We start from the raw sequence: 288,358 nt of genomic DNA, 5'->3' as shown, positions 1-288,358 counted from the left end.
CTACACGTTTTGGCATTCATCCTTAGTTATGGCATAACTATGCTTGCTAAACCTACGCGTTTCGGTGTATAGCCTGAGTCATGGTATAACTATGCTAAACCTACGCGTTTCAGTGTATAGTCTGCCCTGAGTCATTGTATAACTATGCTAAACCTATTGCGTTCATCGTTCATCCTTAGTCATGGTATAACCATGCAAAACCTACACGTTTTGGCATTCACCCTTAGTTATGGCATAACTATGCTTGCTAAACCTACGCGTTTCGGTGTATAGCCTGAGTCATGGTATAACTATGCTAAACCTATGCGTTTCGGTGTGTAGCCTGAGTCATGGTATAACTATGCTAAACCTACGCGTTCGGCGATCATCCTTAATCATGGTATAACCATGCTAAATCTACACGTTTCACAATTCATCCTTATTTATGATATAACTATGCTAAACCCACGCATTTCTGCATTTAGCCTTAGTCATCGTGTAACAATGATAAATCTACACGTTTCAGTGTATAGCCATGGTATAACCATGACTAAAGTTATGCGCCAAAATGTGTAGGGTTATCAAATTCTATGTAGTTTTTCCTTTACTACTACCTAGCATTTTAATTAGTGATGAGCGAGCATGTTTTGTTAACCCTTTCGCTGAGTATACTCGGGCGAGCACCGAGTAGTTACAGCTGCTCGATATGTTTTGAATCGCTCCCGTGTGCATGATTTGCGACGATTTGACAGCTTTAATAAATGTGAGGAATGTGTATGAAGCAAACATTCCTGACATGTATCAAAGCTGTCAAAAAGTCGCAAATCATGCACACGGGAGCGATTCAAACATATCACCGAGCAGCTATAAATACTCGGTGCTCGCCCAAGTATACTCAGCGAAAGGGTTAACAAAACATGCTCGCTCATCACTAGTTACAGCTGCTCGGTGATATGTTTGAATCACTCCCGTGTGCATGATTTGCGACTTTTTGACAGCTTTGATACATGTCAGGAATGTCTGCTTCATACACATTCCTCACATTTATTAAAGCTGTCAAACAGTCGCAAATCATGCACACGGGAGTGATTCAAACATATCACCGAGCAGCTGTAACTACTCGGTGCTCGGCCGAACATAAATCGGCGAAATGGTTAACAAAATATACTCGCTCATCACTTTAATAAATGTAAAGTTTTATATTCACCATCTCATCTCAGAAGGATTCCTTTTCCAGAAAGAGAACAATGTCTTTAATAAATCAGTCTAAAAGTTGCTGAGCCCTCTACCAGTACATCACACTTACTGTCAATTTTCTTGGCAAGCGCTGTAAATACACGGAAAATTTTGCCCCAGGTTTTGAGCAAATTCTGATCTTTTAGGGTTCATATACACTTAGAACTGGCATAAACTGATTAATAAATGCAAACCACTGTGTGTGTAACTGTAACACAGGTACTTTAGATGCAGTTACACAGAAGCACAGAGCAGCCAACACAGGGTTAATAAACAGGGAAAGTTTATGATAACAATATGAATCTCCACGCAGGGAGTAACAGGGGAAAATATGGGGAAATAGCAGGTATTAGTCTGTAACTGACAGTTTACAGTTTAACTAGATGTAGCAGAGTCAAGCTGGTAACAAACGACAGTTTTTTTCCTTAGCTGACTTGTATCCTCTACAAGGCAGTTGCCAGCTGGTGCTGGTGACGCTGTCTTCAGGCTTCCCCGCCCAAACAATGCTCCGTCTTCTGGCGGCAGCGGGCGGTCTCCGGTTTTACCCGCTGAGCCCCTAGTCCATAACACGGCACCTCACGTGCTCAGCTCCACGGACCCTGCGTCTCTTCTCCCTACAGTCAGCTTGACTCCTCCAGTCCACTGCACTCGGATCCCTTGCTCCAAGTCCTGTAGCCAGGAGCCTGGACCCTCTCACACAGCTCTGCTCCGCAGGACCCAGCTGCGCTTTCCCGCGCAAACGTACTCGTCTCTCCCTCTCTCTCGTCACACCAGGAGTCATTCTGTCACCTGACCTCCCAGCTCTCTCTCTCGACACACCCCCTGCTTCCCTGTCACATGACTCCTCTGCTTGCAGTCAGTCTTCCCCCTGCAACAAGAGGTACGGCCCCGGCAGTTCCGGATCCCTTGCTCTGAAAGTACATACACCCCGGTCTTCCCCCTTACACTCCCGCTCTCCTTTAACTCGCCATTCCACGGTCGAGAGTTCCTTCATCAAACGTTCACATTCTTGGACTTCCTGGATGATACGGTACCATGTGAATTGATCTTGTTCGTAACGTTGAGGAGGCACTTCTGCTGTTGTCCGTTCTGACCGGCATAACTCAGTTTGACCGATGGGGGGTGCAGGGTCTCTCGGATTTCCAATCTCCGCCTGCCCTGTGGCTTCAACCGATGTTGTTCCCTCACCGTCTGCACTGGGGACTGCAGGTAATCGAGTGCTGGGGCTCGGAGGTAGAATCAACAACTCTTCTTCGTCCACATCGTGGCTTGGGGCAACTGTGACAGGTCCCTCTCTAGAAGCAGGTGATTCTTCTCCATCCTCGTCATCTTTAGACAGACAGGGTCGCAGCATACTACGATGAACCACTCTGGTAGGGGCTCCTTCAGCCCCCTCGGGTTGAACTTCATACACAGGTCCTTCAGCGCCAATCCTGAACTTCACTCGGTGCGGGGTCCGTTCCCACCACCTACTCAATTTGCCCCGGGGCCGCCTGTCCCGAACTAACACCCGCTCCCCGGTCCTCAGAGCTGTCCCTCGAAGAGGCAATGTCTCATGATGTTTGAGCTCCTGAAACTTTTGTTGAACCAACCGTCGGAGGGTCTGCAGTCAATGCCGATGTTTTCAGACCCAGGAAGACACCCCCGTCCGTGGGTAGTCCTCCTCGGGGTCCAGCTCTAACTCTGTGATCTCTCGCCCCTTTCGTCCGAACAGCAAGGTATAAGGAGTGAACCCCGTCGTACTATTCACTCGGTTGTTGTAGACCCACACCACCTCGGCCACAAACTCAGGCCATCGTACCATCCGATCTTCCTCCAACGTGCGGAGCATTTGAATCAGTGTCCGATTAAAGTGTTCACTGGCCCCATTTCCTTGAGGGTGGTAAGGAGTAGTCCGTGACTTCTCAATCTTGTACAACCGGTGCAGCTCTTCCATCACCCGGCCTTGGAAGCAGGCACCTTGATCGGAATGAACCCTCTTTGGGCAGCCGTACACCCGAATGAAGTCTCAGCAGATGGCCTGCGCAGCTGACTCGGTGGTCTGGTCTCTGGTCGGGGTCACCACCGCAAACTTGGTGAAGTGGTCTGTCATTACCAGGCAATGTTCATACCCGAGATGCGCTGGTCCAACAGTCAAATAGTCGATCATCAGCACCTCCAAGGGGGCAGAAGTCACAATAGTTTTTATGGGGACCCGCTGCTCCGGGGGCTTTACCAGCTCACAGCTCCGACATCTTTGACAAGTGTCTTCTATTGTTGCTCGCAGTCGGGGATGATACACCAGTCTCTGCAACCACTGAAACGTCTTCTCTGGTCCGAAGTGAGCCCCTCGTTCATGAGCCTCCTTAGCCACTACTCCGACCAACTTCTCTGGGATCACCACTTGCCAGGTGTCCCCGAATTCTCGCAGTAGCTGTACCCGTCGGTACAGCAGCCCGTCTCGCAAACACAGTCTCTCCCATTGTCCCAGAATTTTCAGTGCTCCCGAGGACAGGGTACTCCTCTCTTCTCGACTGGGGACTTGCCGCAAAGACACCCATTGACGTAATTGAGCAACTTTTCTGTCAGTCTGTTGAAGTCGGATCCAGTCATCTCTTGGCCGTCCTAGCACTTGTTCGTCTGACGTCTCTCCAATCTGTCCCTGCGCCGCAGCCAGTGGTCCCACAAAACTTCGGAAGCTAAGGGTCTCAACCGCCTCCAAATCTTCATCGCGGTCATGATCAGGCTGTTCATATGTCACTCTGGAGAGGGCGTCGGCGTGAGTATTCTCTGCCTTAGGCCGGTAGGCGATCTTATACCGGTATCTGGCCATGGGGGCCACCCACTGCTGCTCCAGGGCCCCCAATTTCGCATTCTCCAGGTGGGCCAGCGGGTTGTTATCTGTTCTCACCAGTACTTCGGACCCGGACAAATACTCCGCAAACTTCTCGGTCATTGCCCAAACCAGAGCCAGCAACTCTAATTTGAAAGAGCTGTAATTATCTGGATTCCTCTCGGAGTCGTGAAGGGAGCGGCTTGCGTACGCAATCACACGCTCTCTCCCCTCCTGTACTTGGGATAACACGGCTCCCAGACCATGTAGGCTCCCATCAGTGTGGAGTATGAAGGGTTGGGAGAAATCCGCATAGGCAAGTATTGGGGCCTCGGTCAGGGCCATTTTTAGGGCACGGAAGGCCTCTTCCTGGCTGCTTCCCTACTGAATCGCCTGATTCTTGGAGCCCGCCGGCACTCCCTTAAGTAGCTCCAGCAATGGGTTGGCTATGCGGTTGAAGTTCTTCACGAATCTTCGATAGTCCCAGGAAGGCCCGAACGTCCTTCACTGTCTTCGGGGTAGGCCACTCCTGTACGGCAGCCACCTTTTCCTGGGTGGGCCTGACTCCTTCACCGGACACAGTATGACCGAGATATTCGATCTGTTTGCGGAACAGGTGGCACTTTGGGGCTTCACCTTTAGGCCATGACTCTGTAGGAGACTCAGTATTTGCTCCAGTCGCTGGAGGTGCTCCTCGAAGGTGGCGGCATAGACAATTATGTCGTCAAGGTAAATCAGTGAAGTTCAAATCACCCAGGCACCTCTCCATCAGATGCTGGGACGTCCCGGGGGCGTTAGTCAGGCCCAAGGGCATCCGATTGAACTCGAACAGTCCCATGGGTAATATGAACGCCGTCTTCGCACGGTCATGTTCGGCCACGGGCACCTGCCAGTACCCACTGGCCAGATCCAAGGAGGAGAAGTATCTTGCCTTCCCTAAGGCCGACAGGGACTCTTCAATTTGGGGTAGTGGGTAAGAGTCCCGTACTGTACAGGCATTCAGTCGTCTATAGTCCACACAGAACCGCAGGGTCCCATCTTTCTTCTGGACCAGGACAATCGGGGCTGCCCACGGACTCTGACTCTCCCGTATCACACCATTCTGTAACATATGGGCTAGCATCTCCTTAACCTCTTTATACATCTAGGGAGGTATCTGCCGGTATCTCTCCCGCACTGGGGCAGCGCTCCCAGTAGGAATCTCGTGGGTAATGGCTTTGGTGCAACCAAAATCATCCTCATGGCAAGCAAAGACTTCCTGGTACTGCTCCAGCACATCCTCAACCTGCTGCACCTGTCGAGGTGTAAGTCTCGTTAATTCTGCCCGCATTTGTTCTAAGATTCTTCCTCCCCCTTCGCACTAGCCCGGTGGGGTTCCGGCGGCACGGTGACCGCCAGAGTCCAGGGGTCTCCTCGTACAGCGGATAGCTGTACCACATCAGGTCGCACCAACTTCTCTGGTATTCCCAGAATCTGGGCTATTTCCGCCCTGGGAGGGAGTGTAAGATCATCTTCACCCAGATTAACACACCGCACTATAACATTGCCACCCTGGACGGTGGTCAGTGTCCGAGCCACCAAGAGTCCGGGGGGTACTTTGTCCATCGAAGTTGATTCTATCTGAACTTCGACCCCCTCAAGAGGTGTGCAGGCCCATGTGGGTAATGTGAGTACAGTTTGTCCGGGTGGTAAGGTGAGCGAAGTAGCTGCTGGCACTAGTATTTTCCCCAGGATCTTCCCTTCTCTCGACATCTCTTGAGCCTGGGCAGCTCGGATTAGTTGTTGAAAGACCCTCCTTTGGGGGGTTCGCGGGTCCCACTGGTTTAGAGGAATCTCCTTCGGCTCACTAATCAGGATTTGCCCGATCTCTTTCAGCACATTCATTCCGAGGGTCACCTGGGGTCCACTTCCGGTTCCCCCTGCGACCAGGACGACTCCTTTTTTTCCCACATCTTTTCCACACACTCGTATCTTCATCCCCACCACCCCTGCGACCGGGATGGGTAATTGATTAGCTGCCATGCCGTGAGTCTAATTACTGGTCCCCATTCAAGCCGTGCTATCTCTGGAAATCGCTGTTGAAAGTAGGCTTCTGTCATCGTACTCACCTGGGATCCCATGTCAACCAGGCAGTGAACAACCCGACCGCTTATTTCGGCCCAGACAGTTGGGCTGGTGGAAACCAGGTCATTGGGACTTCCTCTTTTTCTTTCCCCTTCCTCAGGCTCCGTGCTGTGTCCCCCGAACACGGAGCCCGCTAGTTTAACGGCTGTCGCGACAGGGGCCTCCCTCGGCAAGCACAGCCCCTGGCGTAATGTCCTGCGCCTCCACACTTCCAGCAGGTCGTGTCTCTCTCTGTGTAGGGCTGCCTCCCTCCTCTATGGAACTCTCCTGCAGGGGGATCCTGAATTCAATTCTTTCCATAACTGGGGTAATCGATCTGGGTATCTCTGGTGTCGGGGCAGGGGTCTTCTTGAGACTGGACCATTCATCCCGCATCTCCTGTATCTCCTTCCGCATCTCTCAAGCCCATTTCGGTTCAGCTGCAGGCGGGGTGGGTACCTCATTACTCTGGACCATCCCTGCCAGGGCCGTCACCCCCATCTCCTGCTCTCTCACACGTGCCTCCGCCCCCACTTCTAGAAAAGTCATACGTGGCTTGGCGCGCAGGTGCTCCCGCAAGGCCTGCTTCAGCTGCACATCCCTGAGGCCTGCCACAAACTGGTCCCTTAAGAGCACGTCTGGGGGGCCCATTCCCAAATTCCCCATGTCGTCTTTTCTAGTGATATAGGCATGCACCCTCTGTAAGGCATTAACATACTGCGCCACAGTCTCCCACTCCTGCTGCACTTGGTAAAACAGTCGTATCCTCAGCTATCCTACATTGGTGAGATCCCCGTGCATTTCCTCCAGTATCCGCACCACTTTTTCTGCAGTGTCCCGTTCATGGGGAGGACGGTACATCACGGACTGTCGGGCCTTGCCGTCCAGGGCCAGTAAGGCTATTTCGGCTTGCATAGCTGGGGTCATCGGGCGCATACGTAACATACTCCTAACTTTCTCAACCCAGTCCCACAGCATCATATTGTCCCCGGTGAACTTTGGGAGATTGCTGAGCATGGCCCCCAGTGGCAAGCTAGATCTAGGGGCTCCCAGGATGGACTGATCTGCAGTGCTTGTGTCTAACGACTGCATCCTGCCGACTACGCCAAATGAAACACAGGTACTTTAGATGCAGTGACACAGAAGCAAAGAGCAGCCAATACAGGGTTGATAAACAGGGAAAGTTTATGATAACAAGATGAATCTCAAGGCAGAGAGTAACAGGGGAAAATATGGGGAAATAGCAGGTATTAGTCTGTAACTGATAGTTTACAGTTTAACTAGATGTAGCAGAGTCAAACCGGTAACAAACGACAGTTTTTTTCACTTAGCTGACTTGTATCCTCTATAAGGCAGTTGCCAGCTGGTGCTGGTGACGCTGTCTTCAGGCTTCCCCACCCAAACAATGCTCCGTCTTCTGGCGGCAGCGGGCGGTCTCCTGTTTTACCCGCTGAGCCCCTAGTCCATAACACTGCACCTCACGTGCTCAGCTCCACGGACCCTGCGTCTCTTCTCCCTACAGTCAGCTTGACTCCTTCGGTCCACTGCACTCGGATCCCTTGCTCCAAGTCCTGTAGCCAGGAGCCTGGACCCTCTCACACGGCTCTGCTCCGCAGGACTCAGCTGCGCTTTCCCGCGCAAGCGTCCTCGTCTCTCCCTCTCTCTCGTCACACCAGGAGTCCCTCTGTCACCTGACCTCCCAGCTCTCTCTCTCGACACACCCCCTGCTTCCCTGTCACATGACTCCTCTGCTTGCAGTCTGTCTTTCCCCTGCAACAAGAGGTACGGCCCGGCAGTTCCAGATCCCTTGCTTTGAAAGTACTTTCACCCCGGTCTTCCCCCTTACATAACAAAAGAGGAAAACTTACATAATAAAAAAACAACTTTTACGCGCTCTGCTTTGCAGTTACACCAAAGTTTCTACATTGTAGCAATAAGTGGCTGTTATCACTACGACTTTATCCTCATATTGCACTTTTCTTACTTAGAAAGAACAACGAGGTTCCTCCAGGTGATGCCGTTTCTCAATCTTTAATTCATCGCTTCATTGAGGGAATGGAGTCAAAGAGAAGAAGCAAGAGGAGGACCAGGTAAGACCTCCAGTGCCAGGACGTGTGAAGGGTGAGGGGAACATAAAATATTTTCATTTTTAACCCCTCATTATTTGGGGGCTGGAGGGACCTCGGGGCTTAATAAACAACTTTTATCAGCAATTCGAGTCATGAAGAAAGAATTTTACACAAATCGAATTTCCCGGCAAAATTTTAGCGATGACCCAACCCTAACTGATGATAGATTGAGATTGATTCAGATCTGTAGATACCATGTAGCACAGCGCGTTTCTTCCTCAGGTGGTTCATCTGTTGCAGAGAGAACTCGTCGTCTCCATCGCTCTCAGATGATTTGTCACAAGATTACTGTTTATAACATCCGCAGGAAAGTAAATTTGTCATAAAATGTAATATTTTACAAATCCTTATGTCTGGCTATAAAACGTGAAATGTTTCTAGGTTGGCGGTTGTATCTTCTCTCCATTTGGATGTAAATTCAACTAATAAAAAAAAGAAAAATTTTCAAAGTCTCCGAATAAATGGAAACGTTGTGGAAATCTGTAGCTCGAAGCATCAGGTGATGGTGACTCGACCTAGCTGGACCCTCGATGATATATTAGGGTGGTCATCCACCACAGAGGACATCTGGGATGACACGAGCTCGCTGCACAGGACTACATGACTCTTCTCCATGATGGCAGACATGTTACTAAAGGAAATGTTAGGAATGAAGACAGTTTCCATCCTTTCTACAAAATGACCATAAGGAGGGGACCATTGTAGAATAAAGGATGATGTGTTACTTCGGCCACTCTGGCTGGTGTCGTCAAGAACCAGAATTAACCCCTTTGCCGCTGCAGTCATTTTTGCCTTTATAGTGGGTCTCTTTTTTTTATTTTTTGAGTCCATAACATTTTTATTTTTCCATAGATATAGCCTTATGAGTACTAGAGTGGGGGAAGGGCAACAGGGGCAGTCGCCTTGGGCTTCAAATTCTATGAGGGCACAAAATGTTCCCTCCAGCCCCCATTACTCTATTTTCATAGAGAGGCACAAAAGCACAGCGAGTGTTCAGCCGGTGACCCTGAGGAGTAAAGCAGAGCTCAGCAGTTTACCTTCAGCTGCTGAGCTCTGCATAGGCAGCAAGTGAGGGTACAAAGGCTGTACCGTGCTCTCCCACAGCTCCCCGCATCTCCTCTGACTTGTGATATTGTGGGATAAGAGATAATTACCTGTTGGGAGAGCTGTCCCACATGCAAAATAAAATGACCCCTGTTTAAAAAAAAATACCAGTGTTATAAAAAACTTTAAGCTATTATATACTTTTTCTAATCCTATTTGGATTTGAACTTGGGTTAGTGTTAGGACTAGGGTCAGAGTGCGGAATAGGGTTAGGACTAAGGTTTGGGACCGTGCTAGGGTTAGGTTTATGGCTTGGAAAATAAAATCCAAGAAAAAATAGAAAAATGTTAGAAAAAATATGTAGCAACATGTAACTTGGCTTGTTTTTTTTCCAACACAAGTTGCAATTTTTACAAGCATGATTTTTTATTTTTTTCATTTAGTGGGATAAGAATAAAACTGCGGAGTTGGGTTTTATATTTCCCTACATTTATTATGCTATAGAATTTTTTTTATCTTTTCTTCCTTTACACTAAAATAGCTACAAAAAATTTAAAAAAATGATTGATGTATAAGTCCAAAACTTTTATTTTTTGTTTTCCCACAGCAGTGTGAGTGCACGATTTGACATTTTCGTTGGTACCATTTGGGGTACATAAAGTCATTTTAAAAACTTTTTATTCTTTTTTTTTTTCTTTTTTGCAAGGTGGGATGAACAAAAAACTGCAGTCTTTTTATTTTGCAGTACTTACAATGTGGGTTAAATGATATGTTCACTGTATATTTTTGGTTGTTACCAATGTGGTGATACAATTTGTGTATACCATTCAATTATTTTTAATATTTTACATACATTTTACCCAAGAAGGCTAGAGATTACGTTTTAGAGACCTTCGTTAGTTTTTTTTTTTTTTTAGAATTTTTACATTTTTTTTCCTACCTTTCTTGTCCCACTAGAGGACTTGACCATGCTATCCGCTGATCACTCATACAATACACCGCAATACTTCTGTATTGTAGCAGGTTATGATTGTTAAGCTGGTTGGTCGTACCTATGGCAGTCAGGTCGTACCTGTGACAGGTTCTAATAGGTTTACTGGGAGGGCAGTCATGGGGGCCATTGTTAGGCTTTCTTTTTTCTTTACACCCTATTTTTATTATTAATAGAGTCTAGAGCAGGGGTCTCAAACACGCGGGCCGCAGGCTGCATGCGGACCCTCCGGCTGCTTCTTGAGGCCCGCAGACACCATAGACCCCGATCGCGGCCCGGTCCAGGAGCCGCCGACATCAGCGCTGTAGTCCAGTGTATTGCCGCGCAGAGACCGGCTCTCTGCACAGCAATAGCAGTGCCAGCCGTCGGCCTATCAGAGGCCAGCAGCTGACGTCTGCGTCCCAGCGCAGCGGTGTATGACGTCACTGCCATGCGCAGATGTCAGCTGCTGGCCTCTGATAGGCCGACGGCTGGCACTGGTATTGCTGTGCAGAGAACCGGTCTCTGCGCGGCAATACACTGGACTACAGCGCTGATGTCAGCGGCTCCAGGACCGGGCCACAATTGTCAAGGAGTCTATGTACCTGCGGGCCGCATGTGCAGGAGAACGTCGCGGGAACGGAGGACAGGTGAGAAGAATCTTTTTTATTCTCTGCTATGTGCACTATGGGCACCTGGATGGGGACGTATGGGCACCTGGGTGAGCACGTATGGCCACCTGGATGGGGATGTATGGGTACCTGGATGGGGACTTATGGGTACCTGGATGGGGACTTATGGGTACCTGGATGGGGACGTATGGGTACCTGGATAGGGACGTATGGCCACCTGGATGAGGACATATGGGCTCCTGGATGGGGACGTAAGGCACATGGATGGGGACGTATGGCCACCTGGATGGGGACGTATGGCCTCCTGGATGGGAACAAATGGCCACCTGGATGGGGACGTATGGCCACCTAAATAGGGACGTGTGGGTACCTGGATGGGGACGTATTGCCACCTGGATGGGGACGTATGGGTACCTGGATGGGGACATATGGGCACCTGGATGGGGACGTATGGGTACCTGGATGGGGACGTAAGGCCACCTGGATGGGGACGTACGGGTACCTGGATGGGGACATATGGCCACCTGGATGGGGACGTATAGGCACCTGGATGGGGACGTAAGGCCACCTGGATCGGAACGTATGGCCACCTGGATGGGGACGTATGAGTACCTGGATGGGGACATATGGGCACCTGGATGGGGACATATGGGCACCTGGATGGGGACGTATGGGCACCTGGATGAGGACATATGGGCTCCTGGATGGGGACATTCCTACAATATGGGGACCTGGATGGGGACATTCCTACATTATGGGGAACTGGATGGGGGACGTTGCGACAAGATGAGGACCAGGATCTGGCATTACTCAAGATGAGGACCAGGAAGGGGCATTACTACAAGATGAGGATCAGGATGGGGCATTACTACAAGAAGAGGACCTGGATGGGGACATTCCTACAATATGGGGACCTGGATGGGGGACATTGCGACAAGATGAGGACCAGGATGGGGCATTACTACAAGATGAGGATCAGGATGGGGCATTACTACAAGATGAGGACCAGGATGGGGCATTACTACAAGAAGAGGACCTGGATGGGGACATTCCTACAATATGGGGACCGGGATGGGGGACATTGCGACAAGATGAGGACCAGGATGGGGCATTACTACAAGATGAGGATCAGGATGGGGCATTACTACAAGATGAGGACCAGGATGGGGCATTACTACAGGATGAGGACCAGGATGGGGCATTACTACAGGATGAGGATCAGGATGGGGCATTACTACAAGATGAGGACCAGGATGGGGCATTACTACAGGATGAGGATCAGGATGGGGCATTACTACAAGAAGAGGACCTGGATGGGGACATTCCTAAAATATGGGGACCTGGATGGGGACGTATGGGTACCTGGATGGGGACATATGGGCACCTGGATGGGGACATATGGGTACCTGGATGGGGACGTATGGGCACCTGGATGAGGACATATGGGCTCCTGGATGGGGACATTCCAACAATATGGGGATCTGGATGGGGACATTCCTACAATATGGGGACCTGGATGGGGGACGTTACGACAAGATGAGGACCAGGATGGGGCATTACTCAAGATGAGAACCAGGATGTGGCATTACTACAAGATGAGGATCAGGATGGGGCATTACTACAAGATGAGGACCAGAATTGGGCATTACTACAAGATGAGGACCAGGATGGGGCATTACTACAAGAAGAGGACCTGGATGGGGACATTCCTACAATATGGGGACCTGGATGGGGGACGTTACGACAAGATGAGGACCAGGATGGGGCATTACTCAAGATGAGGACCAGGATGGGCACATTACTACAAGATGAGGACCAGGATGGGGCATTACTACAAGATGAGGACCAGGATGGGGCATTACTACAAGAAGGGGACATTACTACAAGATGAGGACCAGGATGGGGCATTACTACAAGATGAGGACCAGGGTGGGGCATTACTACAAGATGAGGACCAGGATGGGGCATTACTACAAGATGAGGACCAGGATGGGGCATTACTACAAGATGAGGATCAGGATGGGGCATTACTACAAGATGAGGACCAGTTCAAAAGGTGTATAGAAAAAAAATGGTATCACTAAAAATGTCACGTTACGACAAGATGAGGACCAGGATGGGGCATTACTACAAGATGAGGACCAGGATGGGGACATTCCTACAATATGGGGACCTGGATGGGGACGTATGGGCACCTGGATAAGGACATATAGGCTCCTAGATGGGGACATTCCTACAATATGGGGAGTTGGATTGGGACATTCCTACAATATGGGGACCTGGATGGGGGACATTACTACAAGATGATGACCAGGATGGGGCATTACTACAAGATGAGGATCAGGATGGGGCATTACTACAAGATGAGGATCAGGATGGAGACATTCCTACAATATGGGGACCTGGATGGGGAAGTACGGGTACCTGGATGGGGACATATGGACACCTGGATGGGGACGTATGGGTACCTGGATGGGGACATATGGGCACCTGGATGGGGACGTATGGGTACCTGGATGGGGACGTAAGGCCACCTGGATGGGGACGTACGGGTACCTGGATGGGGACATATAGGCACCTGGATGGGGACGTAAGGTCACCTGGATGGGAACGTATGGCCACCTGGATGGGGACGTATGGGTACCTAGATGGGGACATATGGGCACCTGGATGGGGACATATGGGTACCTGGATGGGGACGTATGGGCACCTGGATGAGGACATATGGGCTCCTGGATGGGGACATTCCTACAATATGGGGACCTGGATGGGGACATTCCTACATTATGGGGGCCTGGATGGGGGACGTTGCGACAAGATGAGGACCAGGATCTGGCATTACTCAAGATGAGGACCAGGGTGGGGCATTACTACAAGATGAGGATCAGGATGGGGCATTACTACAAGAAGAGGACCTGGATGGGGACATTCCTAAAATATGGGGACCTGGATGGGGGACATTGCGACAAGATGAGGACCAGGATGGGGCATTACTACAAGATGAGGATCAGGATGGGGCATTACTACAAGATGAGGACCTGGATGGGGCATTACTACACGAAGAGGACCTGGATGGGGACATTCCTGCAATATGGGGACCTGGATGGGTGACATTGCGACAAGATGAGGACCAGGATGGGGCATTACTACAAGATGAGGATCAGGATGGGGCATTACTACAAGATGAGGACCAGGATGGGGCATTACTACAAGATGAGGACCAGGATGGGGAATTACTACAAGAAGAGGACCTGGATGGGGACATTCCTACAATATGGGGACCTGGATGGGGACGTATGGGTACCTGGATGGGGACATATGGGCACCTGGATGGGGACATATGGGTACCTGGATGGGGACGTATGGGCACCTGGATGAGGACATATGGGCTCCTGGATGGGGACATTCCTACAATATGGGGACCTGGATGGGGACATTCCTACAATATGGGGACCTGGATGGGGGACGTTACGACAAGATGAGGACCAGGATGGGGCATTACTCAAGATGAGAACCAGGATGTGGCATTACTACAAGATGAGGATCAGGATGGGGCATTACTACAAGATGAGGACCAGAATGGGGCATTACTACAAGATGAGGACCAGGATGGGGCATTACTACAAGAAGAGGACCTGGATGGGGACATTCCTACAATATGGGGACCTGGATGGGGGACGTTACAACAAGATGGGGACCAGGATGGAGCATTACTCAAAATGAGGACCAGGATGGGGCATTACTCAAGATGAGGACCAGGATGGGGCACTACTACAAGATGAGGACCAAGATGAGGCATTACTCAAGATGAGGACCAGGATGGGGCATTACTCAAGACGAGGACCAGGATGGGCACATTACTACAAGATGAGGACCAGGATGGGGCATTACTACAAGATGAGGACCAGGATGGGGCATTACTACAAGAAGGGGACATTACTACAAGATGAGGACCAGGATGGGGCATTACTACAAGATGAGGACCAGGGTGGGGCATTACTACAAGATGAGGACCAGGATGGGGCATTACTACAAGATGAGGACCAGGATGGGGCATTACTACAAGATGAGGATCAGGATGGGGCATTACTACAAGATGAGGACCAGTTCAAAAGGTGTATAGAAAAAAATGGTATCACTAAAAATGTCACGTTACGACAAGATGAGGACCAGGATGGGGCATTACTACAAGATGAGGACCAGGATGGGAACATTCCTACAATATGGGGACCTGGATGGGGACGTATGGGCACCTGGATAAGGACATATGGGCTCCTAGATGGGGACATTCCTACAATATGGGGAGCTGGATTGGGACATTCCTACAATATGGGGACCTGGATGGGGGATGTTACGACAAGATGAGGACCAGGATGGGGCATTACTACAAGATGAGGATCAGGATGGGGCATTACTACAAGATGAGGATCACGATGGGGACATTCCAACAATATGGGGACCTAGATGGGGAAGTATGGGTACCTGGATGGGGACATATGGACACCTGGATGGGGACATATGGGCACCTGGATGGGGACATATGGGCACCTGGATGGGGACATATGGGCTCCTGGATGGGGACATTCCTACAATATGGGGACCTGGATGGGGACATTCCTACAATATGGGGACCTGGATGGGGGACTTTACGACAAGATGAGGACTAGGATGGGGCATTACTGAAGATGAGGACCAGGATGGGGCATTACTACAATATGAGGATCAGGATGGGGCATTACTACAAGATGAGGACCAGGAAGGGGCATTACTACAAGATGAGGACCAGGATGGAGCATTACTACAAGAAGAGGACCTGGATGGGGATATTACTACAATATGGGGACCTGGATGGGGGACGTTATGACAAGATGAGGACCAGGATGGGGCATTACTCAAGATGAGGACCAGGATGGGGCATTACTACAAGATGAGGACCATGATGCTGCATTACTACAAGAAGAGGACCTGGATGGGCACATTCCTACAATATGGGGACCTGGATGGGGGACGTTACAACAAGATGAGGACCAGGATGGGGCATTACTCAAGATGAGGACCAGGATAGGGCACTACTACAAGATGAGGACCAGGATGAGGCATTACTCAAGATGAGGACCAGGATGGGGCATTACTCAAGATGAGAACCAGGATGGGCACATTACTACAAGATGAGGACCAGGATGGGGCATTACTACAAGATGAGGACCAGGATGGAGCATTACTACAAGATGGGGACATTACTACAAGATGAGGACCAGGATGGGGAATTACTACAAGAAGAGGATCTGGATGGGGACATTCCTACAATATGGGGACCTGGATGGGGACGTATGGGTACCTGGATGGGGACATATGGGCACCTGGATGGGGACGTATGGGCACCTGGATGAGGACATATGGGCTCCTGGATGGGGAAATTCCTACAATATGGGGACCTACCTGGATGGGGACATTCCTACAATATGGGGACCTGGATGGGGCATTACTCAAGATGAGGACCAGGATGGGGCATTACTACAAGATGAGGACCAGGATGGGGCATTACTCAAGATGAGGACCAGGATGGGGCATTACTACAAGATGAGGACCAGGGTGGGCACATTACTACAAGATGAGGATCAGGATGGGGCATTACTACAAGATGAGGACCAGGATGGGGCATTACTACAAGATGAGGACCAGGATGGGATATTACTACAAGATGAGGACCAGGATGGGGCATTACTACAAGATGAGGACCAGGATGGCGCATTACTACAAGATGGGGACATTACTACAAGATGAGGATAAGGATGGGGCATTACTACAAGATGAGGACCAGGGTGGGGCATTACTACAAGATGAGGACCAGGATGGGGCATTACTACAAGATGAGGACCAGGATGGGGCATTACTACAAGATGAGGACCAGGGTGGGCACATTACTACAAGATGAGGATCAGGATGGGGCATTACTACAAGATGAGGACCAGGATGGGACATTACTACAAGATGAGGACCAGGATGGGGCATTACTACAAGATGAGGACCTGGATGGGGCATTACTACAACATGGGGACATTACTACAAGATGAGGACCAGGATGGGGCATTACTACAAGATGAGGACCAGGGTGGGGCATTACTACAAGATGAGGACCAGAGTGGGGCATTACTACAAGATGAGGACCAGGATGGGGCATTACTACAAGATGAGGACCAGGATGGGGCATTACTACAAGATGAGGACCAGTTCAAAAGGTGTATAGAAAAAAAATGGTATCACTAAAAATGTCACTTTGTCATGCAAAGAATGCGGCCCCCCCAATTAAATTTCTTTCCATGTGCAACCCATATACCCAGCTGAGTTTGAGACCCCTGGTCTAGAGCATAATAAGGAACATTCAATTTGCAACAAATACGCTTCATGCAAATTTCTCAGCCAAATTTGAGTGATGAATCTCGACAGATTCGCTCCTCTCTGCACCATTCGGTGCCATCTCTTGAATCCAGACAAGTCTTCCCTATAGCAGTTCTGCTACCCGTCCACCTTGGTTCCCATTTCATTGCATTTCCCTCTTCTTCCTTCTCGATAAATACTCTAGTTTTTCTTTGATGTATAAATAAGAAGACTTTGCATATAGTAACTTACATTTTCTTTTCTTTAGATATCTTTCACAGATAGAACTGCAATTATATATTTGACAAAAGAAACATTTTATACTTCTTGTCTCTCAAGGTTGTAACAAACTATAGAAATCCACATTGCAGCGACGTATGCTTTACACACTGCTCTTAGTCTTCAGCTTTATTTTATAGAAATGATTTGTCTTCAGATGTATTATTACCATTGTCTGATCTCAGACGCTGACATTTATAACGAAGAATCCGCGTCCCAGACACCAATCACAATTTCTTACTGGAAATGCCAAAATAATAAAAGTGAACGATGAAACGAAATCATAACAAGGATCGGAGCTTAAATCCAAATGACATTGGAGAAGTAGATTGTAAAAAACATTTACAGCTTCTCCTGGAAGGCTCAGACACCCTGCGGCCGGGCATCTGAGAGCCGGAGATATATATCAGAGGATCCTTACTTTTTTCTTTATGTAAACAAAAGTATAGACTTGTAACAGTTAGGAAAACAACTTTGAAGACCTCAAAGGACACCCACATGATGGGAGCAAGATGGCTGATTTTAAGAGGTTTTCCCAATTTGTGTATCTGATGAAGTTTACTAATCTTCCTTAGTACTGTGAGTCCCATAATAACTTTAGCTCTATAGGGTTTCATGTACGGTCTGACTGCTGATTTGTATAGAGGTAATACTATGCTCTTGTCATGTGCATCTACCTTTCTTTCGATGCATTTCATGATTTCATTTGCTTTAGCGGCTGCTGACTGAGATTGGTTACTAAAGTAAAAGGCTGTGTCTACCTTCACACAATAATGGTCAACGACTTCCTAAAGCTAAAGTTAAGCAACTTTCTAAAATAGTTATTAAAAGTTTTCTACCATTTTGCTGCTGCACAGTGTTTGGAAAATCATTACCCAGCTAAGTGCTAGATCGCTGCAAAAAACGTTGTAAATCCATCAGCGCTCCTGATTCTGACGGCTTTATGCTTTACCCCTTCCTTTTCTCAATATAAGGCCACGGCCCCACTATCAGTATTTGATCAGTATTCGGTCAGCATTTTTTCTCAGGAGTGGGAGACAAAACCAGGTGAGGAACAATCAGAGAAAAGGTCTAATAGAAACAAGTCACCAATTCTGCATTTATCACCCACTCCTGGTTTTGTCTCCCACTCCTGAGAAAAAATACTGACCAAATAGTGGGGCCGTGGCCTTAGAGAAAAGATCTCAACAATGTGAACAGGAGAGAAAGCATGAACAGTCTCAGGGAGAGTATATAAAACATGCTGCAGTTAACGAGGAAAGAACACAATGAAGAATTAAGGACAGGATGGAAACTGTGCTAATATATGAGCTAATGGTAGCTCAGTCATTAGTGAACCTCATCATTAGCACAACACTCTGGATACACATACCTCACATTCAGCCTATATTAATGAGAAAGACACACAGAGTGCACATCCGCCATATATAATTGGGAGACACTAGTCCTCACATCCAGCCTATATTACTGGGAGAGATACACACAGATCTTACATTCACTATATATCATTGGGAGAGACACACACATCTCATATCCAGCCTATATTACTGGGAGAGACACACACATCTTACATCCAGCTTATATTACTGGGAGAGACACATTCATCTTACATCCAGCCTATATTACTAGGGGAGAGACACACACATCTTACATCCAGCCTATATTACTAGGGGAGAGACACACAGCTCACATCCAGCCTATTTTACTGGGAGAGACACACACATCTTACATCCAGCCTATATTACTAGGAGAGACACGCAGAGCTCACATCCAGCCTACATTACTGGGAGAGACACACACATCTCATATCCAGCCTATATTACTAGGAGAGACACACAGATCTCACATCTAGCCTATATTACTGGGAGAGACACACAGACCTCAAATCCAGTCTATATTACTGGGAGAGACACACACATCTTACATCCAGCCTATATTACTAGGGGAGACACACAGAGCTCACATCCAGCTTCTATTACTGTGAGAGACACACATACCTCACATCCAGCTTCTATTACTGGGAGAGACACACAGAGCTCACATCCAGCCTATATTACTGGGAGAGACACACAGAGCTCACATCCAGCCTATATTACTGGGAGAGACGGACATCTCACTTCCAGCATATATTACTGAGAGAGACTCACAGACCTCACATCCAGCCTATATTACTGGAAGAGACACACAGATCTCACATCCAGCCTATATTACTGGGAGAGACACATAGACCTCACATCCAGCTTCTCTTACTGGGAGAGACACACAGAGCTCACATCCAGCCTATATTACTGGGGGAGACACACAGACCTCACATCCAGTCTATATTACTGGGAGAGACACACAGACCTCACATCCAGCCTATATTACTGGGAGAGACACACAGAGCTCACATCCAGCCTATATTACTGGGAGAGAAACACAGAGCTCACATCCAGTCTATATTACTGGGAGAGAAACGCAGACCTCACATCCAGCCTATATTACTGGGAGAAATACACAGACCTCACATCCAGCCTATATTACTGGGGGAGACACACAGACCTCACATCCAGTCTATATTACTGGGAGAGACACACAAACCTCACATCCAGCCTATATTACTGGGAGAGATACACAGAGCTCACAACCAGCCTATATTACTGGGAGAGACACACAGAGCTCACATCCAGCCTATATTACTGGGAGAGACACGCAGGCCTCACATCCAGCCTGTATTACTGGGAGAGACACACAGAGCTCACATTCAGCCTATATTACTGAGAGAGACACACTGAGCTCACATTCTGATAATATTAATGGGGGACACACACAGACCTCACATCCAGCCTATATTACTGGGAGAGACACACAGACCTCACATTCAGCCTATATTACTGGGGGAGACACACAGACCTCACATCCAGTCTATATTACTGGGAGAGACACACAGACCTCACATCCAGCCTATATTACTGGGAGAGACACACAGAGCTCACATCCAGCCTATATTACTGGGAGAGAAACACAGAGCTCACATCCAGCCTATATTATTGGGAGAGACACGCAGACCTAACATCCAGCCTATATTACTGGGAGAGACACACAGAACTCACATCCAGCCTATATTACTGGGAGAGACACACTGACCTCACATCCAGTCTATATTACTGGGAGAGACACACTGACCTCACATACAGACTATACTACTGGGAGAGACACACAGACCTCACATCCAGCCTATATTACTGGGAGAGACACACAGAGCTCACATCCAGCCTATATTACTGGGAGAGATACACAGAGCTCACAACCAGCCTATATTACTGGGAGAGACACACAGAGCTCACATCCAGCCTATATTACTGGGAGAGACACACAGAGCTCACATCCAGCCTATATTACAGGGAGAGACACACAGACCTCACATCCAGCCTATATTACTGGGAAAGACACACAGACCTCACATCCAGCCTATATTACTGGGAGAGACACAAACACCTCACATCCAACCTATATTACTGGGAGAGACACACAGACCTCACATCCAGCCTATATTACTGGGAAAGACACACAGACCTCACATCCAGCCTATATTACTGGGAGAGACACACACACCTCACATCCAGCCTATATTTCTGTGAGAGACACACAGACCTCACACCCAGCCTATATTACTGAGAGAGACACACAGAGCTCACATCCAGCCTATATTACTGGGAGAGACACACAGACCTCACACCCAGCCTATATTACTGAGAGAGACACACAGAGCTCACATCCAGCCTATATTGCTAGGAGAGACACACAGAGCTCACATCCAGCCTATACTACTGGGAGACACACAGAGCTCACATCCAGCATATATTACTGGGAGAGACACACAGACCTCACATCCAGCCTATATTACTGGGAGAGACACACAGACCTCACATCCAGTCTATATTACTGGGAGAGACACACAGACCTCACATTCAGCCTATATTACTGGGAGAGATACACAGAGCTCACAACCAGCCTATATTACTGGGAGAGACACACAGAGCTCACATCCAGCCTATATTACTGGGAGAGACACACAGACCTCACATCCAGCCTATATTACAGGGAGAAACACACAGACCTCACATCCAGCCTATATTACTGGGAAAAACACACAGACCTCACATCCAGCCTATATTACTGGGAGAGACACACACACCTCACATCCAGCCTATATTACAGGGAGAGACACACAGACCTCACATCCAGCCTATATTACTGGGAAAGACACACAGACCTCACACCCAGCCTATATTACTGAGAGAGACACACAGAGCTCACATCCAGCCTATATTACTGGGAGAGACACACAGACCTCACACCCAGCCTATATTACTGAGAGAGACACACAGAGCTCACATCCAGCCTATATTGCTAGGAGAGACACACAGAGCTCACATCCAGCCTATACTACTGTGAGACACACAGAGCTCACATCCAGCATATATTACTGGGAGAGACACACAGACCTCACATCCAGCCTATATTACTGGGAGAGACACACAGACCTCACATCCAGTCTATCTTACTGGGAGAGACACACAGAGCTCACATCCAGCCTATATTACTGGGAGAGACACACAGACCTCACACCCAGCCTATATTACTGAGAGAGACACACAGAGCTCACATCCAGCCTATATTACTGGGAGAGACACACAGACCTCACACCCAGCCTATATTACTTAGGAGAGACACTCCCACAAGAAAAAAATCTGAAACTTGATTAGACTGCAAAATTCAGTCAGTGCAATTTTATCAATTAAATGTAACCACCAACATGTACAAAGTCAGTGTTTCCATGTCAAAGTTGTCCTTTGCCTTTACATTCACAAATTGCTCCAAATCCCTTTCAGTGACAGTTTCAATTGTTTTCAGCCATTCACGGGTGAGTTCCAGTCAGGAGAGACCTTTTTCTTATCATCTAGGGGTCCTTCTGACAAAGAAAAATAGATATTTCTAAGTGGACAACCCGTTTAAGCACTGCTACGATGTTATTACTTAAGTCATCATTTATTTCTCGTTATGATGTATTAAATGTTTTCACAGCCAGTGGTGGACAAGGACTTTGTCAAATAAAACGATTCATTTAAATGGAGACATCGGAGCATTAAAATTTACAAAGTGGCTTCAGGAAATATTAAGAAACAGCGATACAAGTTTCTTCAGAATTAAACCTGCATTAAAGAGGGGATTAGTGATATTTAGGTCGTCCAGGTTTCATTTAAATGACAATGAGCTCATGGAAGGTTGAAAAAAAAAAGAAAAAGTTTTTTTTTGTGACTGCCGGGATTCAGCCGCACAAAGATTTTGCGCAGGCATAAGAGACGTCTTTGGGATATTGGAGAGATTAGAGAGGTTTCAGCTTTTATAATGCACTGGGTAATTAGAGAGAAACATGAAAGTTTCTGTTAAATACTTTATCCTTTTATTGTTGGTGTCTGGCAGTACAAAGTAAGATCTTCCCCTATTATATGTGCACAGGGGTCGATTCCACAACACATAAGGCAACTTTCCAACATGACAATGACCCAAAACATAACTCTGTTGCATTTCTGAAGAACAAGGTAAAAGTGACTCAGTGGCCAAGAGTCTCCTGACAACAGGACACCTGCGGGGAGTTCTGCAGAGACAAGTTGTCATCACTCTCCATCCGGCATCCCGGCTCTAGAAGAACTCGTTCTTTAAGAATGGAAAAAGATAGATGTTGCAATATGTTCCCAACTTGTTCCTTCCCGACCTAGAAGATTTGGTGCTGTTTTCACAAATCATGAAGGTGATACACAATACTAGATGTAGGAGTTTTTGATGTGGGGTGTACTCATTTTTGCATAAACTAATTTGAGTAAAACTGAAGATTTAGTAATGAAAGTTATATTATTAACCTTACTGGTATGTTATGGGTTGAAAAATATTCTATGAAACTCAGAATTTTGGAAATTGTTCAGTGCGATACTGATGAAAATCAAAGGGGTGTACATATTTATGCTGAGGACTGTATCTGCAGTAATGTGCACATGCCTCTTTTCTGTACTCCCTCCTTCACTTGGTTTTGGTCATTAGCATTGAAGCTTTCCAGTTGATAACTACTTACCTACGGGGGAGAATTCCAAATAGCTTTATAGTTACTAATGATTCCACTAGTGTTTTTGCATCCCTCATTGTTGTGGGGCAGGTTAATAAAGTGGACTTGATGTGTGGAGTATTGTACTCTTGATAAAGCTTCAAGCGAAACGCACATTGGAGAGAGCATGCACATTGTGTCAATATGTATATGAAGTATTGGGCCATTACAGTTTATCTGGTACCTAATACTGTGAGGCATTGGGCTTGTGCAATCCACTATATATTTTTAGGAGTCTTTTGACTTCCTTTTTATTTATGTTGGTCCAGTACTTTACCTTATGTAGGTGATGTATTATAATCTACGCTATGCATATGATATATTGCATAATTATTTATATGCTGCTGTTGATTTCACATGCTGCTTGTTTTTCTTTACTGTCTCTGCATTTTAATAGTATTAAAAATCATGTTGAAATAAAGATTATTATTTTGAGTGCATACCTTTTGTGTATAAGTGATTAGCTATATTTCAAAGGTATAATATCATAAAAGACTATCCTTTAGTGTATAGGTACATATTCAGAAGAAGTAACTGGACTTAGAATATGAAAAAGAAGTACTGAGCAGTATAGCTGGGAATCCAGCTCTGAGAGTGAGATAAAACTATGGCTACAAAGTAGCATTAAGCTGATTTAAAATACTTACTAGAAAGCAGCTGCAGAATTACGGACATTGTACAGCAGTATTGAGCAGAGTAGCTGTGAATCCTGCAATAGCTCAGATAAAATCCTTAATGGAAAGCAGATGCAGCAAGGAGGGCATAGTATTAAAAAGTTTTACTGAGCTATATAGATGACAATCTAGCTATGTGGGAGAGATAAAACTATGGCTACAAAGTAGCAGCAGCTTGGAGGGTCTTATACAGCAGTACTGAGCATTGCCGCTGTGACTCCAGCTCTAAGATGAGTTAAAACACTTACTAAAAAGCAGGTGCAGAATGAAGGACATTGTACAGCAGTATTGAGCAGTGTAGCTGTGAACCCAGCATTAAGCCAGGTAAAACACGTACTGGAAAGCAGTTGCTGCAAGGAGGACATTATAGAGAATACTGAGCAGTGTAGCTGTGAACCCAGCTCTGTGATTGAAAAAAATGACAGTGACCATTTACTGACAACAAGCAGAGATCTTGAAGCCTGTAAGGTCGTAGTAATAAAAAAAATTACCCAAGTAGTAACTTTAATTTACCGACACTGGAATATTTCTTTAACTATCTGACAAAAAATGGAATTTTCTCTATTAAAACATAAAGCACAAGAAACACAAGCGAGCGCAGACGTCACCTTGTGAGCCGAGTCGCTAATAGATTAGAGGCAGACGGTGTCTGTGGGAGTCATTCCTGTCTGAATGAAATCGTCAGAAATCCGTCATCATGTCCGCTCGTCTGTGAGCGTCTCTCTGGGTAGGTCTTTTATACGTCGGATATATTTAACACCGCGCTTTTGAATGGTTCCGAGTAAAGTGAAGTGCATTCCTCAGGATCCCGCAGAGTTTGCCGGTGATGTTTCCTCTGTTGCTTCTTTCATTATATCACTTGTGATAACAGTTGGGCCTTTCATGCGATTTGCTCCCTCGGCAGCTTCAGCCGTGAGGAAGTTTTAACAAGATCTCCGTCAAGCTTCAAGATGTTCAGATAATAAAATAGTAGACAAGGGAACACTTTATTAAGAAAAAGCAGCAGAAAAGCTGAAACGAGAGAGAAAAAACGAGGCTGCGAGAAGATGTCATTGTTAAATATTGTAATAGAAAGCGATCATGTTCCATTAATTTGCTGCTCATTGCTCCGGAAATCCTGGTAATCCGGAATGAGAGAAAGATAGATGCCTAAATCTGCCCCATACGTCTTCACTAGATCTGAGCAAATCTCCTGTAATTCGATTTTGGCAGATTTGCTCTCTTCAGGGGGGCAACGGGGTGAATCGATTCTTATCTCCTAGGAAGGATGTAAACAATTCACTAAACGCAGACTATATACTCACCCGTCCCCCTGGCTGCCGCCCGGGTCTTCCATTGCTCCTCTTCAGCTCCTCTTCGGCTCCTCTACGGCTCCTCTTCGGCTCCTCTTCGACTCCTCTTCGACTCCTCTTCCTTCTTTTTCCTGATAGGATCCATTGTTGATTAGGCCACTTGTAGAATGAAGGCGGTTACTGAGGTTGATGACGATTATCACACCCTGATGCATTCGCTTGGGATGCGACACCCATCTATGACGTGCGTTGTGCCCAACATGACCATGTGCGGCCCGGTCAATGGTTACGCATGCCATAAGATACAGAAGAAGGTGGAAGCCAAAGAGCAGAAGAGGCGCAATCTGAGGACAGGTATGGGCGGTGAGGAGAAGGTGACTATAAGGGCTCGCTAACACAACATCGATGAATGCATTCTGATGTTTTATCGGAGAGCACTCGGACCAATGTTATGCTCTAGGCAGTGCAGATCTGCGATGTTTTTTTCATGCCGCTACGGCATGAGGAAAAATTGCTGTATGCAGCTATTTGGTGCAAAAATCGGATGCCACTTACAGATTTAAGTCTATGGGTGCAGGGAAAACATCGGACTGCACTCAGATGACATCCAAGTGCAGTCTGATTCCCGCAGACTCAGAAAATGGAGAAGATGGAGAAACTTTGTTCTCCGTCTTCTCCACACCTTGTGTTGTCATTCTCTCATCTTAGTGAATCAGATCATAGTAAACTGACACTTACATCAAACTCTGATCAGTTAGCTCGGAGTGTCTTTACCATAATTGATCCGATGCTATCGCATGAGAGAATTAATGCTCATGTGACCCTGGCCTAAGAGTTTATTGTTTTTTTATTATCTCTTTCCAGCCCTAAGAATCCAGCAAAATATCTGCAAGTTGAAACCCAAAAATTCAGATTCACAATAAATAATCCAAATTTGGGGGGAATTTCTTAGCAAAATTGATATGTTTAGAGTCGATACATTCCTTAACTGGGGGTCCTGGGCTTTAAACCTATGTAACAAGTTCCTGCAATCTAGGACCATAACAATCTGTATTGATGCAACTTACACAGCGACAAATGGAGTTTCAGCTATTGGACCCGGCAATGACATGAGGACCTCAGGCTCTCAGGTATGATGGCATCACAGGGGATGGTTTCTCCTTTACATCGGGTCTTTATGGACGGCTCAATTACAGTGAGAGGGATATTATGTAATATGTTATATAGGGAGGGCCATGAAGACAGTGTTGTTTGTGTGCGGCTTGTAGTGGATGACGCTTATCAGACCTCATTCATCCGAACTCATCATCACCATTGGTCGTCCCTCCGATGCCAATCTTCATTTGTTGGCACTGGCACATAGCTGGGGCACCAAATGAAGGACACCGATTGCTCATGACTAGTGATGAGCGAGCACTAAAATGCTCGGGTGCTCGTTGCTCGGGTCGAGCACATTGGAATACTCGGGTGCTCAACCCGAGCAACGAGCCCAATGTAAGTCTATGGGAAACGCGAGCATTTTTCAGGCGGCTCCCCCCGGCGGTCTGAAGAAGGCCTAAAAATTGCCCAAATCGATGGGAACAGTGCTCAAATGACATGGGAACAGCATGGGGAAGACCCCTGGAAGCATTTCTGTCTCCCAGGTCACTGCTGTCAGCAACGTGGTCAGAGTATTACGTCACTTTTACCGACTCACAATAAAATATACAAAAACAAAACCAAAATGGATTTTCCTGGGAAATATATTAAGGAGCATCCTTTCCAAGGTAATGACTTGTATATAAGGCAAAATAAATAACCAAAACCAAAAATACTCCTCCACACCTTGGGCTATGTTCACACGTAGCGTTTTTGATGCGTTTTTGCACTTTTGCATTGCTTTCCACAAAGACAAATGCATTCACCGGGAAATGTCATTTTAACATTTTACAACCTTATCTGGCCAAGTGGTGTGTGACACATCATCAGACACATGCATACAGTGCTGAAAAGACATGGGAACAGCATGGGGAAGACCTCTGGAAGCATTTCTGACACCCAGGTCACTGCCTAAAAGTGTGCCAATCATAAGTGATCCTTGGCGCATGAGAAGATGCCTCCGGCCATGCACCTGTCGTTGCAGACTTGCAACAATCACCGTTCACGTCCTTGTCCTACTGCAGCATTCAGTTGTCCATACCCCATTCCTTGGAATGCAAGCGCAAGTATGCAGCCACCCACCCACCCACAGGCTGCAATACTATACTGCCAAATTTTTGACAGCTGCTTGCACTTGAAATGTGGCCTTTTAGGCTCGTGGAGGCGGAAACTTTTCATAACCTCATGCAGGTGGCGGCCGGGTGTCCATACTGTGTCCCCAGCCGCCACTATTTCTCCCGGTATCGTCTCCGCCTTCCACAAGCACGGGTCCCACAACATTACCCGTGCCCTCCTGTCACACTGACTCTGCGTACAGGAGGTCAGGGGCCTAAGCTGACCCTAAGCTGGGGCCCTGACTAATCCCTCTACCTGGAGGTACTGTTAAAGGTACAGAGGTCCAGGCCGCCAGCGTAACCCCTACCTCCTGAGGATCCCTGCACCTCAGTAATCTAGTCCTGAGAAGGAACCCGATCACAACAATAGGGGACAGGAAATAATATGCCAACACTCAGTACTTAGACGAACGAGACAGTACAAGGGTCAAACCAAAAACCACCTTGCATACAAAAACTACACCACAACTACAGAGGGAACACCAACGGGAAAGGAGATAAATGATAAAGCGAGGAAGGGAAAAACCACACCAAATACACTTAGCTCAGAACTCCAAAATACCACGATCCGCTCTGTTTGTCTGTATGAAATGCTTTCACCGACACTTCCCTAACAGACCAGCAGGCATTTGAAGGAGTCCCACTACTGCAGCATTGATTGCAGCTGGGCGAGGCTGGACCTCGTCTAGCACAGAGAGAGAGAGTTAACTCCCTCACTGCCGAAAAACACAAAACGCCAAAAACTCAGCTGCGAGAAGTCAGGCTGTGTAATCGTGACGATCTTCGTGGCGACACACCCGTGACAGTACCCCCCCTTCTACGAGGGGCCTCCGGACCCTCAGGGCCAGGTTTATCCGGGTGAGTCGTGTGGAAGGCCCGAACTAATCGGTCTGCGTTAATATCCGACGCAGGAACCCACATCCTCTCCTCAGGACCATACCCCTTCCAATGAACCAGGTACTGAAGGGACCGGCGATTAAAGCGTGAATCGATGACCTTCGATACCTGGAACTCCAAGTTACCATTGACCACCACTGGAGGGGGAGGTAAAGGTGACGGTATCACCGGTGCCACATACCTCTTAAGCAACGATCTGTGGAACACGTTGTGAATTTTAAACGTAGGGGGGAGGTCAAGACGGAATGCCACCGGATTAATTATAGAACTGATCCTGTACGGCCCGATGAACCTGGGACCCAGTTTCCAGGAGGGAACCTTAAGTTTTATATTCCTGGTAGACAACCATACCCGATAGTTCACACTTAGGTCCAGACCAGACACTCTCCTCCTATCAGCCATACGTTTGTATCGGTTCCCCATAGTATTCAGATTCTTCAGCACCCCTCTCCATACTGAAGCGAGTGATGAGGAAAATCGTTCCTCCTCAGGAACCCCCGAAGAGCCCCCCCTACTGAAAGTACAAAACTGGGGGTGAAAACCATATGCCCCAAAAAATGGGGACTTACCAGTGGACTCGCTCCGCCTATTATTAAGAGCAAACTCTGCCAGAGGTAAGAAAGAAGCCCAGTCCTCCTGGTTCTCTGACACAAAACACCGGAGATATGTCTCCAAGCTCTGGTTCATACGTTCCGTCTGACCATTGGTCTGAGGATGAAAAGCCGATGAGAACGATAAATGCATCCCCCGCCGTGTACAAAATGCCTTCCAGAATTTGGACACAAACTGAGACCCCCGATCTGACACCACATCGGAGGGTACCCCGTGAAGCCTCACAATCTCCCCAATGAACACCTGCGCAAGAGTTTTAGCATTAGGAAGAGCAGGAAGAGCGATAAAATGTGCCATCTTGCTGAACCTGTCCACTACAACGAGTATGACCGTTTTACCCGAAGACGGCGGGAGGTCCGTAATAAAGTCCATAGACAGATGAGTCCAAGGACGCTCCGGGATCTTCAAAGGTAAGAGGGACCCAGACGGACGGGTATGTGAGGTCTTAGAGCGCGCACAAACCCCACAGGACGCGACAAAAGTTACCACCTCCCTATGTAAGTTAGGCCACCAAAACCGACGCGAGAGGAGATCCACCGTTGCTTTACTCCCCGGGAGTTATGGTGTGCCTCGATCACCTTTTGTCGCAACTGATCTGGAACAAACAGTCTCCCTGGAGGTCCAACAGGGGCGTCCCCCTGAGCCTCCAATACCTCCTCCTCAAGCTCAGAGCATACTGCCGAAACCACCACCCCCTCCTGAAGGATAGGAACCGGGTCGTCCGTATTCCCGGCCCCAGGGAAACTACGAGATATGGCATCCGCCTTTAAATTTTTTGACCCAGGACGATATGTAACGACAAAATTAAACCTGGTAAAAAACAATGACCACTTAGCTTGTCTGGGATTCAGACGTTTTGCGGACTCCAGATATAGCAGGTTCTTGTGATCGGTGATGACGGTGACCGGATGGACTGCCCCCTCTAAAAAATGGCGCCACTCCTCAAAAGCTAACTTAATGGCCAAGAGTTCCCTATTGCCGACATCATAATTCCTCTCAGCGGACGACAATTTTTTAGAGAAAAAGGCGCACGGATGCCACTTACCAGGGGACGAACCTTGTGACAATACTGCTCCCACCCCTACCTCGGAAGCATCTACCTCTACAATGAATGGCTGTGACGCATCAGGTTGAATGAGTATGGGTGCCGAGGCAAAACATTTTTTGAAGGAGGAGAAAGCTTGACAAGCCTTGTCAGACCACCTAGAAAAATCCGTCCCCTTTTTTGTCATGTCTGTGAGAGGTTTAACCATGGACGAGAAATTACGAATGAACTTCCGGTAATAATTAGCAAACCCCAGGAAACGTTGTAGTGCCTTAAGATTCTCTGGCAGATCCCACTCCAGAACTGCCCGCACTTTCCCAGGGTCCATACGAAAACCGGACGCTGAAACCAGGAAGCCTAAAAACTGGAGTTCCTGTACGGCGAACACACACTTTTCCCATTTGGCATACAGTTTATTATCCCGCAAGATCTGTAACACCTGCCTAACGTGCTCCTGATGAGACACCAGATCCGGCGAGTAAATTAAGATATCATCCAGATATATGACAACAAACTGTCCCACCAGGCGACGAAAAATGTCATTAACAAAGTGTTGGAACACCGCCGGGGCATTAGTCAGACCGAATGGCATGACAAGGTTCTCATAATGCCCCTCCGGAGTGTTAAACGCCGTCTTCCACTCATCCCCCTCCTTCATCCTAATCAGATTGTACGCCCCCCTGAGATCCAACTTAGAGAACCATTTGGCGCCCACGATCTGATTAAAGAGATCGGGAATAAGTGGGAGCGGATACGGATCTCGGACCGTTATCCGATTAAGTTCACGGAAATCCAGGCAAGGGCGTAGGCCTCCATCTTTCTTCTTCACAAAGAAGAACCCCGCGGCCACAGGTGAAGATGAAGGTCTAATATGCCCCTTAGCCAGACTCAGAAATATAATCCTTCATGGCCTGCCTCTCAGGACCAGAAAGGTTATACAACCTAGCTTTAGGTAACTTGGCCTCAGGGAGCAGTTTTACAGAACAGTCATACTCGCGATGAGGAGGTAGTTCCTGACACCCTTTCTCCGAGAATACATCCTCAAAGTCCGCCAGAAATGGAGGCAAGACCCTAGGAGTAACCGCACCGATGACCGTATTCATGCAGTTTTTACTACAGAATTTACTCCATTGGCTTATCTCTCTAGATTGCCAATCAATAACCGGGTTATGCTTAGTTAGGAAGGCCCAACACTATAGGAGTGGGAAGACCCTCCAACACGTAGCAAGACAACAGTTCTTTATGTATCGCCCCCACTTGAAGTTTTACGTTATGCACAGCTTGCAAAAAACTTCCCTGACCGAGGGGCCTGGCATCGATCGAGAATATGGGGATGGGTTTAGCCAACTCACTCAATCGCATACCTTGAACCCGGGCAAACCGAGCGTCCACCAGATTAGCCCCGGCCCCACTATCCAGAAGAACAGATATCCTCTCAGTTCTCGTACCCACCACCACCTCCGCCGGTACGAGAAACTGAGATGAACCTAGGGACGAAATACCTACTCCCAGATTGCCGTCCACCACACAACCTGGGATCAACAGTTTTCCGACGACTCTTCACTCTGCAAGGGACGGGATGGACAACCCCCAATAAAATGTCCCTTTCTCCCGCAGAAGAAACACCTTCCTGTCTTATGGCGCACCACCGGTCCCCTCCCCCGAAATGATGTCCCTCCTAATTGCATAGGCTCCTCTGGACTCACCAGGGGACCCTCCATATAAGGAACCCTTGTAGAAGGTGGAGTCATCACAGGGGGCGGAGTTGCCCCGCACCTCTCCCGAAGCCGTCTGTCAATGCGAATAGCAAGGGCCATAGCGGCCTCCAGTGACACGGGAGGGTCATACTGAGCCAACACATCCTTTAATTTGTCGGATAAACCTTGACAAAACTGGCTCCTAAGAGCCGGGTCATTCCACTGGGTGTCTGTGGCCCACCTACGGAACTCCGAACAGAATTCCTCCGCCGGACGATCTCCCTGCTGGATCCTACGTAACTTAGATTCAGCAAGGGAGATCCGATCCGGGTCATCATATACGAGACCCAGAGCTGCAAAAAACCTATCCACTGACTGGAGAGCCGGGGAGCCTGGGGGAAGAGAGAACGCCCAAGATTGTGGGTCCCCTTGTAGGAGCGAGATGACAATTCCCACCCTTTGTTCTTCACACCCCGACGACCGAGGCCGCAGCCGAAAGTACAACTTGCATGCCTCCCGGAAAACAAAAAACTTGTCCCGCCCCCCAGTGAACCTGTCAGGGAGAGCTACTTTAGGTTCTGGTCCGGCTTGCTCCTGGGGATACAAAACCTTGGACCTAACGTCCGCCAGCTCCATGGACAAACTCTGCAACTGCCGAGCTAGACTGGCTACTGGATCCATGGTAGCTGGAGAGAATCTTAGTGGGTCGGTGAAAATGTCACACTGACTCTGCGTACAGGAGGTCAGGGGCCTAAGCTGACCCTAAGCTGGGGCCCTGACTAATCCCTCTACCTGGAGGTACTGTTAAAGGTACAGAGGTCCAGGCCGCCAGCGTAACCCCTACCTCCTGAGGATCCCTGCACCTCAGTAATCTAGTCCTGAGAAGGACCCCGATCACAACAATAGGGGACAGGAAATAATATGCCAACACTCAGTACTTAGACGAACGAGACAGTACAAGGGTCAAACCAAAAACCACCTTGCATACAAAAACTACACCACAACTACAGAGGGAACACCAACGGGAAAGGAGATAAATGATAAAGCGAGGAAGGGAAAAACCACACCAAATACACTTAGCTCAGAACTCCAAAATACCACGATTCGCTCTGTTTGTCGGTATGAAATGCTTCCACTGACACTTCCCTAACAGACCAGCAGGCATTTGAAGGAGTCCCACTACTGCAGCATTGATTGCAGCTGGGCAAGGCTGGACCTCGTCTAGCACAGAGAGAGAGAGTTAACTCCCTCACTGCCGAAAAACACAAAACACCAAAAACTCAGCTGCGAGAAGTCAGGCTGTGTAATCGTGACGATCTTCGTGGCGACACACCCGTGACACCTCCCCAGTGCACTTACTGGGAAGGACTGCCTAACCACAAACACGTGGACAGGTGAATGTGGCCAGGGACGGTACGGAGCCAGTCCACAGCTTTTTTTGCTGGAGAGTTGTATTTAGCTCGGTGAAAGGACTGGCATAGAGGGAAACCCTATCTACCCCGGCTGTCATTTCTCCGTCACCAGGTTCCGCCCATTGTCACACACGACCACGCCTGGCTGTATGTTCAGCGGTGAGAGACACAGATCAGGCTTCTGTGTTACAGCTTTCAACAACTCAGCAGCGCTGGGCGGTTTGTCAGTTAAGCATTAAGCATGTTATCTTCAGCACAGCCTGTTGCCGCTTGGCCAAGGCAGTGCTGCAGTGCTGTCAGCTTGTGACTGATGTGGTCATTTCGGAGATGGAGGAGGAGGTGCAGGAGCTGAACAATGTGATTACATTGAGGTTATATTGGTGACGCTGTTTTTTATACTAAAGAAAGATCCTATTGTTTTGTTTTTTTTACGTTATTTTTTAAGACAAATGCATTCACCGGGAAATGTCATTTTAACATTTTACAAACTTATCTGGCAATGTGGTGTGTGACACATCATCAGACACACCCTGTTTTATTTATGATGGAGGGACTCTGAAAGTCATAAAGCCTATTTTTATAAGGACATCAGACAGCCCTTACTATTCTTAAAAGGCCAGCAGTCGGCCATAGCTATTGTTAGAGAGCCATCAGCTGGCTATGCTTTGTTGTTCCCATTATTAACAAGTGGGTATCCTATACTATAATTGTGTAACTGCAAGGGCTGCCAAAAATTTGGACGCAATCCAATACCCCTTTGAAGAGACATAGAGGAGGGTCTCAGTAAAAAAAATGTTCCCATTATAAAGGAGCGGGTCTTCTATAGTGGTAATGCCCATGCTGTGACTGCAAGGGCTGCCAAAATTTGGGAAAAACCCCACTACGAATTTAAAGACACATAGAGCAGGGCCACAGTAACAAGGTACAACATGTTCCCATTAGAAAGGAGAGGGTCTGCAATACAGTTATAGGGTATGCAGTGAGTCCAACGGCTGACCAATTTTAGGAAAAACCCACTAAGAATTTAAAGACATATAGAGCAGGGCCACAGTAGCGACAAATTCCCATTAGAAAGGAGAGAGTCTCCCATAGTGTTGGCCTATGCAGTGAATGAAAGGGCTGCCAAAAAGTTGGAGGCACTTCAATGCTCATTGGAAGAGACGTGGAGGAGGGCCTCATAAAAAAATGTTCCCATTAGAAAGGAGCGGGCCTCCTATACATGTAATGCCCATGCACTAAGTGTATGGGCTGACAAACATTTACACCTGGGGGGTATACATGAACATACTGTATAAAAAAATTGTGGCTGTGGCATCATGGACCACGGTCACCCTGGTGATATGGTGGTGGAGGATGAGGAGAAGGAGGAGGACAAGAGCAAATAGCCAAAATCAGGAAGCGTATACCCATGTGTGCATGTGAAAAGGTGCATGGGAATACACCTCCCAAGAAAAGACACGGGATTTGAGTTTATGTTACGCTGCTATCATTCGGTGGTGTTGAGAAGTCTGGCCCAATCCAGCCCTTGCTCATTTTTATAAGAGTCAGCCTGTCAGCATTTTCAGTTGACAGGCGGATACGCTTATCAGTTATAATTCCACCAGCGGCACTAAAAACCCGCTCTGATAAAACGCTGGCGGCAGGGCAGGCCAGGACCTCCAAGGCTTAGAGAGCCAGTTCATTCCACGTATCCAGCTTGGATACCCAATAATTATAAGGCACAGAGGAATCACGGAGGACGTTGGTACGGTCGGCAAAGTACTCCCTCAGCATCTTCCCAAACTTTGCACTCCTTGTGAGAGTACCCCGTGCCTCAGGGCCTGTGCGATGGGAGGGGCTGAGAAACTCTCCCAGAACTTTGACAGTGTTCCCCTGTGTCTGCTGGATTGATGTTGTGTCTCTCTCACCTGTACTCCTTGGTTGTCCAACGAAGTGTGCCCTCTGCCGCCAGCGTTTTCAGATGGGAATTTTTTTAATAGTTCTGCAACAAGGGCCTTCTGGTACAGCCTCATTTTTGTAGACCTGTCTGCCTCAGGAATAAGAGATATAAAGTTGTCCTTGTAGCGTGGGTCTAGAAGTGTCACCAACCAGTAATGACTGTCACCCAAAATTTTGAGAACGCGAGGGTCATGGGAAAGGCAGCGTAACATAAACTCAGCCATGCTTGCCAGACTACTAACAGGCAAGACTTCCGTGTCCTCACCATGAGGATGACTGACCATGCTCTCCTCCTCCTCCTCCTTCTCCTCCTTCTCCTTGTCCTCCTCCTCCTCTCTGTCCTCTGGCCATCCACGCTGAACAGACCGTATGAGAGCTGTGCAGGTAGTACCGTCTATAGTGCATGAAACTAGCTCCTGTCCTTCCTCCTCCTCCTCTTCCTCATTGTCACCCAATCCACGTTGGGATGAGATGAGGCTTGGCTGTGTGTAATCACCCTGTATGGTTCCTTGCTCCATCTCATCGTGCTCCGTCTGCAATGCATCCTCTTTGATTGTGAGCAGAGAGCGTTTCAGAAGACAGAGAAGCGGGATGGTGACGCTAATTATGGCGTCATTGCCGCTCACCATCTTGGTGGAGTCCTCAAAGTTTTGGAGGATGGTACATAAGTCTGACATCCATGTCCACTCCTGAAGTCTTATGTGTGGAGTCTGAACTGAATACCGACGGCCTTGTTGATGCTGGTACTCAACAACAGCCCTCTTCTGCTCACAAATCCTTCCCAACATCTGCAGTGTAGAGTTCCAATGCGTGGGGACATCACACACCAGTCTGTGAGCCAGAAGCTGCAAACGCTGCAAACGCAGCGGAAGCTGTAGCTGACTTTCTAAAATGGGCACACAGGTGGCGTACTTTAACAAGCAGATCCGGCAGCTCCGGGTAGGATTTGAGAAACCGCTGAACCACGAGGTTAAGCACATGGGCCAGGCATGGTACGTATGTGAGCTCACCTCGCCTCAGAGCCGCCACAAGGTTCCGGCCATTGTCACACACGACCATGCCGGGCTGTAGGTTCAGCGTTGTGAGCAACAGATCTGCCTGCTCTTTCAGAGCTGTCCACAACTCTTCAGCATTGTGCGGTTTGTCACCTAAGCATATTAGCTTCAGCACAGCCTGTTGCCGCTTGGCCGAGGCAGTGCTGCAGTGCTTCCAGCTTGTGACTGATGTGGTCATTTCGGAGATGGAAGCTGAAGAGAAGGAGGAGGCTGAGGAGGATGAGGTGCAGGAGCTGTAGACCGTGGGGGCGAACCTGATTGACCTAGGGCCTGCAATCCTTGGCGTCGGGAGGACGTGTTCCGTCCCAAGGTCCGACTGGGTCCTGGCTTCCACTATGTTAACCCAGTGTGCCGTCAGCGAGATGTACCGTCCCTGCCCACAAGCACTTGTCCACGTGTCCGTGGTTAGGTGGACTTTCCCGGTAACTGCGTTGTTGAGGGCATGGCTAATGTTTTGGGACACGTGCTTGTGTAATGCGGGGACGGCACACCGGGAGAAATAGTGGCGGCTGGGGACCGAGTACCGAGGGACGGCCGCCGCCATCAGGTTGCAGAATGCTTCCATCTCCACGAGCCTAAAAGGCAACATTTTGAGCGCAAGCAGTCGTGAAATGTGAGAATTTAGTAGTGTGGCCTGTGGGGCGTTGGCTGCATATTTGCGCTTGCTTTCCAAAGACTGGGGTATGGACAACTGAACGCTGCGCTGGGACAAGGACATGGACGTGCTTCCTGATGCTGCTACTTGAGAGTGTGCAACGACAGGTGCAGGGCAGGAGGCATCTTCGCATGCACCATGGACAGGGGATTGGCTTGCATGCACAACAGCGGAAGAAGCAGTGGTGCCACCCGCAGACACTGTTCCTGGACCCTGGGGTTCGGCCCACAAAATCGGGTGCTTTGCTGCCATGTGCCTGATCATGCTGGTGGTGGTCAGGCTGGTCGTTTTGCCACCCCTGCTGATGCTTGCCTGGCAGGTGGTGCAAATGGACTTTTTGGGGTTATCGGCAGAGTCTTTAAAAAACAACCAGACTCGGGAAGACCTAACAGTTGTACTGGCAACTTCCTTCGTGTTGGTGTTACGGGGAACGGTTGCCTGCCTTCTGTCTGCGGCCACCACACTGCTTCTTCCTGCCTGTTGGGGTGCTCTGCCTCCCTCCCCCTGTGTGCTGCTGTCCTCACTCTGCATGTGCTCCTGCCAGGTTGGGTCAGTTACTATATCATCCACCACCTCATCTTCCACTTCCGCACCCTGGTCCTCCTCCTGACTTTCTGGCAATTGTGTCTCATCATCGTCCACCTCTTGTGACACTTTCCCACTGTCGCCTTCATGTGACCGTGGCTGCTCAAATATTTGGGCATCGCTACACGCGATCTCCTCTTGCCTCGCTTCAAGTGGACCGGACGAGAGGCCCGAATCTATAAATGGAAAAGTGAACAGCTCTTCGGAGTGTCCAAGTGTGGGATCATTTGTCTCCGGGCACTCGGCATGGTGGGTGGAAGGAGGATCAGGGTGAGGAATATGCCACACTCACGGCTACTGAGACTTGACCGTGTGAAAGACAGGGTGGTGGTGGTGGTGGTGGTGGCTAAGTGACTGGAAGCATTATCCGCTATCCAACCAACAACCTTTTGACACTGCTCCGGGTTCAATAGTGCTGTGCTGCGGTCCCCTAGAAATTGGGACAGGAAGGACAGGCGAGAAGATGTGGGTGTTTGTTGTGGCACAATTTCGGCTTGCCCACGGCCTTGTCTTCGGCCTCTACATGCACCATTACCATCACGTCCAGTTCCCCGTCCCTTGTCACGTGCCTTGCCCATTTTAAATGGAGGACAGTATCTTCCACGCTCGCTACAAATGACTGAGTTTGGAGCGAACTTATATGTGATCCGTGTGACGGAGAAAACAGAGTTTTAAATACCTGGCCTGTAGGTAAGTAGTTTGAACAGCAAACTGGTGTGAATTACTTCACTGACACACTAAAGGAAATATTTAATGGAGGCCAGAAATGGCAGTATTTTCTGACAACGTATATGTGATCCGTTTCACGGAGAAAACACGGTTTTATAAAGCTGGATTTCTAGCGCTGTAATATGGAAAGGACCTGGCTGTATTCTGCAGTGCCAAAAGCAAATGGCGCAGAAAAACTGTGTTCTCTGGATTGATTTTTAAGCAAATAATGAGGATTAAGATCCAAAGAAAAGTATTCCTGGCCCCTGAGACCTGGGCCTTTGTATAGAAATATCTAACAGCAGCAGAAGGCAGAACTGGAATGGAGCCTCTTGTGCTATGTGCACTGCAGTCTGCTATATACCTGCCTGCCTGCCTATATACACTGCCTGCCTGATATCTCTGCAGATGGATTAGTCCTCAGAAGGACTGTTTGTTAAGATGGATATGTGTAGTGTACGGTTTTTCTCTCTACACTACCTAATACACAAGCATTAGTGTATGCAGCAGCTCTCCTTACACCGTCTGATCCGGAGTGACTGTGACGAGCATGGCGGCGCCAGGTCTGATATAGACCTGATGACGCTGTGCGGTCAGCCAATCACTGTAATGCCACAACCAACATTCCTACAGCATTACAGTGAGTGGCAGGCAATCCCTGCATGTTGATTGGCTCTCTAAAGAGCGCCAAACATGCAGGGAGGGGACACAAGCTCCCGCCGAGCAACCCAGAAATACTCGGCAAGCGCCGAGCAGTAGCGAGCATGCTCGCTCATCACTACTCATGACACATATTCAATACAACACGACCTACTAGGAAAGCAGGAAGCAATTCACACAGAGGACACATGCAACATAAACATCTCCCAACAGAGTGTTGTGAAATCATGTTTTCGTTTTAAACCTGGTCATCTCACGGCACTCATCGTCAAGACAAAAAGATAAGAATGGACACATCCACACACGCTTTCTGTCACTTTTTTGTTGTTGTGGATGCTATAGACTGACGATTAGAGATGAGCAAATCTGCTGAGAATCATATTCCGCAGTTCGCTTGAATTTGGCTGAAACATTTTGATTCACATCAAAGTTATTTGAACGTTCCTTAGGGTACGTTCACATGTCACATTTTTCCCGCATGTTTTTGTTGCAAAAAATGCTGCATTTTACTGTCCAAGCAAAGGGAATGAGGTTTCTGAAGTTTTTCTTGACAGATTTGAAGTAGTTTTCAGTCTTCATCATATAAATTTTTTAAGCATTTTGGCAGCATTTTTCACCCATTTTAATAACCAGGAAAAAATGCATAAAAAAGCAGCAAAAACATACAGTGTCACGTTTTTATTTACTGTTATTATGAACATCTCGCCAACCATTAAGCATGGGGGAGGATCAATCATGCTTTGGGGTTGTGTTGCAGCCAATGGCACGGGGAACATTTCACGGGTACAGGGAAGAATGGATTCAATGAAATTTCAACAAATTCTTGATGCAAACATAACACCATCTGTAAAAAAAAGCTGAAGATGAAAAGAGGATGGCATCTACAAATGCATAATGATCAAAAACACACATCAAAATCCACAATAGACGACCTCAAAAGGAGCAAGCTGAAAGTTTTACAATGGCCCTCACAGTCCCCTGATCTGAACATCATTAAAAATCTGTGGCTAGACCTCAAAATAGCAGAGGATGCAAGATGACCAAGGAATCTCACAGAACGGGAAGAATTCTCCAAGGAAGAATGAAGGAAAATCCCGCAAATGAGAATTGAGAAACAATTGTCTTGCTACAAAAAGTGTTTACGAGCTGTGAAACTTTCAAAAGGGGGCGCTATTGAGTACGAACCATGCAGGGGGCACAAACTTTGCATTGGCTCATTTTCCTTTGTGTAATTTTTAAAATGTAAAAGATGAAAATATATTGGTGTTTTTTTGCCTAAAATACAAAGGAAATGTGTCATCTGTAACTTTAGGCCTTTTAGAGATTAATTAATTTTCAACTTGCTTAACTGTTCACAATAACAGTAATTTTGACCAGGAGGGGCACAAACTTCTACATGCCACTGTAAGTAAAAATGAGGGTATAAAAAACACATGTTTTTTAATGCAAAATTTTTCCTGTCAAGAGACACATTTTTGATATAGAAATGTCTGCAGTAAATACGTTACATGTGCACTTATGCTTATTGTGGTCTAGGATCTCTCTACACCCCAGAATCAGTACAAAAATGTTCACAAGACACATGTTATAAATCCAAGTTGGGAACAAAAGATATATAGTCCCCCCTAAACTGATATACAAAGTAAATGGTGGAGTACTCCCATAACATTAATATGCCCAAAATACCAAGCCAAAATGGAGGAAAAACTAAATACCAAATACTAAATACCAAACTAAATAAAATCACCTTTTATTAACTATATATTAAAAAAAATAATTACAATCAAGGATATACAGATAGGTCTAATAAGGAGGAAAGGGTAGGGAAAACATCCAAACAAGACAGGTGATTAGTACCAGCAAGCACCATATATGCAATCCCTATAGAAACCATTTGGGATAGAGAAGATTAAAGTGAAAGTGACCTAAAGTGACATATGCTGATCAGTATATTGTGTAAAGCTTACCCATGATAAGGGAGTATCTGATGAGCCAACCAAGCTGCCCTGACGCGCGTTTCTCGTGATGCTTTCTCAGTGGGTACTAATCACCTGTCTTGCTTTGGATTTTGATGTTTTCCCTACCATTTCCTCCTTATTAGACCTATCTGTATATCCTTGATAGTAATTAATTTTTTAATATATAGTTATTAGTTAATAAAAGGTGATTTTATTTCTTCCCTTGGTTGGTGGTCTTTGTTTACTCCATTTTGAGTTGGTCTTTTGGGTATACTAGACTCCAGAAAGTAGCAATCATGGGGTGAAAATAAATGAATGAATAAATAAATAAATACTTATGTCGCTGGTTATATGTGTAAGGAAGTGAAGTGACTCCTACAACAGGAATGTGCCGGGAAGCGTTTGTGAATGGATGCTGCCATCTTGTGACCAGAGACAATAGAGAACCAAAAAAAGAGCAAAGGAACTGAAAGAAGGAGGAGAGAAAAGGAGAAGACAGATGCATAAATGGACGTGATCTGCGGTGACAAAGCAAGAAAATGCAAAAGAAAAAGGGGCAGGAGCTCAGTCTTCACCCAGACTTGAAACAAGTCACCTGTGAAGCAAGGTCTGTACTGGCCTACAGCCAAACCCTAAGGGTGCATGGTCGGAAAAGCACAGCCATCATCAGTAGTAAATAAGTGGGTTGGTGCAGAGTCTTCCTGGTGAATAAGGAATTCTGATTGCCAAAGTTAAAGGGATGAAAATTCAATAGTGGGAGCGGAAGCCTGGTTAAAGGGAAGGGACTCCGATTGTGTGAGCAGAAGGCCTGGTTAAAGGGACAGGACCGTGATTTGTATGAGGAGAAGACCTGGTTTAAAGGACGGGACTTCGATCATGTGAGTGGAAGGCCTTGATAAAGGGACAGAACCATCAATCATGTGAGTAGAAGGAGTGGTTAAAGGGGCGGGGCTTCGATCAAGTGAGCGGAAAGGGACCTGAGCTGTCTGTGGAATCGAAGATGCTGGTAACAGGTCGGGGACAGGAGGAACTGTGTGTGGCCTATAGTGAAGAACTTGCGGTCTGACACTGGACAGTGTTGGGGGACAGAGGAGGGGGACAGAAGAGAGGAAGTCAGGTGTCTGGGCTCGTGCGAAAGAGACAGTTGGTTGTGGAGAGCAGACCGGCAGTTGGGGAGAAACAGTCTGACCTGCCGACAACGAGAGAGAGACGTGCTGCCCTGTCCTCGGTGAAATAGAGACGTGCTGACCTGTCTGCGGTGATGGACGAACGGGTGACACAGCTTGCCGCAAAACAAGGGGCGTGCAGTCTGTACCGGGCCTACAGAAAGTGATCGTTCAGTTACCTGCATCACCACAGTTTTCCAGACATCTGACGGTGACCTGCGGGTGAGGACGCACCCGGGATTAGTGATCCTAACGCAGTTTGTTGTACGCCGGAGGAGCTTGCTACGGCTCTTAAAGGAGTCGTGACCGCTGTCGTGTGGTCAAAGGACTGGGGGGCCAGTGGGTGAGACCCGAGACCGCCCACTGCCGCCAGAAGATGGACACCCTCCGGAGTGAGTGTGTGAAGACGGACGTAGTTATCGCTAAAGGACAGATAAGTGCAAGCCTCCAGTAATCTACCTTCTCTTATTCAGCCTGAACTTTTGGGACTGCGCCGTATTGTTCATCCTTTCCGTGTTATAGTTAAACCACAATCGTTTATTGTCCGATTTTACTGTTTTATTGTTGTGTTACTTAAATTTACACTCCCTGCGTGGAGAAACCAAATCTTGAATTAAACCTCTGCCATACTCTCTGCGTGCTGTGTGCGGCATCCAAACCTTTTAACACAGTTAATAAATAACAAATAGTTTTACTGCAACCACTGAGTCTGCGTTTTGTGCGGCTGCATTCTTGTACCTGATTACACCTGTCCTGCCCCTGCAGCCCGCTGTCTTTGTGCTCCATAACATCTCTCACATCTTCTTCTGTAATCTTCACTTGGAACCAGACTTCTGGCATCAGGTAGACCTCCGATGTCACGACATCACAATGCACGTCATGTCGCTTGTCACCGAGCAATTGCCAGCACCTCGGCTGTCAAAAAATCAAAGCGTCATGGTGCATGTAGTGAGCCATCACAAGTATTGTCGGAGGAGCTGACTACTTGACTAGGCCTGGGGTGACATGCATAATAAGTGAAGATTGCAAAAGCAGGTATAGCACCAGACAGCAGCGTCTGCAGACGTGGAAAGGTAATTGATGAGATGAGTATTTTTTTTCACTCTTTTGTCACAATTTTTTCTTCACTACTTTTCAAAAAATTAATGGACGTGTGCCCGCCATTTTGCTTAATTTGTGCATTTTGCAAAAAAATTTGAATTATACAGAATTTGAATTTTTGTAAAATTCATGGTAAATTCAATTTCCCTCAAACAGATTTGCTCATCTCTAGTGACTATGTGGGGGGAGGGGTAAGATAACCTCAATGAGATCCATAGAAGCGTCCAGCGTCTGTTATATTCAGAGAAAATAACGATAACTCAAAAAGGCTGATAAAATGTTTACAAAAATATGGTTTTCATTTTCAAAATTATTTTAGGGACCAACGTTGTTTCTTAATCACTTAATATACAGTCATGGCCGATACTGTTGGCACTAGTGATGGGTGAGCACTAAAATGCTCGGGTGCTCGATGCTCGGGTCGAGCACATTGGAATACTCGGGTGCTCGAACCGAGCAACGAGCCCAATGTAAGTCTATGGGAAACTCGAGCATTTTTCAGGCGGCTCCCCCCGGCGGTCTGCAGAGGCCTAAAAATTGCCCAAATCGATCGGAACAGTGCTCAAATGACATGGGAACAGCATGGGGAAGACCCCTGGAAGCATTTCTGACTCCCAGGTCACAGCTGTCAACAATGTTGTCAGAGTATTACGCCACTTTTACGGATTTACAATAAAACATTCAAAAACTAAACCAAAATGGATTTTACTGATGACTTGTATATAAAGCAAAATAAATAACCAAAAACAAAAATACTCCTCCACACCTTGGGCTATGTTCACACGTAGCGTTTTTGATGCGTTTTTTCACTTTTGCATTGCTTTCCACCAAGACAAATGCATTCACCAGGAAATGTCATTTTAACATTTTACAGCCTTATCTGGCCATGTGGTGTGTGACACATCATCAGACATATTGTGTTTCATTTATGAAGGAGGGTCTCTGAAAGTCACAAAGCCTATTTTTATAGGGCCATCAGGCGGCCTTTACTATTCTTAAAGGGCCAGCAGTCGGCCCTCACTATTCTTAGCGAGCCATCAGCCGGCTATGTTTTATTGTTCCCATTACTAAAGAGTGGGTCTCCTATACTATTATTGCATATGCAGTGAGTGGCAGGGCTGCCCAAAATTTGGACGCACCCCAATACCACTTTGAAAATTTGGACGCACCCTAATACCCCTTTGAAGAGACTTAGAGGAGGGCCTCCTGAAAACAATGTTCCCATTATTAGGAAGTAGGTCTCCCATTGTGTTTGCCTATGCAGTGAATGCAAGGGCTGCCAAAAAATTTAAGGCACTCCAATGCCCCTTGGAAGAGACGTGGAGGTCAGAGGGCCTCCTGAAAACAATGTTCCCATTATTAGGAAGTGGATCTTCCATTGTGTTTGCCTATGGAGTGAATGCAAGGGTTGCCAAAAATTGGGAGGCACTCCAATGCTCCTTGGAGGAGACGTAGAGGGCCTCACAAAAAAGTGTTCCCATTAGAAAGGAGCGGCCTCCTATACTTGTAATGCCCATGCGCTAAGTGTATGGTCTGACAAACATTTACCCCTGGAGGGTATACATGAACATACTGTATAAAAACATTTTTTTACGGGCATCATAAACACCCTTTAAAAAAATTATTTGGGTGTTGCATCACGGTCACCCTGGTGATATGGTGGTGGAGGATGAGGAGAAGGAGGAGGACAAGAGCAAATAGCCAAAATCGGGAAGCGTATACCCATGTGTGGGTGTGAAGAGGTGCATGGGAATACACCTCCCAAAAAAAGACACTGGATTGGAGTTTATGTTATGCTGCTATCATTCGGTGGTGTTGAGAAGTCTGGCCCAATCCAGCCCTTGTTCATTATTATAAGAGTCAGCCTGTCAGCATTTTCAGTTGACAGGCGGATGCGCTTATCAGTAATAATTCCATCAGCGGCACTAACAACCCGCTCTGATAAAACGCTGGCGGCAGGGTGGGCCTGGACCTCCAAGGCATAGAGAGCCAGTTCATTCCACGTATCCAGCTTGGATACCCAATAATTATAAGGCACAGCGGAATCACGGAGGACGTTCGTACGGTCGGCAAGGTACTCCCTCAGCATCTTCCCAAACTTTGTACTGCTTGTGAGAGTACTCCGCGCCTCAGGGCCTGTGCGATGGGAGGGGCTGAGAAAATTCTCCCAGAACTTTGACAGTGTTCCCCTGCCTCTGCTGGATTGAAGTTGTGCCTCTCGCCTGAACTCCTTGGTTGTCCAACGAACTGTGACCTCTGCTGTCAGCGTTTTCAGATGGGAATTTTTTTAATACTTCCGCAACAAGGGCCTTCTGGTACTGCCCCATTTTTATAGACCTGTCCGCCTCAGGAATTAGAGATATAAAGTTCTCCTTGTAGCGTGGGTCTAGAAGTGTCACCAACCAGTAATGACTGTCACCCAAAATTTTGAGAATGCGAGGGTCATGGGAAAGGCAGCGTAACATAAACTCAGCCATGCGTGCCCGACTACTAACAGGCAAGACTTCCATGTCCTCACCAAGAGGATGACTGACCATGCTCTCCTCCTCCTCCTCTCTGTCCTCTGGCCATCCACGCTGAACAGACGGTATGACAGTTCTGTAGGTAGTACAGTCTATAGCGCATGAAACTAGCTCCTGTTCTTCCTCCTCCTCCTCTTCCTCATTGTCACCCAATCCACGTTGGGATGAGATGAGGCTGGGATGTGGGTAATCACTCTGTATGGTTCCTTGCTCCAGCTCATCGTGCTCTGCCTGCAATGCATCCTCTTTGATTGTGAGCAGAGAGCGTTTCAGAAGACAGAGAAGTGGGATGGTGACACTAATTATGGCGTCATCGCCGATCACCATCTTGGTGGAGTCCTCAAAGTTTTGGAGGATGGTACATATGTCTGACATCCATGTCCACTCCTGAGGTCTTATGTGTGGAGTCTGAATTGAATACCGACGGCCTTGTTGATGCTGGTACTCAACAACTGCCCTCTTCTGCTCACAAATCCTTCCTAACATCTGCAGTGTAGAGTTCCAACACGTGGGAACATCACATACCAGTTTGTGAGCCGGAAGCTGCAAATGCTGCTGAAACACAGCAAGGGCGGCGGAAGCTGTAGGTGACTTTCTAAAATGGGCACACAGGCAGCGTACTTTAACAAGCAGATCCGGCAGCTCCGGGTAGGATTTGAGAAACCGCTGATCCACGAGGTTAAGCACATGCGCCAGGCATGGTACGTCTGTGAGCTCGACTCGCCTCAGTGCCGCCACCAGGTTCCGGCCATTGTCACACACGACCATGCCCGGCCGTAGGTTCAGCGGTGTGAGCCAGAGATCTGCCAGCTCTTTCAGAGCTGTCCACAACTCTTCAGCATTGTGCGGTTTGTCACCTAAGCATATTAGCTTCAGCACAGCCTGTTGCCGCTTGGCCGAGGCAGTGCTGCAGTGCTTCCAGCTTGTGACTGATGTGGTCATTTCGGAGATGAAGGCTGAAGAGGAGGGGGAGGCTGAGGAGGATGAGGTGCAGGAGCTGTAGACTGTGGGGGCAACCCTGATTGACCTAGGGCCCGCAATCCTTGGCGTCGGGAGGACGTGTTCCGTCCCAAGGTTCGACTGGGTCCCGGCTTCCACTATGTTAACCCAGTGTGCCGTCAGCGAGATGTACTGTCCCTGCCCACAAGCACTTGTCCACGTGTCCGTGGTTAGGTGGGCTTTCCCGGTAACGGCGTTTTTGAGGGCACGGCTAATGTTTTGGGACACGTGCTTGTGTAATGCGGGGACGGCACACCGGGAGAAATAGTGGCGGCTGGGGACCGAGTACCGAGGGACGGCCGCCGCCATCAGATTGCGCAATGCTTGCGTCTCCACAAGCCTAAAAGGCAACATTTCGAGTGCAAGCAGTCGTGAAATGTGGGAATTTAGTACTGTGGCCTGTGGGGCATTGGCTGCGTATTTACGCTTGCGTTCCAAGGACTGGGGTATGGACAACTGAACGCTGCACTGGGACAAGGACATGGACGTGCTTCCTGATGCTGCTACTTGAGAGTGTACAATGACAGGTGCAGGGCAGGAGGCATCTTCGCATGCACCATGGACAGGGGATTGGCTTGCATGCTGTAACAATTATAATGGATAGCTCAGGAGTCCTTTTGCATGGAGACACGACAGAACACAGTTTGTAGGTGGAAAGTCTATATTATTAACACACGGTGAATAAACACTAGTGCAGAGAAAACCTCAAAGTCCATAAACACTTGAAGATGCTTGACACAAGAAAGTCTTTGTTTAATCCAAACACAGTTAAGTGCATATATATTCAAGCAAGTCCATATATATATATATATATATATATATATATATATATATATATATATATATATATATATATATATATATATATTTAATTGTCCAGGGACGCCTGGATAGAAAGTCCAAAACAGACCTGTGCTCTGATTCTATTAATCGTAGGTAGGAACAGAGCAGAAACCAGCTTACGTGCTCAGCAAATGCAGGTGGGGGCAGAGGCACAGAGGAGGCAGCACAAGCAGCAGAGGCAGAAGGAATGCTGGAAACCAGGGTATTCAGCAGGATCTCTTGTGAGCAGGAGACTGGACAATCACACAGGATTGCAGGAGAGTGCAGAAAGCCAGGAAGCCACCAGGAACTGGTCACAGGCAGAATACTCAAGCACTGGCTGGAGGGTGGGGTGGAGTTATAAAGCAGAAGACAAAGGGCACATGAGACCAAGGACGCCATCTTGAAAAAGGGCAGGAATGCCAAAAAGGTAATAGAAAATGCTCAGAGTCCTGACATTACTCCCTCCTTAGAAGTGGCCTCAGCACGATCCTGGACCCGGTTTCTCAGGGAATCTCTGGTGGAAACAAGAAATTTTCTGTTGAGCATTGATGTTTTCCACAGGTTCCCAGGAGTCCTCTTCAGGGGGATACCCCTCCATCTTATCAGATACTAGAGCCGATTCCTGCGAATCCTAGAATCAATAATTTCCTCCACCACAAATTGTTCTTGCCCATCAATAACCACAGGCTGCAGAGGTGGCACAACACGTCCCTGGAAGGTATTAGGAAACACAGACTTCAATAAGGAAACATGGAAAACTGGGTGTACCTTCATAGTCCTAGGCAGCTTCAGACGGCAGGCCACAGAGCTCACAATACCGTTGATCTTGAAAGGGCCGATGAATTTTTGTCCAAGTTTCTGTGAAGGAACGTTTAACTTCAGATTTTTAGTGGATAACCACACGGAATCTCCTACCTTGAACATGGGTGCGGGTTTACGGAATCTATCAGCCGATCTCTTGTAACGTTCTTGAGCTGAGGTCAGAGATTCCTTCAAAACCTCCAGATTTTGCCTCATCGCAGTCAGCCTCTCCTCTACAGCTGGAACCAAAGCATTAATAGGAGACCTAGGTAAGATACTCGGATGGTTACCCAGATTAGCAAAGAAAGGTGTAACCTTATTGGAGGCACTCTGAGAATTGTTGTATGAGAATTCCACTAACAGAAGTAACTCCAACCAATCATCCTGAAGATGGCTGACATAGCATCATAGGTATTGTTCCAAAGTCTGATTGGTACGCTTGGTTTGACCGTTCGTCTGGGGGTGATAGGCTGAGGAAAGACATATATTAATATTGAGTGCAGAGAAAAACCCCTTCCAGAATCTTGAGATGAACTGCACTCCACGGTCAGAGATGATCTCATCAGGGACCCAATGCAGCTGAAAAACATTCTGTACAACCAAGTTCACTGAATCTTTAGCTGAGGGAAGGCCGGTGCAAGGAACAAAATGAGCGGCCTTGGTCAGGCGATCAACTACCACAACTACCACCAGGATCGTATTCTTACCACCCGATGTAGGCAGTTCCACAATGAAGTCCATTGAGATAGACCCCCGTGGGCAGGACGGAACAGGTAATGGTTGAAGAAGAGGACCCATAGGTGACACACGAGGAGTCTTGTAACGAGCACATTCCTCACAGGAGAACACATAGTCCTTAGTATCCTTCAGGCAAGTCAGCCACCAGAAAAATCGGCTTAGGAACTCTTGTGTCTTCTGTACCCCCCTATGACCAGCCAACTTGGAGTCATGGACCAGCTTGAGGGTCTGCAGACGGACGGCCTCAGGAACGTAGATATGTCGATCTCTGAACCACATGCCGCCCCTAAGGACAAGATTGATATCAACAAGTGGACTGGCCAGAAATACATCACCATCATACAGTAGGTCTCCTTGAACTCCTTCCACAAGTCCTGATCGTGAATAACTCAGATGAAGTTGACATCCGATAGAATGGTCTTGGACGGGGCTCCAGGTACAGAATCCGCAGCATGGATTCGGGATAAAGCATCAGCCTTCCCATTACGAGAACCTGGACGGTACGAAATAACAAAGTTAAATTGATTTAAAAATAGATTCCAACGAGCCTGCCGAGGAGAAAGACATCTAGCGGATCTGAGGAACTCTAAATTGCGATGGTCAGTCAGCACTACGATCTGTTGTGCGGCACCTTGCAGATGGTGCCTCCATTCCTTGAAAGCTACAATAATATCCAACAGTTCATTGTCTCCCACATCGTAGTTCTTCTCTGCTGAGGTAAGTGTACGGAAAAAGAAAGCTCAAGGATGTAGTAGACCCTTCTCGCCAGTTCTTTGGGAAAGAATGGCCCCCAAAGCATTATCAGAAGCGTTCACCTCCACAATGAACGGATGTGCTGGGTCTGGGTGGATCAACAGCAGTGCAGAGGTGAAACAGGTCTTAAGCCGATCAAAAGCTTCTTGAGCCAGTGATGACCACTTAAAGGGCCTTTCCTTCTTTGTCAAGGAAGTAATGGGATGGACAATATCAGAAAAATTTCGAATAAAACGTCTATAGAAATTTGCAAAACCGATAAAACATTGGACTTCTTTAACGTTCTTGGGTACTGGCCAGTCAAGGATTGCCTGAATCTTACCAGATTCCATGTTCAGCCCATGAGGAGAGATGACATAACCCAAAAAATGTATCTCAGAACTATGGATCTCACACTTCTCCGGCTTGATATACAGATGGTTCTCTTTCAGACGTTTCAAAACAGATTTGACATGTTCTTCGTGTTCCTGTAGAGAGTCAGAAAAAATTAGAATATCGTCCAAATAGATCACCACGAACTGATACAATAAATCTCTAAAAATGTCATTGGCAAGATGTTGAAATGGCTCAGAGGCATTACAAAGCCCGAAGGGCATCACAAGATATTCAAAGTGTCCATACTGACATCTGAATGCTGTCTTCCATTCATCACCGGGACGAATACGCACCAGATTATAAGCCCCATGAAGATCCAGTTTAGAGAATACCTTGGCATGACGGACTCTTTCCAATAATTCGGGGATCAAAGGCAAAGGATAACGATTCTGTATGGTTACCTTATTGAGTTCCCGATAGTCAATACAGGGTCTTAGGGTCCCATCCTTCTTTTTTACAAAAAATATCGGTGCCCCTGCTGGTGAGGAAGAAGGACGTATGAAGCCTTTGGCCAGATTTTCGTTAATATACTCCTTCAAGGCTTGCATCTCAGGAGCCGCCAAAGGATATACATTGCTAAAGGGTATGGCTGCCCCAGGAAGCAGCTCAATGGAATAGTCATAATGCCTATGTGGAGGAAGCTGTCTGCTTTTTCCTTGTTACAGATGGCCGAGAATTCTTTATACACTGAAGGTAAAGTAAAAACCTGTGTAGGAGATTCCGTATCTGTGGACTCGGGGACAGTTTCAGTTATTGCTGAGTTGCTCCTTGTCGGGAAGGTAGTCTCCTTGGTCTCCCAGTTGATAGTCGGGTTCTGAGAACGCAACCAAGGGATGCCTAAAATCACAGGGAAAGGAGGAGAAGAAATTAGCAAGAAAGAAAGTTGCTCCTGATGATTAGGCTCCAACAAAATCTTAAGAGGTACAGTCTCCTGATCCACAGGCCCGGAGATTAAAGGTGACGCATCCACTGTTTCCATGGTAATCGGAGAGGCTCTTTGCTGTATCTCAATACCATGTTCCTTGGCAAATGTAATGTCCATAAAGTTGCCCCCTGCACCAGAGTCAATCATAGCTGCACTGGAAATCCACTGTCCTGAACACAGGATCTTAATAGGGAGTGAACAGTGAGAGTTCTTTTCCTTCTGCTCACTGGGAGGTGTAGTCATAGAGAGAGAATGGATTACAGCATTTAATGGCAGGCTACATTCAGATATGTCAGACTCATCATCACAGTTATCGTACTCCCCAACCGCTGCTAGCATCTTGTTAGGCCGCTTGGGACAGTTGATTAGAAAGTGGTCAGATTGGCCCCAGTAGGAACATAACCTCTCTCGCAGGCGGTGCTCCCGGCGCTCATTACTCTCATGCCTCTGCACAGAATCAATTTGCATGGGTGCCTCCTCTACCTCCCGAGATGTTTTACCTGCAGGCTCTTTGGGAGGAAGGGAAAAGTTAGACATAAGGTTAAATACAGCCAATTTCTCCTGCCTACGTTCAGTAAGGCGTATGTCTATGCGTACACAATGCTGTATAAACGCTTCTAGCTCTTGTGGAGCGGGACAATTAATCTTTTACAATGCTAGACAGACCTTTCTTAAAAATAGGCAATTGTGCATAACTGTCCCAATTAGTATCTACCACTAATCTCCTAAATTCAGTAGCATATTCAATAACAGAACGTTTACCCTGGCGTACAGATGGTAAAGCAGACTCAGCGGTGGCGAGGCGGTTAGGGTCATCAAACATTAATGCCATAGCAGCCAAAAAATCATCCAAGTTATTTAACCGTGGGTCACGAGACTCGATCATCGAATTCGCCCAGGCGAGAGCTCGTGAGTTCAGCAGCCTAATTACACATAGTACTTTGGATCTATCAGTAAGGAAACGGTCAGCATGCACATCAAAATATAGTATACACTGATTCACAAAGCCACAAAATTTGTCGCGGTCACCATTAAATCTGAATGGTGGCAACTTAGGTGGGCTAGCTGGTGGCGGTTGCCCAGAGGGTAAAGTCACTTGTGCCGCCATTTGCGTACTTAAGTCCTGAAAAGCCCGTCCGTACTGGGACTCCAAGCCAGCAAGTTTGTTTTCCTGGGCCTCTATTCGGGTACTTAGGTCCTTTAAGTTTTGTCCAAACACTTGTTGATTGCGTTCAATGCCTCCAAGTTTCTTTTGCAGACCTTCCACATCCTTCTGCAGAGATCAAATTATGGCATACACCTGCTCTAATTTGCTTTCTGCAGACATTGCTCCAGCGGACTCCTTTTAATGGCTTGAGTATCCTGTAACAATTATAATGGATAGCTCTGGAGTCCTTTTGAGTGGAGACACGACAGAACACAGTTTATAGGTGGAAAGTCTATATTATTAACACACGGTGAATAAACACTAGTGCAGAGAAAACCTCAAAGTCCATAAACACTTGAAGATGCTTGACACAAGAAAGTCTTTGTTTAATCCAAACACAGTTAAGTGCATATATATTCAAGCAAGTCCATGTATATATATATATAAAATTGTCCAGGGAGGCCTGGATAGAAAGTCTCAGAAAGTCCAGAACAGACATGTGCTCTGATTCTATTAATCGTAGGTAGGAACAGAGCAGAAACCAGCTTACGTGCTCAGCAAATGCAGGTGGGGGCAGAGACACAGAGGAAGCAGCACAAGCAGCAGAGGCAGAAGGAATGCTGGAAACCAGGGTATTCAGCAGGATCTCTTGTGAGCAGGAGACTGGAGAATCACACAGGATTGCAGGAGAGTGCAGAAAGCCAGGAAGCCACCAGGAACTGGTCACAGGCAGAATACTCAAGCACTGGCTGGAGGGTGGGGTGGAGTTATAAAGCAGAAGACAAAGGGCACATGAGACCAAGGACGCCATCTTGAAAAAGGGCAGGAATGCCAAATAGGTAATAGAAAATACTCAGAGTCCTGACACATGCACAACAGCGGAAGAAGCAGTGGTGCCACCCGCAGACACTGTTCCAGGACCCTGAGGTTCGGCCCAAAAAATCGTGGGCTTTGCTGCCATGTGCCTGATCATGCTGGTGGTGGTCAGGCTGGTCGTTTTGTCACCCCTGCTGATGCAGGCCTGGCAGGTGGTGTAAATGGCTTTTTTGGGGTTATCGGCAGAGTCTTTAAAAAACAACCAGACTCGGGAAGACCTAACAGTTGTACTGGCAACTTCCGTCATGTTGGCGTTACAGAGAACAGTTGCCTGCCTTCTGTCTGCGGCCACCACACTGCTTCTTCCTGCCTGTTGGGGTGCTCTGCCTTCCTCCCCCTGTGTGCTGCTGTCCTCGCTCTGCATGTTCTCCTGCCAGGTTGGGTCAGTTATTATATCATCCACCACCTCGTCTTCTACTTCCGCACCCTGGTCCTCCTCCTGACTTTCTGGCAATTGTGTCTCATCATCGTCCACCTCTTGTGACACTTTCCCACCGTCGCCTTCGTGTGATCGTGGCTGCTCAAATATTTGGGCAGCACTACATGCGATCTCCTCTTGCCCCGCTTCAAGTGCACCGGGTGAGAGGCCCGAATTTATAAATGGAAAAGTGAACATCTCTTTGGAGTGTCCAATTGTGGGATCAGTTGTCTCCAGGCACTCGGCATGGTGGGAGGAAGGAGGATCAGGGTGAGGAATATGGAGTCCAGACTCACGGCTACTGAGACTTGACCGTGTGGAAGACAGGGTGGTGGTGGTGGCAAAGTGGCTGGAAGCATTATCCGCTATGCAACCAACAACCTTTTGACACTGCTCTGGGTTCAATAGTGGTGTGCTGCGGTCCCCTAGGAATTGGGACAGGAAGGTCAGGCGAGAAGATGTGGTTGTTTGTTGTGGCACAATTTCAGCTTGCCCACGGCTTCGGCCTCGGCCTCTACATGCACCATCACCATCATGTCCAGTTCCCCGTGTCTTGCCACATGCCTTGCCCATTTTAAATGGAGGACAATATCTTCCACGCTTACTACAAATGACTGAGTTTGGAACGAAGTTATATGTAATCCGTGTGACGGAGAAACCACAGTTTTAAATACCTGGCCTGTAGGTAACTATTTTGAACAGCAAACCACAGATTTAAATAGCTGGATTTTTAGCGCTGTAACATGGAAAGGACCTGGCTGTATTCTGCACTGCCAACTAGCAAATGGTGCAGAACAACGGTGTTCTCTGGATTGCTTTTTAAGCAAATAATGAGGATTAAGATGCAAAAAAAAATTATTCCTGGCCCCTGAGACCTGGGCCTATTACTAGAAATATCTAACAGCAGCAGCAGACAGAACTGGAATGGAGCCTCTTATGCTATGTGCACTGCAGTCTGCTATGTACCCTGCCTGCCTGCCTATATACACTGCCTGCCTGATATCTCTGCAGATGGATTAGTCCTCAGAAGGACTGTTAGTTGAGATGGATATGTGTCTCTAATATAGTCTGTACACCTACACTAACTAGAAACAAGCAAATCTCTCCCTAGCTCAGCAGCACCACTCCCTACACTGTCTGATCCGAAGTGACTGTGACGAGCATGGCGGCGCCAGGTCTGATATAGACCTGATGATGCTGTGCGGCCAGCCAATCACTGTAATGCCACAACCAACATGGCTAAGGCATTACAGTGAGTGGCAGGCAATCCCTGCATGTTCATTGTCTCTGTAAAGAGCGCCAAACATGCAGAGAGGAGACCCGAGCTCCCGCCGAGCAACCCCGAAAATACTTGGCAAGCTCCAAGCATCTTGAGCAGTGATGCTTGGGCGAGCATCGAGCAGGAGAGAGCATGCTCACTCATCACTAGTTGGCACCCTTGAAATTGTTCAAGAAAATGAATATTTCTCCCAGAACATTATTACAATTACATGTTTTGTTATACACATGTTTATTTCCTTTGTGTGTATTGGAAGAAAAAAAAAAAAACTGAGAAAAAAAGGCAAATTGGACATAATTTTACACAAAACCCCAAAACTTGGCCGGACAAAATTGTTGGCACCTTTCCAAAATTGTGGGTAAACAACTTTGTTTCAAGCTTGTGATGTTCGTTCACACTCACCTGTGGCAAGTAACAGGTGTGGGCAATATAAAATCACACCTGAATCCAGATAAAAAGGGGAGAAATTGTCTCAATCTTTGCATGTGTGTCTGTGTGTGTCACACTAAGCATGGAGAACAGAAAGAGGAGAAGAGAACTGTCTGAGGACTTGAGAAACAAAATTGTTGACGATGTATACCATGGGCCACACATAGTATATGCGATGGGACACAAAGTATATAACGATGTGAAATGTCAGGAGATTCCCCGTCATTCATGAGTACATTTTGTTTGCCTCCCGCTTGTTCCAGGAAGTGTTAATGGTTCTCTGAGCAACGTTTCCCATCCTGTCATAGACACAACAGTTTCTAAGTAAATCTTTCTCAAGATCTGTAGGACAAAGGAGTGACATCATAAATTCTGCCTCCACCCTGGAAACATAAGATCTCTATTTATAAAAAAAAACAAAACAACAGATTAATATAAAAAAAAGTACAAAAACGTATACAAACTTTACGAATCTAAGTCAAGTTGTAGAAGCCAAACGGGAGCAACTTCTGTACAAGTAATACACGTTATGTATAAGGCTTATCATAAGTGAACTCTTTTCAGAGCTGATGAAAGTGGAGGAAGTAGAATTCCTGAGTAAACTAAGAAAACAGGAAAATCTGCAGAGGAAACCGACTGCGTCACTGGGACGAGAGCTCCAGAGTCACTAGTATCAACTGTCCCAAGGCTGGAGACCTCATCGGCCACCTCAAATGAAACTACTCTATCTCATAGGTAAGAAATTGGGGGCTTGTGACACCTTGTACCTGCTGACTTATATCACTCAGGTCTTTGATGAAGTTCATATTCTGCTTTATGGCTTTTTGCTACTTTTCAACTTTTGAAAAGTTGAAATGTTAATTGCTGCGTACATCGTATAGTGACTATAGGTCCAGGCAACAAAAAAAAAAGCAGAGAATTTTTTTAAAAGATTTTTTTTGAACAACATAACATAATAGGAAACAATACACTGATAATACTTGGACCTGACCTGCACTTTGCCCGTCCTCCTTCTATAGGTGCATATTTTATACTGATAACTATAAAAAGTTTTATTTTACTTCTCTTGTAACCACTGTGCCTCCAGATTCGCCTTTGGATTTCCATAGTTATTTTTATGCTTACACTGTGTACTCTCCTTATCCACATAATATAATATATACACACCCTTCTTTCTTTTTTTCTTGTCTATATTTACATTTTTTTCTATGATTGTGTAAGACAATCAGCTACAACATTTACTTCAATCAGTAAAAATCCTGTAAACACCATATTGGCAACATGGTAGAATATTGGGTGCAACTGTGGATCAGAGTCTGTTCTAATAAGCAAAATATAAACAACTCTCTCTGTGCTTTTACATTATTTGCTGTATTTTGTTTCCTTTTTATTTATGCATTTCATTCATTTTTCTAATATTTTGTAAAAAAAATATATTTACTTTGTAAAATGTTAATGTTTTCATGTTTTAGCAAATGGTATATGCACATTATTGCACACATTTCTCAGACAGATATATAGCAATATATTTAATATATATATTTTATATATATCTATGATATCATTTCTGGATATATTTTTATGTATTTTATGTTCGGTATTATATACAACTATTCAGGTTAAGATAATTTTACCTTATCATTAGAGTTGAGCAAAATGATTCACAGGAATTCCCGCGGTAATGTCAGTAGTTCGTGGTTGCTGGACGGGAGCCCTGTGATCGACCTCCTACTTGCTGCATCTCTGGCTCCTCTTTTGATTAGTTGGCCCGTGTGCTGTCATGTCTGGCTCACACTGACACAATGATAGGTCGAGTAATGATGATGATAAAGGGCCGACTAATCATAAGAAGAGCTGGAAATGCTGGCAGGTACCAGAAGATTCACCGGACCCTGGTCCAGTGGTCAGGGACCATTGACATTGTGGCTAGAAAAGGCGCCTGTGAATCTTTTTTGTTTAACGCTTTATTATTATTATTATTATTTTTATTGTCATTATTAACATTTATCTTATTATTTTCTAACATAAGACTATTTCTGGTGTTATAGACAGTATGTCAAGATTTTAAAGAGGCTGTCCTCTACTTTTACATTGATAACCTATTCCTAGGATAGGTCATCAACGTCTGTTCGGCCGGGGTCCAACACCTGACACCCCTGCCGTACTTACTTGCGGAGCTGGCCGTTTACTTGTAGTGGCTGTCGCAGGGGATGGCACATCTGCCTTCTATTCAAATAAATAGGAGACGGATGTGCAGTAACCTGATGAGGCCACTACAAGTAGATGGCCAGCTCCGCAAGTAAGTACTCTCGCCCTGAGGCTGTGTTGGACCCCAGCTGAACAGACATTGATGATCTATCCTAAGGATAGGTCATCAATATAAAAGTAGTGGACAACCTCTTTAAGTTTGACATTAAAATTTCTTAAATATAGGGTAAGCTTTCTGGTGTAAGCCATGAAATAGACGAGCTGTGGGTTTACGTGCCCCTACGTGCCCACTTTGGCAGAGCTGGGAGAATTTGGCATGAAAATATCAAAAGTCGCAACATTTTTGAGCAACTCCAAGCTAAACAAAAATGTGACTTTTCAAAACAATTTACGCTTATATTCTAGAGAAAATGGTTTTAATGAATCAAGGTCTAGATAATCTATATTTTATAGAAATACTTAAAGTGAACCTGTCAGCACGATTCTGTAATGTAAAGTACAGACATTGCTGTGATGTCATTGTAATACTGATTGTTAGAACCTTGCTCTTAGGTTTTTTCCTTTGCTGGTCACATGACCTTGTTGGCCTATTTAATCCTGCTCCGCCCTTCTGGCTTTGCTGGACTTCATTGTTTAACTACTTTCTAGCTAGCCTGTGCCCTGTATCTAACTCTGTTAGTTTGCTTGGTCTACGGACCTCTATGTTCTATATATTTTGTTTGTTCGTCTGTCTGCTACTATTTCTGTTAGGAGGTGTCCCATTTTCCTCCCAGTCCTTAGTACTTGTAGGGATTCCTTCCCCACATCTATAGGTCTCCGTACAGACTAGCTTAGGACTTTAGCAGGTCTGATCGCAGGATCAGGTCCCCTGTTACATCGTAGGGATTAAGCTGAGTTCTATCGTAGGGACAGATCTCCTCTCTTTCCTTAGCTCTGGTAGCAGAACATAACAGTAAGTCCAGCCCAGCAAATGCTCTAAGGAAAGATTTTTTTTTCTGTTCCATCATGGTGTCGGTTCTGGATTTGGCTAAACACCTGCAGGGACTCTCTTTGGAGGTGACTGAGCTCCGTCAGCACGTGAGTAACTGTCCTGGAGCACATTTCTTGGAGCCTAAGGTACGTTTGCCGGATTTATTTTTTGGTGAACACCGAGAATTTTTTTCATTTAAAAATGCTTGCTTATTGTATTTTCGTTTGAGACCCAAGTCCTCTGGGGATGATTCCCAGCGCATAGGGTTCATAATGTCACTTTTGCGCAAAGAGCCTCAGGAGTGGGCCTTTTCTTTGCAACCTAGTGATACATGCTTCAGATCAGTGGATAGTTTTTTTTCTGCTTTGGGACTATTATATGATGATCCTGACCGTGTCGCATCAGCTGAGACTGAGTTAAGACGTTTGAGACAGGGATCAGGTAATGTGGAAAAATATTGTACTCATTTCCGTCGATGGTCTACTCAAACAGGGTGGAACGATTCTGCTCTGAAAAGTCTATTTCTTGCTGGGCTCAGTGAAAGGGTTAAAGACCTGCTAATTGCTTATCCTACACCTGAAGATTTGCAACAGGCTATGCAATTAGCTATACGGGTGGATAGGAGACTGCGTGCAAGGGTTAATGAGAGCAAATCCTCTGCTATGTCAGTTTCTGGTTATGAGAATGTGTGTACTAACAGTGGTGAATCGATGGAGATTGGAGCGATGGCACCTCGCTCTCAAGAAAAAGATCGCAGATTTTCTGAAGGCTTGTGTTTCTATTGCGGAAAATCTGGTCATTTGATTAAAGACTGTGAGCTTCGTATGAAGAAAGAAAAAAAAATGGTCAGTCATGCCCGTATTGCCTGTTTAAATTCCAAGGGTGTATTTTTAGCTGCTTCCACGATTGCTCAGGAAAAATTAATGGAATTTCGGGTGTTTGTTGATTGTGGGTCTACTCTGAATGTAATTGATGGGGGATTCTTGGAAAGACTCAATTTAAAACCCGAACCTTTATCATCCCCCATTGCTGTGGTCTCTGTGGATGGTTCCCCTTTGAAGAATATTACTCTCAAGGTCTGTGAATTTCCTCTCACTATTAATGGTGTTCACCATGAGAAATTGGATTTGGTAGTGTTGAATAACTTGCCTTCTCCAGTAATATTGGGATTGCCCTGGTTAAAATTTCACAATCCTGTACTGGATTGGTCTACCAGTGAAATTAAATCCTGGAGCCATAAATGTTATGACAAGTGTTGTAACGGGCGTATTGCAGCTTTGGATAGGGGAGAATTGCCTGTTCCTATTCAGGATTTTTGGAGAGTTTTTTCTGAGAAGGAATCGCAGGTTTTGCCTCCCCATAGAGACTATGATTGTTCTATTGAATTTGTCCCTGGAGCGACTCTTCCTAAAAGTCGTTTATTTAACCTTACTATTCCTGAGAGAAAGGCTTTGGAGGAATACATACAGACAAATTTGGCCGCCGGTCACATTAGGCCCTCTAAGTCTCCTGTGGCGGTTGGATCTTTTTTTGTAAAAAAAAAGGACGGCGGTTTACGTTCTTGTCTGGATTTTCGTGAGATTAACAAAATTACTGTACGCAATCCTTACCCACTGCCATTGATTCCTGATCTGTTTAACCAGTTAATGGGGGCCAAGTGGTTCTCTAAAATTGACCTTAAGGGGGCATACAATCTGTTGCGCATGAAGGAGGGTGACGAATGGAAGACTGCTTTTAACACTCCTGTGGGTCATTTTGAGAATCTGGTTATGCCTTTTGGTCTTACTAATGCTCCTGCATTTTTTCAGAATCTTATTAATGACATCCTTAGACCTTTGATCGGCAAAAATGTGGTTGTGTATTTGGATGACATTTTGATTTATTCGCCGGATCTGGAGTCTCATTGGCGGAGCGTACGTGAGGTATTACAGTTGTTAATGGACAATTCGCTTTTTGCTAAGCTGGAGAAATGTGAGTTCGCTGTACAGAGAATTAGTTTTTTGGGCTACATTATCTCCAGCGAAGGTTTTGAGATGGACCCGGTTAAAGTTCAAGCTGTACAGGAATGGCCTAGGCCTATTGGTTTGAAATCGATACAGAGGTTTTTGGGTTTCGCCAATTATTACAGAAAATTCATAAAAATTTTTTCTAGTATTGTCAAACCTCTGACCGATCTCACCAGGAAAGGTGCTGATGCGGTTCAGTGGTCTTCTGAGGCCATTGAAGCTTTTGTGTATCTCAAGGAGAGGTTCACCTCTGCTCCCATCCTTATGCAGCCTGATGTGACTAAGCCGTTTTTGGTTGAGGTTGATGCTTCCTCTGTGGGGGTTGGCGCAGTATTGTCTCAGGATAACGGGGATGGATTACATCCCTGTGCCTTTTTTTCAAAAAAAATTTCGGAGACTGAACTGAATTACGATATTGGTAATCGGGAATTATTGGCTATTAAACTCGCATTTGAACACTGGCGCCACTTCTTGGAAGGTGCGGAATTTCCCGTTCAGGTTCTTACGGATCATAAAAATCTGATATATCTTGATGCTGCCAAGCGCCTGAATGCCCGTCAGGCTAGGTGGGCACTGTTTTTCTCGCGGTTTAATTTCTCCATTACTTACATCCCTGGTACTAAGAATGTTAAGGCGGATGCCTTGTCTCGCAGTTTTTCTCCCATAGTCGGTGCTGAGAAAGAGGAGAACATTTTACAAGAAGGTGTTGTGATAGCTGCTTTGGACTCCGTTTTGGAGGATGAGATTCTTAAAGCACAGGATAATGCCCCATCTAACACTCCTCATGGGAGATTGTTTGTGCCTGGGACCTTTAGGAGAGATTTGTTTGTTGAGTGTCACGAATCTCGGTTGGCAGGTCATCCCGGAATCTCTGAGACCAAGAGACTGGTGGGTCGCAGTTTTTGGTGGCCTGGATGGCAGAAGGAAGTCATTAAGTGGGTGCGCCAATGTACTGTGTGTGCTAGATCTAAGTCCTCACATACTCCTGCTGCGGGGTTGCTTTGTCCTTTGGAGGTTCCCAGTGCTCCTTGGACACATTTGGCTATGGACTTTATAACTGACCTTCCCCCCTCTGAGGGTTTTACTGTCACCTGGGTGGTCGTGGACCGTTTTAGCAAGATGTGTCACTTGGTTCCCTTCGTCAAACTGCCCTGCGCTAAAACTCTCGCTAAGGCCTTTGTCAAGGAAATTGTCAGACTTCATGGCGTTCCTACTGACATTGTTTCTGATAGAGGTCCTCAGTTCGTGGCTCGTTTTTGGCGTGCCTTTTGTGACAGGTTGGGAGTTCATTTGTCGTTCTCGTCCGGATATCATCCTGAATCTAATGGCCAGACAGAAAGGAAAAACCAGGATGTTGAGCAGTTCTTGCGTTGTTTTGTGGCAGACAATCAAGAGGGGTGGTCTGAGTTTCTGCCACTTGCTGAATTTGCTCTGAACAATCATACATCTTCTTCTGCTGGTTGTTCGCCTTTTTTTTGTTGTTCTGGGAGACATCCGTCGTTTGGGTCGTTCTCCAAGTTGGGATCTGCCGTGCCTGAGGAGGAGAATTTTTCCGGTGATTTGGAGAGTTTGGACGGATGTGCGTGGTAATCTTCAGGAGGCCAACAGAAAATCTAAAGACTACTTTGATAGGAAACGACAGGAGGTTTTGTTCGCTGTTGGTGACATGGTTTGGTTGTCCTCTAGGAATCTGCGGTTGAGGATTCCTTCTAAGAAATTGGGTCCCAAGTTTGTAGGGCCCTTTAAGGTGCTTCAGGTTGTCAACCAATCTGCTGTTAGGTTGGAGGTTCCTACCTCCTGGAGAATTAATCCGGTATTTCATGTCTCTCTGTTGAAAAAAGCTGTTGTATCGGATTGTGACGCCTCTGCCTCTGTTCCTCCGGTGGTGGAGGACGGGGAATATGAAATTTCTCGCATCCTTAACTCTAGACAGTATAGAGGTAGTTTGCAGTATCTTGTGGCCTGGAAAGGTTTCGGACCCGAGGATAACTCTTGGGTGAGGTCGGATGATGTTTCCGCGTCCAGACTTATCAGAGCATTTCACAGGAGATTTCCTGATAAGCCTGGTCCTAGGGGATCCGGAGGATCCTCTTAGAAGGGGGGGTACTGTTAGAACCTTGTTCTTAGTTTTTTTCCTTTGCTGGTCACATGACCTTGTTGGCCTATTTAATCCTGCTCCGCCCTTCTGGCTTTGCTGGACTTCATTGTTTAACTACTTTCTAGCTAGCCTGTGCCCTGTATCTAACTCTGTTAGTTTGCTTGGTCTACGGACCTCTATGTTCTATATATTTTGTTTGTTCGTCTGTCTGCTACTATTTCTGTTAGGAGGTGTCCCATTTTCCTCCCAGTCCTTAGTACTTGTAGGGATTCCTTCCCCACATCTATAGGTCTCCGTACAGACTAGCTTAGGACTTTAGCAGGTCTGATCGCAGGATCAGGTCCCCTGTTACATCGTAGGGATTAAGCTGAGTTCTATCGTAGGGACAGATCTCCTCTCTTTCCTTAGCTCTGGTAGCAGAACATAACACTGATTAAATTGATATCTTTGGAGGAAAAATCCGCTTTGTGGTTCTTCTTTAATCAGCATTTGAAGTTTTCTGCTAATTAAATTTCAGTGCACAGGGGCCAAACTGTACACGGGGTCTTCTCCTCCCAGTCTGTGATTCCACTGCCTGCCTCCAGTCTTTGAATGAAATCTTCTCTTCAAACACAGGAGGCAGGTAACTGAAAAGCAGTGACTTGTCATTCAAAGACTGGAGGCAGGAGGAGGGGCCGGACAATCACAGACTGGAGGCAGGAGGAGGGGCCGGACAATCACAGACTGGAGGCAGGAGGAGGGGCCGGACAATCACAGACTGGAGGCAGGAGGAGGGGCTGGACAATCACAGACTGGAGGCAGGAGGAGGGGCCGGACAATCACAGACTGGAGGCAGGAGGAGGGGCCGGACAATCACAGACTGGAGGCAGGAGGAGGGGCCGGACAATCACAGACTGGAGGCAGGAGGAGGGGCCGGACAATCACAGACTGGAGGCAGGAGGAGGGGCCGGACAATCACAGACTGGAGGCAGGAGGAGGGGCTGGACAATCACAGACTGGAGGCAGGAGGAGGGGCCGGACAATCACAGATTGGAGGCAGGAGGAGGGGCCGGACAATCACAGAGTGGAGGCAGGTGGAGGGGCCGGACAATCACAGAGTGGAGGCAGGAGGAGGGGCCGGGAATGACAGAGTGGAGGCAGGAGGAGGGGCCGGGAATCACAGAGTGGAGGCAGGAGGAGGGGCCGGACAATCACAGACTGGAGGCAGGAGGAGGGGCCGGACAATCACAGAGTGGAGGCAGGAGGAGGGGCCGGGAATGACAGAGTGGAGGCAGGAGGAGGGGCCGGGAATCACAGAGTGGAGGCAGGAGGAGGGGCCGGACAATCACAGACGGGAGGCAGGAGGAGGGGCCGGACAATCACAGACTGGAGGCAGGAGGAGGGGCTGGACAATCACAGACTGGAGGCAGGTGGAGGGGCCGGGAATCACAAAGTGGAGGCAGGAGGAGGGGCCGGGAATCACAGACTGGAGGCAGGAGGAGGGGCCGGACAATCACAGACTGGAGGCAGGAGGAGGGGCCGGACAATCACAGACTGGAGGCAGGAGGAGGGGCCGGACAATCACAGACTGGAGGCAGGAGGAGGGGCCGGACAATCACAGATTGGAGGCTGGAGGAGGGGCCGGACAATCACAGAGTGGAGGCAGGTGGAGGGGCTGGGAATCACAGAGTGGAGGCAGGAGGAGGGGCCGGGAATGACAGAGTGGAGGCAGGAGGAGGGGCCGGGAATCACAGAGTGGAGGCAGGAGGAGGGGCCGGACAATCACAGACTGGAGGCAGGAGGAGGGGCCGGACAATCACAGACTGGAGGCAGGAGGAGGGGCTGGACAATCACAGACTGGAGGCAGGTGGAGGGGCCGGGAATCACAGAGTGGAGGCAGGAGGAGGGGCCGGAAATCACAGACTGGAGGCAGGAGGAGGGGCTGGACAATCACAGACTGGAGGCAGGAGGAGGGGCCGGACAATCACAGACTGGAGGCAGGAGGAGGGGCCGGACAATCACAGAGTGGAGGCAGGTGGAGGGGCTGGGAATCACAGAGTGGAGGCAGGAGGAGTGGCAGAGAATCACAGATTGGAGGGGGCGGGGAATCACAGATTGGAGGCAGGAGGAGGGGCCGGACAATCACAGACTGGAGGCAGGAGGAGGGGCCGGGAATCACAGACTGGAGGCAGGAGGAGGGGCCGGGAATCACAGACAGGAGGCAGGAGGAGGGGCCAGACAATCACAGACAGGAGGCAGGTGGAGGGGCCGGGAATCACAGAGTGGAGGCAGGAGGAGGGGCCGGGAATCACAGATTGGAGGCAGGAGGAGGGGCCGGACAATCACAGATTGGAGGCAGGTGGAGGGGCCGGGAATCACAGAGTGGAGGCAGGAGGAGGGGCCGGGAATCACAGACTGGAGGCAGGAGGAGGGGCCGGGAATCACAGACTGGAGGCAGGTGGAGGGGCCGGGAATCACAGACTGGAGGCAGGAGGAGGGGCCGGACAATCACAGATTGGAGGCAGGTGGAGGGGCCGGGACTCACAGAGTGGAGGCAGGAGGAGGGGCCGGGAATCACAGACTGGAGGCAGAAGGAGGGGCCGGGAATCACAGACTGGAGGCAGGAGGAGGGGCCGGACAATCACAGACAGGAGGCAGGAGGAGGGGCCGGGAATCACAGACAGGAGGCAGGAGGAGGGGCCGGACAATCACAGACAGGAGGCAGGAGGAGGGGCCGGACAATCACAGACTGGAGGCAGAAGGAGGGGCCGGACAATCACAGACAGGAGGCAGGAGGAGGGGCCGGACAATCACAGACAGGAGGCAGGAGGAGGGGCCGGACAATCACAGACAGGAGGCAGGAGGAAGGGCCGGACAATCACAGACAGGAGGCAGGAGGAGGGGCCGGACAATCACAGACTGGAGGCAGGAGGAGGGGCCGGACAATCACAGACAGGAGGCAGGAGGAGGGGCCGGGAATCACAGACAGGAGGCAGGAGGAGGGGCCGGACAATCACAGACAGGAGGCAGGAGGAGGGGCCGGACAATCACAGACTGGAGGCAGAAGGAGGGGCCGGACAATCACAGACAGGAGGCAGGAGGAGGGGCCGGACAATCACAGACAGGAGGCAGGAGGAGGGGCCGGACAATCACAGACAGGAGGCAGGAGGAGGGGCCGGACAATCACAGACTGGAGGCAGGAGGAGGGGCCGGACAATCACAGACTGGAGGCAGGAGGAGGAGCCGGACAATCACAGATTGGAGGCAGGAGGAGGGGCCGAACAATCACAGATTGGAGGCAGGTGGAGGGGCCGGGAATCACAGAGTGGAGGCAGGAGGAGGGGCCGGGAATCACAGACAGGAGGCAGGAGGAGGGGCCGGGAATCACAGAGTGGAGGCAGGAGGAGGGGCCAGGAATCACAGATTGGAGGCAGGAGGAGGGGCCGGACAATCACAGATTGGAGGTGTGGAACCCCAGGGGTCTGGTTACCACAGTAATAGCAATATTACGTCTGTGAGCAGGTGGGAGGTCTCCTGGTCAGGAATCCTAAGCATGCCACACCTCCTGCCCAGTCCTGGGAGGGGAAGAACTTCCCCTATATAAACTGGGGCTGAGGTGGGGTTAGTAAGAGAAAAGAACACAGACAGAGACAGAGACACAGTCTGGTCTGGTGTGGATCAGTTACAGGGAAAATAAGATCAGGAGCTCTGTGGGAGCAGTGATAAAAGGAGTCCGGGACTGGAAGCTGTAGAGCTCGTCCGGACTGAAGAGATCTCACCGGACACGGAGTCCGAGGCTGTGGGGACTGTTCCATACCCAGCAGCAGAAACTGACCGGCAGGGGATTTCAGGTCCTCTGGCCAAGAAACCCGAAGGCACGGTCACACGCAAGGGACCAGCACCGCCGTCGTGGAGCGGAGGCTACCAGAAGGCCCCGAGTCACCGGCCATACGGGTGAGCACCACACGGTACACTCAGGGACGTGGGCTACTTTTACCCGCTTCTAGCAAGGTAGCCAAGAAGAGTACAATTAGATGGGGAGGCCTACAACTCCGCCTGACCAGGGGAGATCCTGTCTGCTCACGGACTGACCAGGCCCCGATCGCTAGCCAGTACTCCCGGGAGGGTCTACCTTTGCCACCAGTAAAGACCCTGAACTACACCGCACCGTCTCTGAGTGGTTCCTGGTGCCTGCGTGCAAATCCGCTATCCCCATCATCCACGTCCGCTGCCCTGAGGCCATACCCCTCCCGTTGGGGGTTATACTACCCACGCTGCACAACTGTACCACCGGCCTCAGCGGTCTGCCCTGCAGCGGCGGTTTCGTAACCGCATTCAACGGGTGGCGTAGTCGAACAATATCACATCTGCCACTAAAAACATCGCCACTTAGTTTGACACCCTGGGCACGGACCGTGTCACCGCCACGAGGACTACTATCCCCAGCAGATCCGGCTCGGGTATCCCCCTGCGCAGCAGAAGCAGCACAGGCCCAGGGGGCGCGTCAACTTTTGGCGTAGTCGGCAGGATCTCGTGCCCGCAACCACCGGGTACTGCGTGCCTGAAAAAGACTGTTAAACTTACCTGTGGTGAAGATTCCCGCCATCCGACGCCATCTTTTGCCTTCTTCCCGCCATCCGTGGAGTTTTCCCGCCATCCGACGCCATCTTTTGCCTTCTTCCCGCCATCCGTGGAGTCTTCCCGCCATTGGATGCCATCTTGAGGACGCCGCGCGGGAAGAAGAGGGGCGTGGACTCCGAAAGCGCGCGAGAACTGAAGCCCCGCCTCACGTCCGGACGTTGCGTAAGGTCCTGGAAGGAGCCCAGCAGACGCCGACGTCACAGGAGCGCGACGGAAGGTCCTCAACCCTGACGATCCACTGCGGAGCCGCGGCCTACGGAAGAGGATCATCGCAAGGTAGGCCACGGTCCACTAGGGGGGAGGAGGATGTCGGATACGGAGGAGAGCTTCACTGCCACAGCCACCGCCAGCACCACCGCTGCGGCGGTCATGCCTTTCACCATGCCCTATATCCCGGGGGCAGCCTGGCTACCCCAGTACTCAGGGGAGTCACATACCCTAAATGACTTCAGAGAAAGGCTGGATGGCCTCTTCCAGGTGTACCCCCTCACAGAAGAGCAAAAAGTGAGCATCCTGGTGGCTCAATTAACAGGGGCAGCCCAAAGGGAGGTAAAGTCCTGGCCACTTGGGAGGAGGAGGACTGTCGCAGAGATACTATCCCGGCTAAAGGACGCCTTTGATACCCGTACCTCAGCCGAGATCAAGCTTAGATTCTACGGGTGAAAGCAGCGAGCACATGAGAATATAAGGGACTATGCACTAAACCTACAAGAGGCCCTGAGAGCCATTAAGCAGGCCGACCCTGACGGCGTAGGGAACGAAGACAAGCTGTTGACTGAACAATTTATAGAGGGTCTACATTGCAATGCCCACCGAACCCAGTTGCGGGCAATGGCCTTACAGGACCCTCATCTGGACTTTGCACAGTTCAAGGACAGAGCCATCCGGGTGCTCCGAGAACCGGCACCAGGTGGCGCTGTGACCCACAAACGCCCTGCTACCACTTACCACCAGGAGGCGGCGCCCTTGTCGGCAGGGCCTGTGGGAGCTGATGCGCAGGCTTTAAACAATGACCCGGCTACAGACCTGCACCATCAGGTCCAAGAGCTAACTAAAAGCGTTGCCGCGCTAACCCAAACTGTGCAGTCTTTACAGGTTTCTACTCCAGGGAAGATCCAGCTGGCATCCAGACCGGAGGATATCCCGTGGCGCCGACCAAGGAGGACCCCACCGGCCAGAGGAAGACCCAGCGACCGATACAACGAGGACGGACAACCCATCTGCCGCCGCTGCAATCAACCCGGACATATGGCAAGGTACTGTCCTTTAAAACTGGCACAACCTGGGGTAGAGGGCCAACCCCTAGGAATAAGATCACCAGGCCCATCGAACTGGCGTGACAATTACGTGGGAGGACGTCCAGTCTTGCCTGTAGTACTGGATGGCATTCCTATGAGTGCCCTACTTGACACCGGGTCACAGGTCACCACCATCCCGTACGTGCTCTTCAAGCAGTACTGGAATGACTCGGATATAACCCGCTACCCAGACGACGACTTGAGTATCATCGCCAGCAATGGTCAGCCCGTGCCACAGATCGGATTTAAAGAGGTGACCATTAAAATCGGTAAAGTCGAACTGGCAGCACAGGGACTGATCATTGTGGACATTGAAAAGCGCGAGAGTCACCCAAAGATAACTCTAGGAACTAATGTGATTGAAAATTGTCTTGCAGAGGTGATTCTCATTTTACAGCAGGTTGCCAAGAACGCCAGCTCCGGCCAGCAGCGAGTGCTCCAAAAAGAGATCTGGGCACTGATGCGACGGCAACAGGTGGAACTCTCCGGTGGTGAGATTGCTAGCGTGAGAATGTGTGACCCTTTCCCTATTGCCATGCCCCCGAAAAGTGAAATGATGATTTGGTGCCGGGCAGCTATTGGTCTGAGAGGTAGAGATTACCAGGCAATGGTAGAACCCGTCTACTCAGACAGTAGGCCCACCATTTTGACAGCACGGGGGGTGGTTGATGTACGCCATGGGAGGGTGCCCGTTCGCATAATAAATATCGGGAAGAGGGAAGTGTACCTGCCCCGGTATGCTACGCTAGCCAAATTGTATACCATCAACCAAAATTCTGTACAGTCCGTCGAACCCTTGCCTCCATCTCATCCAGAGGAAGGTAACGGCTCTAAACAACAAATGGAGGACTGGTGTCAGCAACTGCATTTGGGTACTGACTCCACACCCGCTCACCAAAAGCAGGGAGTCTACCGGGTGCTCCAGGAATACGAGAGAGTGTTCAGTAAACACCCGCTAGACTTCGGGCGAGTGAAGGGAGTGGAACATCACATCCCCATGGGAGACCATCCTCCCATAAAGGAGAAGTATCGTCCCGTACCCCCTGCACACTACCAACACGCCAAGGGGATGCTTAGAGACATGAAGGAGGCTGGGGTAATCAGGGATAGCTGTAGCCCCTGGGCAGCTCCACTAGTCTTGGTTAAAAAGAAAGACAACACCATGAGAATGTGTGTAGATTACCGGAAAATCAACCGTATCACACACAAAGATGCGTACCCCTTACCAAGGATAGAGGAGTCTTTGGCTGCTTTAAAATCTGCTAACTTCTTCTCCACTTTGGATCTCACTAGCGGGTACTGGCAGGTTCCTGTAGCAGAGGCGGACCGGGAGAAGACCGCATTCACCACCCCGATGGGACTTAGCGAGTTTACCTGCATGCCGTTCGGACTCTGCAACGCACCAGGAACCTTCCAACGATTGATGGAATGCTGTCTGGGACACCGAAACTTTGAGACGGTCCTGCTGTACCTGGACGATGTTATAGTTTATTCCAAAACCTACGAGGACCACCTGAAACACCTGGCGGAAGTGTTTGAAGCCCTGGCAAACTACGGTCTGAAGGTGAAACCGTCGAAGTGTCACCTGCTAAAACCAAAAGTGCAGTACCTGGGACACGTGGTGAGTGCTGACGGAGTGGCTCCCGACCCTGATAAGATCACCGCGATTAAGGAATGGCCAAGACCCTCCAGCGTAAAGGAAGTGCGGCAGTTCCTCGGGTTGGTAGGCTACTACCGAAGATTCATTCCCGGTTTCACCAAAAAGGCAGCTCCTATGCAGGACCTCCTGATAGGCCAGTCCAGGAAGGCCAAGAACCAGAAGCCGCCCTTCAGATGGGAGAAGCTGGAAGAAGAGTCCTTCCGCCAGCTGAAGATGGCCCTCACGGGGGATGAAATCCTGGCGTACCCGGATTACAGCCAGCCCTTTATCCTCTACACCGACGCAAGTAACATCGGGCTAGGAGCCGTACTGTCCCAGATCCAGCAGGGGAGAGAACGGGTAATTGCTTACGCCAGCCGGAAACTGCGACCCACCGAAAGAAACCCTGAGAATTACAGCTCATTCAAGCTAGAGTTCCTGGCAGTGGTGTGGGCAGTCACCGAACGCTTTAAGCACTACCTCGCCTCTTCCCGGTTCACCGTGTACACGGATAACAACCCGTTGACACACCTGGACACTGCAAGACTCGGTGCCCTGGAGCAGAGATGGATGACCCACCTGTCCAACTATGAGTTCACGATCAAATACCGGGCAGGACGCTCCAATACCAACGCGGATGCCTTGTCCAGAATGCCAAACCTACCGGACGTAGGGGAAGATCCAGAGGAATTGGAAGAAGTTGAACTCCCCGCGTTTCACCGTCATGGGACTACCCAGTATTCCCACCGTGTAAGGGGTAAGCAATCCACTACGTTCAACCCCTTACCTCATTACAACTGGGCGGAAACGCAGGACAGTGACCCCGCCGTCCAACGGGTGAAGGAGATGCTGACTCAGCCAGATGCCCGCCTTGACCCAGACGCTCCGGAGGAGACCAAGCAACTGTGGGCTGAGAAGAGTCGACTGTTCCTTTACAAGGGGAAGTTGTGCCGCAGAATGGTTAACTCCCGGACGCATGAACTGATCTGGCAAGTAGTGGTGCCAAGAAGAGACGCGGCTATGGTACTGGAGGCATACCACGACGGAGCTGGGCACTTCGGATGGAAGAAGCTGGAGTTCCTGCTGCGCGGGCGGTTCCACTGGGTAGGCATGAGAGGAACCATCAAGAGGTGGTGCAGAGACTGTGGCCCATGCAACCTAAGAAGGAAGGACCGTGCCAGCCAGAAGACTCCCCTGCAGTTCCTCGTCACCAGGCAGCCGTTGGAACTGGTAGCCTTGGACCATGTAAAACTGACCCCCAGCAGAAGTGGCTACGTCTATGCGTTGACCATCGTGGATCACTATTCCCGGTTCTTGGTTGTAGTCCCCGTCAAGGACTTAACGGCTCAAACAGCAGCTAGAGCCTTCCAGCAGCACTTCTGTCGTCCACACGGATACCCAGAGCAGGTGCTGACGGACCAAGGACCTGCCTTTGAAGCGGAAGTCTTCCAGGAGTTCTGCACTCTGTATGGCTGCCGGAAGATAAGAACAACACCCTATCATCCGCAAACCAATGGACTTTGCGAGAAGATGAACCAGGTGGTGATAGACCTTCTGAAAACATTGCCCCTGGAAGAACGCAGTCTGTGGCCTGAGAAACTGCCTGATCTGGTGGACCTATACAACCACATCCCTGTAGGTTCTACCAACTGTACCCCGGCTTACCTAATGAGAGCAAGACCTGGTAAGCTGCCTGTTGATCTGGATATGGGAGTCCTGACACCCGAGGACACTTCACCAGAAGCAGACTGGGACACAGAGAGGCAGCAGCAGTACCGGAAAGTACAGGAGAGCGTTGAGCGAAGTCTCTGTCAAGCAAGAGAAAGACAGGAGAAGACTTACAACCAGCATGCTCCCGCTGTTCCCCTGGTACCTGGAGAGCAGGTCTTGAAGAGGAAAAGACGGCTCCACAAGTTGGACGACCAGTGGGAGAAGGACCCGTACACCGTACTGCCATCAAGCCATGAAAACCCAAAAATCTGCACAATCAGTAAGGATGGAGGAGAAACCACAGCCATTGTCTCCCGAGATCACCTGAAGAAGTGTCCCGAGCAACTACGAAACCCTGAAGAAGATCACGAAAACCCTCGACCCGCAGAGGAAAGGGAAGAGATGGTCAGTACTGTACTCGGAGACTTCCCTCGGTCTTGGACACAAGTAAATGGCGCTGTTGTGGTACCCGTCCTCACCTTCCTCCAGCCAGCATCCCAAGTGCCTACGGAAAAACAGGTAGAGCTGGAAGAGCAGCCGGTCCAGGAGGCAGAAGACCCCACACAAGCAGACCAGGAGAATCGACCCTCTGCTTATAGTGAGCCTGCCGTGCCCCTAGTGAGCCAAAGAGTCCGTAGACAGCTGCCCAGCTTACCTTTAACAGCTCCTACACCCTGTAGTGCAGGACCAGTTAGTCAGCTCCGTAGGTCTACTAGGGCCACTAGAGGCCAGTTGCCCGTACGTTGGAGGATCTAAAGTGTTTAGACTGTTTTATTAATATTTACCTGTTTACTGTTGCTTGTAAATAATTATGTTTTTCCAGTTATTTTATAGGTATCTTTTGTGGATTTACTAGAACTCTGTTGTATATATGTTTGGAGCGTAACCCAGGAACGGACTAAAGACTGTTAAAGACTCGGGGCAGAACAGACCCCTACCTGGTTACGGCTCCCTGTTCTTTGGTGAAATGGACACCCTTTTTGCTTCAAAAATTGCACCCGGTTGCGGACACGCCGTGACCACTTTAACATGTTTTTCCTTATTGTATTGTTCCTGTTTATACCCTGTTATGTTTTCAAAAATATGTTTAGTCCCGGAGTACTAAATTTTACTAGGGGGGAATGTGGAACCCCAGGGGTCTGGTTACCACAGTAATAGCAATATTACGTCTGTGAGCAGGTGGGAGGTCTCCTGGTCAGGAATCCTAAGCATGCCACACCTCCTGCCCAGTCCTGGGAGGGGAAGAACTTCCCCTATATAAACTGGGGCTGAGGTGGGGTTAGTAAGAGAAAAGAACACAGACAGAGACAGAGACACAGTCTGGTCTGGTGTGGATCAGTTACAGGGAAAATAAGATCAGGAGCTCTGTGGGAGCAGTGATAAAAGGAGTCCGGGACTGGAAGCTGTAGAGCTCGTCCGGACTGAAGAGATCTCACCGGACACGGAGTCCGAGGCTGTGGGGACTGTTCCATACCCAGCAGCAGAAACCGACCGGCAGGGGATTTCAGGTCCTCTGGCCAAGAAACCCGAAGGCACGGTCACACGCAAGGGACCAGCACCGCCGTCGTGGAGCGGAGGCTACCAGAAGGCCCCGAGTCACCGGCCATACGGGTGAGCACCACACGGTACACTCAGGGACGTGGGCTACTTTTACCCGCTTCTAGCAAGGTAGCCAAGAAGAGTACAATTAGATGGGGAGGCCTACAACTCCGCCTGGCCAGGGGAGATCCTGTCTGCTCACAGACTGACCAGGCCACGATCGCTAGCCAGTACTCCCGGGAGGGTCTACCTTTGCCACCAGTAAAGACCCTGAACTACACCGCACCGTCTCTGAGTGGTTCCTGGTGCCTGCGTGCAAATCCGCTATCCCCATCATCCATGTCCGCTGCCCTGAGGCCATACCCCTCCCGTTGGGGGTTATACTACCCACGCTGCACAACTGTACCACCGGCCTCAGCGGTCTGCCCTGCAGCGGCGGTTTCGTAACCGCATTCAACGGGTGGCGTAGTCAAACAATATCACATCTGCCACTAAAAACATCGCCACTTAGTTTGACACCCTGGGCACGGACCGGGTCACCGCCACGAGGACTACTATCCCCAGCAGATCCGGCTCCGGGTATCCCCCTGCGCAGCAGAAGCAGCACAGGCCCAGGGGGCGCGTCAGAGGCAGGTGGAGGGGCCGGGAATCACAGAGTGGAGGCAGGAAGAGGGGCCGGGAATCACAGACTGGAGGCAGGAGGAGGGGCCGGGAATCACAGACTGGAGGCAGGAGGAGGGGCCGGGAATCACAGACTGGAGGCTGGAGGAGGGGCCGGACAATCACAGATTGGAGGCAGGTGGAGGGGCCGGGAATCACAGAGTGGAGGCAGGAGGAGGGGCCGGGAATCACAGACTGGAGGCAGAAGGAGGGGCCGGGAATCACAGACTGGAGGCAGGAGGAGGGGCCGGACAATCACAGACAGGAGGCAGGAGGAGGGGCCGGGAATCACAGACAGGAGGCAGGAGGAGGGGCCGGACAATCACAGACAGGAGGCAGGAGGAGGGGCCGGACAATCACAGACTGGAGGCAGGAGGAGGGGCCGGACAATCACAGACTGGAGGCAGAAGGAGGGGCCGGACAATCACAGACAGGAGGCAGGAGGAGGGGCCGGACAATCACAGACAGGAGGCAGGAGGAGGGGCCGGACAATCACATACAGGAGGCAGGAGGAGGGGCCGGACAATCACAGACAGGAGGCAGGAGGAGGGGCCGGACAATCACAGACTGGAGGAAGGAGGAGGGGCCGGGAATCACAGACAGGAGGCAGGTGGAGGGGCCGGGAATCACAGATTGGAGGGAGGAGGAGGGGCCGGACAATCACAGACTGGAGTCAGGAGGAGGGGCCGGGAATCACAGATTGGAGGCAGGAGGAGGGGCCGGGAATCACAGATTGGAGGCAGGAGGAGGGGCCGGGAATCACAGTCTTGAGGGGCCGGACAATCACAGACTGGAGGCAGGAGGAGGGGCCGGGAATCACAGAGTGGAGGCAGGAGGAGAGGCCGGACAACCACAGACTGGAGGCAGGAGGAGGGGCCGGACAATCACAGACTGGAGGCAGGAGGAGGAGCCGGACAATCACAGATTGGAGGCAGGAGGAGGGGCCGGACAATCACAGACTGGAGGCAGGAGGAGGGGCCGGACAATCACAGACTGGAGGCAGGAGGAGGGGCCGGACAATCACAGATTGGAGGCAGGAGGAGGGGCTGGACAATCACAGACTGGAGGCAGGAGGAGGGGCTGGACAATCACAGACTGGAGGCAGGAGGAGGGGCCGGACAATCACAGATTGGAGGGGGTGGGGAATCACAGACTGGAGGCAGGAGGAGGGGCCGGACAATTACAGATTGGAGGGGGTGGGGAATCACAGAGTGGAGGCAGGAGGAGGGGCCGGACAATCACAGATTGGAGGGGGCGGAGAATCACAGACTGGAGGCAGGTGGAGGGGCTGGACAATCACAGACTGGAGGCAGGAGGAGGGGCCGGACAATCACAGATTGGAGGGGGCGGGGAATCACAGACTGGAGGCAGGTGGAGGGGCTGGACAATCAGAGACTGGAGGCAGGTGGAGGGGCTGGACAGTCACAGACTGGAGGCAGGAGGAGGGGCCGGACAATCACAGATTGGAGGGAGTGGGGAATCACAGACTGGAGGCAGGAGGAGGGGCCGGGGGAATCACAGACTGGAGGCAGGAGGAGGGGCCGGGGGAATCACAGACTGGAGGCAGGTGGAGGGGCTGGGGAATTACAGATTTGGAGGCAGGTAGAGGGGCCGGGAATCACAGATTGGAGGTGACGCGCCCCCTGGGCCAGTGTTGTTTGGGGTATACCCGGAGCCGGATCAGATGGGGGTTGTAGTCTCCGAGTGGCGGTGACCCGGTCCGTGCCCAGGGTGTCAAGCTCAGTGTGTGGCAGTCCTACAGATGTTGCTGGATGTTCTTTAGTGTCGACTACGCCACCCGTTGATTTGCAGTCAATACGGCCGCCGCTGCAGCAGGGTCCGCTGAGGCTGGTGGTGTGTGTGCAGCTTCTGATAGTATAACCCCCAACGGGAGGGGTATAGCCTCAGGGGGTCAGTTGTAGAGGGTGGTGGTTGTGGTGATGCAGTGAGGATGGTATTAAGACTCAGAGTCGGGCTGTGCAGTTCAGGGTTTTTACTTACTGCTGTTGTTCTGGTCACTCCGGCCTTGAGTGACCGCCCGAGCCGTGCTGCGTCCACCAGGTCCTGGACTCGGCCAACCCCCAGGTAATTCTGGAGCGTGATCCTGAGCTCCCTTTCTGACGTTCCTTTTCTCTGGCCTTCCCCACCAGGGATCCACCTATGTCCGGCTCCCTCGGGTTTCTTGGTGGGTACACCTCTTCTGGGTTCCCTGACCCTATACTTGGTCTGCCTTCCTGGTGGATTTAGTGGGGGGTCGTGGCAGATCCTGCCCACAACCTCCGGTCTCTGGCTGAGGATTAGTGCCCTCCACCAGCTTGGGATCCGGTACCCTTGTGCCAACCCTTCACCCTGTTGCTTGTATTTGGGCTCTTGGGGTTCCCTCTTCTTCCCCTCTGGGTCCTTCTGACTCCTCTCTCTCTTCTTTCAGGACTGCTTGACCCTCTACAACAGACTGACTAGTAGCTGTCAGCCTGTCTGACCCTGATCTAAGATGGTTCCCACCTTATATACTCCCTCTATGTGTGAGCTCAGGTGACCAGCACCCAATGAGCTCCTAGCTTTACCCAGACTGCTCCCCCTATCTGCCCCTACACTACTGGGATGTTCCACCCCCCTCCCACTCCAGCCAGGGACAGACACTGTCGTACCTGCACATAAACTGGTGGGAGTACCGTCGATCTGTCCCCCGGAAATGGGATGTATGTAGTGTATGCAGCCTACTGAGCTCAGTTCCACACTCCATCCTTACCCGGGAGTGGAATACCACACCTCTGGCTTGAGGTGTAATACCCCTGTAGCAGCCGAATCCTCAGGGTGCTACATTCCCCCCTGGTAAATCACAGCACGTCCTCGGGCTGTAAAAGAATAAACATCTGTAGCACCCTGAGGATTCGGCTGCTACAGGGGTATTGCACCTCAACCCAGAGGTGTGATATTCCACTCCCGGGTAAGGATGGAGTGTGGAACTGAGCTCAGTTAGCTGCATGCACTACACACATCCCATTTCCGGGGAACAGACCGACGGTACTCCCACCAGTTTATGTGCAGGTACGACAGTGTCTGTTCCTGGCTGGAGTGGGAGGGGGGTGGAACATCCCAGTAGTGTAGGGGCAGATAGGGGGAGCAGTCTGGGTAATGCTAGGAGCTCATTGGGTGCTGGTCACCTGAGCTCACACATAGAGGGAGTATATAAGGTGGGCACCATCTTAGATCAGGGTCAGTCTGTCAGAGTGTAACCTGAGGAGCAGAGCAGAGAAGCTCAGCCAGAAGGGCTGACAGGGAGTTGTGGTTTCGGCTGGGCCCAGCTCCAAGGCCAAGAGAGAGAGAGGAGTCTGAAGGACCCAGAGAAAACAAGAGGGAACTCCAAGAACCCAAAATTAGATCAGAGGGTGAAGAGTTGGCACCTAGGGTACCGGATCCCAAGCTGGCAGAGAGAAAAGCACGCCTTAGCCAGAGACCGGAGGTCGTGGGCAGGATCTGCCACGACCCTCACCACATCCACCAGGAAGGCAGACCAAGTATAGGGTCAGGGAACCCAGAGGAGGTGTACCCACCAAGAGACCCGAGGGAGCCGGACATAGGTGGATCCCTGGTGAGAACGGCCAGAAGAGAGGGAAAGTCAGACAGGAGCTCAGGACCACGCTCCAGAACTGCCTGGGGGTTAGCCGAGTCCAGGACCTGGTGGACGCAGCACGGCTCGGGTGGTCGCTTCAGGCCAGAGTGACCATAAGAACACCCGTAAGTAAAAACCCCTGAACTGCACAGCCCGACTCTGAGTCTTCTTGCTGATTCATCCTGCACCTTCACAACCACCATCCTCTACATCTGACCCCCTGAGGCTATACCCCTCCCGTTGGGGGTTATACTACCAAAGCTGCACACATACCAACAGCCTCAGCGGACCCTGCTGCAGCGGCGGCCTTTTGACCGCAAATCAACGGGTGGCGTAGTCGACACAAAGAACTCTAATAACATCTGTAAGACTGCCACACACTGAGCTTGACACCCTGGGCACGGACCGGGTCACAGCCACTCGGAGACTACAACCCCCATCTGATCCGGCTCCGGGTATCCCTAACAACATGGCCCAGGGGGCGCGTCAACTTTGGCGTAGTCGGCAGGATTACGTGCCCGCAACAACCGGGTACTGCGTGCCTGAAGAAAAGTTCACCGTTACCTCAAAAAGAAGTCTCCTGCCGGTTCCGGAGGGTCCCCGCCAACGGACCCCATCACAGGTCGTTTCCCGCCGGTTGTCCGCCATTTGCAGCTTTTTCCCGCCATCCACGGAGTTTCCCGCCACTGGTAGACGATTCCCGCCATTTCCGAAGATTTCCCGCCTTGGAAGAGCGGACGCCATTATGGGCGTGCCAGAGGGTGGCAAAAGGCCACCTCCCATCGTGGGCCAGGTCGAAGAATGGCGCCAAAAGCGGAAACCGCGCCCACCAACAGAGACTGTGATGCTGGAAGTGTCCATCAGCGTAAGAGAACTGCCCCTGGAACTGAAGTTGCCCCGGGACCACCCTCAATGTGGGCGGAGACAGAACAAGAGAACGAAGATGGGTGCAGCCTGGAGCAGTCTGGAGAGAGCGCACCCGGAGACAAGACGTCTGGAGGAGAGTCCAGAGAGAGCCTACCCGGAGATGGAGGGAGAGTCAGGCAGCACCGACCCAGTGGTCAGGAGCCTGTTGCAGGTCGCCACTCCAGAAGGCCTGCTGGAGATCCTAGCACAGCTCCCCCGAGACCGGGAGTGTGCACAGACCGCGCTGGAGGGCCTCGCACGGAGGATGGCCCGGGTGCAGCGGGAGACGTTGGCGGAGTGGAGCCGAGAGATGGCCCAGCAGACCGGCACCCGTCAGCGGAGCACGCCGCCCGAGACGAGGAGACAGACCGCCTCTGAGGATGGCACAGGAGGAATGAAGGCAGGAGACGGCGCCGAGAAGGGAGCTGAACGGACGGAGGCAGGTAAAGGGGACGTCTCTACCCCGAGCCGAGAAACCGTGTACCTGCCCCAGCTCCCCGTCGCAGAGCCCGAAGTTCCCCCTGCCGTGCCCGTCGCTGCATCGTCACCGCCGCAGACTAGGCCTCAAGCAGTAACCGTGGCCGCGACCCCTGTGACGTCACGCGTTTCGACCCTGAGCGCGGCAAAGCAGGAAATACCATCGGCCTGGTCGCAAGGCCTAGTACCTCCGGGCGCCGCAATACCAACAGCGCCCCCTACCTCCGCGGAGCCACCGGCCTGGTCGCAGGGCCGAGTAACCCAGGGCGCCGCCGTTCTTACGGTGCCCTTTGCCTTTAAGGTGCCCCAGGCCTGGTCGCAAGGCCTGGTTAACCCGGGCGCCGCTACCATCAACGCGCCCTCAACATCTAGAGTGCCGCACCTGGGTGAAAATCTATTTGCCCAGCATACGTGCCCGGATGGGCAGCCCTTCATATGGCCCCAGGAGTATATTCAGCTGGAACTCCAGAGAGCAAGGCCCATGTGCGAGCCCCTGATTCCGGCTCCGAAGCCCGTAAAGAGGACCTCGCCCCCGCTGGAGGAGGCACAGTTCGAGTGGGACCCCACTGGAGAAGACCTCATGGGGTTCACTTAGGAGACTCGGGCGGCCGCAGCGGAGCGTGCAGAGTGCTGCCGCCAGCAGCTCGAGGTCTTCGAGAGGGAGCGGAGAGAGAGGCGGGTCCGGGAACAGCAAATGTAGATAAGGAGCGCGGAGCAGAAGAGCCGGACCAGGAGGAAACCCCGTGCAGCTCATGGTCCCCGTGCCACTGGGACTGTGATAAAATTCAACATGCAGCATGGGTGGGGCTTCATTAGAGACCATCATACCCCCGGCGACGTCTTTGTGACCCGCAGAGACGTAGAAAGCCATCTGCCGGAGGGACACAGAGGTCGTGACCTGTACGTAGGGGACGAGGTCACCTTCACCCGGCACAAGTGTGCCAAAGGACCCTACGCCCTCCATGTGCATCGCCTGACGGAGGAGGAGCTGCGGTGTGAGGAGGAGCAAGGGGACCCGGACGGGTCTGAAGAATCTAAAGAAGGAGCAGGAGGACGCCGTCGTTGAAGTACGGTAGAGAGAGCCTGTACATAGTTACCCGTCAGGGTATAAGAACTGTTCTAGTTAAAATATAGTCCCCGTTGGGACCAGCCGATTGAACTGAAACCCGTGTGTCCCTATTCCCACTGACCGAGGACTGAGAGCGGTCATTCCTCCCTAATACCTGGCCGAGGACTGAGAGCGGCCATATTTCCTTTGTATATAGTTGCGCTTTCTAAGGCGCCCCCTACCGGTTTTATAGGAAACTGTTTTCTTCCAAGAGAGACTGTCGCACCTTACCCGGTCACAAGTTGCACCATGGCCGGAGGAACAAGAATGTTATTTATGAAAAGTTTTATATGAAAAGTTTATTGCTGATGATATCTATATGATGTTTTCTATGTTTATGTTTATGAAAAAAATTGTATGTTTTGGATGTTTTTTATATCTTACAGCCCGAGGACGTGCTGTGATTTACCAGGGGGGAATGTAGCACCCTGAGGATTCGGCTGCTACAGGGGTATTGCACCTCAACCCAGAGGTGTGATATTCCACTCCCGGGTAAGGATGGAGTGTGGAACTGAGCTCAGTTAGCTGCATGCACTACACACATCCCATTTCCGGGGAACAGACCGACGGTACTCCCACCAGTTTATGTGCAGGTACGACAGTGTCTGTTCCTGGCTGGAGTGGGAGGGGGGTGGAACATCCCAGTAGTGTAGGGGCAGATAGGGGGAGCAGTCTGGGTAATGCTAGGAGCTCATTGGGTGCTGGTCACCTGAGCTCACACATAAAGGGAGTATATAAGGTGGGCACCATCTTAGATCAGGGTCAGTCTGTCAGAGTGTAACCTGAGGAGCAGAGCAGAGAAGCTCAGCCAGAAGGGCTGACAGGGAGTTGTGGTTCCGGCTGGGCCCAGCTCCAAGGCCAAGAGAGAGAGAGGAGTCTGAAGGACCCAGAGAAAACAAGAGGGAACTCCAAGAACCCAAAATTAGATCAGAGGGTGAAGAGTTGGCACCTAGGGTACCGGATCCCAAGCTGGCAGAGAGAAAAGCACGCCTTAGCCAGAGACCGGAGGTCGTGGGCAGGATCTGCCACGACCCTCACCACATCCACCAGGAAGGCAGACCAAGTATAGGGTCAGGGAACCCAGAGGAGGTGTACCCACCAATAGACCCGAGGGAGCCGGACATAGGTGGATCCCTGGTGAGAACGGCCAGAAGAGAGGGAAAGTCAGACAGGAGCTCAGGACCACGCTCCAGAACTGCCTGGGGGTTAGCCGAGTCCAGGACCTGGTGGACGCAGCACGGCTCGGGTGGTCGCTTCAGGCCAGAGTGACCATAAGAACACCCGTAAGTAAAAACCCCTGAACTGCACAGCCCGACTCTGAGTCTTCTTGCTGATTCATCCTGCACCTTCACAACCACCATCCTCTACATCTGACCCCCTGAGGCTATACCCCTCCCGTTGGGGGTTATACTACCAAAGCTGCACACATACCAACAGCCTCAGCGGACCCTGCTGCAGCGGCGGCCTTTTGACCGCAAATCAACGGGTGGCGTAGTCGACACAAAGAACTCTAATAACATCTGTAAGACTGCCACACACTGAGCTTGACACCCTGGGCACGGACCGGGTCACAGCCACTCGGAGACTACAACCCCCATCTGATCCGGCTCCGGGTATCCCTAACAACATGGCCCAGGGGGCGCGTCACATCCATAAACATACAATTTTTTTTCATAAAACATAAACATATAAAACATCATATATACTATCAGCATAAAACTTTTTATAAATAACATTCTTGTTCCTCCGGCCACGGTGCAACTTGTGACCGGGTAAAGTGCGACAGTCTCTTCAAGAAAAACAACAGTTTCCTATAAAACCGGTAGGGGGCGCCTTAGAAAGCGCAACTATATACAAGGGGAAAGTATGGCCGCTCTCAGTCCTCGGCCAGTGGGGAATAAGGGATGGCTGCTCACAGTCCTCAGCCTGTGGGGAGATGGGACACACTGGAACAGTTCACACTTGTCCCAACGGGGACATATTTAAAGCAGCAACAGTTCACTGTACCCCGACAGGTAACTATTTACAGTCTCTTTACCGTACTTTAACGACGGCGTCCTCCTGCTCCTTCTTTATCTTCAGACCCGTCCGGGTCCTCTTGCTCCTCCTCACACCGTAGCTCCTCCTCCGTCAGGCGATGCACATGGAGGGCGTAGGGTAACGTGACCTCGTCCCCTACGTACAGGTCACGACCTCTGTGTCCCTCCGGCAGATGGCTCTCTACGTCTCTGCGGGTTACAAAGACGTCGCCGGGGGTATGATGGTCTCTTATGAAGCCCCACCCATGCTGCAGGTTGAATTTAATCACAGTCCCGGTGGTACGGGGACCATGAGCTGCACGGGGGTTCCTCCTGGTCCGGCTCTTCTGCCCTGCGCTCTGTTCCTGCAGCGGCTGCTCACGGATCCGCCTCTCTTTCCGCTCTTGCTCAAAGGCTGCCAACTGCTGGCGGCAGCACTCCACTCGCTCTGCTGCAGCTGCCCGCGTTTCTTGAGTGAACCCCATGAGGTCTCCTCCGGTGGGGTCCCACTCGAATTGTGCTTCTTCTAGCGGGAGCGGGGTTCTCCTGACGGGCTTCGGAGCCGGAATCAGGGGCTCGCACAGGGGCCTTGCTCTTTGGAGTTCCAGTTGGTAATACTCCTGGGGCCATACAAAGGGCTGCCCATCCGGGCACGTGTGCTGGGCAAATAGATCTTCGCCCAGGCGCGGCACTCGAGATGTTGAGGGCGCGGTGGTGGAAGCGGCGCCCGGATTGACCAGGCCTTGCGACCAGGCCTGGGGTACCCTGAACGTAAAGGGCACCGTGAAGACGGCGGCGCCCGGGGGTACTCGGCCCTGCGACCAGGCCGGTGGCTCCGCGGAGGTAGGGGGCGCTGTTGGAATTGCGGCGCCCGGAGGTACTAGACCTTGCAACCAGGCCGATGGTATTTCCTGCTTCGCCGCGCTCAGGGTCGAGGCGTATGACGTCACAGGGGTCGCGGCCGCGGCTTCTACTTGAGGCCTAGTCTGGCACGGTGACGATGCAGCGACGGGCACGGCAGGGGGAATTTCGGGCTCTGCGACGGGGAGCTGGGACAGGTACACGGTTTCTCGGCTCGGGGTAGTGACGTCCCTTTTACCTGCCTCCGTCCGTTCAGCTCCCTCCTCGGCGCCGTCTCCGGCCTTCACTCCTCCTGCACCATCCTCAGAGGCGGTCTGTCTCCTCGTCTCGGGTGGCGTGCTCCGCTGACGGGTTCCGGTCTGCTGGGCCATCTCACGGCTCCACTCCGTCAGCGTGTCTTGCTGCACCTGGGCCATCCTCCGTGCGAGGCCCTCCAGCGCGGTCTGTGCACACTCCCGGTCTCGGGGGAGCTGTGCTAGGATCTCCACTAAGCCTAGTGGGGTTGTTGCTTGCAGCAGGCTCCTGACCACTGGGTCGGTGCTGCCTGTCTCTCCCTCCATCTCCGGGTACGACTTCTCCGGAGTCCTCTCCAGACTTCTTGTCTCCGGGTGCGCTCTCTCCAGACTCCTCCAGGCTGCACCCATCTTCTCTGTTTTGTTCTGTCTCCGCCCACATTGAAGGTGGTCCCGGGGCAACTTTGTGATTGTCAGTTCCAGGGGCAGTTCTCTCACGCTGATCGACATCTCTAGCATCACAGTCTCTGTTGGTGGGCGCGGTTTCCGCTTTTGGCGCCATTCTTCGACCTGGCCCACGATGGGAGGTGGCCTTTTGCCACCCTCTGGCACGCCCATAATGGCGTCCGCTCTTCCAAGGCGGGAAATCTTTGGAAATGGCGGGAATCGTCTCCCAGTGGCGGGAAACTCCATGGATGGCGGGAAAAAGCTGCAAATGGCGGACAACCGGCGGGAAACGACCTGTGATGGGGTCCATTGGCGGGGACCCTCCGGAACCGGCGGGAGACTTCTTTTTGAGGTAACGGTGAACTTTTCTTCAGGCACGCAGTACCCGGTTGTTGCGGGCACGTAATCCTGCCGACTACGCCAAAGTTGACGCGCCCCCTGGGCCAGTGTTGTTTGGGGGATACCCGGAGCCGGATCAGATGGGGGTTGTAGTCTCCGAGTGGCGGTGACCCGGTCCGTGCCCAGGGTGTCAAGCTCAGTGTGTGGCAGTCCTACAGATGTTGCTGGATGTTCTTTAGTGTCGACTACGCCACCCGTTGATTTGCGGTCAATACGGCCGCCGCTGCAGCAGGGTCCGCTGAGGCTGGTGGTGTGTGTGCAGCTTCTGATAGTATAACTCCCAACGGGAGGGGTATAGCCTCAGGGGGTCAGTTGTAGAGGGTGGTGGTTGTGGTGGTGCAGTGAGGATGGTATTAAGACTCAGAGTCGGGCTGTGCAGTTCAGGGTTTTTACTTACTGCTGTTGTTCTGGTCACTCCGGCCTTGAGTGACCGCCCGAGCCGTGCTGCGTCCACCAGGTCCTGGACTCGGCCAACCCCCAGGTAATTCTGGAGCGTGATCCTGAGCTCCCTTTCTGACGTTCCTTTTCTCTGGCCTTCCCCACCAGGGATCCACCTATGTCCGGCTCCCTCGGGTCTCTTGGTGGGTACACCTCTTCTGTGTTCCCTGACCCTATACTTGGTCTGCCTTCCTGGTGGATTTAGTGGGGGGTCGTGGCAGATCCTGCCCACAACCTCCGGTCTCTGGCTGAGGATTAGTGCCCTCCACCAGCTTGGGATCCGGTACCCTTGTGCCAACCCTTCACCCTGTTGCTTGTATTTGGGCTCTTGGGGTTCCCTCTTCTTCCCCTCTGGGTCCTTCTGACTCCTCTCTCTCTTCTTTCAGGACTGCTTGACCCTCTACAACAGACTGACTAGTAGCTGTCTGCCTGTCTGACCCTGATCTAAGATGGTTCCCACCTTATATACTCCCTCTATGTGTGAGCTCAGGTGACCAGCACCCAATGAGCTCCTAGCTTTACCCAGACTGCTCCCCCTATCTGCCCCTACACTACTGGGATGTTCCACCCCCCTCCCACTCCAGCCAGGGACAGACACTGTCGTACCTGCACATAAACTGGTGGGAGTACCGTCGATCTGTCCCCCGGAAATGGGATGTATGTAGTGTATGCAGCCTACTGAGCTCAGTTCCACACTCCATCCTTACCCGGGAGTGGAATACCACACCTCTGGCTTGAGGTGTAATACCCCTGTAGCAGCCGAATCCTCAGGGTGCTACAGAGGGGGCAAGGAATCACAGACTGGAGGCAGGCGGAGGGGCAGGGGCATGTGAATCACAGACCAGAGGCAGATGGAGGGACATGGGAATCAAAGACCAGAGGCAGATGGAGGGGCCTCAGAATCTCAGTGAGGAGGCAGGCGGAGGGCATGAGAATCACAGACAGGAGTCCAGCAGAGGGGAGAGGGAATCATATACAGGAGTCAGGCGGAGGGGCTGGACAATCACAGACAGGAGGCAGGTGGAGGGGCTGGACAATCACAGATTGGAGAGGGTGGGGAATCACAGACAGGAGGCTGGTGGAGGGGCCGGACAATCACAGATTGGAGGGGGTGGGGATTCACAGACAGGAGGCAGGTGGAGGGGCTGGACAATCACAGACAGGAGGCAGGTGGAGGGGCCGGACAATCACAGATTGGAGGGGGTGGGGAATCACAGACAGGAGGCTGGTGGAGGGGCTGGGCAATCACAGATTGGAGGGGGTGGGGAATCACAGACAGGAGGCTGGTGGAGGGGCTGGACAATCACAGATTGGAGGGGGTGGGGAATCACAGACAGGAGGCAGGTGGAGGGGCTGGACAATCACAGACAGGAGGCAGGTGGAGGGGCTGGACAATCACAGATTGGAGGGGGTGGGGAATCACAGACAGGAGGCTGGTGGAGGGGCTGGGCAATCACAGATTGGAGGGGGTGGGGAATCACAGACAGGAGGCTGGTGGAGGGGCTGGACAATCACAGATTGGAGGGGGTGGGGAATCACAGACAGGAGGCAGGTGGAGGGGCTGGACAATCACAGACAGGAGGCAGGTGGAGGGGCTGGACAATCACAGATTGGAGGGGGTGGGGAATCACAGACAGGAGGCAGGTGGAGGGACTGGACAATCACAGATTGGAGGGGGTGGGGAATCACAGACAGGAGGCTGGTGGAGGGGCTGGACAATCACAGATTTGAGGGGGTGGGGAATCACAGACAGGAGGCTGGTGGAGGGGCTGGACAATCACAGATTGGAGGGGGTGAGGAATCACAGACAGGAGGCTGGTGGAGGGGCTGGACAATCACAGATTGGAGGGGGTGGGGAATCACAGACAGGAGGCTGGTGAAGGGGCTGGACAATCACAGATTGGAGGGGGTGGGGAATTACAGACAGGAGGCAGGTGAAGGGGCTGGGAAATAATATACAAGAGGCAGGTGGAGAGCTGGGGAATCACAGACAGGAGGCAGGCAGAGGGGCTGGAGAATCATAGACAGAGAGGAGAAGACCCAGTGCACAGTCCGGCCCCTGTGCATCTAATTAGCAGAAAACTTAAAATGCTGATTAAAGAAGAACCACAAAGTGGATTTATTCACCAAATTAATCAATGTAATCAGTATTACAGCCGTGTCTGTACTTTACATTACAAAATTGTGTTGACAGGTTCCTTTTAACACTTAAACATCTTTAAACTTAAAATCTTGGCATATATCACACTTATATAACACCATTGTGTTAGACATGTTTTACATATGCCAATACCTTAAGTTTTACTCCATCTTGGCATTTGTAACACGTATATAACACTATAAACACATACATAACACAAAAACATATGTATGGAACATTTTCCATGTATTTCTTTCCTTTGTACTTTACATAGTTACTAAATATAAGATATTAACATATTATCATTGATTAATTTATTGCCATCTCTTTATAAATCACAACTGCCAGATCGTGACTTGGTGATTCATTCATCTTGTAGATTGTGAGCCCTCTTGGGCAGGATCCTCGCTCCTCCTGTACCAGTCCCCATCGCGTTTTTGTCCAAGATTATTGTAATTGTTTTTGCTATGTATACCCCCTTTTTCACATGTAAAGCGCCATGGAATAAATGGCGCTATAATAATAAATAATAATAATTTGTTATTATTATATAATTCCTAGATGATTATTTATGTTGCCACATAAGCACATCTTTTTAAAAAAATATATACATGCTAATCTTTTTATTTAATTATGTAATTCATTTACATATTCCTTTGCTTTCCATTGCACACAATTATTGCACTTAGGATAAAGACACATTATTATTATTATTATTATTATTATTATTATTATTGATCCATTCACTGATTGTTTGGATAATAATCTTATATTTTACTATTTGAGGTTGATTTTATGTCCTCATGACTGTGACATTAGTGTGTCCCTTTCCACCTCCCCTATACATTTTTTTGCTCACAGTTTCTTTGACCATGCATTCACTGTGCCCCCCGCTGATCTCCCGTCTAACACCATAAACATTTGTATTAATCTTTTCTTACATTTTATCACATTACATGATGTTTTTTTTTTTTGCTTTTTTTGCAGTGTGTACATTTATTTTGCTGGACCTCGGTCAGCAATGCCCGCTGACGTGCCATAAAAATGCTCAATGTAAGGAAGAGAAGGGGATACGCGGCTGCTACTGCGCTGGCGGATATACAGGGGATGGAATTAATTTCTGCGAAGGTAAGAGCGCTTTTATTTTTTAACAATTTCTCCTTGAAACCAGTGATATAGAAACTGATTAACTCATGGGAGCGAGACAAGGGTCTTTCTTCTTTTATTTCCAGTATATCGGGGTCAAATGATTAAGTTTGATCAGTCACGTAGAACTGTGTGTCACTAGGAGCGAATCGAGATGTATCGGCCAAAGGTGGTCATGGTTGTTCTTAAAGGGTCATTCCCATCTTGTTAAAGCAACGGCATATTGCTAGGATTTGCCATTATTACTCCATTGCTGTGGGGATCAGACCTCCAGGACAATCCAGAAAATGGGGCTACAGGGCTGACATTTTATATGCTATCAAGTTATGAAATGAAAACCCTTAAAGGGACGATGGGTAATTTTACAAGGCATGTTACAATTTACACTTGCAACTGCACTTTTTTTGGTTAGTTTACTTAATTTTACATGTACAATTTCATAATTAAAGTTTTTTTTCTCATTGAGACTTTAAAAAAAAACAAAAAAAAACTGCTGATTGTGACATGTCAGGCTTCTTTAAAGAGACTTGTCACCTGGTCAGAAGTGTCCAGTTTTGGCTCCTGATTTTTTTCTCGCTGCTCCCCTGAGTATTATGTATTTTGTTTTTTGGTAAATCTACCAAGCCGTCGCAGAGATATCAGCCTTTTTTATTCTGTATACATTTTGATGGTCTTTACAAGAGGGCGTGGCTCAAAGTTTAATTATGCAGAACAGCCTAAAGACACGCCCCAGAGGATCCTGTGAGCCACACCCCCCTTAGTAAAGACCATAACATTTAGCGCTAAATAAAAAGGTCCATATCGCTGGAACCGTATGGAGGAGATAAAAAAAAAAAAAAAAAGGAATACTCAAGGTGGAAATGGGAATAAAATAAGAGCAAAAACTCATCACTTTTGGCGTACTGAAAAATTTTGGCGTACAATTGATCTGGCCAAAAAAAAAATCACATCCCAACCACTGAAATCTATGATCCATAATATAATATACGGACAGGACCGACTTGTTATTTAGTTAGCCATTCTATGTTGTTGCTCCAATTTCTGGAGCCTATAGAATGGCACATTGCAGGGGGTTGTCGTTAAAAGACAATGCCTTTAAGGAGTTTTTCTGGGATTTGGATTTGGGTCTGGATAATATATTTCAATGATTTAAAGCCATTAGTTGGAGTTGTCATATGACATGACAGCATGAAAGAAATGGTGCTAAGACCTGTTAGACATATGGCATTGGGGACAGGAGAAAAGATGTGTACAGAGTTGTCCTTACTTAGGTTTTCTCCTGGCTATGAGATGAGCAGCTTTAATAAACGTGATTTTGTGATACTCTGTTGGGAGATGTTGATGGCATATAATCTGTGTCTGTCTATGAGTGGTCACCCAGTGGTGGTTGTAATAGTTGTTGTGATACAGATTTCAGCCAGTCTAAGGTTTTCCCAGAATGTTACTATAATATATTGACTTTGTATATAACCAAATTCAAGGAAATGGAAGCGTGGAGACATCTGTAAGTCTACGGCAAAGTGTGTTACTATTTCCTCCAACTCGAACACAGCTCCCACAATGCACTTCTCTCTGGTTAGTGGAAATCGACTGAATTTTGAACTTTCTGTCTGAACAAAGAATAAATCTCAGAAGTAGCAAATATTAATACAAGATACGTAAATCTGTAAAAAGTAATCCCGCGCTGCTTTCTGATCTGTGGCATCTGGACAACATAAGTTTTGTGCAATTTTATAACATTTGCATGAATTTCCCCTTGGTTACTTGTTACACGGGCCATAACTAACGTGGGTGGCGGGTTTGCAGTTGCACCATTACGCTGCAGTCTAGAAGGGCTTAAAAAGTTAGTTTGGCCCATACAAGAAGACTAGTGCTATGAAAGACCCTTGATAATTGACGTCCCTGTTGGAGATTTTGTCGCAGAGTGCATCTTCTTACAGTCACCACTGTACGTACGAGAGCTTCAATCAGCAAGATATCTTGAGTAAACAGTGTTTACTTCATACTGGTTAAACATGAGATACAATTCAGTGTCACACAGTCCGTGTGCTGCTGACATAACACATTCAGGAAAAAAAGAAAAACACAGGAAGTAAAAACAACCAACAATTGAGAGCTTTCCTCCCACACCATACAGCAAGCATATAACTATACACACTATCGCCATCTGCTGTCTGGTTAGTATAAAGTCCTCCTTTCACTTATAATAAATCCTAATCTGTTGTATATGCCAACAGATTTTGCATTGTGAGCATCAAGTCATGCCTCTGCTGTCACACATTGCATTGCCCTTTGTCGCATGCTTTCCTTGTTGCTGACACCTCTCAGTTTTGGAACTGTTGTTGGGCTAGAAAGTATTCTGTGCAGAAAAATGGTGTTTTTTGTGCAGTTTTGCTAGATTACAGTTGAAGGTAGAAAGCTACAAATAGCACAAGTAGAGCTACAAAAGCACAAGGAAAACTTCAAACACATTTAAAACAGTTTTAAAAAAATCCTTGACCCTGATAGACAGCTGAGATGTCAGCTTGGAGATATTATGCAGAAAAGTGGAGTATTTTTCACCTTCTTACTGTTGAAGATAGAAAGCATCAAAAACACAAAAAATCCTCGCAGTTGGCAGCTTTCAGTTTTCAAGTGTCGTGCAATATCTCAGGATCATGTCCTGTGCAAAATAGTTATGGGATTTTACTATCAATATCATCCAGAAATGCACAGAAGTTGTTTTCTTTTTACTCCGGGTTCACAGCATTCAGTTTTAGGCTGTGTGCCCACTATGCATTTTTTAAGCAATTCCGCTGCAGAAACGCTTAAAAAACGCTTGGTAGAAGGTCTACCATGTTCCCCAATGATAATCCGCATGTGCTGTGCACATGCTGCAGAAATGTCCACTGCGGGTTATCATTGCGGAAGAATCCGCAGCACTACCAATTATTTTGCGGAATCGCGGCGTGTTCGCCGCCATTGACTTGCATTGAATCGCTTAATATCCGCATGACTACATGTGCACATGCGGATATTAAGCGATTCAATGTGCGGATGGTACCTGGGTCTGGAGAAGAGGAGACTCTCCTCCAGACCCGGGTACCATAGTACCTGTAAAAAAAAAGAATAAAATAAAAAATATACATTATACTCACCTTCTGATGGCCCGCGTGTCACGCTGTCTCTGTATACTGGAGGTAGGGGGCCTAAGCTGACCCTAAGCTGGGGCCCTGACTAATCCCTCAACCTGGAGGTACTGTTAAAGGTACAGAGGTCCAGGCCGCCAGCGTAACCCCTACCTCCTGAGGATCCCTGCACCTAAGTAATCTAGTCCTGAGAAGGACCCCGATCACAACAAAAGAGGACAAGTAATAATATGCCCACACACAGTACTTAGACGAACGAGACAGTACAAGGGAAAAACCAAAACCACCTTGCATACAAAAACTACACAACTACAACAGAGGGAACACGAACGGGAAAGGAGATAAATGATAAAGCGAGGAAGGGAAAATACACTCCAAATACACTTATCTCAGAAACTCCAAATACCACGATCCGCTCTGTAAGTCTGTATGAAATGCTTTCACCGACACTTCCCAAACAGACCAGCAGGCATTTGAAGGAGACTCACTACAGCAGCATTGATTGCAGCTGGGCGAGGCTGGACCTCGTCTAGCACAGAGAGAGAGAGAATTAACTCCCTCACTGCCGAAAACACAAAGCACCAAAAAGTCAGCTGCGAGAAGTCAGGCTGTGTAATCGTGACGATCTTCGTGGCGACACAGCCGTGACAGTACCCCCCCTTCTACGAGGGGCCTCCGGACCCTCAGGGCCAGGTTTATCCGGGTGAGTCGTGTGGAAGGCCCGAACTAATCGGTCTGCGTTAATATCCGACGCAGGAACCCACATCCTCTCCTCAGGACCATACCCTTTCCAATGAACCAGGTACTGAAGGGACCGACGATTAAAACGTGAATCGATGACCCTTGATACCTGGAACTCCAAGTTACCATTGACCACCACTGGAGGGGGAGGTAAAGGTGACGGTACCACCGGCGCCACATACCTCTTAAGCAACGATCTGTGGAACACGTTGTGAATTTTAAACGTAGGGGGGAGGTCAAGACGGAATGCCACCGGATTAATAATAGAACTGATTCTGTACGGCCCGATGAACCTGGGACCCAGTTTCCAGGAGGGAACCTTAAGTTTAATATTCCTGGTAGACAACCATACCCGATCGTTCACACTTAGGTCCGGACCAGACACTCTCCTCCTATCAGCCATACGTTTGTATCGGTTCCCCATAGTATTCAGATTCTTCAGCACCCCTCTCCATACTGAAGCGAGTGATGAGGAAAATCGTTCCTCCTCAGGAACCCCCGAAGAGCCCCCCCTACTGAAAGTACAAAACTGGGGGTGAAAACCATATGCCCCAAAAAACGGGGACTTACCAGTGGACTCGCTCCGCCTATTATTGAGAGCAAACTCTGCCAGAGGTAAGAAAGAAGCCCAGTCCTCCTGGTTCTCTGACACAAAACACCGGAGATATGTCTCCAAGCTCTGGTTCATACGTTCCGTCTGACCATTGGTCTGAGGGTGAAAAGCCGATGAGAATGACAAATGCATCCCCCGCCGTGCACAAAACGCCTTCCAGAACTTGGACACAAACTGAGACCCCCGATCAGACACCACATCGGAGGGTACCCCGTGAAGCCTCACAATCTCCCCAATGAACACCTGCGCAAGAGTTTTAGCATTAGGGAGAGCCGGAAGAGCGATAAAATGTGCCATCTTGCTGAACCTGTCCACTACAACGAGTATAACCGTTTTACCCGAAGACGGAGGGAGGTCCGTAATAAAGTCCATAGACAGATGAGTCCAAGGACGCTCCGGGATCTTCAAAGGTAAGAGGGCCCCAGACGGACGGGTATGTGAGGTCTTAGAGCGCGCACAAACCCCACAGGACGCGACAAAAGTTACCACCTCCTTATGTAAGTTAGGCCACCAAAACCGACGCGAGAGAAGATCCACAGTTGCTTTACTCCCCGGGTGTCCTGCCAAAACTGAGTTATGGTGTGCCTCGATCACCTTTTGTCGCAACTGATCTGGAACAAACAGTCTCCCCGGAGGTCCAACAGGGGCGTCCCCCTGAGCCTCCAATACCTCCTCCTCCAGCTCAGAGCATACTGCCGAAACCACCACCCCCTCCTGAAGGATAGGAATCGGGTCGTCCGTATTCCCGGCCCCAGGGAAACTACGAGATAAGGCATCCGCCTTTACATTTTTTGACCCAGGACGATATGTAACGACAAAATTAAACCTGGTAAAAAACAATGACCACCTAGCTTGTCTGGGATTCAGACGTTTCGCGGACTCCAGATATAGCAGGTTCTTGTGATCGGTGATGACGGTGACCGGATGGACTGCCCCCTCCAAAAAATGGCGCCACTCCTCAAAAGCTAACTTAATGGCTAAGAGTTCCCTATTGCCGACATCGTAATTCCTCTCAGCGGACGACAATTTTTTAGAGAAAAAGGCGCACGGATGCCACTTACCAGGGGACGAACCTTGTGACAATACTGCTCCCACCCCTACCTCGGAAGCGTCTACCTCTACAATGAATGGCTGTGACGCATCAGGTTGAATGAGTATGGGTGCCGAGGCAAAACATTTTTTCAAGCAGGAGAATGCTTGACAAGCCTTGTCAGACCACCTAGAAAAATCCGTCCCCTTTTTAGTCATGTCTGTGAGAGGCTTAACCATGGACGAGAAATTACGAATGAACTTCCGGTAATAATTAGCAAACCCCAGGAAACGTTGTAGTGCCTTAAGATTCTCTGGCCGATCCCACTCAAGAACTGCCCGCACTTTCCCAGGGTCCATACGAAAACCGGACGCTGAAACCAGGAAGCCTAAAAACTGGAGTTCCTGTACGGCGAACACACACTTTTCCCATTTGGCATACAGTTTATTATCCCGCAAGATCTGTAACACCTGCCTAACGTGCTCCTGATGAGACACCAGATCCGGCGAGTAAATTAAGATATCATCCAGATATATGACAACAAACTGTCCCACCAGGCGGCGAAAAATGTCATTAACAAAGTGTTGGAACACCGCCGGGGCATTAGTCAGACCGAATGGCATGACAAGGTTCTCATAATGCCCCTCCGGAGTGTTAAACGCCGTCTTCCACTCATCCCCCTCCTTCATCCTAATCAGATTGTACGCCCCCCTGAGATCCAACTTAGAGAACCATTTGGCGCCCACGATCTGATTAAAGAGATCGGGAATAAGTGGGAGTGGATACGGATCTCGGACCGTAATCCGATTAAGTTCACGGAAATCCAGGCAAGGGCGTAGGCCTCCATCTTTCTTCTTAACAAAGAAGAACCCCGCAGCCACCGGTGAAGATGAAGGTCTAATATGCCCCTTAGCCAGACTTTCTGAAATATAATCCTTCATGGCCTGCCTCTCAGGACCAGAAAGGTTATACAACCTAGCTTTAGGTAACTTGGCCTCAGGGAGCAGTTTTACAGAACAGTCATACTCGCGATGAGGAGGTAGTTCCTGACACCCTTTCTCCGAGAATACATCCTCAAAGTCCGCCAGAAATGGAGGTAAGACCCAAGGAGTAACCGCACCGATGACCGTGTTCATGCAGTTTTTATTACAGAATTTACTCCATTGGCTTATCTCTCTGGTTTGCCAATTAATAACCGGGTTATGCTTAGTTAACCAAGGAAGGCCCAACACTATAGGAGTGGGAAGACCCTCCAACACGTAGCAAGACAACAGTTCTTTATGTATCGCCCCCACTTGAAGTTTTACGTCATGCACAGCTTGCAAAAAACTTCCCTGACCGAGAGGCCTGGCATCGATCGAGAATATGGGGATGGGTTTAGCCAACTCACTCAATCGCATACCTTGAACCCGGGCAAACCGAGGATCAACCAGATTAGCCCCGGCCCCACTATCCAGAAGAACAGATATCCTCTCAGTTCTCGTACCCACCACCACCTCCGCCGGTACGAGAAACTGAGACGAACCTAGGGACGAAATACCTACTCCCAGATTGCCGTCCACCACACAACCTGGGATCAACAGTTTTCCGACGACTCTTCACTCTGCAAGGGACGGGATGGACACCCCCCAATAAAATGTCCCTTTCTCCCGCAGAAGAAACACCTTCCTGTCTTATGGCGCACCACCGGTCCCCTCCCCCGAAATGATGTCCCTCCTAATTGCATAGGCTCCTCTGGACTGACCAGGGGAACCACCATATGAGGGGACCTTGTAGGAGGTGGAGTCATCACAGGGGGTCGAGTTATCCCGCACCTCTCCCGAAGCCGTCTGTCAACGCGAATAGCCAGGGCCATAGCGGCTTCCAGTGACGCGGGAGAGTCATACTGTGCCAACACATCCTGTAATTTGTCGGATAAACCTTGACAAAACTGGCTCCTAAGAGCCGGGTCATTCCACTGGGTGTCCGTGGCCCACCTACGGAACTCCGAACAGAATTCCTCCGCCGGACGATCTCCCTGCTGGATCCTACGTAACTTAGACTCAGCAAGGGAGATCCGATCTGGGTCATCATATACGAGTCCCAGAGCAGCGAAAAACCTATCCACTGACTGGAGAGCCGGGGAGCCCGGGGGAAGAGAGAACGCCCAAGATTGTGGGTCCCCTTGTAGGAGCGAGATGACAATTCCCACCCTTTGTTCTTCACTCCCCGATGACCGAGGCCGCAGCCGAAAGTACAATTTGCATGCCTCCCGGAAAACAAAAAACTTGTCCCGCCCCCCAGTGAACCTGTCAGGGAGAGCTACTTTAGGTTCTGGTCCGGCTTGCTCCAGAGGATGCAAAACCTTGGACCTAACGTCCGCCAGCTCCATGGACAAACTCTGCAACTGCCGAGCTAGACCGGCTACTGGATCCATGGTAGCTGGAGAAAAACTAAGTGGGTCGGTGAAAATGTCACGCTGTCTCTGTATACTGGAGGTAGGGGGCCTAAGCTGACCCTAAGCTGGGGCCCTGACTAATCCCTCAACCTGGAGGTACTGTTAAAGATACAGAGGTCCAGGCCGCCAGCGTAACCCCTACCTCCTGAGGATCCCTGCACCTAAGTAATCTAGTCCTGAGAAGGACCCCGATCACAACAAAAGAGGACAAGTAATAATATGCCCACACACAGTACTTAGACGAACGAGACAGTACAAGGGAAAAACCAAAACCACCTTGCATACAAAAACTACACAACTACAACAGAGGGAACACGAACGGGAAAGGAGATAAATGATAAAGCGAGGAAGGGAAAATACACTCCAAATACACTTATCTCAGAAACTCCAAATACCACGATCCGCTCTGTAAGTCTGTATGAAATGCTTTCACCGACACTTCCCAAACAGACCAGCAGGCATTTGAAGGAGACTCACTACAGCAGCATTGATTGCAGCTGGGCGAGGCTGGACCTCGTCTAGCACAGAGAGAGAGAGAGAATTAACTCCCTCACTGCCGAAAACACAAAGCACCAAAAAGTCAGCTGCGAGAAGTCAGGCTGTGTAATCGTGACGATCTTCGTGGCGACACAGCCGTGACACCGCGGTCTTCATAGCGATCCGTCCGGTGTCCCCGGTAGCTCGCGATGGTCTAAAAGGACCTGCAATGACATCATTTAGTCATGTGATGGGTCACGCGACCGCTGACGTGGGCAGTCACGTGACCCGTCACATGACTAAATGGCGTAATGGAAGGTCCTTTTAGACCTGTAGCTCTAAGAGTCTTGATCGCATATGTCAAACTCCAGCCCGCAGGCTGGGTATATACCCAGTTTGGCACTTTCAATTATATCAGCATCCCGCTCTGCATCTGACGTTTCAGCACAGCAGTGCGTGATAACATCATTACAACGCGCCGGCTGTACCGAGATGTGCAGAGGATCTGAAGACACCATGAAGAGACCGAAGCAGACGGGGAACAAGCAGATTTTTTTTTTAATGTGCGGCCCATTATACTGTATGGAGGACTATGTTAGGCCATTATACTGTATGGAGAACTATGTAGGGCCCATTATTCTGTGTGGAGGACTATGTGGGGCCCATTATACTGTATGGTGCACTATGTGGGGCCCATTATACTGTATGGAGAACTATGTGAGGCCATTATACTGTATGGAGCACTATGTGGGGCCCATTATTCTGTAAGGAGGACTATGTGGGGCCCATTATACTGTATGGAGAACTATGTGGGGCCCATTATACTGTATGGAGGACTATGTGGGGCCCATTATACTGTATGGAGGACTATGTGCAGCCATTATACTGTATGGAGTACTATGTGGGGTCATTACACTGTATGGAGGACTATGTGGGGCCAATTTTACTGTATGGAGGACTATGTGGAGGCCATTATACTGTATGGCAGACTATGTGGTGCCCATTATACTGTATGGAGGACTATGTGGGGCCATTATACTGTATGGAGGAGTATGTGGGGCCCATTATACTGTATGGAGGACTATGTGGGGCCATTATTCTGTATGGAGGACTATGTGGGGCCCATTATACTGTATGGAGGACTATGTAGAGTCCATTATACTATATGGAGCACTATGTATGGCCATTATGCTGTATGGAGGAATATGTGGGGCCATTATACTGTATGGAGCACTGTGTGGGGCCCATTATACTGTAGGAAGGACTATGTATGGCCATTATACTGTATGGAGGACTATGTGGGACCCATTATACTGTATGAAGCACTGTGTGGGGCCTATTATACTGTATGCAGGACTATGTGGGGCCCATTATACTGTATGGAGGACTATGTGGGGCCCATTATACTGTATGGAGGACTATGTGGGGCCATTATACTGTATGGAGCACTGTGTGGGGCCTATTATACTGTATGGAGGACTATGTGGGGCCCATTATACTGTATGGAGGACTATGTGGGGCCCATTATACTGTATGGAGGACTATGTGGGGCCCATGATTGAACGGAGGACTATGTGGGGATATTATACTGTATGGAGGACTATGTGGGGCCATTATTCTGTATGGAGGACTAAGTGGGCCATTATACTGTATGGAGGAATATGTAGGGCCATTATACTGTATGGAGGAGTATGTGGGGCCCATTATACTGTATGGAGGACTATGTGGGGCCATAATACTGCATGGAGGAGTATGTGGGGCCCATTATACTGTATGGAGGACTATGTGGGGCCATTATTCTGTATGGAGGACTATGTGGGGCCCATTATACTGTATGGAGGACTATGTGGGGCCCATTATTCTGTATGGAGGACTATGTGGGGCCCATTATACTGTATGGAGAACTATGTGGGGCCCATTATACTGTATGGAGGACTATGTGGGGCCCATTATACTGTATGGAGGAGTATGTGGGGCCCATTATACTGTATGGAGGACTGTGTGGGGCCATTATTCTGTATGGAGGACTATGTGGGGCCATTATACTGTATGAAGGATTATGTGGGGCCATTATACTGTATGGAGGACTACTATGTGGGGCCATTATACTGTATGGAGGACTATGTGGGGCCCATTATACAGTATGGATGACTATGTGGGGCTATTATACTGTATGGAGGACTATATGGGGCCATTATACTGTATGGAGGACTATGTGGGGCCCATTATACTGTAGGGAGGACTATGTGGGGCCATTATACTGTATGGAGGACTATGTGGGGCCCATTATACTGTATGGAGGACTATGTGAGGCCCATTATACTGTGTGGAGGACTATGTAGGGCTATTATACTGTATGGAGGACTATGTGGGTCCCATTATACTGTATGGAGGACTATGTGGGGCCATTATTCTATATGGAGGACTATGTGGTGCCCATTATACTGTATGGAGGACTATGTGGGGCCATTATACTGTATGGAGGAGTATGTGGGGCCCATTATTCTGTATTGAGGACTATGTGAGGCCCATTATACTGTATAGAGGACTAAGTGGGGCCATTATACTGTATGGAGGACTATGTGGGGCAATTATACTTTATGGAGAACTATGTCGGCCCCATTATTCTGTATTGAGGACTATGTGGGCCCATTATACTGTATGGAGGACTATGTGGGCCCATTATACTGTATGGAGGATAATGTGGGGCCCATTATTCTGTATGGAGGACTCTTTGTGGCCATTATACTGTATGGAGGACTATGTGGGGCCCATTATACTGTATGGAGGACTATTTGGGTCCATTATACTGTATGGAGGACTATGTGGGGCCCATTATTCTGTATGGAGGACTCTTTGTGGCCATTATACTGTATGGAGGACTATGTGGTGCCCATTATACTGTATGGAGGACTATGTGGGGCCCATTATACTGTATGGAGGAGTCTGTGGGGCCCATTACACTGTATGGAGGACTATGTGGGGGCCATTATACTGTATGGAGGACTATGTGGGGCCCATTATACTGTATGAAGGACTATGTGGGGCCATTATTCTGTAGGGAGGACTATGTGGGGCTCATTATACTGTATGGAGGACTATGTGGTGCCCATTATACTGTATGAAGGACTATGTGGGGCCATTATTCTGTATGGAGGACTATGTGGGGCCATTATACTGTATGGAGGAGTATGTTGGGCCCATTATACTGTATGTAGGACTATGTGGGGCCATTATTCTGTATGGAGGACTATGTGGGGCCCATTATACTGTATGGAGGACTATGTAGAGTCCATTATACTATATGGAGCACTATGTATGGCCATTATGCTGTATGGAGGAATATCTGGGGCCATTATACTGTATGGAGCACTGTGTGGGGCCTATTATACTGTATGGAGGACTATGTGGGGCCCAGTATACTGTATGGAGGACTATGTGGGGCCCATTATACTGTATGGAGGACTATGTGGGGCCCATTATTATATGGAGGACTATGTGGGGCCATTATACTGTAAGGAGGACTATATGGGGCCATTATTCTGTATGGAGGACTATGTGGGTCATTATACTGTATGGAGGAATATGTGGGGCCATTATACTGTATGGAGGAGTATGTGGGGCCCATTATACTGTATGGAGGACTATGTGGGGCCATAATACTGTATGGAGGAGTATGTGGGGCCCATTATACTGTATGGAGGACTATGTGGGGCCATTATTCTGTATGGAGGACTATGTGGGGCCCATTATACTGTATGGAGGACTATGTGGGGCCCATTATTCTGGATGGAGGACTATGTGGGGCCAATTATACTGTATGGAGAACTATGTGGGGCCCATTATACTGTATGGAGGACTATGTGGTGCCCATTATACTGTATGGAGGAGTATGTGGGGCCCATTATACTGTATATAGGACTGTGTGGGGCCATTATTCTGTATGGAGGACTATGTGGGGCCATTATACTGTATGAAGGATTATGTGGGGCCATTATACTGTATGGAGGACTACTATGTGGGGCCATTATACTGTATGGAGGACTATGTGGGGCCCATAATACAGTATGGATGACTATGTGGGGCTATTATACTGTATGGAGGACTATATGGGGCCATTATACTGTATGGAGGACTATGTGGGGCACATTATACTGTATGGAGGACTATGTGGGGCCATTATACTGTATGGAGGACTATGTGGGGCCCATTATACTGTATGGAGGACTATGTGAGGCCCATTATACTGTGTGGAGGACTATGTAGGGCTATTATACTGTATGGAGGACTATGTGGGTCCCATTACACTGTATGGAGGACTATGTGGGGCCATTATTCTATATGGAGGACTATGTGGGGCCCATTATACTGTATGGAGGACTATGTGGGGCCATTATTCTGTATTGGGGACTATGTGAGGCCCATTATACTGTATGGAGGACTATGTGGGGCCATTATACTGTATGGAGAACTATGTGGGGCCCATGATTCTGTATAGAGGACTATGTGAGGCCCATTATATTGTATAGAGGACTATATGGGGCCATTATACTGTATGGAGGACTATGTGGGGCTATTATACTTTATGGAGAACTATGTCGGCCCCATTATTCTGTATTGGGGACTATGTGGGCCCATTATACTGTATGGAGGACTATGTGGGCCCATTATACTGTATGGAGGATTATGTGGGGCCCATTATTCTGTATGGAGGACTCTTTGTGGCCATTATACTGTATGGACGACTATGTGGGGCCCATTATACTGTATGGAGGACTATGTGGGTCCATTATACTGTATGGAGGACTATGTGGGGCCCATTATTCTGTATGGAGGACTCTTTGTGGCCATTATACTGTATGGAGGACTATGTGGGGTTCATTATACTGTATGGAGCACTATGTGGGGCCCATTATACTGTATGGAGGACAATGTGGGGCCCATTATTCTGCATGCAGGACTATGTAGGGCTATTATACTGTATGGAGGACTATGTGGGGCCCATTATACTGTATGGAGGACTATGTGGGGCCATTATTCTATATGGAGGACTATGTGGGGCCCATTATACTGTATGGAGGACTATGTGGGGCCATTATTCTGTATTGGGGACTATGTGAGGCCCATTATACTGTATGGAGGACTATGTGGGGCCATTATACTGTATGGAGGACTATGTATGGCCATTAAACTGTATGGAGGACTATGTAGGGCCCATTATACTGTATGAAGCACTGTGTGGGGCCTATTATACTGTATGGAGGGCTATGTGGGGCCCATTATACTGTATGGAGGACTATGTGGGGCCCTTTATACTGTATGGAGGACAATGTGGTGCCATTATACTATATGGAGCACTGTGTGGGGCCTATTATACTGTATGGAGGACTATGTGGGGCCCATTATACTGTATGGAGGACTATGTGGGGCCCATTATACTGTATGGAGGACTATGTGGGGCCCATTATTGTATGGAGGACTATGTGGGGCCATTACTCTGTATGGAGGACTATGTGGGCCATTATACTGTATGGAGGAATATGTGGGGCCATTATAGTGTATGGAGGAGTATGTGGGACCCATTATATTGTATGGAGGACTATGTGGGGCCATAGTACTGTATGGAGGAGTATGTGGGGCCCATTATACTGTATGGAGGACTATGTGGGGCCATAATACTGTATGGAGGAGTATGTGGGGCCATTATACTGTATGGAGGACTACTATGTGGGGCCATTATACTGTATGGAGGACTATGTGGGGCCCATTATACAGTATGGATGACTATGTGGGGCTATTATACTGTATGGAGGACTATATGGGGCCATTATACTGTATGGAGGACTATGTGGGGCCCATTATACTGTATGGAGGACTATGTGAGGCCATTATACTGTATGGAGGAATATGTGGGGCCCATTATACTGTATGGAGGACTATGTGAGGCCCATTATACTGTGTGGAGGACTATGTAGGGCTATTATACTGTATGGAGGACTATGTGGGTTCCATTACACTGTACGGAGGACTATGTGGGGCCATTATTCTATATGGAGGACTATGTGGTGCCCATTATACTGTATGGAGGACTATGTGGGCCCATTATTCTGTATTGGGGACTATGTGAGGCCCATTATACTGTATGGAGGACGATGTGGGGCCATTATACTGTATAGAGGACTATGTGGGGCCATTATATTGTATGGAGGACTATGTGGGGCTATTATACTTTATGGAGAACTATGTCGGCCCCATTATTCTGTATTGAGGACTATGTGGGCCCATTATACTGTATGGAGGACTATGTGGGGCCCATTATACTGTATGGAGGATTATGTGGGGCCCATTATTCTGTATGGAGGACTCTTTGTGGCCATTATACTGTATGGAGGACTATGTGGGGCCCATTATACTGTATGGAGGACTATGTGGGTCCATTATACTGTATGGAGGACTATGTGGGGCCCATTATTCTGTATGGAGGACTCTTTGTGGCCATTATACTGTATGGAGGACTATGTGGGGTCCATTATACTGTATGCAGCACTATGTGGGGCCCATTATACTGTATGGAGGACAATGTGGGGCCCATTATTCTGTATGGAGGACTATGTGGGGCCCATTATTCTGTATGGAGGACTATGTGGGGCCCATTATACTGTATGGAGGACTGTGTAGGGCTATTATACTGTATGGAGGACTATGTGGGGCCCATTATACTGTTTGGAGGACTATGTGGGGCCATTATTCTATATGGAAGGCTATGTGGGGCCCATTTTACTGTATGGAGGACTATGTGGGGCCATTATTCTGTATTGGGGACTATGTGAGGCCCATTATACTGTATGGAGGACTATATGGGGCCATTATACTGTATGGAGGACTATGTATGGCCATTATACTGTATGGAGGACTATGTAGGGCCCATTATACTGTATGGATGAGTATGTGGGGCCCATTATACTGTATGGAGGACTGTGTGGGGCCATTATTCTGTATGGAGGACTATGTGGGGCCATTATACTGTATGAAGGATTATGTGGGGCCATTATACTGTATGGAGGACTACTATGTGGGGCCATTATACTGTATGGAGGACTATGTGGGGCCCATTATACAGTATGGATGACTATGTGGGGCTATTATACTGTATGGAGGACTATATGGGGCCATTATACTGTATGGAGGACTATGTGGGGCCCATTATACTGTAGGGAGGACTATGTGGGGCCATTATACTGTATGGAGGACTATGTGGGGCCCATTATACTGTATGGAGGACTATGTGAGGCCCATTATACTGTGTGGAGGACTATGTAGGGCTATTATACTGTATGGAGGACTATGTGGGTCCCATTATACTGTATGGAGGACTATGTGGGGCCATTATTCTATATGGAGGACTATGTGGTGCCCATTATACTGTATGGAGGACTATGTGGGGCCATTATACTGTATGGAGGAGTATGTGGGGCCCATTATTCTGTATTGAGGACTATGTGAGGCCCATTATACTGTATAGAGGACTATGTGGGGCCATTATACTGTATGGAGGACTATGTGGGGCAATTATACTTTATGGAGAACTATGTCGGCCCCATTATTCTGTATTTTGGACTATGTGGGCCCATTATACTGTATGGAGGACTATGTGGGCCCATTATACTGTATGGAGGATAATGTGGGGCCCATTATTCTGTATGGAGGACTCTTTGTGGCCATTATACTGTATGGAGGACTATGTGGGGCCCATTATACTGTATGGAGGACTATTTGGGTCCATTATACTGTATGGAGGACTATGTGGGGCCCATTATTCTGTATGGAGGACTCTTTGTGGCCATTATACTGTATGGAGGACTATGTGGTGCCCATTATACTGTATGGAGGACTATGTGGGGCCCATTATACTGTATGGAGGAGTCTGTGGGGCCCATTACACTGTATGGAGGACTATGTGGGGGCCATTATACTGTATGGAGGACTATGTGGGGCCCATTATACTGTATGAAGGACTATGTGGGGCCATTATTCTGTAGGGAGGACTATGTGGGGCTCATTATACTGTATGGAGGACTATGTGGTGCCCATTATACTGTATTAAGGACTATGTGGGGCCATTATTCTGTATGGAGGACTATGTGGGGCCATTATACTGTATGGAGGAGTATGTGGGGCCCATTATACTGTATGGAGGACTATGTGGGGCCATTATTCTGTATGGAGGACTATGTGGGGCCCATTATACTGTATGGAGGACTATGTAGAGTCCATTATACTATATGGAGCACTATGTATGGCCATTATGCTGTATGGAGGAATATCTGGGGCCATTATACTGTATGGAGCACTGTGTGGGGCCCATTATACTGTATGGAGGACTATGTATGGCCATTATACTGTATGGAGGACTATGTGGGGCCCATTATACTGTATTAAGCACTGTGTGGGGCCTATTATACTGTATGGAGGACTATGTGGGGCCCATTATACTGTATGGAGGACTATGTGGGGCCAATTATACTGTATGGAGGACTATGTGGGGCCATTATACTGTATGGAGCACTGTGTGGGGCCTATTATACTGTATGGAGGACTATGTGGGGCCAATTATACTGTATGGAGGACTATGTGGGGCCCATTATACTGTATGGAGGACTATGTGGGGCCCATTATTGTATGGAGGACTATGTGGGGCCATTATACTGTATGGAGGACTATGTGGGGCCATTATTCTGTATGGAGGACTATGTGGGCCATTATACTGTATGGAGGAATATGTGGGGCCATTATACTGTATGGAGGAGTATGTGGGGCCCATCATACTGTATGGAGCACTATGTGGGACCATAATACTGTATGGAGGAGTATGTGGGGCCCATTATACTGTATGGAGGACTATGTGGGGCCATTATTCTGTATGGAGGACTATGTGGGGCCCATTATACTGTATGGAGGACTATGTGGGGCCAATTATACTGTATGGAGAACTATGTGGGGCCCATTATACTGTATGGAGGACTATGTGGGGCCCATTATACTGTATGGAGGAGTATGTGGGGCCCATTATACTGTATGGAGGACTGTGTGGGGCCATTATTCTGTATGGAGGACTATGTGGGGCCATTAAACTGTATGAAGGATTATGTGGGGCCCATTATACTGTATGGAGGACTACTATGTGGGGCCATTATACTGTATGGAGGACTATATGGGGCCCATTATACAGTATGGATGACTATGTGGGGCTATTATACTGTATGGAGGACTATATGGGGCCATTATACTGTATGGGGGACTATGTGGGGTCCATTATACTGTATGAAGCACTATGTGGGGCCCATTATACTGTATGGAGGACAATGTGGGGCCCATTATTCTGTATGGAGGACTATGTGGGGCCCATTATTCTGTATGGAGGATTATGTGGGGCCCATTATACTGTATGGAGGACTATGTAGGGCTATTATACTGTATGGAGGACTATGTGGGGCCCATTATACTGTATGGAGGACTATGTGGGGCCATTATTCTATATGGAGGACTATGTGGGGCCCATTATACTGTATGGAGGACTATGTGGGGCCATTATTCTGTATTGGGGACTATGTGAGGCCCATTATACTGTATGGAGGACTATGTGGGGCCATTATACTGTATGGAGAACTATGTGGGGCCCATTATTCTGTATTGAGTACTATGTGAGGCCCATTATACTGTATAGAGGACTATGTGGGGCCATTATACTGTATGGAGGACTATGTGGGGCTATTATACTTTATGGAGAACTATGTAGGCCCCATTATTCTGTATTGAGGACTATGTGGGCCCATTATACTGTATGGAGTACTATGTGGGCCCATTATACTGTATGGAGGATTATGTGGGGCCCATTATTCTGTATGGAGGACTCTTTGTGGCCATTATACTGTATGGAGGACTATGTGGGGCCCATTATACTGTGTGGAGGACTATGTGGGTCCATTATACTGTACGGAGGACTATGTGGGGCCATTATTCTGTATGGAGGACTCTTTGTGGCCATTATACTGTATGGAGGACTATGTGGTGCCCATTATACTGTATGGAGGACTATGTGGGGCCCATTATACTGTATGGAGGAGTCTGTGGGGCCCATTACACTCTATGGAGGACTATGTGGGGGCCATTATACTGTATGGAGGACTATGTGGGGCCCATTATACTGTATGAAGGACTATGTGGGGCCATTATTCCGTATGGAGGACTATGTGGGGCCATTATACTGTATGGAGGAGTATGTGGGGCCCATTATACTGTATGGAGGACTATGTGGGGCCATTATTCTGTATGGAGGACTATGTGAGGCCCATTATACTGTATGGAGGACTATGTAGAGTCCATTATACTATATGGAGCACTAGGTATGGCCATTATGCTGTATGGAGGAATATGTGGGGCCATTATACTGTATGGAGCACTGTGTGGGGCCCATTATACTGTATGGAGGACTATGTATGGCCATTATACTGTATGAAGGACTATGTGGGGCCCATTATACTGTATGAAGCACTGTGTGGGGCCTATTATACTGTATGGTGGACTATGTGGGGCCCATTATACTGTATGGAGGACTATGTGAGGCCCATTATACTGTATGGAGGACTATGTGGGGCCATTATACTGTATGGAGCACTGTGTGGGGCCTATTATACTGTATGGAGGACTATGTGGGGCCCATTATACTGTATGGAGGACTATGTGGGGCCCATTATACTGTATGGAGGACTATGTGGGGCCCATTATTATATGGAGGACTATGTGGGGCCATTATACTGTAAGGAGGACTATATGGGGCCATTATTCTGTATGGAGGACTATGTGGGTCATTATACTGTATGGAGGAATATGTGGGGCCATTATACTGTATGGAGGAGTATGTGGGGCCCATTATACTGTATGGAGGACTATGTGGGGCCATAATACTGTATGGAGGAGTATGTGGGGCCCATTATACTGTATGGAGGACTATGTGGGGCCATTATTCTGTATGGAGGACTATGTGGGGCCCATTATACTGTATGGAGGACTATGTGGGGCCCATTATTCTGGATGGAGGACTATGTGGGGCCAATTATACTGTATGGAGAACTATGTGGGGCCCATTATACTGTATGGAGGACTATGTGGTGCCCATTATACTGTATGGAGGAGTATGTGGGGCCCATTATACTGTATATAGGACTGTGTGGGGCCATTATTCTGTATGGAGGACTATGTGGGGCCATTATACTGTATGAAGGATTATGTGGGGCCATTATACTGTATGGAGGACTACTATGTGGGGCCATTATACTGTATGGAGGACTATGTGGGGCCCATAATACAGTATGGATGACTATGTGGGGCTATTATACTGTATGGAGGACTATATGGGGCCATTATACTGTATGGAGGACTATGTGGGGCCCATTATACTGTATGGAGGACTATGTGGGGCCATTATACTGTATGGAGGACTATGTGGGGCCCATTATACTGTATGGAGGACTATGTGAGGCCCATTATACTGTGTGGAGGACTATGTAGGGCTATTATACTGTATGGAGGGACTATGTGGGTCCCATTACACTGTATGGAGGACTATGTGGGGCCATTATTCTATATGGAGGACTATGTGGGGCCCATTATACTGTATGGAGGACTATGTGGGGCCATTATTCTGTATTGGGGACTATGTGAGGCCCATTATACTGTATGGAGGACTATGTGGGGCCATTATACTGTATGGAGAACTATGTGGGGCCCATGATTCTGTATAGAGGACTATGTGAGGCCCATTATATTGTATAGAGGACTATATGGGGCCATTATACTGTATGGAGGACTATGTGGGGCTATTATACTTTATGGAGAACTATGTCGGCCCCATTATTCTGTATTGGGGACTATGTGGGCCCATTATACTGTATGGAGGACTATGTGGGCCCATTATACTGTATGGAGGATTATGTGGGGCCCATTATTCTGTATGGAGGACTCTTTGTGGCCATTATACTGTATGGAGGACTATGTGGGGCCCATTATACTGTATGGAGGACTATGTGGGTCCATTATACTGTATGGAGGACTATGTGGGGCCCATTATTCTGTATGGAGGACACTTTGTGGCCATTATACTGTATGGAGGACTATGTGGGGTTCATTATACTGTATGGAGCACTATGTGGGGCCCATTATACTGTATGGAGGACAATGTGGGGCCCATTATTCTGCATGGAGGACTATGTAGGACTATTATACTGTATGGAGGACTATGTGGGGCCCATTATACTGTATGGAGGACTATGTGGGGCCATTATTCTATATGGAGGACTATGTGGGGCCCATTATACTGTATGGAGGACTATGTGGGGCCCATTATACTGTATGGAGGACTATGTGGAGCCCATTATACTGAATGGAGGACTATGTGGGGCCCATTATTGTATGGAGGACTATGTGGGGCCATTATACTGTATGGAGGACTATGTGGGGCCATTATTCTGTATGGAGGACTATGTGGGCCATTATACTGTATGGAGGAATATGTGGGGCCATTATACTGTATGGAGGAGTATGTGGGGCCCATTATACTGTATGGAGGACTATGTGGGGCCATAATACTGTATGGATGAGTATATGGGGCCCATTATACTGTATGGAGGACTATGTGGGGCCATAATACTGTATGGAGGAGTATGTGGGGCCATTATACTATATGGAGGACTACTATGTGGGGCCATTATACTGCATGGAGGACTATGTGGGGCCCATTATACAGTATGGATGACTATGTGGGGCTATTATACTGTATGGAGGACTATATGGGGCCATTAAACTGTATGGAGGACTATGTGGGGCCCATTATACTGTATGGAGGACTATGTGGGGCCATTATACTGTATGGAGGACTATGTGGGGCCCATTGTTCTGTATGGAGGACTATGTGAGGCCCATTATACTGTGTGGAGGACTATGTAGGGCTATTATACTGTATGAAGGACTATGTGGGGCCCATTATACTGTATGGAGGACTATGTGGGGCCATTACTCTATATGGAGGACTATGTGGGGCCCATTATACTGTATGGAGGACTATGTGGGGTCATTATTCTATATTCGGGACTATGTGAGGCCCATTATACTGTATGGAGGACTATGTGGGGCCATTATACTGTATGGAGAACTATGTGGGGCCCATTTTTCTGTATTGAGGACTATGTGAGGCCCATTATACTGTATAGAGGACTATGTGGGGCCATTATACTGTATGGAGGACTATGTGGGGCTATTATACTTTATGGAGAACTCTGTGGGCCCCATTATTCTGTATTGAGGACTATGTGGGCCCATTATACTGTATGGAGGACTATGTGGGCCCATTATACTGTATGGAGGATTATGTGGGGCCCATTATTCTGTATGGAGGACTCTTTGTGGCCATTATACGGTATGGAGGACTATGTGGGGCCCATTATACTGTATGGAGGACTATGTGTGTCCATTATACTGTATGGAGGACTATGTGGGGCCCATTTTTCTGTATGGAGGACTCTTTGTGGCCATTATACTGTATGGAGGACTATGTGGGGTCCATTATACTGTATGGAGCACTATGTGGGGCCCATTATACTGTATGGAGGACTATGTGGGGCCCATTATTCTGTATGGAGGACTATGTGGGGACCATTATTCTGTATGTAGGACTATGTGGGGCCCATTATACTGTATGGAGGACTATGTGGGGCTATTATACTGTATGGAGGACTATGTGGGGCTATTATACTGTATGGAGGACTATGTGGGGCCCATTATACTGTATGGAGGACTATGTGGGGCCATTATTCTATATGGAGGACTATGTGGGGCCCATTATACTGTATGGAGGACTATGTGGGGCCATTATTCTGTATTGGGGACTATGTGAGGCCCATTATACTGTATGGAGGACTATATGGGGCCATTATACTGTATGGAGAACTATGTGGGGCCCATGATTCTGTATTGAGGACTATGTGAGGCCCATTATACTGTATAGAGGACTATGTGGGGCCATTGTACTGTATGGAGGATTATGTGGGGCCCATTATTCTGTATGGAGGACTCTTTGTGGCCATTATACTGTATGGAGGACTATGTGGGGTCCATTATACTGTATGGAGGACTATGTGGGGCCCATTATTCTGTATGGAGGACTATGTGGGGCCCATTATTCTGTATGGAGGACTATGTGGGGCCCATTATACTGTATGGAGGACTATGTGGGGTCCATTTTACTGTATGGAGGACTATGTGGGGCCATTATACTGTATGGAGGACTATGTGGGGCCCATTATGCTGTATGGAGGGCTATGTGGACTCCATTATACTGTATGGAGGGCTATGTGGGGCCCATTATACTGTATGGCGGGCTATGTGGACTCCATTATACTGTATGGAGGACTATGTGGGGCCATTATACTGTATGGAGGACTATGTGGGGCCATTATACTATATGGAGGACTATGTGAGGCCATTATACTGTATGGAGTATTATGTGGGGCCATTATACTGTATGGAGCACTATGTGGGGCCCATTATACTGTATGGAGGACTATGTGGGGCCCATTATACTGTATGGAGGACTATGAAATATTATACTTGATACAAAATCTGAATTTGTCAGATTTATTATGTGCATTACTGATATCCATAAGTGTAAGTATGCATCGGACTAGATCAATTCGGGAAAATTAGACTAACCAACCAGAAAAACCGAACAAAGGAGATCAAGAGTAGGCAAAATTACTGAAAAAACTTTTAATGAATCATGGTTAGGCCAATAGGTGGCACTGCATAGAGAGACGCTCACACAACATAATGTATATAGGGGGAGGTAAATTGTCCCTATACATATTACATGAACATAACAAGTATATCAACCAAAAATTACAAGCAACATGATACATGATTATCTGAAAAATATATGTAGTTGTTCTTATATTTCATAACACATCTGCAAAAGTACAAACAGGTAATTAGTTAAGACCATAATATCAATGAGCTGAAAAAGTGCCTTGATGCAATAGATATTGAATCAATAAAGTACCATGCAAATTTGTAAATACCAGGCTAGAAGGCCCAAGTAAAAGTAAGCTTCCGCTGGTATGTTCATACCTAATGTGGTTTATATATATCAACAAAACATACAGGCAATGTGATATATGATTATCTAGAAGGTATATATAGTTGATCTTATATCTCATAGCACATATGCAAAAGTGCAAGCAGTTAATTGGTCAAAGCCATAATATCAATAGATTGAACAAAAGTGCCTTAGTGCAATCAATAAATAAAGGATCAATAAAGTGCCGTGCAGATTTGTAAGTACCAGGCTAAAAGGTCTTAGCAAAAGTAAGCCAACATGTCAGTTTGCATATAATGTGCTGCCTTCGGCTGGTATGTTCATACCTATGCAATCCAACAGAGGTGTGTGGCGCCTACCCCGACGTGCGTTTCGGCGTTACACCTTCGTTAGGGGGTGGCGCTTGAAAGAAGGAAAGGGGTTTAATGGGCCCATTATACTGTATGGAGCACTATGTGGGCCCATTATACTCTATGGAGGGCTATGTGGGGCCATTTTCCTGTATGGAGGACTATGTGGGGCTATTATACTGTATGGAGAACTATGTGGGACCAGTATTCTGTATGGAGGACTATGTAAGGCCCATTATTCTGCATGGAGAACTATGTGGGGCCAATTATAGTACATGGAGGACTATGTTGGGCCCATTATACTGTATGAAGGACTATGCGGGGCTCATTATTCTGTATGAAGGACTATGTGGGGCCCATTTTACTGTATGGAGGACTATCTGGGGCTCATTATTCTGTATGGAGGACTATGTGGGGCCAATTATAGTGCATGGAGAGCTATGCGGGGATTACAGTTGGGGAATCTTACTGTGTTGGGGTCATCATTCTTTGTCGGGGGCATTGAGGAGGGTACAGTAGGGTCATCATACCTTGCGTGTGGAGGAATTCACTGTGGGGTATCATACTGTGTTTGGGACACATTTGTTGGCATCATACTTTATTATCTTGAAAAGAGGAGGCGCAAAGGGAGTGTGTATAAAATATAAATTTTTATTAAACCATTCTTACAAATAACCAGGACAGGCAAAATAGCAACAAGCAAAAACCCAGGGGTAGGGAAAACACATGCAACATGCAAGTATAGAAGGTATTATATTACGACTGATAGGTGGAATCTTGATATGTATACAATCCGTCCCATTCACACATGTATACAATCCGTCCCATTCACACGTGTGTCAATGAAAGTTTGTCAGAAAAACCACCATCAAATAATTCAATACAAAGAAACCATACCCATGTGGCAGGTGAAGGCCCCCCAGAGAATGAACAAGCAAAAAGTGCAGAGCCCCCTACGTACGCACGTTTCGCGTGTTAAACACACGCTTTCTCAAGGGTATGTCTTATTTGTAAGAATATTTTTAACTAGTATTTAATAAAAATGTATACTTTATACACACTCCCTTTGCTCCTCCTCTTTTCAAGTATTCATTTAGGAGCGTTCTAGATTTCTTTACATGCATGAATGTTCTATGATGATCTAATTATTTGTATTTCATTATGCCTATGGGACTTGTATTTCTATACTTTATTATCTGTATTATTCAAGGTTTTTTATCCTTTATTACATATTTAAATTAGGCCTTTAGGCCATGTGCTTTTTACTGCTCTTACATAACATATTATCGTATTTTTCAGACTATGAGATGTACTTTTTTCTTCCAAAATTTTGGAGGAAAGGGGGGGGGGGTGAATCTTATAGTCCGAATGTATACTTGTTGCTTTGGCTGTGGATGGGCGGAGAGCGGAAGCGGCGAAGGAGCCGGGCACAGGAGGCCGGAGCTGGCGGCTGCAGCTCTTGTGTGTGCCCGCTGTTAAAAGAAAATTAATGGGCGTGTGGAGCACTGAATATTCATTCTCCTATATAGCGTGCACAGTGTCAGCCTAGCCACTGGCTTCCTGCAGCTGCTCGGCGGTCACGTTATTAAAGCACATGAATATTCACCCCTCTCCACTCCCATGGGCGTGGGGAGAAGTGAATATTCATGCGCTTTAATAGAAGGCACACGTGATCACCCGGCCACTGCAGGAGCGGTGGCTGTGGCTGACACTGTGCACGCTATTAAGGAGTATGAATAGTCACTGCTCTCGATGTCCATAGTCCCAGTGTGGAGATCAATGACTATTCCAGCAGCTGATCTCAGCGTCTAAGGGCGCATGACAGTGACGTCATGTGCGACTCACACGCTGAGATCAGCTGCTGGCGGAAGAACAGGACACAGCACTGGAACAGAGGGAAGGAAGGTGAGTAGAATAATTTTTTTTTTGTGTGTGCAACGTGATGGGGATGGGGATGTGATGCATACCTGGATGGGGATGGGAGTGCCATGCATACCAGGATGGGAGTGCAATGCATACCAGGATGGGGATGGGAGTGCAATGCATACCAGGATGGGGATGCCATGCATACCAGGATGGGGGTGCCATGCATACCAGGATGAGGGGTGCGATGCAGCCAGGATGAGGGGTGCCATGCAGCCTGGATGAGGTGTGCCATGCAACCAGGATGAGGGATGAGGGGTGCCATGCTTACCAGGATGAGGGGGCCATGCATACCAGGATGGGAATTGGGGCCACGTACAGTATAACAGGAAGGGGGGGGGGCATATATGCCAGTATGGGGGCATATATATACCAGGATGAGGGATATAGATACAGAAATAGGGGACATTGCCCCTATAACAGTGTCAGCAGCAGACCCCCTCCCTCATAACAGTGCATCATGACCACATTTTTTGCTTTCATTTTTTTTCTACTTTCCTCCTCTAAAACCTAGGCACGTCTTATAATTTGAAAAATACGGTATATTATTCTAATATTTTGTTCTAAGATGTATCAATTAAAATGTACTTTGATTGTGACACGACCCCTTTAAGTTTGTTCCCATATGAAAATCATTATATTTGATAAGAAAAAACTTCTTCAATTATAGATATTTTTTAATAAATATCAAGGTCGGCCCCCGACTTTGTCCAGGTTTTTAATTTTGGCCTTTTGGGTATTTGAGTTTCACATCCTTAGTAGTGATGAGCGAGCATGCTCTTTACTCGAGATTTACGAGCATGCTCGGGTATTTTCCGGGTATCTTCAGCGTGCTGGGATGTTATGTTTTAGTCAATCTGTGTGTATGATTTGCAACTGTTTGACAGCTTTAATACATTTGAGAAATGCCTGTTTCTTAGGCATTTCTCACAGGGAGCAAGGGAGGAAGCAAAAGAGTATACAGACATTACAGCAGGTGATCGCAAATGAATTTTTCTTTGAAGTAAAACAAAGAATCCTCTGTGATCCCGGCTGTAATGTCTGTATACTCTTTTGCTTCCTCCCCTGACCAGGAGGTGTGGTATGATCAGACACAGCCATTACACAGGGGAACATTTATAAGATTATCTCAGCACAGGAACATTTTATTTAAACACATCACATTGTGAAAGTTATTATTATTCCAAGATCTGATGATTAAAATTAACTTTCATTCGTTGGAAAACCCCTTTAAGTTATAGACATGACGAGCACCAAAATCAGATGGAATTATTAAAAAAGAATCTAAAAGAGCATGAAAAAGTTTTTGTTTTTTTTAACTTGTTTGCAACTTTGGGTTTCAAAGTTTCTAAAAGTAGCTGAGGATCATATTCTGTGCAGAGAAGTGGTGGCTGGTATCAGTATATCACAACTGAAGATAAACAGTTCAACCAGGACAATTAGTGCAACAAGAACACATAAAACATAGAAATATCCAAAAATGCATAACATATGTTTTTTTTTTCTCTTGGTTATATCCTGTTAAAAAAAAAAGAGCTGGATTTTTCACTCAATTACAATTATCAGGCAGGGCTAGCATAAAAAAAAATCAAAGGAAAATGTAAAAAATATCTAAAAATTCATCATTTTTTTTTTCCCTTGTGGTTGACAGGTTTTAGTTTGGAAGTGTCATGCAGCAGCTCTAGATCATATTCTAGGCAGAACAGTGGACATTTCCCTATATCAAAACTGAAGGTAAATGGAACGATCGCCAACAGTGCAGAGAAAACATGTAAAAAAATAAATAAACAAACAAACAAAAAAAAATAATATATAATAAATAATTTTGAAAAATAAAACCGTAAAAAAAAAATATATAAAATATTTTCCTTTTCAGCTTGGAAGTGTCATGGCTCATATCCAGTGTAGAAATTCAGGGTTGTTACAATTGAAGGTGCATAACTACATATTGATACATTTGTGGAGGAGGGGGGGGGGGGGGTTCTTGTTTAAAGTTTTCTTTTTCTTTTTTCAACCCAATCCATCTTAAAATCCCATTTTTATTTTTCATCCCTCTATTTCACTTGTTGCCTTGCATCGCGAGCAGCAGCGAGCCGATCTACATTACTAAAACATTAGCTTTGCTTAGTAAATAAGACTAAGATCATACGGCTCAAAAGAACTTCTCTTCCACGGGCTTTTGTTTCTCCCGTCTCCAGTGGTTTCTCACTCCACTGTCAAACCCTGTAGTAGCTCCTTCTTCTTCCAGAAAAAAAAAAAAGAAATTCAGATAATTATAGCCACGAAAAAAAAAAGAAAAAGAATCCCTGTCTGCTTCTTGAAAAGGAGAAGAAGAAGGGAGATGGCAATGCGGGTTGACACGAGCAATAGTAGACATGTCAGGTTAGACCGGAGAGCGACAGTAGTGACAGAATTGGTGGCGAAAACAGCAATGATCAAAAGCGACGATTACACAATAGGATCTGCCAAACCCAAAGTAACAGAGAAAGGAGGAAACTAAAGGCAAACAAATAATTTTGGCTTTTCAAAGGAGAAAGGAAGAATTGTGAGTTTGATCCTTCTTGCCAGGGTGAGACCTTGTACGCTGCACTGTGGTTGGAAAATACAAGTCCTCCTGAATATAAATTGCTTTCTGGAACGAGGGAGAAACCAATCAGTGCTGGCAATTAAAGGGTCAAAAAAGTGACATATTAGTTTTGTACCTAAGTTTGGCCTTGCCCCTTTAATTATTGGTATTCTTAATACCCCCCTACAATATTGTGATCGTGTGGATACAATATGGCACATTATCCAGGTTTCTGCTGCAATGGCCGGGATCGGAGATAACTCTGATCCTGGTTCTTTACCCCATAGATACTATGATGAATCGGAGCCGGGGAATCTAAATGATTACACAGAGAGAGGGATGTCCCCATCATCCTAACACCCCACTGTCACAAGATCGCAGGGTGTCGCTGAGTTGATCCCAACATTTTAGAAAACCTGACGTAATCTGCCGAAGTTACAATGACATAAATTTGGCCCAAAAAATTTAAGTTCCACCAAATATACTACCATCAAATGTCCATCTAGACCCACGAGCATAATAAATGTAGGGTGACAACATCTGTTAATACTCATCTGACACTTCAGCCCCACTCCACAGTCCTCCGGGCAGCTCCCACCGGCCACTTCTTTACTTCTCCACCACACGCGACCTTCTATTTTTCACTCTGGCAACATACGATGACAATGAGTGAAGATGAAGGTAGAGGAGGTAGCGTGCGATGGAGGAGTAAAGAAGAAACCGGTGAGCGCACATAGAGGACTGTGGTGCAGGACCGGTCAGTGGCAAAGTATTATCATTTTTTTTTACCTCTTTCTCCGACCTCATTATATTGGCGGTTTATTGTCTGTCATTTTGCTGTATTAGCACAAAGCGAAATAACAAAAAAATTCTGATTGTGGAGAATCTGCCATTTTGGGTACAATTAGAGTTGAATTCTATTTATCGTGAACCAGTTCGCTCATCTCTTCTGTAAGTGAATGGGACAAAGTAGCATCCGCTGTGAAAAGTGCCGTACCCACCAGTGCAAGAAAGAGGGGGCATCGCTCATCCGAGCATCTTGGCAACTTCGAGCATTGGGTGCTAAGACTTGGATTCTATAATGCATAGACCATCAATATTAGATACCTGGTTAACCCCTTTTAATTTTCAGCGGTAGACCATGAAATTGCTCTGGAGCCCCTAAAAATGAAGGGTCCACCATTGGCCATGTGAACTCTGACTCCCACGGGAAACACGGACCCATTTACATCCAATTACACAAATCGTGGAGCTCAATGTTTTCCTGTTGGTGTAAATGTCTCACGCGGTGGCTCAGTGCCGTTATCTCACGTATCTGTCTCTTCCCAGTCACAGTAAATATTTATAAGAAAGCAAAATGTCACAAAGTTACCAGTAGAAGAACATTTCCTTTTACCTGTATTCTTATCTAGTGGCCATAAAGTAAAAACTATGTTTCCTCTGTTTCCACCTTTAGGAGCCCCCGGAACAGCCACTAAATAAATATACAAAATTCAGAGCTAAAAATTAAACCGTTATTCACCGTGAAAAGGGCAGAATATAAGCCACTAACTGGTCCATTTTACAAGAAAGGTAAATCTTGTATATTATTAAATGCTGCATCCGCGGTTACTTATAACAATAGATGACCCCACAAATGCCCAGAGCCGATAACAATGTGACATAAAGAGTGAATGATCATATAATAAGTCCACGCACAAGTCCCGGGTGTCACATACAGATACAAGTGACTGCGCCAAAGCCGCGTCCAGGTCCTGGAGGAGATCACAGGGGGCTCAGTGTAAATATATTAAAATATATATCAACCTCTGGCTTCCACAATAAAGCTAAGCGCTGGGATCAGGCTCTGATGGGGTTACGCCGCAGCCTCATATATCTGGATGTTCCCCTTGTGGGGTAGAAATATCATTGGGGGCCTGGTGTCACCGGTTCATATTGTAGATTAATGAGCTCATATAATCTCACACTCCGACACACGGTGCAAGAGATTACCCCTGAACCAAGATGTGTCACCGAGCCTGAACCGAGAAGTGTCACCGAGCCTGAACCGAGCGAGAGGTGTCACCGAGCCTGAACCAAGACGTGTCACCGAGCCTGAACCGAGAGGTGTCACCGAGCCTGAACCGAGCGAGAGGTGTCACCGAGCCTGAACCAAGACGTGTCACCGAGCCTGAACCGAGACGTGTCACCGAGCCTGAACCGAGCCTGAACCGAGACGTGTCACCGAGCCTGAACCGAGACGTGTCACCGAGCCTGAACCGAGAGGTATCACCGAGCCTGAACCGAGACGTGTCACCGAACCTTAACCGAGACGTGTCACCGAGCCAGAACCGAGACGTGTCACCAAGCCTGAACGGAGACGTGTCACCAACACCGAGCCTGAACCGAGACGTGTCACCGAGCCTGAACCGAGACGTGTCACCGACACCGAGCCTGAACCAAGACGTGTCACCGAGCCTGAACCCAGACGTGTCACTGACACCGAGCCTGAATCGAGACGTGTCACCGAGCCTGAACCGAGAGGTGTCACCAAGCCTGAACCGAGACATGTCACCGAGTCTGAACCGAGACGTGTCACCGACACCGAGCCTGAACTGAGACGTGTCACCGAGCATGAACTGAGAGGTGTCACCAAGCCTGAACCGAGACGTGTCACTGAGCATGAACTGAGACGTGTCACCGAGCCTTAACCGAGACGTGTCACCGAGCCTGAACCGAGACGTGTCACTGAACCTGAACCGAGACGTGTCACCGAGCATGAACCGAGAGGTGTCACCAAGCCTGAACCGAGACGTGTCACCGAGCATGAACTGAGAGGTGTCACCGAGCCTGAACCGAGACGTGTCACTGAGCCTGAACTGAGACGTGTCACCGAGCATGAACTGAGAGGTGTCACCAAGCCTGAACCGAGATGTGTCACTGAGCCTGAACCGAGACGTGTCACCGAGCCTTAACCGAGACGTGTCATCGAGCCTGAACCGAGACGTGTCACCGAGCCTGAACCGAGACGTGTCACCAAGCCTGAACCGAGACGTGTCACCGAGACTGAACCGAGACATGTCACCGAGCCTGAACCGAGACGTGTCACCAAGCTTGAACTGAGACGTGTCACTGAGCCTGAACCGAGATGTGTCACCAAGCCTGAACCGAGACGTGTCACCGAGCCTGAACCGAGACGTGTCACTGACACCGAGCCTGAACCGAGACGTGTCACCGAGCCTGAGCCGAGAGGTGTCACCAAGCCTGAACTAAGACGTGTCACCGAGCCTGAACCGAGACGTGTCACCAAGCCTGAACTAAGACGTGTCACCGAGCCTGAACCGAGACGTGTCACCGACACCGAGCCTGAACCGAGACGTGTCACCGAGCCTGAACCGGGACGTGTCACCGACACCGAGCGTGAATCGAGACGTGTCACCGAGCCTGAACCGAGAGGTGTCACAAAGCCTGAACCGAGACATGTTACTGAGTCTGAACCGAGACATGTCACCGACACCGAGCCTGAACCGAGACGTGTCACCGAGCCTGAACTGAGACGTGTCACCGAGACCCGGGTCCTGGAGGGAAATTTACTAGTGAATGCAGCGTAAAATGACTAATATCCCCCAAATGTAGTGAGATTGTGAGATAAATAGATAATAGATGATAGATAATGGATAATAGATAGATAATGGATAATAGATAGATAATAGATGATAGATAATAGATAGATAATAGATAGATAATAGATAATAGACAGATAATAAATAGATAATAGATAGATAATAAATAGATAATAGATAGATATTAGATAGATAGATAATAGATGATAGATAGATAATAGATAGATGATAGATAGATAGATAGATAATAGATAGATGATAGATGATAGATAAAAGATAGATAGATGATAGATAATAGATAGATAATAGATAGATAATAGATAGATGATAGATGATAGAAAGATAATAGATAATAGATAGATAATAGATAGATGATAGATAGATAGATAATAGATAATAGATAGATGATAGATAATAGAGATATGATAGATAATAGATAGATAATAGATAGATGATAGATGATAGAAAGATAATAGATAATAGATAGATAATAGATAATATATAGATGATAGATAGATAATAGATAGATGATAGATAGATAATAGATAGATGATAGATAGATAATAGATAGATGATAGATAGATAGATAGATAGATGATAGTTAGATAATAGATAGATAGATAATAGATAGATAATATATAGATAGATAGATAGATAGATAATAGATAATAGATAGATAATAGATAATAGATAGATGATAGATAATATATAGATGATAGATAGATAATAGATAGAGGATAGATAGATAGATAGTAAATATACTGTGCAGTGTGTGTATATTATCATTTTTCATGCTAGTGCATAAACTGTAGGTTAAGAAATAATCCTAATACCTCCAATACTAAACAGAAATTAGGTGTGAACAGAGATTTACTTTAGAATAGTAGGGCCGTATTTCTTCAGCAGTGGATTACACTGTACACCACTATATCTGCTGCACTGTATGGCAGTATCACAGTACGGCGTTGTATGGCAGTATCACAGTACGGCGTTGTATGGCGGTATCACGGTACCGTGTTGTATGGCAGTATTTTTTCAGCGCCGTATTTCAGTATTTCTTCACCACATTATTACACTAGTTTGAGATAATAAATTATTTTTCTTTTTGCATTTAACGGCCGTTGATTGCTGAAATATGATATTTTGCCCCGTGGCCTCCATATTCCTTGATCCGGCCCCGATGCAATGAAACGTGACCACTCTCTTACTTTTATCAGTTCTCTATTGTTTCCATTCTCACCTAATGAAACAAAAGTATTCATGGACAATGGAAAGAAACCAGCGAAGAGGATGACGTAGTTCTGCACGCCCACGCCGGGGAGACCTCACTCCTGGAAACACGGCTCTGGGTGGGCGATAAAGTGACATTACTGTATCTACTATCATAAGACGGAAGGGTCCAGACCAGAGGAACATCTGCAAGATATCCGGAGAGAGAAGACCCATCGGCAGCATCTTTCCCGAGAGATGAGCCTGTGCAGCCAATCACATTGCCTCCTCCCATTAGACAAGCTAAGGGTTAAGTCCACATATCATTTTTGATATATATTTTTTTCGGCAGCGCAACATTCCTCCCTCCTTTATTTCCTCTTCTCCGTACCTCCATGTAATACATATTAATAACCGGCTTTATATGACAGGTTGACTCTAATGCGCAGGTTACGCCGCTTTTTCTTTTAATTAGAATTTGCAGAATATTTGCGGATAGGAAGGTAATTCTGGGTGAATTTGGGTTGATTTTATGAGCGGAGCCCCCGATGTTCCAGTCACGTGTGATTAATTCCTCCTCGATCGTCCCATTTATCACTGACACATCTACGTACCGGTGACTGCAGTTATATATTATTCATGTCCTTATGCTACAGTGCAAACATGTTCGCGCTAATATGTAAAACACGTGAAAATATGTAAAACACGCAGCACATATTACGGGGGGAAGTGATATCCTACGGCCTGAAGACGTGGCATTCTGGTTTTTGCAACGTGCAAATTGGTCCGACAGGTATTTAACAGGCAGTTCCCAAAATATCAAGTTGTTTTGTAACTTTAGGATAGGGGATAAGGTGCCGAGGGTCCAAACATTAGGACCCCCCATTAATCTCAAGAACCCCAAGAATGGGGCTGTGGAGTGCGATTCTGAATAAAGTGGAGGTCCGCATGCTCGGACGCCGATCGATTAAGTGTCTATGGAAATAGACGAGTCAGCCTCATAGACAATGAATGGAGCAAAGGCTTAGCATGCTCCACTCCACTCCACTCCACTCCACTGCACAGCCTCATTCCCGGAGGCCAGAGACTGATCTTGGGATCTCCGGGGGTCCCAGTGATTGTAACCCCAATAATCAGCACATTATCCCTTAGGTTATGGATTACTTGAATTTTTGGGGAATACCCATTTAACCCAAGATTAGGGATGAGCGGTCCCGTGGATGTTCATGTTCAACCAAACTTTAGTCCAAAGTTGGTTTTGGGTACCGGAGCTGTATCCAAACTTGACACCAAACCCCTTGGAACCGTACCCCATAAAAGTCAATGGGGACCCGAACTTTGGTGCTGTAAAAGGTGACTCTCTCTCCACTAAAACGGACTTCCGGGAAAAGTCCGTGTTTGGAATTCAACACCGTACGAACCCTGAATTTTGCAGTTTGGGTTCCCTCATCTCTATCCAAGATCCAATAATCCACAAATATGGTTACATTTTGTAATATTGACTTTGATCCTATAGACCACTGTGTGATGTAGACATAAAAAACGTGTTCTCCATTTTTTTTTTAATAAGATTTGCTGCACAATTTTATCGTATTGTTCAGGATTTTTTACCCCAGTAGCAGCGCCACCTTTTATCCATAGGTTGTGTCTGGTATTGCAACCGATTCTCACTCATATGAATGGTGCTGGACTGCAATAACAAACACTGGCCGTGGATAAAAATGGCGCCGTGTCTATAAAAAATGCAAAAAAAAAAAAATTAATGAGGATTAAAAAAAAAAAACAATAATTTTGACTTCACGGTGCGACAGAAAAAAAAAAGACATTTTATGAAGTCATTACAGATGGGACAATACTAATTTTATATATTCTTATTTTTTGTTTATATTTATCATGTTAACAAGTCAGACGGCCATGTAACTAGGACAAGGATCGCAACGCATGGACTGGCCGGCGGCTCTCCCGACCCGAACCTGACAGCTGCATAGAAACACATGTGTCACACTTGGGCTGGGAGAGCCGTCGGCCAGTCCAAGCATTGTGATGTGACCTCGTCTGAATTACACGGCCGTCCAACTCTTCCCTTAGGCCACGGCCCCACTATCAGTATTCGATCAGTATTTTATCTCAGGAGTGGGAGCCAAAACCAGGTGAGGAACAATCACAGAAAAGGTCTAATAGAAACAAGTCACCAATTCTGCATTTATCACCCACTCCTGAGAAAGAATACTGACCGAATACTGATAGTGGGGCTGTGACCTTAGGCTGATTTACAACTTGTCCTGTCATTATTTACTGTCGTTTTTTTTTTTGTTTTATTTATTATTTTTTATGCCAATTTGCAATTGAGCAAGTTGCCAAAAGAATCTGGAAAGTTGTGCATGAAATAGTTTTCTTCTCAGGGAATTTTGTATATATACACTACCGTTCAAAAGTATGAGGTCATTTAGAAATTTCATTATTTTTTCAATGAAGCTAACATTAAATGAATCAGAAATACACTCAATACATTGTTAATGTGGTAAATGACTATTCTAGCTGCAAACGTCTTGTTTTTATTGCAATATCTACATAGGTGTATAGAGGCCCATTTCCAACAACCACCACTCCAGTGTTTCGGGAAGGAATTTTTTTCCCCAATGTGGAGCTTAGTGTTTGCCACATGGGTTTTTTTTTGCCTTCCTCTGGATCAACATGTTAGGCTATGGGTTCAACTAGATGGACTTAGTCTTCCTTCAACCTTAAAAACTATGTTACTATTGTGTTTGCTAACTGTGTAAGAAGGCTAATGGATGTTTAGAAAACCCTAGAAAACCCTTGCACAAGTATGCTAGCCCGGCTGGAAACGGTTTGGCTGATTTGAGAAGCTATAAAATTGACCTTCCTTTGAGCTAGTTGAGAATCTGGAGCATTACATTTGTTTGTTCTATGAAACTCTCAAAATGGCCAGAAAAAGAGAACTTTCATGTGCAACTCGACAGTCTATTCTTGTTCTTAGAAATGAAGGATATTCCATGCGAGAAGTTGCCAAGGAACTGAAGATTTCCTACAACGGTGTGTACTACTCCCTTCAGAGGAGAGCACAAACAGGCTCTAACCAGAGTAAAAAGAGAAGTGGGAGCCCCGCTGCACAACTGAGCAACAAGACAAGGACATTATAGGAGAGCACAAACAGGCTCTAACCAGAGTAGAAAGAGAAGTGGGAGGCCGCGCTGCACAACTGAGCAACAAGACAAGGACATTAGAGTCTCTAGTGTGAGAAATCGATGCCTCACAGCTCCTCAACTGGCAGCTTCATTAAATAGTACACGCAAAACGCCAGTGTCAACAACTACAGTGAAGAGGCGACTCCGGGATGCTGGCCTTCAGGGCAAAGTGGCAAAGAAAAAGCCATATCTGAGACTGGCTAATAAAAGGAAAAGATTAATATGGGCAAAAGAACACAGACATTGGACAGAGGAAGATTGGAAAAAAGTTTTATGGAAAAACGAATCAAAGTTTGAGGGGTTTGGATCACACAGAAGAACATTTGTGAGACGCAGAACAACTGAAAAGATGCTGGAAGAGTGCCTGACGCCATCTGTCAAGCATGGTGGAGGTAATGTGATGGTCTGGGGTTGCTTTGGTGCTGGTAAAGTGGGAGATTTGTACAAGGTAAATGGGATTTTGAATAAGGAAGGCTATCACTCCATTTTGCAACGCCATGCCATACCCTGTGGACAGCGCTTGATTGGAGCCAATTTCATCCTACAACAGGACAATGACCCAAAGCACACCTCCAAATTATACATGAACTATTTAGGGAAGAAGCAGGCAGCTGGTATTCTATCTGTAATGGAGTGGCCAGCGCAGTCACCAGATCTCAACCCCATTGAGCTGTTGTGGGAGCAGCTTGACCGTATGGTGCAAAAAGTGCCCATCAAGCCAATCCAACTTGTGGAGGGGCTTCAGGAAGCACGGGGGGGGGGAAATGTCTCAAGATGACCTCAGCAAATTAACAGCTAGAATGCCAAAGGTCTGCAATGCTGGAATTGCTTCAAAGGAGCATTCTGTGACCAAAGCAAAGTGTGAAGGAGAAAATTATTCTTTCTAATAAAAATCATTATTTCTAACCTTGTCAATGTCTGGACGATATTCTCTAATCATTTTGAAACTCATTTGATAAATAAAAGTATGAGTTTTCATGGAAAACACAAAATTGTCTGGGTGACCCCAAACTTTTGAACGGTAGTGTATATATATATATATATACTGTATATAATGTTCTCTGTGTAATTTGTGTCTCTGGATCAGATGAGATCCTGACTCCTAATGGAATAATTAGACGAGAATATTTCATAATGTGACGAGGGCTGAACACATCTCTCCTGTACAGATCGACATCGCACCTTCCAGGAAATTAGTTTTTTTTCTCTTCAGGTTTTTTTTCGGGGGGTGTGGAGGGATTCGATTAGAGCTTAATAACATGAGAAATCTGCAAATCTCAGTGCAGTCAATTAGAGCATATACTGTGTCTAAAATCTATCCTGCAGGGTGATCCTCCTGTTCTTTACTGGATAACATTGCAGAGCGCTTGTAAAAACAAGAAACTTTGCAATTTACTTCTTATTAAAATTCTTCTTCGTTCTCAAGAAACTGAGGGATCGTTCGTTATGTTGTTTACTGCCTTATATTTCCGGCTACCTTCGCGGTCTATCAGCGATGGCCGAACATGTGCAGATCTTACAAGCTCTTTCCAGTAAATCCTGTAAGCGCTGCTCTGAAGTTGAACGGATCTCTGGATCTGTCGAGATTCAGGGCAACTGCGCTCCACTGATGCTGCAAAGGCAAAGCTGCCACTGAGTGCACAATCGGAGAGCGCACAATCCGGACCATCAGCTCAACAATAGCATTGGTTCGGTCATTCAAGAAGGAGCGCAGGAAGTTCAGAGGCTGAGGCACGATGAGGAGATGAGATTAGCCAAGTCCAATGGAATATCCATTTATCTATCTAATATATGTGTCTACTTATTTAAGAACACTCGGAGCGTTTTCATGATTAGCATATATAGGAGAAAGCATGCCATTATTTTTTCAGAAGGTTTTTCAGATTTGGCCATGGCATTTTTCCTATTAAGAAATGTATTCTCGCCTCTTTTTACTATTCTTCAAAGGGAACTCTATTCAACAAACTTTGCATAAATCAATAGAACATGCGATTATAAGAAAGTTTGTAACGTATCTTATTGGAGAGATCAGCCTACTTCACCACTTATAAGACACTTTTTCCCCTTGTGAACTCACCATCCATTGTGAAAAAGCAGCTCAAGTCCTTCTTGCTCAGAAGAGGGAGATGGCAGGTGACGTGACACAGTCAATCATCCTCCATGGAAAGGGGGAGGAAGAGATGGAGCAGAGAAAGGAACAGAGAGGCAGACAGAAATCCCTGGTGCAGAGCTCTGTAACAAGTGCTTTATCTCACTTCAGAGCTTGATTCAGATCCGCACAGCTCAGCTCTGCTGTGTAACGTGCTCCATGTTTCTGCAGCCGGTCCCTGTTAGCTACAAAGTGAATGAAAAGCAGGAACCTGTCTGTGCTGTACTGTCTATGGGAGAAATCACTGCAGTCCCTCCCCCCCCCCAGCAAACAGAGGATTGCAATTTACAGGTGAAACCGAGGGGAAAACTTCTGAGAATGCAGGAAATATGTCACATAATGGCCAGAAATAGTGTTATTCGTCATGTGCACAAGTTATTTACTTGAAAGCTCAGTGTATTGAAGACTCAAAGGTATGTACACACTGTGTCTTTTAGACGCTGGTGCACACGCTGCATTTTCCCAAGCGAAACTACTTCTGGGAACTGCTCTCCTGAAGCAGTTTTGTGCAGCAGCTCTGCCGTCTGCCTCTTTTACTCTATATTTTCAAGTATAAAGAGCGGGCGCCTTCCCAGCTGAAGACGAAAAAACAATAAACCAGTCACTTCTTTTTTCCAAGCTCTGAACCGGTTAAGAGATGTGACATAAGACTGAAGGTGCGCAGGTTGTTACATTGCTGTGTTACATTGCTGTGTTACGCTGCTGTGTTACGCTGATGTGTTACATTGCTGTGTTACATTCCTGTGTTACATTGCTGTGTTACATTGCTGTGTTACGCTGTTGTGTTACGCTGCTGTGTTACGCTGATGTGTTACATTGCTGTGTTACATTCCTGTGTTACATTGCTGTGTTACATTGCTGTCTTACGCTGCTCTGTTACATTGCTCTGTTACATTCCCGTGTTACATTGCTGTGTTATGCTGCTGTGTTATGCTGCTGAGTTACATTGCTGTGTTATGCTGCTGTGTTATGCTACTGTGTTACATTGCTGTCTTACGCTGTGTTACGTTGCTGTGTTACGTTGCTGTGTTACGTTGCTGTGTTACATTGCTGTGTTACATTGCTGTGTTACGCTGTTGTGTTACGCTGCTGTGTTACGCTGCTGTGTTACGCTGATGTGTTACATTGCTGTGTTACATTCCTGTGTTACATTGCTGTGTTACATTGTTGTGTTACATTGCTGTGTTACATTGCTGTCTTACACTGTGTTACATTCCTGTGTTACATTGCTGTGTTACATTGTTGTGTTACATTGCTGTGTTACATTGCTGTCTTACGCTGCTCTGTTACATTGCTCTGTTACATTCCTGTATTACATTGCTGTGTTATGCTGCTGTGTTATTGTGACACCCCAGGGGTCTGGTTGTCACAGTGATAGAGATATTATGTCTGAGAGCAGGTGGGAGGTCCTTTGGTCAGGGATCCTGTGCATGCCACACCTCCTGCCCAGCCTTGGGAGGGGAAGAACTTCCCCTGTATAAACCCGGGGCTGAGGCAGGGTGAGTGAGTCCAGGAAGAGTAGAGACAAGAGCAGCATAGGAAGCAGCAGAGTCACAAGGAGTCAGGGGCTGGCAGCTAAAGAGCTCGCCCTGACTAAGAAGATTCTTTACCGGACCCGGAGTCCGAGGCTGTGGGGACTAACTTCTACCCAGCAGCAGAATCCGTCAGGCAGGGGATTTCAGGTCCCCTGGCCCAGAAGCCCGAAGGCACGGTCACACGCGTGGGACCAGCACCGCCATCGTGGAGCGGAAGCCATTAGAAGGCCCCGAGTCACCGGCCATACGGGTGAGCACCACACGGTACACTCAGGGACGTGGGCTACTTACATCAGCTTCTAGCAAGGTAGCCAGAAGAGTACAGTCAGCTTGGGAGGCCTACAACTACGCCTGGCCAGGGGAGATCCCATCTGCTCAAGGACTGACCAGGCCCCGTTCACTAGCAAGTACTCCGGGAGGGTCTATCGTTGTTACCAGTAAAGACCCTGAACGCTACCATACCGTCTCTGAGTGGTTCCTGCTACCCCCATCATCCACGTCGGCTGCCCTGAGGCCATACCCCTCCCGTTGGGGGTTATACTATCACGCTGCACCATCCTTCCACCGACCTCAGTGGTCTGCCCTGCAGCAGCAGCCCCCTGGCTGCATTCAACGGGTGGCGTAGTCATCAACCATTTTCTACCGCTAACAGACTGCCGTCCAGTTTGACTCCCTGGGCACGGACCGGGTCACCGCCACGAGACTACAACCCTAAACAGATCCGGCTCCGGGTAAGCTCCCGCGTGCGCAACGCAGCGCGACACAGGCCCAGGGGCGCGTCAACTTTGGCGTAGTCGGCAGGATCACGTGCCCGCAACCACCGGGTACTGCGTGCCTGAAAAGCAAAGACTGTTCAAACTTACCAGTGGTGAAGATTCCCGCCATCGGTGAAGATTCCCGCCATCCGGCGCCATCTTCAGCCTTCTTCCCGCCATCGGTGAAGTTTCCCGCCATCCGGCGCCATCTTCAGCCTTCTTCCCGCCATCCGTGGAGTTTTCCCGCCATTGGACGCCATCTTGAGGACGCCGTGCGGGAAGAAGAGGGGCGTGGACTCCGAAAGCGCGCGAGAACTGAAGCCCCGCCTCACGTCCGGATGTTGCGTAAGGTCCTGGAAGGAGCCCAGCAGACGCCGACGTCACAGGAGCGCGACGGAAGGTCCTCAACCCTGACGATCCACTGCGGAGCCGCGGCCTACGGAACAGGATCATCGCAAGGTAGGCCACGGTCCACTAGGGGGGAGGAAGATGTCGGATACGGAGGGGAGCTCCACTGCCTCAACCCCCGCCAGCGCTACCGCTGTTGCAGTTATGCCCTTCACCATGCCCTATATCCCGGGAGCAGCTTGGCTACCCCAGTACTCAGGGGAGTCACATACCCTGCATGACTTTAGAGAAAAGCTGGATAGCCTCTTCCAGGTGTACCCCCTCACAGAAGAGCAAAAAGTGAGCATCCTGGTGGCCCAACTAACTGGGGCAGCCAAAAGGGAAGTAAAATCCTGGCCACCTGGGAGGAAGACTGTCGCAGGGATACTAACCCGGCTGAAGGACACCTTTGATACCCGCACCTCAGCCGAGATTAAACTTAGATTCTACGGGTGCAAGCAGCGAGCGCATGAGAGTATAAGGGACTATGCACTCAACCTACAAGAGGCCCTGAGGGCCATTAAGCAGACCGACCCTAATGGAGTGGGAAACGAGGACAGGCTGTTGACCGAACAATTTATAGAGGGTTTATATTGCAATGCCCACCGCACCCAGTTGCGGGCAATGGCCTTACAGGACCCTCATCTAGAATTTGCACAGTTCAAGGACAGAGCCATCCGGGTGCTCCGAGAACCGGCACCAGGTGGCGTTGTGACCCACAGACGCCCCACTACCACTTACTACCAGGAGGCGGCGCCCTTGTCAGCAGGGCCTGTGGGAGCTGATGCGCAGGCTTTGGACAATGACCCGGCTCCAGACCTACACCATCAGGTCCAAGAGCTAGCTAAAAGCGTTGCTGCGCTAACCCGAACTGTGCAGTCTTTACAGGTTTCCACTCCAGGGAAGATCCAGCTGGCATCCGGACCGGAGGACATCCCGTGGCGTCGACCAAGGAGGACCCCACCGGCCAGAGGAAGACCCAGTGACCGATACAGCGAGGACGGACGACCCATCTGCCGCCGCTGCAATCAACCCGGACATATGGAAAGGTACTGTTCTTTAAACGGGCACAACCTGGGGTAGAGGGCCAACCCCCAGGAAAAAGATCACCAGGCCCATCGAACTGGCGCGACAGATATGTGGGAGGACGTCCAGTCTTGCCTGTGGTACTGGATGGCATTCCCATGAGTGCCCTACTGGACACCGGGTCACAGGTCACCACCATCCCGTACGTGCTCTTCAAGCAGTACTGGAATGACTCGGATATTACCCGCTACCCTGACGACGACTTGAGTATCATCGCCAGCAATGGTCAGCCCGTGCCACAGATCGGATTTAAAGAGGTGACCATCAAAATTGGTAGAGTCGAACTGGCCGCACAGGGACTGATCATTGTAGATATTGACAAACATGAGAGTCACCCAAAAATAACTCTAGGAACTAATGTAATTGAAAATTGTCTTGCAGAGGTGATTTTCCTTTTACAGCAGGTTGCCAAGAATGCCAGCTCCGGCGAGCAGCGGGTGCTCCAGAAAGAGATCCGGGCACTGATGCAACGGCAACAAGTGGAACTCTCCGGCGGTGAGATTGGTAGCGTAAGAATGTGTGACCCTTTTCCTATTGCCATGCCCCCAAAAAGTGAAATGATGATTTGGTGCCGGGCAGCTATTGGTCTGAGAGGTAGAGATTACCAGGCAATGGTAGAACCAGTTTACTCAGACAGTAGGCCCACCATTTTGACAGCACGGGGGGTGGTCAATGTACGCCATGGGAGGGTGCCCGTTCGCATAATAAATATCGGGGAGAGGGAAGTGTACCTGCCCCGGTATGCCACGCTAGCCAAATTATATACCACTAATCAAAATTCTATACAATCTGTGGAACCCTTGCCTCCATCTCACCCGGAGGAAGGTAACGGCTCTAAGAAAGACATGGAGGACTGGTGTCAGCAACTACATCTGGGTACTGACTCCACTCCCTCACACCAGAAACAAGGAGTCTATCGGGTGATTCAAGAGAATGAGAGAGTGTTTAGTAAACACCCGTTAGACTTCGGGCGAGTCAAGGGGGTAGAACACCGCATCCCCACGGGAGATCATCCTCCCATAAAAGAGAGGTATCGACCCGTACCCCCTGCACATTACCAACACGCCAAGGGGATGCTTAGAGACATGAAGGAGGCTGGGGTAATCCGGGATAGCTGTAGCCCCTGGGCAGCCCCACTAGTTTTAGTCAAAAAGAAAGACAACACCATGAGGATGTGTGTAGATTACCGGAAAATCAACCGTATCACACACAAGGATGCGTACCCCTTACCAAGGATAGAGGAGTCATTGGCTGCTTTAAGATCTGCTAACTTCTTCTCTACCTTGGATCTCACTAGCGGGTACTGGCAGGTTCCTGTAGCAGAGGCGGACCGGGAGAAGACCGCATTCACCACCCCGATGGGACTTAGCGAGTTCACCTGCATGCCGTTCGGACTCTGCAACGCCCCAGGAACCTTCCAACGATTAATGGAGTGCTGTCTGGGCCACAGAAACTTCGAGACGGTCCTGTTGTACCTGGACGATGTCATCGTATACTCCAAAACTTATGAGGACCACCTGAAACACCTGGCGGAGGTGTTCGAAGCTCTGGCGAGTTACGGCCTAAAGGTGAAACCCTCCAAGTGTCACCTCCTGAAACCAAAGGTGCAATACCTGGGACACGTGGTGAGCGCTGACGGAGTGGCTCCCGACCCCGATAAGATCACCGCAATTAAGGGATGGCCAAGCCCCTCCAGCGTAAAAGAAGTGCGGCAGTTCCTAGGGTTGGTAGGCTACTACCGAAGGTTTATTCCCGGTTTCACCAAAAAGGCAGCACCTATGCAGGACCTCCTGATAGGCCAGTCCCGGAAGGCCAAGAACCAGAAGCCGCCCTTCAAATGGGAAAAGCTAGAAGAAGAGTCCTTCCGCCAGCTGAAGATGGCCCTCACGGGGGATGAAATCTTGGCGTACCCGGACTATAGCCAGCCCTTCATCCTCTACACCGACGCCAGTAACATCGGGCTAGGAGCCGTACTGTCCCAGATTCAGCAGGGGAGAGAACGAGTAATCTCCTATGCCAGCCGAAAACTGCGACCCACCGAAAGGAACCCCGAAAATTACAGCTCATTTAAGCTAGAGTTCCTGGCCGTGGTATGGGCAGTCACCGAGCGCTTTAGGCATTACCTCGCTTCTTCCCGGTTCACCGTATACACGGATAACAACCCGTTGACACACCTGGACACGGCAAGACTCGGTGCCCTGGAGCAGAGGTGGATGGCCCGTCTGTCCAACTACGAGTTCACAATTAAATACCGGGCAGGGCGCTCCAATACCAACGCGGACGCCCTGTCCAGGATGCCCAACCTGCCGGACGGAGGAGAAGATCCGGAGGGACTGGAAGAAGTTGAACTCCCTGCGTTCCACCGTCATGGGACTATCCAGTATTCCCACCGGGTAAGGAGTAAGCAGGCTGCTACGTTGAACCCCTTACCTCACTACAACTGGGCGGAAACGCAAGACAGCGACCCTGCCGTCCGACTGGTGAAGGAGATGCTGACTCGCCCGGAGGCTAGCCTGGAATCAGACGCTCCAGAGGAAGCCAAACAACTATGGGCAGAGAAGAGTCGACTGTTCCTTTACAAGGGGAAGTTGTGCCGCAGAATGGTTAACTCCAGGACGCATGAACTACTCTGGCAAGTAGTGGTGCCACGAAGAGACGCAGCCATGGTGATGGAGGCATACCACGACGGAGCTGGACACTTCGGGTGGAAAAAGCTGGAGTTCCTGCTGCGCGAGCGGTTCCACTGGGTAGGCATGAGGGGAACCATCGAGAAGTGGTGCAGAGACTGTGGCCCGTGCAATCTGAGAAGGAAGGACCGGGCCAGCCAGAAGACTCCCCTGCAGTCCATCGTCACCCGGCAACCGTTGGAACTGGTAGCCTTGGATCATGTAAAACTGACCCCCAGCAGAAGTGGCTACGTCTACGCGTTAACCATCGTGGATCATTACTCCCGGTTTCTGGTTGTCGTCCCCGTCAAGGACTTAACGGCTCGAACAGCAGCTAGAGCCTTCCAGCAGCACTTTTGCCGTCCACACGGGTACCCGGACCAAGTGCTGACGGACCAGGGACCTGCTTTTGAAGCGGAGGTCTTCCAGGAATTCTGCAATCTGTATGGCTGCCGGAAGATAAGGACGACACCCTACCATCCGCAAACTAATGGACTTTGTGAGAAAATGAACAAGGTGGTAATGGATCTTCTAAAAACGTTGCCCCTGGAAGAACGCAGTCTGTGGCCTGAGAAGTTGCCCGATCTGGTGGACCTATACAACCACATCCCGGTAGGTTCCACCAACTGTACCCCGGCTTACCTAATGAGGGCAAGACCTGGTAAGTTACCTGTTGACCTGGAAATGGGAGTCCTGATGCCCGAGGACACTTCACCAGAAACGGACTGGGACACAGAGAGGCAGCAGCAGTACCGGAAAGTACAGGAGAGCGTGGAGCGAAGTCTCTGTCAGGCTAGGGAAAGACAAGAGAAGACTTACAACCAGTATGCTCCCGCTGTTCCCCTGGTACCCGGAGAGCAGGTCTTGAAGAGGAAGAGACGGCTCCACAAGTTGGACGACCAGTGGGAGAAGGACCCGTACACCGTACTGCCCTCAAGCCACGAGAACCCGAAGGTCTGTACCATCAGTAAAGACGGAGGGGAAACCACAGCCATTGTATCCCGGGACCACCTGAAGAAGTGCCCCGAACAACTGAGGAACCCTGAGGAGGAACAGGAAGACCATCGACCCGTGGAAGAAAGGGAAGATATGGTTAGTACCGTGCTCGGGGACTTCCCTCGGTCTTGGACTCAAGTCAATGGTGCAGTTGTGGTACCCGTACTCACCTTCCTCCAACCATCATCCCAAGAACCTACGGAGCAACGGGTAGAGCTGGAAGAGCAGCCGGTCCAGGAGGCAGAAGACTCCACCCAAGCGGAACAGGAGAACCCACCCTCTGCTTATAGTGAGCCTGCCGTACCCCTAGTGAGACAAAGAGCCGGTAGACAGCTGCCCAGTTTACCCTTGACAGCTCCTACACCCTGTAGTTCAGGGCCAGACAGTCAGCTCCGTAGGTCCACTAGGGCCACTAGAGGCCAGTTACCCGCACGTTGGAGGATCTAAATGTTTAAGTTGTTTTACAATGTTTACCTGTTTATTGTTGCTTGTGTGTAATTTTGTGTTTCTAGTTGTTTTTAGGAGTCTTCGGTGGATTTACCGGGAATCCTTTGTATATAGTTGGAGCGTAACCCAGGATGGACTAGAGACTGTTAAGGACTCGGGGTAGGACAGACCCCTACCTGGTTACGTCTCCCTGTGTTGGTGAAATGGACACCTTTGCTTTTCTTCAAAGACTGCACCCGGTTGCGGACATCCGTGACCATCTTATTGTGTTTCCTTATTGTATTTTATTGTTCTTTGATATACCTTGTTATATTTTTCTAAAAAGTGTTTAGTCCCGGAGTACTAAATTTCACTAGGGGGGAGTGTGACACCCCAGGGGTCTGGTTGTCACAGTGATAGAGATATTACGTCTGAGAGCAGGTGGGAGGTCCTTTGGTGAGGGATCCTGTGCATGCCACACCTCCTGCCCAGCCTTGGGAGGGGAAGAACTTCCCCTGTATAAACCCGGGGCTGAGGCAGGGTGAGTGAGTCCAGGAAGAGTAGAGACAAGAGCAGCATAGGAAGCAGCAGAGTCACAAGGAGTCAGGGGCTGGCAGCTAAAGAGCTCGCCCTGACTAAGAAGATTCTTTACCGGACCCGGAGTCCGAGGCTGTGGGGACTAACTTCTACCCAGCAGCAGAATCCGTCAGGCAGGGGATTTCAGGTCCCCTGGCCCAGAAGCCCGAAGGCCCGGTCACACGCGTGGGACCAGCACCGCCATCGTGGAGCGGAAGCCATTAGAAGGCCCCGAGTCACCGGCCATACGGGTGAGCACCACACGGTACACTCAGGGACGTGGGCTACTTACATCAGCTTCTAGCAAGGTAGCCAGAAGAGTACAGTCAGCTTGGGAGGCCTACAACTACGCCTGGCCAGGGGAGATCCCATCTGCTCAAGGACTGACCAGGCCCCGTTCGCTAGCAAGTACTCCGGGAGGGTCTATCGTTGTTACCAGTAAAGACCCTGAACGCTACCATACCGTCTCTGAGTGGTTCCTGCTACCCCCATCATCCACGTCGGCTGCCCTGAGGCCATACCCCTCCCGTTGGGGGTTATACTATCACGCTGCACCATCCTTCCACCGACCTCAGCGGTCTGCCCTGCAGCAGCAGCCCCCTGGCTGCATTCAACGGGTGGCGTAGTCATCAACCATTTTCTACCGCTAACAGACTGCCGTCCAGTTTGACTCCCTGGGCACGGACCGGGTCACCGCCACGAGACTACAACCCTAAACAGATCCGGCTCCGGGTAAGCTCCCGCGTGCGCAACGCAGCGCGACACAGGCCCAGGGGCGCGTCATTATGCTGCTGTGTTATGCTGCTGAGTTACATTGCTGTGATGCGCTGCTCTGTTACATTGCTGTGTTACATTGCTGTGTTATGCTGCTGTGTTATGCTACTGTGTTACATTGCTGTCTTACGCTGTGTTACGTTGCTGTGTTACATTGCTGTGCCCTGTGTTGCACTGTGTTCACTTTTTGCAGCGCTTGTTCAGGAGGATTCCGCCTGAAAAAGTCGTTGCATGCACAAACCCACATAGTTTTTTGGGGGGAAATTCCACATAGTTCATGATGTTCTTAAGTTTATTTCTTGCTTTGTTGAAATCGTTCTCGTCAGATGTAAATCTTTCTACTGAATTATAAAAATTATTTTTGTTTGAGATGTTTTGGTGTTTTTTTTAGGCTGTTTTTTGTAACAACAAAAACACATGAAATAACAAAAAGGAAAAAAATAAAACAAATTGCCAAATGGACGAGGATTTCTTTACAATATTAAAGTCACATTATTAAGGCGTCCGTCACCCTTTAGTCCATAGACCCCGGGTCGTGTTGGCGTTTTCCCCTCTCTGGCCAGTTTTGCTCTCCACAATGTAAATGCCGGAGAGCGCGGAGGATTGTTTTGTATTTCTGGAGGTTTTTCTTTCACATCATATTGTGATGCAGCCGCTGCTCTCAGGCGAATCTCCGGGAATAGAAACTTCTGACAAGTTACAGAGAAGTGTTTGAATGTGGAGAGGTTTTTCCATGAGCGTCTGGCGTTGTTAGTGGAAAGTTTTCCCCGTGGATTAGACAGACACTAAACTTAGAAAACACAGTAGCAGGGCCGCTGCCATCCGCCGGGTGTTTGATGCCACTTGCATGTTCTGCCTCCTTTGCTGACAGCCGCGCTATTCCTGAAGTTCTCCACTTTTTTTCCAGTAGTTACTGCACTTTTCTGTCTCAGTGGATGGAAGTAATTAAAATATCAGAAATAAATGTGAATCTTCCCACAGGAAAGTTCTTCTGTATTTCAGACTTCAGCACTGTATAGATGTATAGAGCCGCTGCTTATCACTTCTCACTCTTCATGTATTGGGAGACTACTACCCCCAGCAGGCTGAGTGGTATCTGGGGAGCCACGGATCAGAGAGACACGGATCGGAGAGACACAGATCAGAGAGAGACACAGATCAGAGAGACACAGATCAGAGAGACACAGATCAGAGAGACACGGATCAGGGAGAACGGATCAGAGAGACACGGATCGGGGAGACACGGATCGGGGAGACACGGATGAGGGAGACACGGATCGGGGAGACACGGATCGGGGAGACACGGATCAGGGAGACACGGGTCAGGGAGAACGGATCAGGGAGACACAGATCAGAGAGACACGGATCGGGGAGAACGGATCAGGGAGACACGGATCGGGGAGAATGGATCAGGGAGACACAGATCAGAGAGACACGGATCGGAGAGACACGGATCAGGGAGAACGGATCAGAGAGACACGGATCGGGTAGACACGGATCAGGGAGACACGGATCAGAGAAACACAGATCAGAGAGACACGGATCAGAGAGACACGGATCAGAGAGACACGGATCAGGGAGACACGGATCAGAGAGACACGGATCGGGGAGACACGGATCGCGGAGACGGATCGGGGAGACACGGATTGGGGACACGGATCGGGAAGACGGATCGGGAAGACGGATCGGGGAGACGGATCGGGGAGACACGGATCGGGGACACGGATCGGGGAGACAGATCGGGGACACGGATCGGGGACACGGATCGGGGACACGGATCGAGGACACGGATCGGAGAGACGGATCGGGGAGACACAGATCAGAGAGACACGGATCGGGGAGAACGGATCAGGGAGACACGGATCGGGGAGAACGGATCAGGGAGACACGGATCGGGTAGACACGGATCAGAGAGACACGGATCAGGGAGACACGGATCAGAGAAACACAGATCAGAGAGACACGGATCAGAGAGACACGGATCAGGGAGACACGGATCAGAGAGACACAGATCAGGGAGACACGGATCAGAGAGACAAGGATCAGGGAGACACGGATCAGAGAGACACAGATCAGGGAGACACAGATCAGAGAGACAAGGATCGGGGAGACACGGATTGGGGACACGGATCGGGAAGACGGATCGGGGAGACGGATCAGGGAGACGGATCGGGGAGACACGGATCGGGGACACGGATCAGGGAGACAGATCGGAGAGACGGATCGGGGAGACGGATCGGGGATTGTGTCTGTGTAGAGCGATTCTGTGCGTTGAAGAAACAAGATTTATTTATAGTAATAAAACATTTTGCAACTTTTTCCTGCACATTCACTTCTTCCAACTTTTCAGTATCTCTGCTTGCTGTGAAGGAGCAGTCATGTTCCTGTCCAGGGGTCCAGCACTGCCCAGTGTTTGTTATAAGGGGGGGGCGACATTAACCCCTTAGTGCTCTAGACTACCTGGGATGTAGAGTTACTACCACCCTAGGACACCAGGGATTCTAACGTTAACTCCTTATAGCCCTGAACTGCAGACTGATAAGTTTAACCCCTTACTGCTGTAAACCTGCTGGCATGCTGAGATTTACCCTCTCTTATCTTGGATACCAAAGATGCTGCCATAAATCTGGGTCACCTCAGGCCTGGATGCCACAAATATTAAAGGCTGTGTCTGAGAGCAGGAGGGAGGTTCCCTGGTCAGGGACCATTAGCATGCAGCACCTCCTGTCCCAGGCCAGTAGGGGGAGCAGGCTGTCCCTATAAAAGCTGGAACTGGGGCAGGGTTAGGGAGACCAGAACCCACTTCTGAAGTGTCCAGAAGGGTTCCCAGAGGAAAGGGACAGGTCAGCGGCAGCTGAGGAGTCCATGAGGCAGAGGAGAAACTGCAAGCCAGGGACAGAGGCGACGAGAGCCGGTCCTGGCTGAGAGAAGCACACAACCGGACATTGGGGTCCGAGGCTGTCAGGGTTGCAAGCCCAGCAGCAGAGAACCAACCCGCGAGGGATTTCAGGTCCCTTGGCCTAAGAAGCCTGGAGGCTCCGCCACACAGAGGGACCAGTACAGCGAGGAGAAAGCAAAAGGTACCCAAGGCCCGAGTCGCAAGCCATACAGGCGAAGTACACGGCCAGCTCAGGGACGTGGGCTATCACACCACGAAAAGGGGGATAGTCAGCAAGAGCAGAGAGAGAGAACGGTAGGCCTACACACTCACCCTGACCAGTGGGGCTCGCCCGAATGCTCTCAGACACCCAGGCCCACTCCTAACCGATACTCCTATTGGGTCATTAGTACTAACTACAATAAAGACCCTGGACTGTTTGAAGTGGACTCTGATCTCTTACTATTGCGGCCTGCACTATCACCCCCAGCATCCACCTACACTGCCCTGAGGCTACACTCTTCCCGTGGGGAGTTATCCTATCTCTGTGCTGCACACTAACACCAGCCTCAGCGGTCTGCCTTGCAGCGGCGGTTAACCCTGACCGCAATCCACGGGTGGCGTAGTCGGACATTTAAAGCACTGATTGATAGACTGCTGCCACCCTGAGCCACGGGATAGGGCTGCCACTACTACCCCCAGCATCGCATAGAAGCCCGGTTCCGGGTGCCCCACGGCCCAGGGGGCGAGTCAAATCCTTTACTAGACCAGCAAGGATGGAAACCTTAACCCTGGAACACCCACCTGGTGGGATTCTGTGATTAACCCCCTCTCGTCTAGACCACAGGTTGTGGATATTAACCCCTTACTGCCCTAGGCCTCCAAAGATGCTAATATTAACCCCTTCCTGCCTTAGAAAACCTGGGATGCTGAATGTAACTGGTCTACCCAAGGACCCCCGGGATGCTGCCATTATTGGTCTAGAGCACAGGGGGGAGCTGACATTAACCTCTTACTGCCCTGGAACCATAGAACACAGGGGAAGAGGTCATTAACACCTTATTGCCTTAAACCAATGGGAAAATTAATTAACCTCTTACTGCTTCAGATGTTAAGATTAATGCCGAAAACCTGTTGAGGATGATGACATTAACCCCTTGTTGCCTTACACAAAATGGATCTGACATTAACCCCTCACTGCCCTGCCTCTTATTGTCCTTGATCATTAGGGATAGTAGTGACATTAACACTTTACCACCTGAGACCTTGGTGTAATGAATCCCCTAGCCCAGCCAATTAACCCCTTCCCTGCCACAACACATTGACATTAACCTCTTATGCCCCACCAGCTATCAGAAGAACTTGCTGGAAGTTGTAGTCTTGCAAAAAGTCGGAGACCAACAAGCAGGAGAGGAATAAAGAGGACTCGGGAATACGCGTCTATTTAACTCTGAGAATGTTTTTCCTTCCAGACATCTTCAGATTGGACAGTCAGAATATAATCCAGGATGTAACCATCACCCGGCGACACCTGATTCCCTTTACATCTCTTAATTATTTGCAAAAGTGGCGGCGCTGGCGCTCCAAGTTCACGATCCGTAACTAAACCGCTCCACCCCTCCCCCCTGTCCTGCCGTCCTTTCGTCTAAGGTACATTCAAAAGAAATGGATATGCGAAACCTCTGCCCGGAGAAGATCTCATCTGTGGCCTGATTAGTATCTCGCCGTACATTACCTTCCGCATAGCGAGAATACGCTTCTCCGCAGCCTCCGAGACGGTGAAGTTTCTTACCTGACTTTTTATTTATTTATTTTTTTCCAGGTTTTAAGATTTAATTTAAAGATTACGATTTTGAAAATTAAATTTATAAGTTTGTGTGTTGACAGCGATAAGGAATAGATTCCGGGGCGCGTTAATTGAAATATCTGGCGATGTATCTGGCGGGGTGTAAATGACGGCGGAGCCATTTAAGGCGATGTTTTTCTTTCCCTGCAAATCACGGCTGTAATCAATTGCTCCGGAGCAAAGTAACAATTTTCTCTCCTCCAGTACAGGAAGTCTGAATAATCTCTGTTCCTATGTAATGATGGAATGTGTTCTGGTGCGGCAATTAAAAACTCATTACTACCGTCAGGATTTCGCGAGGCGCTCTCTTAATGCTCTAGTTAAGGAAACCTGTCAGTTTCCTCCTCGGCTCAGACACCCCTTGTTTTTGAGGAATGGTTAATTTGCCGCGGTGATGGCGGTCATTACTCATAAACCGCTCTCCGCGTTACAACAATAAGCAAAAAAAAACAACAGCAGATTTCTGACTTGATACATCGACCGGTAAACGATAGAATCCTTTTTATTACTATGTATCGTCGCGGACTATTGCTATGAAGCTGCTTTTAAAAAGCTTGTCAGACTATTTTTGTACTTTTTTTGGGGGCTAAAAATTATTTTTACAATTGGGTTTCATTAGAATTTTTGGCAATGTTTGACTTCTATGGCCTCTGTCCATTTGCTGGCTGTAGAATGAGGTAACTGAGAATCCGTCAGCGAGCTCTCTATGACAGTCAGATGGGGAGTGTGTAACGTTTTGTAGAATGAGGTAACTGAGAATTCGTCAGCGAGCTCTCTATGACAAGTCAGATGGGGAGTGTGTAACGTTTTGTAGACTGAGGTAACTGAGAATTCGTCAGCGAGCTCTCTATGACAAGTCAAATGGGGAGTGTGTAACGTTTTGTAGACTGAGGTAACTGAGAATTCGTCAGCGAGCTCTCTATGACAAGTCAGATGGGGAGTGTGTAACGTTTTGTAGAATGAGGTAACTGAGAATTCGTCAGCGAGCTCTCTATGACAAGTCAGATGGGGAGTGTGTAACGTTTTGTAGACTGAGGTAACTGAGAATTCGTCAGCGAGCTCTCTATGACAAGTCAGATGGGGAGTGTGTAACGTTTTGTAGACTGAGGTAACTGAGAATTCGTCAGCGAGCTCTCTATGACAAGTCAGATGGGGAGTGTGTAACGTTTTGTAGACTGAGGTAACTGAGAATTCGTCAGCGAGCTCTCTATGACAAGTCAGATGGGGAGTGTGTAACGTTTTGTAGAATGAGGTAACTGAGAATTCGTCAGCGAGCTCTCTATGACAAGTCAGATGGGGAGTGTGTAACTTTTTTTATCTCTTTTTTTTCTCAGCTGGTTTATGACCACAGACCACATCAAAGTTAGGTTTGTAAAAGCCAAAACAGTTCTACATTTTTTAATTAAACCCAATTGTGAAAGTTATTTTAGCCCCAAATGCATTAATTTAAATAAAGAATAAATATTGCCAAAGGTGGACAACCCTTTAATATTCTATAGCTTTGATTATCAATTAGCATCCCCCCCCCCTAAAATAAACAACAACGCCCTTAACAGTGATTTAACCCCTTAGTGACTGGACCAATTTTTTTTTTGAAAATCTGATATGTGTCACTTTATGTAGTAATAACTCTGGAACGCTTCAACGTATCCCATTGATTTTGAGATTGTTTTTTTTTCATGACACGTTGTACTTTATAATAATGGTAAATTTAAGTTGATCATGTTTTGTGTTTATTTATAAAAAATATCAGAAATTTGACTAAAATAAAAAAAAAAAAATTGCAATTTACAAACTTTTAATGATTATCCCTTTAATCCAGATAGTCATACCACACAAAAACATGAATAAATAACATTTCCCTCACGTCTGCTTTATGTTCTTTTATTTTGTTAGCGTTTTAGAAAGTTTAACAATGTAGCAGGAATTTTTCATTTTTTTCAAGGAAATTTACAAAACTTATTTTTTTTATAAGGACCTGTTCAGATTTAAAGTGACTTTCGGGGGTCCTATATATTAGAAACTCCCTAAAAGTGATATCATTTTAAAAACTGCACCCCTCAACGTATTCAAAACTGCTGCCAGGTAGTTCATTAACCCTTCAGGTGCCTTTCATGAATTAATCCAAAGTGACATGACAGGAATAAAAAAAAGTTTTATTTTTACCTCCTAAATTCTGATAACTTCTGTACAGGTCTCTATAGCCGGCAGACGCTAAGGCCGTTATTTGGCCGTGACCTGCTTGGCTAACATGACTAGATTTATATACATGGAAGAGGAGGCCAGGAACGGAGCGGAGCAGGAAGAAAAGAAAACATTCAGGCATTTACAGCAGGTAAAAAAAAATACATATTTATAGCAAGTGACAGGGAAAGATCAATACAGAAGAGTCCTTCACTGCAACTGAAAGTGCCAGAAGTCCGTACAAGTAGGTAAGAAGAGGCTGTGCTCCTTCTAAGAAAGAGGTGGGAGGATGGCCCTGCTGTGACTACTGGGGGGGAAGGAGAAAGAGCTTTCTATGACTATTGTGTAGATGTGATGGTGCGAGTGTCTGCTGTGACCACTGGGGAAGGCTTCTATGATCACTAAGAGGGATGTAGACAGGTCTTGCTATGACTTTTGTGTGAGGCCCTGCTGTGACTACTGGGGGAGTGGAGGGGAGAGCTCAGTATGTTGCATCTCTTGAGCGCTACACTGAGGAGGGGATCAATGGAGGACCCTGCGCCAGTGCAGTCACCTGGGGGGATGTGACAGAAGGCACCGTATTCGCAGGTATATGTCAGAGACATTGGTGGAGCTGCTGCGGAGGATCTTTCCCGGTGAGACAGATTAGGACCGGCACTACACCTGCAGACCAGAAGAAGACTGGGACCTTGCTCTGATATCCTTTAAGAGAGTGCCGGCATAAGATTCAGTCTCCCTTTAGGAATCCCCAGAGGTTTATTAGAGCGGCTCCTCTTCTACCTCTGCAGCCGCCATAGATTTACCCCTGGCGAGACGTTTTCTACTACTAGAAACAACTTTAGCTGCTAGTGAGGGAAGCTCTGCTCTGACTACTGGGGGAGCAAAACCTCAAATGACACATGGCACAACCCTGATTAAAGTTCGGGCCGTGCCCTATAGCGTCCTCCCGCTCTTTTACCTTTTAGAGCTGGTTTCTAGCTTTACCTAGATACATTTTTATAAGCGGGTATCTGGCACACGAGGGGTTAGTCTACGATGCAGGACTTTCCAGTTAGGTCAGATCTGGTGAAAGTACTTGGTCCTTTGTGGCCGAGCTGAGCAGTGTTTTCTTTCCATCCATCTTGGGGTGGTGAAACTCTACCGGCCCCGTAGGAAGCTCAGGATTTCCTCTTTAACGCCGCGTCCTTTCTGCTCATTTGGGCTCCGGGGGGCAGGAAGGTAAAAGTTTCTCCACTTTTCAGATGCAGATTTTCAATTCTTTAACATGATGTAATTGTTTCCTTGGCTTCACCTGCTGATTACAGAAGAAGAGACCAATTTAACGTACAGGACATAGAACCAATGATCAGATGATATTCATCTCGGCAAACAAAGGTCATTCTGAAGATCATAGGATCAGTTTTAGGTAAAAATAAATCTGTGCTGAGTAATAATTTCTTAATAACCTTAAAGCATTTGAAGTTTTGTGGTTCTAATACAGAGCAGCAATCCCCTACTGACTTGTAGCTTGACAATATAACTTTCAGGGCACCTGGAGCCACCACTAGGGGGAGCTAAAACTGGATGTAAGGCAGTAAGCTCCCTCTAGTGGTGGCTGTGGCTAGTACTGTAAGCGCTCCACTAGAGAAGTGCAAATCTTTTGTTAGCTTTGTCAAATGTTTCCAACAATCTAGGGGTTAACTCTATGGTTCTGTTACCACTGAAGGAGGCGCCACTGGTCTTGTTGGACTGAGTATTTGCACTGTAGTCCGACATATGGTGCACAAACCTATGAAACGGCAGCAGCGCAGGATGCAGCTATACCCCATAGTTTATTGATTGGAAAGTATGTGACGCTCACAGCCCACCCTGGGGGATGGGGGTACTCGGAGCCGGGTCAGATGTTTGAGGGGGTTGTAGTCATGGCCTGGACCCGTTCCGTGCCCAGGGCCGTCACATTAAAAGATTTAATGGGCTATCAGAGTTTTTGATGTTAATCGAGTGGATTAAATGACTACGCCACCTGTGGTTTCTGGTGATCCCCCACCAGTGCTGCGTTCAGTCCTCTGAGGCGGGATGTAGTGGCAGCAGCAGATGGTACTACTCTCCACAGGCGGAGCAGGGCCTCAGGGCAGAGGAAGCAGGAGGATGGGAGTTGTAGTGGGAGATGTGGTGCGGTGCCACGTTGCAATAAGGAACCGGAGGCCATAGGGGTAGTCTTCCAAGCTTTACTCACGGTAGAATGCACAGCTGCATGGCTTCTCCCTGCTCCTCACGGCGGGCTGCGGCCACCAGGAAGGGGTTCAGCACACTCCAGGTAGTTCAAGTGCATGAATCAGGACCCCCTGCACCAGAGTGTTCCTAGACTTTCCCACCAAGTCTCCCTCTGGACTATGCACTGAACAAGGGTATGGGTGGCGACTCCGTTGCCCGGTGGGATTCTCTAAGCCTCCGGGCTTCTCCGACTAAGACTTGAAGTGACAGAGTCAGATATCGGGGGCCGGTTACCCCTTTTGCAGCAGGAATCCCTCTGACTAGGCCAGAATAGTGAGGACAGGTGGCGTATGCCGCTCCGTCTGCATGCCCCTGGGATCCTTTTGCCTGTGGAGCTTGTCTCCTCTACTCCCCTCCAGGCCTTCTTAGGTCAGGACCTTGACCGGGTAGAGACAGCCGTTAACTCTTGCCCGCTCCTCGCCTCAAGGCCAGAGGACGAGGACCGTGTCCCCTCAACAGGCTGCAGGTTCACACAGAAAGCCACGTTCAGTGATGAAGATCACAATCAAAAGACCATAAGCCCAAGATGGCCGTTTATTAAATATGAGTTTGGTGGTGTAACCTAAAGTGCGTCCTCCACCCTCACCCACTACATGGTTCCCCCTAATTTTTGGTTCCCCCCCATCTCCTCTTATCCCGGCTGGGGCAGCACTATGGTGCCTTAAAGCCCCCCTCAGGTGGGAGAGGTGTAGTGTTGGATGGATGTGGTGGGGTCCCAATAGATGCTCCCCCCTTACCTCGGAGAGGAGATACCACACCTCGGTCTGAGGTGCAGTACCCCTGTGGCGACTGAACCCTCAGGGGCGCCACAGGTGTTTCTTGGAGGATTTATATATACAGTACAGACCAAAAGTTTGGACACGCCTTCTCATTTAAAGATTTTTCTGTATTTTCATGACTATGAAAATTGTACATTCACACTGAAGGCATCAAAACTATGAATTAACACATGTGGAATTATATACTTAACAAAAAAGTGTGAAACAACTGAAAATATGTCTTATATTCTAGGTTCTTCAAAGTAGCCACCTTTTGCTTTGATGACTGCTTTGCACACTCTTGGCATTCTCTTGATGAGCTTTTTTTTTTTTGCATTACATGTATGTAATTGGAGGGGAGCCACCATCTACAGAACCGGAGCTTTAAGGAGGTTGGTACGTGTGTTCAGTCTGACACATTCACTGTCTATAGACTGCACACTATTTAATGCCCCTTCCTATGGCTGCAGCCTGGACTGTGTTTAGTCTCTTTTTTTGCAGATCATTCAATTTCACATCATTGTGTTCGATGACTAAAAGGGTGGAACAGTTTTCTACCCGTCAGGAAAGGATCATAGAAAGAAGTAGATTGTTCTAAGATCAAAATAGAAAGATTAAGTCACTAAGGTTCCCACAAGTGTTCTCTGCATAATCGTGCTGAGCACGTAGGGGAGTCATGACTGTGAGCATGCAGACACCACCCATGCAGCGGAGCAGACACCATCCATGCAGCGGAGCAGACACCATCCATGCAGACACCATCCATGCAGCAGAGCAGACACCATCCATGCAGCAGAGCAGACACCATCCATGCAGACACCATCCATGCAGCGGAGCAGACATCATCCATGCAGACACCATCCTTGCAGACACCATCTATGCAGCGGGTCGCACACCATGCATGTAGCAGAGCAGACTCCATCCATGAGACTCCATCCATGCAGTTGAGCACACTCCTTACATGCAGACTACATCCATGTAGTGGTGCACACACCATGCATGCAGCAGAGTAGACTCTATCCATGCAGCAGAACAGACTCCATCTATGCAGCGGAGCATACTCCATCCAGGCAACAGAGCAGACTCCATCCATGTAGAGGAGCAGATTCCATCCATGTAGTGGAGCAGACTCCATCCATGCAGCAGAACAAACTCCATCCATGCAGCGGAGCAAACTCCATACATGTAGCGAAGCAGACTCCATCCATGTAGCAGTGTAAGCTCTATCCATGCAGCAGAGCAGACTCCATACATGTAGCGGAGCTGATTCCATCTATTTAGAGGTGTAGGCTCTATCCATGTAGTGGAGCAGACTCCATCCATGCAGCGGAGCAGACTCCATCCATGCAGCAGAGCAGACTCCATCCATGAAGTGGAGCAGACTCCATACATGTAGCAGAGCAGACTTCATCTATGTAGCGGTGTAGGCTCTATCCATGCAGCAGAGCGCACTTCATACATGAACGTAGGTGGTCAGAGATGGTGCTAGAAGGCTATGGCCACTTGCCCGCAACAGAAATTATGTGAAGCTTTGTACTGGACCATATGTGGATATTCTTTTCCTATATGAATTGTGCGGCACATTAGAGTTTATTTTGGCCACTGTGGTAGTTGTAATAAATCTGAAGAGAGGCATTACATCCCTCATACAATGGGGTAAATGCCAGTGTCTTAGATTAGTGCCCTGAATATCCCGGAGATCATGAACAATTGTATCCGCATTCTCAGAATAGAGATTTAGGGAAACAAATGTTGCAGTTTTCTTGAATTTTTGTCTTGTTTTACTTTCACAATGTCATTTTTCATTGTTACCATTTCCGGGTTCACTGATTGCTGATTCTTCTTTGTGCCTCTTCCCTGGAGTCAGTTCGCTCCTTTCCGTACAGTTTAGTGTTTTCATGTGTATTTGTATATACAGAATTATGTGCAATATTCATCGTATGTTATCTGGACAGATCTAAGCCGGCGACGTTTAGCTTCCAGATGTTTTTTGGACAGATTTAAAAAGTCACAAAATATTCCGCCGAGAAGGCGATTGTGAGAAAAGTAGAGAAATGGACAAAAAGTTTGTGAATTTGGAGTAAACCCCAATGACTTTTTGACTTGTCTCTAACTCCAGAACTTGATGCCCTTTAATCGTATATATTTTGCGGCAGATTATTTGGACTTTGCTGTGATTATCGTCCCCTTCTTATTTAGTGTTTGCATATTGCAGCGCGGAGCTCGTGTCTTTCTGGTCTTTTAATTCATCTGCGGAATAACAGCGGAAAGATTTACCCTCCTGACTCGGCGGCTCGCGCACGAGTTTCCTGTAAATAGCTCATTAATTATGCATGCCTTCCTCCCATTGTGATTTTTAAGCTAACTCCTTGAGCTTAGACAAAGTATCATAAACCAGTAAATCGGGTGATAAATTCTCGGCCAGACAGCGCTGCCACTCCGTAAATCTCTGCCGCTCCGCAGATTAAAACCCGCACATCCACTGCCCCTCTGTAAGGCAAATTAATTTCATGTTTTAGGAAGTCGGCTCCATATGAGAAGTTGTTTTCATCCCGATGCAGAAACATGAAATCACTTATGGTGGACCTACGGAAGCGTCGTAAACCGCTTATAAGGATGTAAAGGAAAAAACTGAAACATATTTGACCAGTTGTCACTATTTGCATTGGTTATAATAAGGATTCCTGCATTATGGAGTTTCTCTGGGTCCCTAATACAGATAAGAGTGAATTTAATTAGCAGATTTAATTAAATTTAAAGGGGTTAAATAATGATGTCCAAGCAGATTAATGGGGTCTGGCACCTTATTTCCCCTTCTGATTTACAGTCCCCACAGAGGACGGATGTAAGCCGAGTTCTAAGTGGGAACAGCTCAGCGCCGTACATTGTGTAGCGGCCGTTTTCTGTACTGCTGCTCTGCTGCTATAGAAATGAATGCGATCTGAGTTGCAGTACCAAGATTGACCACTACATGGTGTACGGAGCTCCATGCACTGACTGATTTATGAAGGTGCTCTGCAGGGGCGGGCACAGACACAAGAAGGCCACCATGCTAGAACAATATATGGACCCTTTGCTCTACAGTAATGTAACTGTGGCAGAAGCTGTTGCTTTTGAGATGGAAGTGGGGCCCCTGCCATCTTGGGTCCCTGTACGGCTGCACAGGCTGCACTACTGGTGCTCGCTGTTGGACTCCTACCCATTTGATATCCTAAAAATCCTGGACAAACTCTTCCAATAGGTTTTCCGGTGTGTTACACCGAGGGTATTTTACCATAGGGGATATTTACAACACAAATCTAAGTAAAACCAAGGGGACAGTTTTGGGTCATTCTTGGAGACAAGGCTGAAACGTGCTGGATTTTGCCTTGTATATATGAGTAGATTCGTAGGGCTGGAAGCCATCGTCGTCACATCTACTGCAGGGGACGCATGCTCCTGAGAGGCCGGGTGGCCACATAGCAGACATTACACGTGCGGCCCCCGCTGCAGCACCGCGCCGAATATGAAGAAGGCGGGATATATTTTATTAACAATACAGAACAGAAAAATGGGGAAAAGTTTTCAAAAGAGAAGAATTGAAATAGGATTTGTGAGATGGAGAGCGCGGATTTAAATGGGACTTGTGCCGTAAATGTGTAATGTTTGTACCTGGTGTAAATGTCAGAGTCGGAGCGTCCACCACCTTTCTTTGCTCCACAGACGCTCCATCTTTACTTCTTTTCTGTATTCACTTCCAGCACTTTCCAGTATCTTCCATGTAGACTCATTCAGTCTGCTGCAGTGGAGGATTCTTCTACATCGGTCTCTTAAATAGAACTTGTCACTAAATCTGCATTATTTGTTACCTGCTGTAAACGCCGCTGTTCTCCTGAATCCGGCGATGTTTTTCTTTTGTTCCTACCCCTCTCCGTTCCTGAGATACGGCCTCATCTATAAATCTAGTCTTATTAGTCAAGTGGGTGATGTCCTCAAGTAGATGCCCACAGAGACCACACCTACTTGGCTAACAAAACTAGATTTATGTGCAGGGAAGAAGGGGCCATATCTCAGGAATGGAGAGGCGCAGGAAAAAAAGAAAACCATCGCCGGATTCAGGAGAACAGCGGCATTTACATCAGGTGAAAAAAATATCTATATGTATGGCGAGTGACGGGTCCTCTGCCGCCTCCTCTAATGGGTTAATGCAGATGTCAGTCATTCAGCCTTTTTGCCGGTTCCAGATGATGTCAATTAGATCTGATTTCTTCTCGTTCTCTATAAATCACCAGTAACAGCCTGTTTGCTCTCATAATCAGATTATAGTTTATGAGGTGTTAGACGTGGAGTAATTAATTTACTTGTGGAATTTATGTTATAACACGTGGGATTTGTTTCCTGATGAGTAATAGCTGTTTGTGTGGTTTTTATAATCGGCCAAATCAACCGCTAGACTGAAGCCGGCATCACGTTCAGTCGTGCAGATTGCTGATTTTTTGGGGGGGGTTTTGTTGCCTTTTTAAAGTTGCATAAAATCCGAAATTGCAAGAATCTTCTCATGAGAGAGGTCAAGATTCTGTAAATTATAATAGTAATTATAGTATAATATATATAGTATTATAGTAAAAATAATTACTAATTATTACAGGAGCAAGAAGCCGTCGCCCCCTGGTGGACACATATGTATAACACCCTGGCTCTTACTATCTGACCTGACACGTGAGTGCCGAGTGCACTGCGGCAAGGCTTCCATAGGAGGCGCTGTGTCTAGTACTGATGCAGGGGGGCTGTAGACAGTATTGTGGGGGCACTATAACTGCTGTCCATTGGGGAATATTACAATTGATTCTATCAAGAGCACTGGGATGATGGGAGTAGTCATCAAAGAGTATTGAGGATAGGGCTAATGGGGGGCAATGTCAATGGCACTCATGGTGATGGAGCCAAGGGATCGGGAGCTGGAAGAGTTTGGTGTCATTTCTCCGAAGAGGAGCAATTCCGTACGGCACAGCCGCTGCAAATATCAGGAGAAGCAGCTGCGCTGAGGTTGTGGCTCTGTCTCGAAAAGGTAGCGCAGGGGCAGAACTATCGCCAAAGTTCTGCCCCTATAGAGGGTCGTAGCGGGGTGCAAAGGTAAGCAAACTCCAATGTGCTCTCCCGGAGTGCGGTGTCAGAGCGCGGAGCGCTGTAGGACGCCCTGCAGCGACGTGTCGGGTGGTGGGTGATGAGGCATAGTGGGCAGCAGACAGCAGAACCTGGCACTGATGAGCTGGGGGGGGGGGGACAGGCAGTCAGTCCTTTCCTATGGGGCTCTGCCTCTTAGTTGCACCTCTGGGAAAACCCTTTCAAGTCTTTTAGCGAATTGCAAAAAAAATTACAAAAAAAAAAAGCAAAAATTATTTGTTCTTGCAGATTTTTTCTTCAACCAGAAGTTTTTCATTAATAAATTTCAAATTCTCAAACAATGCAGAATCGGAAATGCATCTTATTTGCAGACACCGGTAAAAACAGCTGAAATGTGGTCTGACACCCCTGATATATAGCACACATAAAAGTCCACAGATGTTCTGGATTTCTGCTGCGGCAACAACATTAATGACTTCAGAGGAAGCGGCCGCCCTAATAATGAATCTCAGGACTCATTAGGAAAATAATATCCATCCATGGAAACATCCAAAGGAGAAGAATGTAACATTAAGATGGAGGAGGAAGCGGGGGGCGGGGTACCCTAAAGGGATTGTCCGGGATCTAGAAAAAGTCTAAAAGCAGAGAATTCTGTTAAATAAAAAAACGTAACAGTCACCAGATAAATTTCCCCGCTGCTCCGGGGTCCGTGTTTGCTCCATTCACCATTGTTGCAGCCGTCATGTCAGACGTTCATGTTACTGCTACGGCCAATCGCTGGCCAAAGTAAAGGAACGTGACATCAAAAAGGAACCATTGTTTATATCAGGCTTTTGTGCTACATTTATTTTATTTAAATATATTTACAATGATTTATTATTTCATATAATTAAAAAACAAAATTAGTAATCGTCCACGGGAGCTATTGTACACTCATACTTTCTGTTCTTTCAGGAAGAATTTTCAGCAGTTTCCTTATCATCAGATTAAGGGTTACAGTACAATGACTGATAACACCTCTATATACAGCTGATAATACAGGATCCAACATTCACAATAGGTGATGTCACAGCTCACCTCCTCCTCCTGTACAATGACTGATGACTCCTCTATATACAGTAGATAACTCAGGATCCATCATTCACAATAGGTGATGTCACAGCTCACCTCCTCCTCCTGTACAATGACTAATAACACCTCTATATACAGTAGATAACACAGGATCCAACATTCACAATAGGTGATGTCAAAGCTCACCTCCTCCTCCTCCTGTACAATGACTGATAACACCTCTATCTACAATAGATAACACAGGATCCTTTCACAATAGATGATGTCACAGCTCACCTCCTCCTGTATAATGACTGATAACACCTCTATATACAATAGATAACAGGATCCACCATTCACAATAGGTGATGTCACAGCTCACCTCCTCCTCCTCCTGTACAATGACTGATAACACCTCTATATACAGTAGATAACACAGGATCCACCATTCACAATACGTGATATCACAGCTCACCTCCTCCTCCTCCTGTACAATGACTGATAACACCTCTATATACAGTAGATAACACAGGATCAACCATTCACAATAGGTGATGTCACAGCTCACCTCCTCCTCATGTGCAATAACTGATAACATCTCTATATACAGTAGATAACACAGGATCCAACATCACAATAGGTGATGTCACAGCTCACCTCCTCCTCCTGTACAATGACTGATAACACCTTTATTTACAGTACGTAACACAGAAGCCACCATTCACAATAGGTGATGTCACAGCTCACCTCCTCCTCCTGTACAATGACTGATAACACCTTTATATAGAGTAGATAACACATGATCCACCATTCACAATAGTCAATATCACAGCTCACCTCCTTCCCCTTCCTTCACAATAATCTTTGCACATGCTTATTACATGCTTTGATTCTAAAGATAGGGTCAGAGTCTGGTCATTACAACTAATGTAGATGCTGATTTCCTGAAAGAACAAGAACTTAGAGTCTAAGATACTCTGCTTGGACAATGTTAAATTTGCAGGACTTTTTTTATTTTTAATAATGTTTAAAAATATATTTAACACAAAAACCTGATTTAAAAAAATTGTCATTTTCTGATTACACATTCCCTTTAAAAGTGTCGCCCCTGATTTGAAGCCAAATTGGCAAGATCCTGCCAGTGATTTCAGACTGACATTCTCCATTATCTGATCCTCTCTCTCCCAACTCCACGACTTTTCTCGTACTGCATTAGTTTTCTGGATTGAGCTACCCCAGACAATTAGCAGAATTCCCAACATCCACAGTTTTAAGAATATCCATGCAAACACATCTAGAAACTTCTGCCACATCCTCTGGTCTGTAAAAAAAAAAGAATAAATTGTAGTTACTAGCTATGCACATGGAATTGCTGCACAGGTTTTATATATACCTGCCCTCCACATATCACACACTGCTGAGATAAGCCCCCGTGGCAGGGTGAAAGGAAAGGCAGGAAGGAAGGGCAGGAAGGAAGGGCAGGAAGGAAGGGCAGGAAGGAAGGGCAGGAAGGAAGGGCAGGATGGAAGGACAGGAAGGAAGGACAGGAAGGAAGAAAGGGCGGGATGGAATGACAGGAAGGAAGGGCAGAATGGAATGACAGGAAGGGCAGGATGGTAGGAAAGAAGGGCAGGAAGGAAGGGTAGGATGGAAGGAAGGGTAGGATGAAAGGGCAGGATGGATGGAAGGGCAGGATGGAATGAAGGGCAGGATGGAAGGAAGGGCAGGATGGAAGGAAGGGTAGGATCGAAGGGCAGGAAGAAAGGACAGGATGGATGGAAGGAAGGGCAGGATGGAAGAAAGGGCAGGATGGAAGAAAGGGCAGGATGGAAGAAAGGGCAGGATGGAAGGAAGGGCAGGATGGAAGGAAGGGCAGGATGGAAGAAAGGGCAGGATGGAAGAAAGGGCAGGATAGAAGAAAGGGCAGGATAGAAGAAAGGGCAGGATGGAAGAAAGGGCAGGATGGAAGAAAGGGCAGGATGGAAGAAAGGGCAGGAAGGAAGAAAGGGCGGGATGGAATGACAGGAAGGAAGGGCAGAATGGAATGACAGGAAGGGCAGGATGGTAGGAAAGAAGGGCAGGAAGAAAGGGTAGGATGGAAGGAAGGGTAGGATGAAAGGGCAGGATGGATGGAAGGGCAGGATGGAATGAAGGGCAGGATGGAAGGAAGGGCAGGATGAAAGGAAGGGTAGGATCGAAGGGCAGGAAGAAAGGACAGGATGGATGGAAGGGCAGGATGGAAGAAAGGGCAGGATGGAAGAAAGGGCAGGATGGAAGGAAGGGCAGGATGGAAGGAAGGGCAGGATGGAAGAAAGGGAAGGAAGGAAAGGCAGGATTGAAGGACAGGAAAGATGGGCAGGAAGGTAAAACAGGAAGAAAGTGCAGGAAGGAAGTGTAGGATGGAAGGAAGGGCAGGATAAAAGGGCAGGAAGAAAGGACAGGATGGATGGAAGGGCAAGATGGAATGAAGGGAAGGGTAGGATGGAAGGAAGTGCAGGAAGGAAGGGCAGGATGGAAGGAAGGGTAGGATGAAAGGAAGGGCAGGAAGAAAGGGCAGGAAGAAAGGGCAGGATGGAAGGAAGGATAGAATGCAAAGAAGGGTAGGATGGAAGGACAGGAAGAATGGGCAGGAAGAAAGAACAGGAAGGAAGGGCAGGATGGAAAAGCTGGAAGGAAGGGCAGGATGGAAGAACAGGAAAGAAGAACAGGAAGGAAGAGCAGGAAGGAGGGCAGGATGGAATGACAGGAAGGGCAGGAAGGTAAAACAGGAAGAAAGTGTAGGAAGGAAGGGTAGGATGGAAGGACAGAAAGGAAGGGCAGGATGGAAGGACAGGAAGGAAGGACAGGAAGGAAGGACAGGAAGGAAGAAAGGGCGGGATGGAATGACAGGAAGGAAGGGCAGAATGGAATGGCAGGAAGGGCAGGATGGTAGGACAGAAGGGCAGGAAGGAAGGGTAGGATGGAAGGAAGGGTAGGATCAAAAGGCAGGAAGAAAGGGCAGGATGGATGGAAGGGCAGGATGGAATGAAGGGCAAGATGGAAGAAAGGGCAGGATGGATGGAAGGGCAGGATGGAATGAAGGGCAAGATGGAAGGAAGGGCAGGATGGGAGTAAGGGCATGATGGAAGGAAGGGCAGTTTGGAAGAAAGGGCAGTTTGGAAGAAAGGGCAGGTTGGAAGAAAGGGCAGGATGGAAGGAAGGGTAGGATGGAAGGAAGGGTAGGATGGAAGGAAGGGCAGAATGGAAGGAAGGGCAGGATGGAAGGAAGAGTAAGTTGGAAGGAAGGGTAGGATGGAAGAAAGGGAAGGAAGGAAGGAAGGGCAGGATTGAAGGACAGGAAGGATGGGCAGGAAGGTAAAACAAAGAAAGTGCAGGAAGGAAGTGTAGGATGGAAGGAAGGGCAGGATAAAGGGCAGGAAGAAAGGGCAGGATGGATGGAAGGGCAAGATGGAATGAAGGGAAGGGTTGGATGAAATGAAGGGCAGGAAGGAATGGCAGGAAGAAAGGGCAGGATGGAAGGAAGGATAGAATGCAAGGAAGGGTAGGATGGAAGGACAGGAAGGATGGGCTGGATGGAAAAGCTGGAAGGAAGGGCAGGATGGAAGAACAGGAAAGAAGAACAGGAAGGAAGTGCAGGACAGAAGAGCAGGAAGGAGGGCAGGATGGAAGGACAGAAAGGAAGGGCAGGAAGGTAAAACAGGAAGAAAGTGCAGGAAGGAAGGGTAGGATGGAAGAAAAGGCAGGAAGAAAGGGTAGGATGGATGGAAGGGCAGGATGGAAGAAAGGGAAGGAAGGGCAGAATTGAAGGACAGGAAGGATGGGCAGGAAGAAAGAACAGGAAGGAAGGGCAGGATGGAAGAGCTGGAAATAAGGGCAGGATAGAAGAACAAGAAGGAAGGGCAGGAAAGAAGAGCAGGAAGGAAGTGCAGTACAAAAGAACTGGAAGGAAGGGCAAGATGGAAGGGTAGGAAGGAAGGGCAGGATGGAAGGAAGGGTAGAATGGAAGGAAGTTCAGAATGGAAGGAAGGGTAGAAAGAAAGGGCAAGAAGGAAGGGCAGGATGGAAGTAAGGGTAGGATGAAAGGAAGGGCAGGAAGAAATGGCAGGATGGAAGTAAGGATAGAATTCAAGGAAGGGTAGGATGGAAGAACAGGAAGGATGGGCAGGAAGATAGAACAGGGAGGAAGGGCAGGATGGAAGAGCTGGAAGGAGTGGCAGGATAGAAGGACAGGAAGGAAGGACAGGAAAGAAGAGCAGGAAGGAAGTGCAGGACAAAAGAGCAGGAAGGAAGGGTAGGATGGATGGATAGGAAGGAAGAGCAGGATGGATGGAAGGACAGAATGGAAAGAAGGGCAGGATGGAAGGAAGGGCAATAAGGAAGGGCAGCATGGAAGTAAGGGTAGGATGAAAGGAAAGGCAGGAAGGAATGGCAGGAAGAAAGGGCAGGATGTAAGGAAGGATAGAATGGAAGGAATGGTAGGATGGGAGGAAGGGCAGGAAGGAAGGGCGGGAAGAAAGGAAAGGAATGGCAGAATTGAAGGACAGGAAGGATGGGCAGGAAGAAAGAACAGGAAGAAATGACAGGATGGAAAGATAGGAATGAAGGGCAGGATGGAATGAAGGGCAGGATGGAAGGAAGGGCAGGATGGAAGGCAGGGCAGGAAGGAAGGTCAGAAAGAAAAGGCAGGATGGAAGAAAGGGCAGGATGGAGGGAAGGGCAGGATGGAAGAAAGGGAAGGAAGGGCAGGATTGAAGGACAGGAAGGATGGACCAGAAGGAAGGGCAGGATGGAAGGACAGGAAGGAAGGGCAGGAAAGAAGAACAGGAAGGAAGTGCAGGACAGAAGAGCAGGAAGGAAGGGCAGGAAGGTAAAACAGGAAGAAAGTGCAGGAAGGAAGGGTAGGAAGGGCAGGATGGCAGAAAGAAAGGGCAGGATGGAAGAAAGAGCAGTAAGGAAGGAAGGGTAAAATGGACAAACAGGAAGGAAGGACAGGAAGGAAGGAGGGTCATGAAAGAAAGAGTGAGTGAGTTTGTGGTCTGTGTGCAGTAATGTTTCTGTGCAGTAATGACAGGACATACATCCACGTCTCGGCAGAATCCTGCTCTCCACATTTCATATACTGTCAGATTTTGCGCTCAGATCTTCCTCTTGGTCTGAGATTTAACATTCCCTTTGAGTACAGAGACTTTCATGTCCGCAATCCTGTGATCTGGGCAGGAGAAGTGGTTTGCGACTGGTGTTTCCATTTTGTTGCTTTGTGATGGAGATCGGCCCTTGTCTCCGGCTTCTGTTCTCTCAGGGTATATATCGTACATGGGATTTCTGTGACAAGATCAGATGTGCAATAGTCCGGAGTGAGACGGAGAAACAAGAGGACGGAGATGATGGGCGGCCGAGCGACGGGCCTAGCACTGTCCATACATGACCTGATCTGCAGAGGGCAGCGTAGAGCGAGTGACTAATGATACATGCAGGGATTGTCCAGCATGTGGCGCTCTCATATATGACTGTCTGCATTACTGACATTATGGTGCCCAATGAGTGATGCGTCCCCTTCATTATTAATCCAGTCACTTTGCCAGGAGGGGGAAGAGGTGAGCTTTGACAATCACTAATTCACTTTGATGGTACAATATTGCGGGCATGCATGGTGCCCTGTGCAGCAGTCATTGTGTTGGGAGTTGGAGGAGGTGAGCTGTGACCACCACCTATTCTCTTGTATGGGAGAGTGTTGTGAGCATGCTCTGCACCATGTGCAGATGTCATTGTTCCGGCAAGCGGAGAAGGTGACCTGTAACAATTACTTATTGACTCCTATGGGAGAGTGCTATGAGCATGCTCTGTGTCCTGTGCAGAGGTCATTGCACAGGGAGGGGGAGGAAGTAAGCAGTGACATCGCCATTTGACTTGAAACACTACATACTGTAAGCAAGTATTTTTGTGTGCTGTATACAGGAAGATTATATTCAGTTGGATTTCTCCTTTAAGCTCACACAAGTGTATAATGCTAATCCCTTTTATTGTGCTCGTATTATTGTTCCAGACTTTTCGCATCCCTTTATTAGAGCTGATATCATCCACGGAGCCACGTCAGTGTGACTTTTGTCAGCATGGTTATAATTAGTGTGATATTCACTCCCGATACTCTGTTTGTTTGTCTTCCAATTATACTTAATTAAAGTGGAGATCGAATCTCATAAAAATAAAAAAAAAGTCATTAACATAACAAATCAACGAGGTTAATAAGAGTCCTGGGCATTGAGCAACCAATAGACGTATAGAGACGTTACATGGTAAATATATGACGGCAGCGATGTATACGGGTGATGACGCGTGTCAAAACATTTCAGCAAGAAAGTCTTAAATACCCATCTATTGTCTTTTTACATTTTTTGGGTGGAGGAGGTAAGATTTTTTTTTTCTTTAACATATAGTTTTATACGAGCTTGTATGTATATACGGCTAATTGATGTGGTTTAGTATATGTACCTGTGTGTGTGTGTATATATATATATATATATATATATATATATATATATAAATATATAGTAATGCAGCGGCTTGCTGCATTGCTAAAATGTCCAGGCGGTGTGTTCTGGCTGACCATTTACCTCCCCCTCAGGTGACTGATCACATGACTGTGATATCATCAGAGGTCCTGTGTGCACAGAAGGATATATAAATCCTGGTGGTTTTTGAAACAGAGAGAGAGGGGCCTGGTGAGGCTTGGTGAAGCTTGGAAGGCAGAGGCTGGATCCCTGTGTTTGGGATACCAGTAGCCTTGGAAAGCAAGAGGCCTGGTCCATGTATGGGACTCCATTAGCGTGAGAGGCATGAGGCCTGATCCCTGTGTGTAAGTGAATATTGTTGCTGTACCTTGCTGAAGTCTGTATTTGAAGCCAAACGGGCATAGCTGCCACTGAAAAGTCTCTAGGATACATGTGTAACGTTCCTGCGAGCCACTGAGATGGACTATGGTATAAGCGGTTTATGATGTGTAATAAACTGCTGGTCTTCATATTACCGGAAAACGTTGCATGTGTGCTTTAATTGATCCGGTGAAGCGAGTACCCCCAGCGTGATGAATAGCGCTACCTTACAATATGTATATACTATATATTAAACCACAAGAGTCAGCCATATATATATAATTGGGGCCCCCCAGAATTTGCCAGGATTGTTTCTCACAAATCAATACAGTCCTGACAAGTTCTTGACTGTTGGCAACTGTGCAAGTCAATAATGAAATGGGTCCTGCATAGATATAGGATATACTGAAGACCACTCCTTGGTTGTAGCGTTAGCTCAGGGGCACCACACTTTACAAGTTGGCCAACATTTTGGTCCTCCCGGACCTTGCTTACGGCAGAGGAGTGTGATGGACGCTCATTGGAGTGTGAGTGTGAGATCAGCCCCTCCACTGAGCGTCCACCACACTGCTTCTAAGAGACTGTGAACAAAGTCCGGGAAGACTGAAGTGTTGGGGGTCTTGTACCCCTGGACATGACATGCTGACTAGAGGGGAGTGAATTTTTTGATATTCAAATTCGTCAGTTTTTCTGAATTCTTCCAAAATCTTAGCAAGTGCTGAAAACCCTCTAATTGCCCTGAAAATATGTGTGTAACACTCTGAGGTCTCCTAGGACTGTAAACCAAAGATCTACAACCTCTTTAACACAAATACAGCCTTAGCAACGTCACTGCTGTGCTGTCACGCACTATCTGTAATGTTTATTCAGTGTTTTATGGCTTTTTCTCTCTATCTCTATGGCTGATCTGTGAGCTCTGACGTAAATCTCCAGATTTACAATAAAATGGCTGCTGCATTCCTTGCCTCGGCTTTTATACAGGCTGTGATACTCCCTCCAGATTGTCTGTGTTATACCGTGTGATGTGATGCAATGCATTATGGGGAGGCCTGCCCAGTCGCGCCCATGTGAGCCTTCTCTGGCTGATGCTATCTTCTGCAATGTATAAAATGACCATGCACATTTATAACGATTCACGCCAAGCAAATCCCCAAATTGTTTGAATTTTCCAGGTCCAACAAATTTCCAAACATTTGATATGAATTTGATTTGCATTGTCATTTCTAATGCTGACATATCAGTAATTTATTCGTCTCTACCACTAAGAAGTGCTGCAGCCTTCTATATGTTATTGTTAGGATATCAATCAGCTTACTCAACTTTTTCCATTGACAGCACATGCACGCTCAGCCAATTTGAGTGTGCATGTGTAGTAGTGGTGAAGGAGGTAGTTTCCCTCTGACACTGAAAAGGGGTTAAAAGCATGTTCCCAAAAGTTAGAACCCTCTGGGGGTGCAGTTTAGTCCAGGTAGGGGTTAACTGTGACAGCCAGCCCAGTAGAGGGAGGGGGAACCAAGTGTTAATGTTGAGTACTGGAATTGAGCTCAGTCAGTATTGTACAGTGCTTCTGAAAGCTGACAGGCTCTATTCTGACTGCTAGGGTAGATGTGGGCCTAGTATTCCAGACAGTGGATCATCAGACACAAGAAGCAAAAAAGGGCTGGATGATTTCCTCGATATAAATAACATAGTGGGTTACAGTTAAATTAGACCTATATTATATTACACATTTATTATGGTTGTAACATGCAGAAACTAAACACAGGTCAGATAAACTCCTTGAACTAACAGTGCAGAGTATTATCGGGCAGGGAGATAAGAACTGGAAGGAATTGTGCCACAGGGATCATCTCCCTCATCAAACCCTCCATTTCCATGCAGGATAAAGAATGCTGTGTACTAGTGAGTCCTTGTGAAGGAAAAGTCTGCTGTTTATGCATAGAAATGTGCTGCCAAGAGATCTAATCTGTGCTGAATTATGCTACTGAAGAGACTGACGTTACTGTGCCTGCTTTACGAGACTGTACTGTAATGAAGATTGTTGCTGTAATATCCCTGAATTGCACTGGTCGTGCAAGAGAATTTGAGAACCAGCTCTTTGCCAAGTTAGGAAAGTACTGTAGGATTCAGAGATCCCACACAATGCCCTATAACCCAGAGGGTAATGGACTAGTGGAACATTTTAACTGGACATTATTGTCGATGTTGCGCACTTTAACAGCTGATGAGACGAAAGACTGGAAGAGTTCGAAAGTGTCAAAAGTGAGACATGCCTATAACTGTACAAAGAGTGATGGACCCTTCTTTCTATTGTATGGACGATCGCCATCACTGCCAATCGACATCATCTTCGACACTTCGGTGTCAAAGACTTACAGAACGTATCCGAAGTACGTTTGGAAATGGAAGGAACAGATGGCAGAGGCGTACAAGATAGTGTCCAAAGTGGTTACGCAAGGAAAGAGCAAGAGCAAGGAGTACTATGATCAAAAATGTTATGGAGCATGTAGCATCCCCCGGAAAGCGGGGTGCTACATGAGAAAGGCGGTCCAGGAAAACTTCGTTCGTACTGGGAAGACAAGGTGTATGTAGTTGTAAGGAGGAAAACTGATGAAAGCCCATTGTATGAAATCCGATTGTTAACGGGAGACAAAAAAAAACAGAATAGTTCATCGGAATTTATTACTACCCTGTGATTATCTCCCATCACAACAAGACTTCTCAGAAGTAGACCGACATCATCCGAGATCGACTAAGCGACTACCACAGACTGAAGCTCCGAAGGTGGATAGTGACCTTGAAAGTTCAGATGAAGAAGAACATACCATTGTATTTCTCGGACCGGCAAGGAGAGGGACATACCATCCTCAGGAGGGTGAATTAAGTCCCGAGGCTCCAGAGTTTGTACCAAGGAGTACAGTTGAAGTCCAATTCAGATCTGATGATCGAACACCGGTCACTGAAGAGACCAATCGACACTTAGGAGTAGCAGAATTACCAGACCAGCTGGAAACAGACGATTCAAGAAAAGTACAAGAACTTACAGAGGCAGTTCCAAGATCATCTGAGGAAGTACGAGAAATGAGTGCGGCAGAAGAAACTCCTGCAACCGAGGAACCCATGGTATCTGTGGAACAATCCACCAGGAGGATGTCGACTCAAGAAGTGAAGAGGCCTGTGATGCTGACATATGAGACACTTGGTGAACCAAGCCAAGTGCCAAGGACTCTCGATTGGAAACAGGTATCTCTGCCTATGGACCAGGTAAGCCCACTTGAGTGGTATTCACCAAAGAGAGACAGTATGGACAATGTTACCTGGTGGAAAGACTTGTTTTGGCCTAGTGAGAGAGCTGGTTGAAGACCTACATAAAGCTCCAGCGGAAGAGATGCTGATTGTTTTAATTGTGTTAATTGTTCATTTCTTACAGGAGTCCTACAAGAATAAGGTCATAAGAATAGGTTGTTATCAATGTTTATAAATGTTATACCAATTTGACAATGCCAAATTTACATATATAGTTAGTAAGCTTTCACTACTGTCTCAGAATTGGTCAGATTGACCAATTAAGGCGAATGTCGAGGACGACGTTCAAAAAGGAGGGAAGAGTGTGACATACAGCAGTAGTGCTTGTTGCTTCAAAAGCATCCAGCAACTGTTACAAATAACACAAGCACAGGAGACAGGAAGTGTTGTGCTTCAGAAGCATCCAGCAACTATAGGGGTTAACACAGTCACAGGAGACAGAGAGTGTTTTAGCAGAGCCCCATGGGGATTGTGGAGAACTTGTTATTGTAGTCTAGCTGAAGCCAAAGAGAAAGGTGGTGTGTTATCTGGATCTGACAGAAGGCAACTGAACAGGATTCAGATCAGGAGAGAAACTAAACACAGGTCAGATAAACTCCTTGAACTAACAGTGTAGAGTATTATCAAGCAGGAAGAAAAGGACTGGAAGGAATTGTTCCACAGGGATCATCTCCCTCATCAAACCCTCCCCCCTCCATCGCCATGCAGGATAAAGAATGCTATGTACTAGTGAGTCCTTGTGAAGGAAAAGTTTGCTGTTTATGCATAGAAGTGTGCTGTCAAGAGATCTAATCTGTGCTGAATTATGCTACTGAAGAGACTGACATTACTGTGCCTGCTTTATGAGACTATACAGTAATGAATATTGTTGCTGTAATATCCCTGAATTGCACTGGCCGTGCTTCAGATTAAATTCCACTGTTAAACTGTTGAAAAAGACTTGTCAGATGTGTCTGGTCAGCAACTGAATCTATCGTGTGCCTGAGAGAAGCTGCAGCCCATGGTCGCCCTGAGTAACGGCTCCCCCAGGATTCCAACGAATTCATGAAACCCGTCTCGCCCTATCTGAACCTAGCGGCGTGCGTGTAACACGGTAATAGTAATTACATAACTAGTATCATAATTAGGTTTGATCCAGGGTTCTTGGACTGATCGCCTTTTCTCGGGGTCAAGAAGGAATTTTGCCCCGTGATGCAAATTGGCTGAATGTGTCCTGCGTTTTTTGCCTTCTTCTGGATCAACAGATTTAGGCATAGGGATTTTAGTAATACCATTATTAGAATCATAAGAGTAATACAAAATATAAAACTAATCAAAAAAATGATAAACTGGTTCATTTTTAATTGTAATAGTGTAGCAATAATAAAAATGGTAATAATACATTTGTGAGGCCTAGTCCCAGTAAGTTAGTGTAGTGTTAGTGTAGGGAGTACAATTGGGGGAGAAAGGTTGAGCTGGATGGACCTAGTTCTTTATTCAACCTATGTTACTATGTTACTATATAATCCCTCCACAAGACACAAGGCTCCCCTGAGCCGGCCTAGGTACCTTGAGTGGGTCATCGAGGATCTAGGGGCGAATTCTGTCTGTAGGCTTGCCGAAGAATTTAGGACTCAAACGTAGGATATGGGGAGAACTAATATCCGGATATACTGTCTTTAGTGAGGAAGATTCTCTTGGGCTAGAGAACAGAGCAACAGAGATGCTTCACCTAAATTGGGAACCAGGGCTGAAGTTGTATCTGGTACCTTTATACCTGCCTGTAAATACTGTAAATACTACGAATTACTAAATAAAGTTTCCAGTTGCTGTTATGAACTTCATGTCCTCTGAATTCATTGCTGCTCTGGTTCCAGAAAAAGAATTCCTGGAGTAGGAAGAGGCCTGCAGGCCAGAAGTAAGTGGAAAGCACCACATACACCGCAGCACATCAGAGACAGGACACACTTTGTCTGTAGGGTGCCAGAGCGAGCAGGGGCCACGGCTCGCCCACGACCACCTCGCTGGGGCACCTTACACATGTACATGTGGGATCACAATAGGTTGTTGTTGGTCAAAGCATTTTTCTGACTACTATCTACTGCAGGCTTCACATATCTAAGTTTCATGGTACAATTTCACACCTGGCGTGGGTCTCCTGACCAAAAATCAACAGCTTCTGTGGTTTTCCTTTGCAAAAAAAAAAGTTGATTTTAATTATGTTTTTGTTTTTTATATATTTTTTTTATTTGTATTTATTTACCTAATTTTGTTTTTCGCCTCCTTCCCTGCTTTGCATCAGTCCATTCCCGTGAATTAATATTGGATTTCTATCTGACAGTCACAAGGCGCCGTCTGTTTTCCGCGCCCCGGCAAGGCGCTTTTTAATTTATCGTTCCGTTGTTTTAATCATTGTTCCTTTAGATTCCACAACACCATAATATGAATATTATAATTCGTCTATGACTGTAGAGAAATGTATATTACAGTCGCAGAAGTCATAAAATTCTGTTTTATGTCAAGAATGAATTTACGGATATTCCCCTTCCACACAAGTTCGGAGAAATTTGCGGGCATATGGTGACAGCGCGAGTGACATATGGTCATTGTTATTTAGTTTTATTGCATTAAAATAATATAATTTAAAAGTTATTGGTGCATATGAGCGAAACATATGTGCCGCAATTAGCGACACTGCTCATTAAAGTACTTTTTATGTGCTTGTCGTGACTTTTGGTGTCTGCAGAGATCTTCACTTCCCGCAACTTGTGTTTTGCCGCTATTGAAATTGATTAACATTTTAATCAGAAAGGGGATTATAACAGATTTCTTTCTGGTAAGGGAAAGTGATGCACAGTGTTGGCGCCGTGCTTGCTTGTTTAACTTCTGCTTGACAGGTGTCCTTACAGAGGCTCGTGTCAACTATTAATTCAGAAGTGTAGCCATGGTGGGCCTCGGGAAGGGAAGGGGGTGTTATCACGCCACTCCGCCATTAGCAAGAGAGGAAGAATGGCGGTTTAGTTACAAATTAAACCTTTGCCCAAGGTGTAGCAAAAATGTATCTGTAACTCCAGGTAAGCACTTACATTTTTTAGCTATATTTGGTCTTCAAGCCATCATCATAACTGGGACAATGATGGACACCATGACAGCCATGACAACCAGGGCCAAGATCACAACCAAGAAAACCGTGGCTGCCATCACAACCAAGGAAACCAAGGCTGGTGTCACAACTGGGGCCACAATAATAATCAGGAAGACCATAGCCACCATGACAACCAGGGCCACAATCACAATTAGGACAACTATGGTTAAAGCACAACAAACAACGACCACCATGACAGCCAAGACAACCAGTGCATCCATCAGAACCAGAATGATCAGGCACACTATAAACAACTAAGAACATAATGGCCACCAGGATAACCAGGGCTGCCATCACAGCCTGGATAACTAGGATCACCAGGAAAACAAGAGCCAAAATCACAACTAGGACAACAAGGGTCATCACCATCACAAATAGGATGACTAGAACCTTCACCACAACCAAGGCTGTCATCACAACTGGGGCCACCATAAGAATCAGGAAGACCAGAGCCACCATGACAACTAGGGTTGTGATGACAACTAGGACAACTAGAGTCACATCACAATAAAGAAAACCAAGGCTACCATCACAACTGGGGACTCCATAACAATCAAGAAGACCAAAGTCACTATGACAACCTGAGCCGACATGAAAACTAGGGTCACATCACAGCAATGACAGCAATGGCCACCTTGAAAGCCAGGAGAGCCAGTGCATCTATCAGAACCAGAATGACCAGGCCCACCATAAACAACTAGGAACACAAGGGCCAGGATAACCAGGGCTGCCAGAACAATCAAGATGAATGGGGCCACCATTACAGACTCGACAACTAGGGTCACCAGGAAAATGAGATTTAAAATCACAACTAAGATAACAAGGGCCACCATCACAGCTAGGATGACTAGAACCTTCACCAAAACCAAGGTGATCAGGGAAACCAAGTTCACCATGATAACAAGGTCTACCAAGGGCTACTAGCATGATCATGATGCCCAGGGCCATCAGAGCCTTCATCACAAGTAGAACAATAAGGGATGCCATTACTACCAGGATGACCAGCGCTACCATCAGACATTTCAGGGTCACTTAAATTTTTTAAGGAAATTTTGTAACGAATTTCAATCTCCAAAATTTTCACAACCAGGAAACCTGGGCCACCAGAGTTGCCATCAAATTTAGCTCCACAAACGCTGACATCACATCCAAGGCTGCCAGTACAATCAGCATCACCAGGGCCACCATCATAACTAGAGACTAGAAATGAGCGTTGTTCTACTCGAACTGTTCGCCAATCTCAAATTCGAGCTGTTTTGGGCGGTGTTCGAGCCGGTCGGCGAACACGAACAATTTGAGAAAAATTCGGCTGTTCGAGGTTATGTTCGATAACTGTTCGTGCACCAAAATCATAACTGGATTTTTTCTCAGTAATGATGAAAATTAATGTTAATACGAAGTTTGAGTGTACAGCGGGGTGGGGGGAGGGGCAGGGGATGGATCTCTGCAGGAACAATGAAGATCTCCATTTTTTTTTCTCTTTCCCGCATTTACAGTGGGGAGGTGCAATCTGTCAGCCTATCAGCAGCGCACACACGGAGCGAAGTGCTTTTTTTCACACAAGCAAGGGCATGTGTCATTGGCAGTGTATGTCACATGTCCTTGCCCTATAAGACCAAGCCATTTTCCCCGTCGCCACCATTTTCTCACTGCTGCAGCTGCGTGTTAGACGGCACCGCTGTTGCTGTGTGCGCTATACCTTGTTAATTTCAAGCCAATTTTCTCTGAAATCTACAGATAGCTTGGGAGTAGGGAATAGTTGTGATTGCAGTCCTTTTAAGGACTAGGTTACAGCATTTCCTACGACTTTTATCAGGCAGGTCTGTGCTCTTAAATAGATAGGTTGTGGGAGTAAAGACTAATTGTAATTGGAGTCCTTTTCAGGACTAGGTTACATGAGTTCCTATCAGTTTTTGCCAGGCAGGTCTGTGCCAGTGCTGTGCAAGTTTTTTTCACAGCATTTGGCTGAATCTAGCAAAGCTAATCCTTTTTGGCCTATTGCAGAGTGTGTTAGTCAGTGGAGTAGCCTATCTGTGTTGCAAGATATACCACCTGTGTATAGAATACCAATTTTTTTACTGCACCTAGTGAAGTAAAATCTTTTGGGCATAGCATCATTCTATTAGTCCATCTATACTGACCTCCATCAGGTTGCAAACTGAATATAATTTTTTTCTGCATCTAGCTCTGAAAAAATATTTGGGCTTCTAGCGGTGTGTGGGACTTGGTCTATTAGTCCATCTATACTGACCTCCATCAGGTTGCAAATTAAAAATAATTTTTTTCTGCATCTAACCCAGCCAATAGTTTTGGCCTAATACCACAGTTTGGCCACTCAGCTCTGCTCGGTTACCATCCATTGTTTTTTTGTGCAAACAACTCCAGAGTTGTGAATTAGTTAACCACCAAAATGAGTGGAAAAAGGCCTGCTGCTGGTGGAAAGGGGAATAGGCGTGTTGGGAAGGGGAAAAAAGGTTGTGTCCGTGGGGTAGGTGCAGAAGAAAGACCATCTTCCAGCCAAACTAAAATGTCTACTTCTTTTAGCGGACAATGTGATAAGATCCCTTTCTTACGGCCACGCCAATCGCTACAAATTCCAGATGAGGCACAAAAACAGCAGGTGCTTCAACGGATATCAAGTGCTCCTTTAAGTGGGCTCTCCTCCACATCAACTTCAACATCACAAATACTCCAGTCCTCAAAGGTGTCACCCAAATCGCACTTGCTTCCTCACAGCTCCCAAATCTCCAGCTGCCCATCTGAGTATGAGGTAGAACAGATGGTTGAGTCTGCAGAGCTGTTTACTCATACTATAGCCTGGGAATCAGAGGTCGACTCCAGCGCTTCTGTGAATCCAGACGAGGAAATGATCTGCACTGATGCCCAGAATCTTTATGAGTCGGATCCAGGACCAGACGCAGAAGGTTCTGACCATAATGTAGACCCTCATTCCCAAACTGTAACTCCTGTTGGTGGAGACAATGAGGAAGACGATGATAAGATTCAAATACCTGATTGGAGCGACAACTTTAGTTTTTTGTCAGGGCAGGAACAGGTTGGCTCTGAGGACGACGGGTGTGATAACGCACAGGGTGATGATGATGAGGTCGGAGATCCCACTTACTGTCAACCCACAGTCAGCCAAGAGATGAGGTCAGCAGAGGAGGTGGAGGAAGATGCTAGTGACGACGAGGTCAGGTTGCGCCTTCCTGGACAGAGACGTAGTACTGGAAGCACGTCAACAACTGCATCCTCAAACACAACTCTGCCTCTCACCACAAGTCGTGGTGGCTCTTCAGGTCGCATGGGTGCTAAGCCTTGCATAGCCTGGGCATTTTTTCAGATCGATAAAGATGACCCAACTCGTGTTATCTGTAACATTTGTCAGCAAAAGCTAAGTAGAGGCCAAAAAATACATAGTTTGAGTACTTCATGCATGAACCGGCACATGGACATGAAGCATAAGTTGCAGTGGGAAGCTCAGTGTGCTACAATGCGGTCTAGCCAGCCGGGCCAACCACCGTCTGCCATATCTTGTGCATCCGCGGCCTCTTCATCCTCTGTGACTGGGGGGACAGCAGTCACACCTGTTTTGGGGCGCAGACCTGCCACCTCTTTACCCGCAACAGCCAGCGTGATTGGCAGGTCATCATTTTCTTTGGAGGTGGTAACACCAGCTGGTGTTGAGCGCTGTCCGACATCGATAGCACCACCTTTGGATCAAGGCAACCTAACATGTCCGCCTGCATCTTCCTCACAGACCGGCAGTTTCCCGGGGACACCCTTATCAACCCCGTCTAAGCACAATAGCCAGCCCTCGGTCCCTCAGATGTGGACAAGTAAAAGACCATTTCCTCCTAGCCATGAGAAAGCTAAGAGGTTGAATTTCACCATCTGCAAGCTCTTGGCTACAGAAATGCTGCCTTTCCGCCTGGTGGACACAGAGGATTTTCGAGACCTTATGTCCGTCGCAGTGCCCCAGTACCAGATGCCCAGTCGGCACTACTTCTCAAAGAAAGGTGTGCCTGCACTCCACCAGCATGTCGCACACAACATCACCGCTTCTTTGAGAAACTCTGTGTGTGACAGGGTGCATTTCACCACAGACACTTGGACGAGTAGGCATGGACAGGGGCGTTACATGTCGCTGACTGGGCACTGGGTAACTATGGTGACAGCAGGACAAGGGGCTGCTGTCCAAGTCTTGCCGTCCCCACGAGTTGTGCGTCAATCCTCTTTATGTCATTTTTCCACCACTGCTTCTGCCTCCTCAACCTCCTCTCGGTCTTCCACCTGCACCCAAAGCCTGTCTGGTCATGCCACAAGCTTTCTAACTGCGCAGAAGGGATCCTGCACACCTCCTTACTATGCTGGCAGTAGGGCTCAACGTCATCAGGCGGTTTTTACATTGAAATGTCTGGGAAATGTGAGTCACACAGCTGAGGAGTTGTGGTCAGCTCTGGAGAACCAATTTCATGAATGGTTGTCTCCACTGGACCTGAAACCAGGGAAGGCCGTGTGCGACAATGCTGCAAACCTGGGTGCGGCCCTTCGCCGGGGCAATGTCACACACGTGCCTTGTATGGCTCACGTGTTGAACCTGGTTGTCCAGCAATTTTTAGCCCACTATCCCAGACTAGATGGCCTTCTGCAGAGGGCACGGTCGCTGTGTGCTCACTTCCGCCGTTCGCATCCCGCAGCTCAGCGACTTACATCTCTACAGAAGTCGTTGGGCCTGCCACTTCACCGGCTAAAATGCGATGTGCCTACCCGGTGGAATTCAACTCTGCACATGTTGCAGCGACTGTGGCAGCACCGACAAGCCCTGGTGCAATACGTTCTGACGTATAGCCTGGGCCAACGAGATTCAGAGGTGGGGCAAATCACGCTGGAGGAGTGGTCTCAGATCAGGGACCTATGCACCCTTCTGCACAGTTTTGAAATGGCGACGAAGATGTTTAGTGCTGACGATGCCATTATCAGCATGACTATTCCGGTGATTTACATGCTGGAGCACATGTTAAACAGAATTCGGAGTCAGGTGGTGGCACAAGAGGAGGTGGAGGAAGTAGAGGAGGAGGAGTTGTATGCGGAAGGGCTAACATCTGCAAGGTCCAGACGGTCGGCAGCACCAAGGCGGCAGGCATGTGAGGGTGGGGGAGATGGTTTTACCAGGGCGCATGGTAGCAGCCAAACTAGTGAGGAAGGTGCAGGAGCCCAGGAAGAAGTGGAGGACGAACTGATGGAAGACTCATCAGATGAGGGAGACCTTGATCACATTTCTGTTGTGCGAGGTTGGGGGGAGAGGACAGAGGAAGGAAGCATGGTTGTTACCTCGCCACCAACACAACAGGGACTTGGTGCTCCTGGATGCGCAACACACATGAGTGCCTTCTTGCTGCACTACCTGCAACATGACCCTCGAATTGTGAGAATTAGAAATAATCCTGACTACTGGGTTGCCACACTGTTAGATCCCCGGTACAAAAGTAAATTTGCAGAAATTATTCCTGCCATAGAAAGGGATGCACGCATGCAGGAGTATCAGCAGAGACTGTTGCAGAATCTTACATGTGCTTTTCCACAAAATACCAGTGGTGCACGTAGTGAATCTCACAGTTCCAACTTGCCAACCGTGGGACCGTCAAGTGTTCAGCACTCAAACCGCAACAGAACCACAGTATCTGCTGGTAACATTAATTTTGCGGAATCATTTCACCACTTTTTTAGCCCATCCTTTGCAAGGCCACAGGAGACAAGAAGTCTGACACATAGTCAACGCCTAGAGACGATGGTACAGGAGTATCTCCAAGTAAACATTGAAGCCACGACTGTGTCACTGGACCCTTGCTCTTTTTGGGCTTCCAATCTGGATAAATGGCCGGAGCTAGCCACTTACGCCTTGGAGATCTTGTCATGCCCCGCAGCCAGCGTTCTGTCTGAACGTGTGTTCAGCGCTGCTGGTGGTGTGCTGACAGATAAGCGCACGCGGCTCTCCACTGATAATGTAGACAGACTCACGTTCATAAAGATGAACAAATCATGGATCCGAAACGACTTTTCTACCCCTGTGTCATCCTGGGGAGAGTAAAAGCTTGATGATTGGTTAAAATCACCCTACCAACCGTTTTAAGCTTTCAAATTACTAATCATGTTTATCTGTATCTTGACTGGAAAATAATTTGGGCTTTGTAGCAGTGTGCAGCACTGATCCTATTAGGCCATCTATAATAAGCTTCACCAGATTTAAAATTAAAAATAATTTTTAGCTGCATCTAGCCCGGAAAATAATTTTGGGGCTCCGAGATGCGCAAGGCACATAAGTGCCTTCTTGCTGCACTACCTGCAGCATGACCCTCATATTGTCAGAATTCGAAGTAATCATGACTACTGGGTTGCCACACTCTTAGATCCCCCAAACTTTTCGATCAACCTTTTCATTTTAATAAAGACCAAAAAAATGGTCATTTTTGAAATTATAAGCATTAGCAGGTTGTTAGAAACTGAAATCAAACAGTTTTCAACTCAAAACTTTATTCTAGGTGATGTTACATTTTCACATAGGACCCCTTGTTCGAAAGGAGCTTCTGAACTCTCTCGTCCATTGAATTTGTCAGGTTTTGGATGGTTTCTGCTTCAATTGTTTTGCATGAGGACAGAATACCCTCCCAGAGCTGTTGCTTAGATGTGAACTGCCTCCCGCCATCATAGACACTCCTTTTAATGATGCTCCAAAGGTTCTGAATGGGGTAGAGGTCAGGGGAGCATGGGGGTCACACCATAAGTTTGTCCCCTTTTATGCCCATATCAGCCAGAGATGCAGATGTTTTATGTGCAGCATGAGATGGTGCATTATCATGCAGAAAAATGATCTTGCTGTGAAATACACGGTTCTTCTTCTTGAACCATGGCAGGAAGTGCTGTTTGAGAAAATCCACATACATTATGGAGTTCATCTTTAGCGCCTTCAGGGATCCTAAAGGGGCCGACAATCTCTCTCCCCATGATTCCAGCCCAAAACATTACTCCACCTCCTCCTTGTTGGCGCTGTAGCCGTGTTTGCGTGGGGTGTCCATCAACCAGCCATCCTCCACTCCATCCATCTGGACCATCGAGCGCTGCACGGCACTCATCCGTGAACAAAACAGTTTTGAAATCAGTCTTCATGTAATGTTTGGCCCACTGGAGCCGTTTCTGCTTGTGTGAAGTGGATAGAGGAGGTCGACAGGATGGCGCATGCACAGCTGCAAACCTCTGAAGGACCCTGCATCTTGTTGTTCGGGGGACGTTGGAGGCACAAGCAGCTTCAAAAACTTGTCTGCTGCTATGACAAGGCTTTTTTGCCGCTGCTCTTTCAACCTGACGTAATTGCCTGTAGGAAAGAGTCCTCAATTTGCCCTTATCAGCACGCACACGTGTGTACTGTGAATCAGCTACATACTTCTTGATTGCCAAGACACTTCATCCTGATCATCGCACAATGTTGATTGTAGTCATGCCTTGACCTAAACACTCCACAATTTGTTGCTTCTCAGCAGCCGACACATCCTTTTTCTTTCCCATTTTGGCAGAAAATGTAGGCTGCTTAATAATGTGAGAGAGCCTTCTTAAGTAGTCTTGCCTTTCATTGGACACACCTGCCAAACTAATTAGCACAGGTGTCTGCAATTGCTTACAGTGATATAAAGAGCCCTGACACACATCACCATCAATGAGTTTAACTGACAAACAAACAAATTCTTCTCTTATCACTCCTAAACACTTTTTGTATAATAATTTGGAACGCAGTGTACATGTGCTTTTCCACAAAACACCAGTGGTTCACGTAGTGAATCTTACAGTTCTAACTTGCCAACCGTGGTCTGTATGGAGTTGTTCAATAAAGGGCCCAAAATTAAGATAACATAGATGGGAGAGGTCTCTATGAATAGGAATTCCTAAGTATTTGATACCCTGTGAGGGCCAGGCAAAGGGAAAGTTGGACTGGATGGAATCCTATATGGATTTGGGGAGGGAGACATCAAGGGCCTCAGACTTCGCTGCATTGATTTTAAAATTTGACCATGTAACAAAGTGATCTATTTCAGCCATAACAGCATGGATGGATATATGTGATTGAGTGATATATACTAGGACATCATCAGCAAATAGAGAGCACTTGTACTCGGTGCCTCCCACCTCAATCCACCTAATATTGGGGTTATGGCGAATTGATGAGAGCAGGTGCTCCGTCACTAGGATGTATAAGAGAGGGGACAGAGGACATCCCTGCCTTGTCCCATTGGTGGTTGTGAAAGGTGATGAAAATGTTCTGACGCACCCCCTGGGCCTTGGGACACCCGGAGCCGGACACTTTTTGGTGGATGCTGGTGGTTGTAGTCCTCGTGGCGGCGATCCGGTTCCGTGGCTCAGGGCGGTCAAACCAGTGGCGGAACTATTTATGTGGTTTTGATGTTTAAATGTCCGACTACGCCACCCGTGGATTGCGGTCAGAGTGAACCGCCGCTGCAGGGCAGACCGCTGAGGCTGGTGTTGTGGGTGCAGCAGAGCGTAGCATAACTCCCCACGGGAGGAGTATAGCCTCAGGGCAGTGTATGCGGAGGATGGGGGTGATGGTGCAGGGCAGCAGCAGTAACGACACGGAGTCAGTGATGCAGTTCAGGGCCTTTACTCACAGTTCTTATTATCCAGACCACGTCTGCAGGTAACGGCTGCCCACGTCGTACTGTGCTCACCAGGTGAGGGGCTCAGACAACTCCCAGATAACTTTGGAGCACTTCACAGGACCCCCTTTGTGTGTCCTTTGTCTGGCCTTTCTTACCAACACTTCTGTCCGGCTGCCTCGGGCCTCCTCTTGGTAAACTTGGCGCCAGTTTCCCTGACCCTATGTGCTGCCCTCCTAGCGGGTGGAGCAAGGGGCTGCGCCACATAAAATGTCAGAGCCTCCGGTTTCTAGCTGAGGGTCGTTTCCTGCCTCCACTAGTTCGGGGACCGGTCTCCCCCTTTGGCCTGACCCCTCCACGCAGGTGGATTCGGGCGTGCGGTGGCGACTCGCCCGTCCGCACCCCTGGGATCCCTTCATTCCTCGTTCCTGGAGCCTTCTCCGCTCCTCTTCCTTCCTTCTCCCTCTTGCAGGCCTGGGCCTCTGTTACTAGGCCCGCCTCCGGAGCAGAGCTCATGCAGAGCCCCTGCTCCCTGCCACTTCTGCTCAGACTTCTCTGCACTGAACTAAGATGGTGCCCACCGTTTATACTCCCTTCTCAATGCACCCAGGAACTGCTTCCTCCCTGCTCCTGCACTGCAGGGTTCCCCTTCCTCAGTGTTCCCTCCCCCCACTCCAGCCAGGGACAGGGACTGTCTTGCCCATCTCAGGGGCATATTGGTCGCCCTGCCCCACGGCAATGTGGTGTAATGCATGCAGGTGTCGGGTCCTGATCCACACTCCATCCTTACCTGAGAGTGATATATCACACCTCTGGGTGAGGTGCAATACGTCTGTAGCAACCGAGCCCTCAGGGTGCTACAGTTCCATTTATCTTCAGCCTAGGTGACGTATTGTGATACAGGGCCGTGATTTTGGCTATAAAAGGGTCCCCTAGACCCCTACCCCAAGCTTTTTAAGAGAATCATATATGGCGTGCCAGGAGACTCTATGGAATGCTTTCTCAGCATCCAACGAGAGTATCTAATTACAAATTTTTAACTGCATCTAGCCCAGGAAATACTTTGTGCCTAGTAGCAGTGTCTGCTAGTAAGCGGATTATCCCGGCTGTTAAGCAAGCTGCACCACCTGTAGTTTAGACACTTAATTTTTTCAAAGGAAATGCTTCGGGACCATGGGATACTTAGTGAAGAGCATCAGGAGGCACCCCAAGGCATAGGGGCTGGGACTGGCAGTAGGATGCCTTGCGGTGGACAGCCGAGCTCGATCCTTATAAAAGCTTTTTAACTGCAGCAGCTTTAGTGGATGCTACTGGAGCTGGAATTACGCGGCTGCTGGCATGAGACTTGCCCTCCAATAGATCCTTGTAAATGGATTTAAAGTGTATTCATTCAAATTAGAGAGACAATTTAAATTAAAAAGCTTAGAGCTGCCTCCACCACAAGGGGGCTCGCTCGACCCACCAGCGGACAGGCACCAGTATTGGGAGAGGGGGGCTGGCCGTCAGGGTTCACCGCGGCTCTGGCACAAACCCGGCGACACGGAGGTGGCACGGGCAGGAGCGGACTGGCCGTGTCGGCTTCTCACTTTTTGGATTTTAGAAGGGCATGACATGCCTATATCTGTGTCTCCCCCTCCTTTTACTCCTCCACCTCTTTTCTTTTCGCATGACTATATGTACTTGTCACTTTTCCATGTGTTAGTTATGTCTTCTGAGCAGTTTGTCAGCTTTTGGACACCTTTGAAGGTGTTTTCTATGTGTTTCTATGTGTTTTTGTTTGCCTGCCATTGGTTTTAACGGTGTTCGAAGGTGTTCGACGAACAGTTCGACGAACAGTTTGGCGAACACACGGGTGTTCGACGAACCGAACCGAACTCGAACACTACGGGGGTGGCTCAACACTACTAGAGACTAGAGATGAGCGGTGTTCGACTTGAACTGTTCGCCAATCTCAAATTCGAGCTGTTTTGGGCGGTGTTCGAGTTGTTCGACGAACCCGAACGATTTGCAAAAAATTCGGCTGTTCGAGGTTATGTTCGATAACTGTTCGTGCAACAAAAGCGTGTCCTGCATGTCTGGCGCTATTTAGAGCACCAATCATGCAGGGATTGTCTGCCACTCACTGTAATGCCACAGCCATGGTGGTTGTGGCATTATAGTGATTGCCCAAATCGATGGGAACAGTGCCAACAGTGAAACATGAAAAGACGGCAATTCAGCAGCGGCATACACCGGTACCCGACAATTTAGAACCGAAAGAATAGAGCTTCACACATAGATTAGATAGATATAAACATGTCAGTCACATATATACGAAGTACAGTGAAAGTGCTGCTTACTGTACTTGTCATTTAGCGTAAAGGATTTATCAAAAAAAATAATAGTGTTTTCATGCACCGTCTCTTTAAAAAAGCCGGCCGGCAATTCAGCAGCGGTACCCGACAATTTAGAATAGAAGGAATAGAGAATCACACATAGATTAGATAGATAGAAACATGTCAGTCACATATATAAGAAGTGCAGTGACAGTGTTGATTACTGTACTTGTCATTTAGTGTAAAGGATTTATTTAAAAAAATAATAGTGTTTTCATGCACTGTCTCTTTAAAAAAGCCGGCCGGCAATTCAGCAGCGGTACCCGACAATTTATAACAGACAGAATAGAGCATCATACATAGATTAGATAGATAGAAACATGTCAGCCACATATATACGAAGTACAGTGACAGTGTTGCTTACTGTACTTGTCATTTAGCGTAAAGGATTTATCAAAAAAAATAATAGTGTTTTCATGCACCGTCTCTTTAAAAAAGCCGGCCGGCAATTCAGCAGCGGTACCCGACAATTTATAACAGACAGAATAGAGCTTCACACATAGATTAGATAGATAGAAACATGTCAGTCACATATATATGAAGTACAGTGATAGTGTTGGTTACTGTACTTGTCATTTAGTATTAAAATAAAGGATTTATTATTAAAAAAATTGGCGTGGGGTTCCCCTTAATTTTAGGCTCTAGCGGAGGTTAAGCAGACGGCTGGGGCAGATGTTTGAAGCCTGGGAAGGGGGTAATACCCACGGAGCTTCCCAGGCTACTAATATCAGCCCCCAGCTGAATACATAGCCTTTACTAGCTATTAAAATGGGGGACCCCCCAAAAGAAATGACGTGGGGTCCCCCCTAATTTAATAGCTAGCAAAGGCTAGGCAGACAGCTGGGGGCTGATATTAATAGCCCAGGAAGGGAGCCATGAATATTGGCCCCCTCCCAGGCTAGAAACACCAGCCGTCAGCCGCCCCAGAAATGGCGCATTCATAGGATGCGCCAATTCTGGCACTTAGCCTCGCTCTTCCACGCTGCCCTGGTGCGGTGGCAGGGGGTAATAGGGTTGGGGTTGATGTCAGCTTATAATGCCAGCTGACATCAAGCCCAGGTTAGTAATGGAGAGGCGTCTATAAGACACCCCCATTACTAACCCCATAGTCAAAGTTAAAAAAAACACAAACACCCAGAATAAAGTCCTTTAATTGAAATAAAGACACAATCCTTTATTGTTCTAAATTAAACCATACTTACCGTCACGCCCATTCCAGCTGAAGCCAACGATCTCCTGCAATAAAAGAAAAATAATAAAGCAACCTCATCCTTACCTTTCCATGGTTCCCACGACAGCTTCAGCTCTGCTACATCGAGATGACAGGCTGGACCGCAGCAGAACGCCGCCATCCAGCCTGTCATCCCGCAGACACTGAGAAGCGCAGGCATGCTTGCGCTCTGCAGTGTCTGGCTGTGACGGCATAAAGATGAGACGAGTTCATGTCCAATGAACTCAGCTCACCTCCTGCACGTCACTGACAGCGTGGGAAAATTCTCCTGCAATCAGCGCTTCAGCGTGAGAATTTTCCCACGCTGTCAGTGACGTGCATGAGGTGAGCCGAGTTCATTGGACATGAACTCGGCTCATCTGGATGTCGTCACAGAGAGACGCTGAGCAGCGCAAGCAAGCCTGCGCTTCTCAGTGTCTGCGGGATGACAGGCTGGATGGCAGCGTTCTGCTGCGGTCCAGCCTGTCATCTCGATGTAGCAGAGCTGAAGCTGTCGTGGGAACCATGGAAAGGTAAGGATGAGGTTGCTTTATTATTTTTCTTTTATTGCAGGAGATCGTTGGCTTCAGCTGGAATGGGCGTGATGGTAAGTATGGTTTAATTTAGAACAATAAAGGATTGTGTCTTTATTTCAATTAAAGGACTTTATTCTGGGTGTTTGTGTTTTTTTTAACTTTGACTATGGGGTTAGTAATGGGGGTGTCTTATAGACGCCTCTCCATTACTAACCTGGGCTTGATGTCAGCTGGCATTATAAGCTGACATCAACCCCAACCCTATTACCCCCTGCCACCGCACCAGGGCAGCGTGGAAGAGCGAGGCTAAGTGCCAGAATTGGCGCATCCTATGAATGCGCCATTTCTGGGGCAGCTGACGGCTGGTGTTTCTAGCCTGGGAGGGGGCCAATATTCATGGCTCCCTTCCTGGGCTATTAATATCAGCCCCCAGCTGTCTGCCTAGCCTTTGCTAGCTATTAAATTAGGGGGGACCCCACGTCATTTTTTTGGGGGGGTCCCCCATTTTAATAGCTAGTAAAGGCTATGTATTCAGCTGGGGGCTGATATTAGTAGCCTGGGAAGCTCCGTGGGTATTACCCCCTTCCCAGGCTTCAAACATCTGCCCCAGCCGTCTGCTTAACCTCCGCTAGAGCCTAAAATTAAGGGGAACCCCACGCCAATTTTTTTAATAATAAATCCTTTATTTTAATACTAAATGACAAGTACAGTAACCAACACTATCACTGTACTTCATATATATGTGACTGACATGTTTCTATCTATCTAATCTATGTGTGAAGCTCTATTCTGTCTGTTATAAATTGTTGGGTACCGCTGCTGAATTGCCGGCCGGCTTTTTTAAAGAGACAGTGCATGAAAACACTATTATTTTTTTAAATAAATCCTTTACACTAAATGACAAGTACAGTAAGCAACACTGTCACTGTGCTTCTTATATGTGTGACTGACATGTTTCTATCTATCTAATCTATGTGTGAAGCTCTATTCTTTCTGTTCTAAATTGTCGGGTACAGATGCTGAATTGCCGGCCGGCTTTTTTAAAGAGACGGTGCATGAAAACACTATTATTTTTTTTAATAAATCCTTTACACTAAATGACAAGTACAGTAACCAACACTGTCACTGTGCTTCTTATATGTGTGACTGACATGTTTCTATCTATCTAATCTATGTGTGATGCTCTATTCCTTCTTGTCTAAATTGTCGGGTACCGGTGTATGCCGCTGCTGAATTTGCCGGCCGGCTTTTTTAAAGAGAGTGTCTTCTGGGCAGTTTGTCAGCTTTTGGACACCTTTGCAGGTGTTTTCTATGTGTTTCTATGTGTTTTTGTTTGCCTGCCATTGGTTTTAACGGTGTTCGACGGTGTTCTAAGGTGTTCGACGAACAGTTCCTCGAACATCCCGGTGTTCGACGAACCGAACCGAACCCGAACACTACGGGGGTGGCTCAACACTACTAGAGACTCCAGGTCAACCAGGGTCACCATGGCATGACAATAGGGCTACCATCACGACCATAAGAACCTAGGTTGCCATCTAATATTTCAGGGCCCCATACATATTTTTATGGGAAAACATGAAAAATATATAAATAAAAAAAACATATTTCAATCTTCATAATTATCAAGAATTTGGGGTGAAATGAAAATAATGTGTAATACAATGGACACCTTCATGCGGAGAAATCCCTGCTCTACCGTATGAAGCACTTTGGGCCATTTGTGTAAAGCTATGTCTCAAATTAATGATTTTTGTAAATCTTTTGAAATTAGAATTTGCAAAAGCAACACGTGATGAACACGGCTTGATTTAATCAAGGTCAAATGGAGCAAATACTAACATGCAGGAGCTTCTATCCCAACCTTAAGTAGTTGTCTAGCATATCATTTCACATTTATATCCACCCTCACTTGACTATTATAACATAGGTGCTGTACAGTATTTGCTGTCCTTCGTTTGGATCTGGATATCAGGATGTTCCAGCACTTATAGTGCTGACAGAACATGCCTAAAGAGATGACAAGTATGGTGGTATTATTTGGTCAGTGTAAGGCACAATATTTTGAAAGATAATACTCTATGTCTGGACAACTAAACTTCATGCAAAATTCCACTAATCTTTTTCCAGCCCTAAAAGAACAAAAAATACTTTTGAGCTCAAAATGAAAAAAAAATAAAAAAAAATTTAGACTGGTAAATTGTAAAAAAATATTCCATTTTTTTTTTTTTTCAGATGATAACGAATGTCAAAATGCCACCTACATCTGCGGAGATCATGCGAACTGCACCAACACCAAGGGCAGCTACTTCTGCATGTGTGCGCCGGGCTACGCGGCCAGCAGTGGCACGGAGAGATTTATGACCAATGATGGAACGTTCTGCCAGGGTAAGCGGCCATCTATATTTCATAAGTCTCCCGCACATTTGTCCTTTCTGATCCATATTTCAGCTGATCAATTATTAATCTTAATTAATACGTTTATTAATATTATCCAATCCAATTTTATGGTCCGAGCCTGGGAACAAATGAGCAGAGGGGGAGCGATGTATCACTTGGTAGAAGGCTCGTATCTGGATACATTGAGATTCCGAGCAGCTTCTTTATGGCTCTTTCATAAATCGGCTGCTTTTCTGCATCAATGTTGCAGCGGGTTTACACATGAAAGGCGTTAGAAAGTGACACCGTTGTATACTGCGAGCGCTTTTAATATTTTACAATTGCGGCCTTTGAAGTGAGAATTTCCAGCACATCTGGAGGACAGATGGTATTCTTATTACATGATATGTTATATTTTGCTAATGCATTAAGATCTGTTCCTCCGAGTGTTGGCACGGCAATTCAATATTAACAGTTTTCACATCAAGAGAAAAAAGTCCAAACTTCATATTTTATAAAACCAAAAACTTCATAAATAATTGACTGGTAATAGAAGCTTTCTGCATCCCAAATCCCCCGCAGTCAGATCATTGTTATCTGATTGATACTTTTTATTATATTTTATTTTTTAGTTTTTTGCAGTTATGAAGCTAAATATTAAATAGAAATGTTGTTAGAAGTAACCAAGGACACCGATGTAGCAGAGCTGAATGTGTCACCTGGCTCAGCGCATCATTACAGATATTAAAGGGAACCTGACAGTGTCCCCTTGTCGCCCCCATGCATTTATAGTGATGTGAATACCCCTCCTGACAAGTCCTTTTTATTGTCTCATTGATTTCTGCATATTGCAAAAAAAACGTTTTTAGACCTGAGCTTGCGCTATGCTAATTAGCGGGTAATCATGCCGTGTGATATCTTGAGTAATATGATTTGCAAGCCTTGCATCACTGCCGGCTCCTTGCAAATCTCTGCCTCCCTGGTGCAGTAATCCGGGTGTACGCACCCCAGCTTCATCGGCGCACTATGCATGCCCAGGGAAGCAGCGGTGACACAGAATATCTTCCCCACCCTCCTAATCTGCATACACGGTGGCCATGCAGGTCGCTGTATATTTTCTACCAGTTGATAAATTCCCAGGAAATTAGAGTTTTAATTCACATGAAGATGATGCCTTAAGTGCTCTCGGTATCACAGAGCACTTCACAAGCTTCTGCCTTCCAGGGTTGTTTCTCCCCCCAGCAGCATCTTTCACTGATCACTATTCACTATTAATCAAGCTAAAGAGGCTGGTGCTGCGTGGCGAAACAGTTTTTAGTGGCCAAGGATCCCGAAGTGCTCTGTCACACACATAGCACTTAACACCTTATTTACATGTTAATTAAAATGCTAATTTCTTGTAAATGCAGCAACAGATAAAAGATATAAAGGTGTCAATGGATTTCATTTGCAGAGACCTGCATGCACCTATGTGCGATTTGGGTGGATTCAATTTATTGAGAAATTCCCTTTCAATTAGAATTAAACAATATGTTTATAGTATCTGGTAGATTCTGTTTTTTAAAGTATTAAAGGGGTATTTCCAAAGACAGACATCATTGTGATATCATAGGAGTTTAGAAGAATGGGAACCCTAATAACCCTGTGGTGGAAAAAAAAATTGTGTTGTGTTGGGCCATCTGTGACATCCTGATCGGCCATCCATCATGTCTAATACATCCTGGTGCATCCACAGAGGTTGTACGATCCGAAGCCAGGTTCTGCCTGGTTACTCCACTCATCTCTCCAAGATCATAGGAGGGTCAAAATCCCCAAAATAAAATGCAAAAGAGGTTAAAGAAAGAGTTTAAAAAAAAAAGTTGAATAATGTGTAAGGGGAAGGGTTAATGACATAGGAAACATTTGGAAGAAATGTGTATTTCAGACATACAGTGGGTGAATAAGTATTTGATACACTGGTTTTCCCACACTGGCCAAGACCAAAGAGCTGTCTAAGGACACCAGGGACAAAATTGTAGACCTGCACAAGGCTAGGATGGGCTACAGGACAATAGGCAAGTGTGGCGCCCTGCTGTGCATTGGTGCCACAGATCCTAGACGGGTGCATGGACGGATTCCTCCACAAGAGGCCCTCATTGCATTCACACACCTCCACCTTCCACCTCAGACCACCAGAGGGAGCCCGGATAGGGATATAAAAAGGGAAGGTGGAGCTAGGCAGTTCAGTCTGGAGTCAGTCAGTCTGGAACCTACAGTCTGAAGTCTGTAAGGAGTCCAGTTACAGTCTGGTCTGAAGTCTACAGTCTGCTGCAGCCAGAGAGGTTGTCAAGACAGTACAGACTCAGGGAGCTCAGGTTAGTGAGCCCAAGGCGTGCCGACGCCGTAAGAGTGGTGAAGAGTAGCGAGGCCTACTGCCAGTGTGAAACCTAGTGAGGGCTCCGAGCGCGGCTGAAGGCAAGTGGAGTAAGCGAGCAACATAGGGGGCAGAGGAGCTTAGCCAGCTCACCCCAAGTTCATATACCGGACACCGGGTCCACGTCTGCAGGGATCTCTACGACCCGCAGAAACAACCGGAACCCCTGGCGAACTTCATGTCCCAGGAACACCAAAAGCTGACTGTCATACCATGGTCAGGAGTCACTGAGGCCCAAGAGACCGGGGAGTGTGATCTCCAACAGAAGGCCCTACCACCAGGTCAGCCGGTGCAAGACAGAGACCAAGTTAGGCCTAGCTCCAGACAGGTCAAAAACTTATCAGGAAAAGGCAAGAAGCAGGAGGCCACACACCCGCTCACTGGGGAGAGTCCCGAAATGCACCCTTCACCCTACAGTGCCCTGGATCGTGCCTGAAACACCACCAGTAAAGGTACTGAAGTGAACTGTTGTGAGTGTGCCTATTCTTCCTCTGACCCGGCTGGGTCCCCTCTGTCCTGCATCCCTTCTCCTACGCTGCCCTGAGGCCCCGCTCCACCTGTGGGGAGCCGTACCAACTAAGCTGATCACCGGCCTCAGAGGAATGTAGCAGCGCTGGTGAGTCTCACCAGACACCACGGGTGGCGTCACGAACTTTCCCCTTTCCCATACACCTTTTCCCCCCATTATTTCTTGCTTTTAAGAGTGACCCCAGGGTACGGCCCCGGGAGCCGGCCACCGCGGCATCCCCCAAACAGCAAGGCCCGGGCGCTGAGTCCCCATCCCTTCGGCGCGTCACAAGCAGCTTAGTGAGAAGGCAACATCCTTTGCCGCAATTATTAGAAAATGGAAGGAACACAAGATGACTGTCAATCTTCCTCAGTCTGGGACTCCATGCAAGGTCTCGCCTCGTACGGTAAGGATGATTTTGAGAAAGGTCAGGAATCAGCCAGAACTCCACGGGAGGACCTGGTTAATGACCTGAAGAGAGCTGGGACCACAGTCTCAAACATTACCGATAGTAACATACTACACCGTCATGGATTAAAATCCTGCAGGACACGCAAGGTCCCCCTGCTCACGCCAGCACATGTCCAGGCCTGTCTCAAGTTCGCCAGTGACCATCTGGGTGATCCAGAGGAGTCATGGGAGAAGGTCATGTGGTCAGATGAGACCAAAATAGAACTTTTTGGAATCAACTTCACTCACTGTGTTTGGAGAAAGAAGAAGGATGAGTACAACCCCAAGAACAAGTCCCAACCGTGAAGCATAGTGGGGGAAACATCGTACTTTGGGGGTGCCTTTCTTCAAAAGGGACAGGAAGACTGCACTGTATTGAAGGGAGGATGGATGGGGTCAAGTATCGTGAGATTTTGGCCAACAACCTCTCTCCCTCAGTAACAGCATTGAAGATGGGTCGTGGCTGGGTCTTCCAGCATGACAATGACCTGAAACACACAGCCAGGGCAACAAAGGAGCGGCTCCGTAAGAAGCATTTCACGGTCCTGGAGTGGCTTAGCCAGTCTCCAGACCTGAACCGAATAGAAAACCTTTGGAGGGAGCTGAAAATCAATGTTGCCCAGCGACAGCCCCGAAACCTGAAAGATCTGGAGAAGATCTGTATGGAGGAGGGGGCCAAAATCCCTGCTGCAGTGTGTGCAAACTTGGTCAAGAACTAGGGCAGCACGGTGGCTCAGTGGTTAGCAGCCTTGCAGCACTGGAGTCCACCAAGGACAACGTCTGCAAAGAGTTTGTATGTTCTCCTCGTGTTTGCGTTGGTTTCCTTCGGGTTCTCCGGTTTCCTCCCACACTCCAAAGACTGATCAGGAATGTAGATTGTGAGCCCCGATGGAGATAGCGCCCATAGTGTCTGTGAAGCGCTGTGGAATTAATGGCGCTAAATAAGTGAGTAAAATAAATAAGTAAGAACTACAGGAAACGTCTGATCTCTGTAATTGCAAACAAAGGTTTCTGCACCAAATATTAAGTTCTGTTTTTCTATTCTATCAAATACTTATTTCAGGCAATAAAATGCAAATTAATTATGTAAAAATCCTACAATGTGATTTTCTGGATTTTATTGTTAGATTCTGTCTCTCACAGGTGAAGTGACCTACGATAAAAATTACAGACCTCTCCATTCTCTGTAGGTGGGAAAACTTGCAAGATCGGCCGTGGATCAAATACTTATTTTCCCCACTGTTTTGGTGGCAGGAAAATCAATATCAACACTTTGCAAATCATTTTATTGTTTCTTAATGGGAAAAACAATTTACACCCAACTCTGCCTCTGCATAATAGTTCACGCTCCTCGCGACAGGTCAGAAATGAGTTGGCCGGCAAAGCTGAAATGTTCCAAGATAAAGTATAATACTGACAAAAATAGTGAAATGGGAAATGAGGGAAGGTATAACCAAAAAGGAGAGAAGTCGACATGACTGGATGGATTGCTGGAGAACGCTGCGATCCGGATCCCCATGCTGACACGCCATAGATTCCATCTCTCCAAGCCTGGTATTAATGGGTGACCATTCTTCATCCCTCCGCCCATAAATATCTTCATTAACGTCTCGGGCCATCTGCTTTCTTATGAGTTCAAAGTGACTTCAACACCTGGTTGCAGGCTGCACTTCATCCTTGCAAAGCAAAATCAATAATTTATCGACGCGAGGAGGGCACAGTACTCTGCGTTCTCTACGTCGCCATTCAGTGTTCCCAGCTAAGACCATGGGGAAGAGTGGAAATATCTACTGGTGTCTGAAAGTCTCAATGGATGTTCTCCAGCGCCAAAGGAAAGTGGTTAAAGCTTAGCCTTTAATCATATAGGATAAAAAAATATTGGGAGAATGTGCACATATGAAATAAGAAAAACCCATAATGCTCATGCGTTTCAGGTAGAAAAAAAACCCTTGATCATAGCTGAAAGTCGCTCATAACAGCAGTGAATCAATGCAGCAGAGCGGAGTTTAAATACTGAATTTAAAGAGGACCTTGCCATAAATATAGAATTATTTTTACCTGTTGTAAATGCCGCTGTTCTCCTGAATCCGGAGAGGTTTTTCTTATGTTCCTGCCCCTCTCCATTCCTGAGATATGACCCCATCTTCCCTGTATATAAATCTAGTGTTGTTAGCCAAATGGGTGTGGTCCCCAGCTCTTCCCTGCAGTAGTTTTTTTTTTATTTTAAATCTACATCCGCTTGGATAACAAGACTATATTTATAAACAAGGAATAGTGTTGTTCGTCAAATGGGTGCGGTCTATGGCTCTTCCCTGCAGTAGTTTTTATTTTTTCAGTCTACGCCCACTTGGCTAACAAAACTATATTCCTAAACAAGGAAAAAAGATCCATACCTCAGGAATGGAAAGGAGCAGGAACAAAAGAAAAACATTGCCGGATTCAGGTGAACAGCGGCTTTTACTTATATATTACATATTATCGTCATTAATCAAAGTTCTAAAACAAATTCAGCTCAGTGTTGCCTAAATTGTAAGTTATTTTATAGTACCGTTCCTATTATAGGAGCAGAGGAGAAAAAAAGTGTGATTCAGTCCTTCAGCTCAATGCACTGAAAAACCTGAAATGATCCAGACTGTTATTTTTGTTACTCGGCTTTTAATGCCGTCGAGCTGGAAAATATGAATAAATAGTTTGTTTTAATGGGAGTTTTGAGTGCAGAGCTCCAGTCATTGTAATTCCTAATGACTCACTGTATACAGAACTTCCTGTCAAAGGAAGCCCCCAAATTATTGACATTCCTCTACAGAAACCTAAAAATATTCCAGGTTTAATTTCACATCGAGTCTTTCCAGTAAACTTTAATGAAAGATAATTTTTCCCTAAAAAATTAGATCACCAGTCACTGTTATGTAAGCATTTGTCACTATCAATCACTGACTGCGGCATTTAAGTGCCCGATCGAAGGGTCCGAGCCCCTTCCACGTGACACAGAGACCGCCAAGCGAAGGCCCCTGATGCTGCTTTCTTAATCCTAATATATAAATATTTAACAATTTTTCCATAATTTATTTCACTATTGTATATTGTGCAAGCGATTACATGAAAAATGTAAATAACAGTATTTAAAGAATAAAAGATACATAAAATGAAAACACCTAGAAGTTCAAGTCACAACCTCTTATCCAATCCGAAAATAAATTAAAAAAAATAAGCATTTTTGTTATTGCCATAAAAGTACGATCTTTCAAAATGTAATATATATGATTATTTAAACGTCATACAGAAACCTCGGATCACCAAAAAAAATGGAATAAAAAGTGATCAGAAAGTCATATGTATCCAAAGATTGTGGGAAAGAGAGGAAGGTGATCCTGCTTCTGATCCATGAACCAAGATGGTGCAGATAAAATCATAACGTATTTATTTCAAACATCAAGAATTAGGACAAAAAAAAACAACAAAAATTTTCCATATGGGGAGATGGTAGGGGGGACATAGGGCAAAAAAAAATTAGAAGAATCAGATGCGTTTCGAACGCAACAGCGTTTGGTTTAAACATAATGCTGACAAAAAATGTTGCAGATAAGAGCACCAGCTCACCACTCAAAAAAAACAAGCCCTCAACAAAAAGGTAAAAAAAATAACGACAAATTTAGAAAAACTTACAAAAACATAAAAAACTATACACATTTAGAATCGATGCAATTAAACTTGGAGAATCAAAAACTAACTCCCCCAAAAATGGGAGAATTTCCTTTTTCTTACCCCCCACTGTTTTCCAGTATATAGGGTAATGCAAATGTTGTCTTTCTAAACTACCAAAAAAGTTATGAGTCTAGGAAGAAGGGGAGGAAAAAATAAAAGCACAAAACAGATTGGTTTATTAAATAGTTAAGGGGGGTTTATAAGATTATACATAAAGTTTTTACTTTTATTTATAGGATGTATCTCCATGTACAGTTCTCCCTCATTCAAGTGATTAGGACTAAGTTACAATTGTGGCAACAGACCATGGATGAGGGTGGCGGATTTGAATTAATTCATAGACCAAAAGTATCTCTCTAGATGCATATTCTACTAAGATATGGCCTCTTATGGTGTCTGTAGTATGTGACCTGCGTGTTGAAAAAGGTTAGGACCCTGAAGTCAATGTTACAATAACATTTCTACATTTCCCACACCTAGAAATGAGAGAGCCTAAGAGTCTTATAATAAAATCTTTGTCATAAAATTTCATTAAAATGCTTTTAATTTTGGGAGAAGAAGGGTCCAAGGTCTAAGCTTAATGCCAGTTTCTCACCTGTAATGTTGAACTTGCCCGCATCCTCCACCATCTGTAGTGTTAAGTGTGAAATGTTTGTTGAGGACTTTTCACATTTTCTACTTGTAGATTCCGATCCACTTTTTCTCCAGACATATTGTCATGATGTATCCTGGCAGCTTTAATAAACCTCGACCATTTTTCTCTCATTATTAAACCAATCTATCTCCATATTTTATGTGAGTGTCTCTTTGTTTGCGATTTATCATCCGGCTCAGTCTACAATTACGCACCAATAACCGCATGTGACAACTCATAAGAAAAACTTCCTACTTAGTCTAAGTTATGGATTTTCCTATTCTAATTACAAATATGAGTAAGTAGAAACATCTTTTCAGGTAATTTATGAGGGAAAGTATATTGGTGTCAGCAGCTGAATTCAGCGATATCTAAAAATGTTTCATTCTTTTCCTTATCCTCTTGAAACAGAATATTGTGATGTGGAAACATTTAATTGTTTCGTTATTTTTTTTTTCTAATCTACGCTTCATTGACGGAGGGAGAAACACGAAATTATCTCACCGACAATGTTACTTTTTTTTATGTTATAAAAATTGCAATTCTGGGTTCTTGCTACCAGGCATTGAGTACCAGGGGGGCAGGGGGGCTTACGATCTGTAAATATGTCATTAAACTCCAATTTGACATGGTATTTGCAGATATAGATGAATGCATTGAAAACAAGTGTGGCGACCACGCTCAGTGTGAAAATGCGGCCGGAGGGTACAATTGCTCATGCCTGAAAGGTTATCACTCGTCCTCAGGAAGTTTGCACTTTAAAGCAAATGATGGGACTTACTGTCAAGGTAAGTGCTGGAAATAATAATCCATCCTTTCATGTCACTTAATTGCTACATCAACTTTACAAAAGAAGGATTTTTCCTCCAGGTAACATTCTGGATAATTACATTTAAAAAATATAATAGGTAACAAAAAGGTATTATTGCACTTTCCAAAATAGTTTTAATTGTGTTTTGTAGGGAAAAAAAAAAATAATATATATACACATACACACAGTACAGACCAAAAGTTTGGACACACCTTCTCATTTAAAGATTTTTCTGTATTTCATGACTATGAAAATTGTACATTCACACTGAAGGCATCAAAACTATGAATTAACACATGTGGAATTATATACTTAACAAAAAATTATGAAACAACTGAAAATATGTCTTATATTCTAGGTTCTTCAAAGTAGCCACCTTTTGCTTTGATGACTGCTTTGCACACTCTTGGCATTCTCTTGAGGAGCTTCAAGAGGTAGTCACCGGAAATGGTCTTCCAACAATCTTGAAGGAGTTCCCAGAGATGCTTAGCACTTGTTGGCCCTTTTGCCTTCACTCTGCGGTCCAGCTCACCCCAAACCATCTCGATAGGGTTCAGGTCTGGTGACTGGAGGCCAGGTCATCTGGCGTAGCACCCCATCACTCTCCTTCTTGGTCAAATAGCCCTTACACAGCCTGGAGGTGTTTGGGGTCATTGTCCTGTTGAAAAATAAATGATGGTCCAACTAAACGCAAACCGGATGGAATAGCATGCCGCTGCAAGATGCTGTGGTAGCCATGCTGGTTCAGTATGCCCTCAATTTTGAATAAATCCCCAACAGTGTCACCAGCAAAGCCCCCCCACACCATCACACCTCCTCCTCCATGCTTCACGGTGGGAACCAGGCATGTAGAGTCCATCCGTTCACCTTTTCTGCGTCGCACAAGGACACGGTGGTTGGAACCAAAGATCTCAAATTTGGACTCATCAGACCAAAGCACAGATTTCCACTGGTCTAATGTCCATTCCTTGTGTTCTTTAGCCCAAACAAGTCTCTTCTGCTTGTTGCCTGTCCTTAGCAGTGGTTTCCTAGCAGCTATTTTACCATGAAGACCTGCTGCACAAAGTCTCCTCTTAACAGTTGTTGTAGAGATGTGTCTGCTGCTAGAACTCTGTGTGGCATTGACCTGGTCTCTAATCTGAGCTGCTGTTAACCTGCGATTTCTGAGGCTGGTGACTCGGATAAACTTCTCCTCAGAAGCAGAGGTGACTCTTGGTCTTCCTTTCCTGGGGCGGTCCTCATTTGAGCCAGTTTTTTTGTAGCGCTTGATGGTTTTTGCAACTGCACTTGGGGACGCTGTCAAAGTTTGCCCAATTTTTCAGACTGACTGACCTTCATTTCTTAAAGTAATGATGGCCACTCATTTTTCTTTACTAAGCTGCTTTTTTTCTTGCCATAATACAAATTCTAACAGTCTATTCAGTAGGACTATCAGCTGTGTATCCACCAGACTTCTGCACAACACAACTGATGGTCCCAACCCCATTTATAAGGCAAGAAATCCCACTTATTAAACCTGACAGGGCACACCTGTGAAGTGAAAACCATTTCCGGTGACTACCTCTTGAAGCTCATAAAGAGAATGCCAAGAGTGTGCAAAGCAGTCATCAAAGCAAAAGGTGGCTACTTTAAAGAACCTAGAATATAAGACATATTTTCAGTTGTTTGACACTTTTTTGTTAAGTATATAATTCCACATGTGTTAATTCATAGTTTTGATGCCTTCAGTGTGAATGTACAATTTTCATAGTCATGAAAATACAGAAAAATCTTTAAATGAGAAGGTGTGTCCAAACTTTTGGTCTGTACTGTATATGAAAGTAAAAAAGGCCAATAAGAAGTGAAATCAGCAGAACTGGATTGTTTTTTTTTTGCAGGAAATGATTGTGGTACAGGACAAGTTAAGCAAGCATGTCTACTAGTAAATGTCTACGAATATAAAATCTGCAGACTAGGTTAGCTATCATTAAGGCTATGTTCACACATGTTGGGTTTTTCAGCATCACAAATCTGCAGCAAAACCTAATCTCTGGCAGGAAATCAGCTGCGTCAAAAGCGCAGGTTTTGCTGCATTTTTTGATGCGTTTTTTGTGCGTTTTTTTCGCGGTCCTTCTGTCTCTATGCATGTGCATAAAGTTCTCTGAGAAAAAAAGAGCCTCATTCTATTTTGCCATCAAAAATGCTGGAAAAAACGCTGATGCAAATTTTGGTGCGTTTTTGAAAGAAGTGACATGCTCTATTTTCCAAAAATCCAATCAAGTCACAAAATATGCAACAACAAAAAAAACATGATGTGTGAACAGAGAATTCTGGTTTCTCATAGACTTTGCTGGTACTGCAAAACGCAGCTGAAAATTTGCGTAAAAATCTACAGTCTGCAGCAAAAAAACGCTGAAAAGTCCAACATGTGTGAACATAGACTAAGTCTAATAATAATAATCTTTATTTGTAAAGCACCAACATATTCCGCAGCGCTTTACAATTCAGAGGTTCATATACAACAGTCATAAGTAACATAGCTAAAGATAGTACAGTAATTAAAGCAAAAATAATGACGCCCCTGCTCGTAAGAGCTTACAATCTACAATGAGGTGGGGGTGACACAAAGTACAGGGGGTTATTTACAAGGATGGTCCTGCCATCTTCAGGGGATGAGGGATAGATAAAGGCTGCATGAGCTCATCACTAGCCAGTATCTGTAGTGCTTTTTGGTTCGGTGGAGACTTATGTTTGGAGAAATAAGGGATGTGCTGTAAGAATATAAAAGGACTTTGATTATTGAAGGTGGTAGGCCGCCCTACACAGGTGTGTTTTTAGGGAGCCCATAAAACTGTGTAAGTTGTGGTTCATCCTAATTTCTTGGGGTAGAGCATTCCAGAGAATAGGTGCAGCTCGGGAGAAGTCTTGAAGCCGGGAGTGGGAGGTACGGATTAGTGCGGATGTTTGTCGAAAGTCGCTTGCGGAGCGTAGAGAACGGGTAGGCCGATAAACAGAAATGAGGGAGGAGATGTAGGGTGGTGTCGCACTGTGGAGGGCTCTGTGGGTGACAACAAGCAATTTAAATTGGATCATGTAATTCATGGGCAGCCAGTGCAATGACTGGCACAGAGCAGAGGAGTCTGAGTAACGGTTAGCCAGATAGATGACCCTGGCTGCAGCATTAAGGATGGACTGGAGAGGGGAAAGTCGAGTGACGGGGAGCCCAGTTAATAGAGAGTTACAATAGTCAAGGAGGGAGTGGATCAGGGCAACAGTCAGGGGTTTTTGTTGTTTCCAAGGTGAGAAAGGGGCGGATTCTAGAGATGTTCTTCAGGTGAAAGCGACAAGAGCGGGCAAGAGATTGTATGTGGAAGGTGAAGGAGAGATTGGTGTCAAACACAACTCCCAGACAACGCGCCTGCTGGCTCGGCATAATTGTGGTGCCACGAACGGAGAGAGAGATGTCAGATTTAGGGAGGTGAGTAGATGGTGGGAGCAGAAGAATTTCAGTTGGAAAGGTTGAGTTTCCGATAGAGAGCAGACATGATGTTAGAAACTGCGGCCAGACAGTCACTGGAGTTCTGTAGCACAGAAGGTCGGGGGATGAGGTGTATAGTTGTGTGTCATCAGCATAAAGATGGTACTGAAAATTTGCTGATGGTCTGTCCAATTGGGGTTGTGTAGAGAGAGAAGAGAAGAGGGCCAAGGACTGAACCCTGAGGAACCCCAATAGTGAGAGGTAGGGGGGGGGGGAGAAGTGGAGTCAGCGAACGATACACTGAAAGAGTGATCAGATAGGTAGGAGGAGAACCAGGAGAGAGCAGTGTCGTTTATGCCGATTGAGTGGAGCATAGAGAGTAGGAGGTGATGGTCAACGGTGTCAAAATCTGCAGAGAGGTCAAGAAGAATGAGCAGAGAGTGGTCACAATTACGTTTTGCTGTCAGAAGGTCATTGGTCACTTTGCTGAGTGCAGTTTCTGTAGAATGTAGGGGGCGGAAGCCGGACTATGATAGGTCTAGAAGAGAGTGAGTGGAGAGGTAACTGGTAAGGCGGGAGTAGACCAGGCGCTCCAAGAGATTAGAGATGAGGGGAAGATTGGAGACTGGTCTGTAGTTGTTTGTGCACGAAGGGTCAAGGAAGGGTTTTTTAATAATGGAGTAATGATGGAGTGTTTGAAGGAGAAGGGGAAGATACCGGAAGAGGGGGAGAGGTTGAAGATTTTAGTTAGGTGAGTAGTGACGACTGAAGAAAGAGACTGGAGTAGATGTGAGGGGATGGGGTCAGTGGTGCATGTGGTGGGATGAGAAGAAGAGAGGAGCCTGGAGACTTCTTCTTCTGTGACTGGGTCATATGTGGAGAGTGATCCAGAGGAGATGTGGTGTGGGATGGGAGTCATGGCACTTGGTGGCTGGGAGCTGATTTCCTGATGGATGATGTCTATTTTCTCTGTGAAGTAGGAGGCAAAGTCCTCGGCACAAATGTCCGTGATGGGGGCCTGTGCTTTAGGACTGAGGAGGGAGTGAAAGGTATCGAAAAAATTTTTGGGGTTGTTGGATAGTGAGGAGATCAGGGTGGTGAAGTAGGTCTGTTTGGCGAGGTGAAGGGCAGAGTTATATGGTTTTTAACATAAATTTGTAGTGGATAAAGTCTTCTAGTGTGCGAGTTTTCCTCCATAGGCGTTCGGCACTTCTAGAGCAACGCTGGAGAAATCGGGTTTGCGGTGTGAGCCAGGGCTGTTTTACTCTGTGTTTAGAGGTTTGAGGGTGATGGGCGCTACTTGGTCCAGCGTGCTTCTGAGGGTGTCATTGTAGTGGTTTACAGCCAGATCCGGACAGGAAAAAGAGGAGATTGGGGACAGTGATGAGTGAAGGGAGTCCGTAAGTGTATGAGGGTGAATGGCTTGTAGATTTCTGAATGTGTGATAGGTAGGAGTATGCTGGGGCAGGCGAGGATTTGTGAGCATGAAGGAGAGAATGTTATGATCAGAGAGGGGAAGAGGGGAGTTATTTAGGTGGGGGATTGAACTAAGCCGGACAAAGACCAGATCAAGGGTGTTTCCGTCTTTGTGTGTCTCGGAGGTTGAAAGCTGTGAGAGGCCAAGAGAAGTGGTTAAAGATAGAAGCTGGGATGCGGATGAGGAGGTGGTGCTGTTTATGGGGATGTTGAAGTCTCCCAGGATAAGGGTTGGTAAATCTGAGGACATGAAGTGCGGCAGCCAGGCAGAAAAATGGTCAAGGAACTGGGTGGGTGAGCCTGGGGAACGGTATACGACTGCTACTCTGAGGGAGAGGGGATGGAAGAGCCTGATGGTGTTGACCTCAAAAGAAGGGAATGAGAGTGATGGTACTGGGAGGATAACCTGGAAGGTGCATTGTGGGGCCAGGAGTATGCCGGCTCCACCACCAAGTCTGTTCGTAAGTCTCGGGGAATGGGAAAAATGCAAGCCGCCACGAGAAATAGTGGCAGGGGAGACCGTGTCAGAATCCCGGATCCAGATTTCAGTGAGGGCCAGCAGAAGTCTAAGATCTACTAACACCCATATAGTGGTGCCATATACCTGGAGCATGTGAAGAGGGACACAGGGTTCCTACAATTCCATGTGCAGCCATATGCCATTATGGAAATACTGTTTTTATAACTCTTTTAAGAAGTTTCCTAACCTTACCTCCCTCGTTCGATTATTTGCACCATTTTTTGGTTTAGATTTTCAGGCCATTCTTTTAGTTAGTGGTCTGTAGAACTTTGTCTCGTCTTGATTTCCTTCAGCTCTACACATTTCACATATAGATTATGAAATCATTTACATTTATCTAAGTGTAGAAATGAAGAAAGGAACAAAAAAAAATACCTGCAATACCATAGCTAACCACTGGGTTCGCTGTTAAGGTTACTTATGCTCATTAGTCATGAGGTCTTCAGTACACACTGCTCAATGCGCCACCTGGTGGCAGCACTTTTAAGCGAGAGTTAAACAATTAACACAATGTTAATGTATGGGAAACTGTGAAATATGTAATATCATGTGGTGTTAACTTTATTAACACTGTGAACTCTACCATTGTTAATTAGACTGCATTGTGGTGTTTAGTATTCTACAGTTTATTTTTCTTCTTTTTTTTTTTTATTTATAGAAAATGTAAAGATTAAGTGTCATCTGGATGATCAATGCATCTCTGCAAACATTAACCAGACAATTAGCAAGGTAAGTAGAGCTGAGGATGTTGTCTAGGAGTTTTGTGCTTCAGGCTTTTCTTGGTGATTAGTTTGGAAAGAAAAGCTTCACGCCCCCCGGCTGATACATAAAGGCTGGAGCGGTCTACTAACCTCCATATATGATAACGTCACATATGTATCACATCTGCACCATTAATAGAATAACTACTTCTTTAAAGTAGCTTTTCAGTTTGGAAAAATATCCTTAACTCTTTAAGGACCCAGATGTTTTTCATTTTTGCTCTTTTGTTTTGTTTTTTCCTCTCCTTTTTCCAAGAGCCTGAATTTTTCTAATGTTTCCATTGAGGGGTTTGCTTTTACCTGGACAAGTTGTAGTTTTGAAAGACACCATTCACTTTTCCATGTTCTGAAAAATGGGAAAAAAAAAAAATTGCAAAAAATGGTGAAATTGTGAAAAAAAATACAATTCTGCCATTGTGTTTTAACTTTTTTTTCTTTTTTATCATTCATTGTCTGGTAAAAATAATCTGACGTAGAGATTCTCCAGATAAGTATAATGACGGCGATAAAAAAGTTTTTTTTTATACTTTCGTAGTTACCCTTAAAAATACTGTGTGAGTATATAGCATCGATTGTGTGTATATACTGTAGCGTAGACACAGTATGATTATATACGGTCATGGCTGAAAGTGTTGGCACCCTTGAAATTGTTCCAGAAAATGAAGTATTTCTCCCAGAAAATTATTGCAATTGCACACATTTTGTTATACACAGGTTTATTTCCTTTCCTTGGGTATTGGAACAACACAAAAAAACAGAGAAAAAAAAGGCAAAATTGGACATAATTTCACACAAAACCCTCAAAAATTGGTCGGACAAAATTGTTGCCCCCTCAGCTTAATATTTGGTTGCACCCTTTGGAATAGATAACTGCAGTCAATCACTTCCTATAACCATCAGCTTCTTACTCTTCTCAGGCGGGATCTTGGACTCTTCTTACAATCTGCTCCAGGTCTCTCATATTTGGAGGCGTCTTCTCCAAACAGCAATTGTAAGATTTCTCCACAGGTGATCAATGGGATTTAGATCCGGACTCCTTGCTGCCACTTGAGAACTCTCCAGCACTTTGTTCCCATCCATTTCTGGGGGCTTCTTGAAGTATGTTTGGGGTCATCCTGCTGGAAGACCCATGACCTAGGATGCAAACCCAGCTTTCTGACACTGGGCACTACATTGCCACCCAAAATCCTTTGGTGATCTTCAGATTTCATGATGTCTTGCACACAGTCAAGGCATCCAGTTCCAGAGGCAGCAAAACAACCCCAAAACATCTTTGAACCTCCACCATATTTGACTGTAGGTACTGTGTTCTTTTCTTTCTAGGCCTCATTCAATTTTTGGTAATCCGTAATGATATGATTTAGCAAACAGCTTTATTGTGGTCTCATCTGTCCACAAAACACTTTCCCAGAAGGATTTTGGCTCACTCGCCTACATTTTGGCAAACTGCAGTCTAGCTTTTTTATGTCTTTGTGTCAGCAGTGAGGTCCTTCTGGGTCTCCTGTCATAGCGTTTCATGTCATTCAAATGTGGATGGATAGTTCGCACTGACACTGATGCACCCTGAGCCTGCAGGGCAGCTTGAATTTCTTCGGAACTTGATTGGGTCTGCTTATCCACAATCCGGACTATCCTACTTTGCAACCTTTCATCAATTTATCTATGCCGTCCACATCCAGGGAGATTAGCTACAGTGCCATGGGTTGTAAACTTCTTGATCATGTTGCACACCATGGACAGCAAGATCTCTGGAGATGGGCTTGTAACCTTGAGATTGTTGATATTTTTCTACAATTTTGGTTCTCAAATCCTCACACAGTTCTCTTCTCCTCTTTCTGTTCTCCATGCTTAGTGTGGCACACACAGATTATGCAATGCAAAGATTAAGTCAACTTTTCCTCTTTTTATCTGGTTTCAGGTGTGATTTTCATATTATCCACACCTGTTACTTGCCACAGGCGAGTGTGAACGAGCTTCACATGCTGGAAGCAAAGTTGTTTACCCACAATTTTGGAAAGATGCCAACAATTTCTGACCCACTTTTGGTGTTTTGTGTGAAATTATGTCCAATTTGCTTTTTTTTTTCTCTGTTTTTTTTTGTGTTGTTCCAATACAAAATGTGTGTAATCGATCATCTATGGCTGAGTTAATTATTGCTGAATTCTAATGAATATGTTGTTATTACATGACGGCCGTTATCTGCAGGGTAACGCACTGAAAATTTCCAGCCTTAGCCGATTCCTACTCTGCGATCCAGACGTTGCGAATTGCAGCAAACCTGCTTCCGCTCATCTCTCCGTGTCTAATTTAGGTCAACACCATCAAGGAGCCAATAGCAATTCTAAAAGAGATTCAGAAAAGTACAACACGAGAGCTGCTGCCTGTGGATGTGATTTCCTATGTTGAAGTGCTCGCCGCGTCTTCTCCGCTGCTAGGCACTTTAAATAAGACAGCGCCAAACAAAGAGGCTCTCACTAATACCACCATTACCGTAAGTGATTCAGGCTTGACATTCCTGTGAAAAAAAAAAAGAGTGAATAGTAAATGGCGGCGTGCGCCGTAATCAGGTCTCTTTCTTTCTTCAGACTTTTGTGAACACTGTGAACAACTTTGTTGAAAAGGATAAAATTTCAGTTTGGAAGAAGTTAACAGAAGAGAACAGAAAGAAAAGTTTAACCAAACTTCTGCACACAACCGAGCAGCTGACGCTAGAGATGTCACAGAACTTCCAAAAAACAACCCAGGTCGATGTCGATGCCAGTGATATGGGTGAGGGACAACGGCTTCTTCCTTATACTATCTCATAAAGAACTTTCTGTTTCTTTTTGTGTATTAACTTCATATCTACTTATCCCTGTTTCTATCTATCTACATTGCCTTGAAAAAGTATTCATGCCCCGTGAGCTTTACCACATTTTTTTTTTCACATTACACCCACAAACGTAAATGTATTTTACTGGGATTTTATGTGATATCAACACTAAGTAGCAAGTATTTGTGAAGTGTGAAATGAAGTGTGAAATGATAAATGGTTTTCAAATTATTTTGTAAATCTGAAAATTATGATGTGCGTTTGTACTCAGCTCTCTGTAGTCTGAGACCCCTAAATAAAATGCTGAGTGACCAATCGCCCCCAGAAGTCACATAATTAGTACACTGCGTCCTGGGTGTGATTTCTCCTCAGTATAACTACAGCTGTTCTGTCACGGCCTCAGAGGTTTGTGTGAGAACATTAGGGATCAAACAGCATCAGCAAAATCAAGGAACACACCAGACAGGTCAGGGATAAAGCTAAAAACCAAGGAGCCCACCAGACAGGTCAGGGATAAAGTTGTGAAGAACAGGAAAGCAGGAAAAGGTTAGGGTATAAAAAATAACCCAAGCTCAGATCATCTCAGGGAGCTCTGTTCTATCCATCATGCAAGAATAGAAGGAGTATGGCACAACTGCAAACCTACCAAGACATGGCTGTCCACCTTAATTGACATCCCAAGCCAGGAGAGCACTAATGAAAGAAGCAGCCAAGAGGCCCAGAGTCAAACTGGAGTTGCTGCCGAGATCCACAGCTCAGGGGGAGAATCTGTCCACAGGTGAACTATTAGTCATTTACTCCACAAATCTGGCCTTTATGGAAGGGTAATAAGAAAAAATCCATTTTTGAAAACCACAAGAAGTCCCGTCTGCAGTTTGCAAAAAGCCATGGAGAGGACACAGTGAGCATGTGGATACAGAGCTCTGGTCCGATGAGAACAAAAGAGAACTTTTTGGGCTAAATGCAAAACGCTATGAGAGGCGGAAAACTAACACTGCACATACTCTGAAAACACCATCGCCACGGTCATGCATGGTGGTGGCAGCATCCTGCTGTGGGGAGGCTTTTCTTCAGCAGGGACATGGAAGCCGGTCAGAAAGGATGAGAAGATGGATGGAGCTAAAAACGGGGCAATCCTGGAGGAAAACCTGTTAAAGGCTGCAAAGGACTTGAGACTGGGGCGTAGGTTCACCTTCCAGCAAGACAACAACCCTAAACATCCTGCCAGAGCTACAATGGAGGATTTCGATCAGAGCATATTCCTGTATGTAAGCGGCCCAGTCACAGTCCAGACCCAAATCCCAAAGAAACTGAGACAAGACGTGAAAGTTGCTGATCACAGACGTCTCCATCCAATCTCACTGAGCGAGTGTACAAAGAAGGGGAAAATGTCACCTCTAGAAGTGGAAAGCTGGAGAGACTGACCCCAAAAGACTGTAGATAGAGGTGGGAGAGACAGACCCCAAAAGACTGCAGAGAAAGCTGGAGAGACAGACCCCAAAAGACTGCAGAGAGAGGTGGGAGAGACAGACCCCAAAAGACTGTAGCAGAGAAAGCTGGAGAGACAGACCCCAAAAGACTGCAGGGAAAGCAGGGAAGGGTGGGAGAGACAGACCCCAAAAGACTGCAGCAGAGAAAGCTGGAGAGACAGACCCCAAAAGACTGCAGCAGAGAAAGCTGGAGAGACAGACCCCAAAAGACTGCAGGGAAAGCAGGGAAGGGTGGGAGAGACAGACCCCAAAAGACTGCAGGGAAAGCAGGGAAGGGTGGGAGAGACAGACCCCAAAAGACTGCAGCAGAGAAAGCTGGAGAGACAGACCCCAAAAGACTGCAGCAGAGAAAGCTGGAGAGACAGACCCCAAAAGACTGCAGGGAAAGCAGGGAAGGGTGGGAGAGAGACCCCAAAAGACTGCAGGGAAAGCAGGGAAGGGTGGGAGAGACAGACCCCAAAAGACTGCAGCAGAGAAAGCTGGAGAGACAGACCCCAAAAGACTGCAGCATTAATGGCAGAAAAAGGTGGTCCTACAAAGTACTGACTCGGGGGGCTGAATACAAATGAACGACACAATTATCAAATTTATATTCTTTTAAATATTTAGAAAACCTCGTATCATTTCCTTTACATGTCACAAACGCTTGCTACTTTGTGTTGGTTTCACAGGTATGAAGACTTTTTCAAGGCCCCTTATGTACATTTATATCATAGTGATTTTATATTGCGGCCTCCAGTGCGGCCTCCCTCGGCCTCCATTAGAAGCCGTCACTTTCTGCCATCAGGCTCTATAGTATCATTATCTCGGGGTCATTTTAAGGCTTCATGTGCAGAAAATAGAAAGCGACACAGAAATCATTTGCTTTTGCCAAGTCCTGATTCGGGGAGTTATCAGGTGATTATAGAAATACTGAGGATTTCCAATGTAAAGAGTCCAAGACGGCAGATTTTCCAAATGGCTGCAATGTTATATTGCCTGCTAATCTGCAGAAATAACACAGCTGAAGCCCAGCTCATCGGGTAATATCGGGATGTGTCCAGTACGGGCAACGATTGTGTCTTTGTTTTCCTTCAGACGTGTCACCATAACTACAGATCGGGCCCTAATCTCTGGTTATGGGAAGGCGGAGGTTAGGTGAGGAGCATAGCCGAACGTTACCGTGCATGGTTACCATGGTGACGTAATAAAGCATGGTGGACTCCACCAGGGCTTTATCTGCACTCACGGCTCTAACTCTGCCTGCAATTTACTGCAATTCAGGACCCGGGGCTGGAGGAGCGATCCCGCAAAATATGAAGGAAACTCTCCGCATAAAGTTAAAAAACACGGGAGAAAGAGTCCATCAAAAACGACAGAAGACTGGACTCAGCCATAAAATAGAGAAAAAAGCACTAAGAGTCACTTGTAAACCACAGCAGACCGGACGCAGAGTGATGATCGTTCTCGGGGCAGGTGCGGACGAGCGCAGGTTCTCTCATCCGAGAAAATCGGGTCAATTGTGTCAATCACACTGTGGTCAGAGATTCACCAGAGTGTGATTATAGTGTGATCCGATTCTCTCGGATGAGGAGAAGATGGAAACAAAAACGTCTCCATCTTCTCCATTGTGTCAGTCCGTGAAAATTGAACTGAACTCAGGTATCATCCAAGCGCAGTCTAATGTTTTCCACGGACTCACTGACTTGCATGGCCAAGTGCGATCCAATAATCACATCCAACTCGGGCACGTTGTAATTTTTCCTCAGTCCGTGGAAAAAAAAAAAAAAAAAAAAAAATCGGACCGTGCACGGTCCCATAGAATAAAATTGGTCCGGGTGCGATTCGATGTTTTGTTAGATCACACTCGTACCAAAAATACGGCCAAGTGCACGAGCCCTTACTATTGGCCATTGTTGCTTGATTTGTGCAGTTCATCCTCTAGGATCTGTAATGATCAGCACTATGAAAGGTTCAGATCACACAAGAGCCTTGGTTCTTCTGATTCCAAGGTCCTTGATCCCAGGCACAGTCCCACACCCGTACATATGGATGTCCATAGCACAGAAGCTCAGACACATTTCATCTTATGATTCACCAGAGTTTTGTTGGTTGGATCTGGTACCACGGTAAACAAAAAGTAATCATATAGTTTGTGTCAAACAAGGTGAGGGAAAGACTAAATGCAACATGAAGGGAAGAGGGCAAGGAAGCCCAAACACTAGGGAAAGGGGGAGTGGAGACCGCTAGGCAGATCTAATATCACCCTGACTACCCTACCATCCCTATATAGGTTCCACACCTATCACCGAGCAGGACCCTAAACCCTGTATATCCCTAGAGCTTGGCCCTAGATAAGGAGGGGGAGGGGTGAGCACTGGTTAGGCCCCACTACAAACTAAAGATAAAAAGGTAAAAAAACAAAGGGGATTAACTTAACTTGAGCAGATGCCAGAGAGATAACGCCAACTGTCCTCCAAGGGCACCAGAGAAGAAGCTAGCCAACTGCTAGTGCTCCAAGCCTGCATAAAGGTACATAGAACTATCAACGGCGATTCCCTGGAGCAAACTGAGAGTTTTTAACTACCAAGCAAGAGTGTGTCAATCAGCAACAGGAGGGAGGTCACCGCTGAGTCCTCAAGGAAGAAGGATTAGGAAGGAGTGTGCAATGCCAAGCGCAGAGACCTTCTACAGCCAGATCCAGAGCGACTACCTGTTACACCTGACACCGTGACAGTTTGCAGCTGGGGCAGGACACCCTTTTGTTGACTTTCTAACTCAAAATTTAGACATAGCCCTTCAATAAAATAAAGAAAAATTATGTCCTTATGTCTCTTCTGGTGACACTGCAGAAACAAGGCTCTATGGGGTTGTCATTAGCTCAATGTGGGATCAAACTAGATGCCTCAAACAAATAAAGCACATAAAAATGATTCACAATGAGTCCGAAGGTCACAGTATTCTGGTGCCAGAACAATGCCTACCCCAAGAGTGCAAAAGTCTACAGATCTCCTCTCCTGCACCCGCACACATACAGAGATGTAATATGGCACCATTACACATCTGTGAGGTTATAGTGTACCTCTCCAGTGTAACATAGGGACATGCAGAGGGATCTTTTGTGGTGACACGCTCCATTAGATGCCATAGTAGGTAGTAATCCGTTCCGAGAATACCTCCCAAATATTGGCACTATACGGTGACACTTGGATGCCGATGGCTCCATAGTGCAGAATCATGGTGGCTTCGTGTGTCTCGATTATGTACCTTCAGGAGGTGTAAGAGTAGCAAATAGGAATCAGAGTCCTCTTTAAAGGGTTTATCCCACCAACCACATTTATCACTTCTGCACAGGATAGGCAGTACATGTCTAATCGATGAGCGTCTGACCACTGGAACCGCCACAATCCTGAGAACAAAGGTCCCCAGTCCTCCATGGTAATGGTGCAGCAGTTTCTTGGAGTCATGGTCACACATAGGTGCTACTGCTCCCACAGACCCGTAGAAGTGAATGTAGTGGTGGCCATGGATGTGCACTAATACTCCATTCACACTTGGCTCTCGTACGTGAGAGTTGATCTCAGAATTTGGGTTCTAACCTTTTTTTTTTTTATCAATTGCATTTTTTTGCAACATGAAAAAAAATAAATACGTTTTCTCCAACTACAGCATTCAGCACCAAATGGCCGGACCCCCACAATCCTCTCAACAGGGGCCCCATGTCCCCATATAATTGCCGCGGTTATGTGTATTTATGACTCATAGAAGTGAATGGAGCGGATGAGTGTTCAGGAGTGGAGGTGCACATGACCACAGGTCCCAAAGTGAATGGAGCGTTGGTTATGTTTGTGTTCTACCGTTCCATTCTGAGGGGGAGCATGGGGATGCTATAGTGATTATAGTGGGGGGGGGGGTGTCACAAAAAGGTCCCTTTTCCCATACGAGAAGTCCAATAGTATTAAAAGACCCATAATAGTTGGAGATTTTGCATTGGGGCTCACGAGCTTCAAGTTCCATCACTCGGGGCCCCTTTTCTTGGTCGGACCCCCACTTATTATACACTTATGGGCTATGTGTTATACTGTTCTTTATGGGACGATCCCTTTACGGCTTCATGAGTTCAGTTACATGGCTGCTGAATACCCCAAAGAGCTTTATAGCAGCCTACTGTATATGGTTTATGCAGAAAGTTCTTGCGAGAGTCCTGAACATGTTCTGCCTTTCGGCTGTTCCCCCTCGTACCTATTGTGAGAGCTGTATATATTTACCATAATTATTTCCGTCAACAGCCGCGCGCCGCAGTAACACGTAATTCCTCCGCTGTCTTTTGCAGCTCTCAAACTGTTTACCTTTGACTCTAACCGCATGAAGCACATTCACCCGCACGCTCTTATGGAAGGAGATTACATCAAGATTTCTCCAAAGAAAAAAGAAGCCTCGGCGCCGAACGGTAAGGAGCGAGCGCACGCCGCCGTGTGTAGGACGGGAAAGGTTAGAACAATTTGCTGCGGGTTTCTAGCGGGTTAAAACAAGTCTTCCGAAAGCTTCAGATATTCCATTTGCAATGAAAATGCCGAATGATCTAAATATTTGTATGCAAATTGCGGCAGGCGTAGAAATAACGGGCGCATTAACGGGCCCTAATTAAAGGGGAACCGTCATTAATACATAGAATTGTTTATCATGCTATTTTGTATCGCATATTCAAATGTAATTAAACTTTACGTTTCTTCATTAGAAAGAAAATGAGCGGAGTTCGGATGGCGCTCCCTGCTCTTAATTATATTGTGTCGTAACTTCTTATAGGCTGGAGATTAATAACTAAAGTACCGTACGCATTAGTAGGATTTTTATATAGTGCTGATATCATGGGTGCGCTTCGAGATTCGGGATCTCAGCTACTGAAAATATACCAGATATAGGATTGTTTAATGGATCTGGCCATAGATACGGTCACTAGAAAGACAAGAAATCTACCAGGGACTGATGAAGAAAGAGGCTACTAGATGATTGGGAAGGCGCACGCCAAAATCCTCACCAAGATGAATAGAGTAAGTATAGGGACTGCTTGTGACAGCCGTAACATCATGAAGTCAGTGTGTATAGAACACTAGGGTTATACAAATGATCACAGCAGCAGCGGAGGAGGATGTTGATCTTGTTGCAGTCAGTGACCTCTCATGTAACTATATTAAAGAGGATAAGACTGCAGACGTTAAGGCCAAGGTTTTGAAGTAGACTGGTACAGATCCTGAATTGGCCATTCAGATGAAGAGAATGGTGACAGCAGCGGCACAAGAGTGCATTGATTTTATGTGAGGGAGTGACTAAATTACATATGTGATGATATTAATAAGAATGGGATTAGATCTGACAGAGTCACCGTCAGGAATAAGTAGAGATGGAGCACCGTAGCCAATCAGATGTTGTGAGTGATAATAGCAGCAGAAGAGGAATGTTCTGATCTTGTAGGGAGCAGTGACTTTGTTGTTTACCCATGCGATTATATTGATAAGGATGAGATTAGATCACACAGGATTAATATCTTAAATAAATAGAGATGGAGCGCTGTAATCAATCAGATGTGAGTGATAATAGCAGGAGGGGAATGTACTGATTTTATATGGGACAGTGACTTGTTCATTCACCTTTATAATAACTAGGAAAATAGATCTAACAAGGACACTATCATAAGTGTCACCAGGGTAAGAGATGGAACAGTGTAGCCAATTAGATGTTGTTTTGATTAATGATAGCAGAAGGATATGAATGTGTTGATCTTCTCGGGGGCAGTGACCTGTTCAATCTTGTGTGGATATTAATAAAAATTAAGTTAGACCTGACAAGGTTGCTGTCACGATAAGTAGAGATGTAACACCATTGCCAATCAGATGTTCTTTGTGAGCAGCCGGAGAGGAATGTGCTGGTTTTGTAGGGACAGTGACTTGTTCATTCATCTGATAATAACAAGGATGAGATTAGATCTGAAAGAGACATCATCATAAATGAATAGAGATAACACTCTAGCCAATCAGATACTGTGATGACAGCAGCAGGAGAAGAGTGTGCTCATCTTGTGGGGGGGGGATTAGTGACCTGTTCAGTTTTGTGAATTTATTAATAAGGTTGGGGCTACATACAATAGTGTCATAAAGTCCAGTATACGGGGGATGCTCAGTAGCCAATGCAATGATAGGAATAATGACAGCAGAAGGAGAGGAATATGATGATCTTGAGGGAGAAAGTGACCTGTTCTTTCATTTGATTGAGATTGTGCAGCTTCAGATGTGTAATGCCGTAGTGTTCATTAATATACAGGTGTCTGTGAATATATATACAATGTACAGTTCACATGCATCATATACATCTACAGTCACCTGTATACCATACATTGTTTTCTCTAATACATTTACAGTCACCTGTATACCGTACATTGTTTTCTCTAGCAGTTCAGACAGCGGGATCCGGGCTCTGAATACCAATGACAATGGAGGTGAATAACACTGCGAGCTCAGTCCTTAATAGCCAGAGCAAATGACTTTAAAGAACGATTTAATCAAAGAAATGTGCCACAGCTCATTAAAATAGTATTAGCTGAATAAATGAGCACAATGCAATGCGAGACCTGACAGCATTTGTCAAATCGCCCCCTCAAGTATTAATCTAGGTGCAATTAGGCAAACAACCATCTACCGTGTATTTAGGGGGGGGGGGGAATATACATGTATTTACTGTTAGTGTTTGTGGAGGTAGACGGGAAAGCGAAATAAAAGTATGGAGCTAAAGGAGTAATTATTTGGCAGACCCGGGCATTCACAATCACAGCAGGAAAGCGCCGGCTCTGAGGACGACGGACAGGAACAGATTCCTTTATCTGTATTTAAATGATTGCTACATGACAGAATAATGCAATGCTTAAAAAGCCCAATTCAGTGGCCGGGGAGCAGCGACAATGTAACGTCTTGGGAAATGTTCTTGAGGAAACTTTGGGTGTTGGTTTTTCTTGTCATTCAAGGAAAAATTGGGTGGAAAAAGTAGCGAAGACTCTGAACTTTCTGCAACACGGTGTTCTAGAAATCACAGGTCTGCGCCTCCAATTTCATACAGAAGTTTCTTTACAAATAATTTGAAATCTACCAAAAAAATTTTTTTAAAAATTGCTGCACAATCCAGCAAATGCCAATTTATTAAACAGATAGAGGAGAATAACTCTGTGTTATGTCGCCCCACAAAGCACAACACAAGGGGCACGTGGGATGGACGCAAATCGCTTTGTGGATCCCACATATGGCTCTGCGATGTGCATCAAGCCAAAGACTAGAGGTAGCGCCATGAGAACTTATAAAGACTATTCTTTTGCTTCATTTATGTAAAAACATTAGGGAGGTGAGTTATTATCTGTGAGCCAACAAATATAAATGGTTATCTATTTTACTCCACCAGGTGGAGCTGCACATCGCCATCATCATGCTGCTATATCACAATGATCATTGGGCAGCGCCTGCAGCATTAATGGAGCGTTACTACCCCCTAAATGCATGGGACCATTAGATGTAGCAGCATCCAGGCAGTTAGACAGAGGGAGAAAGCTTCCTCTGTCACAGTAAAAGGTATCAAAGGCAAGCACAGGGTGTAGACGGGTTCAATGACTTTATGCCTCTTAGACTGTGCCAAAGGCCAGTGAATATTTAATAGGCAAAAAACAGTGCCAATATTGCTGTATTTTATCCATTGCCCACTCCCCCCTAAAAAAAAAAGATTAATAAAAGTTAAATCAATCAAGTTTAAGTTCTCCAAAATGTCACTAATTAAAATTATAGGTCAAGCTGCAAAAAAAAAAAAAAAAAACAGAAAAAAACAACAAAACAAAACTTCATGTAGTTCAGCCATGCAAAAAAGCAAAAAAAAAAGAGACAAAATAGGCTCAGTAATAAAGGCAGGTAAACTCTCTGGTAATGAAGAGGTAAAAAAAAAAAGTATTAGGGTATTCACACAGTGCACGGCATCCTATACGTGTAGAGTATAAGATACCGGCGGCAGAGCAGCCGCAAACATGTCTGAAATGTGCCAGTGAAGGCCTTTCGGGAGGACGACCGTCAGCGTTTTCCTGAAACGCTTCACATTAAAAATACAAGCGGGTGCAAACATACAAGCGGGTGCAAAAATCACAAGCGGGTGCAAAAATCACAAGCGGGTGCAAAAATGTAAGCAGGTGCAAAAATGCAAGCAGGTGCAAACATACAAGCGGGTGAAAAAATCACAAGTGGGTGCAAACACACAAGCGGGTGAAAAAAACACAAGCGGGTGAAAAAAACACAAGCGGGTGCAAACATACAAGCGGGTGCAAAAAATCACAAGCAGGTGCAAAAATGCAAGCAGGTGCAAACATACAAGCGGGTGAAAAAATCACAAGTGGGTGCAAACATACAAGCGGGTGCAAACATACAAGCGGGTGAAAAAAACACAAGCGGGTGCAAACATGCAAGCAGGTGCAAAAATGCAAGCAGGTGCAAAAATCACAAGCGGGTGCAAACATACAAGCGGGTGAAAAAAACACAAGCGGGTGCAAACATGCAAGCGGGTGCAAACATGCAAGCAGGTGCAAACATACAAGCGGGTGAAAAAATCACAAGTGGGTGCAAACATACAAGCGGGTGAAAAAAACACAAGCGGGTGCAAACATACAAGCGGGTGAAAAAAACACAAGCGGGTGCAAACATACAAGCGGGTGCAAAAATGCAAGCAGGTGCAAAAATCACAAGCGGGTGGAAAAAAAACACAAGCGGGTGCAAACATACAAGCGGGTGCAAACATAAAGCGGGTGAAAAAAATCACAAGTGGGTGCAAAAATGCAAGCAGGTGCAAACATACAAGCGGGTGCAAAAATGCAAGCAGTTGAAAAAAATACAAGCGGGTGCAAACATACAAGCGGGTGCAAACATACAAGCAGGTGAAAAAACACAAGCGGGTGCAAAAACACAATCGAGTGCTCTGCCGCCATCATAGGGGTGCCGTGTACACAAACCCCTATATGGAAGCAGTAGGAAGTTTCTTCTTTTTTGTTTTTGCTCTTGGATACATATATACTATACAATGTTCTGCCTTCTGTGTGTATGTATTGATGACATGTCGACTTTGCACAAAATAACAGGAAACGCTACAAAATGCGCGAGCTTCTGATGTGCAGACTGACATTTCTGTGTTCTCTCCTGACGCCAGGTACGGTAAGTGTCGTGTTCCTTCGATATGACAATATCGGATCTCTCCTTTCATCGTTGGAAGACAATGCAGAAACAGACAATTATAACACTTTAGAGGCAAGTGAGATTGTAAATTCTCCAGTAATTGCAGCAGCGATCAACTCCAATCCTCCGACACTTTACCAACTGGAAAAAATCCTGTTTATTCTGAAGCATTTACAGGTGAGTGCATTTCTGCATCTTCTTAATAAATAAAAGTGATATTTTGTGCTTTGCAGAAAGTCAGACAAGTACCTGTATTATATTCGATTAGACGCGAGGGTTCCTTCATAAACATAAACCCAAAATAATATCTGCATGGAATCATTTGCAGCAGTAGTTTGGTCACCCACAACAGCTACCATGTGAATAGTTCTGTGTCTCGCCCATGAGCGAGGCAGCTCTCTCCCTTCCCCTCCCTCAGCAGGAAGTCTCAGCACTAAGCAGCATCTGAATTACATCCAGCCAGTTATGTGCATAGAGTGCTGCACCGAGACAAGAAATCACAGAGGCATAAACAATATTTAGTGGTTTCTGTCTTGATTGAGGGAAATGAGTTTTCAATTTGCCCAAAAAGATGATATAAAAGATTGGTATTGGCAAAAACTAGGCATAAACAGTAACTATCTTTTTTATTTTGATCAACCCTTACAAAGTTATGACTTTTTGGCATACACTTCATTACCTTATTTTCCATTCTTCTGTCTAACACCATGCTGAGGGTGCTGGTTTATCTGCCTAATTTATACTCTATTACCAGCTGTTTTGAGCACGGCTTTAGCAAGAATCAGCACTCAAACACCATTTGCAGCCATTTTTCCCCCAATTTGAGCTTCTCTGTCCCCCTCCTCCACGCTCAGGCGGTAAGAGTGCTCCTAAATAGATTTTGAGCACAGATTCTTGCAAGAGCAGCAGTGCAAAGCAGCTTATAAAAGAGCATTAACTATGCCATTAAAACAGCACTTTCAGTATGGTTTTAAGAGTGGAGATAGAAAAATAAAGTAATGGTGTGTATTACAAACATTCAAAACTTTGCAAAGAATAATCAATAATCAAATTTAAAAAATAGAGATATTCTCTCGGGAAGTAAATGGCATAAAATAACTAACCATGAGTTTATCTGATGAATCTCCCAGCTGGTGTCTGTTTACCTCTGTGCAGCAATCCCTGCCGTAGACTCACGTGACTGCTGCAGCTAATCACTGTCCTTAGAGGTGGTGTATAATATGGGACTGCTGAAACCAGTGATTGACTGCAACAAACATGTGGGTAAACTGCATGTGAACATCGAAGCCGCACTGGAACCACAGGGGGATTTATAAGGTAAATGATAGTTATTTTATGCCATTTTCTACTTTTGGTCTAATATTTTCTGATCCCAGAAAACTCCCTTTAATAACTTAAATATAGCGAGACTTGTGATAATATATTTTCAGGCCTGTGAAAATTTGCAAAATATTATGCAAATACAGCATTATTAATAAAACCTCCCACAATGTGCTAATGCTTAGGAGACTTTGCAGAGAGGAACTTTCAACTGTCCTGACAATTCTACTTCAGTAAATAGTTACATTTCTAGATAAACAATGGAACCTTCTTTCTTTGTGCCGCTCTGTTTCTCCTCCTGGAAAGTGATGATTTACTGGACAGTTAGTTACATTACAAAGTCAGAATATGTTAAGGTGCATCGCGTTAACAAGGGGCATTGTAAGACCCTTTTTGTTATTCATTCATATATTTCCAGGAGGAATAGAAGAGGAATGGCACAAGAAAGGATTTTTTTGGAATTGTTATTTCTAGTGCAATAAAAATATACAGTAACATAGACACGTCAGTATGATGATGGATCGTCTAGAACTACTTTTCCCAGAGTTGTAGCGAGACTTTCCATCAATTGGAGTGAAGCCCCCAGCCTTGTTTCTAAATAATTTAACCCTTCCTAGTCCTTGGCCAGCCCCCTCCAAGCCGCTCCTGTCAATATTCGCTGCCATTACTTTAGTCTCTTATTATGGCTGGTAGGTGGTGATGGAATAATAGGTTATAGGATCTGTCAGTGTCCCCGTATCTGCTCCATGGTGAGAATAAAAGACGAAATTAGTAAATTTAGATATATCCCATAGAAAGACTAGAGAGAACATCAGATAGTCCTATCTCCAGATAGGTAAATCAGCCTTATTGAATTACTACTGGAAGAACGTACAGTGTTCATAATTACAGGCTTTCCGCACAATCCGATAATAATATCAGCCGAGCGGACGATTATAGAGCGGCGTACAGTACGGGGGCTCTAAATCAGGAAGACGACGACGCAACCGAATTAGAATTGTCTTTAATGCTCAGTAAAATGAAAAGGAGCCTGTTGTGTGGATGCGGTCGCAATCGGCTGCGAGAGATAAGCGAGTATTAATTCCAGGACTAGGAAGGCGCAGAGCGAGATGCATAGCCGGCGTCTCCCCGTTATACCGCTATACCGCGCGTCTTCTGCTGCATCTCCGTAATTCCCATCGCAGCAAACATGATTCTAGTTATCGTTGTAATTGATACATCTTATCTCGCATTGGACAGTTTCTATGGCAACTTGATTGAAGAAGTTACAATTCTGGAAGTTTGAAAGTGATATGTGTTGCCGCAGTAACCCTATAAATAAATATGGTGCGGTGCAGGACTAGGGGGCGCTTGTCGCTCCCGTACCACCATACAGCAATCGCTGGTCACAGTGTAACAATGTCACAATGTAACAAAGTAACAGTGGGTCGGGTTTGCCTTTCAAGGGATCTGGGAAAGCTTGTGACAACTATTGGATGTCCGTGATAAACTAATATGTCCCTTATAACAATATCCACAGTGGCCGTCATCCAGCTTTCCCAGACTGCTGAATGGCTTCTAATCTGTATATTACTATTGTAGCGGGGTGTACTGTAGCTCCATGTTATAGAGCTGAAGGAGCTGAACAGGTTAATGTATAATGTTATAGGAAAACGATTCAGTATAAGTTGTCTTATTCTGCACTTTCTCCGCTTAGGAGTCCAGTGGGCGGTCCTACTAGTAAAGGTTATTGTGAAGCAGAACCGCCCTCTGGACTCCTAAGCAGGGATTTTAATGAAAAAATAGAAGTTTTATTTAATCATTTTACAAAAAAACAATAAATCCTTCTGCTCGGCTCCTCTGGTCTATATCATCGTCCGCCGATCGGACACCGAGCTTAACGTTGGGAAACATCTCAGACATTTCGGACCCGGCTGTACAGAGCCGCAGTACGACACTTTATGCTATATTTTTTTTAATTTATTTATCAACATATAAAACCTTTTTCCACTTTATCGATTGTTTTCAGCCGTCAATGGACACAGAAGCAACAAAATGTGCATTTTGGAAATACGCGCCAGAGACATTGCGGGGAGAGTGGTCTACGGAAGGGTGCGAGGTGGAATATTCCAATATTTCCCACACGGCCTGCAAATGTGATCACCTGACTCATTTCGCTATTCTGATGTCATCCCCTAATTATAACCAGGTGAGGATCTGTCAAATTGTTTATTGTGTACGTTGTGTCTTAAAGAGACAGTACCAAAAATATAAAGTATGCAATAAATATGGGGCGCAATAGCACTGAAATCCGATGATCACTCGTGATAATGATAATAAAAATCACTCACCTTATGGAGTTGTGAAATGCACAAATTATATGGAAAATATAGCATGTGCTGATATGTGTGGGTATCTACGTACCTGATGAAGAGGACGGGACATCCGAGAAATGCGAAGTAATATAGCCTTTTAATAAAGTTATTTGCACCCATCTTCATTTACTTATTCTGGAGGAAGGGCATCATCTTATCCATTTACTTATTTATTGCTCAACAATATAAAGTATGGTAAGTGAGAAGGGTTTCATGTGACTGGAATAAAGGGTCCCGATGTATGTGAAAGGAAAGTTATCATCAAGAAACGACCTATTGCTTCAGCCAGGTGATCTTGCCATTTTAACACTGGGGCTATTGTACAATTAAACTTCCTGTTTTATCAGGAAACCTTTTCAGGAGACTCATTATATTATCAAAGGTAGTATTACAATGTCTGATAATACCTCTATATACCGTAGATAACACAGGATCTACCATCCACAATAGGTGATGTCACAGCTCACCTCCTCCTCCTCCTCCTGTACAATGACTGATAACACCTCTATATACAGCAGATAACACAGGATCCACCATTCACAATAGCTGAAGTCACAGCTCTCCTCCTCCCTCCTGTACAATGACTGATAACACCTCTATATACAGTAGATAACACAGGATCCACCACTCACAATAGATGATATCACAGCTCACCTCATCCTCCTGTACAATGACTGATAATACCTTTATATACAGCTGATAATACAGGATCCATCAATCACAATAGACGTCACAGCTCACCTCCTCCTCCTGTACAATGACTGATAACACCTCTATATACAGTAGATTACACAGCATCCACCATTCACAATAGGTGATGTCACAGCTCACCTCCTCCTCCTGTACAATGACTGAAAACATCTCTATATACAGTAGATAACACTGGATCCACCATTCACAATAGGTGATGTCACAGCTTACCTCCTCCTCCTCCTGTACAATGACTGATAACACCTCTACATACAGTAGATAACACAGGATCCACCATTCACAATAGGTGATGTCACAGCTCACCTCCTCCTCCCTCCTGTACAATGACTGATAACACCTCTATATACAGTAGATAACACAGGATCCACCATTCACAATAGGTGATGTCACAGGTCACCTCCTCCCCCTCCTGTACAATGACTGATAACACCTCTATATACAGTAGATAACACAGATCCACCATTTACAATAGGTGATGTCACAGCTCACCTCCTCCTCTTCCTGTACAATGATTTATAATAACCCTATATACAGCTGATAACACAGGATCCACCATTTACAATAGGTGATGTCACAGCTCACCTCCTCCTCCTCCTGTGCAATGACTGATAACACCTCTATATACAGTAGATAACACAGGATCCACCATTCACAATAGGTGATATCACAGCTCACCTCCTCCTCCTCCTGTACAATGACTGATAACACCTCTATATACAGGAGATAACACAGGAGCCACCATTCACAATAGGCGATGTCACAGCTCACCTCCTCCTCCTGTACAATGACTGATAACACCTCTATGTACAGGAGATGACACAGGATCCACCATTCACAATAAATGTCACAGATCACCTCCTCCCCCTCCTGATCTTTGCACACGCTCATTAGATGCTTCAGTACAATAGATTTGGTCATTGCAGCTAATGTTCTAGTGGATTTCTAGAAACAGCGGGAAGTTAAAGGGGTTTCTCCAAAACCAAAGTTGAATTTAATCCTAAGTGTCTACTTAATCTATTCACTTTTCTAATATAATTTAATTTTTTTTTCCTTCCGTTCCGATGACCTTTCCCTTGAGAATCCCCATTGCCTGCTGGGTTACTCAAATGGGATGTCAACCGGGGGTCCGGTGATTCTTTCCTCACCCTGAAGCTAAAAGCATCATCAGTGACGTCCATGTTGAGGGCAGGTCACTGTGAGCAGCGAGCGCACACTGAGCATGTGTCACATCTGATAACCAGCACATGCTCAGTAGAGCAGGGAGTAGCCCCGCCCCTGAAATAGACATCACTGATGACGCTGCGCTGCAGGGTGGGGAGAGCAGCTGCGCCAGTGACTGCAGCCCCGGTCCCCTGATGACGTCCCTTTTTAATTATCCCACCATGCACTGCGGATTCTCAAACAAAACATCATCAGAACAGAAGCTAAAGTAGAGAGGGAACGGTGGGGAATTTTTAATTAAAGTGTAAGTAAGTGATTCGATTATTTTATTAAATAGATACTTAGGATTCATTTCCATTTTGGTTTTGACCCTCTCCTTTACTATGTGTAAGAAACCCCCAGTGGCTGGCGTGAGAATTGCAATATTTAAATTTTTATTCTTAGTACAAATTGTAATATGAAAAAAAAAAAAAAAAACATATTATCAAAAATTAAAGAAAATATATATATATACATTACACACACAAAAAAACAACAAAATAACAATTTAACCAATGGGTCGTCTTCTAATGATAACTTCCCTTTAAGAAACCGCACCACCAACTCTCACAGTGAGGGATCCCATCAAACAGCTCCACATATCTCAGCTTCCTTTACTCCTGTGAATATCACCAGAGAGGTGGAAATCCTCCCAGTAAGATCAAAGGGACGACTAACAGTAATTCCAGGAAAATCTATGGCCCCATTAACCCCCTAATGCCCAGCCTATTGTTTTTTCATCTCTGCTTTTCAAGAAACATTCCTTTTTTATTGTTTTGTTGATACAGCTGCACCAAGAATGGTATTTTAAGCCTTTAGCCTCAGTTTATTTTGGGTCAATGCAACTTGTCAATCACTTTTCATTACATTTTTTGGAATCTGAGATGAACAAAAAAAATGCAAGTCTGGGATCTTTTTGAATTCACTGTGCGAGATCTAGGAAATAATCGAGTTGTTGTTGATGCAGAGATACCTGCTGGAGATCGTGTTTTCTGCAACATGTTTTTCTGAATTTTTTTAAGATTTAATGCTTCCTTCTGGCTTGGATGGATCGTGACCACTGCAGACAATCAGTGGACGGGGGGGCGTACTCTAGCCGCATTACTGAGAAGTAGCCGGGATCCGGGCAGTGTGTGTGTTTTTTTTCATGTTAGCGCCATCATGAACCCGTTATTAAACTAAGTATAAGTAGTGGCCGATCACATTAAACGAACAAGATCGGAGGTTCCTCTGATCCCAATCATTAAAGCAAAAGCTCATCTGTCATTTCACAGCTAAACACCCGGGAGATGGTTGTCATAAAAAGGCAAAGCTCTAGTGTAAGGCCCCGAGTGACTTCTGAAAAATAGCATCTAGATAGTCACTTAGGGGTTAACTCCTGCCTCTCCTGACTAATATTTGATTTTTATAAGGCTAATAGAAGGTAGAATCATGATGAGGAATGGATTTAACTATTTGCTAAGCTTCGTACTAAAGCGCTGACATCCGCTCCTTCTCTAATTCTATATAGCAAGCTTTAAATAAATAATGATTCTCAGCGTTCTCTAATTATTGATCAGGTAAAACCCAATCACAGACTTCATATTATTTTCTCATTGGTGTCTGCAGAGATTACTTTATGCTTAATAGAAATGGATTTGAGGAGACTCGCCGAAGTCAATGAGTTTTAATCCATCTCGGCTTTTGCTTACGGCTTTTTTTTATTTTGCATTTTGCTAATTTTTATAATTTGTAAGTGCTTATCCAGCGTAAAATCTGCAAAGAATTCATCTTCTGAGTGCCAAACAAACGTTACGTGGCCTGGGAGCTAAAGAGTCATTGACTATTGTTTACTACAGCAAATGCCCCAAATATATCGATAGGGTACCATAGACCCAGCATACTCGTAAAGCGCGTCTGCTGGGCGTATGCAGTGCTGGCATATGGCGGCATACCTTATAATTCACTGTATGTGCTTCCATGCATGTAGAGTGGTGCCAGGGGGAAAAGTCATTTAAATGGGCACTTTGTAGCCAAATACTTATCAACCAAATAAGAGCGATCACTGCCGGAGATGGTCATTTATGTGGTGTGCACCATTATCGTGCTGCCAGCCGTGACTCTGACAAGTGCAGTACGGTTTCCCGTATTTGCCATTAAGGCTCTGATCATCATTTTAATCTTTTAAGTGACTTTTCTTTTTATGTCTTGTGGAAATTCATTAGTTTTATCTTGCTCCAAATTCTTCAAAACGTTGCGTGCAGCTGATGAATTTTGCGCAAAATCAAAAAAGTTATTTTTTCTTTGCGTCTTATGCTTTTTTTTTTGCACATTTTTAGTGCAAAAAGTTGCATTATCTTTAAAATGTTGCAAGTAGGACCCAAACTGCTCAAAAGTAAAATTATACAGATTTAAAGGACGTCTGTCAGCTTAAGTTTACAATTTTTGAGCATTGCATTTCCACCCGTTTTTTGGAGTGATTACCTCTCAATTAGTGACTTTGCAACAAATGTATTAAACGATTTGCGTCTTTTTTCAAGTTGTTTTTTTTTCTGGTTTCGTTTTCTGAATTTTATATCCACGTGGCTGTTCCAAATGATTTTAAACAGATTTCCGAAATACTACTTTTTTAAAAAGTCATGAAATTTTATGGATGCCAGTTATTTTGGCACATTTTTTTTGTAACATTTTGAGAAACATTTGACTTTTCACACTAACAAGTTGCAAATCCAGTTGAAGATATAAAAAAAAAGACAATTTGGGGCTTTGCGTAAAATTTATGAATGTCATGCACCATTTTGATTAATTTGGTGCAAAAAAGAAGTCAGCAAAAGCCACAAGTCAAGAAGCAAAAGTGCCTTAAAAAAACACAAACGATTATCGGCTCCATAATCTTGTAGGTAAAAGCGCAACAATAAAAAATAGTTCTTCAGTTTTCAAATTTGTTCATCCGTTGCCCCCTTAAAAATCTTTTGGTAATATGCAAATGAGGGTGCTCAGTCTAAACCAGGTGTAGCTAAACAGTGTACCATTACACCCACAGATTTAGCATGCCGGTGTCTCCTTCAGTGATGATTAACAGAGTCGATTTGCCCAGAGCCAGCAATGTCAGAAGATAAACCTCCATTGTGTATGTCCTGTCCCTGCAGTTCAGGAGCAAATGCAAATATCGCTCTCTCCTCTCTGCTGATGTCACTGCAGTGCAGGAACCAGCACAGACATCACTCTCTCCTCTCTGCTGATGTCACTGCAGTGCAGTAGCGAGCACAGACATCACTCTCTCCTCTCTGCTGATGTCACTGCAGTGCAGGAACCAGCACAGACATCACTCTCTCCTCTCTGCTGATGTCACTGCAGTGCAGGAACCTGCACAGACATCACTCTCTCCTCTCTGCTGATGTCACTTAAGTGCAAGAGCAAGTACATACATCACTGTCTCCTCTCTGTTGATGTCACTGCAGTGCAGGAGCGAGTACAGACATCACTCTCTCCTGCAAATTGAAAAGAGTAGATTTTCCAGTTCCAGATAAAAAGTTTTTATCTGGAGCAGGAAAATTTACTCTTTTCAATTTGTAAGTTCACGTCTCGGTTGTGACGGCTTCCGTGCTCCAATACTGCGATGCGCTGCAAGTACAGATGAGCTGGTGTCTCAACTCCAAGTTTGATCACTTTCTCCTCTCTGCTGATGTCACTGAAGTGCAGGAGCAAGTACAGATATCACTCTCTCCTCTCTGCTGATGTCACTGAAGTGCAGGAGTGAGTACAGATATCGCTCTCTCCTCTCTGCTGATGTCACTGCAGTGCAGTAGCGAGCACAGACATCACTCTCTCCTCTCTGCTGATGTCACTGCAGTGCAGGAACCTGCACAGACATCACTCTCTCCTCTCTGCTGATGTCACTGAAGTTCAGGAGTGAGTACAGATATGGCTCTCTCCTCTCTGCTGATGTCACTGAAGTGCAGGAGCAAGCACAGACATCACTCTCTCCTCTCTGATGGTAACACTATAGTGCAGGAATGAGCACAGACATCACTCTCTTTGCAATGCTAAGTATGCGAACATGACATTTTTGAACTTTGAATAGCATTACTGCTCTAGAAAATAGAAATAGCTGAGAAATCTTAGCACATAAATTGGCCAACTCATGTGTACCTGGTAGCCACGATAAGGTATTTCTCGATACCAGGATCCTGCCAATGTGAACTCTTCTCTAAGAGACCAAAGTCTGCAAAGCCTTATCGTAGCTACCAGCTACACATGCAGAATTTGGTCTCTTAGAGATCACTCTCTTTGCTTCTGACATCATCAGGTGCAGCTAATTATTGAGTGATGTCAGCAGAGAGGAGAGAGTGATGTTTTCACTTGCTCCTGCAGGGTAGGGCACTCAAGCTGAAGGTTTGTCTCCAGACATTACTGCCTCTAGGCAAGCCAGTTTTTTTCAATCAACTTAGAAGGAGGCAGCAGGATGCTAAATAAGTGGGATGAAGGGTGCCCTGTTTTAGCCACGTCAAGAGCGCATTGAGCACCATTGCTAGCAGTTTGCAATAATGTTCTTTTTTGCACAATGAAGGAACAGATTTGAAAAGATAAAAGCTATTTTTATTGTTGCTCTTCCTATGTGGTTAGTTTAAAATGTTAATTTTGACTGATTTACTTCCTCTAACGTTGGGAGTTGTAGTTTCGCAAATGCTGGAGAGCGGCTGGTAGAAGACGAGAGCGCGGTATCATAGCCCATGAAACGGCGCAGCCTAATGTGTATCAGCAGCCCGTGATGTGCGGAACGCCGCTGCTAATTACATATTGCTGTCAATCGTTAAATCCGGGTCAAGTCCCCGGCGCGGCTCGTCCTCATCCTGTTTATTCCGTGTGTTTGTCTCCTCTAGGTGGCCACTCAGCACAGCGTCCTCACACGGATCACCCAGCTTGGGATAATCATCTCCCTGATTTGTCTCTCCCTCTGCATCTTCACCTTCTTCTTCTTCAGTGAAATCCAGAGCACCAGGACGACGATTCACAAGAATCTCTGCTGCGCGCTCTTCCTCGCCGAGCTGCTGTTCATCATTGGGATAAACATGACCAAAAACAAGGTAAAAGTGCAGGATATACAGTGTATACAAGCAGTATACCGTATATAGGATATAGCGAGCAGTATACAGTATATAGGATATAGCGAGCAGTATACAGTATATAGGATATATCGAGCAGTATGCAGTATATAGGATATAGCGAGCAGTATACAGTATATAGGATATATCGAGCAGAATACAGTATATAGGATATAGTGATCAGTATACAGTATATAGGATATAGTGATCAGTATACAGTATATAGGATATATCGAGCAGTATGCAGTATATAGGATATAGCGAGCAGTATATAGTATATAGTGATCAGTATACAGTATATAGGATATAGCGAGCAGTATGCAGTATATAGGATATATCGAGCAGTATATAGGATATAGCGAGCAGTATACAGTATATAGGATATAGCGAGCAGTATATACTATATAGTGATCAGTATACAGTATATAGGATATAGTGAGCAGTATACGGTATATAGGATATAGCGAGCAGTATACAGTATATAGGATATAGTGAGCAGTATACAGTATATAGGATATAGCGAGCAGTATATAGGATATAGTGAGCAGTATACAGTATATAGGATATAGCGAGCAGTATACTGTATATAGGATATAGTGATCAGTATACAGTCTATAGGATATAGCGAGCAGTATACAGTATATAGGATATAGAGAGCAGTATACAGTATATAGGATATAGCGAGCAGAATACAGTATATAGGATATAGTGAGCAGTATACAGTATATAGGATATAGCGAGCAGTATACAGTATATAGGATATAGCGAGCAGAATACAGTATATAGGATATAGCGAGCAGTATATAGTATATAGTGATCAGTATACAGTATATAGGATATAGTGAGCAGTATACGGTATATAGGATATAGCGAGCAGTATACAGTATATAGGATATAGTGAGCAGTATACAGTATATAGGATATAGCGAGCAGTATATAGGATATAGTGAGCAGTATACAGTATATAGGATATAGCGAGCAGTATACTGTATATAGGATATAGTGATCAGTATACAGTATATAGGATATAGCGAGCAGTATACAGTATATAGGATATAGAGAGCAGTATACAGTATATAGGATATAGCGAGCAGAATACAGTATATAGGATATAGTGAGCAGTATACAGTATATAGGATATAGCGAGCAGTATACAGTATATAGGATATAGCGAGCAGTATACAGTATATAGGATATAGCGAGCAGAATACAGTATATAGGATATAGCGAGCAGTATATAGTATATAGTGATCAGTGTACAGTATATAGGATATAGCGAGCAGTGTATAGTATATAGGATATAGCGAGCAGTATACAGTATATAGGATATAGCGAGCAGAATACAGTATATAGGATATAGCGAGCAGAATACAGTATATAGGATATAGCGAGCAATATACAGTATATAGGATATAGCGAGCAGTATATAGGATATAGCGAGCAGTATACAGTATATAGGATATAGCGAGCAGAATACAGTATATACGATATATCGAGCAGTATACAGTATATAGGATATAGCGAGCAGAATACAGTATATAGGATATAGCGAGCAGTATACAGTATATAGGATTTAGCGAGCAATATACAGTATATAGGATATAGCGAGCAGTATATAGGATATAGCGAGCAGTATACAGTATATAGGATATAGCGAGCAGTATATAGGATATAGCGAGCAGTATACAGTATATAGGATATAGTGATCAGTATACAGTATATAGGATATAGTGAGCAGTATATAGGATATAGCGAGCAGTATACAGTATATAGGATATAGTGATCAGTATACAGTATATAGGATATAGAGAGCAGTATACAGTATATAGTGATCAGTGTACAGTATATAGGATATAGTGATCAGTATACAGTATATAGGATATAGTGATCAGTATACAGTATATAGGATATAGAGAGCAGTATACAGTATATAGGATATAGCGAGCAGTATATAGTGATCAGTATACAGTATATAGGATATAGCGAGCAGTATACAGTATATAGGATATATCGAGCAGTATGCAGTATATAGGATATAGTGATCAGTATACAGTATATAGGATATAGTGATCAGTATACAGTATATAGGATATATCGAGCAGTATGCAGTATATAGGATATAGCGAGCAGTATATAGTATATAGTGATCAGTATACAGTATATAGGATATAGCGAGCAGTATGCAGTATATAGGATATATCGAGCAGTATATAGGATATAGCGAGCAGTATACAGTATATAGGATATAGCGAGCAGTATATACTATATAGTGATCAGTATACAGTATATAGGATATAGTGAGCAGTATACGGTATATAGGATATAGCGAGCAGTATACAGTATATAGGATATAGTGAGCAGTATACAGTATATAGGATATAGCGAGCAGTATACTGTATATAGGATATAGTGATCAGTATACAGTCTATAGGATATAGCGAGCAGTATACAGTATATAGGATATAGAGAGCAGTATACAGTATATAGGATATAGCGAGCAGAATACAGTATATAGGATATAGTGAGCAGTATAAAGTATATAGGATATAGCGAGCAGTATACAGTATATAGGATATAGCGAGCAGTATACAGTATATAGGATATAGCGAGCAGAATACAGTATATAGGATATAGCGAGCAGTATATAGTATATAGTGATCAGTATACAGTATATAGGATATAGTGAGCAGTATACGGTATATAGGATATAGCGAGCAGTATACAGTATATAGGATATAGTGAGCAGTATACAGTATATAGGATATAGCGAGCAGTATATAGGATATAGTGAGCAGTATACAGTATATAGGATATAGCGAGCAGTATACTGTATATAGGATATAGTGATCAGTATACAGTATATAGGATATAGCGAGCAGTATACAGTATATAGGATATAGAGAGCAGTATACAGTATATAGGATATAGCGAGCAGTATACAGTATATAGGATATAGCGAGCAGTATACAGTATATAGGATATAGCGAGCAGAATACAGTATATAGGATATAGCGAGCAGTATATAGTGATCAGTGTACAGTATATAGGATATAGCGAGCAGTGTATAGTATATAGGATATAGCGAGCAGTATACAGTATATAGGATATAGCGAGCAGAATACAGTATATAGGATATAGCGAGCAGAATACAGTATATAGGATATAGCGAGCAATATACAGTATATAGGATATAGCGAGCAGTATATAGGATATAGCGAGCAGTATACAGTATATAGGATATAGCGAGCAGAATACAGTATATACGATATATCGAGCAGTATACAGTATATAGGATATAGCGAGCAGAATACAGTATATAGGATATAGCGAGCAGTATACAGTATATAGGATTTAGCGAGCAATATACAGTATATAGGATATAGCGAGCGGTATATAGGATATAGCGAGCAGTATACAGTATATAGGATATAGCGAGCAGTATATAGGATATAGCGAGCAGTATACAGTATATAGGATATAGTGATCAGTATACAGTATATAGGATATAGTGAGCAGTATATAGGATATAGCGAGCAGTATACAGTATATAGGATATAGTGATCAGTATACAGTATATAGGATATAGAGAGCAGTATACAGTATATAGTGATCAGTGTACAGTATATAGGATACAGCGAGCACAATACAGTATATAGGATATAGTGATCAGTATACAGTATATAGGATATAGTGATCAGTATACAGTATATAGGATATAGAGAGCAGTATACAGTATATAGGATATAGCGAGCAGTATATAGTGATCAGTATACAGTATATAGGATATAGCGAGCAGTATACAGTATACAGGATATAGCGAGCAGTATACAGTATATAGGATATATCGAGCAGTATACAGTATATAGGATATAGCGAGCAGTATATAGGATATAGCGAGCAGAATACAGTATATAGGATATAGCGAGCAGAATACAGTATATAGGATATAGCGAGCAGTATACAGTATATAGGATATAGCGAGCAGTATACAGTATATAGGATACAGCAAGCAGTATATGGTGAGCACAATACAGTATATAGGATACAGCGAGCAGAATACAGTATATAGGATACAGCGAGCAGAATACAGTATATAGTATATAGTGATCAGTATACAGTATATAAGATACACCAAGCAGTATATAGTGAGCAGTATACAGCGAGCACAATACAGTATATAGGATATAGAGAGCAGTACACAGTATATAAGATACACCAAGCAGTATATAGTGAGCAGTATACAGCGAGCACAGTACATTATATAGGATATAGAAAGCAGAATACAGTATATAGGATATAGCGAGCAGTATACAGTATATAGGATACAGCGAGCAGAATACAGTATATAGGATACAGCAAGCAGTATATAGTGAGCAGTATACAGTGAGCACAATACAGTATATAGGATATAGCGAGCACAAAACAGTATATAGGATATAGCGAGCAGTATATAGGATACAGCGAGCAGAATACAGTATATAGGATATAGCGAGCAGAATACAGTATATAGGATATAGCGAGCAGTATACAGTATATAAGATACAGCAAGCAGTATATAGTGAGCAGTATACAGTGAGCACAATACAGTATATAGGATACAGCGAGCAGAATACAGTATATAGGATACAGTGAGCAGAATACAGCATATAGTATATAGTGATCAGTATACAGGATACAGCAAGCAGTAAATAGTGAGCACTATACAGCGAGCACAATACAGTATATAGGATATAGCGAGCACAAAACAGTATATAGGATATAGCGAGCAGTATATAGTATATAGTGATCAGTATACAGTATATAGGATATAGCGAGCAGTATATAGTATATAGGATACAGCAAGCAGTATATAGTGAGCAGTATACAGTGAGCACAATACAGTATATAGGATATAGCGAGCACAAAACAGTATATAGGATACAGCGAGCAGAATACAGTATATAGGATACAGCGAGCAGAATACAGTATATAGGATATAGCGAGCAGTATACAGTATATAAGATACAGCAAGCAGTATATAGTGAGCAGTATACAGTGAGCACAATACAGTATATAGGATATAGCGAGCACAAAACAGTATATAGGATATAGCGAGCAGAATACAGTATATAAGATACAGCAAGCAGTATATAGTGAGCAGTATACAGTGAGCACAATACAGTATATAGGATACAGCGAGCAGAATACAGTATATAGGATACAGTGATCTGTATATAGGATACAGTGAGCAGAATACAGCATATAGTATATAGTGATCAGTATACAGGATACAGCAAGCAGTAAATAGTGAGCAGTATACAGCTAGCACAATACAGTATATAGGATATAGCGAGCAGTATATAGTGAGCAGTATATAGGATACAGCGAGCACAATACAGTATAAAGGATATAGCGAGCACAAAACAGTATATAGGATATAGCGAGCAGTATATAGTATATAGTGATCAGTATACAGTATATAGGATATAGCGAGCAGTATATAGTATATAGTGATCAGTATACAGTATATAGGATACAGCGAGCAGTATAAAGTATATAGGATATAGCGAGCTCAATACAGTATATAGGATATATCGAGCAGTATGCAGTATATAGGATATAGCGAGCAGTATACAGTATATAGGATATTGCGAGCAGTATACAGTATATAGTGAGCAGTATACAGGATATAGCGAGCAGTATACAGTATATAGGATATAGTGATCAGTATACAGTATATAGGATATAGAGAGCAGTATACCGTATATAGGATATAGCGAGCAGTATACCGTATATAAGATATAGCGAGCAGTATACCGTATATAGGATATAGCGAGCAGAATACAGTATATAGGATATAGCGAGCAGAATACAGTATATAGGATATAGCGAGCAGTATACAGTATATAGGATATAGCGAGCAGTATACAGTATATAGGATATAGTGATCAGTGTACAGTATATAGGATATAGCGAGCAGAATGCAGTATATAGGATATAGCGAGCAGTATATAGTATATAGTGATCAGTGTACAGTATATAGCATACAGCGAGCACAATACAGTATATAGGATATAGCGAGCAGTGTATAGTATATAGGATATAGAGAGCAGTATACAGTATATAGGATATAGCGAGCAGTATATAGTGATCAGTATACAGTATATAGGATATAGCGAGCAGTATACAGTATACAGGATATAGCGAGCAGTATACAGTATATAGGATATAGCGAGCAGTATACAGTATATAGGATATAGCAAGCAGTATACAGTATACAGGATATAGCGAGCAGTATACAGTATATAGGATATAGCGAGCAGAATACAGTATATAGGATATAGCGAGCAGAATACAGTATATAGGATATAGCGAGCAGAATACAGTATATAGGATATAGCGAGCAGTATATAGTATATAGGATACAGCAAGCAGTATATGGTGAGCAGTATACAGTGAGCACAATACAGTATATAGGATACAGCGAGCAGAATACAGTATATAGGATACAGCGAGCAGAATACAGTATATAGTATATAGTGATCAGTATACAGGATACAGCAAGCAGTAAATAGTGAGCAGTATACAGCGAGCACAATACAGTATATAGGATATAGAGAGCAGTATACAGTATATAAGATACACCAAGCAGTATATAGTGAGCAGTATACAGCGAGCACAGTACATTATATAGGATATAGCGAGCAGAATACAGTATATAGGATATAGCGAGCAGTATACAGTATATAGGATACAGCGAGCAGAATACAGTATATAGGATACAGCAAGCAGTATATAGTGAGCAGTATACAGTGAGCACAATACAGTATATAGGATATAGCGAGCACAAAACAGTATATAGGATATAGCGAGCAGTATATAGGATACAGCGAGCAGAATACAGTATATAGGATATAGCGAGCAGAATACAGTATATAGGATATAGCGAGCAGAATACAGTATATAGGATATAGCGAGCAGTATACAGTATATAAGATACAGCGAGCAGTATATAGTGAGCAGTATACAGTGAGCACAATACAGTATATAGGATATAGCGAGCACAAAACAGTATATAGGATATAGCGAGCAGTATATAGTGAGCAGTATACAGTGAGCACAATACAGTATATAGGATATAGCGAGCACAAAACAGTATATAGGATATAGCGAGCAGTATATAGTGATCAGTATATATGATATAGCGAGCACAATACAGTATATAGGATATAGCGAGCAGTATACAGTATATAAGATACAGCAAGCAGTATATAGTGAGCAGTATACAGTGAGCACAATACAGTATATAGGATACAGCGAGCAGAATACAGTATATAGGATACAGTGATCTGTATATAGGATACAGTGAGCAGAATACAGCATATAGTATATAGTGATCAGTATATAGGATACAGCAAGCAGTAAATAGTGAGCACTATACAGCGAGCACAATACAGTATATAGGATATAGCGAGCAGTATATAGTGAGCAGTATATAGGATACAGCAAGCAAAATACAGTATAAAGGATATAGCGAGCACAAAACAGTATATAGGATATAGCGAGTAGTATATAGTGATCAGTATACAGTATATAGGATATAGCGAGCAGTATATAGTATATAGTGATCAGTATACAGTATATAGGATACAGCGAGCAGTATAAAGTATATAGGATATAGCGAGCTCAATACAGTATATAGGATATTGCGAGCAGTATACAGTATATACGATATAGTGATCAGTATATAGGATATAGCGAGCAGTATATAGGATATAGTGATCAGTATACAGTATATAGGATATAGAGAGCAGTATACCGTATAAAGGATATAGCGAGCAGTATACAGTATATAGGATATAGCGAGCAGTATACAGTATATAGGATATAGTGATCAGTGTACAGTATATAGGATATAGCGAGCAGAATGCAGTATATAGGATATAGCGAGCAGTATATAGTATATAGTGATCAGTGTACAGTATATAGCATACAGCGAGCACAATACAGTATATAGGATATAGGGAGCAGTGTATAGTATATAGGATATAGCGAGCAGTATACAGTATATAGGATACATCGAGCAGTATACAGTATATAGGATATAGCGAGCAATATACAGTATATAGGATTTAGCGAGCAATATACAGTATATAGGATATAGCGAGCAGTATATAGGATTTAGCGAGCAGTATACAGTATATAGGATATAGCGAGCAGTATATAGGATATAGTGAGCAGTATACAGTATATAGGATATAGCGAGCAGTATACTGTATATAGGATATAGCGAGCAGTATACAGTATATAGGATATAGTGATCAGTGTACAGTATATAGGATATAGCGAGCAGTATACAGTATATAGGATATAGCGAGCAGAATACAGTATATAGGATATAGCGAGCAGAATACAGTATATAGGATATAGCGAGCAGTATACAGTATATAGGATATAGCAGGCAGAATACAGTATATAGGATATAGCGAGCAGTATATAGTATATAGTGATCAGTGTACAGTATATAGCATACAGCGAGCACAATACAGTATATAGGATATAGCGAGCAGTGTATAGTATATAGGATATAGCGAGCAGTATACAGTATATAGGATATAGCGAGCAGTATACAGTATATAGGATATAGCAAGCAGTATACAGTATATAGGATATAGCGAGCAGTATACAGTATATAGGATTTAGCGAGCAGTATACAGTATATAGGATATAGCGAGCAGTATATAGGATATATCGAGCAGTATACAGTATGTAGGATATAGCGAGCAGTATACAGTATATAGGATATAGCGAGCAGTATACAGTATATAGGATATAGTGATCAGTATACAGTATATAGGATATAGAGAGCAGTATACAGTATATAGGATATAGCGAGCAGTATATAGTATATAGTGATCATTATACAGTATATAGGATATAGCGAGCAGTAAACAGTATACAGGATATAGCGAGCAGTATGCAGTATATAGGATATATCGAGCAGTATATAGGATATAGCAAGCAGTATACAGTATATAGGATATAGACAGCAGTATACAGTATATAGGATATAGAGAGCAGTATACAGTATACAGGATATAGCAAGCAGTATACAGTATATAGGATATAGCGAGCAGTATACAGTATATAGGATATAGCGAGCAGTATATAGGATATAGCGAGCAGTATACAGTATATAAGATACAGCAAGCAGTATATGGTGAGCAGTATACAGTGAGCACAATACAGTATATAGGATACAGCGAGCAGAATACAGTATATAGTATATAGTGATCAGTATATAGGATACAGCAAGCAGTGAATAGTGAGCAGTATACAGCTAGCACAATACAGTATATAGGATATAGAGAGCAGTATACAGTATATAAGATACACCAAGCAGTATATAGTGAGCAGTATACAGCAAGCACAGTACATTATATAGGATATAGAGAGCAGTATACAGTATATAGGATACAGCGAGCAGAATACAGTATATAGGATACAGCAAGCAGTATATAGTGAGCAGTATACAGTGAGCACAATACAGTATATAGGATACAGCGAGCACAAAACAGTATATAGGATACAGTGATCAGTATATAGTGAGCAGTATACAGCGAGCACAATACAGTATATAGGATACAGCGAGCAGAATACAGTATATAGGATATAGCGAGCACAAAACAGTATATAGGATATAGCGAGCAGTATATAGGATACAGCGAGCAGTATACAGTATATAGGATATAGCGAGCAGTATACAGTATATAAGATGCAGTATATAGTGAGCAGTATACAGTGAGCACAATACAGTATATAGGATATAGCGAGCAGTATACAGTATATAGGATATAGCGAGCAGTATACAGTATATAGGATATAGCGAGCAGTATATAGTATATAGTGATCAGTGTACAGTATATAGCATACAGCGAGCACAATACAGTATATAGGATATAGCGAGCAGTGTATAGTATATAGGATATAGCGAGCAGTATACAGTATATAGGATATATTGAGCAGTATACAGTATATAGGATATAGCGAGCAGAATACAGTATATAGGATATAGCGAGCAGTATACAGTATATAGGATTTAGCGAGCAATATACAGTATATAGGATATAGCGAGCAGTATACAGTATATAGGATATAGCGAGCAGTATACAGTATATAGGATTTAGCGAGCAGTATACAGTATATAGGATATAGCGAGCAGTATATAGGATATATCGAGCAGTATACAGTATATAGGATATAGCGAGCAGTATACAGTGTATAGGATATAGCGAGCAGTATACAGTATATAGGATATAGTGATCAGTATACAGTATATAGGATATAGAGAGCAGTATACAGTATATAGGATATAGCGAGCAGTATATAGTATATAGTGATCATTATACAGTATATAGGATATAGCGAGCAGTAAACAGTATACAGGATATAGCGAGCAGTATACAGTATATAGGATATATCGAGCAGTATGCAGTATATAGGATATAGCAAGCAGTATACAGTATATAGGATATAGAGAGCAGTATACAGTATATAGGATATAGCGAGCAGTACACAGTATACAGGATATAGCGAGCAGTATACAGTATATAGGATATAGCGAGCAGTATACAGTATATAGGATATAGCGAGCAGTACATAGGATATAGCGAGCAGTATACAGTATATAAGATACAGCAAGCAGTATACAGTGAGCACAATACAGTATATAGGATACAGCGAGCAGAATACAGTATATAGGATACAGCGAGCAGAATACAGTATATAGTATATAGTGATCAGTATATAGGATACAGCAAGCAGTGAATAGTGAGCAGTATACAGCGAGCACAATACAGTATATAGGATATAGCGAGCAGTATACAGTATATAGGATATAGCGAGCAGTACATAGGATATAGCGAGCAGTATACAGTATATAAGATACAGCAAGCAGTATATGGTGAGCAGTATACAGTGAGCAGAATACAGTATATAGGATACAGCGAGCAGAATACAGTATATAGGATACAGCGAGCAGAATACAGTATATAGTATATAGTGATCAGTATATAGGATACAGCAAGCAGTATATAGTGAGCAGTATACAGCGAGCACAGTACATTATATAGGATATAGAGAGCAGAATACAGTATATAGGATATAGCGAGCAGAATACAGTATATAGGATATAGCGAGCAGTATACAGTATATAGGATACAGCGAGCAGAATACAGTATATAGGATACAGCAAGCAGTATATAGTGAGCAGTATACAGTGAGCACAATACAGTATATAGGATACAGCGAGCACAAAACAGTATATAGGATACAGTGATCAGTATATAGTGAGCAGTATACAGCGATCACAATACAGTATATAGGATACAGCGAGCAGAATACAGTATATAGGATATAGCGAGCACAAAACAGTATATAGGATATAGCGAGCAGTATATAGGATACAGCGAGCAGAATACAGTATATAGGATACAGCGAGCAGAATACAGTATATAGGATATAGTGAGCAGTATACAGTGAGCACAATACAGTATATATGATATAGCGAGCACAATACAGTATATAGGATATAGCGAGCAGTATACAGTATATAAGATACAGCAAGCAGTATATAGTGAGCAGTATACAGTGAGCACAATACAGTATATAGGATACAGCGAGCAGAATACAGCATATAGTATATAGTGATCAGTATATAGGATACAGCAAGCAGTAAATAGTGAGCAGTATACAGCTAGCACAATACAGTATATAGGATATAGCGAGCAGTATACAGTATATAGGATATAGCGAGCAGTATACAGTATATAGGATACAGCGAGCAGAATACAGTATATAGGATATAGCGAGCACAAAACAGTATATAGGATATAGCGAGCAGTATATAGTATATAGTGATCAGTATACAGTATATAGGATATAGCGAGCAGTATATAGTGATCAGTATACAGTATATATGATATAGCGAGCACAATACAGTATTTAGGATATAGCGAGCAGTATACAGTATATAAGATACAGCAAGCAGTATATAGTGAGCAGTATACAGTGAGCACAATACAGTATATAGGATACAGCGAGCAGAATACAGTATATAGGATACAGTGATCAGTATATAGGATACACTGAGCAGAATACAGCATATAGTATATAGTGATCAGTATATAGGATACAGCAAGCAGTAAATAGTGAGCAGTATACAGCTAGCACAATACAGTATATAGGATATAGCGAGCACAAAACAGTATATAGGATATAGTGATCAGTATACAGTATATAGGATATAGTGATCAGTATACAGTATATAGGATATAGAGAGCAGTATACAGTATATAGGATATAGCGAGCAGTATATAGGATACAGAGAGCACAATACAGTATAAAGGATATAGCGAGCACAAAACAGTATATAGGATATAGCGAGCAGTATATAGTATATAGTGATCAGTATACAGTATATAGGATATAGCGAGCAGTATATAGTATATAGTGATCAGTATACAGTATATAGGATATAGCGAGCAGTATAAAGTATATAGGATATAGCGAGCACAATACAGTATATAGGATATAGCGAGCAGAACATAGTATATAGGATATAGAGAGCAGTATACAGTACATGCATAGCATATAGCGAGCAGTGTATATAGTAAGCAGTATACAGTATATAAGATACAGAGAGCAGTATATAGCGAGTAGTATATAGGATACAGCGAGCAGCGTATAGTATATTGTGAGCAGTACACAGTATATAGCATGAAGTACACAGTATATAGCATGTAGTACACAGTATATAGTATATAGCAGGTAGTACAGAGTATATAATGAGTAGTATACAGTATATAATGTGCAGTATATAGCAAGCAGTACACAGTATGTAGTATATGATGAGAAGTGCACAGTATATAGCGAGCAGTAGATAGGATACAGCGAGCAGTATACAGTATTTAGTATATCGCGAGCAGTGTACAGTATATAGTATACAGCGGGCAGTGTACAGTATATAGCATGTAGTACACAGTATTATTATTATTTATTATTATAGCACCATTTATTCCATGGCACTTTACATGTGATTGGGGTATACATAGCAAAAACAATTACAAAAATCTTTAACAAACGTGACGGCGACTGGTCCAGGAGGAGCGAGGACCCTGCCCGCGAGGGCTCTGTCTACAAGAGATGATACAGTATATAGTATATAGCAGGTAGCACACAGTATATAATGAGTAGTATACAGTATATAGTGTGCAGTATATAGTATACAGCGGGCAGTGTACAGTATATAGCAGGTAGCACACAGTATATAATGAGTAGTATATAGTATACAGCGGGCAGTGTACAGTATATAGCAGGTAGCACACAGTATATAATGAGTAGTATATAGTGTGCAGTATATAGTATATAGCAGTACACAGTATGTAGTATACAGTGAGAAGTGCACAGTATACAGTATATAATATGGTGCTGCAGATATGAGCTTATCTTACGGTGAAGGTGCTGAACACGTTATTATCATTCTCTGTCGCCGCCCTGGTGGCTCCTGCTCCATTGTAGCCCGGCTCAGTGGTTCAGTAGTCCGGCCATTCTCATTCTATGGCTGCAAGTCAAGTTCACAGTTGTAACATCTGTAAAAATGAAAGAAGAGATAAAGAAAGATATGAATGAGGCGTTTTATCTTTGGTTTATGCGAAAAAAGTTTACAATGGACAACATCGAGAAGTGTTAGTGGGTCATCTTAAGGCCTTATTCACACAGCTACACGGCCGCAGAGCCCGGCCTGACTGCAGATGTCTTGACCCGAGATAACAGCATTACTTATGCCTAAAATGCCATCTTCATCTCAGGACCCCCGTGGTCGGATCGGAATTGCGGCTGCAACACAAAAAGTGTGTAAAATATGACAACAAGACGGTCGTGTGAATGAAGCCTTATCCTTCTTGTTCTTCTTTGTCCGTGGTCCAAAGTTAGGAAGTAAAAATGTCACATTTTCTGAATGAATAAGAAGCAGAACTATCGGCTAGTAATAATCTGTAACTAATGATCTTCTCGGGGGGGATACAGTGTAGACGCTGCACCGTCCTGCTCATATATAACTTAGGTTGTTACATTGTATTTAAGATTAGAAACTCTTTAATTTAAATCTGCAGCAATTGGCAAAGTACATAAATGCATAATTTAGAAAACATTAAAGGACCAGTTGGGAGAAAGCGTCGATTATTACAATATGCTAATTCTCACAAATGAATCATCTGCCATTCTTATCTGCTGAGCATCTTTAGCTAAGAGAAATTGCTGTAATTCATTCCCCAAATTACTTAACTACTTTAATTCAGGTTTTTATGTTGTGATATATTTATGGCGTCCTCCCTGCAGTAAATGCTTCATGCTAATGCTGCTGCCCCCCGCCCGGCTCGCCCCTTCTCCCCTATGGCCCATTTCAGGTATGCTAGCCTCAACAATATTTCATCTCCTTAATGTGCCGAGCTCGGCGATTCTGAGAACTAGACGTCATTTTATGGAATCCGTTTATATCACGCCGTGAGGACCTTAGACTCCATATGTGGCCCTGTAGGTCCCCTAAAATTATACAGTTGTAATGGGTGCAAAGGTTTTGACCCAGGTCCCAGGAGATTGGGGGCCTAATATGTCCAATTGTCCCATATGAAAGACCAATAATATTTAAAGACGCATGATACTTTGGGGCCCTATTGAAGATTTTGTATTGGGGCCCACGAGCTTCAAGATGCCAAAAAATGTGACAAGTTCTATAACAAACTTTGTCCCAGTGATAGAAAGTATCACTAGATTAAGTTTGTTGATGCTACTCCACCCACAAGGAGCTCTATTAACAGACCAGATCTCAGGAGCAACCTCAGAAATCACAGTGCTGCAGAGCAGAACTCAGAAGGAGCCCCAAACTCAGGAATAATTCATATTACATTTGTTGACCTGTTTTGATATAATTTTTGCTGCATGTCATGTATAGATGTATAAAGCTAATGTTGTAGGAGGTATATATTGGGTTGCAAATATTTCTGTGGATAACAAACCCATTCTGTGCATTTGCTTTTGGATTGTTGTTAAGTCGCAGAAATTTCTTCCAATGAAATCTAACTGTAATGTTCTGCCCCTAGTGGCAGCTGCAGGAAGTTCAGTGCCAAGACCCTCCCACGAAGAACCGCACAGCAATCATGTGCCCCGTTCACATGGCATAACACTGCTGGATTCTGTCTCCAATAGGGGTATTAGGCCAACAATGGAATCAGGTGTGAAATGGAATCGGGTGTCTTTCCTCACCTTTTCTTTTGGCTGGCATTTGGCAGATGATTGTCAGACCAACAGAACATGGCTTTGTGGTACGCCGGACATATTTGTACTATGGGTGCCTCTATGTGGCCACCCAGTGGTTGTGATGTGAATTGCGGCTCATAACAGTATTTCTGGCCATTATATCACTTGTATCCTACATTTTTTCATAAAATACTAGCTGATTTGATATCTCCCATATAATACACACACGAACATGAAGAATTTGTGCTCTTTTGTCTCTATGTAATAAATGTTTTGAAGCAACAGCACAATGGAATACATTATTCGACAGTACTGAGCAGTTCAGCTGTGAATCCAGCTCTGGTGTGAGAAAAAAGATTATAAAGTAGCAGCATGGAAGACAAAGTCAGTCAGTAACGAGCAGAGTATCTGTGAGTCCAGCTGTGGGGTGAGAAACAACACTTACTAGAAAGCAGCAGCATGGAAGAAAACATGCAATGGTATTTAGCACTGTAGATGTGAATCCAGCTCTGTGGTGATATAAAGCACTCGTGAAAAACAATGTACAACAATACTGCGTGATGTATTCATAAATTCAGCTCTGTGGTGAGCTAAAACACTTATTAGAAAGCAGAAGCAACAATGAGAGCATTGTAGATGTGAATTCACCTATGGAGTGAGAGGAAACACTACGTAGATAGGAGTAGTAATACAAAGGATATTAGTATTACTGAGCAGTGTAGCTGTGACTCCAGCTCTGGAGTGAGATAAAACACTTACTAGAAAGTAGCAGCAACAATGAGAGCATTGTACAGCAGTATTAGGCAGTGTAGATGTGAATCCACCTATGGAGTGAGGTAAAACACTACCTAGATAGTAGTAGCAATATGAAGGATATTAGCATTACTGCACAGTTAATCTGTGACTCCAACTCTAGAGTGAGATAAAACACTTAATGGAAAGCAGCAGCAACATTGAGAGTATTGTACAGCAGTATTAGGCAGCGTAGATGTGAATCCACCTATGGGATGAAATAAAACACTTCCTAGATAGAAGTAGCAATATGAAGGATATTCGTATTACTGAGCAGTGTAGCTGTGACTCCAACTCTGGAGTGAGATAAAACACTTACTAGAAAGCAGCAGCAACAATGAGAGTATTGTTTTCATTGGTGTATCAGAGGTGACAGATAGGGTTGAGCGAGTATGTTCTGTCCGAGTATGCTGGGGCCGAGCTCCAAGTATTTACAGCTGCTCGGTGATATGGTTAAATCGCTCCCGTGTGCATGATTTGCAACTGTTTGACAGCTTTATTACATGTGAGGAATGTGTAAGAAATAGACATTCCTCACATGTAATAAAGCTGTCAAACAGTTGCAAATCATGCACACGGGAGCGATTTAACCGAGCAGCTGTAAATACTCGGTGCTCGGCCTGAGGATACTGGGCGAAAGGGTTAATAGAACATACTCGCTCCACACTAGTGACAGACAGTCACCCTGCAGTTGGTTGCATGAGATCTCTACGTTTGGAATTACAGACATCTTCTTAGATGAGAGTCTGTCTCTAGGCCCGAGTGGCTACCTCCCTCTGGTTATTAGCTCCCTGGCCTGGGTGTATTTATACCTGGTGTGTCTGAGAGGGAGGTGACGGCTATATTCATTTCTACTTGTGAAGCTTAGCAGAAGCAGTACTTCGTCCTCTCTGGAGCTTGAGGACGAGTTTGCATTTGTCTGAAGTCGTCTAAAGCTAAGCATTCTCCCCCTGTTTGTTTACCCTTGTCTATAGAGTTTAGTGGGGCTGACTAGTGCTCATCTCCTCCCATCCCTAGCCTTAGCCATACGCCAGGGAAAGACAGGGCGAGGCACGCGTGCGGCGATTGCTGAAGAAGCAATATAGGGACGGTAGTTGAGACAGCGTGACACTAGACCAGTCTAGGAGGTCTCCACTTCCTCCTTTCCCTAAAGTCTGGGCTGCCTTTCCCTCTTCCATCTGTATTGCACTAAGTCTTTCCCACAACTGGCATGACATTTATTGGGACGGTAGTTGAGACAGGGTGACACTAGACCAGTCTAGGAGGTCTCCACTAAACTCTATAGACATCAAGGGTAGACAAACAGGGGGAGAATGCTTAGCTTTAGATGACCCCAGACAAATGCGAACTCGACCTCAAGCTCCAGAGAGGACGAAGTGCTACTCTTGCTAAGCCTCACAAGTAGTAATGAATATAGCTGGCACCTCCCTCTCAGACACACGAGGTATATATACACCCAGGCCAGGGAGCTATTAACCAGAGGGAGGTGGCTACTGGGTCCTAGGGACAGCCAGCCTCTAAGAAGATGTCTGTAATGCCAAACGTAGAGATCTCCTGCAACCCACTGCAGGGCGACTGTCTGTCACCTCTGATACACCCGTGACAATTGTACAGCAGTATTGAGTTGAGGAAGAGCAAGAAGTGGCTCATAAGTGGAGAAAGAAAGCAGATTTATCTGAAATTATATTTTATAAACCAAATTTGAGCACTGCTAAGAGAGGACCCAGTTGTCGGTGCAATCAGACATATTTTATTTTCATTGTATCTCTTCATGTTCCCCTGTGGCCGTAGCGTGGACCTCTCATACCTCAGCATTACTCGGCTGCTGTTTGCGTTCTTGGGTCCACACATATATATTTTACCATAAAACAAAGACCGAGCTTCCTATTTTTCTAGCCCCCTCGTCGTCCGCTTTCACTGTGAAATATTTTTGGCCTCTCGTCTTGCCGACTGGAGAGAAAGCAATAACGTCTCCTCGCGCGTGTACAGTATATATGTATTTAAAGAAGATCTTGCATAGATATGCCAGGGGAAATCAATTCCGCAGTGTGACACTGAAGGCTCCGGAGCCGACGCGTCACACAGGAATAATTGCTTTTGTTTTATTGTTTAAATATTGGAAGGTGGTAATATTCACGAGGAGGCACGAGGCAGCGGTAACTAATGTTTATCCTCCCCGGGGGGAGCCTCAATCAGCTTTTCTATACTCGGCTTATTTCTTACATTTCTATGGAAACTTGCACGAGCCGAGTTATGTTCTGCAGCAGATGCCACTTTAAAACTTACTCACTTTGAAAACTAGTCCTGTTCTTATTTATTCAGGGTTTCAGAAGAACTGGAAACAAATATCTTTTGTGCATGTTCCACAGCTGGATTTTGTTTTGCAGTAAGGAAGCCAAGAAAATATACGTTATATACAGCGGAAAAAAAAATAAAAATCATCAAGATAAATAAAACTGAGCGCTTAATAGAAAGTCAAGTTTGACATCTTTAAAGGGATTGTACAGTCTTTCCTTCTGCAGAAAGAAAACGTTCTATATTTCTTCCCACTGGGTAAAATGTGAGGACTTCTATTTCTGGCTGGGGGGGAGCGATTTGTGCATGCTTTAAAAACCTGGAGAATAGACGTTGGGGCGCTGTTGCATTAGAGTCAGGGGATAAGGTTTACTGATTTGGTGGTGAGAAGTGGTATTACAAGTCCAAAATATATCTGAACATTGCAAAAATTCCAAAAATAGACTTTAAACAGTAATGAGCAAAGTCACAAAAACAAGTGTACATCGCAAAAAAAATCATTTGAACCGCAATACTCCTTCAGAAGCCACAATAAGAAACGCTCCAAAAGAGTTACTCCAATTCTAAAGGACTCAACACGTCCTTGTATTACATAGACAACCACTGTAAGGCTACATTTCCTGGCTGGAATTTTATTTAGCTCCCCCTAGTGGCTGGGAAAGGTAGGTAGAATTTTATTTAGCTCCCCCTAGTGGCTGGGACAGGTAGGTAGAATTTTATTTAGCTCCCCCTAGTGGCTGGGACAGGTAGGTAGAATTTTATTTAGCTCCCCCTAGTGGCTGGGACAGATAGCTAGAATTTTATTTAGCTCCCCCTAGTGGCTGGGACAGGTAGGTAGAATTTTATTTAGCTCCCCCTAGTGGCTGGGACAGGTAGGTAGAATTTTATTTAGCTCCCCCTAGTGGCTGGGACAGATAGCTAGAATTTTATTTAGCTCCCCCTAGTGGCTGGGACAGGTAGGTAGAATTTTATTTAGCTCCCCCTAGTGGCTGGGACAGATAGGTAGAATTTTATTTAGCTCCCCCTAGTGGCTGGGACAGGTAGGTAGAATTTTATTTAGCTCCCCCTAGTGGCTGGGACAGATACCTAGAATTTTATTTAGCTTCCCCTAGTGGCTGGGACAGGTAGGTAGAATTTTATTTAGCTCCCCCTAGTGGCTGGGACAAGTACCTAGAATTTTATTTAGCTTCCTCTAGTGACTGGGACAGGTAGTTTGAATTTTATTTAGCTCCCTCTGGTGGCCGGGAGAGGTAGCTACAATTGTATTTACTTCCCCCTTTTATTTAGTTTACCATAGAGGAAAGCAAAGGTACCTACAATTTTAATTATTCATGCCCCCTCCACCCACCAGTGGCTAGGAGAAGTAGTTCCAATTTTATTTAGCTCCCCCTGTTGGCAGGGACAGGAAAATCCAATTTTATTTAGCTCCCTTTAGTGGCAGGGACAAGTAACTATAATTTTATTTAATCCCTTTAAGTGGCAGTGACATGTGGCTAAAATTTTATTATTTGCTCCCCCTGTTGGCAGAGACAGGTAGCTCCAATTTTATTTAGCTCCCTTTAGTGGCAGGGAGAGGTAGCCAGGATTTTACTTTGCTCCCTCTAGTGGCAGGGACATGTAACTAAAACATTGTCAATAAGCTAAGTGGCAAGTAGCTAATGTCATGATAATGTAATGTTATGGCATGGGGCAGATAGATTTGTAGGAGTTGTCATAAATCAGTTTAAAGGAGCTCAGAAAAAAAGACAGATGAATGAGTCAAACACTCTACAGTCAGAACGAACTCGCTGACGGATTCTCAGATGACTCATTTTGCAATAGACAGTGCAAAGTTGAGGCTATAGAAGACGAACAGTGCGAAATCTTTAATAAATCCCAATAGCAAAAATGATTTTTAGCCCAAAATTTATATATTTTAAGGGGGAAAAAAATGCCCCGAAGGTGTCCGCATCCTTTAAGCACTTATTCGGCCCAGCTTTGTGAACCTTTGTGTGGAGGTGGATATTTACCAGGAGGCTGGACAGACGGCGCTCTTGTGAAGGTGTCTGGCGCTTCCATTTGGGAATATATTCTTTTCGATCGTTTAGCTGTAACCCGTGGAGCCATTTACTGTTTTGTACCTTGTCTTAGTCGGTCTGTGGCTTTTTTTTTTTTTTGTTCCATTTCTTTTGTTTTGTTGCTTAGTGTGAGATCTCGGTGTCTGAACAAGTCTTAATAGCGAACAGCATCATCTATCTTGTTTTATTTTCATTCTCCTCGGGGGGGGGAGGATTACATAACCGCTAGTTTGTCACAGCTCTTTTCACTTACTATGATCCCGTTCTCTTCTACCTGTGGCAAAGGCTGGAGCTGTTCTCCGGTTCCTGCACTTTTCTCCGGAGAAATATAATAACTATTAATGTTCCCTTTCAGCGCAGTAATTAAACTTTGAATGCACCCAAACAGTCTGGGTCTGATGTGCGCGGAGTCGGATCACGTGGTCATTAGAATGCCGAATAATAGGCAAATTCTGCAGGATAATCTTCTAATAGGTGCAGGCAGAGGGGAACTAAACCGATGGCACCAGACCTGGAAAGTGCGCGGCTGACGGAGCAAATCTGCCCCCCTCCATTTACACAATGGGAAAGGAGCCCTAAAAATATCTCCTATTACGGAGTGGGAGCTGTAGCTGCATGCGGTGATCGGTGTCTGTGGCAGAATAGTGGGGTCATCACCACCTTGATCAGCTTTTTCTGTGACTCCCATACACCTGAATGGAAAGATCTGGGCTCACTCCGGGTCACCTTTCCATTTGACTGCTGAAGCCATTGATAGGTGAAGTCCGGAGACAACTTTTTTTTCACCCCAAAAAAATAAGATTTGCCAGAATCCAATTTTTCTGTGATTCAATTTGCTCAAATCCAGCAAAGACGGCGTCATTTTGCTGGATTTGTTTTACGGCCGGAAAAGAGAACAAAAAAATCCCTCACTTCTCCTGTCGCTCGGTGACCTCTGGTTCCAGTCACTCTCACGGTTCATCAGCGTCTCCGGCACTGACCAAGCTCCACAACATTGAGATGTTGCGTGCGGCCAAGTCATTGCCAGAAGTGTAGAAGAGTCCGTAAGAGTGACCGCCGGTGCTGGAAGAAACCACACGGCAGGATGGGTAACAGCCAATGAAAGGGGAGTATCACATCTAATTTTTTTAAAGGGGTGTTCCGAAGGCCAAGGTAATTTTCATCCTAAATCCCTATTTATTGCCATAATCTAAGCTATTTTCTAATATACTTCAATTAAAAATTCACCATCCTTCCCTAACTACTCTAAGAGCTTTACTTTTTTTTAACTTCCTTTTTGATACCGCTTTGTTTGAGAATCCCAGTGCATGCTGGGATACTCAAACGAAGCGTCATCAGGGGGCAATGGCTGCGGTCACTGCTGCAGTCCCTGCCCCCTCCCTGAAACGAAGCGTCATCAATGCCTGCACAATGACAGTGCACTCTCTCACCAGCTCAGATAAGCAGTAATGAGTCAGCAACAGAGCGCGTTGTCAGAATGTCCGGCGTGCAGAGACAAGTGATGTAATTTGCGGGAGTGACGCTGGTCTCTGCACACTGGGTGCTCTGTTGCCAGCTCATTACTGCTAATCTGAGCCGGCGAGAAAGCGCACTGTCATTGTGCTCCTAAAATAAGCGCCATTTCCATTCAATTTGATTTAAATATGCTGCAAATCAAATTTACCATACAAATTCAAGTGGTTCTGTTGAGTTTGAATTTCATTAGATTTGGTAATGTCTTGAGGGGTCCTAAAAGTGTTACCCCCCCCCTACTTATAAGACATCTATGGCATGTTGCTGGTGTAATAAACACTTTACCAGTGAGTGTCTACCTGCTGATGCCTCCGGCTAGTCATTAGATGCCCACAATGATTATTGAGACTGGGATTGCGATCAAAATGTCACAGAAACTGATCCCGGTGAGCCCAATACAGCCCCTCCCCCGCTCTCCGCAGTCATAGGTGCTACTATACTCTCCTCCCCAATGAGATTTTGTTTCTGTCAACATAAATTTTTTGACAAATAAGTTTTTTAAAAAAAAAATGTTTTGGGCCCATTTATTAGATGGAAAAAAAGCGTCCGGCGTGGTACATTAGGGTCTCGCTGTTCGGATCTGCAGGATTACCTGTTTATCATGTAAGTTTTATGAAACTTGGGCCCCTTATTCCCCTTTCAATTTTTGTAATACAATTGTACACAAAAAGCTCGAAAACCGCCGTCGCTCTGATTGCATTACAGTTTACGCCCCTCGGAGCGTCTGAAACCTGCCATGAATATGTAACGGATCCTCGGATGAAAGCAGTAACGGTTCTCAATTGTAGTCTCACCAGATGCAGCAGAAGTGGATTATCCTGTGAACGATCGATGTGATATACCCACCTGTGTTCTCGCATCTCCGGGTCTGGATATAGATATACACCGCCCTAGAGTGAAAGCATTAAAGATTTCCAGAACGTTTTAAGAGGCGATAAAAAAATAACAAAACTCTAAATCTAATGGTAGAGACGAGAACCATCTTTTGCCATTTAAATTCACAAATACATTTTCCAAACAATATCGGAGAGATTAAAATCATGTAGGACACTGTGAGGTTCTCCTAGGACTGTGTCCCACCACCTTCAAGCTCTTTAATGGAAACACAACCTTAGTCATGTCCACATATATGGTAATATTTCTTCACTGCTGTGCTGTCACACACTATATGTACAGTGTATTCAGTGTTTTAGGACTTTCTATCACTATTTTGCTGCAGTCAGACGGCTGTATAAATCAGACCAAGATTGCAGTGCACGGACTGACCAAGCATGACATGAAGCATGACATGGGAAATCCATGCACTGCATTCTGATCTTGGTCCGATGTATACACCTGTCTGACTGCACCCTTAGACTGAGCTATGACATTCTCTAACTGTCCATATTCACCATAAAAATGCCTGCTGCTTTCCCTGCCTCGGCTTTTATAATGGCTATGATTGTCCCTCCTGTGATAGCTGTAAGGAGAAGAGCCCCCCCTGGCCGAGGTAATATAATCCTTCTCTGGCTTATGCAACCTTCTGCAAGAAGAAATACCAGTAAAATGATAGTGGCCGTATTGAGTGATTCACAGAAAGCAAATCACCAATTGTTTGAATTTTCTAGGTCCAGCAAATTCCCCCCCAAAAAATCAACATTAAATCAATATGCATTAAATCGGTTTGCTCATACCCATCTAATGGTCTTCTATGTATTTCCCCAGCACCATCTGCTTTACCTCCCTCTACTTCCCTCTGATTCAAAGCAATAAAGCAATAGATCTAGGAAGGATGGGGGGGCGTAAAGGAACCTGTCAGCTGATTCATGCTGCCTGAACCGTGGAGTTATTGCAGCCGAGCATGTTTTATTCTGAAACTTTGCAACATTTCGGACAAAACTTGCTTTGCAACGCTGGCCAGGGACTATGTGCATTGGACGACTAGTCCAGCCAGTATCTTCTCACCACCTCCCTCCCCAAGACTGACAGGTCTCTCTCTATGTACATGCACACAGGGATGACACCTGTCCAAGTGTCTGAGTTATGCCGCTCATGGTTTAGGCAGCATCAATCATCTGGCAGGTTCCCTTTAAGCCTTTTTGTATACTGCGGATAGCTGTTACTCCGTATCCCCCCATATACATGTATACCTGGCTCGGCTGAGCATGCACGAGTTCTGAATGCGGAGGGGGAGTAAGCGCGACACCTCTGGAGGAGACTGATCTCCCGAGGATTGACTGATCTAAATTATTGACTGAAGTCGCCTTACTAAATTCATTTTGGCTCCTGCATCGCCGTAAACATGTTAATAATGCAGAGACTTTAATTTCAGTTTCAGCGGGGCGTAAGAGACCCCAGTCCTCATAAATCTGTTACTAATCGGCCATTTCTGGCTGGGACGAGATGACATCAGTGTTCTTCAATGTGATTATTGGAAACCATCTAGTCCATTTTTTATTCCCATAGATCAGTCGCTGTGATGAGAACTTTCCTGCTCCCAGTGTTACTTTTCTATGAAACTTGAGAAACTTTTGTTAATGTTTACACTGGAAATAAGACAATGGTTTGAAATTACAATTCTCCAGCTTTGCTGAATTTTTCAGAAAAATTTCGATTTGAGGCAAATCACAAGTTCTACAATTGCCCTGAACAGACGTGTGTAACACTCTGAGGTCTCCTAGGACTGAATCCAACTCATGACAAACTCTTTGTTCCAATCACAACCTTAGTAATGTCACAGTGACCTCCATATCGATGAGTATTGGTAAACGGATGATAACTATTCTTCACTGCTGAGCTGTCGCACACTGTCAGCAATGTTAATTCAGTGTTTTGTAACTTATAGAAGAGAAAAAAAAAGCTGTTTTTTCCCGCAGGTAATTAAAACTTAGGGGTTTTTTTTATCTATTTTTCACTAAAAAGTTACATTGCTGTCCCAACTAAACATCTCTGACACATTCCCACCATTGTCCATGTCCTTAGTTGTAGAGGTGGACAATGCCGGAAACGCATTAGAGATGTTCGCTTGAGACAGCATTGTTACTTTTTAATGGAAAATGAATAAGAAAATTCAAGTTTTAATTATCTACAAAAGTGCCAGCTTTTTTTCTAGTCTATATGCTATATGCTGTCAGCAGTGAAGCAACGCCTGCAAATATCCCTTTGTGCTGCTGAGCCTCCGGGCTTCTGATGGGGCCAGGAGACCTGCAATCTCCTGCCCTGCGGTATCTGCTGCTGGGTTTTCAATCCCCACAGCCTCGGACTCCGGTGTCCGGTACTCTGTGTATACTGGCCAGGACGAGCTATCTCCAGCTCCAGTCCCTGGCTCCTTGCTCCTTCGTGTCCACAACTCGACTCCTCACACTGAACTCAACTAACCCCGCCTCCAGATCCAGTTGCCAAGGGGAGGGTCCTCCCCTTGCTGGTCTGAAGCCAGGAAGTGTTGCATGTATTGTGCTCCTGACCAGGAAACCCCTGCTTGCCTCCAGACATGGCATCACCTCTTTTGAGGGAAGCAATACCACTGTGGCAACCAGTCCCTCTGGAGTGCCACATTTCCACAAGGCCAGATGACCAGCTGGTCCCAATCTGGCTTCTCCGAATGTCTCCATGATTTCCAGGCGACCGGAGGGTCCCACCTGGCAACCCCAAACAACATATCCATGAGGCCAGGTGACTTCATCATCCCAAATTGGTTTCCCCAAACGTACCCATGACTCTCTGATGGTCAATGGAGCAGATCCGTATCTTTCCAGTCAGGGCTATATACCCTTAGGCTAGAATCATGTAGAATCCAACTCTGTGTCTCTTTGGGTAAAGCCATACTACCAAGCTGACGGTGTGAAGAGTGTGTCTGATCTTTGATTCTTCTTGTAAAGTCTCTTTTCAATCTCTGTCCCAAGTCTCTCTGCTACAGAAGCACATGTCCTTTTTAAGTACACATCCACAGGTTGGGGGGGAAAGGGCAGCCTCATGTCTCATTGTTTGAGCATTTAATGAATTTGCTTAGTTTGTCCTCCTGTCTTGTGAGTCATTAAGCCATAGGGTCCACAAAGGTTAATCAGCATAATTAGCAAACATTCATTGTTCCAGAATCAAAGTGGAGACAACAATCAGGGTTATACAAATAATTGTGTAACGGGTCTGGGAGGCAGAACCTCTGAGCAACTATACAAGGGGGCGGTCCTTGTAAGGGAGCTGGTGGCTCCCAGGGAAGACGGGCAGGTAGTCACGGCAAGTGACAGGGACAGTCTCTGGGTAGAAGGGCAGGTAGTCACGGCAAGTGACAGGGACAGTCTCTGGGTAGAAGGGCAGGTAGTCACAGCAAGTGACAGGGACAGTCTCTGGGTAGACTAGCAGACAGGTAGCAGGTGGACGCTCCCAGGTGAGCGGGCAAGAGTCTCTGGACGGGCAGGTGGTCACAGCAAGTGACGGCAGAGCCTCCAGGTAGGCTAGCAGGCAGGTAACAGGTGAGCGCTCCCAGGTGAGCGGGCAAGAGTCTCTGGACAGGCAGGTGGTCACGGCAAGTGACGGCAGAGCCTCCAGGTAGGCTAGCAGGCAGGTAGCAGGTGAGCGCTCCCAGGTGAGCGGGCAAGAGTCTCTGGACTGGCTGGTGGTCACGGCAAGTGACGGCAGAGCCTCCAGGTAGGCTAGCAGGCAGGTAGCAGGTGAGCGCTCCCAGGTGAGCGGGCAAGAGTCTCTGGACTGCCAGGTGGTCACGGCAAGTGACGGCAGAGCCTCCAGGTAGGCTAGCAGGCAGGTAGCAGGTGAGCGCTCTCAGGTGAGCGGGCAAGAGTCTCTGGACTGGCAGGTGGTCACGGCAAGTGACGGCAGAGCCTCCAGGTAGGCTAGCAGGCAGGTAGCAGGTGAGCACTCCCAGGTGAGCGGGCAGGCTGGTCCATAGACAGACTGACAGGTGTCGGAAGGCAGACCGTCGGACCGCAGGCTTGCAAGCAGGTAAGCAGATATCAGGCAGGTATCAAGCAGGAATCTGGCAGGTGACTGGCAGGTAACTGGTAACGGGACCTGAGGGCTGAAGCAGAGTGAAGGCTTTGCAACAACATTGCTCGGGCACCTCCAAATTGGAGGAGGTGCCTTATATATGGTGACGTCCTCCGGCCATTGGCCGGGGACTCCTTAGGATGGCGCGCGCGGCCCCTTTAAGAGAGGGGGAGCACGCGCGCGCACGCCCTAAGCACAGTGGCCGGCAAGCAGCGCGCGCTGCCAGCAGAGCGGGAGGAGGACGCCGGGCACGGAGCGGAGAGGTGAGGGGAACAGCGTCCCTGCCTAGCAGGAGGCAGGGACGCCGACGCTACAGTACCCCCCCCCTTTAGGCCCCCCCTTTTTTAGGCCAGACAGAAATTTATCAAGGATGAGAGGGGCATGGATGTTCTCCTGGGGCTCCCACGTTCTCTCCTCAGGACCAAACCCCTTCCAATCTACCAGAAAAAAGGTTTTTCCTCTTACCCTTTTAGTGGCCAGAATGTTCTCTACCTCAAACTCGTTTTCAGCGGAAACCGGAGCAGGAGGCGTACCTGTAGACTTGGAAAAAGAGTTAAGTACCACGGGTTTGAGGAGAGATACATGGAAGGAGTTAGGGATCCGCAAGTTGGCCGGGAGTTTCAATTTATAGGCCACTGGGTTGATTTGTTTGATAACTTCTAGTGGGCCGATGAACCGAGGCCCTAATTTATAGGAAGGAATCTTGAGCCGGACATACTTGGACGAGAGCCAGACTTTATCTCCAGGACGGAATTGTGGAGGATCCAGGCGTTTTTTGTCAGCGTGTTTTTTCATCCGCTCGGACGACTGAAGGAGTGCGGATCGGGTACTCTCCCAAATGGAGGAAAATTTGCTAACGAGAGATTCCGCAGCCGGATTGTCCAACGAGGTGGAGACGGGAAAAGGGATCCGAGGATGCTGACCGAAGACTACAAAAAACGGGGATTTGGAGGAAGATTCGCTCTCGTGATTATTGTAAGAGAATTCGGCCCATGGCAGGAGATCCAACCAGTCTGAATGGTGGGCATTAACAAAGTGCCGGAGGTAACTGGTCAGGATCTGATTGATCCGCTCCACTTGACCATTGGACTGTGGGTGGTATGTGGAGGAGAAGTCCAGGGTGACGTCTAGCAGCTTACATGTGGCTCTCCAGAAGCGTGAGATGAACTGAACCCCACGATCCGACACGATGTGGAGGGGCAGGCCATGGAGACGGAAGATGTGGCGGATAAAGTCTTTAGCCAGCTCGGGTGCAGACGGGAGGCCTGGCAGGGGAATGAAATGAGCCATTTTGGAAAAGCGGTCAGCGACCACCCAAATGACCGTACAACCGGCAGAGACAGGGAGATCTGTTATGAAGTCCATAGCTATATGCTGCCAGGGGGCAGCAGGTACTGGAAGAGGAAGGAGGCGACCGGCTGGCAGGTGTCTCGGAACCTTGTTGCGGGCGCAGGACACACAGGCAGAAACAAAGTCTATTACGTCCTTGTGCAGGGTAGGCCACCAGTAGTGCCGGGTGATAAGCTGGAGGGTCTTTTTCTGACCGGCATGGCCAGCAAGCTTTGACGAGTGACCCCAGTGTAGGATCTTCTCCCGATCAGGTACCGTTACGAACGTCTTTCCGGGAGGGAGACGATTTAGACTCACGGGGGCCACCTGCATTACTCTGGCGGGATCGATGATGTGTTTAGGTTCCTCCTCAAGATCAGACACTAGGAAGGATCGGGACAAGGCGTCAGCTTTGATGTTTTTGTCAGCCAGGCGAAAATGAAGAACAAAGTCAAAGCGAGCAAAAAACAAGGACCACCGGGCTTGGAGGGGGTTAAGTCTCTGGGCACTCTGGAGGTAAGCCAAGTTCTTGTGGTCCGTGTAAATTATTACCGGGTGAAGAGCCCCCTCGAGCAGGTAAAGCCACTCCTCCAATGCCAGCTTAATGGCCAATAACTCTCGGTCTCCTATAGAATAGTTGCGCTCGGAAGAGGAGAAGAGTTTGGAGAAGAAGCCGCAAGTTACCATTCTCCCGGAAGACGATTTTTGGGTAAGTACCGCTCCGGCTCCAGAGGAGGAGGTGACAACTTCCAGGAAGAATTGTTTGTTGCCGTCCGGGCGATGCAGCACCGGGGCGGAAGAGAAAGCCTGTTTTAAGGAAAGAAAGGCTTCCTCAGCTTCGGGCGGCCATTCTCTGGGATTAGTGCCCTTACGGGTGAGCGCAGAGATTGGGGCAGTCCGGGAAGAGAAGTGCGGTATGAAGAGGTGGTAGTAGTTGGCGAAGCCCAGGAACCGCTGAATAGCCTTCAACCCCTCTGGTCGAGGCCACTTCTCGATGGCAGACAGTTTCTCAGGATCCATTCGTAGGCCGGTCTGAGAAATTATGTAGCCCAAAAACGGAAGCGAGGTCTGCTCAAAGAGGCACTTCTCATATTTAGCGTAGAGGTGGTTCTGCCTGAGCCTGAGCAGAACCTGACGAACATCCCTCCGGTGTGTGGGGAGATCCGGAGAGAAGACCAAGATGTCGTCCAGGTACACCACTACGCAGGAGTAGAGAAGGTCCCGAAGATGTCATTGACCAACTCTTGAAAGACGGCGGGAGCGTTATAGAGACCGAAGGGCATTACCAGGTATTCATAGTGGCCATCCCGGGTGTTGAATGCCGTCTTCCATTCATCCCCCTGACGGATACGGACCAGGTTATACGCCCCACGGAGGTCCAGCTTGGTGAAGATTCTAGCCCCCCTCAGACGGTCAAATAATTCCGGAATGAGTGGAAGGGGGTATTTATTCTTCACCGTGATCTGGTTAAGGCCTCTATAGTCTATACAGGGACGGAGTGAGCCGTCCTTCTTTTTGACGAAGAAGAAACCTGCTCCCGCCGGGGAAGTAGATTTCCGGATGAATCCCCGGGCCAGATTCTCCTCAATATATTCTGATATGGATCGGGTCTCAGCAGCGGACAAAGGGTAAATGCGCCCACGGGGAGGAGTAGCGCCGGGCATCAGGTCGATTGGGCCGTCGTATGGTCTATGAGGGGGTAATGTCTCTGCCTCCTTTTTATTAAAGACGTCCGCATACGACCAATAAGGAGCCGGAAGACCAGGTAGATTGGCTGGAGTAGGAGAAGGACGGACAGGATGGACGGGAACTAAACAAGTCTTATGGCAATCCTGTCCCCAGCGAAGGACTTCTCCGGTCTGCCAATCAAGCACGGGTGCATGTCTCTGAAGCCAAGGTAGGCCTAGTAAGAGGGCGTGAGAGAGTCCAGGCAGAACATGAAAGAAGATGCTCTCAGAGTGCAGCATTCCCACCTGCAGGGTTATGGATTCAGTGATGAGTTGGATGGGATGTGGTAAGAGGCCCCCATCCACGGCAGCGACAGATAAGGGTACAGCTAGAGGTTTGGTGGGAATGCGGTATTTCTCTACCAGAGACTGAGAAATGAGATTTCCGGCAGCTCCAGAGTCAAGTTGGGCTAGTTCAAAATAACGGTTCTCCCCGCAGATGATAGAGACCGACAGCAACAGAGATGGAGAGGGTTTACTCTTGTCTAGGACGACCTCTCTGAGCGATACAAGACACAGGCGTTTCCCGACCTCTCCGGGCAGGAACGGATCCGGTGCTCCTTACTGCCACAGTAGAAGCAGCTCCCCTCGGCATGGCGTAACTCTTGACGGGTTTTGACCATCTTGGTCTGGTCGACCTGCATAGGCTCGGGTGAGTGCGCCTGGGGAGTAGCGGGAGAAGTGACAGGTTTCTGAAAGGTAGAGGCTAGACGTGGAAACCTCCTCTCACGGGTGACCTCTTTGGCGCGCTCCTGGAACCGGATGTCAATCCGGGTGGCAAGAGTTATTAAGTCGTCGAGAGTGGTAGGTATGTCCCGACCGGCGAATTCATCTTTAATACGGCCGGACAGACCCTCCCAAAAGACAGACACCAGGGCGTCGTTATCCCAGGCCAGCTCCGAAGCAAGGGTACGGAACCGTATGGCATATTGGCCCACGGTAAGATTTCCTTGATGGAGGCGTAGCAGAGATGATGCGGATGAGGTCTTCCGTCCGGGTTCGTCGAAGACTTTCCGGAAAGCCGTGAGAAAGGCTGGCAGGTTGGACACCAGGGGGTCTCCTCTCTCCCATAGAGGATTTAGCCAAGCCAGTGCCTCCCCCGTGAGATGGGACATGATGAAGGCTACTTTGGCCCGGTCGGAGATAAACTGGTGGAACAGGAGTTCAAAGTGCAGGGTGCACTGGTTTATGAAGCCCCGAGCTTGAGCGGGGTCGCCTCCGAAGCGTGGAGGTGCAGAAAGCCGGGGTCCGGGGCAGGATGCCATGGTATTGGTGGGCAGCGTCGCTGCCGGGCTGCGAGTCATGACACTAGCGGTGGTTGCTGATGGAGCAGTCAGAGTGTCCAGGCGAGAGTTGACATTCCGCAGATGACTCAGGATGGACTCCTGTTGGGACCTCTGACGGGATAGTTCATGACATAGGTCCGAGAGCGAGGGAGCTTGGGTGCCACCGGGTTCCATGGCCCGAGCAAACTGTAACGGGTCTGGGAGGCGGAACCTCTGAGCAACTATACAAGGGGGCGGTCCTTGTAAGGAAGCGGGTGGCTCCCAGGGAAGACGGGCAGGTAGTCACGGCAAGTGACAGGGACAGTCTCTGGGTAGAAGGGCAGGTAGTCACGGCAAGTGACAGGAACAATCTCTGGGTAGAAGGGCAGGTAGTCACAGCAAGTGACAGGGACAGTCTCTGGGTAGACTAGCAGACAGGTAGCAGGTGGACGCTCCCAGGTGAGCGGGCAAGAGTCTCTGGACGGGCAGGTGGTCACAGCAAGTGACGGCAGAGCCTCCAGGTAGGCTAGCAGGCAGGTAACAGGTGAGCGCTCCCAGGTGAGCGGGCAAGAGTCTCTGGACAGGCAGGTGGTCACGGCAAGTGACGGCAGAGCCTCCAGGTAGGCTAGCAGGCAGGTAGCAGGTGAGCGCTCCCAGGTGAGCGGGCAAGAGTCTCTGGACTGGCAGGTGGTCACGGCAAGTGACGGCAGAGCCTCCAGGTAGGCTAGCAGGCAGGTAGCAGGTGAGCGCTCCCAGGTGAGCGGGCAGGCTGGTCCATAGACAGACTGACAGGTGTCGGAAGGCAGACCGTTGGACCGCAGGCTTGCAAGCAGGTAAGCAGATATCAGGCAGGTATCAAGCAGGAATCTGGCAGGTAACTGGTAACGGGACCTGAGGGCTGAAGCAGAGTGAAGGCTTTGCAACAACATTGCTCGGGCACCTCCAAATTGGAGGAGGTGCCTTATATATGGTGAGGTCCTCCGGCCATTGGCCGGGGACTCCTTAGGACGGCGCGCGCGGCCCCTTTAAGAGAGGGGGAGCGCGCGTGCGCCCTAAGCACAGTGGCCGGGAAGCAGCGCGTGCTGCCAGCAGAGCGGGAGGAGGACGCCGGGCACGGAGCGGAGAGGTGAGGGGAACAGCGTCCCTGCCTAGCAGGAGGCAGGGACGCCGACGCTACAAATTGTATGTTCTTCTTGACCCGCCAAGAGAAATACACATACATTTACAAGTCAACATAAAGATAATAGTGTATTTCTCTTGGATTAACAAATCTAATCGTCTGGTTTATTAAGATTATAGGCTGTATCGTCGCACCAGCAAATGCTTTTTTATATACAATGGGCTGGTTAATTCCTTACTCTATCTCTATGGTTCAGCAGTGAGATCTGACGTCCTTTCACAATCCAGATTCACACTAAAATGGCTGCTGCATTCCCTGTTTTGGCTTTCGTACAGGCTCTTCAGTCCTTCCTGATTCTCTTTGCTATACCATTTGATGTGATAGCGGCACGGCATGATGGAAAGCCCACCTGGCTGCAGCTGAGGTTATGAGGTCCTTCTCTGGCTGATTCAATATTCTGCAATGCATTAAATGGTGAAGGGCAATTTTTTTTTTGGGGGGGGGCCATTTATGTGCATCAAAATGCAACTTGTTCAAAACTTGCCTCGTCCAGAAAATGTATTAAAATATTCAATTGATTTGCTAATCTCTAGATTACGCTTAATGTACTGAAATGTTACTAGTTACAAAATCATTCACATGATATAACTGTAAGGATTGCCGGGGCCGGGCGACATTTATAAGGAATTCTTCATAATGATACATGCTTAGCGTAGATGTAGTATGTTAATATTCTCAGAAAAAAAAATGCATTATAAAAGTAAAGATAAAGCAAAAATCATTAAATACTTCTCGAGATTCAGTATGTCAAGATTTGAGGAAAGCACTAAAGTAAATCTGAAGGTGGACGATGCAATCTGAAACGTGTCCCTTGTGTCCCAGGTCCTTTGTGCCGTCATTGCGGGATCTCTCCATTACTTCTTCCTCGCTGCCTTCGCTTGGATGTGCATAGAAGGGATTCACCTGTATCTCATCGTGGTCGGAGTTATTTACAACCGAGGATTCCTCCACAAGAATTTTTACATTTTTGGATACTGCAGCCCGGCCGTGGTGGTAGGAGTTTCGGCCGTGTTGGGGTACAAGTATTACGGCACAGATAAAGTGTAAGTGTGTCTACATTGTAGCACTTGGTTTTCAGATGTATTTTCCCAACAGGATAAATTATTGATGCTGTGATATTTTATTTATTTTGAAGATGTTGGCTGAGCACAGAGAATAATTTTATATGGAGTTTTATTGGGCCGGCCTGTCTCATCATTCTCGTGAGTACAACATTCCTTTTTTTATTAATATTCTCCAGTGTTTTATTGGAGCATTTTTGATTTAAGTAAGATTAAGAGGATTGTTTAACAGCGTATTGCAAGGCGCTTAGATGTGCCGTAACCCATTGCTTGCAATGAAAAATTTGCTACTGTGCGTGTCCTACCTTGTAAAAGCCTGACCTGGCACCCGAGAGATACGGCATGAGCTGCCAATGGGACAAATAGAGTCCATGCAACAAAGTTTCTTATTTTTCCCAGCGTCCTTATAGTCCAGATATTATATGTCTGATCAACTCTCTGCAAAAAAATAATCAGAGTTCTAAATCCAATCTATTCCTTCTTTTTTCCCCTGCTTAGTTAGGCTAAATGTGCATGTGCTTTTCATTGGAGAAGAAGACACTTCAAGCAAAGGATTGGGCATGTTGAATCTCGGCATGCCCCATCATTCATTTTCCAAACATCATCTGAAAAATAAAATTTACCTTGATCATATGCATAAAGTAATCAGTCTTGGCTGTTGTGTGGGACTTGTGCTGGACGTCCCTCTCCAGACAGCAAGAAAGAGGGTGGAGATTTGCAACAGGGATAACAGAGAGGGTAATGGATCATTCTGCCTAAATTTCCATTGGTAAAATCCATCCTACATATATGGAGGATGTATTCCCTCCATGCAAGGAGCTCAGCAGCGGGACTACATATCCAGCACTCAAATCTAACTGCTGCGATCAGAGCAGACCCTGATAAAAGCAGTTCAGCCCCTTAGATGCCACTCTCAGAAGTGATAGTGGCAATGAGAAGGCTGGAAATAGGGAGGGGGGTCCTTACTTCTGCCTATTGCCCCCCTATTCCACTGCAAACATGACAACTAGGGGCCAACTGAAGCCCCCATGACCACCATGTCAGGCCACCTCTATAGCCTGTAGCTGAGCTTTAGAAGAGGTCAGTAACTTTACATTATGCTGCAATATTACAGTATTGCAATGTATTATATATATAACTTTTATCTAGAATGGAAATTAAAAAAAAAGTTGGAATATTTGTTATTGGCGCCTGCAAAAGCGTTTGAACGAATATCATATCAGAATATTTGTCCCAAATGGTGAACGACAAAATGAAAAAAAAAAAAGAATCACGATGGCAGAGTAGCTAATTTTTGTTGACTTTGCGTAAAAATGAAGTTAAAAGATCAGAAAGTTGTTTGGACCCCAACGTGATAATGATTAAACTTACGGCTTGTACCGCAAAAAAACAGATCTCATACAACTTTCAACCAAAAAATTAAAAAAAAATTATAGCTCTCGTAAAGTGAAGAGGAAAAATAAAAAGTAAAGGAGAGACCACTGGGACTTTGACGGCTAAAAGGTCTATATAACAGTGGAGTCTGACCTGCTGCACACCATCACAGTTGGCCTTATAGGTCCTTCTCTTCTCCATGCACACCAATAGGGTTGGACGACTCCTAAAGTCAAGTCAATTTTAAAAATTAATTTGTGGTCTTTTAAGTGACCGGATGTTTTCTTTTTCTTTGGGGGGAAGGATAATCATTGCAACTTGAACTTTTCAAAGCATAAAATAAAATTTGACAAGTTGGCTCGTACTTTGGAAAACTCGGCAGGAGGTTTAGGAATAAACTATATCAGCAGTCTGGTAATCTGATACTTCAGGCATTGTGTTGTATCGCCGGTCACTGGTGATCAGACGCCTTTTCAGAAGATTACACTATCATCTTCATGTTCCTCAAATTCCCATGTGCCCTGTAATCATCGCAGTTATTTTTAACCCAAATTGTAGCATCATACAGAAGCCGGCTATTTCAGATGAACAGACACTTGGTGACTTGCAGACCTGGCGCATCTAGAAAAATTGTTCCTGTGGATCAGCGTGCGGTCTCCTAAGTTGTTGCATTTGGCTTAAAAACTCACCGTAAACTTTTCTGACCTAACAGAGGTCTCAACAAAAGTTATTTCCTCCATAATCTTACATACTTTATGCTTGACTGTGTTCCAGAACGACATGATCTGATTTGGCTGTCTGTTTTGCATCATCAGCATATTTTCTCGGGCTGTTTTCCTGTCCGAGGTTTGTTTATAAGTCATATTAATATATAGAAAAAACAGGTGAAAAAAAGGAGAAAACTCTGACTTTACAACTGGAAACTTTAACTCTGAATAATGTGGGTTAATCCGAAACAGTAAATGTTTTATGGGGGGGGGGGGGGCTGGAGTTGCAGAGGATGCAAAAATTTGCAGATTTTTAAAAGAGACAATCACATATTCCTCCAAAATCTGCAATATTGGGTTACAAGTATCATTGCCAAATTCCTGTAAGGAATGGTGTTTTTGAAATTTTACAGAACTTCTAAACTTAGAGGTAACTGAGGAGATGAAGTGTGGAACGAAAGCTCAAATGTTCCTATTTTAGATGATTACTTTCTTATAGGCAAAGTCTGTAACTAGACAGAAAGTTATTGAAAGATCTTCCACATCACAATAAATACCGCAATTGAATAATTGGAGCAAGAGGGGATAAGTAACTTTCTGTAAAAGATACAATAACAAAAAAAATCCACCAAATACACGATCAACATTGAAATTACAACACCAAGAAGAAGTGGTGGATGATGGAGATCACAGGACGGAGAAGTCACTGATCTGTAAATGGTGGAAAAATGGAAACAAAATTGTCAAAATCTCTGGATTTATTTATTTATTCTGGAGTTTGAACCTTGTGCAGAAATCCCGGCACCTCCGGCCTCGGCTGCTATCACTGAGGTTATTAATGGTCGTCTGAGGACGGTTCTGCTGCTGCATTCACACCTCAACATTGAAACGCAATGTGGTGCAATTTTCAATGATGAGGAGTGCACAGTTGTGGCCAAAAGTTTTGAGCTTCACACAAATTTTGATTTTCACAAAGTTTTCTGCTGCGGTGGTTTTACATCTTTACATCAGATGTTTCCAGGCTGATTAATTCACAGGTTCTCAATGGGACTGAGATCTGGAGAGTTTCTGTCCGTGGACCCAAAATGTCAGTTACATAGTTTATAAGGCCAAAAAAAGACAAGCGTCCATCCAGTTCAGCCTATTTCTTGTGCACTGCAGCTATTCCGCAGCGTTGATCCAGGGGAAGGCAAAAAAAAAACATGCGGTATAGGCCAATTTACATCATTGAGGAAAAATTCACTTCCCGACACCAATCTGGCAGTCAGATTAAATCCCTGGATTAATTAACTATCCTAAGCATAAGATGTAATTTTATTGTTCTCAAGAAAGGCGTCCAGGCCTCTCTTGAACTCATTAAGTGAGTTGGACAAAACCAGTGTTTTGTTCTCTGAGCCACTTAGTTCTCACTTTTGACTTGTGACCTGGACTTTATCATGGGAGAAAATGCATCATCACCACATGGTCTTCAATGATGGAAGAAGACATGGTCCATGGATAAAAAGCCCCCACACATTATGAATGAGCCCCTCCATGCATGAGAAGCCCCCACACATTGTGAGTGACCCCCTCCATGGATGACAAGCCTCCACACATTATGAGTGATCCGCTCCACAGATGTGAAGCCTCCACACATTGTGAGTCACCCCCTCCATGATGAGAAGCCCCCACACATTGTGAGTGACCCCCTCCATGATGAGAAGCCCCCACACATTGTGAGTGACCCCATCTATAAGTGAGAAGCCCCCACACATTATGAGTGATCCCCTCCATGGATAAGAACCCCTCCATGGATGAAAAGCCCCCACACATTGTGAGTGAGCCCCTCCATGGATGAGAAGACCCTGAACATTGTGAGTCACCCCTTCCATGGATGAGAAGCCCCCACACATCGAGAGTGACCCCCTCCATGATGAGAAGCCCCCGGGCCCCACCCATTGTGAGTGAGCCCCTTCATGGATGAGAAGCCCCCACACATTGTGAGTGACCCCTCCATGGATGAGAAGCCCCCTCACATTGTGAGTGACCCTCTCCATGGATGAGAACCCCCCATACATTGTGAGTGACCCCCTCCATGATGAGAAGCCCCCACATATTGTGAGTGACCCCCTCCATAAGTGAGAAGCTCCCGTACATTGTGAGTGATCCCCTCCGTGGATGAGAACCCCTCCATGGAAGATAAGCCCCCACACATTATGAGTGAGCCCCTCCATGGATGAGAAGACCCCGCACATTGTGAGTCACCCCCTCCATGGATGAGAAGCCCCCACACATTGTGAGTGACCCCCTCCATGGATGAGAAGCCCCCGCACATTGTGAGTGCCTCCTCCATGGATAAGAAGCCCCCGCACATTGTGAGTGACACCCTCCATGGATGAGAAGTCCCCACACATTGTGAGTGACTCCCTCCATGGATGAGAAGCCCCCACATATTGTGAGTGACCCCCTCCATGGATGAGAAGCCCCCACACATTGTGAGTGACTCCCTCCATGGATGAGAAGCCCACACACATTGTGAGTGACCCCCTCCATGATGAGAAGCCCCCGGGCCCCACCCATTGTGAGTGAGCCCCTTCATGGATGAGAAGCCCCCACACATTGTGAGTGACCCCTCCATGGATGAGAAGCCCCCTCACATTGTGAGTGACCCTCTCCATGGATGAGAACCCCCCATACATTGTGAGTGACCCCCTCCATGATGAGAAGCCCCCACATATTGTGAGTGACCCCCTCCATATGTGAGAAGCTCCCGTACATTGTGAGTGATCCCCTCCGTGGATGAGAACCCCTCCATGGAAGATAAGCCCCCACACATTATGAGTGAGCCCCTCCATGGATGAGAAGCCCCCGCACATTGTGAGTGACCCCCTCCATGGAGGAGAAGCCCCCACACATTGTGAGTGACCTCCTCCATGGATGAGAAGCCCCCGCACATTGTGAGTGATCCCCTCCATGGATGAGAAGCCCCCACACATTGTGAGTGACCCCCTCCATGGATGAGAAGGCCCCACACATTGTGAGTGAGCCCCTCCATGAATTAGAAGCCCCCGCATATTGTGAGTGATCCACTCCATGGATGAGAAGCTTCCAGACATTGTGAGTGATACCCTCCATGGATGAGAAGCCCCCACACATTGTGAGTGACCCCCTCCATGGATGAGAAGCCCCCGCACATTGTGAATGACCCTCTCCATGGATGAGAAGCCCCCACACATTGTGAGCGACCCTGCAGATTGTGAGTGATCCCCTCCATGGATGTGAAGCCCCCACACATTGCGAGTGAACCCCTCCATGAATGAATAACCCCCGCACATTGTGAGTGACCCCCTCCATGAATGAGAAGCCCCCACACATTGTGAGTGACCCTCTCCATGGATGAGAAGCCCCCGCACATTGTGAGTGAGACCCTCCATGGATGAGAAGCCCCCACACATTGTGAGCGACCCCCTCCATGGATGAGAAGCCCCCGCACATTGTGAGTGACCCCCTCCATGGATGAGAAGCCTCAACACATTGTGAGTGACCCCCTCCATGGATGAGAAGCTTCAACACATTGTGAGTGCCCCTCTCCATGGATGAGAAGCCCCCACACATTGTGAGTGATCCCCTCCATGGATGAGAAGCCCCCGCACATTTTGAGTGACCCGCTCCATGGATGAGAAGCCTCAACACATTGTGAGTGACCCCCTCCATGGAAGAGAAGCTTCAACACATTGTGAGTGCCCTCCTCCGTGGATGAGAAGCCCCCACACATTGTGAGTGATCCCCTCCATGGATAAGAAGCCCCCATTGTGAATGAGCCTCTCCATGGATGAGAAGCCCCCATTGTGAATGAGCCCCCACACATTGTGAGTAAGCCCCTCCATGGATGAGAAGCCCCAGCACATTGTGAGTGACCCCCTCCATGGATGAGAAGCCCCCTCACATTGTGAGTGACCTCCTCCATGGATGAGAAGCCCCCGCACATTGTGAGTGATCCCCTCCATGGATGAGAAGCCCCCACACATTGTGAGTGACCCCCTCCATGGATGAGAAGCTTCTGGACATTGTAAGTGATTCCCTCCATAGATGGGGTGCCCCCACACATTGTGAGTGATCCCCTCCATGGATGAGAAGCCCCCACACATTGTGAGTGAGCCCCTCCATGAATTAGAAGCCCCCGCATATTGTGAGTGATCCCCTCCATGGATGAGAAGCTTCCAGACATTGTGAGTGATACCCTCCATGGATGAGAAGCCCCCACACATTGTGAGTGAGCCCCTCCATGGATGAGAAGCCCCCACACATTGAGAGTGAGCCCCTCCATGGATGAGAAGCCCCCACACATTGTGAGTGAGCCCCTCCATGGATGAGAAGCCCCCACACATTGTGAGTGAGCCCCTCCATGGATGAGAAGCCCCCACACATTGAGAGTGAGCCCCTCCATGGATGAGAAGCCCCCACACATTGTGAGTGAGCCCCTCCATGGATGAGAAGCCCCCACACATTGTGAGTGAGCCCCTCCATGGATGAGAAGCCCCCACACATTGTGAGTGACCCCCTCCATGGATGAGAAGCCCCCGCACATTGTGAATGACCCCCTCCATGGATGAGAAGCCCCCGCACATTGTGAGTGACCCCCTCCATGGATGAGAAGCTTCAACACATTGTGAGTGACCCCCTCCATGGATGAGAAGCTTCAACACATTGTGAGTGCCCCTCTCCATGGATGAGAAGCCCCCACACATTGTGAGTGATCCCCTCCATGGATGAGAAGCCCCCATTGTGAGTGATCCCCTCCATGGATGAGAAGCCCCCGCACATTTTGAGTGACCCCCTCCATGGATGAGAAGCCTCAACACATTGTGAGTGCCCCCCTCCGTGGATGAGAAGCCCCCACACATTGTGAGTGATCCCCTCCATGGATGAGAAGCCCCCATTGTGAATGAGCCTCTCCATGGATGAGAAGCCCCCATTGTGAATGAGCCCCCACACATTGTGAGTAAGCCCCTCCATGGATGAGAAGCCCCAGCACATTGTGAGTGACCCCATCCATGGATGAGAAGCCCCCTCACATTGTGAGTGAGCCCCTCCATGGATGAGAAGCCCCCGCACATTGTGAGTGACCCCCTCCATGGAGGAGAAGCCCCCACACATTGTGAGTGACCTCCTCCATGGATGAGAAGCCCCCGCACATTGTGAGTGACCCCCTCCATGGAGGAGAAGCCCCCACACATTGTGAGTGACCTCCTCCATGGATGAGAAGCCCCCGCACATTGTGAGTGATCCCCTCCATGGATGAGAAGCCCCCACACATTGTGAGTGACCCCCTCCATGGATGAGAAGCTTCTGGACATTGTAAGTGATTCCCTCCATGGATGAGGTGCCCCCACACATTGTGAGTGATCCCCTCCATGGATGAGAAGGCCCCACACATTGTGAGTGAGCCCCTCCATGAATTAGAAGCCCCCGCATATTGTGAGTGATCCACTCCATGGATGAGAAGCTTCCAGACATTGTGAGTGATACCCTCCATGGATGAGAAGCCCCCACACATTGTGAGTGACCCCCTCCATGGATGAGAAGCCCCCGCACATTGTGAATGACCCTCTCCATGGATAAGAAGCCCCCACACATTGTGAGCGACCCTGCAGATTGTGAGTGATCCCCTCCATGGATGTGAAGCCCCCACACATTGCGAGTGAACCCCTCCATGAATGAATAACCCCCACACATTGTGAGTGACCCCCTCCATGAATGAGAAGCCCCCACACATTGTGAGTGACCCTCTCCATGGATGAGAAGCCCCCGCACATTGTGAGTGAGACCCTCCATGGATGAGAAGCCCCCACACATTGTGAGCGACCCCCTCCATGGATGAGAAGCCCCCGCACATTGTGAGTGACCCCCTCCATGGATGAGAAGCCTCAACACATTGTAAGTGACCCCCTCCATGGATGAGAAGCTTCAACACATTGTGAGTGCCCCTCTCCATGGATGAGAAGCCCCCACACATTGTGAGTGATCCCCTCCATGGATGAGAAGCCCCCATTGTGAGTGATCCCCTCCATGGATGAGAAGCCCCCGCACATTTTGAGTGACCCACTCCATGGATGAGAAGCCTCAACACATTGTGAGTGACCCCCTCCATGGAAGAGAAGCTTCAACACATTGTGAATGCCCCCCTCCGTGGATGAGAAGCCCCCACACATTGTGAGTGATCCCCTCCATGGATAAGAAGCCCCCATTGTGAATGAGCCTCTCCATGGATGAGAAGCCCCCATTGTGAATGAGCCCCCACACATTGTGAGTAAGCCCCTCCATGGATGAGAAGCCCCAGCACATTGTGAGTGACCCCCTCCATGGATGAGAAGCCCCCTCACATTGTGAGTGAGCCCCTCCATGGATGAGAAGCCCCCGCACATTGTGAGTGACCCCCTCCATGGATGAGAAGCCCCCACACATTGTGAGTGACCTCCTCCATGGATGAGAAGCCCCCGCACATTGTGAGTGATCCCCTCCATGGATGAGAAGCCCCCACACATTGTGAGTGACCCCCTCCATGGATGAGAAGCTTCTGGACATTGTAAGTGATTCCCTCCATAGATGGGGTGCCCCCACACATTGTGAGTGATCCCCTCCATGGATGAGAAGCCCCCACACATTTTGAGTGAGCCCCTCCATGAATTAGAAGCCCCCGCATATTGTGAGTGATCCCCTCCATGGATGAGAAGCTTCCAGACATTGTGAGTGATACCCTCCATGGATGAGAAGCCCCCACACATTGTGAGTGAGCCCCTCCATGGATGAGAAGTCCCCACACATTGTGAGTGAGCCCCTCCATGGATGAGAAGCCCCCACACATTGTGAGTGAGCCCCTCCATGGATGAGAAGCCCCCACACATTGTGAGTGAGCCCCTCCATGGATGAGAAGCCCCCACACATTGTGAGTGACCCCCTCCATGGATGAGAAGCCCCCGCACATTGTGAATGACCCTCTCCATGGATGAGAAGCCCCCACACATTGTGAGCGACCCCCTCCATGGATGAGAAGCCCCCGCACATTGTGAGTGACCCCCTCCATGGATGAGAAGCTTCAACACATTGTGAGTGACCCCCTCCATGGATGAGAAGCTTCAACACATTGTGAGTGCCCCTCTCCATGGATGAGAAGCCCCCACACATTGTGAGTGATCCCCTCCATGGATGAGAAGCCCCCATTGTGAGTGATCCCCTCCATGGATGAGAAGCCCCCGCACATTTTGAGTGACCCCCTCCATGGATGAGAAGCCTCAACACATTGTGAGTGCCCCCCTCCGTGGATGAGAAGCCCCCACACATTGTGAGTGATCCCCTCCATGGATGAGAAGCCCCCATTGTGAATGAGCCTCTCCATGGATGAGAAGCCCCCATTGTGAATGAGCCCCCACACATTGTGAGTAAGCCCCTCCATGGATGAGAAGCCCCAGCACATTGTGAGTGACCCCCTCCATGGATGAGAAGCCCCCTCACATTGTGAGTGAGCCCATCCATGGATGAGAAGCCCCCGCACATTGTGAGTGACCCCCTCCATGGAGGAGAAGCCCCCACACATTGTGAGTGACCTCCTCCATGGATGAGAAGCCCCCGCACATTGTGAGTGATCCCCTCCATAGATGAGGTGCCCCCACACATTGTGAGTGATCCCCTCCATGGATGAGAAGCCCCCACACATTGTGAGTGAGCCCCTCCATGAATTAGAAGCCCCCGCATATTGTGAGTGATCCCCTCCATGGATGATAAGCTTCCAGACATTGTGAGTGATACCCTCCATGGATGAGAAGCCCCCACACATTGTGAGTGACCCCCTCCATGGATGAGAAGCCCCCGCACATTGTGAATGACCCTCTCCATGGATGAGAAGCCCCCACACATTGTGAGCGACCCTGCAGATTGTGAGTGATCCCCTCCATGGATGAGAAGCCCCCACACATTGTGAGTGACCCCCTCCATGGATGAGAAGCTTCTGGACATTGTAAGTGATTCCCTCCATGGATGAGGTGCCCCCACACATTGTGAGTGATCCCCTCCATGGATGAGAAGGCCCCACACATTGTGAGTGAGCCCCTCCATGAATTAGAAGCCCCCGCATATTGTGAGTGATCCACTCCATGGATGAGAAGCTTCCAGACATTGTGAGTGATACCCTCCATGGATGAGAAGCCCCCACACATTGTGAGTGACCCCCTCCATGGATGAGAAGCCCCCGCACATTGTGAATGACCCTCTCCATGGATAAGAAGCCCCCACACATTGTGAGCGACCCTGCAGATTGTGAGTGATCCCCTCCATGGATGTGAAGCCCCCACACATTGCGAGTGAACCCCTCCATGAATGAATAACCCCCACACATTGTGAGTGACCCCCTCCATGAATGAGAAACCCCCACACATTGTGAGTGACCCTCTCCATGGATGAGAAGCCCCCGCACATTGTGAGTGAGACCCTCCATGGATGAGAAGCCCCCACACATTGTGAGCGACCCCCTCCATGGATGAGAAGCCCCCGCACATTGTGAGTGACCCCCTCCATGGATGAGAAGCCTCAACACATTGTAAGTGACCCCCTCCATGGATGAGAAGCTTCAACACATTGTGAGTGCCCCTCTCCATGGATGAGAAGCCCCCACACATTGTGAGTGATCCCCTCCATGGATGAGAAGCCCCCATTGTGAGTGATCCCCTCCATGGATGAGAAGCCCCCGCACATTTTGAGTGACCCACTCCATGGATGAGAAGCCTCAACACATTGTGAGTGACCCCCTCCATGGAAGAGAAGCTTCAACACATTGTGAGTGCCCCCCTCCGTGGATGAGAAGCCCCCACACATTGTGAGTGATCCCCTCCATGGATAAGAAGCCCCCATTGTGAATGAGCCTCTCCATGGATGAGAAGCCCCCATTGTGAATGAGCCCCCACACATTGTGTGTAAGCCCCTCCATGGATGAGAAGCCCCAGCACATTGTGAGTGACCCCCTCCATGGATGAGAAGCCCCCTCACATTGTGAGTGAGCCCCTCCATGGATGAGAAGCCCCCGCACATTGTGAGTGACCCCCTCCATGGAGGAGAAGCCCCCACACATTGTGAGTGACCTCCTCCATGGATGAGAAGCCCCCGCACATTGTGAGTGATCCCCTCCATGGATGAGAAGCCCCCACACATTGTGAGTGACCCCCTCCATGGATGAGAAGCTTCTGGACATTGTAAGTGATTCCCTCCATAGATGGGGTGCCCCCACACATTGTGAGTGATCCCCTCCATGGATGAGAAGCCCCCACACATTTTGAGTGAGCCCCTCCATGAATTAGAAGCCCCCGCATATTGTGAGTGATCCCCTCCATGGATGAGAAGCTTCCAGACATTGTGAGTGATACCCTCCATGGATGAGAAGCCCCCACACATTGTGAGTGAGCCCCTCCATGGATGAGAAGCCCCCACACATTGTGAGTGAGCCCCTCCATGGATGAGAAGCCCCCACACATTGTGAGTGAGCCCCTCCATGGATGAGAAGCCCCCACACATTGTGAGTGACCCCCTCCATGGATGAGAAGCCCCCGCACATTGTGAATGACCCTCTCCATGGATGAGAAGCCCCCACACATTGTGAGCGACCCCCTCCATGGATGAGAAGCCCCCGCACATTGTGAGTGACCCCCTCCATGGATGAGAAGCTTCAACACATTGTGAGTGACCCCCTCCATGGATGAGAAGCTTCAACACATTGTGAGTGCCCCTCTCCATGGATGAGAAGCCCCCACACATTGTGAGTGATCCCCTCCATGGATGAGAAGCCCCCATTGTGAGTGATCCCCTCCATGGATGAGAAGCCCCCGCACATTTTGAGTGACCCCCTCCATGGATGAGAAGCCTCAACACATTGTGAGTGCCCCCCTCCGTGGATGAGAAGCCCCCACACATTGTGAGTGATCCCCTCCATGGATGAGAAGCCCCCATTGTGAATGAGCCTCTCCATGGATGAGAAGCCCCCATTGTGAATGAGCCCCCACACATTGTGAGTAAGCCCCTCCATGGATGAGAAGCCCCAGCACATTGTGAGTGACCCCCTCCATGGATGAGAAGCCCCCTCACATTGTGAGTGAGCCCCTCCATGGATGAGAAGCCCCCGCACATTGTGAGTGACCCCCTCCATGGAGGAGAAGCCCCCACACATTGTGAGTGACCTCCTCCATGGATGAGAAGCCCCCGCACATTGTGAGTGATCCCCTCCATAGATGAGGTGCCCCCACACATTGTGAGTGATCCCCTCCATGGATGAGAAGCCCCCACACATTGTGAGTGAGCCCCTCCATGAATTAGAAGCCCCCGCATATTGTGAGTGATCCCCTCCATGGATGAGAAGCTTCCAGACATTGTGAGTGATACCCTCCATGGATGAGAAGCCCCCACACATTGTGAGTGACCCCCTCCATGGATGAGAAGCCCCCGCACATTGTGAATGACCCTCTCCATGGATGAGAAGCCCCCACACATTGTGAGCGACCCTGCAGATTGTGAGTGATCCCCTCCATGGATGTGAAGCCCCCACACATTGCGAGTGAGCCCCTCCATGAATGAGAAACCCCCGCACATTGTGAGAGACCCCCTCCATGAATGAGAAGCCCCCACACATTGTGAGTGACCCTCTCCATGGATGAGAAGCCCCCGCACATTGTGAGTGAGACCCTCCATGGATGAGAAGCCCCCACACATTGTGAGTGAGCCCCTCCATGGATGAGAAGCCCCCACACATTGTGAGTGAGCCCCTCCATGGATGAGAAGTCCCCACACATTGTGAGTGAGCCCCTCCATGGATGAGAAGCCCCCGCACATTTTGAGTGACCCCCTCCATGGATGAGAAGCCCCCACACATTGTGAGTGAGCCCCTCCATGGATGAGAAGCCCCCACACATTGTGAGTGAGCCCCTCCATGGATGAGAAGTCCCCACACATTGTGAGTGAGCCCCTCCATGGATGAGAAGCCCCCACACATTGTGAGTGAGCCCCTCCATGGATGAGAAGCCCCCACACATTGTGAGTGAGCCCCTCCATGGATGAGAAGCCCCCACACATTGTGAGTGACCCCCTCCATGGATGAGAAGCCCCCGCACATTGTGAATGACCCTCTCTATGGATGAGAAGCCCCCACACATTGTGAGCGACCCCCTCCATGGATGAGAAGCCCCCGCACATTGTGAGTGACCCCCTCCATGGATGAGAAGCCTCAACACATTGTGAGTGACCCCCTCCATGGATGAGAAGCTTCAACACATTGTGAGTGCCCCTCTCCATGGATGAGAAGCCCCCACACATTGTGAGTGATCCCCTCCATGGATGAGAAGCCCCCATTGTGAGTGATCCCCTCCATGGATGAGAAGCCCCCGCACATTTTGAGTGACCCCCTCCATGGATGAGAAGCCTCAACACATTGTGAGTGACCCCCTCCATGGAAGAGAAGCTTCAACACATTGTGAGTGCCCCCCTCCATGGATGAGAAGCCCCCACACATTGTGAGTGATCCCCTCCATGGATGAGAAGCCCCCATTGTGAATGAGCCTCTCCATGGATGAGAAGCCCCCATTGTGAATGAGCCCCCACACATGAATGGTCTCAGGACACTTTACTGCCGGCAGATACAGGACTCATAGCAGCGTCACCTTCTCTTCTCCGGACAGTCATCTTATAGACGTCCCAAAGAGTCTGAGGGGCATAATCAGAGAAGTAACTTTACCCCCGTCCTCTGCAGTCCGGTCCCTGCTCTTCCTGCAGAATCTATCTGTACAGTGATTGGACTGAAAAGGACTGGAAGAACGATTGTGTTCTTGATATATGACTTTTTTGTTGGGAGGGGTTTTAAATGAAGTGTTAAAAATAATGAGAAATGAAGGAAGAACTTGTGCTGTTTATTATGTGTAGATACATTTATGTTCTTCTGTCTTTGTATTGTTACATTTTCAGGTTAACCTGATGGCATTTGGAGTCATCATATATAAAGTTTTCCGGCATACTGCGATGTTGAAGCCAGAAGTTAGTTGCTACGAAAACATAAGGTAAAGGATGAAGGTTTAGGTCATAATGGCCAGTTTATTGAAAAAAAATAAAAGTGTAATAAAAACATTTAGGTAAAAAATACAGATCAAAAAAACATAAAAAATTCCTATGAAAGACTCCATCACCTTTCTGTGACTCTCTCTATCTTGTCTGAATCCTCTTGGTGCGGGCTGTCATGTGGACTGTACACCCTGAGAACATGGTCACGTATTCACAGCTCATTGTGTCCCATTTTAACTTCTTCCTGCCGCAGCCAGTTTTTGTTTTTCTGCCTTCTTTTTTTCCTCCTCTTCTTCCAAGAGCCATAACTTTTATATATTTCCATCCCCATAGCCGTTCAAGGGCTTCTTTTGTGTGGGAGAGTTCTCCTTTTGAAGGATACCATTCATTTTACTTAAAAAACGGGGAAAAAAAATTCCACGTGTGGTTAAATGGTTAAAAAAAAAACTCAGTCTAAGATTTTTGTTTTTGCGGTGTTCAATGTGTGTCAAAAACAATCCTCCCAATCAGTACGATGATGGCGACAACAAACTGACAAAAGTGTTTTATTACTTTAAATATTTAAAATTCTGAACTTTGTGAACAATACTTTAAAGTTTTGTGTTGCCATTTTCTGATTCCAGTAACTTTTTATTTTCCCAGCTGTCATTTATTTTGATAATATTTTGACATTTTAATTTTCTTTTATAGCATTTTTGAGGGGGAGATGCAGCATCCAGTGTTTTTCTTTCTTTACGACATTTAGTTTACAGGTTAAATGTTTTTAATTATATATGATGACAGATCGGACTTTTATGAATACAATGATACCAATATGTTTAGTTTTACATTTTTGATATATTTGGATGGTGATATATTTGGATATATTTGGATGGTGAAAAGCCTCCGTACAGTTGTGAAGTGCGATGCCATATACTGGTGGCAAGTGATCGGCTCCCAAAACTGTTGTCCCTTGCTCCATCTATAAGACTAATTGTGTGAGACCCTGGTCCCATCATAAGTTCGTCTGCTTCTCTTCTGTGCCAGTGGGACCCTGAGGCTACATTGCATGGATACCTCATCACTTTTTTTGCACCCTAATTGTCGGAAAGTTTTCAGAGTTCCTGGAATAAACGAAATGTAAAAGTTTGCTACAAAAGTTATCACACAGATTTACATTATTAAATCATCGCGGAACAAGAGATACAGACTTCCCCAGATAATTACCTTCTATTCTATATATAAAGATTCATAACCTGCCAGACAATACGAGAAGCGTTTTCTCCGAGCTCGGCAACGCTTCACATGATTATTAAAGACAGATTTTGACCCATGGGAATTTCTGGCAGTAGATTTAGAATGAAGTCATATGACGGTGCCAGTCACCCGGGGTGTAGAATATCTGCAGCAGACTATTGCTGGAAGCTCGGCGATATCAGAGCACGTACGAGCCGTGTCCTGACCGCGCCGTATATTGTGATATGCCCGGTATCCAGAATTACTGGCTGTTTTAATGAATTTCCATTCTAACGCAGGTCCTGTGCGCGGGGGGCTCTCGCTCTCCTGTTCCTTCTCGGTGCAACATGGATGTTTGGCGTCCTGCATGTGGTAAATGGGTCTGTGGTCACCGCTTATCTTTTCACAATCTCCAACGCCTTCCAAGGAATGTTCATCTTCATCTTCCTCTGTATTTTATCTAAAAAGGTCTGTATAAAATATAATAAAAAATTAGTTCCTGAGGATGGATGGATGGATGGGAAACTGCAGCAACCACTGTGTAGACTAAGATATATGAAAACACTGAATATATAAACTGTAATCTACATTGCCGCCATATAGACTGTACTTATAAAATTGAAGCACTTAGCGCACAAAGTGTTCAATTCATGTGTGCCCACCAGCCACAACAAGGATAACTTTTATTGATGAGAGCTTACAGTATCACACTCACTTTTCCTGGGTTAAAGTGTACAAAGGGCAGGTAGGATCTAATACTAATAATAATTAGCTTTAGAGAACAGATCAGTCAAGTGTGGAGGACGTCACCAACGGCAAGTGCATACTACAAAGAAACAACTTCTAACAGAATAAAGCAAGTGTGAACAGGTGCAAAGCAAGCTGCTGTGACTGTATTCTGTACAAACCAAAGAACACAGCAGTCACTATATATGCTAAGATGTCAAACATTGAATATACAACATTTAAACAGCATTACTGCTATATAGACTATACTTATAAAATGGAGATTATTAGTGCACACATTGAAATATTCGTGTGTGCTCACCAGCCACAATAAGGTGACCTCTTATCAATGGGAACCTACATTATTACACTTACCTCTCCTGGGCCAAATCCTATAATTTTCAAAGGCAGGTAGGCTCCAGCACTTATTGAAAACAACTTTAGAAAAGTGATTGGCCAACTGTGGAGGTTAATCTGTAAAAAAGCTGAAAGGTGTAAAGAGGATGATTCTGCAAATGGATAATGATCCTAAACACACGTCAATATCCACAATAGACGACCTCAAAAGGCGCAAGCTGAAGGTTTTACAATGGCCCTCACAGTCCCATGATCTGAACATCATTGAAAATCTGTGGCAAGATCTCAAAATAGCAAAGTGTGTAAGACGCCCCAGGAATGTCACAGAACTGGAAGAATTCTCCAAGGAAGAATGGAGGAAAATCCCTCAAATAAGAAGTGAAAGACTCTTGTCTGGCTATAAAAAGAGTTTACAAGCTGTGATACTTTCAAAAGGGGGCGCTACTAGGTACTAATCATGCAGGGTGCCCAAACTTTTGCATCGGCCCATTTTCCTTTTTGTAATTTTTAAAATGTAAAAGATGAATATATATATATATATATATATATATATATATATATATATATATATATATATATATATATTCTGCCTAAAATACAAAGGAAATGTGTCATCTTTAACCTTAGGCCTTTAAGGGTCTGTGCACACGATCCGGAGCCGCTGCGGGTTTATGCAGCGGGCAGATGTTACAGCATAGTGGATGGGATTTATAGAGACGCCATGTCCACTATGCGTCTCCGCACACCCTCGGAAACTGACATGCGGCGCGTCTTTCCACACTGCAACATGTCAATTTCTCTTGCGGGTCCACGTGTGGACTTTCCCCATGGACTAACGTCTATGAGGAAAGTCCGCAGGTGAAAAAAAAAATGGCGCTGCTCATTTGCGTAAAGAGAGGAAGCCGCCGGCGACTATTCCGCTGTGTCGGGGGCCGCAGGGTGGTACGCATCGTCCACATACCTTTAGAGATCGTTTCATCTTCAACTTGCTTAACTGTTCACAATAACAGTAGTTTTGACTAGGGGCGCCCAAACTTTTACATGCCGCTGCAGATAGATAGTATACAGCAGATTTCTTTAACTATAAGTTCTTGTACAGAAGTCACGGAGGGACACATTACGCCGGAATAAATCGCGAGTTAGTTCCTATGACAACAATGAAAGAAATCAAACTGCAATATGTTATTAATAAATAGACTTAAACTGTTGGGTGAGATATAAATCACTACTCCCCCCATCCTCCACTGTACTTTGCCTTCTATACTGTCTGACGCTTAACCTTTGCTTTTTATACGAGGTTGATATTAATCTCAGGACATTACTTACAGGGTTTGTATTAAGTTCTCTCCTTATCCATAAGGCCGATCCCAAGAACAGGGTTGTGCACAGCCCGGACCGATTGGAGCAGAAGTTGAGTATGAGACCCTGCTCTATTCATTATCCATGGGACCGCCAATCATCAGGAGCACGTTACCCCCAATGCTGAGGACAGGGAATAACTTCTATACTTAATTAAGCAGTTATTATTTTGGGCCCTTAAAACTCATTTACTGTGAATTTTGGAAATTGACAACAATGTCATTACTTTTAATCGTCCCAAATTTTCATATATAGCCCCAGCAGGTCTTGTAGGGTGTTCCCGGTATATGGCAGGTCTTGTGGGGTGTTCCCAGTATACGGAAGGTCTTGTTGGGTGTTCCCGGTATACAGCAGGTCTTGTGGGGTGTTCCTGCTATACGGCAGGTCTTGTGGGGTGTTCCCAGTATACGGCATGTCTTGTGGGGTGTTCCCGGTATACAGCAGGTCTTGTGGGGTGTTCTTGGTATACAGCAGGTCTTTTGGGGTGTTCCGGGTATACGGCATGTCTTGTGGGGTGTTCCCGGTATACAGCAGGTCTTGTGGGGTGTTCTTGGTATACAGCAGGTCTTTTGGGGTGTTCCGGGTATACGGCATGTCTTGTGGGGTGTTCCCAGTATACAGTAGGTCTTGTGGGGTGTTCCTGGTATACGGCAGGTGTTGTGGGGTGTTCCCAGTATACGACATGTCTTGTGGGGTTCTGTCGGTATACGGCAGGTCTTGTCAGGTGTTCCCTGTATACGGCAGGTCTTGTGGGGTGTTCTCGATATACGGCAGGTCTTGTGGGGTGTTCTCGATATACGGCAGGTCTTCTGGGGTGTTCCTGATATATGGCAGGTCTTGTGGAGTGTTTCCAGTATACTTTGGACTTTGTGGGGTGTTCCCGGTAAACGGCAGGTCTAGTGGGGTGTTCCTGGTATACGGCAGGTCTAGTGGGGTGTTCTCGGTATACGGCAGGTCTTGTGGGGTGTTCCTGGTATACGGCAGGTCTAGTGGGGTGTTCTCGGTATACGGCAGATCTTGTAGAGTGTTCCTGGTATGCGGCAGGTCTTGTAGAGTGTTCCGGTGTACGGCAGGTCTTGTGGGATGTTGTCAGTATACGGAAGGTCTTGTGGGGTGTTCCCCTTATATGGCAGGTCTTGTGGGGTGTTCTCGATATACGGCAGGTCTTCTGGGGTGTTCCTGATATATGGCAGGTCTTGTGGAGTGTTTCCAGTATACTTTGGACTTTGTGGGGTGTTCCCGGTAAACGGCAGGTCTAGTGGGGTGTTCCTGGTATACGGCAGGTCTAGTGGGGTGTTCCTGGTATACGGCAGGTCTTGTGGGGTGTTCCTGGTATACGGCAGGTCTAGTGGGGTGTTCTCAGTATACGGCAGATCTTGTAGAGTGTTCCTGGTATGCGGCAGGTCTTGTAGAGTGTTCCGGTGTACGGCAGGTCTTGTGGGATGTTGTCGGTATACGGAAGGTCTTGTGGGGTGTTCCCCTTATATGGCAGGTCTTGTGGGCTGTTCTCGGTATACGGCAGGTCTTGTGGGGTGTTCTCGGTATATGGCAGGTCTTGTGGGGTGTTCTCGGTATACGGCAGGTCTTGTAGAGTGTTCCTGGTATACGGCAGGTCTTGTGGGGTGTTCTCGGTATACGGCAGGTCCTGTGAGGTGTTCCCGGTATACGGCAGGTCTTGTGGGGTATTCCTGGTATACGGCAGGTCTAGTGGGGTGTTCTCGGTATACGGCAGGTCTTGTAGAGTGTTCCTGGTATACGGCAGGTCTTGTGGGGTGTTCCTGGTATACAGAAGGTATTGTAGAGTGTTCCTGGTATATGGCAGGTCCTGTGAGGTGTTCTCGGTATACGGCAGGTCTTGTGCAGCATATTCAGTATGCAACATGCATCATAGATATAACAGAGAGGTGTCAGAGAATCACAGCTTGCAGAGTATGGTTCTGCCTAGTTGCAGACCGGTCTGTGTCAATGATGACCACTGTCCAGTGTCCACCACTGAAATCATCTACAATGAGGATGTGAGCATTAAAACTGGGATATGGAGCAATGGAGAAGGCAACCGGGTTTGAAGAATGAGTTTCTATCAAGTGGACGTCCACGGTGCCTGTGTGACCCACTGCAATGTCCTGCATTGTGATGGAGCGATGTCCTGCAGTGTGATGGAGCGATGTCCTGCATTGTGATGGAGCGATGTCCTGCAGTGTGATGGAGCGATGTCCTGCAGTGTGATGGAGCGATGTCCTGCAGTGTGATGGAGCAATGTCCTGCAGTGTGATGGAGCAATGTCCTGCAGTGTGATGGAGCAATGTCCTGCAGTGTGATGGAGCAATGTCCTGCAGTGTGATGGAGCAATGTCCTGCAGTGTGATGGAGCAATGTCCTGCAGTGTGATGGAGCAATGTCCTGCAGTGTGATGGGTCAATATTCTGCAGTGTGAAAATGTAATGTCCTGCAGTGTGATGGTGCAATGTTCTGCAGTGTGATGGTGCAGTGTACTGCAGTGTTATGGTGCGATGTCCAGCAGTGTGATGGGCCAATATTCTGCAGTGTGATGGTGCAATGTTCTGCAGTGTGATGGGTCAATATTCTGCAGTGTGATGGTGCAATGTTCTGCAGTGGTATGGCGTGATGTCCTGCAGTGTGATGGGCCATTATTCTGCAGTGTGATAATGCAATGCCCTGCAGTGTGATGGGCCAATATTCTGCAGTGTGATGGTGCAATGTTCTGCAGTGTGATAATGCAATGTCCTGCAGTGTGATAATGCAATGTTCTGCAGTGTGATGGGCCAATATTCTGCAGTGTGATGGTGCAATATTCTGCAGTGTGATGGTGCAATGTTCTGCAGTGTGATAATGCAATGTCCTGCAGTGTGATGGGCCATTATTCTGCAGTGTGATAATGCAATGCCCTGCAGTGTGATGGGCCAATATTCTGCAGTGTGATGGTGCAATGTTCTGCAGTGTGATAATGCAATGTCCTGCAGTGTGATAATGCAATGTTCTGCAGTGTGATGGGCCAATATTCTGCAGTGTGATGGTGCAATATTCTGCAGTGTGATGGTGCAATGTTCTGCAGTGTGATAATGCAATGTCCTGCAGTGTGATGGGCCATTATTCTGCAGTGTGATAATGCAATGTTCTGCAGTGTGATGCTGCAATGTTCTGCAGTGTGATGGTGCAATGTTCTGCAGTGTGATGGTGCAATGTTCTGCAGTGGTATGGCGCGATGTTCTGCAGTGTGATGAGGCAGGGTGATGGTGCTCTGTGCATGCACGGCCCTAACATATAAGCCTCAGGTCAGCACATAATGTGGTTTCCCGGCAGCGGCGCTGCTGATGGGTGAACGCTGCTTCTGTTACTTGTTTGTTGTGCGCTTTGGCCCCGTGTTATAGCTGCATATCAATTACTGTACGAGATCATTCATATGCAAATGTGCCAGCACTCTGAATATTTCCATACATTATCTGTGGAAATGACTCTAATTCCAGGAGGCCGGGGAGCAGAAGCATTTAAGCATTTTGACTTTATGTATCTCTCGTCGCACTCGCAGGGGCCCATTTACTACAAAACAAAAACATTCTTATGCGAATGGAAATCTGAGGTTTATGAAGATCTAAGGCAGACGTGTAACATCTCCGTGCAGAGCTGGGATGACAGTGCGGAGCTGGGATGACCGAGCAGAGCTGGGATGACCGTGCAGAGCTGGGATGACAGTGCAGAGCTGGGATGACAGTGCAGAGCTGGGATGACCGTGCAGAGCTGGGATGACAGTGCAGAGCTGGGATGACAGTGCAGAGCTGGGATGACCGAGCGGAGCTGGGATGACCGTGCGGAGCTGGGATGACCGTGCGGAGCTGGGATGACCGTGCAGAGCTGGGATGACCGTGCAGAGCTGGGATGACAGTGCAGAGCTGGGATGACAGTGCAGAGCTGGGATGACAGAGCGGAGCTGGGATGACCGTGCGGAGCTGGGATGACCGTGCGGAGCTGGGATGACAGTGCGGAGCTGAGATGACAGTGCGGAGCTGGGATGACAGTGCGGAGCTGGGATGACCGTGCGGAGCTGGGATGACCGTGCAGAGCTGGGATGACCGTGCAGAGCTGGGATGACCGTGCAGAGCTGGGATGACAGTGCAGAGCTGGGATGACCGAGCGGAGCTGGGATGACCGTGCGGAGCTGGGATGACCGTGCGGAGCTGGGATGACAGTGCGGAGCTGGGATGACAGTGCGGAGCTGAGATGACAGTGCGGAGCTGGGATGACAGTGCGGAGCTGGGATGACAGTGCGGAGCTGGGATGACAGTGCGGAGCTGGGATGACAGTGCGGAGCTGGGATGACCGAGCGGAGCTGGGATGACAGTGCGGAGCTGGGATGACCGTGCGGAGCTGGGATGACCGTGCGGAGCTGGGATGACAGTGCGGAGCTGGGATGACAGTGCGGAGCTGGGATGACAGTGCGGAGCTGGGATGACCGTGCGGAGCTGGGATGACCGTGCAGAGCTGGGATGAGCGCCGACACCACACTATTCCTGAAGTATAAGATGTGTAATGAGACCGTAATAACGGGTATAACGGACGGAGTCAGTGGAACAAAGAGAAATACAAGATATTTAAAGGGGAACACCAGATTAAGGACAGTCAGTTCTAGAATGTTCTCTCATCTTTGCAGTCTTAAGGTGGCCATACTTATCAATTGTTTGCATCCAACCTCTTTCACCATGCACATGCATGCTCATCTCCGCCGCGTGCGCAAGTGTTCTAGCAGCCGATTCTCTTGGCAAGCAATAAAAGGTTTACACATTTCAATAAGACCAGTGTTAATGAAGGAGTGCAGGAGTAAGATGCACCTACTGAGCTGCGCCCCCTCCAGGGGTCTTACTCCAGTCATACAAAGTTATGTCACCAATGTGCCGTGAATTTTCATGAATTAGTCGGGTGGACTTAGCCTCACCCTGTGCCATCCATGCTCCACTTTGGCAAAGCCGGCGGCGGGGACTGGTGTGAAAATGCCAAAAGTAACAAAAGTTTTGTGCATCTTCCAAATGTCACGAAAATGTTGCAACTTTTTAAGCAGAATGTTACAATGGTGTAAACACCTTCATGAATTGGTCTGTTAGTGTTTAATATTCTGACCCTTCTTTCCCTGGACATCATCTGTTAGTGAGGACGTCCTCTAAACACATTAGATGGTCCGAACATTGGCGACTTCAGACAGCTTTACTCTAATGTGTATGGGGGCTTTACAACCTCATGCACAAGACATAGGGATAATACACACAGTGATGTCACAGTACAGGGATAATACACACAGTGATGTCACAGTACAGGGATAATACACACAGTGATGTCACAGTACAGGGATAATACACACAGTGATGTCACAGTACAGGGATAATACACACAGTGATGTCACAGTACAGGGATAATACACACAGTGATGTCACAGTACAGAGATAATACACACAGTGATGTCACAGTACAGGGATAATACACACAGTGATGTCACAGTACAGAGATAATACACACAGTGATGTCACAGTACAGGGATAATACACACAGTGATGTCACAGTACAGAGTTAATACACACAGTGATGTCACAGTACAGGGATAATACACACAGTGATGTCACAGTACAGGGATAATACACACAGTGATGTCACAGTACAGGGATAATACAAATAGTGAGAGATAACAAATACAGTGATGTCACAGTACATAGGTATCTGTATATTATCCCTGTACTGTGATATCACTGTGTGCATTATCCCTGTACTGTGACATCACTGTGTTTATTATCCCTGTACTGTGACATCACCGTGTGTATTATCCCTGTACTGTGACATCACTGTGTGTATTATCTCTGTACTGTGACATCACTGTGTGCTTTATCCCTGTACTGTGACATCACTGTGTTTATTATCCCTGTACTGTGACATCACCGTGTGCATTATCCCTGTACTGTGACATCACCGTGCGTATTATCTCTGTACTGTGACATCACTGTGTGTATTATCTCTGTACTGTGACATCACTGTGTGCTTTATCCCTGTACTGTGACATCACTATGTGTATTATCTCTGTACTGTGACATCACTGTGTGTACTATCCCTGTACTGTGACATCACCGTGTGTATTATCCCTGTACTGTGACATCACTGTGTGTATTATCTCTGTACTGTGACATCACTGTGTGTATTATCTCTATGCTCTGACATCACTGTGTGTATTATCCCTGTACTGTGACATCACTGTGTGTATTATCCCTGTGCTGTGACATCACCGTGTGTATTATCCCTGTACTGTGACATCACTGTGTATTATCCCTGTACTGTGACATCACTGTGTGTATTATCCCTGTACTGTGACACCATAGTGTGTATTATCCCTGTACTGTGACATCACTGTGTGTATTATCCCTGTACTGTGACATCACTGTGTGTATTATCTCTGTACTGTGACATCACTGTGTGTATTATCCCTGTACTGTGACATCACCGTGTGTATTACCCCTGTACTGTGACATCACTGTGTGTATTATCCCTGTACTGTGACATCACTGTGTGCATTATCTCTGTACTTTGACATCCCTGTGTGTATTATCCCTGTACTGTGACATCACTGTGTGCATTATCTCTGTACTTTGACATCACTGTGTGTATTATCTCTGTACTGTGACATCACTGTGTGTATTATCCCTGTACTGTGACATCACCGTGTGTATTACCCCTGTACTGTGACATCACTGTGTGTATTATCCCTGTACTGTGACATCACTGTGTGCATTATCTCTGTACTTTGACATCACTGTGTGTATTATCTCTGTACTGTGACATCACTGTGTGTATTATCCCTGTACTGTGACATCACTGTGTGTATTATCCCTGTACTGTGACATCACCGTGTGTATTACCCCTGTACTGTGACATCACTGTGTGTATTATCCCTGTACTGTGACATCACTGTGTGCATTATCTCTGTACTTTGACATCACTGTGTGTATTATCCCTGTACTGTGACATCACTGTGTGCATTATCTCTGTACTTTGACATCACTGTGTGTATTACCCCTGTACTGTGACATCACTGTGTGCATTATCTCTGTACTTTGACATCACTGTGTGTATTATCTCTGTACTGTGACATCACTGTGTGTATTATCCCTGTACTGTGACATCACTGTGTGTATTATCCCTGTACTGTGACATCACTGTGTGCATTATCTCTGTACTTTGACATCCCTGTGTGTATTATCCCTGTACTGTGACATCACTGTGTATATTATCTATCTGCATTAGGAAAAGACATCATATAGTGGAGGCCATATTAATCTTGGGCTTTGTATGGTCTGAACAGGCTGAATGTTGACTTAGTAGATTGGAGTCGGCTCCTGTGTTTTGCTATTAGGCTCCATGGTTACTTCATAGACAAACTGGTGCAATTCAGAGAAAAATGTGCAATTATTGTTACTATTTTTCCTTTTCCATCTGAATCACATTTTGCAGCTTTCCATCTCGCAGACCCTCGGTTACAACTGATCGTTGCTTTACTTTTGCAGATACAAGAAGAATACTACAGATTATTCAAAAACGTGCCGTGTTGCTTCATGTGTCTGAGATAAACAGATGGACGCCAGCGATTTACAGCAAATATTGGAGGCGGCTGAGTATAGAGACCTCCAGCACGATGGAACCAGACGTCATCCGCTCGTATCACGGCTGTCATTGTGTCTTTTACTGAAGGTCGCAGAATCCATATTTCTTTACTTCCTATACAACCTGTTCAATATCTACCTTCGATTTTCTGCGCTTGCTCTAGTAGGAGAAATATTATACAGGCCATAAGGGGGCAATGAAAACTGCAGGACCCCCGCTCAGACATTACCATGCAACGTATAGTAACTGATCAGACGAGAATAAACTCCTACGGTTTATTGGTTACTGAGGCGAAACCTGAATCTCTGGGGTCATAATGCAAATTTGTATCACATGTAATTTATCGTTTTCTTCTAGGGGTCTTTAGGGCCCCTCAGACTCCAGGGCCCCCGCTGAGACCACAACTCCTCATTACTGTGTATATTTGATGTTATTTAATAATCCTGAATGTCTTTCCTTCCTATGGATATACAGCAACGAGCAGCAGGTTTGACCTTTGTTTTTACAATGTGCAATATGTTACGTAATATGTTATAACGGCGCAGTATATCTGGACAGCGGATGAGAGGTTCCTGTTTACTGAACAGCTGCTCCGGGTTTGTAATCATTTGGAGAATATTAACAAAATGAGACAACGTAGCAACCGGATACACTGTATCTGTCACCGCTCCCAAGCTGAAAATAAGGACAAAATAGGCCATGGCCTGTGATTTATCTGCTGCAGCCATGAATATCCCTTATCCTGACAGTTATCAGCAGATCCCACGCATTTCAGAATAAATCTGCTGCTGGTAGATGGAAGAATGCAGCACTGTGCTGGCAGAGATTGAGGACAAGTGCTGAGCAGAGGCACCCCGCAGGTGGGATTGGTGAGCCGAGGCCCTTCTCTAAGCAGAGGCGCCCTGCAGCTGGGATTGGTGAGCCGAGACCCTTCTCTAAGCAGAGGCACCCCGCAGGTGGGATTGGTGAGCTGAGACCCTTCTCTAAGCAGAGGCGCCCCGCAGGTGGGATTGGTGAGCCGAGACCCTTCTCTAAGCAGAGCCGCCTCGCAGGTGGTATTGGTGAGCCAAGACCCTTCTCTAAGCAGAGGCGCCCCGCAGGTGGGATTGGTGAGCCGAGACCCTTCTCTAAGCAGAGGCGCCTCGCAGGTGGGATTGGTGCTGCCGAGACCCTTCTCTAAGCAGAGCCGCCCCGCAGGTGGGATTGGTGAGCCAAGACCCTTCTCTAAGCAGAGGCACCCTGCAGGTGGGATTGGTGATCCGAGACCCTTCTCTAAGCAGAGCCGTCCCGCAGGTGGGATTGGTGAGCCGAGGCCCTTCTCTAAGCAGAGGCGCCCTGCAGCTGGGATTGGTGAGCCGAGACCCTTCTCTAAGCAGAGGCGCCCCGCAGGTGGGATTGGTGAGCCGAGACCCTTCTCTAAGCAGAGCCGCCTCGCAGGTGGTATTGGTGAGCCAAGACCCTTCTCTAAGCAGAGGCGCCCCGCAGGTGGGATTGGTGAGCAGAGACCCTTCTCTAAGCAGAGGCGCCTCGCAGGTGGGATTGGTGCTGCCGAGACCCTTCTCTAAGCAGAGCCGCCCCGCAGGTGGGATTGGTGAGCCAAGACCCTTCTCTAAGCAGAGGCGCCTCACAGGTGGGATTGGTGCTGCCGAGACCCTTCTCTAAGCAGAGCCACCTCGCAGGTGGGATTGGTGCTGCCGAGACCCTTCTCTAAGCAGAGGCGCCCCGCAGGTAGGATTGGTGCTGCCGAGACCCTTCTCTAAGTAGAGGCGCCCCGCAGGTGGGATTGGTGCTGCCGAGACCCTTCTCTAAGCAGAGGCGCCCAGCAGCTGGGATTGGTGAGCCGAGACCCTTCTCTAAGCAGAGGCGCCCCGAAGGTGGGATTGGTGAGCCAAGACCCTTCTCTAAGCAGAGGCGCCCTGCAGGTGGGATTGGTGATCCGAGACCCTTCTCTAAGCAGGGGCGCCCTGCAGCTGGGATTGGTGATCCGAGACCCTTCTCTAAGCAGGGGCGCCCTGCAGCTGGGATTGGTGAGCCGAGACCCTTCTCTAAGCAGAGGCGCCCTGCAGGTGGGATTGGTGAGCCGAGACCCTTCTCTAAGCAGAGGCGCCCTGCAGCTGGGATTGGTGAGCCGAGACCCTTCTCTAAGCAGAGGCGCCCCGCAGGTAGGATTGGTGCAGCCGAGACCCTTCTCTAAGCAGAGGCGCCCTGCAGGTGGGATTGGTGAGCCGAGACCCTTCTCTAAGCAGAGGCGCCCCACAGATGGGATTGGTGAGCCGAGACCCTTCTCTAAGCAAAGGCTCCCTGCAGGTGGGATTGGTGAGCCGAGACCCTTTCTAAGCAGAGGCGACCTGCAGCTGGGATTGGTGAGCCGAGACCCTTCTCTAAGCAGAGGCGCCCTGCAGGTGGGATTGGTGAGCTGAGACCCTTCTCTAAGCAGAGGCGCCCCGCAGGTGGTATTGGTGAGCCAAGACCCTTCTCTAAGCAGAGGCACCCTGCAGTTGGGATTGGTGATCCGAGACCCTTCTCTAAGCAGAGCCATCCCGCAGGTGGGATTGGTAAGCCGAGACCCTTCTCTAAGCAAAGCCGCCCCGCAGGTGGGATTGGTGAGCCCAGACCCTTCTCTAATCAAAGGTGCCCCGCAGGTGGGATTGGTGAGCCGAGACCCTTCTCTAAGCAGAGGTGCCCCGCAGGTGGGATTGGTGAGCCGAGACCCTTCTTTAAGCAGAGGCGCCCTGCAGGTGGGATTGATGAGCCGAGACCCTTCTCTAAGCAGAGGCGCCCTGCAGGTGGGCTTGGTGCTGCCCAGACCCTTGTCTAAGCAGAGGCGCCCTGCAGGTGGGCTTAGTGCTGCCGAGACCCTTGTCTAAGCAGAGGCGCCCTGCATGTGGGATTGGTGAGCCGAGACCCTTCTCTAAGCAGAGCCGCCCTGCTGGTGGGATTGGTGCTACCGAGACCCTTCTCTAAATAGAGGTGCCCTGCTGGTGGGATTGGTGCTGCCGAGACCTTTCTCTAAGCAGAGGCGCCCTGCAGGTGGGTTTGGGGCTGCCGAGACCCTTCTCTAAGCAGAGGCGCCCTGCAGGTGGGTTTGGTGCTGTCAAGACCCTTCTCTAAGCAGAGGCGCCTTGCAGGTGGGATTGGGGCTGCCGAGACCCTTCTCTAAGCAGAGGCGCCCTGCTGGTGGGATTGGGGCTGCCGAGACCCTTCTCTAAGCAGAGGCGCCTTGCAGGTGGGATTGGGGCTGCCGAGACCCTTCTCTAAGCAGAGGTGCACTGCAGGTGGGATTGGGGCTGCCGAGACCCTTCTCTAAGCAGAGGCGCCTTGCAGGTGGGATTGGGGCTGCCGAGACCCTTCTCTAAGCAGAGGTGCACTGCAGGTGGGATTGGTGAGCCGAGACCCTTCTTGTATAACTGCTAGAGTAGAAGAGCGCTGTATCCAACACAATGTAAAATTGCTTTTGGTGCACGTACCAGTCAAACCCACAGGGGCACGGTATACATCACTCCGCGTCAGTGGGTGCTCGGACAGGATACCCCTCCATAACACCAAGATAAAGAAAAAGAATCCGGCACATTGTGGATGTGAAAAAAAGAGAATAACACTTTATTGTTTACTGCAGTCCAAAAAATAAGAACTTTTCGGTCACGGAGGTCAGAACTTCATCAGACGGATTGTTTAATTGTGAGTAGGGATGAGCCGACCGCGGAAGTTCAGGTTCGACCGAACTTTAGTTCACAGTTCAGTTTGGGTACCAGAACTGTACCCGAGCTTGAACCTGAACCCCATAGAAATCAATGGGGTCCCGAACTTTGGTGCTGGAAAATCTCTCTTTCTCCCTCTCTCTCTTTCTCTATCTCTCTCTTTCTCTGTCTCTCTCTCTCTGTTTCTCTCCGTCTCTCTTTCTCTATCTCTCTCTTTCTCTCTCTCTGTCTCTTACTCTCTCTCTGTGTCTCTCTCTGTCTCTTTCTCTCTCTTTGTCTCTCTCTGTTTCTTTCTCTCCCTTTCTCTCTCTCTGTCTCTCTCCCTTTCTCTCTCTCTCTCTGTTTCTCTCTTTCTCTCTGTTTCTCTCTTTCTCTCTCTTTCTGTCTCTTTCTCTCTGTCTTTCTCTCTCTCTCTCCCTATCTCTCTCTCTCTCTCTCTGTTTCTCTCTTTCTCTCTGTTTCTCTTTCTCTCTCTCTTTCTGTCTCTCACTCTGTCTCTCTCTGTTTCTCTCTTTCTGCCTCTTTCTCTCTCTCTCTATGTCTCTCTCTGTTTCTCTCTCTGTTTCTCTCTCTGTCTCTCTCTCCTCCCCGAACTCCTGAACTATACAGCGGACTTCCAGGAGAGGTCCATGTTCGGAGTTCAGCATCAGACACTAGGTGTCCGATACAAACCCTGAACTTTACAGTTTGGGTTCGCTCATCTCTAATTGTGGGGGGTAAAGTAGAGTATAGCTCTGTGTTAGTAACGAATTACAGCTCCAAATGATCAGCGCCGATTATTTGGGACTGTTATCCAAATAATATTTTGGATTGCGCTACAAATAAAGAGTTATTATCTTTTTTTCACATCTTCGGAGTGCAGGATTCTTTTCTCTTTACCAATAAGATACAGCTATATGAAAAAGTTTGGGCACCCCTATTAATCTTAAACTTAATGTTTTATAAAGATTGGTGTTTTTGCACCAGCTATTTCAGTTTGATATATGTAATAACTGTTGGACACAGTAATGTTTCTGCCTTGAAATTAGGTTTATTGTACTAACAGAAAATGTGCAATCTGCATTCAAACAAAATTTAACAGGTGCATAAGTATGGGCAACCTTATCATTTTCTTGTTTTAAATACTCCTACCTACTTTTTACTGACTTACTAAAGCACTTTTTTTGGTTTTGTAACCTCATTGAGCTTTGAACTTCATAGCCAGGTGTATGCAATCATGAGAAAAGCTACTTAAAGTGGCCACTTGCAAGTTGTTCTCCTGTTTGAATCTCCTCTGAAGAGTGGCATCATGGGCTCCTCAAAACAACTGTCAAATGATCTGAAAACAAAGATTATTCAACATAGTTGTTCAGGGGAAGGATACAAAAAGCTGTCTCAGAGATTTAACCTGTCAGTTTCCACTGTGAGGAACATAGTAAGGAAATGGAAGAACACAGGGACAGTTCTTGTTAAGGCCAGAAGTGGCAGGCCAAGAAAAACATCAGAAAGGCAGAGAAGAAGAATGGTGAGATCAGTCAAGGACAATCCTCAGACCACCTCCAGAGAGCTGCAGCATCAACTTGCTGCAGATGGTGTCACTGTGCATCGGTCAACTATACAACGCACTTTGCACAAGGAGAAGCTGTATGGGAGAGTGATGCGAAAGAAGCCGTTTCTGCATGCACGCCACAAACAGAGTCAGCTGAGGTATGCAAAAGCACATTTGGAGAAGCCAATTTCTTTTTGGAAGAAGGTCCTGTGGACTGATGAAACCAAGATTGAGTTGTTTGGTCATACAAAAAGGCGTTATGCATGGCAGCAAAAAAACACAGCATTCCAAGAAAAACACTTGCTACCAACAGTAAAATTTGGTGGAGGTTCCATCATGCTTTGGGGCTGTGTGGCCAATGCCGGCACCGGGAATCTTGTTAATGTTGAGGGACGCATGGATTCCACTCAGTATCAGCAGATTCTTGACAATAATGTTCAAGAATCAGTGACAAAGTTGAAGTTACGCAGGGGATGGATCTTTCAGCAAGACAATGATCCAAAACACCGCTCCAAATCTACTCAGGCATTCATGCAGAGGAACAATTACAATGTTCTGGAATGGCCATCCCAGTCCCCAGACCTGAATATCATTGAACATCTGTGGGATCATTTGAAGAGGGCTGTCCATGCTCGGCGACCATCAAACTTAACTGAACTGGAATTGTTTTGTAAAGAGGAATGGTCAAAGATACCTTCATCCAGGATCCAGGAAATCATTAAAAGCTACAGGAAGCGACTAGAGGCAAAAGGAGGATCTACTAAATATTAATGTCACTTTTCTGGTGAGGTGCCCATACTTATGCACCTGTCAAATTTTGTTTGAATGCAGATTGCACATTTTCTGTTAGTACAATAAACCTCATTTCAAGGCAGAAACATTACTGTGTCCAACAGTTATTACATAGATCAAACTGAAATAGCGGTTGCAAAAACACCAATTTTTATAAAACATTAAGCTTAAGATTAATAGGGATGGCCAAACTTTTTCATATAACTGTATATCCAGGAACTGTCCTGATTCTACGGCTCTGTAACTTGATATCCACTTTTCAGCAGTTTCTCTTCAACTTCTGCCAGCACTTTAGGTGTTGGAACTTTCTTTCTTTCTTTACATCACTTTCCAGCATGCATTGCTCATGCCAATGTCCAGTAGCCCACCTGCCCTGAACTGAAAGCCTGTTTCTCTCTGTTAGACCTGTATGGAGTTTGAGCAGAAGCAGTGCGACAAAGCTTCTCCCTTAGTTTCTGTAGAGAGTCAAAGACCCACCACATTGTAGCAAGAACGGCTCTGCTTCATGTAAAGAGACAAAGCCCCTCCATCTCCTGAAGAAAGACAAAGACACGTCCCCCTATTCTGTAATCTGTCCCGGTGTCTCTGCTGCCAGAGGAGGATGACACCTGACAACAGGCAGAACAGGAGAGCGAGGTCGGTCAACAGCAGGGAGACACCAACTGGCAGCATATGGGGGGGATTTAATAAGACAGTATAATTTTACAGTTGCAGTTGATTTATTTATGATATTATCTATGAAAAGAGAAGCGTTTGCTGAAAGCACAAGGAATATTTAAGAGTTAGGACGGTTTGAGATGTAAGCGAGGTCCGAATCCGCAGCATTGTGAGGCTCCTACGCTATACCGGAGCTCAGAGCTGATGATCTCGGGGGGACGGGCCAGTGCCAGGAATTGTTTGGCCCTTGCGATTTCACTCTGCACCAACTCTCCACTAACTTAGGAACTACACGTAATTTGCATATTTAAATCTAAATTATCGGCACTCACAATCCGCTTCAAAAAGGGTCTGTTCACTTTCCTGTTATGTCAGTATCAGTTATGTTCGCGTTCCCCATACAACTATACATCTGGAAGAACTTTTCTTAGAACTCTTGCTTAGTGCTGTTCCTCTATTATTCTTCCTGGAAATATGTGAATGCATTGATAACTGAGTGTAAGGGGCAGAGTCTCATGTTTTCTGGTGGAAAAACACAGAAAAGACACAATGCAGAGTTGTAAGAAAACAAACAGTGCTCCAGGATTCTTATATTACGCAAGTATTTTCGAGGTAGAGATGTCAGGAGGCGTCCAGTACCTGCGAGACCCCCGGAAATGTAAATGCTCGATGGTAATAAAATGGAAGCTGCATAGACATCGGCGATAATCACCTCCCATAACGGCGAGGGGCAGACGACGTGTTCTTTGGAGATGTGTCCACATTTTGTTAAAGACTCCAATTTCCCACAATACAACTAGAATACATGCTATCCTTAATGGGCTGCAGTTCACATCCCAACCACTAAGCGGCCACATATAGACACTTACTGCATAGACATCTCCCGACAGAGTATCACAAAATAATGTTTTTTTGTTTTTTTTTAAAGCTGATCATCTCCCTCCACCAATCTCAGGAAATGTTCAGTAAAAAAAAAAGAAGGAAATTAGAAACACACTTCAAGATACTATTTCTTTGAGTGACAATGACAATCCTTAATTAAGTATTTTTTTATCAGAAATAGAAATCTCCAAACAGTATCAAAGGGGTAGGTGGCCCTGTAGGATAACTGGTCGTGGTAATCATCATCATCATAATCATCTCATCATCTGATATGTCTTTTTGGGTAGGAGTCACCCTGCTTTGTACGTCCTGTTGGCAGAAATAATTCTGTGTCGTATCCAAGGGGAAAATCAGAATCTATCATCGTGAAGATAAAATCTATCACACTGAAGCAAATCCAGAACTGAACCTGCTCTTCTCCATGTTGTATCCCGTGTCTGCTCCTGACATTTCCCCAGAATTATCTGTACAGCGTCTTCATATGTAAATGTCAAGAACTCTATTAATCAGCCTTGTCTATTATTTTTTATAAAATAAATCATAAGGAATATATTTATACCAATATACGGCATTGTAAGGGTTATTTACTTTATTTTTTTTTTCTGTGTCTGATTCACGCTGAAAAGCAACAAATCTGCATAAAATGCACCGCCACCTACTAGAGATACTTACAAGATAATGAAAATGATGGGTTTTCTCCCATGGAATCTCAATGAGGGTGGTCTTACGTCTAACGGATGTGAGTGAAGCATTAGCGGTGGGCAACCTTGAGAGATGCAACAATAATCTATGCTAATTTGATCAAATCTATGGTAGAACTCACGAGGCGGTCTATACGTCATGACAACATCCGGGTCACCAGACAGCAGGAAGATTTTTTGGACATGCGCAGTGCATCTCCAAACAATCTTCTCCCTGTCCAGCGCTGACAGCCTGCATGACACAGGGATGGTGCTGCATTCCTGTGCCATGCAGGCGATCAGAGAAAAAAAGGTGAAAGTCCCACAGTGGTATAAAGTAATAAAGTATTAAAACTATCAGAAAGTGAAAAAAAAAAAAAAAAAATTGTAAAAATAAAAAAATAAAAAAATAAAAAAAATAATCCACCAAAAATAAAAATATAATGTACCCATCAATAAATATTATTATAAAAAAAACAAACAATAAAAGTACACATATTTGGTATCGCCGCGTCCGGAACAACCTGACCTATAAAAATGTCCCACTACTTAACCCCTTCAGTGAACACGGTAAAAAAAAAAAAAAAAAACCGAAGCAAAAAACAATACTTTATCACCATACCGCCAAACAAAAAATGGAATAACACGCGATCAAAAAAACAAATATAAATAAAAATGGTACCGCTGAAAACGTCATCTCGTCCCGCAAAAAACAAGCTGCCATACAGCTCCATCAGCCGAAAAATAAAAAAGTTATAGCTCTCAGAATAAAGCTATGCTAAAAAATAATTTTTTCTATAAAATTGCTTTTATTATGTAAAAGTGCAAAACATAGAAATACGATATAAAAGTGGTACCGCTGTAAACGTACTGACCCGAAGAATAAAGCTGCCTTATCAATTTTACCACACGCGGAACAGAATTAAAAAAAAAAAAAAAAAAACAATTCCTGAATTGTTGGTTTTTGTTTATTCTGCCTCCCAAAAATCGGAATAGAAAGCGATCAAAAAATGTCACGTGCCTGAAAATGGCACCAATAACAACGTCAACTCATCCCGCAAAAAACAAGCCGTCAAATGACTGTCTTCCAAAATCTGGAAAAATTATAGCTCTCAAAATATGCGATGCAAAAACTAGATTTTACAAAAAATGCGTCTTTTAGAGTGTGACAGCTGTCAGTCATAAAACCCCATATGATTCTGGTATCACTGTAGTCTCACCGACCCGAAGAATAAGGTCGTCTAATCACTTATACCGCATGAGGAACGGCGTAAAAAATAAACTCTCAGGTTAGGGTTGTGCTGGGGTTAGGGTTGTGCTAGGGTTAGGGTTGTGCTACGGTTAGGGTTGTGCTACGGTTAGGGTTGTGTTAGGGTTAGGGCTGGGGTTGGGGTTGTGATGGGGTTAGGATTTTTTTCAAAAGTAAGAAAAAAAGATGACGATATGGCGACTAGTGTTGAGCGCAAGTGCTCGCTACTTGAGTTTGCATCGGGTGTTCTGGTATGCATTGAGTATCGTGGGTATTTGAGTGACATGCTCGGGTCTCCGCCCCATATGCTTCACGGCCCAAAAAACTTTGCGGGGATTGCTTGCCATGCACGAGCGATCCCCGCATGTTTTTTTTGGGTGTCTAATAACCGTGAAACATCCGGGCGGGGACTCGAGCATGTCACTCGAACACACGCAGTACATGGTGCATACCTGAGTACCCGATGCAAACTCAAGTAGCGAGCACTTGCGCTCAAGACTAATGACAACTTATTCAATATGATGACCTAATGTTATCAAATTCTGTGTCGTACCTCTGGGTTCAAAATGTTCACTATACACCTTAATAAAATTCTTGAGGGGTATAGTTTCCAAAATAGGGTCACTTGTGGGGGAGCTCCACTGTTTAGGCACA

The 288,358-nt window shown here is 46.5% G+C and overlaps 1 protein-coding gene across 1 annotated transcript; it reads left to right on the top strand.

Moving 5' to 3' along the window:
- The first annotated feature begins 55,932 nt into the window (after positions 1-55,932).
- Positions 55,933-282,852, top strand: ADGRL4 (adhesion G protein-coupled receptor L4). The gene is made up of 16 exons (XM_073643953.1): positions 55,933-56,233; positions 87,874-88,014; positions 180,200-180,352; positions 188,695-188,841; positions 194,976-195,046; positions 197,390-197,569; positions 197,664-197,847; positions 203,693-203,809; positions 208,579-208,781; positions 211,933-212,112; positions 219,052-219,255; positions 252,527-252,747; positions 252,840-252,906; positions 266,820-266,911; positions 268,427-268,595; positions 278,122-282,852. The coding sequence occupies exons 1-16, from the start codon at positions 56,212-56,214 to the stop codon at positions 278,182-278,184; spliced, it is 2,214 nt and encodes a 737-aa protein (XP_073500054.1). The 5' UTR covers positions 55,933-56,211; the 3' UTR covers positions 278,185-282,852.
- Positions 282,853-288,358: the final 5,506 nt, after the last annotated feature.

This window comes from Phyllobates terribilis, unplaced genomic scaffold (assembly GCF_046119375.1).
Source record: "Phyllobates terribilis strain yellow unplaced genomic scaffold, ASM4611937v1 Scaffold_8__6_contigs__length_399053987, whole genome shotgun sequence".
Lineage (NCBI taxonomy): Eukaryota > Metazoa > Chordata > Amphibia > Anura > Dendrobatidae > Phyllobates > Phyllobates terribilis.
The sequence above is the reverse complement of the archived record's forward strand: the minus strand, read 5'-3'. Positions and strand labels throughout refer to the sequence as shown.

Bases quoted from the DNA above. Each gene is read 5' to 3' on its own strand.
- ADGRL4 (XM_073643953.1), top strand. From the start codon at position 56,212: ATGAAACTACTCTATCTCATAG. The intron at 180,353-188,694 runs GTAAGCGGCCAT...TGGTATTTGCAG, and splicing joins TGATGGAACGTTCTGCCAGG to ATATAGATGAATGCATTGAA. The intron at 188,842-194,975 runs GTAAGTGCTGGA...TTTTATTTATAG, and splicing joins TGATGGGACTTACTGTCAAG to AAAATGTAAAGATTAAGTGT.